At 46.6% G+C, this 288,358-nt stretch overlaps 2 protein-coding genes and 1 long non-coding RNA gene across 5 annotated transcripts; 1 reads left to right on the top strand and 2 right to left on the bottom strand.

The window, feature by feature from the left end:
• Positions 56,095 to 59,777, bottom strand: LOC110257006. 2 transcript variants are annotated; one of them, XR_002339132.1, is made up of 3 exons: positions 59,571 to 59,777; positions 58,834 to 59,071; positions 56,095 to 56,146 (listed from the first exon to the last, which is right to left on the bottom strand). It is a non-coding gene; the product is annotated as an uncharacterized LOC110257006 (long non-coding RNA). The 2 variants fall into 2 exon arrangements; XR_002339134.1 differs by having other exon boundaries at positions 59,638 to 59,777.
• On the top strand, positions 133,118 to 257,563 carry ITGA11 (integrin subunit alpha 11). Of its 2 annotated transcripts, none has more exons than XM_021100519.1 (30): positions 133,118 to 133,525; positions 164,846 to 164,957; positions 192,974 to 193,074; positions 197,567 to 197,658; positions 200,736 to 200,850; positions 203,767 to 203,894; positions 205,004 to 205,152; positions 210,180 to 210,324; positions 210,726 to 210,891; positions 212,176 to 212,246; positions 222,017 to 222,161; positions 225,479 to 225,627; positions 229,232 to 229,372; positions 229,661 to 229,864; positions 230,937 to 231,067; positions 233,676 to 233,842; positions 235,095 to 235,237; positions 236,849 to 236,959; positions 240,545 to 240,630; positions 241,419 to 241,626; positions 242,189 to 242,287; positions 244,406 to 244,482; positions 246,485 to 246,574; positions 247,356 to 247,446; positions 248,721 to 248,834; positions 249,043 to 249,129; positions 251,258 to 251,368; positions 251,465 to 251,560; positions 255,347 to 255,460; positions 256,665 to 257,563. In XM_021100519.1, the coding sequence occupies exons 1-30, from the start codon at positions 133,192 to 133,194 to the stop codon at positions 256,806 to 256,808; spliced, it is 3,921 nt and encodes a 1,306-aa protein (XP_020956178.1). In that variant the 5' UTR covers positions 133,118 to 133,191; the 3' UTR covers positions 256,809 to 257,563. The 2 variants fall into 2 exon arrangements, with proteins under 2 accessions (XP_020956178.1, XP_020956181.1); XM_021100522.1 differs by having other exon boundaries at positions 256,204 to 257,563.
• On the bottom strand, positions 266,078 to 282,616 carry FEM1B (fem-1 homolog B). The gene is made up of 2 exons (XM_003121751.4): positions 280,678 to 282,616; positions 266,078 to 272,284 (listed from the first exon to the last, which is right to left on the bottom strand). Exons 1-2 carry the CDS (start codon positions 280,923 to 280,925, stop codon positions 270,649 to 270,651), a joined length of 1,884 nt encoding a protein of 627 aa, XP_003121799.1. The 5' UTR covers positions 280,926 to 282,616; the 3' UTR covers positions 266,078 to 270,648.

Genomic DNA, 288,358 nt, shown 5'->3' with positions numbered 1-288,358 from the left:
GCATTGTGGAACATCTTGCCTACTTCCTCGGCTCTCCATCTTGTCCCTTCAGCTCTTCTTGTGGATGCTGGCCTCAGTACCATCGGCTTTGCCCTCTTCTCCTCCTTCCTTGGTGGGCACCCTAGCTTACATTGGCCTTCCTCTCTGCTACCAGGACTGCTGTGACTGCCTCCCCACAGGTGCCTTTTGTCCACCCGCCTCTGCAGCCAGGGTGACCTTCCTGGAGCTCAAGTCAGACCTCATTCCTTTCCAGCCTAAAGCCCACTGCGGCACTTTGCCCACAGGCCCTGTGCAGTGGGTCCTGCCTCCCTCACTCCCCACCCTTGCCTAGTTGTCACTGAGCACTTGAGGGCTGCAGAAGCCCCATGTCCCTCACCTGTTTCTTCCACAGTCATTGAGTTCCTTGCACCTGATGGCCCATTTCAGAGCCTGGCTCACACCCGGCTCCCCTCGGCTCCCTGAGCCTATGTACTGATCTTTATCCCAAGTGGCAGATGCGACCATTTCTTATTGCTGCTGTAACAAGTTACCACAAACATGGTGGCTTAACAACAGCACAAGTTTTTTCTCAGACAGCTCCAGAGACAAGAAGTCCAAAGTCACCCTTCCTGGGCTAAGGTCAAGGCCTCTGCAGGGCTGATTCCGTCTGGGGGCTCATATGCATCCCACTTATTCAGGCCACCATTCAGTACAGGAGGTTCAATCCAGGCTCTCAGGAAGGGAGACAGGTCTTTATCTCCCTAAGCTTAACTGACCTTTATCGAGGCATTCCAGGTATATTGTTTTCCACATCAAACAAGTCTCCAATTCCCAGAGGACACTGACGGAGGAGTTCGCAAACTTGACTCGACTCTGACATGATCTACCTGGAGGTGTTATTAGATCCCAGAGGTGAAGGGCTCAGTCTCGAGACTGCCTCCCACCCCCTTCAATCACACGTCCCAGGTTGTCACCTGTGCTTCTGACCAACTGGCTATAGATCAGAGACTCCCACCACCCCTCCTCAGGTTTGATCAATTTGCTAGAACAGCTCACAGAACTCAGAAACATTTACTTATGTTTACCAGTTTATTATAAAAGGATGTCATTTAGGAACAGCCAGATGGAAGAGATGCACAGGGCAAGGTATGTGGGAAGGGCCCCGAGCTCCCATGTCCTTGGAGCTCAGCTCTCTCCAGTTTCCATATGTTCACCAACCCGGAAGCCCACCCCCTCTGGTTGTTCAAGAGTTTTTATAGAGCTTAATTTGGAGCCCTTCTCCCCCTTCCCAGACGTCAGTGTGTGGGCTTTGTGGCCCTTCGAGATGGGAAGGCCAAACCCCCAAATATTTAGACTTGTGTCCAAAAAGGACTAACCAGTGGGCTGTGCTGGGGGCAGGAGGAGCCAGTGCTTCATTTGAGAAAGGGGAACATGTCTCTGAGAGATGGCCCATCCAACTGTTCTTTGGAGCCTCGGGAAACCCTGCACCCTGTCCCCGGGGAGCTCTGTTCTTCCCCTGGTGGCCTCCGTTCTCGTCACCCCGTCCTTCTTCCTGCCCTACTATTAGTCGGCATTGTGGGAAGATGGGGGAACAAGCGCATCTCCCTGCCTCTGGTCTTTTCTCCTTTCTTGATCCCCTGAACCTCCTCCCATCCCCTGGGCTGAGCTGCAGGGGGACAGGGATAGGTGGGCTGCTCTTGTTTCTAAACCCAGCTCCCTCTGCACCAATCTTGTACCCTTTCTGGTCTAAGATTCCTACCGCTTCTCCCCTCCAGCTCTCAGGCCCCTGGGAAGGAGGGGCCAGATGGTGGCCTGTGGCCTCAAGACTAACCCCCTGCACCTAGATCCCTGGCCCTCCTCCCAGGATCTGCCCCAAGTAATCAAGAGAGCATCAGAGAGGGGAGGGCCCATTCCCCTTTTCCCATCTTCTCACAGCTGGGGAAACCATCAGGAATGTGACTAAACCAAGTGTGAGCAAGGTCATTCTCTTGTGACAGTGTCCTATCATACAGATTTCATCAAGATGGAAAACAAAAATCTCCTACCCCCCAGGACCAAGTCATCTGGGTCCCTCTCCCAACATGCGCATGGAGACAGCCACACCCAGATGCAGGATGGCAACCCAGGGCAAGAGGTGAGTGAGTTCTAGCACCACCCGTGGGCCGATCCTGCCTCCCTCCCAGGTGCCCAGCCCTGTGGGTGAGTGAGCACTGGTTTGAAAGTTAGGCTGTGAGTTCTGTCAAAAAATGGTTTGGATCACCTTGAATAGGGATCGCCTTCTCTCAGTCCTTCTGTTGGCTCATTTGCAAAAAAGAGGTGCCTGGACCTGAACTTTCTCAAGCTCTAGGGGGAGGGGAGAGGCAGAGACAGGGAACAGCAGCCTTTTGGAGAACACACCTGGTGGGGGACAAGATGGGAGCCCAGGCTCCATCAGTCCTGACTCCCAGCCATGTGGGCGGGAGGTGTAGGTACTCTGGGTGGGTCTGCACTCAGCCAGCATGGAGGTCATGCTGCTGCGGTTAATCTCTGGTCTGTTTGACCACTACCTGCATTCTTTTGGCTTCTCAGTGAGTCCTCCAACAAGCTGGGCACAAGAGTCTATTTCAGGGGTTGCTGAGAGCCTGCAAAGCCCTCTCACACCCTCTGACCCTCCCAGTATCCTGGGGAGGAAGCAGAGCTGGTTGGAGGACCCTGTTCCGCAGGGCTCAGGAATGGGAGCATCAGAATTGGCTGGGGTGGGGGGCGAGGTGGGGTGGGGGGCGAGGTAGGGTGGGAGCCAGGCCCTGGAGGGGGTCCTGGAGAAGCAGAAGGGAAGCAACAGCACAGCAAGGCTGGGACTAGTGGAGGCCCGGCTGGAAAGAGCTGGAAGACACCCAAACAGGAAATAACACCAAAGCTTTGGCTCCTCAAAGCCCATCTCGGGAGTGAGCAGGGAGCAGAGAGACCCCTGCTGGGGAGGCCCGAGGTCTGGGCCCACTCTCCCAGTCCACCTCTAATTAGCCATGTGACCTTGGACAAGGCAGCATCTGGGAATACTCAGGTGGGAAGGGACTGTTGAGAGAATCTAGCCCATTGGGTCTCACTCCTGGGTGCACACTGAAACCATGAAGGGGTTTTAAAATGCAGATGCCAGGGCCCCACCCCCAGAAGGTCTGGTTTAATTTGCTTGGGGAGGTGGGGCAAGGCCTCAGCATCTGTATTTTTAAAAAGCTTCCCAGGTGGCTTTTCTGTGCACCCGGACTGGGAAGCAGTATGTCCTTCAAACTACAGCTTTCAGTGTTGACACCCTGGGGGTCACATCACATGCTTCAGAGTCAAAAGGCCTGGGTTCAAATCCTGGCTCTGGCTGTGGAGAGTGGCCTTTTCTGACCTTGTCCTCAAACACTGGAGCCCCTTCCTGGCTGTTAGGACTTCAAGCAACTTACCTGTGAGCTTACTTGGCCTCTCTGAGTCTCAGTTCCCTCATCCACAAAGCGAGGGCAACAGCTTTTCCACTTGATATCTGGCAGGCAGAGTTCCCTTCATGGCTCAGTGGTTAATGAACCTAACACCCATGAGGATGCGGGTTCAATCCCTGGCCTTGCTCAGTGGGTTAAGGATCCAGAGTTTCCGTGAGCTGTGGTGTAGGTCACAGACACAGCTTGGATTCCGTGTTGCTGTGGCTGTGGTGTAGGCCGGCAGCTGTAGCTCCCATTCAACCCCTAGCCTGGGAGCCTCCACAGGCCGCAGACGCAGCCCTAAAAAGCAAAAAAAAAAAAAAAAAAAAAATTGGCAGGCAAGGAGGATGAGTCAACTTACTCCCTTGGGGCACTGGTGGCTGTGTTGGAGCCTGGAGGACTCAGATGACTGACCTGCCTGGGAGCCACCTTCTCCTGGAATCTCTCTGCCATTCACTGGCTCACTCTAGCAAGTGGGGAGGAGAGGACTAGACCCTTACCTTTTCAAGGAAAGCCCTGAGCTTAAGATAGAGACCAGCTCCTGATTTCCAAATAGACTTTTTGGTTTATTAAACTTTTTCCTTTCTGTTAAAGTCACATTAGTATATTGCCAGAAAATGTGGAAAATTTAGAAAATTATAGAGAACCGAAAAAGAAAAAAAAAAGAAAAGAAAAGAAAGAAAAAATAACAAAACCATAAAATCCAAAGTACCAAATTTATGGCCAGTCAAGTTTTTGCTCTGGCATATTGCTTTTAGATTTCTTTCTTTGCAATTTTCTTGGCAGAGTTGAGTTTATATCATTAAGACAATTTTGCATGATATTAAGTATTTTATGAGTATTTTCTCACTTCATTAAATTTTTTGACAAACATCTTTTTTTTTTTTTGAAGGCCTCATAATAGTCCTTCCTCTGAGGGGCCATAGAGTCATAATCATTGCCCAGTTGTTGAACAGTTTCCATTTTCCCATTATAAGCACCGTCATGAGGTATATTTGTGCACGTAAATCTTTCCTTTCGCATCTGCACCTGTTTCCTCAGGACACACTCCTAGAAGAGAAATTGCTGGGTGAACAAGAATGAGCATTTTTAAGCCATGGACTCTCAAACTGCTCTGCAGGCACATTTATCAATTCACTGAATAGGAGGGTGCTTTGCAGCTTAGTAGTTGCTGCTTAGATTTCTCATGAAGGTGAGCATCTTCCTCCATCTGCATCCTGTCATTTGCTAATGGAGCCTTCTTAGCCCCTAACCCAAGGCCAGGGTCATCCAAGATATAAAGGGGATACTTTGGCCCCCAGTTCTCTCCAGCTGTTGAGTGGGAGTCAACAGTTCTACGGCCCCCCTTCCCCCGGGGCCAGGCCTAACTGTGTGTGCTTTAATTGGGAGTTTGGAATAAGAGGCCCAAAGGGCAGGGTCATTTCTCCAGGGACCTGGACAAATCCCACAGGCTGAGCAATGGCAGTCACAGGGTCTTAGAACTGGAAGCTCCTCCTGCTGGGTCTGTGCAGAGGAAGGGGCCATGGAGGAGGGCCGATCTGTTTCATGCTGGTACCCACAGGGTCTTGGGGTCGAGCTCCCTGGTGTCCAGGTGAGCATCTCCTGAGTGTTTTGCCTGGGGATTACCGCTCAGGATTACCCAACCCCGTACTGAGTCCTGAGGCATGAACCCTGGACGGTCCTTTCAGAAGGTGCCTCTGAGCGAAGTCCCCCTGACCTCCTCCAGCCTCTCACCCCAGCTCCCCAGATGTGACCAAGGGCACCGCCCACTGCAAAGCCAAAATCCCTGTGTTATTTGCCTCATCTCCCTCCTGCTCCCTGGGTCCCACTAGTACCAGAGGCTGGCCCATCCTCCTGCTGAGCTTCTTGCAACCTTCACTGCCTCTCCAGCCTGTCACAGTCATGCTCACCTTCCTACTGGTCTCCCCACATCCTTCTTGTCCTCTGCAATCCTTTCTCCTTTAGGAAGTTAGGAGGATTCCAGGATGATCTAGCCATCCCCAGCCTATAACCCTCAATGGCTCCCCATTGCCCTTAGGAAACATCCAAGTGTCTTTCCATGGCTTGTAAGGTCCTCTGTGCTCTGCTCCTGCCCTGGTCTCTCTCCTCATCTCTGACAGCCACTCCCCTGCCCCCCAATCCTCATCACACCATGTATAGGGCACAAAAGCATCAGGAGCTTTTTTACTTTTTGGTCTTTGCCCAAGCTGATTCCTCTGCCCCTTTGCTAGACGTACTCCTACTAACTTGTCAAAGCTCTGCTCGGCACCACCGCCTCCAAGATGCTTTCACTCTCCTATTAGTTTCGTGTGGCTGCTGTAACATATTATCACAAATGTGGTGTTTTTAAAATGATGCAAATTTACTCTTACGGTTCTGGAGACCAGAGATCCAAAATGAGTTTGACAGGGCCAAATCAAGGTGTTGGCAGGTCTGTGCTCCTCTTGGAAGGTTCAAGGGAGAATCTGATCTTGGCCTTTTTCAGCCTCTCCGGCCGCCTGCATCCCTTGCTTCATCGTCCGTTCCTCACGTCAGTCCAACCTTGTTTCCATCATTTGTCTCCTCTCGCTCTGACCCTCCTGCCTCCTGCTTCTAAGGACCCTTGTGAATACACTGGTCCCACTCAGATAATCCAGGATAATCTTCCTGTCTCAAGATCCTTAACTTAATGACATCTGTAAAGAGTCTTTTGCAACATAAGGTAAGGTTCCGGGCATTAGACCTCTTTGGAGGGAGTCACCATTCAGCCTATCACACCCCCTGTCTCCCCAGGTCCTGGATGACATGCATGTCTTTCTCACAGCTCCCTGAGACCTCCTCCTTACTGGAGCACAACTACCTCTATGTAATGCTCCGTCTAGTTGTCTAACTCCCCTGCTAGGCTGAGCTGCAGTGACTGGGCTGTCCTATGTGCCCCCATGTTCCAGGGCCTGGCACCATGCCTGGCATGTAAGAAGTGCTCACAGAATGTTTGTCAAGTGAGCGAATGGCTATCTCTCTGCTTCCCCAGTCACCCAACGGCTGGCTGCAGGAAGCCCAGCTTGTGTGCAAGCCTCCCTCATCCCTGCTCTCTGCCCCTCAAAGGCAGGGACCTCAGCCAGCCACCAGGTTGGGAGAACTGCTTAAGCAGACACCTAGAGGTAAGATCAAGAATATTGTGGGAATTCCCTGGTGGTCTAATGGTTAGGATTTGACACTTTCACCGCTGAGATCTGGGTTCAGTCCCTGATCTGGGAACTGAAATCCCACCTTAAGCCGCTACACATGAACAAACGAATGAATGAATAAAAGATGTTGTAATCAGAGACGTTGTAACTTGAGACTGACAAGTTGGGGAGGCTGAAGCCTGAGATTCTTCCATGAGGAATGGAGAAGGTTGGAAATGAGACCAAGAAGGGTCCTAACGATGTTTGGGGGTCTCAAGTGAGAGCAGGAGTCAGTCTGCCATGGAGAGGAGGTGATTCCAGCCAGCTGGTGCTAAAAAGACTAGAGACTCATGAGCACACACTCTGCACACAGCCTCCCTCTGATGGGGCTGTCACCGAGGCAACAGAAGAAGCTGGTTGCCTAGCAACAAGGCCCTGCCTTCCCCATCCCTCCTGTGACCATTTCTGCCCCCTTGGGAGCTTGGAGCCCTTTCTAGATTGCTCCAGTGTCTGGGTCCAAATACCAAGGGTAGCAGATGAAAGGGGCTATTTTTATGGTGCTTGTGGTCAGGGTCATGGATTCAGCATCAAAAGAGAGTAGGGCCAAGGTGGCCCAGATGAGGAGAGTAGAACGAGGGGGTGTTTCAGCCTTGGTCTTTCCTGGATGTTTTTCCTTTTCCATTTTACTAAAGTGAAGCAGGAAGATCACCAGCCTGGGAGTCATGAAACCTGGACTAGATTTGCCTCTTGCTTGCTGAATATTTCAAGAAAAGGACTTCTCCTCCCTGGTTCTCAGTTTCTACATCTGTGACAGGCAGGTTTGGGCAAGCTGATCACCAAGGCCCCTTCTGGGCCTGATATTCTGTGATTCCAAAACCTCAGGGGCAGAGATATGCCAGACTCCAGACCCCAGGTCTCCAGCATCTCTGCCTCCCCTCCTCCCCAGCTCACAACCTCTGGTCTCCATCTATGGGGAGAGGGGGAAGGAGGGCCATTTGGCTCTGAGCATCGCATGCATGAAGGGCCCCAAATCCAGACTTCGGATGTCATTCCAAGAAGGTTAGAGTCACTGTCAGGTTTCATAAGTGAAAGCATGCATCTGTAATCATAAGCATTTAAAGTAAGCTGCAGTCTTTGTAACTCTAGTTGCCATTTTTCAAAAACACCTTGGTCTAAAAAAATGAAAACAGCCCAGGTGCTTCCGCATGCAAAGACCTTGGCCTTCCAGTTCCAGGGGGCTAGCTGCTCAGTGTCCCTCCCAGCAGATCTGGAGGTCTGGGCTGTCTGGAGATGATGTGGGACCTTCAGAGGGAGTGAGGTGACTGGTCAAGGGCCAGGGCTGTGGGGGGCAATAGGAGAGATAAGTGTTGAGGAGAAATAGAGGCTGAGAAGGCAAAGGTGGGTGGGGCGGTGAAGGGCTGCCCAGGCACCCTCCACTCCCTCTATTCCCAGAGCTGGGAGCTGCTTTATGCACAGCCCATGTGGGGATCTGGGGCCTAAGGATCTTCAAGATATGAGCCACCCCTAGTGCCAGGCTGCATTTTGAGCCGTAGTGAGGATCCCTGGGGTCATTCACTGGGTCTCCCAATCCCCAGAACCCTGAGAGGGAAGACCAGGGTGGACTAGGCAGGGGGTTGGGCACTCACACAGAAAGAAGCCTCTAGAGCATCCTGGTTACACCCTCTGAGCTGCCTCTTTGGGGCCATGCCTTAGCTTCTCCCAGCTGCATCCCCTCCACCCACCTCAGCAGACAATGCTTGGGAAAAGCTGAGTGGGGAACTCCATTCAGGATCATCCAAGGGGTGTGCACTCTGGGCCCCCTTCCCCTGGAGAGTCAGGGACACTTCTCCACCCAGCCACACACCCAGCACAGCTGTGGGAATCCGATGGTCCCACCTCTTGGAGCAGGCGTGGCCCACCAAACAGACCACACCTGCAGTGGAAAGAGTGGGAGGGAGACGGGAGGTATAAGGAGAGGAAAGTATCTCCTTCCAGGATGCACATGACCGGGGTTCAAACCCTGGCTCTGTCATGACTGCAGGAAAGCAGCATGCGCTCTTTAGTCTCAGGGTACCCTTCCGGAAAATGAGGGAACTGGTATCTCCAGAACCCTTTCCATCTCAAATGTCCCCCCGCTCCAGAGGGCCCTGGCCTGTGTGCTGGAGAAAACCTTCCGTTGGAGGGCCTGGGTGATTTGTTCTGAGACAGCACCACCTGCTGGCCATTCTGAGAATGATGTCCATCCTTTCTCAGGTGACTCTAGACTCCCAGAACTCAGTGTTTGTCAAAACGTACCCACTGAATCTTACTTTGCACCTGAAGCATTTCATTAAAAGTTTATAGCAAATTGTGCTAGATAGGTTCTATCATGTTCCATTTTTAGAGACTATGAAGCTGAACTTTAGAAAGGTTAAATAACTTGTCTAAGATGGTCTGACATGAGGCTGAAATTCAGGGCTGCCATTCTGACTCCACAGTCCCTCGCATCACTAAGTAGCCTCCTTGACAGATAGTTTCAGAGAAGTCCTGAGACCCAGGCTGAGTGATGCGCCAAAGCCACACGGCATGTCAATGATAAAGTTGGGCGAAAACCTAAATCAACTAGAAGGGAGCATTAAGCCAAAAGGGCTCCTCTCAAACTTGCTTCTGGGGCTTGTCTGAGCAACACTGCATTTTCAGGTGGCGAAACAGAAGTAGCTTCACCTCTGCCTCAGGCAAGGAGGCTTCTCCACAGAGAACTCCCAGCTTCAGGTACACCTGGGGCCTAGAATATCTCCTCTCCACCTCTTGGCCAAATCTATCTTCTCCCAGGGCTGGAAAACCTACCAAGTATAGTTTGCATCCTCCAGGAAGCGGGAAGCAAGGACCTTAGCAGGACTGCGAGAAGCTAAGTGACTTGCCCATGGTCACCAGCAGTTTCGAGGAGGGGCTGAGGCTACAGTGGAGCCACCCACTTACCACCCACTTGGCCTTTCCCATTCTGTCCCCCTGGCCATGGAAGCCTAGAGCTGGTTCTGCCAGAGGCTAGAGTGGAAGCAAGGGGGTTGGAGCTGGAAGTCTTTGCTCAAGAGAGCAGGAGGTTCTGGTGCTACAAGAGCAGATACATTAAACAACCCACCAGGAAAAAGACAAAAACCAAGATGGAAGGTCCAGCTCTGAAATGCCAGGAGGGAAGATGGCCTAATGAAAAATTGCTAAACCAAACTCTCAGAGAGCTGCACACTCCACAGCAAGATGCCCTCAGTGGTGTGATCACTGGTCCACCTCAAGGGACCCTGTACCCAGACACACACGCACACACACACACCAGAAGGAAGTAATATACAAACAGTGACAGTGTTATTTTTGGACAGTAGGACTGTAAGTGATTTTTCTTCTCCCTAATTATATGTATTTTCTAATTTTTCTGCAAATAATCCATATTGCTCTTGCAAGTAGGAAAAAAATATTTGCAAAAATGGAAGAAAGAAGGAGGGTATCTATGATTTGGGGAAGAGGAGGAAAAAATTCCTTAAATTTCAAAAAGCATAAACCAATAAAAAAAAAGAGTAGTACATTAGACTAAAGATATTTGTCATTCATATAACAGACGCAGGATTAGGACATGATGTAGGAAGAACCCCTATCAATCATTAAGAAAAAGATAAATAATTCAAGACAAAAATGGGCTAGGAAATGTGAAAAGGTGATTTGGAAAAGAGGATACGCAAGTCATCGAGAACCACATGAAAGGGTGTTCATCCTCAGGAGCTGAACCATTGCTCACCCATCATATTAGCAAAAATGGCAGAGTCTGAAAAGGACTCACTATTGGTAAAGACATGGAGACATGGATACTCTCACATGCTGCTAGGAGCAGTGTTAAGTTAGGCCACTTTGGAGAGCAATTTGGCAATAAGTGGTAAATCTGAGAATGCCCGAGCAGCTTCATTGGACACGTATCCCTAAAAAAATAGTCCATGCATGCACAAGGAAGTGCACACCCAGTGGTGGTGCTGGAGCTGATTTGGACCCGCTCACAAGATGGACTAGGCCCACTGCCCCCGACTCTGCATCCTGTGACACCATGTCGGTAGCTTGAAATCAGTCACGGGGATATTATTTACACCACAGAAATTAGCAAACACTACAAACCAGGGCTCTTTTTTTCAGAGAGCTGATGGTTAAACATTTGCAGCTTTAATTTTACTAGAAAGACAACAAATCCATTAATAGAAGAGATGAATAAAATGGGTTACACTTACCCGATAAAATAGTGTACAGACATTAAAAGAAAAGAATTAGATTTATGTACTAACAAGGACTGATCTAAAAATCATGCTGTGAGAGTAAAAAAAACAAGGGATTGAATGAAATGTTTAGTAGAATGCTTATTAAACATTAAAACAATTGTATTAGATTAAAACAATAATTAATACAATTTGTGGAACATATGTCTGTGTCTTAAATTGACTGGAAGGATAAACACCAAATGCATTGTGGCAGCTGCCTCTGGGGAGAGGAAGGTGAGAGGAAGGAAACAGAGGACTTCATATGTATTTTATTTCTTTTTTCCTTTTTCTTTTTAGGGCTGCACCTGCGGCATATGGAAGTTCCCAGGCCAGGGGTTGAATCGGAGCCCCCGTGGCTGCCAGCCTACACCACAGCCACAGCAACGCCAGAACCGCCAGATCCGAGCCGCATCTGCAACCTACACGACAGCTCACGGCAACACCAGATCCTCAACCCACTGAGCGAGGCCAGAGATTGAACCCGCATCGTCATGGATACTAGTCGGATCCTTAACCCACTGAGCCATGATGGGAACTCCTGTGTTTGTTTCTTTTGTTTACTAAGATAATTCTGACTGTCGTGGTAGAAGGCGAGGTTGCACATTTTTATGGTGGTCTCTGGGCTTTCAATATTTTTAAAATAAAGGAAGCAGTGCTATGAACTTTCTTGCTCTATTTATCATTAGAGGGGCTATAAATATGGATGGAGTTGACCTACATGAATTCACCTTATGAGGAAGCATAATTCCAGGAGTATTTGGGTTTTCCTAACTGATTTGTCTTATCTTGCAGACACCAAGGAATCTGTAACTAATCAGGTTGCCCTCTTTGCACTGGCCGCCAGCAAGCTCAGCAGCAGATATTTGGCCTATCTCTAGCAATGATACTGGATCTCTCAGTTTGCATTTACCTCATTCCTTATTTAATTAATTTATTTATTTACTTATTGTCTTTTTAGGGCCATACCATGGCATATGGAGGTGCCCAGGATAGGGGTTGAATCAGAGCTGTAGCTCCCAGCTTCAACCACAGCAACGCTGGTTCTGAGCCGTGTCTGCGACTTACACCACAGCTCATGGCAATGCCGGATCCTTAACCCACTGAGCGAATCCAGGGATCAAACCTGCGTCCTCATGGATGCTAGTCGGGTTAGCTAACCACTGAACCATGATGGGAATTCCTCATTCCTTATTTCATCTTCTCTTTCTTACCATCACTTCCCTTTTGCTGTGATTTCTCTTATTTTTCAAATCTATAAGATATATAAGGTGTAATCCAACAACTGAGAGAGAGAAACTATCCTGAGTACTTGCCTAAAAGATTAGCTAGCATTTGTAGCTTTTTTTTTGTCCTGGCCTAAAGGACTGGGGGATGGAGTGGAGAGAGGGCAACCGGTTGCTAGGGTCAAGGCCAAACTCAGTGGAGAAAAAGGTTGGCATAAGACCAGAGAGGGGAGGAACAAGGCAGGATCAAGAGCATAGCAAGGCAATGTTCATTCATTTATTAATTCATTCATTCACTCATTCTTTTCTTCATTCATTAAGTAACTATTGAGCAACAAGCACTGGGTCAGAGGCAGACAGGCTGTGGGAGAAGAAAAAAATACACTGTGCTGGGCAGTGAAGACAGACTGGGGGGAATCTGCTACCAGTGGTGCATCTAGACACCCCAGCAACACATCCAAAACCCAACACAGTGGCAGAGGATCACAGCAGGAGGCAGCTGACCATTCCCACTTTGACAGGACTCCCTGCAAGTTCCTGGACACCTTGGAAGTCCTTGGGGCAGCTAAGCCAGGATTTAATGTATGGAAACTTATTCTAAACACACACACACACACACACACACACACACAACATACATAAACTGCAATTAGATTGCAGAATCTTATACTGAGTGTTGAGACGTCTAGGAGCAAGTGTCTACAGATGGGTTTCTTCACTGGCAGGATGAATGCTACAATTCTGGGTCTGGTCAACCTCCAAGCAGGAAATGTAGAGGGGGAGGACTGGAATATAGTGCACAATTGACAAGCGAGGGGTTCTATATTCAGAAAAGGGCCTCAAGCCCAGGGGGGTGGCCAGCACAATTCATGCTGGAACTTTGCCCTGGAAAATGAGTGACCCGAGTTGGCAAGAGAGGGAGAGCAGAGTGGAGAGAGGTCTGGGCGTTTAGGAGACCCTGTGCTGAGGAAATGAGACCTTTCTGGAGGAAACGCCAAGAACCTGGGTGGCCACAGGCCTGACAGGCTTTCTGGGCCCTGGCACAGCTGTCATCAGTTTTACAAGAAGCACCTTGGGGCTGGGGGTTGGGGGTGAGTGGGCCTGACCCCAGGTGGTAACCTCAGCCCTTGTCACCCCCCTGGGGTGCCCAGAGCCTCCCAGACAGACCTCAATTACCCTGGCTTTACCCTACTGAATGAGACGGGATTTCTCCCTCCTGAGACAGGACTGAAGCAAGGAGAAACCTCTCTGGATCCTTTAGGTGACTCCCTGGCTGCTGCCTTGTCCCCTCTCCCAGGATTACTGCCCCTCCCACCCCGTTCCAGGCAGAGCTCCAAGGGGAGAAGGGGAGTCTGCTTGGGGAGCCCTGAGCCTCAGCTTCAGGGAGCTTCTGGGCTGGTAGCAAGGCCGGGGGAAACCCCATTCTTTCTCTCAGGAACTTTAAAACGTGGGGTGCCACCACACCCACATGGGTGATGCAATTCAAGTCATGATTCAAGTCACAGGATCGAATTTACTACCTCATGTACGCCAAGGACTGGGGGTGGGGGGTACAGTAAAGAGGCCACAGACTTTCAGGTCATATAAACCCAAGACCTAACATATTCAGAGCAAATGCTTTATGTATCAATATAATAACAAGGCAGAAATAAAAGACTAACCCCCAGTTTGAAAAGTTAGGAGAAAATCCATGAAGGTTTGGAGGCAAGGTCTCTATTCAATTGTACCTTCCCAGAGTTCCCATTGTGGCTCACCAGTAATGAACCCACAACTAGGATCCATGAGGACACGGGTTCAATCCCTGGCCCCACTCAATGGGTTAAGGATCCAGCATTACCGTGAGCTGTGGTCTAAATTGCAGACATGGCTCGGATCCCGTGTTGCTGTGGCTGTGGCGCAGGCTGGCAGCTGTGGCTCCAATTTGACCCCTAGCCTGGAAACTTCTATATGCTGCAGGTATGACCCTAAGAAGACCAAAAAAAAAAAAAAAAAATTGTACCCTCCCCACTGATTGAATACTCCACATATGCAGGGCATTGTAACATCATAACATTATCCTTCAATCCTCAGAGTCCCATGAGGGAGCAACGATTATTTCCACCATTTCATAGATGCAGAAAATGAGACACGGAAAGGTTACTACTAGTGGATGATCTGACTCCATACTCAACTCCCTGTGCCAGCACCAGCGGGAGCACAGAGATGCTACCATCCCGTCGCCTTCCTCCAAAAGCCTAGAGTTGAGCTGGGGTGTGGTGCCCTTCCCAAGCCTCTTTGGGATCCCCACTCAGGGGCTGTCGCCCAGGCAGAGGGTCACCCCTTGTTCTCTGCTCCCACAGCAGGGCCTGGAGTGAGTCCTAGGCTTCCCTGTGTCCCCAGCAACTAGCTTGGAGCCCAGCAAAAGTGAGGGGCTCAGCACACCGGTGCTGGGTGGGTGGATCAACTCATAAAACAAATGATGACTAGTGCCACAGGTCACTGATCCCACACACGTACACACCCTACTGTCACATGTTGTCCCACAACTGCTCCTCCTGATAACCCTCTGAGGGAGGTACCATCATTATCATTTGTTTTTACCGATGGGTGAACTGAGCCACACAGAAATACAGACAATGACTAAGGAACAGGAGAGCCAGGGCATGGATTCCGAGGCCTGCCTGGTGCCAGCTCCTTGGTTCTCAACCACCACCTTACACAGTTAGCTGTGTACAGCGGGGGCGTAAGAGCCTGGGGTGGGCTGGTGTGGTCACCAGGGTAGGGGCTGAGATGCCCCTTAGACAATCAGAGGAAGAGCTGGGGGCCCCAGGGGGATACTCCAGGAGGAAAGCTTGCCATGTGTCCAGCAGACTGTTCTGAGTCGAGGGCCAGGGAGAGGCGAGGGGGATCTGGAGTTGCAGGGGGGCTTCATCCCCTCACCTGGACAGCTGCTGAAGGCTGCTAGGCAGGGGGCCGCAAAGGACAAGCTGGGAAGACAGGGTTGGGAATCATAAGCAGTGGTGACGAGGGGTGTGGGGGAGGGACTAGGGCAGGAGGACAGATGGGAGATTTCTAGAATTGCCTTGAGGGGAGGAAAGGAAGCCCTGAGCTGAGAGTCAGGCACAGGGGCTGGAAAAGAGGCATAAATTCAAGAGTGATTGCAAGGGGAGGCTCCTGGGAAGCAAACAGGAGGGTCTCTATGGGAACCATCTGACTCTGCTCCTGGGAAATCAGCCTTGCTGGCCTTTGAGTTGCATTTTTAGTCATTCTATAAGTCCCTGGGGTGACAGTCAAGGGAGGGGAGAGGGTAGAAAAGTGGGGGTAGGGAGCCACCAGCCCCCCACGTGCTTTTAGTGTCTGTGTCTCTGCAATGTCAGGAATGGGCTCAGACACCAAGATAAACAACTCGTTGACCCAGCCTGGCCTGAGAATGATGCTGATAGTGACTGTGAATCAGCCCTGGGCTGGGGTCCAGGACACAGAGAGATTTCCCAGATGGGAGGGGGGGAGCAAGCCAGCCACTCTTCTGGAAATTATACACATTGCCCCCTTTTAGAGAAGAGAAAGCTGAGGCCTAAAGAGGGGACAGAACTTGTTCAAGGTCACGTGGCAACAGCAGAGCCAGTGCTGGAAAATGCCTCCATCAGAACTAAGACCAAGGTCACTGTAACTGTGGGCATTGCTGGTTCACGATGTCTCCCCTTGCTGGAAGCCTCCCTAAGTTATCTCCAGCTGGCCAGCCTGATGCTTTCCAGATTGGCACTGCCCTGGTAGTTAAGAGTGTCCTTTGGTCTTCAGTAAACTCTGACAACCTAGCAGAAAACTGGAACAAGGCATTTCTTAAATATTCCTGGTAGTGGAGTATCACTCAACAAATCACATATCGATATTGACTGCTGATTAACAAAGAGGGAGTGACACGATATGTGAGTGGGCATTGGGGTTGGTGGAAAACATTCCCATTTCCCTCCTTCTTGGCACATGGTAGGACTGAACATCTCTGCTCTCTTTGGGAATTAAATGAAACCATATGACTTGCCCTAACTTATAAAATGTGAGCAGAAGTGATATATGACCCTCTTGGGAGGCTTTAAAAACCAGTGCACAATTTTTTGCCACATCCTCTTCCTGCTCAGCAACTGTGGAAGCAGGTGTTGAGATGGAGGCTCAGGTGGCCTGGTTGCTGGGTGACTACCATAAGCGATGTCCCCTTCCCTCTGGTCCACACTGGACATGAAATGTGAGCCAGAAATAAAGTCTTGTTCATCTGGGAGTTGTTAACACAGCTTAGCTATACTGTTCTGACTGACAGAGTTCTGAATTTGGAAATGGGGTGCTCTTGAAACAAAAAATGAAAGACATGACAGGCAGTGAGGAAACTGGTATTGCAGGCTAGAAGGATGGTGAGCCACACAGTGGAGAAGCATTAGGTACAACAATGCCTGTGGTTACTTGGAACGTGATCTAGGGGAAGAAGTTGGAGGCCAGAAGGTGTGTGCGATTTGCTTAGTGTTGGCTGCATTTGGCCAAGCACTACAAAAAAGTCATTAGCTCAGAAATGAAGCGGTTAAGGATGGGTCAGCCTAATACTGGGTGCATATGGTTGAATGGAATCTAGAATGTTTGGGGTCCTCCTCTGCCAGCCAAGAAGAAGTAAAGGACTGAATTTACTGGCCTACCTCAAACAAATAAAAAATATGCAACAATAGTTTTCAAGACACTGGACCTCTGGCAACAAAGGACAGTGGTCCCAAAACACAGCCAATATATGAGATGAGCCCCATGGCTGCCCATCATTCCTGGACACAGTGCAGGGAGAAAGGACGTTGGCAGATCCCGGCAGACTCCCTGAGTTGAGGAGACAGAACTGAATCTAGGGTGCCCAAGGCAGCTCTGTACAGGGCACAATCATGGAGAAGAGAGAGCCACACAGAGAAAGAACTCCAGAGATCCACAGAGGGTCTCCCTCAAGTCCTCAGCAGAGTATGGGGAAGAGCACAGCCTCTGAGGAAGCACAGGAGCCAGAGGAAGAACCCCCTGGAAGGATTAGAGGCAGCAGTGGCAGAAGAGTGCCTGTTCTCCAGCCAGACTGAGCAGCTATGCTCATATATCACAGGGCCTTGGGCAAAGTACTCAGAAGGGTCTTGCCTCAGTAGTGGGGACACTTAGCTCTAAAGGATGTCATTCTGATGAAACTAAATCTCCATGGGAACATGATTATGGTATTGACACAATGATATAGAGTCCTCTGGGTTCAGCAAATTATTTTATTTTTATTTATTTATTTTTTGTCTTTTGTCTTTTTAGGGCTACATCCATGGCACATAGAAGTTCCCGGGCTAGGGGTCGAATCCGAGCTACAGCTGCTGGCCTACACCACAGCCACAGCAATGCAAGATCTGAGCTACGTCTGCAACATACACCACAGCTCATGGCAACGCTGGATCCTTAACCCACCGAGCGAGGCCAGGCATCGACCCTCATGCATTCTAGCCAGTTTGTTAACCACAGAGCCATGACAGGAACTCCCGGGTTCAGCATATTATTATCTTGTGCTGTATGATGAGCCACCAGGCCCTCACTTTTTACTCTATCCAAATTACCCTCAAACCTTTGTTCATATAGTGTATTTGACATCACTTGCTATGAACTCATCATCTATATGCTATACCTCCCTCTGTTCTAGTTTTACAAGCCCTTAAAAATAAAATGGTACTACTTGGTGCCAACAGGACTCTTAATTCAAATGAAAATTAGGACCCTGAAATTACATGATGAGACATTATTTATAAAATGTTTAAATAGATCCCTGACTTTCAAAGTGTAGGCCGCAGAACCTAAAGGTTCCTGAGATCTTTCAGAGGCTCTAAAGAGTCAAAACTTTTCTTTTCTTAATGGCCGCACCCACGGCATATGGATGTTCCTGGGCCAGGGACTGAATCCAAGCCAGAGCTGTAAACTACACAGCAGCTGCAGCTATGCTGGATTCTATAACTCATTGTGCTGGGCCAGGGATCAAACCTGTGCCTCCACAGCAACTTGAGCCAATGCAGTTGAATTCTTAGCCCACTGTGCCACGGTGGGAACTCCAAAACTATTTTCGTAACAATACTTAGAGATGTTATTTTCTCTTTTCACGCTGTTGAAATTTATACCGATGATGCAAAAGCAAAGGTGGGTAAAACTGCTGGTGCCTTCGTGTGAATTGGGGTAGTGGCTCAGACTGTACAGTAGATACTGATTGATTTACGCCTTTGATGAATCAGTAAAAGTTATTCATTTTTCAAATACTGAATCTTGAGTACATAACTTTTTCATATTCTGATTCTGTGTGACAAAATGGGAAAGCTACAGAAAGCAGCTCTGCTGTATACAAAAGCATGAGGGTTGTCTAGAGGACAAGGACTTGTGTGACTAGTTGCGTTCTGAGTTAAAACTAGGTGTTTTTTTCATAGAATACCATTTTTACTTGAAAGACAAAGTATAGCTATTCAGATTTGGGTATCTGGCAGACACAATCTTGAAAATGAATGAAGTAAACCTAGCACTTCAAGAAAAATAACTGACGATAATTGTTGCCAATTATAAAAGTCATGCTTTCAAGTGCAACTTAGAATTTTGGAAAACTTGGATTTGCCACTGGGAGGTTGACAGCTTCCCAATATATCGTGACTGGCACTGATATTAAGGAATGTTATTTTTTAATATTGTATAATGCAATGTATCAACGTTTGGAAGACCTACATAACTCAGTGAACTAATGTTTTCCAAATGATCAGTGTATGGTGTTTCAACATCATTCATAAGCAAAAAGTCCATTTAAAGTCCAAGGCTGATAAGTGGATTTTAATGCAATGGTTTGGAAAGTTCACTGATACGGTTTCAGGGTCCTCATTGCAGCTAACCTTCAAGAAGTTACCACTTGTTGATCTTTGGTGCACTGTCAAAGAATATTTACAATCATCTTTAAAAACTATTAAAATACTCCTCCCCTTTCAACTACATATCTGTGTAAGGCAAGATTTTCTTTAAAAAAAAAAAACAGTTTTATTAAAAAATCATCGACATAAAAATTACATTATTTAAAGTGTACAACTTGATAGTTTGATATACCTAAATATTGCAAAGAGATCAACACTAATTAACATATCTATCACCTCACATGGTTACCATTGTGTGTGTGTATGTGTGTATGTGCAGGTGTGGTGAGAAGCAGATTTTCTTCATGTACTTCAACCAAAACAACATATTACATAGATTGACTGCAGAAGTGGATAGAAGAAACCAGCTGTCTTCTATCATATCAAACATCAGACATTTCCAAAACTATAAAAGAATGCCACTTGCCACTAATTTTATTTATCTTGGAAAATACAGTTATTTCATAAAAATGAAATATGTTCATATATAATAAGTTTACTGTTGTTATTTTAAAGCAAATAAATAAATAAATATTATAAAAATTTCTGGGGTTTTTTTAGTATGGTAATCATGGATATACACAGCCTGTATGTGCCAGTTATCAATTTATTGACTCCCAGTTCTAAATTCATCCTTCACAGCTAGCTCAGCAAAAATGGAGCTGGGCCCTTTAATTTTTTCTTTGCCAGCTGGCACAATGTTAAGCTTTGTCAGTAAAGGGTGCTAACACTGCTAGAGGAAGAGGTTTTCCTTTCTGGTTGCAATATGGTTTCTTGGTAGGCTCCTGAAGCTTGGGCTTTGGCAGTGCCCAGCGCTGTTACTGTGACTTGGTCACTGAACTGTTTCCTACATTGTAGAAGCCTATGGATGTTAAACAGCATAATACAATTCAAACATAATGCAACTGTTTCAATTTAGGCACAAAAACTGAAACATAAAAGTGTGATTACCATTCTGTGAAGGAGATCAGATCAATTATTGAAGAAGAAAAATAAAATTATCTATTTATCTGAGTACTTGAAGGTGACATAAGTGTGTGAGACCTTGCTACCTAGGTATACTTTATTGTTCCCCTTAAATGATACCCCTTCTATGAATAAGATCCGATCCTCCCCCACATCAGATATCTGATACTCAATATATACTTATTAAATTGAAGTTACTGAACCACAACCATGTGCTCTATAGCAGAAGTTGGCAAGCTTTTTTCTGTTCGGGGGCCAGAGAGTAAGTATTTCAGGCCTTGCAAGCTGCGTATGTTCTCTATAACATCTACTCAAGTGTGCTGTTGTAGTATAAAACCAGCCATATGTAAATATGTAAACATAGTTGTGTCCCAATAAACTGCTATTTAGAAAAACAAACAGTGGGCCAGTTTGTCCTGAGGGCTCCAGTTTGCTTACCTCTGCTCTAAGGCATAGCAGCCAGTCTGCCCATGCTGTTGCCTATTACTGTCTCTGGAGACTAATGGCTTGTCTTCTTCCACCTTCCAAATCTTACACAAGTGCCCCTCATAGGCAAATGCTAATCCAGAACCACACTGAAGGGAGTTCTGGGAAATGTAGTTCTCAGCTTCTCCTCTTCAAGAGCAGTGATGCTTAGCTGGCAACAGATAGTCCAGTACAACAAGATATCTGAATCACAGAAGATTTATACACCATGACACCAGAATGACAGAAACCAAGTCTTCAGAGTCATCTAATATTCTTTGGATTAAAACAATAGATTCAGCTTGCTTAAATGAGGCAGTTGAATTCTCTTTCTTATCATGTAGGGTTGGTTTAGGACCTCCCAGTGTCAGGAGCCCAGGCTCCTCCCATTTCAATGTTCCATTATTCACAGCTTCCCTGCAAAAGTCAGTTTATGGCTCAAGGTGGCTGTTGAGTAAGCCAGGGGAAGGAGGATGGGTGGACAAGGGGCATAGAGATCCTCTACATAAGGACATTTCCTAGAACATGAGCGTACCACTTCTCTTTACATGTCATTGGCCACAGCTTAGTCACAAGGACAAACCTAGATGCAAGAGAGTATGAAAATTTTGTTTTTATTTCAGGTAGCCATGTGCCCAGCTAAAAGTCAGGGGGTCTATAACCAAAGAAGAAAAGAAGAACAGAAATTAAAGGACGACCAGTAATCTTTGATGTATATAGTTTTTCACAGTCACTTTACAAAGACTAAGTTTCTGAAACCACCTGTGTTGCTACATGGCAGTTACATACTCACATTGCATCCTTACTGGCCAGAGTTCTGAAACGCTGTGCTGTTATAGGCCAGGTTTCTGAATCATCTAAGGTTCTCATTGGCCAAGCTTCTAGAATTAGACAAGATCTCTTCAGACAAAATTACAGATTGATATAAAATTCTCACAAGCCAAGATTCAGAATCACAAAGTCCAATAAACCAACCTTCCCAAATTACATGAAGTTCTTCTGATCAAGCTTCTGAAATTGTACGAGACTCCTACAAGCTTTCAGACACATGCAAGATTCCTATAGGCAAAGATACATGGAGATCAAGATTCTAGAATTGTCATAAGTTTATAATGGACTAGCCTTCCAGAATCAGGTATTATTCTTATAAGCAAATCTCTGAAATAACACAATGTTAACAGTAATATTCTGATATCTAGGATCCCGGAATCAAGCATACTTCTTTCATGCCAAGTTTTCAGAATCATGTAATGTTTTAATAAATCAAGTTTCCAGAACCATGTAAGTTTATTACAGGTCAAGTCTCCAGAAGCACATAAAGTTATGAAATGGCATAACACTATTATTAGCCAAAATTGCAAATCATATAACATTGTCATGGACAGCCTATACAGTTCTCACAGAGAGTGGTTTCAGAATCATGCTATGTTCTTAAATGACCTGAATTCTGGAATCCCACATAATTGTTGCAGATGATATTCTAGCCTCTGGTTCCTAAATTTTCCACTGAGCCACCAAATGAAGTTGATCGTCTGCTCCCAAGTTAGGATTCACAAAATATTACCCCTTCCAATGCTGATGGCATGCACTCCTCCTCTCTCTAGGTACCTCCGATTGTGACATAACAGATTCTAGACGTGTTTATATATTTGTGAGAGGCAGGAGGACCAGAGTGGTGGTATCATTAGTATATTGGGGGTTAATAATAATGAAAAGTAGAACAACATTTCATGACTGCCTACTACGTGCATATGTACTTCATCTCATTTAATTATCCTAGCAACCCTGTGATTGAATTATCTTTATAATTATATCATTAATAATTATCATCAATATCCTCACTTTATAGGTCATCAAACGTGGTATCAGGAAGTTAGGCAACCTAAGATCATACAACTATGAAGTAGTAGCTTCTAAATTATAAGCTTGGTTGTTAGCTCCAGGACTATAAGGAGATGCTTCAAGCTTTGGGGGGCAAAGTGTAGGAAAAGAATGACCCACCCTTGAGATTAAAATACTATATTTCATTAGGTAAATGATAAAAAGAAGCCATCTACTGGAAATGTTCCTTCTTGGGAGTGAATAGAAAGAGAGGAGTCAAGGAGACTTGGGGAGGTAATAGTCTAAATAAAGTGACTGGATGAAGCCTTGGGTGTATTCCCATGTAACTAAGAACCATGGGACTCATTGTTCTGGCACATGTTGAAAGAGCAGATACACTAGCAAAGGGGCTATAACCATAACCATCAGTATATTTTCAAAGTTTAATTTAGTGGTCTTTAATCAGCAGTGGCTAGGGAAAAGGGGATGCCTAGATTGGTTGGCATGAGTATTCTGATCCATTTCGCAGATACATTTCTAGGGTGGGAGTGAGTATACCATTCAGTCATTTGTTGAGTTTCTATCATGCTCCTGGAGATAAAATACTATAAAAACATATACGGGGGAGTTCCCGTCGTGGCGCAGTGGTTAAGGAATCCGACTAGGAACCATGAGGTTGCGGGTTCGGTCCCTGCCCTTGTTCAGTGGGTTAAGGATCCGGCATTGCTGTGAGCTGTGGTGTAGGTTGCAGACATGGCTCGGATCCTGCGTTGCTGTGGCTCTGGCGTAGGCTGGTGGCTACAGCTCTGATTCGACCCCTAGCCTGGGAACCTCCATATGCCGTGGCAGCAGCCCAAGAAATAGTAAAAAAGACAAAACAAAACAAAAAAACGTATACGGTAAAATATTTGCCCTTAAGAAGTCCCACTTGGGGAGTTCCCATGGTGGCTCAGTGGTTAAGAACATGACATAGAGTCCGTGAGGATTGGGTTTGATCCCTGGCCTTGCTTACTGGGTTAAGGATCTGGTGTTGCTGTGGCTGTGGCGTAGGCCTGCAGCTGAAGGTCCAATTTGACCTTCAGCCTAGGAACTTCCATATGCTGCAAGTGCTGCCGTATTAAAAAAAAAAAAAAAAAAAAAAAAAAAAAAAAAAAAAAAAAAGTTCCACTTGAACAGGAGGAACAGGTTAACCAAGATCAAACCTAAGTGCAGTTGTTGTGAGTGGCTCACATGCATGTGTGTGGGTAGGGGAGGTGGGGGGGGTGGGGAGTGTGCGTGCATATAGGTGTGTGTGGGCTTGCATGCACATGCATACATGCAGAGAGGCAACTGCAGAAGACTTCATGGAGATGGAGATGGTGGTCTGGCTCTATAAAAACAAGAAGGAAGATGTCTATTGGAGGTAGAACTGACAGAGGTAGTGGGAGGCCTTGCCAGCCAGAGCACCCACCAGACATACAGGTTCCTCAGGGAAAAGGGCATATATGTATATGAAAAACCACAAAAAACTGTGCCTGCCTTGGAAAAAAAGATCCTGCTGGGAAGCATAGGGAGCAGAGAGATTAGGGCCAAACTGAGGCTTGTTTGGATCTGTTGATGGCTATATAAAGCTCCTGAACATGAGGCTCTAAGGCAGGGGTCTGTGCCCAAGTATGGGTGGGGTGTAGTAGGAAAAGACATATATTGTAAGCTGTAGAATAATTAGTAAAGAATAAAACATATATATATGTAATTAGTCAATACATACATATCTGAAATTAAAACAAAACTTGATTAATCCAAAGGAAGGCAGAGAAAGAAAAAAAAAGGAGCAAAGAGACAAGGGGACAAATAGGAGACAAGTAACAAGATTAATACCAAAAGTTATATTAAACGTTTCCCAGACTTCAGACAATATTACAAAGCTACAATAATTTAGACAGCATGCTCCTGGTACAAAAACAGAGATATGGACCAATGGAACAGAATAGAGAGCCCAGAAATAAACCCAGACACCTACAGTCAATTAATCTTCGACAAAGGAGGCAAGACTATAAAATGGGAAAAATACAGTCTCCTCAGTAAGCGGTGCTGGGAAAATTGGACAGCTGCATGTAAATCAATGAAACTAGAACACACTCTTACACCATACACAAAAATAAACCAAAAATGGCTCAAAGATTTACACATGAGACAAGACACCATAAAACTCCTAGAAGAGAACATAAGTAAAACATTCTCTGACATTAACCATACAAATGTTTTCTTAGGTCAACAGAAATAAGACAATGGAAATAAAAACAAAAATAAACCAATAGTATCTAATCAAACTTATAAGCTTTTGCAAGCAAAGGAAATCATAAAAGAAACCTGAAAAGACAACCTACAGAGTGGGAGAAAATAGTTGCAAGCAATGCAACCAAGAAGGGCTTAATCTACAAAATATACAAACAACTCAAAAGAAAAAAACCCCAAACAACCCAATCGAAAAATGGGCAGAGGACCTAAATAAATATTTCTCTATTTAGGTCTAAAGAAGACACACAGATGGCCAACAGGCACATGAAAAAAAAAAAGCTCAACATCACTAATTATTACAGAAGTGCAAATCAAAACTACAATGAGGTACCACTTCATGCCAGTCAGAATGGCCATCATTAATAAGTCTACAAACAACAAATGTTGGAGAGGGTATGGAGAAAAGGGAAGCCTCCTACACTATTGGTGGGAATGTAAATTGGTATAACCACTATGGAAAACAGTATGAAGGTTCCTCAGAAAACTAAACATAGAACTGCCATATGATCCAGCAATCCCACTTATGGGCATATATCCGGACAAAACTTTCATTCGAAATGATGTGTTCACCTCTATGTTCATTGCAGCACTATTCACAGTAGCCAAGACATGGAAACAACTGAAATATCCATCCACAGATGAATGAATTAAGAAGATGTGGTACATACACAAAATGGAATACTATTCAGTCATAAAAAAGACCAAAATAATGCCATTTTCAGCAACATGGATGGAACTGGATGGAGATTCTCATACTAAGTGAAGTTAAGTCAGAAAGAGAAAGACAAATACCATACGATCACAAACACGTGGAATCTAAAATATGGCACAGATGAACCTATCTACAGAACAGAAACAGACTCATAGACAGGGAGAACAGACCTGTAGCTGTCAAGGGAGAGGGGAAGGAAGTGGGATGGACTGGGAGTTTGGGGTTAGTAGATACAAACTATTACATTCAAATGGATAAGCAATGAGGTCCTGCTGTATAGCACAGGGAACTATATCCAATAACTTGTGATAGAACATGATAGAAGATAATATAAGAAAAAGAATATATATGTATGTATGACTGGGTTGCTTTGCTGTACAGGAGAAATTGACAGAACATTGTAGATCAACTATACTTTAATAAAACCATTCTAAAAATTATATTAAATGTAAATGATCTAAATATTCCAACTTAAAAATCACTGTCAGAATAAAAAGGCAGAACCAGCTATATAGTGTCTACAAAAAACCCACTTTAAATATAAAGGTTCAGGGAGTTCCCGTTGTGGCACAGTGGTTAACAAGTCCGACTAGGAACCATGAGGTTGTGGGTTCGGTCCCTGACCTTGCTCAGAGGGTTAAGGATCCGGCGTTGCCGTGAGCTGTGGTATAGATGGAGATGCGGCTCAGATCCCAAGATGCTGTGGCTGTGGTGTAGGCCGGCAGCTACAGCTCCGATTCGACCCCTAGCCTGAGAACCTCCATAGCCATAGGAGCAGCCTTAGAAGAGGCAAAAAGACCAAAAAAATAAAAATACACAAATAAATAAATAAATAAATATAAAGGTTCAGATTGTTTACAAGTAAAAGGATGAAATCAAATATACCATGAAAGCAATAAGCATAATAAAACTTGTGTGACTCTATTAGTATTGGAAAAAATAGTATTTAGAAAAAAGAATATTACAAGAGATAAAAAATATGAATATGTAATTTTAATAAAATATAGTTCATCAACAAAATCCTAAATATGTATACTTCTACTTACACAGTTCTAAAATGTGTGTGGCAAAACTAGAATTGCAAAGATAAACAGACAGATCCACACTTATTGTTGGGGAATTCAATACTTTTCTCTCAAAAGAGCAAGCAGTCAGAAAATCAGTGAGGAAAGAAGAGACTTGAGGAGCGTTTCTAGCCAATTTGACCTAGTTGACATTTATTGAACATCTATTTGACAGCAGAATGCACATTTTTTTCAAGTGCACACAGAATATATATCAAGATAGACCATTTTCAGTATCATAAAAAGGTCTTAATGTATTTTGAAGTATTGAAAACAAAGTATGCCTTCTAACCAAAACAGAATTAAATAGAATTAAAGCACCAATCAATAATATAATGTATCTCAGAGTTCCTATTGTGGCTCAGTGGTAACAAACCTGACCAGTAACCATGAAGATGTGGGTTTGTTCCCTGGCCTCATTCAGTGGGTTAAGGATCTGGTATTGCTGTGAGTTATGATGTAGGTCAAAGGTGCAGCTTGGATCTGGCATTGCTGTGGCTGTGGCATAGGCCGGTGGCTACAGGTCCAATTCAGCCCTTAGCCTGGGAACTTCCATACACCACATGTGCAGCCCTAAAAAGCAAAAAATAAAAAAAAATTTTTTTGAATTAAAAAAATAAAGGTATTTAAAATCTCAAATATATGGGGTTTGAAATAACTCGATTTAGGGAGTAAATCACAAACGGTATTTCAAAAAATATTTCAACTAAGTGAAAACAAAAACTCAACATAAAATTTCTGAGACAGTGCTTAATGAAAAATTCTAGCTTTAAAAAATTAAAAAAAATTTTTTTTGTCTTTTCAGGGCTACACCCACAGCATATGCAAGTTCCCAGGCTAGGGGTCAAACTGGAGCTGTAGCTGCCGGCCTACACCACAGCCATAGCAACATGGGATCCAACCTGCATCTGCGACCTACATCACAGCTCATGCCAACGCTGGATCCTTAACCCACTGAGGAACGCCAGGGATCGAACCTGTGTCCTCATGGATACTAGTCAGGTTACCACTGACCCACAACGGAAACTCCTAAAAATTTTTTTTATTATAGTTGATATACAATGTTCTATCAATTTCTCCTGTACAGCAAAGTGACTCAGTCATACATATATATACATTTTTTCCTCAAACTATCGTCTATCAACTACAGCAGATTCGACCCAGAGTCTGGGAAACTCCATGTGCCTCAGGTGCAGACCTAAAAAGACCAAAAAAAAAAAAAAAAAAAGAAAGAAAGAGAACGAATAACTATAGACTCTAGAGACAATAACAGCATATTAAGTGAAGGTAATGGAAAACCTCATGCCAATAAAATCAGCTTGGATGAAACGGCCAACAACAAACCAGTATCACTCATAAACGTATACTCAAAAATCCTTTCAAAACGTAGGCAAATAGGGGGTTCCCATCGTGGCTCAGTGGTAACAAACCGATTAGTACCCCACGAGGATGCAGGTTCCACCCCTGGCCTCACTCAGTGGGTTGAGGATCTGGCGTTACTGTGAGCTATGGTGTATGAGTCACAGATGCAGCTCAGATCCTGTTGCTCTAGCTGTGGTGTAGGCCAGCAGCTACAGTTCTGATTCGACCCCTAGCCTGGGAACTTCCATATGCCCCAGTATGGCCCAGGAAATACAGTAATAATAGTAATAATAATAATAATAAATAGAACTAGTGATATTTTCAGGGATAATACATCATGCAAAAGTAAAGCTTATCCCAGGAATACAAAGTTGCTTTAATATTCAAAGACACAGCTTACAGAAGAAAAAGAAAACAAATAGCCCTACATGTGTGATGAATATGTTTCTTGAACTTTGTGAATAACACCCCATCCTTAGCACTGTTTTTGTTACCTACTGCAGCCTGCTCTGACTTGTCAACATGACTTGCGCATGTGAAAGAACATGGAGAAATGAAATGCTTTGGCTACCCACTCCTAAACTTATTAATATCTATGGAGCAAAAAGCAGGGAATAAAGTTATGTTTACCAAGATATTACATATGGAAGCATATGGAAAAATACTGCATCTTCTGACCAGTCACCATAAGGACCTACACAGAGAGGCAGAGAATAAAACCTCAGTCTACCACACCATCGTCAAGCCACTTCCCACTGACTGAGCAGCCTGTGTGCTGGGTTCCCTGTGTCTCTCCAGAAAACACTGGAATGCCAGATCAGAGGACACCTGATAGTGACGGAGGCAGAGAGAAAAACTAATTTAGGGATTCAGGTTTTCTTCCCCAGTATCATCTTCTAAGTTTGCTTCAGTCACTTAACTTTTAAAAGAAGTAATTGTTTGAATATTTAAGTCATTTGTGCAGTTTCTTAGTTTGGCTTCTGGATATAGTTTTTACTAAAATTTGAGTAGTAAAATTGATATTGAAACTGAAATATCACAACACACAGTTCATCAAAGAAACTGAAGTAATAATTTAAAAGCTTATTCCGAAAACAAAACACTCCAGATCCAGATGGCTTCACCAGTGAATTCTAATAAACGTTTAAGAAAGAGATCATAGCAAATCTAAACAAACTCTTTCATATAAAAGGAGAGAACTCTTCATGTTCTAACTCTTATGAGACTATCACATACACTAAAAATCACAAAGACATCACAAAAAAAGAAGAAAACTACAAACCAGTATTACTCATCAACATATACTCAAAAATCCTTTCAAAATACAGGCAAATAGAATTAGTGATATCATAGGGGATAATACACCATGTAAAGGTAAAGCTTATCCCAGGAATGCAAAAAATTAATATTCAAAAATTAATCAATGAAATTCAGTTTTAATAGAATGAAGGTTGAAAATCATATAACCATATAACTGTTTTTTTTTTTTTTTTTTTTTTTTTTTCTTTTCAGGGCCCCATTCGCGGCATATGGAAGTCCCCAGGCTAGGGGTCAAATCGGAGCTACAGCTGCCAGCCTACAGCAGAGCAACGCAGGATCCTTTAACCTAGTGAGCGAGGTCGAGGATCGAACCCGCATCCTCATGGATCCTAGTCAGGTTCGTTAACTGCTGAGCCACAAAGGGAACGCCCCATATAACCTTCTTAATAAATGAAGATAAAGTATCTGACAAGACCTCACAAATGGCAAAAATTCTCAGCAAACTAGAAATACAAAGAAACTTCCTTGACCTGATAAAGAGAACCAGTTAATGATGGAAGACTACACTTTCCTTCTCAGATGAGAAACAAGATGAATGAATGTCTGTTTCAATCATTTGGACTCAGCATTCTCCTGGAGATCCAACTCAGTGCAAAAAGGCAAGAAAAAGAAACAAAGGGCATCTGAACTGGAAAGGAAGAAGCAAAACTGTCTTCATTCACAGATGACGTGATTCTGTGCACAGAAAATCTTAAGGAATCTTTTCTTTTAAAAAAAAAAACTACGAAAATTACTAAATGACTTTAGCAAGATGACAAAGCCATATGCAAATCAAATCAACTGCTTTTCTTACTAGCAACAACTAGGAATCAAAAAAAAAAAATTTTTTTTTTTCTGCTTTTTAGGGTATATGGAATTTCCCAGGCTAGGGTTCTAGTCAGAGGTACAGCTGCTAGCCTATACCACAGCCACAGCAACAGGGGATTCAACCTGCATCTATGACCTACACCACAGCTCATGGCAACACACAATCCTCAACCCGCTGAGTGAGGCCAGGGATCAAACCTGCATCCTTGTGGATACTAGTCAGATTCTTTTCTTCTGTGTCATACTGGGAACTCCCAGGAATCAAAATTTAACAAAACACCATTTACAATATAGTATCAAATAATGCTTTTGGGGTTTAAGTATTATTACTTTAATAATACTTAAGGATACATTTAGGAAATATTTAGGGATAAATTTGACAAATTATATGTAAGAATGACCTGTCCTTTAAAACTTACAAAACATTGCTGAGAGAAATTTAAGGCCAAAATAAATGGAGAACTGTATCACAGTCATGGATTAGAATATTAAGGTGTTAATATACCCTACATTGACCAACAGATTTAAGGCAATCTCAAAGAAATTCCAGAATGCCTTTTTTTGAGATTGACAAGCTTACTGTAAATTTTATATGGAAATGCAAAAGGCTTAGGATGGCTGAAACAATTTTGGAAAAACAAAGTTGGAAGACCCATATTACCTGATTTTAATACTTACTATAAAGCTACAGTGATTGAGAGAATGTGGTAATAACATCAAAGCAGTCATACATAGATCAATGGAGCAGAATAATGGTTCAAAAATAACTCAGACAGTCAATTGTTTTTGACATATTTCAAAAAAGGGAAAGGATGACAATCTTTCAAAACATGGTGCTGGAATATCTAGATGTCCACGTAAGAAGAAAATCCCTCAATCCCTACTGAACATTATGCATAAACATTAACTCAAAATAAGTAAAATACCTAATGGTAAAAGATAAAACTATAAAACCTACAGAAAACACATGGGAGAAAAATCATTGTGACTTTGGAGTAGGCAAGGATTTCTCAGTTAGGAAAGAAAAGGAAAAACCACAAAAGGAAAAACAGATAACTTGGTCTCTGTACTAGTCTTCTAGGGCTATTATAATAGAATACCACATGCTGGGTGGCTGAAACCTCAGAAATGGTGTCCTCAGAGTTCTGGGGACTAGGAGTCCACGATTGAGGTACCAGCAGGCTGGTTTCTAGTGAGGCCTCTTCTTGGCTTGCACATGGCTGCCTTTTCACTGTGTCCTCACACGGCCTTCCCTCTATACCCGGGCATCCCTGGTATTTCTTCCTCTTCCTATAAGGACACTGATTCTACTGGATTAGGGCCCCATCCTTATTACTTAATTCAGCCTTAATTACCACCTTAAAGATCCTATCTCCAAATACAACCACTTGGGGCTTAGAGCTTCAACATATGAATTTTAGGGGGAATGCAATTCAGTTCATAACAATCTTTATAAAAATTTAAAACTTCTGCTCTTTGAAAAACATCTTTAATAAATGAAAAGACAGAACATTTTCTCCCACAGGCTGGGAGAAAATATTCACTTTATATATATCTGACAAAGGATTTATACCTTGAATATATGAAGAATTCTTAGAACTCAACCATAACAGAAAACCCAACTAAAAATATTCAGTAGGTCAGAAAAGACACTGCCTGAAAGATGTATGAATGGCCAATAAGCACATGAAAAGAGGCATAACATCATTAGTCATGAGGAAAATGAAAATGAAAATCACAATGAGATCTAACTATGACCCAGTAGTGGTTAATATTAAAAAACTGATAATTGGAATTGGAAGCATGTGGAACATTGTTGGTAATAGCATAAAATGGAATAATCCTTTAGAAAAATTTGGCAGTTTTATAAAGTTTTTATAAAGTTAAGCAGACATTTATCATATGACCCAGAAATTCTACTTCTAGGCATTTACCCAGGAGATATAAAAACATATGTCCATGAAAGATGCATACGTAAACATTTATTAGCAGCTTAATAAAAGCCAAAACCTAAAAATAACCAGTGTCCATGAACGAATGAGTAGATAAACTGTGGTACACAAATATAATAGAATATTACTCAGCAATAAAAGGGGAATGGCTATTGATACGGGCAATCATATGGATGAATCTCAAAATAATTATGCTGTGTGAAAGAGGCCATGTACAGGAGTTCCCCGTTTTGACTCAGTGGTAGGAGAACCCAACTAGTATCCATGAGGATGCAGGTTCAATCCCTGGCCCTGCTCAGTGGGTTAAGGATCTGGAGTTACCATGAGCTGAGGTGTAGGTTGCAGATGCGGCCTGGATCTGGCATTGCTGTGGCTGTGGTGTAGGCTGGCAGCTGCAGCTCCAATTCGATCCCTAGCCTGGGAACTTCCATATGCTATGGGTGCGGCCCTTAAAAGACCAAAAAAAAAAAAAAAAAGAAAAAAAGAAGAAGAAAGAAAGAAAAAGAAAAAGATGCCAAGTACAAATAAAAACATACTTAAGATTCCATTCATTTGAAACTAGAAATCCTAGAAACAACAAATCTATGCTAGAGTGATTAAAAGCTGACTAGTGGTTGCCTGGGGCTGGCTGTCACTCTGACTGGGACAGGGCACAAACACACTTCAGAAAATGTTCTTTGTCTTGATTTTGATGTTGTTGACATGATGTAAACATTTGTTGAAACTCTTTGTACTGTACACTTTAAATGGGTTCATTTTACTATTTACATACTCATACACACATGTATATATATTTAAATATATATATACATGTATATATAAATAATACCTCAATTATGTTGATTAAAACAATTTTTTAAATCCGTCAAGTCTGACTCTCTACCCAGCAGCCCAATATAACCAATGTTGACAATTTCCACCTTCACGGATTGCAGTTTCTATGCTGGGGACAGATGTGAATTAGGCTAAATTTGAGACAGGAGTTTGAAGATTTTCATTCAGTGAACAAATAACAGAAATTACAATTCTGTTTTTTAGCAAATGAAAAATATTTTCCCCAAACTCTGTCAAATGTTGAGCTATTCTCAGCTTGGTAACTCACAAGCCTTGTTGAATCCTCCCATGACCTAGAATCAGGGGATGCTAACCTTTTCCAAATTGCTACAAGCTCACCCGTAATCTACTTCAAAACATCTGCAGTCCTTCCTGACTTTTCAGCTATGTGTCACAGACCTCTCTTCCTTTTTTTTCAACTGCTGCAGAACTGACTTTGAAAATAAAGGTTGTATTTTCCTTATCCCTCAAATTTTGAATGACTTAGTCCTGAAGTGGCTTCAGTTTACATGCCTGTCATTTCAGACCGTAATCATCCCCATTATGTGTTAAATGATGTCAGTTAGCTTTATTTTGGGGTTTAAGTTTTTTTTGTTTTTTTTTTTTTTTCTTTGCTGGGTTTGCTGCCTGTCTGAGAGGGGCAGATTTGTCTGATTTAGTTACACCCAGATGTGCCTAAATAAAGGACAGAGGCAAACAAATACTGAGTAAGACTTTCAGTGAATTTATGTTGTATTTCTCATAAATTCCTGTGGGTTTCTTTTGGCACCAAAATTTAATTTATTATTCTCTGTTCTTTTTAAAATACAGTCTGATGCAATAGTTAAGGGGAGTGTTAGGCTGGGAGCCTCCACCTCTGATCAGCTGCTGCAACACAACATAAAACAATTCAGGAAGCATTCCCAGAGCATCTGTTGTGCACTCAGACCTCTGGTGAGCCCGACAGAATATTGAGGTGAAGGTTCTGGCTTCAGGGAGCCTACACCAAAAAAGAAGCACAAATGGCTGCTAGACTTCGAGCTAGGAAAACTAAATTTTAGTTAAGATTTCTCTACTTAATTAGCAGCATTTATTCAAGAATTCATTTAACTTCTTTGTTAAATGAATTTTAATGAGCTTCAGCATCATAATTTTCAAAATAGGACAAAATTTTTTCTTTTTTCTTTTTTCTTTTTTTTTCAAAATTATTTCTATTTAAAGGATTGGGGTAAGGTTCAAAGGACATAATGCTTAGGGTGTCAGGTTATAAAATAAAATGCAATGAAATCATAAAGTTCTTTTATCAGAATGTGATTGGGAAGATAAACCTAAAACGACTCAGCAAAAAGCGTATGAAAGCAGTTATGATTTATCTGTTTACATCCTCATAGAACAGCAAAGATGGATTATGGAAAACCACAATTTCAATTAACTTGAAGATTATTAAAACAAGATTTTAAAAGATGAAAAGGTAGTGATTAGCTTTGGGCTATGATGGAATAGGTTGTATTAGATTGCAGTTTTCCTTGACACCACCTGAAAAAGCTGGATAAACATTAAAAAAAAATATCTCTTTGAAGAGCTGTAGGACTCCCAAGACAGCCACTATTCAAGGGCCCAAGATTGTGGAGAGGAGGAAAAAAAGCCCTTTGAAAGATAGAAACATTTGGTCATCACTTTTTCCCCTTGGGACATTTGGTGTAGGGTGAGAAGCTGAGGGGCCTGGCAGAGAGGCCAGCAGAGTTTAGGCCATCTCTGGGCGTCCAAGACAGCCAGGACTCAAGGAGTCAAAATTCAAGATACAACAGGGACACAGAGAAGGGAGCCTGGCAATTGGCATTTTTCGCCTCAAGATATTTGCCATTTCTTAGCTATGTAGCATAAGAAGCTAAGAAGCCAAGGAAAAGGTGGCTGTAAAAGTTCCATGGACCCTAGGAGACAAAAATCTGAATTTAGGAGCCAACAAGAATGAAGGACCCAAGAATTATCCTAGGTTCCTAATTGGGACCCCTGGAGGGCTACTGTGTGAAAGATTAACCAGAGGAAGACCAACTCTTACAAAGACTGAAATCAGGCCTTAAGCTATTCAGCACTTGGTTGAACTGAGGTGGACCCATAGCTGCTACTCTAGCTGCCTGCCAGAAGATAGGGTGGATCCTCAATAGAAGAAGATGACATTATCCAAAGTTTCCACAAATGTTCATATACGCTCATCAGGATCCTATCAGAAATATGAGGTGCACCAAGTCACAGAGCCAAGAGAAGATACAGACAAGAAAAGCAGACAGGAAAAACAAAACCACAGAGCCTAAATATTATGATTGTCAGACACTAACTTTCAAGTAACTCTGATGAATGTTTATAAAAAGAATTAACAAGACAGAGAATTTTACTTGAGAACTATAATCTATATAAAAAGACCAAATTCTAAAACTGAAAAATAATGTAATTCATGACATTAAGAATAATTCAACATATGACTCAATAGCAGATTGAAACAGCTGAAAAGGATTAGTTAAGGTATACATAAGTCATTAGAACTATCCAGTCTGAAGTCCAAAACAAGCAAGCAAAAAAGAAGAAGAGAGAAATAGTGGTATTCAAAGATACAATGACCAATAAATTCTCAACAATAACATGATAATAAGCTAAATATTCAAGAAGTGCTCAAAATCCAAGTGGGATAAATACAAAGAAAATTACACCTAGGAACATCAAAATGAATCTCTAAACACCAAAGAGGAGTTCCCACTGTGGCTCAGCAGGTTGAGAACCCAACATAGTGTCCATGAGGATGTGGGTTTGATCCCTGGCCTCACTCAGTGAGTCAGGGATCTGGTATTGCCACAAGCTGCAGTATAGGTCACAGATGTAGCTCGGATCTGGTGTTGCTGTGGCTGTGTTGTAGGCCGGCAGCTACAGCTCTGAATTGACCCCTAGCTCAGAAACTTCCATATGCCACAGGTGTGGCTATAAGAAGAAAGTGAATAAATAAATAAACATCAAAGAGAAAGGGAATATTCTTAAAAGTTCTTAGTATAAAAAGATGTATACCTATGAGTTCCCTCATGGCTCAGTGGGTTACAGATCCAGTGTTGTCACTGCCATGGCTCTGGTTACAGCTGTGGCATAAGTTTGATCCCTTGCCCAGGAACTACTGCATGCCACAGGTGAGGCACCCCTCCCCCCAAAAAAAGATGTATACCTTCAAAGTCAGAATAATAAGATGAAAGACAGAAAAAATATGCAATGATTTCTTTGAATTGGTAAAATAATACTAATACTAGTACTACTACTACTAACAGCCTAGAATTCTTTTTTTTTCAATGGCTGCACCTGCAGCATATGCAAGTTCCCAGGCTAGGGGTCAAATTGGAGCTGTAGCTTCCAGCCTATGCCATAGCCACAGAAACGCAGGATCTAAGCCACATCTGCAACCTATTCCATAGCTCATGGCAACACCAGATCCTTAAGCCACTAAGTGAGGCCAGGGATCAAACCCTCATCCCGATGGATACTAGCTGGATTCGTTACCACTGAGCCATAATGGGAACTCCTACAGCCTAGAATTCTAAACCCAGTGAAAAAATTTTTACAGAGATTTGAGATTTATTCCCACATTTCCTTGCTTGGCTATTTGGTGAATAAAATTTTCTCTACTGCAAACCCCTGTGTCTTACTGTTTGGCTTGCTGCAGTCAGGAGAACAAACCAGGTGGCAAATTTTATGTATATTTTGCCACAATAAAAAAAATTGGGGAGAGTGGCTAGGATGGCAAAGTAGAAGGACCCAAAGCTCATCACCTCTCACATGCTCACCAAAATCACAACAATCTATGGAACAACTATCATTGAGAAAATCTGAAACCTCTCATAAAAGATCTTCTTCAACTAAGGACATAAAGAATGAACCACAAGATAGGTAGGAGGGGCAGGCTTGCAATATAATCAGATCCCATACCCCCCAGGTGAGAGACCTGCAAACTAGAAAATAATTATATTCTCTGGAACAGAGTTTCCCCCACAGGAGTGAGAGTTCTGAGCCCCACATCAGGCAACCCAGCCCAGGGATCTGGCACTGGGAAGAAGAGCCCCACAGAACACTTAGCTTTGAAACCTAGTTGGACTTGGTTGTAGGAGCTCCACAGAATTAGGGGAAATAGAGACTTCATTTTTTAAGGGTGCACACAAAATCTCACATGCACTAGGACCAAATGCAAAAGTAGTAATTTCACAGGAGCCTGGGCTAGACCTACCTGTTCATCTAGGAGGGTCTCCTGGGGATGTAGGGGTGGCTGTGGCCCATTCTAGGGACATAGACACTGGTGGCGAGCATACTGGGGAGTACCCATCTGCATGAACTTTCCTGGATGCTGACATCTTGATTAGGTCATTAGTACCAAGACATGACTCCACTCCAACGGCGTTTAGGATCAGTGCTGGAATGCATGAGGCCAAACAACTAACTGGGTGGGGACACATTGCCACCTATTAGCAGACATGCTGTCTAAAGATTTCCTGAGCCCACAGCTGCCTTTAGACACCCCCCTCAACGTGGCCCTGCCCAAAAGAGGGCCAAGATCCAGCTTCACCCATCAGTGAACAGGCACTGGCTCTCCCACCAGGAAGCCTGGACAAGCCTCACCTACTAGGGGGTAGACACCAGAAGCAAGAAAACTACAGTAATAAGCAAGAAAACTACAGTCCCGAAGCCTATAGAATAAATCCACAAACACAGGCCAGACACTACTTGGAGACCAGCTGGTCCCTGGCCTTTGGGTGACAAGAGGAGAATGCATTTCTGGGACACACAAGATGTTTCCTACAGAGGGCCACTTCTCCAAGATCAAGAAACATAACTAACCTACCACAAACATAAAAATACAAACAGGAATTTAGATACAAGCAGATGGAATAAGATAAAATCCCATAAGTGATACAGAGATAGGCAATCTACCAAAGAAAAAGTTAAGAATAATGATCATAAAGATAATCAAAGAACTTGGGAGGAGAATGAATGCACGGAGTGAGAGATTAGAAACTTGTAACAAAGAATTAGAAAATATAAAGAACGACGAAACAGATTTGAAGACTACAATAACTGAAATGACAAGTACACCAGAAGGAATCAATAGTACACTAATTCAGAAGAACAGATCCAGTGAGTTGGAAGACAGAGTAGTGGAAATCAATGTTGCCAAACAGAAAAAAGAAAAAAGAATGAGAATAAATGAGGACAGTTTAAGAGACCTCTGGGACAACATCAAATGTCCTAATATTCACATTATAGGGGTCCCAGAAGGAGAAGAGAGAGAGAAAGGGTCTGAGAAAATATTTGAAGAGAAAATAGATGAAAATTTCCCTAATATGTGAAAAGAAACAGTTATCAAACTCCAGGAAGCACAGAGTCCCATTTAAGATTAACACAAAGAGAAATACACAAAAGCATATTGTAACCAAAATGACAAAAATTAAAGATACAGAGAATGTTAAAAAGCCACAAGGGAAAGCGACAAATGACGTACAAAGGAACTCCTATAAAGCTATCAGCTGACTTTCAGCATAAACTCTGGAGGACAGAAGGGAGTGGCAAGATATACTTTAAGTAAGAAAAGAGAAAAACCTAAAACCAAGAATACCCTACTCAGCAAAGCTTCATTCAGATTCAACAGAGAAATCAAAAGCTTTACAGACAAGCAAAAGATAAAAGAATTCACACCACTAAAACAGCTTTACAACAAATGCTAAAGGAATTGGTCTAGGCAGAAAAGAAAGGAAAACACCTGGAAACAAGAATGTTATAAAATAGATGGAGTTCCTTGGTGGCTCAACACTTTAAGGATCCAGAATTGTCACTGCTGTGGTTACTGATGTGGTGCAGATTCGATCCCTGGCCTGGGAACTTCCACATAACACTAGGGTGACAAAAAAAAATAGAAAGAAAGAAAGAAAGAAAGAAAGAAAGAAAGAAAGAAAGAAAGAAAGAAAGAAAGAAAGAAAGAAAGAAAGGAAGAAAGAAAGGAAGAAAGAAAGAAAAAGAAAATTATAAAATAGAAAGGCTTACTGGTAAGATAAATATACAATAAAGGTAGGAAATCATTCATGCAAAAAGCTAGTAGGGAGCTTAAAAGACAAAAAGTAGTAAAAGCATCTGTAACTGCAATAAGCAGCTAAGAGATATATGAAACAATTAAATGCAAAATATTATATAAAAATAGTAATTGTGAGGAGAGTACAAATGCTGGGTATCTAAAATGCATTTGAAATTAAGAGATCAGAAACTTAAAGCAAACATAGACTGCTATTAAAAAAAAACTTAATGGTAACCACAAAACAAAAATCTACAATAGACCTACACATAAAAAAGAAAAAGAATCCAAACATAACACTAAAGATAGTCATAAATCACAAGAGAACAAAAGAAGAAACAGGGAGAAAAGAGCTATAAAAACAAATCCAAAACAATGTTTAAAGGGGCAATAGGAACATATATATTGATAATTCCCTTAAATGTAGACAGAGTAAGTGCTCCAGTGAAAAGACAGACTGGCTGAATGGATTAAAAACAAAAAAGACCCCTATATATGCTGCCTACGAGAGACTCACTTCAGATCTAGAAACACATACAGACTGAAAGTGAAGTGATGGAAAAGGTATTCCATGCAAATGGAAATCAAAAGAAAGCCAGAGCAGCAATACTTATATTAGACAAGAAAGACTTTAAAATAAAGACAATCAGAAGAGACAAAGAAGAACACTACATAATGATCACAGGATCAATCCATGAAGAAGATATAAGAACTGCAAATTACATGGCACTCAACATAGAAACACCTCAATATATGTGGCAAATATTAACAGACATAAAAGGAGAAACTGATAATAGTGGTGGACTTTTAACACCCCACTTATATCAATGGACAGATCATCCAGACAGAAAATCATAAGGAAACATAGGCCTTAAACGACATGTTAGATAAGATGGACTTAACTGATACTTATAGAGCATTCCACCTGAAAGCAGCAGAATACATATCCTTTTCAAGTGCACATGGAACATTCTCTAGGTTAGATCACCAGCTGAGCCACAAGTTCGGCCTCAGCAAATTTAAGAAAACTGAAATCACATCAAGAATATTTTCCAGAGTGCTATTGTGGCTCAGCGGGTTAAGAACCTGACATAGGGTCCGTGAGGATATGACTTCAACCCCTGGCCTCACTCAGTGGGTTAAGGATCTGGTGTTACCATGAGCTGCAGTGTAGGTCATAGACACGGCTTGGATCTGGCATTGCTGTGGCTGTGGTGTAGGCTGGTATTTGCAGCCTGATTTGACCCCTAGCCTGGGAACTTTCATATGCTGCAGGTGGGGCCTTAAAGACAAAAACAAACAAACAAAAAAAGGAACAAATAGAAAACATGAACAAAATATGAACAGACCAATTACCAGTACTAAAATTGAATCAGTAATTTAAAACCTCCCAGTACACAAAAGTCCAGGATCAAAAGGCTTTATAGGTAAATTCTACCAAACATTGCAGAGGAAGGAACATTTCTGAATTCATTCTATGAGGCCACCATTACCCTGCAACAAAACCATACGAACATACCACAAAAAAAGAAAATTACAGGCCAATATCACTGATGAATGCAGCTGCAAAAGTCCTCAACAAAATCCTAGCAAACCAATGCAACAAAATATTAAAAAGATCATAGAGTATGATCAAGTGGGATTTATTCCAGGAATGCAAGGATCTTTCAATATCAAGTGGGATTTATTTCTGGGATGCAAATCAATCAATGTGATACACCACATTAACAAACTGAAGAATAAAAACCATATGATCATCTCAACAGATGCAGAACAAATTTTGATAAAATTAGATATCCATTTATGAAAAAAAACCTCTTCGGAAAAATGGGCATAGAGGGAACCTACCTCAACATAATAAGGGTCACATACGATAAAACCACAGTGAACATCACAGTCACTGAGGAAAAGCTGAAAGCATTTCTAGTTAGATCAGGAACAAGACAAGGATGTCCACTCTCACCAGTTTTATTCAACATAGTTTTGGAAGGCCTAGCTATGGCAATCAGAGAAGAAAAATAAATAAAAGGAAATTAAAAAAAAAAAAGTAGGAGTTCCCATCATGGCTCAGCAGTAACAAACCTGACTAGTATCCATGAGGACGTGGGTTGGATCCCTGGCTTTGCTAAGTGGTTTAAGGATCCAACGTTGGCATAAGCTGTGGTATAAGTTGCAGACACAGCTTGGATCTTGCGTTGCTGTGGCTGTAGGGCAGGCCAGAAGCTACAGCTCCCACTCACCCGTAGCCTGGGAACTTCCATATGCTGCAAGTGCAGCCTGAAAAAGACAAAAAGAAAAGAAGAAGTAAAACTGTCACTGTTTGCAGATGACATGATGCAATACATAAAAAATCCTAAAGAGGCTACCAGAAAATGATTAAAGCTCATCAATGAATTCAGCAGAGTTGCCATATATATAATTTATATACAGAAATCTGCTGCATTTTTATATACTAGCAACAAAATATCAGAAAGAGCAATTAAGGAAACAATCTTAATACTGCTAATTATTAGAGAAATGCAAATCAAAACTACAAGGTATTACCTCACACCAGTCAGAATGGCCATTATTAAAAAATCTATAAATAATAAATCCTAGAGAGGGTATGGAGAAAAAAGAACCCTCCAACACCCTTGGTAGGAATGTAAATTGGTGCAGCCTCTATTGAGAACAGTATGGAAGTTCATTTAAAAACTAAAAACAGAGTTACCATATTATTCTGCAATTCCAGTTCTGGGCACAGAAAGTTCTAATTCAAAAAGATACGTATACCTCTATATTCATAGTAGCACTATTTACAATAGCCAAGACATGAAAACAATCTAAATGTCCATCAACAAATAAATGGATAAAGATGTGGTATATATACACGATGGAATATTACTCAGCCATAAAAAAGAATGAAATAATATCATTTGCAGCAACATGGATGGACCAAGAGATTATCACATTAAGTGAAGTAAGCCAAAGACAAATATCATGATATCAGTTATATGTGGAACCCCCCAAAAATTATATAAATGAACTTATTTACAAAACAGAAATAGACCCACAGACAGAGAAAACAAAAGAAAATGTATGGTAACCAGAGGAGACAGTGGAAGGGGGTATAAATTAGAAGTTCGGGATTAGTGTATATCCAAAATTATATATAAAATAAACAACAAGGATCTATGCGCAGCACAAGGAACGATATTCAATATCTTGTAATAACTTAAGGAAAAATAATCTGAAAAATTATATATACATACACACATACACACACATAACTGAGTATACCATGCAAACAGTAGCCAAAAGAAGAGATTAAGACAAAAAACATTTCTAGAGTTAGAGAGATATTTTATAATAATTAAAGTGTCAATCCATCATGATGACACAACTGCCCTAAATTCTTATGAACCTATGACATAGCTTCAAAATATATAAAGTAGAAATTAACAGAACTCACAGGAAACGTGGATAAAATCACAATTACAAGGAGGAATTCTAATATATCTCTTGGTAACTGACGAAATAAGTAACAACAACATAATCTATAAGGATATAGATCTGAGTGATGCTATTGACAAAATTCACCCAGTTGGCACACACAGAACCTGTACCTAATATCAACAGAAAACACATTCATTTCAAGTACACATGAAACACTTATCAATATTGACCACAAGCTAGACTATAAAGCAAATTTCAGGTGGCAGAAATGATTTAAAGTATATTGGGGGGGCACAACCACTGTGTGCAGAAGTTCTGAGGCCAGGGATAGAACCTGTGCTGCAGTTACAACCTGCACCACAACGCTGTGGTGGCAATGCTGGACCCTTAACGTGCTATGCCATACAGAGACTTCCTAAAGTATATTCTTTGACTATAGTGGATTAAATCTAAAAATCAAATTAAAAAAAGATAATGTATCAAGTTCCCATGTGGCACAGTGGCTTAAGGATCTGGGGTTGCTGCAGCTGTGGCTCAGGTTGTGACTGCAGTGTGGGTTTGATTCCTGGCCCAGGAACTTCCAGATGCCATGGGTGTGGCTTCCACTCAGTCATAAAAAGGAATGAAATAATAGCATTTGCAGCAACATGGATGGACCTAGAAATTACCATGCTAAGTGAAGTTAGTCAGACAGGGAGACACAAACATCATATGCTATAACTTATATGTGGAATCTAAAAAAAGGATACAATGAACTTCTTTATAGGACAGATACTGACTCACAGACTTTGAAAAACTTTTGGTTTCCAAAGGAGACTGGTTGCAGGGGAGCAATGGGCTGGAGGTTTGGGATGGAAATGCTGTAAAATTGGGTTGTAATGATCGTTGTATAACTAAAAATATAATAAAATCCAGGAGTTCCCATTGTGGCACAGTGGAAACAAATCCAACTAGTATCCATGAGGATGTGGGTTGGATCCTTGGCTTTGATCAGTGGGTCAGAGATCTGGCATTGCCGTGAGCTGTGATGTAGGTCACAGACTTGGTTGGATCTGCATTACTGTGGCTGTGGTGTAGGCTGGCAGCTGTTGTTCTGATTGACCCCTAGCCTGAGGACTTCCATATGCCATGGGTGTGGTCCTAAAAAGCAAAACAAAGCAAAACAAAACAATTCATTGAGTTTAAAAAAAAATCCCCAAAACAAAACAAAAAGATAACTAAAAAATTCACAGGTGTTTGAAAATTAATCATTATGCTTCATATAATACATGGATCAAAAAATCATGATAGAAATTAGAAAGTAGATTGAACTGAATGATATTATAAATACGGTAATGTAAGTTGGTACAAACATCATGGAGAACATTATGGGGGTTCCTTTAAAAACTAAAAATAGAACTACCATATGACCCAGAAATCCCACTCCTGGGCATCGATCCAGAGAAAACTATAATTTGAAAAGATACATGTACTCCAATGTTCACTGCAGCATTATTTGCAATAACCAAGACATGGAAGTATCCTAAATGTCCATTGACAGAAGAATGGATAAAGAAAACGTTGCACACACATATAATAGAATATTACTCAGCCACAAAAAAGAATGATATAATGCCATGTGCAGAAACATAAACGGATTTAGAGATTATTATACTAAGTAAAATAAGTCAGACAGAAAAAGACAAATATCACATGATATCACCTATTTGTGGAAACTTAAAAAAATAATACAAATGAACTTATTTACAAAACAGAAACAGACTCACAGACTTTGAAAACAAATCAATGGCTACCAAATGGGAAAGGTAAAGGGGAGGAATAAATCAGTAGTTTGGGATTAATAGCAAAATACTATTATATATAAAATAGATAATAATCAACAAGGTCCTACTGTATAGTACAAGGAACTCTACTCAATATTCTGTATTAACCTATATGGGAAAAGAATCTGAAAAAGAATGGATATATGTATACATATAGTTAAATCACTTTGCTGTACACATGAAACGAAACTCAATATTGCAAGTCAAACATACTGCAATGTAAAATAAAAATTAAATTAAAAATACACATGAAACCATTAAAAGAAACTTATGAAGCTAAAGCAGTACTTAAAAGAAAATTTATAACCTTAAATTTATAATATATCTTAGAAAAGAAAAGCTGAAAATCATTTATGTAAGCATCCATTTAAAGAAATTAGAAAATGAATAACAAATTATAGCCAAAGAAAATAGTAGAAGGAAATAATAGATGTAAGAGGAGATTTTTTTTTTTTTTTTCTTTTTCAACCTCACCAAAGGTATATGGAAGTTCCTGGGCCAGAGATGGAATCCAAGCCACAACTGTGACCTATGCCACAGCTGTGGCAACTCCAGATCTTTAAGCCACTGCTCTGGGCTGGGGATCGAATCCATGCTACCACAGAGACAACACTGGATCTTTAACCTACTGCACTACAGCAGGAATTCCATAGAGGAAGGTTTCTTTTTTTCTTTTTTCTTTGTGTGTGTGTGTGTGTGTGTGTGTGTGTGTGTTTTGTTTTGTTTTGTTTTGTTTTTTTGGGCTGTGCCTGCAGCATGTGGAAGTTCCTGAGCCAGGGATCAAACCTGCATCACAGCAGTGACAACACCAGATCCTTAACACACTGTGCCATAGAGGAATTCCCAAAACCAGATATTAATGAAATAGAATATAAACGCTAAAAGAAAATCAACAGTATAAGTTGATTGTTGGAAAGACTAATGCAATTGATAAATCTCTAGAAAGACTAAACAAGGAACAAAGAGAGAGGGCACACATAACCAATACCAGTAATGAAAAGACAAATATTCATAAGGAATTTATACAGGTCACACTGCAGAGTGGTTAAGACTACAGTCTCTGAAGCCAGATTACCTGGGTCTTTGGGGTTTAATGGAATTAATGTTATTCACAATAGCCAAGATATGGAAACAACCTAAGTATCCATCAAATGGATGAATGAATAAAGATGAAGTACATATATATACACACAACAAAATATTATTCAGCCATGAAAAAGAACATCTTGCTGTTTGTAACCACAGGGATGGACTTGAAGGCATGATGCTAAGTGAAACAAACGAAACAGAGAATGATATACACTGTATGACATCATTTACATGTGGACTCTGAAAAAGCCAAACTCATAGAAACAAACTTAGAATGGTGGTTTCTCGGTGAGGGTGGGGGAAAGAGGAGATAGTAGCCAAATGTACCAATATCCAGTTATAAGATGAGATGAGTTCTGGGGATCTAATGTACAGCATGGTGACTATAGTTAACAATAGTGTGTTGTATATTTTGTGTGTACTGTATGCTTGAAAGTTGCTAAAAGAGTTCTCTCTACAAAAAAGAAATGGTAATTATGTGGTGTGATGCAGGTGTGAGCTAAGCTATGTTGTTATTTTGCAATATATTAATGTAACAAATCAAGAAGTTGCACACTTTAAACTTATATAATGTTACAGGTCATATGTAGCTCAATAAAGCTAGAAAATAAAACAGAATTAGCAATGTGGAATTAACCCATCTGACAGTTTCGGAGAATTCATGGCCACTGTCTTTTCAAATACAGCTTTTGCCCTATTTCTTCACTTTTCTCCTTCTGGGACTCCAACTACACACGGTTATGGAGATGTGCTTCTGTGCATTTGCACACTTTCTAAAGTCAGACCTCCTGGGCCCTTGTCTGTCCAGGCCACATTCTCTGCAGGCTACTGGGATTGGGTTCTCCCAAGGCACCCTCTGCAGGATACTTCTGTCCCCACATGAGGTGGGGGTGGGGACAGGCACAGCAAAAGCGGTCCTGCAAGAGCAGTCCTGTGCTCATGCATGATCAACAGTCTGGTCGATTGGAGGCTCCCAAAATGTGTCTCCCTGGGGTCCTGTGTGCTCTCTTTGCCTCCGCCCCTATACATGCAGGCTGGGACTGGAGCTGGACAGTGGGGGCATGCTGAAATCAGTGACGAGAGAACAGAGACCCCGCCCAGGCTCCCACTAGACTGGAGGTCATTCCAGGTTGCTGAATGAGGGACCTAGTACATCTGGCTTGCTCTGTTGTCTATACAGGCCCCTTGACCTCTCAGTGTTTACAGCTACAAAGAGAAGAACTCTTTCCTTCAGCCAGCATACCCCCACCCGCCTGCCCTGCTCCATCAGGAAGAAGCAGGAAAGGTCATCACAGTTACCAGGGACCCCCTGGGAAGCCCTAGGGTGGAGACCAGCCTGAAGTGTGTTTCTCCAGCTGCAGCTGAAGCATATCCGCAGATGGTCCCAATTCTAGCAGCAAGACTGCAGTGCTGCTGATTGAACCAGCAAAAGAGCACTGGATGCTGCTTCCTGGGAGCAAGGGGAGGAGAGGCCAAAGGCAGGAGGGGAGAAGAGACAAGAGAGGAGGGAGAAGAGGAAAAAAAAAAAAAAAAAAAACAGGAAATGAAGAGGAGCAGTAAAGAGGGAGGGAGGGGCTGGGAATGGGTAATATCGAGGGAAGGGTGTGAGGCCAGGGGAGGAGAAAAGCAGCCCAGGGGAAACAGAGGGGGGCAGAAAGGAGTGTGTCCCTAGGTCACTGCCATCCATACCTTTCACTTGCTGGTTAAGAGGCCCTGTGTTTTGCAGGGATGGCGCCTGAAATCCTAAAGCATGGAGTGCTAATGGTCGGATTTCAGGCACAAGGCTTTCAGGCACCGGAGTCAGCCCTTGATCCCGGAGGCTCCTAACCTCGCTTCCTAGGTTTTTTCATCCCGGGAAACTGCAGCCTAATGCTGGCAACCGAGAGCTGGAAATGGGAGAATCTTTTCTTCTGTTTTCAAAAAGCATCTGCTCTTTCAAAACAATTTTCAGGGAGAAACATGAAAACCAAAATCACTCCCAAAGAATAAAACTGCCTCCCTCTAAGCCCGTGTTGTAGATCTCAGGAGCTTCTCTGTCTTCCTGTGATTGTTGCTCAGACTCCCCATGGCCTTGGGAGGACACAGGCAGCACGAGGACTACGATTTCAAAGCTGGGAGTGCTAATAAATCACTGTCCAACATGTATGGTTTGGCTGCGTGGCCCTTCTGGGAATGGGGATTCAGGGCAGAGGAATCTGCCTTAATGGTTTTTCCAAAGGCCCAGTCCTGTGCTTTCATGATTCTGGCTTTTGGAGGCCCCCTTTACCTCTGCCCAGTCCTCAGCCAGGACCATCTCCTCCTTGGGCCCTGAGACACTGAACCCGAAGGCGGCTCGTGGCCTGAGAGGCTGGCTCTCAGCTGTCTGAGAGATGGATGGAGAAGGAGGTCCATCCTCTGAGGGAGGAGGAGCAGCGCTACCAGCTGCAAAACAACATGCGAGCCAGGCCACCGCTGGCAGGGGAGGGTGCTTTCCAAGCGGAAAGCGGTGAGAAACATGTTGGAATCCGCCTCCAGAGTCATGGAATTTTCTTTTTTTAATGTCCTTTTCAAACACATACTTTGAAAAACTATTTAAAGGCGGGGGAGATTAATTAGGGCCCTTTGTGCTGGATCCCCTACCCCACTGCTCCTCTAGCAAGAGAAGTAAAAATAGAACCTGTGAGGGGTTGAAAATGCACGGCAAACAAAGATCATATTTAAGAGCCCAACGAGGCATGACTGTCTAAATAGGAAGAAAGGAGCTAATTATTTCCATCGTGGCAGAGGGAAATGGTGGCAGTCTTCTCGGGGTCGTTGGAAACTGGAAAAACCCCAGAAGGCTGGAGGAGAGGCCTTGCCAAGGGACAGACCCTGCTTGTGCCCCTCATATAATCACCACTTTTGTCCCAACTCTGTTACTGAGGAGTGCGGCAACTGCGAAGAAGAGGAGAAAAGCAAAGAGTTTGCAGAGTATTAAAAGTCTCTTCCACTTATGGAACAATTTGACCTTTTAAATATATTCTTTCACTCATTTGATCCTCCACTGCCCCCCTAAAAGGAGACCTGGTGGGAGTTTTCATCTTCTCCAAAGGAGAACGCTAGGGGAATCCAAAGTGATGCAGAGGTGTTCTTGCAGGCCACGTAGGGTGGGGAGTCGGATGTCTGACCCTCAGGTTGGCCAAGTTTCAATGCAGCATGGGCCTAAGGAGTGCAGGCTTGGAGCCAGGGCGGTAGGGGAGTGAAGCGGGGTGCGGCCACTCACTGGCAAGTTGCTCCCACACTCAGAACCTCAGCTTCCTCTTCTCTCCTGGGAACATTCTCTCCTGGGGGTATTCAGCCTTTTAAAGGCTGTCATGAGGATGAAAGGAAATGAGACGTCTAAAAATTTCTGCACTGTGCCTGGCGAATAGCAAGCACTGGGTCAAATGTTGCTATCAGCTTTGTCATCAAGTCAGGATGCTGGAGAATGGGACGAAGATGGATGATGGTGAAGAAGGAAGAGGGGAGGCAGCCTTCAGAAACACTCCTTCCACACTGAGGCACACGTCCTAACACGGCAGTCAAAGGTCTTCGAGTCATGAGACCTGGGGTAAATTACCTCATCTTCAAATCTCAGTCTTAGCACCTGTAAAACAGGCATAACAGCACTGTCCATGGCTGAGACAATGCTGGAGGCTCACCCTACCACGTCCTCTTCCTGGGCTCACAGCAGAACTACATTTCCCAGCTCCCTTCTGATAGATTGAGAGGCTAGAACTGAGTTCTTCCCAATGGAATGTAGGTGCAAGTGACCCAGGCTAGTCCAGCCCTAAGCCTTAAAAACATTCATGTGTTCCTGCAGCCCTATTTTTCTCCCTAGGAGGAGACAGAGATGGTATAGCTCCAGGAGGAAGGAGCCATGACACAGAACAAAGCCACCCCAGCCCGCACTGGTTTCTGCTTGTGAGGGAGAAGAAAGCTTTTGCAGTGAAGAGTCACTGAGATTAGGGGATTATTTGTGTCCTAGCCCAGCTCAGGTCCTCCTGGTTAACACACCTCCCAGGGTAGGGGGCATGAATATCAAATGGAATTGTGTGGGGCAGGGCTCTGTCCGATATGGATAGCTGCTCTGCCAGTTTCAGGACAGAGGGCTTGGGCACAGATTCAGTACTGGAAACCCCTGGGCCCCACAGACATTTCTCCAGGGATCTTCAGGCTTAAATACTACTAAGAAAGCCGCTATTTAGTGAGCATGCACTACGTGCCAGAGGCTGGGTTAGGCACTTCCTCCACCCAGGATGCACCCTAGAGGGTCTGCAGAGCACAGTAGTTACATGAGTGAGGACGCAGGGGCCCTTTGGCCAGAGTGTGACCCCAGATATACTGTGTGACTTTGGACAGTTTATTTGATCTTTTTGTGCCTCAGCATCTGTTTCTGCATGATGTTATGAGGGTTTGAATGAGTTATTCCCCATAAAGCACTTAGCACGTAATAAATACTCCAACAGTGTTGACTGTTCCAAGTGTTTCTTTTTTTTTTTTCTTTTTCTGTTTTGTTTTGGTTTTTGGTTTTTTTGGCCATGCCTGCAGCATGTGGAAGTTCCTGGGCCAGGAATCGAACCTGTACCACAGCAGTGACAACAATGGACTGGATCCTTAACCCACTGTGCGACTTCCTTTTACAGATGATGAGGCTCAGAGAGGTAACATGACTTGCCTGTAGACACATGTCTAGTAAGAGGTTGAACCTGGAACTGAAGATAGTGTGACTCCACAGCTGGTGCTCATCTTCCCACATGTGCAGGAGCAAAAGCTCTGTGCCCTGCCAGGAGACCCCAGGAGAATCACAGCTACCACCCCCATCATCATCACCACCACCAGGAGCCCCTAGTTTGTAACAGCACTGTGCAATTTGCACAGTGAGTTTTAACATTCTATCTCACTTGGTTCTCACAGAAATTCTGACTGCTATTGTACAAATAAGAAAACTACAGTTGGGAGAGAACAACGGTTTACCCAAGGTTACTCATCCTGCGGTGGGAGAGTAGGACTTGAACCCAGGACCTTTCCCGTCCAGAGCAGTGCCACTAGACAGCACACTAGGGCACCTTCAGGTTTGTGTTCAGCAGTCACATTTTCCTTCTTGGCCCCCTCTGCTTCACCTTGTTAGCCTCCAGTTCCTCTAGGGGCAAGTTCACTGGAGGCCCGGCCTGGGAGAACAGTGACATCTCTCAGCAGTGCCAACTGTCTATGTTGGGAGCAGAGTGACAGGCCACCTCCAGGGCTGAGTGGAGACCCCGTGTAGGGGGCAGGGCCAACCTGCCATGGCCCAGGTTGTTAAGGAGGATCTGGCTGGAGCACACGCTGTACAGATGCCCAGAGCAGACACTGTGTGGCCAAAGGGATCCAGACTGGGACTCTCTGCTCTGGAGTGTGAGCCAAAGCCAGCCTCACACTCCAGCCACACACTGACTCCTAACCCTAGCCAGGACTGACAACCCTGGCCACACACAGACTCTGAAACCAGGTGCAAATTGGCTCCAAATCTGGGTCACAGGCTGACCTTAAACCCAGCCATGGTGTCACCCCACCTAGAGACTGACTAGAGACTGCCTCTGGGCATGAATCATACTTTACCCCAGTCCTCAAGGGCCACCCCTAATTCCCATGAACTAATCACTCTCTGACTACAGACTGACCTCTGACCCCAACCCCTAACCCCAGGCCTGACCCTACAACAGCCTGATCTAGAACATGTGTCATTGGTCATGCAAGTGAGAGGGCAGGTGGATCTTCGCTGTATAACACTTAGACACCCCTCTAGGTTGGGGACTGGGGGACAGGGTTGCCTCCACAAACACATATGTAACCACTATTCTCTGAGGAAAAATCTTGACGTGAGCAAAACATGTGGTACAATGGTCTTAGCCACCTCCTTCAGGCCTGGGCAGCACTTGAGTCCATCCTAGTAGAAATCCTAACAAAAGAGAAACCTGCCTAACTCTTTTATGAGGCCACTGTAACCTTGCTTTCAAAATTTTATAAGGGAGTTCCCGTCATGGCGCAGTAGTTAACAAATCCGACTAGGAACCATGAGGTTGCGGGTATGATCCCTGCCCTTGCTCAGTGGGTTAACGATCTGGCGTTGCTGTGAGCTGTGGTGTAGGTCACAGATGCGGCTCGGATTCCGCGTTGCTGTGGCTCTGGTGTAGGCTGGCAGCTACAGCTCAGATTGGACCCCTAGCCTGGGAACCTCCATATGCTGTGGGAGCGGCCCAAGAAATGGCAAAATACAAAAAAAAAAAAAAAATTTTATAAGGACATTACAAGAAAGTTACAGACTATTTCACTCGTTGCCACAGTTGTACTTCTTCATAAAATCACATGCCTTAAGAGAGGCATAAAAATTATTTGATAAGGTCATATCTCTTTATGATAAAAAAAAAAATCTCAGACTGAAAATAGAGGGGAATTGTTTAATGTCACGAGACATGTTTCTACAATATTTTCTTAGCCTCTTTGCTGAAAACTCTATCTTGTCCTGCTTTACTTTACCCCATCTTCCTGCTTGAAAAACAGTCGCTGAATGACTTAAGCTTAAAAACAAAGACCTAAAGGCATAAGTTATTCATAGGGTCAGCTGAATGAGGACTTAATGTGTTGGTCTAGGCATGCCTGGACGTGTGCAGATTGGCACGCTGTTTGCACAGCATGATACATCCTCTCAAGAATAAAAGAGGAGCCCCATAGCCCCAAGGGGTTTATGAGTCTTCCTTAACTGGATATGCATTAACAAAGAAGAACCAAGGTGCAAACCTAGGCAGGCCAGGTTGCTGCAGATAGGCACGCCCTCTGCGGAAGCACAATGGTGATTTTCTAGATGCTATACATAGATAGCTGATGCCAAGCTTCCTCAAATGCTAATGACTGTTAAATGCCTAAAGGTCAGAGTAAAAGCTTAATCAGCAACTGGCTAAGTGACTTTTAAAATAACTTTAAAAAACCTATATCCTGCACCTACAACCCCCTTCTCACGTGACATAATCCTAAAAAACACAATAAAAGCAGTATGGTTTCTTAAGGTGGTGCTCTTCCCCGAGACCTTGAGTCCCCCGGTTCCCACCTTTACTTTAGATAAATGTCTCTGTGTCTTGTTTTATGTTAACTTTTTTCCTTAAGTTTCACAGCACCCATTCTTCAGCCCCATTCTGCTGAGCTGGTCTCGGCACTCTAAAAATGTTCTCTACTAAAATTCCACTGCAAATATACTTATCAATAAAATATTTTTAAAGTTTAGATCCATTCTCATCTTAAGGTATAAGATAGGAATGACTACTATTATTCAATAAAGCACTGGAGGGCCTGGTCAACCCAATAAAATAAGAAAAAGAAATGAGGATTGCAATACAACTACTGCGATGGAAGAGACGAAACTATCAGTGAGAGAAAATAGATTCTACAAATAAAAACTTACATTCAGCAGATAAACTAACAGAACTAAATAAGCAGTTCCTCAAGATGGCTGGATATAAGATCAGTCTACAAAATTCATTGCCATTCCTCTAAAACACCAACAAACAATTAGAAACTATCGTAGAAAAAAAAAAAACAAAAACCTTTTTTTTTTTCTTTTCTCTTTTTCTTTTTAAGGCCACACCTGCAGCATATGGAAATTCCCAGGATGGGTGCAACAACTGCAGGTCTATGCCACAGCCACTGCAACACCAGATCTAAGCCACTTCTGCAACCTATGCCCACTTGTGGCAACGCCAGATCCTTAAGACACTGAGCAAGGCCAGGGATGGAACCTGCATCCTTATAGACACTACGTCAGGTTCTTAACCTGCTGAGCCAGGGAACTAGAAGGAAAAAAAAAAAAAAAACTCTTCTATTCACAATAGCAACAAATTTACAAATCATGTGGGGATTAGACAAGAGAAAAATCAGCAAGATGTTTTTAAATCAAATTGTAAAACTTTTTAACAAAAGTAAACACCAGCTGGAATACAAAAAGTAAACTAAAACAACTTATAGAAAATATACTAGAAGAAAATTTTGTCTAGGGTTGAGGAATGACTTCTTATGAGGCCCCAAATGTAAAAGTCTTAAAAGGGAAAAGTGATTATTTGTCTTTATCAAAATTAAAAATTCTTGTTCAATAAAAAACACAATGTACAAAGTTAAACAAATGATAATCTGGGAAAAAATATTTTTAATAACTAAAATGGAGTGTGGCTATAAATGATAAATAAGGAACTTCTGCAAATCAGCAAGACACACAACCCAATGTCAGTCACTAAATTGGCAAAGGAGATAGAAGGAAATTTGCAGAAGGAAAAAGCCAAATGGCTAAGAAGTATATGAAGGGAAACAAAATTGTGGCCTTTAGAGAAATTGCAAATTCAGACAACTATGACATGCTCCCTGATTCCCATGATCCTGGTAAAAATTAGAAAGCTGGATAATATCAGACATTGTTGGAGAAGTGGGGGAGCAGGAGCCACTTAGGTGGAAGCATCTATTCTGAAGACTGACCTGGTCATACTTAGCAAATAAATTTTGTGCAGTATAAGCCCACCAGGGGTATACAATCCAGAGAAATTCTCCTCCAAGCCCTTGGAGAAGACATGGGAGGATGCTCACCCAAGAAATACTGGTGCCAGGAGAGCATCAGCAGAAAGTCTAGTGTTCTAAGTCAACTGCTGTCAGTGTGTACTGTGGAACCTGTGTCACAGGCAGGGCAACACACTGCATGTACACATAGCAATAAGGGTGGGTCTTTAAAAACCTAGTATTGACAGAAAAAAATGCAAGAAGTGTGGCAACTACAGCACAGTAATATTCATGCATATTAAAGTATATACACATAAAAAGCACAACATATTTTCCCCAGATATACACACATCTAAAGATGTGTCTTACATATGCTGGAGAGGGAGCCAATGAGAGGGAGGGAACTAGATTAGTTTGGGGGATGAAACCAAAAAGTAAACAAAACAAGACAGAGGTTGTATTAGCTTCCTATGGCCGGTAACACATTTCTACAAACCTAGTGGCTTATAACAACACAACTATAATATCTTACAGTGCTGGAGGTCTGAAGTCCCAAATGAGGTCTCACTAGGCTAAAGTCAAGGTGTCAGCAGGGCTGGTTCCTTCTGGAGGCTCCAGGCAGGAACCATGTGCTTTCCTTCTAGAGGGTGCCTACATTCCTTGGCTCACAGCCCCTTCCTCTATCTTTGAAGCCAGTAGCTTCTTTTCACTCTTTCTGCCTCCATCATCACCATTACTTTCTCTGACCCTGACCTTACTGCTTCCCTTTTTTGTGGACCCTTGTGATTACATGGAGTCCACCCAGATAATTCAGGAGAGTCTCTCCATCTCAAGATTCTTTTCTTTATCACACCTATAAAAATCTATTTTGCCATGTAAGATAATATACTCAAAGGTTCCTAGCATGCAGGCATCTTTGAGGGGCCATCATTGTGCCTACCACAGGGACTTTGCATGGATAGATGATGTTGGAATTCCATGAATCAGAAAGAATAATTTGCTCAACTCTCTATAATTCAGGTTTTATAGAAAAGTTTTCTGAAGAAGTTTGGTGAGCTGGGAAAGTATATGTCGTTAGCACTATGTCCCTCTTGGAAGGCTTGGGTTGGCTTCCCTGAGGATATGACATTTGTGCAGATCTTTGAAGAATGTGTAGACATTCAGTAGGGCCAAGAGGGAGAGGAAGGGGAAGGTCTGGGGGCTGTTGGCATTGAGCCTCTTTCAAGACCTCTGTGCTCCCGTGGCCCTGTGCTCTGTCCCACAACTGCTGGGCTGTGGTCCCTTACCTGAAGAGCTATCCCATGCACCTCTCCTGCCCACTTCTTTGGCAGGCTCCCTTCTCTGCAGGTTCTGGGCCAGCCCTACTTGCCTTCTCAGGGCTCTCTCCTTTGCCCCTCTGTCCTGTGTTCTCAACCTCTCCTCTATTCTGTTCAGGGTGCAAGATGTTCACATCACTCCCATTCCACCCCAAACAAGCAAACAAACCATCCTTGATCCCTCACTCTTCACCCCCCCCCGCCCCCCAGAATATCTCTCTTCTTTCTCCTCTAGCCCAGTTCCTCTAGGAAGAGTTATCTACCCACAGCACTTACCCCCTCATTTCCCACTATATCTGGCTTTTGTCCTCACCTCTCACAATGCAGCAGTTTTTCCCAAGACTACCGATGACTTCCTTGTCCATAAATTGGTGGCATATATTTCTTTCCTCATCTTTCTTGACTTTGAGACAGTATGCTACCGGCCATCTCCACTTGTCCAATGCTCTCTGTGTGGCTTCTGTGACACCTCTCCTGGGGTTTCCTTCCTCCCTCTAGCCACTGCTTCCCCATCTCTGTACATTTCTTTCCTCTAATCATTCCTTACAGTTTTATGCTACATAGGGTTCTGTCCAAGGTCATTCTGTCATTTTCCTCTATTCATATGCTCTGTGGGACCCATCTCTATGGCTCTATTACTCTTTATAGGAGAAAGATTTCCAAATCAGTATTTCTAGACAATCGCGGCCTCCAGAACTCCAGGCCATAACCACAGATGTTACAGCTATTCTCCAACATCTCATTTTGATGCCCCTCAGGAATCTCCAACTCACCATGTCCAAGAAAGCAGTCATCTTCAAACATCCCACTGCCATATCGTAAACCCTGGGTGTCCTTCCTACATTCTTGGCTTTCTCTCTTTCCCACATATTATCAGGCACTCAGTCGCCTCCATTCTTCCTAAATGTCTTGGGAATCACCTGCTCTTCTCCATCTTCCTTGCTGTTGCCACGGCCTGAGCTATCATCATCTCTTGACCAGACCATTGAAGTGGTCTCCCCACCAGTCTCCCTGCCTCCATGTGATAGCTACCACCTGTGAGCAGGTATTCTGTGCCAGGCCTTATGCTAGGTCTTACCCTTGCCCAATCCAGTCTCCACCTGCAGCCCAGGAACTTTAGAAAACACAATTCAGATCACATCACTCCTCCTTATTCTTAGGATGAACGCTGAATTCCTAGTGGGGTGCGATTCTGATTTTATGAGAAAGACAGATGATGACCAAATTGACAAGTAAGTCGACACAATAACTGTGGTTTGTGATACGTGTTATAAATAAGATCAACAGGGTGATAGAATGGAATAAGGAAGGGCCATTTACCTACTGTGGCTGTGGAAGGCCTTCCAAAGAGGTCACTTGCTCACTGAGACCTAAAAAGTAAGTAAAAGAAGCCATTTGGGAACAAGCAAAAAATTGAGCCAATTACAGAGAGAAACATAGAGGTAGAGAAAGGGAGAAGCAGACATGAGGAAGGTCATGAGTCCCTGATCAATGGAAACCATAGCCTAGGTTCAGAATTCCTAGTTCCAGGCTTCAGATGCCATGAGATCCAGCTTCTCTTTCTACACTGAGGTCCATGTGATGTCCTGTATCCTTAAATCACCTCCCTCATCACCAATTCTGCTTTTTAAGAACTCTGTTCCTACAAACAAAACAGCTCCAATTATAACACCCTTGTTCAGATCTCCGCTTAAATGTCACTTCCTCCAAGAAGCCTTCCCTGATGCATTACTTGTTTTGATGCCTATATTGTTTCCTATGGCTGCTGTAACAAAGTACTGCAAACAGGGTGGCTTTAAAAGACAGAAACTTATTCTCTCATAGCTCTGCAGGCTTAACTTCAAGATCAGCGTGCCAGTGGGGCCATGCTCTCTCTGCAGGCTCTAGAGGAGAATGTGTTCCATGTCTTTGTCTTAGCTTCTGATGTTGTTGTCAATTCTTGGTTTTTGGAAGCATCATTCCAACCTCTGTCTCCTCATCACATGGTCTTCTTCTTGAGTATCTCTGTATCTGTGTGTCTGTCTCTCTTTTTTTTTTTAAAGCCTGCACCCATGGCATATGGAAGTTCCTCGGCCAGGGATTGATGCTGAGCCACAGCTGCAACCTACACCACAGCTGAGCAACACCAGATCCTCTAATCCACTACACTGGGCTGGGAATGGAACCCTTGGCTCCACAGCAACCCAAGCCGCTGCAATAGAATTCTGTGCCACTGATCCACAGCAGGAGCTCTTCTTTTCTTTTTTTTCTTTTTAGGGTCACACCTGAGGCGTATGGAGTTTCCCAGGCTAGCAATCGAATTGAACTGTAGCTGCTGGCTTACACCACAGCCACAGCAATGCCAGATATGAGTTGCATCTGTGATCTACACCACAGCTCACATCAACACCGGATCCTTCACCCATTGAGCTAGGCCAGGCATCAAACCTGCATCCTCATGGATACAAGTCAGATTCATTTCCACTGAGCCATTATGGGAACTCCCAGGAGAGCTCCTCTTCTTAAAAGGACACCAGTAATAACAGATGAGGCCCCCTCTAATGACCTCATCTTTACTTGATTATATCTGCAAAGACCGTATTTCCAAATAAGGTTACATTCACAGGTACTGAGGGTTAGGACTTCAGCATATGTTTGGGGGTGGGGCACAATTCAACCCATAGCAGTGCCCCATCATGGGCTCGAGTAGCACAAGCAGAGCTTATTCACTGTATTTCAATTGCTAGTCCACCTCCCTACTCCCCTACCAGACTATAAGTGTCACAAGAGCAAGACCATAGCACATCACTTCACCCCCAGGGCATGGCACAGAGTGCACAAAATATTTTTTGAATAACTGCGTTCTGATATAATGAGTAAGTAGGTCCCTGTACCTGCTATACCTGCTCGCTCCCTCTTGCCTTAGTAGCCTGCCTGGATGTGATTGTATTAGCCAATTATTCCCATTTAGTACCATGGAGGAGTCTTAATTTGAAAGGAATGAATAGCAGTGGTCACAGAGTCATTCCTGTGACTTCACACCAGTTCTGCCCTGCAGCAATGCAGGAGTAGAAGATATGAAAGTGAGTGCTGCATGCTTAACACAAATCAGCCCACCTGCAAACTCACTTGGAGGCTGCAGCCAATACTGCAGGCCCAGTTCCAATTATCTCAGCTGCACAGGCTTAGCATTCAGAGGGGAGGGAAAATGTTGCACCCTCAGCACCTGGAAATCATCTCCTTATCTGAGCACTTTCTCTCCAGCATCTGAGGTGGGGTGGGTGGGAGGAGGAGAATGGGAGAAGTGGTAAAAAGTGAATTCCTTTGACATTGCTGACATTTAGAAGCCCTGAGTTGCCCTTGTTGCTGTCACTTGTGGGAGTTGAAAGGAGTGATCGGAACAAAGAAGTGGAACTGGCCCCACTTGAACTTGCTGCAAGGGTCTGCATTTCCAGGGCACTGACAGTGTCAATACAGTAACCCCAGATGGGAATTGATTATTCCTCTTGATCTAGAAGCATGCTTCTTTTGAATTACTTGTTCGGAGGTCCTAAGGGGGTGCCCTGAACTGAATTCTGTACAGAGGAAACAACCAGATTTTGGGGAACCTGGAATCAAAGCACAAACTCCTACTAAAAACTGTTCAGGCAGCATTGTCTGACCATTACAGTGTATAATCTCACAGACTCACTGACTTGGTAGTCTTATGAGGTGGGAGGGCAGGCACTGTACTCAGGGAGCACCAAGGGTGGAGGGCAGAAGGGGATGCTGACCAGGCCAGAACTCAGACCTGAGCCTGGAGCCCCCTGTTACTTTCTGGCAGGATGCCTGGTTTATAATAACTGGTTATAATAACTGGTCTGTCCCATCCAGTAAGACCCCAGGCCCTGGAGGTTTCTGGGAGGACAGAGAAGGCTTCATGGAGCCTGGCTTGGGGATTTTGGGACCTCAAAGTGATGGCTGTCGGGAGGCAGAGATCTGCTGTTCACAAGGGCTGGGAGACAGGCCTGCAAATATCATTACATTGAAGAGACACGTCTAGCCGTCCAGAACTTTCAAGTCGTTGATGAAAACCAACCTGTTAACGCTTCAGGAATTTGGGGGCTGGCTTGGATCAGCCCACTGTTCCTGCTTCCTTGGCAATGGAATTTGCAGCAGAACCGGGCCAGATGTGGGTCAGCTGAAGATGAACAGGAGCGGGGTGGTGAGGTGGGGGTTGGGGGGAGGTTCAAGGAATGCGAGGTTGATAGGGGTTGGGGCAGAACTGCTGAGTTCTGGACACGCTCCAGGGGCTCGGAGCTGACTTTAACATCCACCTGGGAAAGAGAAGTAAAAGCCCCGGCTGTTGATCCACAGAAACCTAAAACTTGGTGAGACCAAAAGAGGAGGAAAGACCCATGAAGGGAGTAAGGCATTGATTGGGCCTGTGAAGCAGCGAGGATGGCAGTTGGCTTCCGGGAAGCCCCCCAGGTTGTTTCGGGTTCTGCAAACCATGCCTCCCGCGCTGCCTCCCGCGCTGCCTCCCGCGCTGCCTCCCGCGCTGCCTCCCGCGCTGCCTCCCGCGCTGCCTCCCGCGCTGCCTCCCGCGCTGCCTCCCGCGCTGCCTCCCGCGCTGCCTCTGATAAAAACCCTCCCCTTCCTTCAAGGCAGTGCTCAAAAGCTTCGCCTCCGTGAGGAGACCTCTCTTTTCCTCAGACCCTCCCTCGAGCCACTTGGAGTGGGTCTCCATGTGAGCAAACAGCCACCAGCGTTGTCTGCAGCCTAGTGACCGCCAGCCCGGTCCCACCGAGGACCTCGTCTCAGGTACAAACTCACTTCTCAAATCTGCGCGTCGCGGAACACCCGCACCTTCCATAGGCTCAAAACAAAATCACACGTTTACCCTGTTCCTGCCCAAATGTTAGCCCAGTTTAAGGGGCTCTGTGATCCGATCGGGGTTTTTCGAAGTCTCTCCGGTGTCTGTCTAGGTAATTGAGGTCACTGTGCACAGCTCTAACTTCTCTTAAACTCTGAATTGCACTCCTCCCCCGCCCCCTTTTCTGACTCCAAAGCCCCCTGGCAGTGGGCAGGGCGGGGCTGTGGGGGCCTGCCTCCAAGATGGCGGAGAAGGGGAGTTTCTGCTGTGGCTCAGCGGATTAAGAACCTGATTAGTATCCATGAGGACACAGGGTTCGATCCCCGCCTTGCGTAGTGGGTTATGGATCCACCGTTGCTGGGAGCTGTGGTGTAGGTCGCAGACACGGCTTGGAGCCCACATTGCTGTGGCTGTGGTATACACCTGCAGCTGCAACCCTGATTCAACTCCTAGCCTGGGAATTTCCATATGCTGCAGGTGTGGCCCTAAAAAAGCAAAAAAAAAAAAAAAAAAAAAAAAAGAGATAGCAGAGTGTACCATCTCCTGCAGTTCACACTCTGTGTGGCCTCTTCTCACTTGGTACCAGGGTTGGTCTGTGTGAACAAAGTGAGGTGTGCAACGTACAAGATGTGGGTATAAAGACACTGCAGCTTCTGTTTGGGGGTGTCTCTCTGTCATTCACCCTTGGAGGAGCCAGCTGCTATGTCATGAGCAACTCTGCAGAACGGAGGCCTCCTGCCAACAGCAATGTGAGTGAGATAGGAATCTGATCCTTCAGCCCTGGACAAGCCCTCAGAGGTCTGCAGCCCTGGCTGATAGCTTGACTTCAACCTTATTCGAGGCCCTGGGCAGAGCCATGCAGCTAAGCTGCTCCCAGATTTCTGCCCCTCAGAAACTGTGTAAGACAATCAATGTTTATCATTTAAGCTGCTGAGCTTTAGGATAATTTGTTATGCAGCAATAGCTAGCTAATACCAGAGCTCTTGGGTAGGTGGGGGAGCTCACGCTCAGCCTCTACCAGCAGCCAGCCAAGGCAGCAGGGAGGGGAGATTACTCACAGGACTGGAGGCACAGCCAGGAGAAAAGAGCCACGGGTCTGGGCTTGTTTCTGTGTAATGGCAGCAGCTTCTGCAAAGGCAGGGGGTACTGGCTGAGTGGGTGGGGCATGTCCCTGACCAGAGCACAGCTTCACACGGCTTCTCTGTGGTCAAGAAACCATTGTTCCATGCTCAATAAACAGTGGCTGTTGCTCTGACTATGCCATGCTCTTGATTTGGACCCTACTGGGGATTTCTTTGGTAAGAAGGTGTCAAGTTTTTGCAAGGTCCGGAAGGTCCAGCTGTTTGGACCAAGCCTAGTGTGCATTGCTGGCATGGAATCCATTGCTGAGGGTGAGGCTGCCACAAGCTGAGCAGGGCAGGTGTGGATTGCACAGGGCATTGTAAGGCCAGCCAGGACAGTGAGTCAGTGGCCCGTCTTCCAAGCGAGACCAAGGGGTCAGCGAAGAAGGAAGTTGTGGGAGTTCCCATTGTGGTGCAGTGGTTAACGAATCCAACTAGGAACCATGAGGTTGCAGGTTCGATCCCTGGCCTTGCTCAGTGGGTTAAGGATCCAGCGTTGCCGTGAGCTGTGGTGTAGGTTGCAGATGTGGCTCGGATCCTTCGTTGCTGTGGCTGTGGTATAGGCCAGTGGATACAGCTCCAATTAGACCCCTAGCCTGGGAACCTCCATATGCCACGGGAGCAGCCCTAGAGAAGGCAAAAAGACAAAAAAAAAAAAAAAAAAAAAAAAAGAAGAAGTTGTGACCTGGCCAGTAGACACATCTGCATCCAGGCTTATTTGGGCCCTGAACACCCAGGGTAGCTAGTGCCAGTCCTCACCCAGTGGGGGTGAGGGTCCTAGAGGTCATGCTGTCTGGTCCAAAATGGCTCACATTGTGGGTAAAGAGGCTGAAAGGTTGTGCCTGAGCAGACATGGACTTATACATAGTATCTGGCCCCATGGACAGCTCTGTCATGGCAGGGCCACTTGTCAGCTTTCCTCCATGCCAGCCACAAGACATCCCTAACCATGGTTCCATGAAGCAATGAGCACTCTTTGAGCTGGTGGCAGAAACTCAGCTCAGTGTTGATAATAACCAATACCTAGTGCTTGCATTTGCTTTACGTATATTAACTCAGTGAATCCTCACAACAACCTTCGCAGATGAGGAATGTGAGGCAGACTCACCCAGGTCCTGCTGCTGGAAAGTGATAGAGCCAAGTTTGGCCTAGGCAGGCTGGATCCAAAGCTCATGTCCTTAACGCCAGGGAGCCTGACATCTCAGCCAGAAGAGATCTCTTTTAGGTGTGCGTGCATCCACAGGTTCAAATGAATTCACCAGTACTGTGCTCTCCTTGAGAGCTCTCTGCCGGCTCTTGGTGTTGATTTAGTCTCCATCTTCTCCATGTGGCCACTAGCAGCCCAAGACTTAATGCCACCCCCAGCTGTTTAAACAACAATCCCAATCATTAGTCTCAATGGGCTCCCTGGGGTCATAAGCTCACCTCTGAGCCACCCTTTGTGGCCCAGGGCATCTGATGCTCTAAAAGGCCAGGGTTAGGTCACAGGCCCAAACTGGGAGCCAGGCCTGGAGTCAGACCCCAGAATCCCATGGCCTAAGGGTGAGGAGAGGGGTCTTTTTTGCCCAGAAGAGAGGGGGACAGATGCTGCAAAGGCAAACACATCAAGTGTGCCTGAAACAACATTATTTTCTTCCAGTATTTTTAATGAGGGGAATATAACGACACCATTAAAGAATATTCTGGAAACACACACACACCTCTATGCCACACCAAAACCAACTCTTTTTACTCTTACTTATTACCTCCAGGCCTTGTCCCCACATGTATATCTTTTGAGGCACCTGTAGCCCACAGTGCAATTCTCCAATTTGCGGGAAAGACCTTGAGAGAAAATGGTTAGCCTGGGCGTGCTGTGGCTAATCCCTTTCGTACACGACATAAAGGAATCTTGTCCTTTGTGGGCCTCTGACCCCAAGCCTGTTGTTTCCAGGGTGTTTTCTGATGTTGGAATTTTGCCCTTGTGGCTCCATGAGATTGAGGGTGGCTTGTTTCTGGGGTGCAGGAACAGGTAAGCCTGGGAGCTGCCAGGTGGCAGCGTTGGCCCTGACCTCCTCCCATCTCATGCCACGTAGAGAGGCCTTGCCAGGGACCTGGGCAGGAGTGGCCTTTACACTTGGGCTCATCCCCAGAAGTCTTTCTCCAGGCACTTCCCTGGGACTGGCTCCCAGTGCCTGGGCCTGCAAGCTGATGGCCAGGATCATTCTGTGAGCCAAGTGGTCACAGCAGTAATAGTGCACAGGGCACTTTTTTGACCACATTCTTTCACCAAACCCTCATAACAGCACTGGGATAAGGGAACTGTTGTTACCCCTATTTCACATGTGAGGTTACATAAGTGACCTTGTTAAAATCACACAGCTGGGGAAGGTGGAGCCCTGATTCACACCCCACAGTCAGATGCCATGTTCACAACCACTTCAAGAGGGGAAGCAGGGGGTTAAAGGGCACACGTTCTGGACCCAGATTGTCTAGAGTTAAATTCAGGCTTTGCCACTTACTCTCTGTATGGCTTTGAGCAGTGACTCAGTGTCTCTGTGCCTTAGCTTCCTTACCTGTAAAATGGGGGACTTTTAATACCTACTTCATAAGGTTGTTATGAAGGTAAATGCATTAATGCCCATAAAATACTTTGACTTTGGCCTGACACACTGTAAGTGCTCAGTAAATGCTAACTGTTAGTATCATACTGATAAAAAATCTTGAAAGGGAGAGAGTCTCCACCAAGGGGGCTAAGGACCAGGTCACATGGGACGTGGTGCTTGGCACTGGGCAGAAATGCGGGAAGGTGGGATAGACCCAAAGATACATGGATGGAATAACAGATGTGAACTCTGAAGTACAGCAGACTGTGATTCATTCTCACATGCCTTTCAAAGACAGAGGAGACATTGTTTAATTCTAGGTGGAAACCTGGAAACTTTAGGAAGAGGCAGTTTTTGACTTGGACCTCGATAGAAGCCCAGGACCATGAGGATAGACCAGGCGGAGACATTTAAAATAAAGGCGAGGAGAGCGTGGAGTCCTGGCCTGTGAGTAGAGGGTCAGTTCTGAAGGAAAAGGAGGGAAAGAGGAGGAGAGGGAGGGGTAGAAGTGGAGGAGGAACCTGGAGTGCTCAGCAGGGTCCCCAGGGAACTTGGAAGTGTTTGCTTGGAGAGGTGGTCTGCCTGGTAGCAGAACAGCGGTGTTTATGATAAAGCTCTGCAGCCTGGGTCACACTCCCTGACACCTCGTCTCTGTGTTCAGGGCCCATGAGGGGTCACAGCCCCATCTAGGGCCACCTGGGTGGGCCGTGCTGCTTGGCACAGGATCACTGGCATCCCCCGCCCACACAGACCCCAGGAGGGAAAGCAATCACTCTGCTCAGACTTGATACCTCTCCCAGGCCCCTTCCCTGAACAAAGCCAGCCTTTATAGCTCGGGGACTGTAGGGTAGGGTTACTCGGGGTTGTTTATGACTTGGGATAGAGGATTTTCCTGGAGAGCAGAAGCCCCTTTCTGTCCCGTTTGAAAGCCATTTGGGCTTTTGGAAAAGGGTGGGGCCCTGAAAAATGTAGTGAAGATCAGAAACTGGAAAGAATTCTGATGAAGTCATTTCTCCTTCCAGAGTGCTGCTTAGGCCCTGATGGGACTCTGAGGTCTCAGAAATTTGGAAAGCCCACAGAAAATGGTAGTTTCGGATATGAATGGCTGTCTTCCAGGAAAGGGGAGACCTGTGGTACCCCAGTATCAGGCCAGCCCGCTGGAAGCAGAGAGAAGACCCCAGATCCTTGCCCATGTGTGCTGGGGCCCATCCCTCTCCTGTCTCCTCTCCAGATGCTCCAGCTGTGGAAGGCGATGGGGCCAATGGACTAGCGGGCTCCCCTTGAGTTGACTCCCTGCCCTCTTCTGAAACCCCTGTAGGCCGTTAAACTAGGAGACAGGGAAGAGTTTCAGGCTGCTGCCATCCTGTTTACTAAGAACCATGGCCATCCCTTTGACTCTGAGGTCCAGACTTAAGGTCTTAGCTCATCTCATATCCCATGGGCTGCCCAAGGATCCCAGGCCATGTAGAGAGTGCCTCTGGCACCCCTGTCTGTACTAGGGCATGCCCCAAGCTGTGTGACTGAGGGGCTCCAGGAAACCTCTTTCCTTTCCCAAATTGTTCCTTCAGACCCTTCAACATCACACATTTCCATGGTTAGATTCATCACTTGGGGTTCAGGGACCTTCTTCAGAAGGCTCTGCTTCCAAGTAGGCATCACATGCCAGGAAGTGGAGGCATGAATTAGGGGCGGGGACTGAGGCAAAGGAGACACGACCTGGAAGGATTTGCCAAACTCGGGAAAGAGAAGGAATTTGGAGAAACTTTTTGACCAAAATTTAAAATCTGTCAGGATGACAAGTAGAGAAGAGAGGAGTGGAAGTAAAAAGGGAGCAAGGAGAATCGAGGAAGAAATTGAAAGAAAAGGCAGAACAAGGAGACTGGGTGAGAAAGGAGAGAGAGGGGAGAGGGAGAGGAGGGGAAGAGGGGAGAATGGAGGGGGCGTGGGGAGAAGGCAGACAGAGCTCATGGAGGGCAGGCCTTCAGGGCCTGGCCTGCTCTCCATCCCAGGTGTTGTGGTTGGGGGCAGCCAGTGCCTCTCAGTGGGGGCTGCTCTTCCCAAGCTTGGGGCTGGGGACTTTTTATCTCCTCCTTTACCCACCAGTATAGGAATCTTCCACCTCCCAAAGCCTTTCTTTCCATTTTGGGGGAAAGAAAATATAAATATTCCCAGGAAAGTACAGCTCATTAATTGTGGGCAAGTTGGTTACCTATCCAGTGGATTGACAGGCATGTATACACACACCAGCATGCATACACACATAGCCCTCTGGACTTGCCAAGACCAAAATGGAAGGCATGCTACTCCATGTTTCACAGCACAGATCCAGAGTACTTCCGTCATTGTGGAGAGTTCTACTGGACAGCACCGCTCTAGGTTCTTGCCAGAGCCCTGACTATGGTTAGGTGTTCACCTTCCCCTGTATTCTGGAAGACAACACAGAGGTCCAGGCCCAGCCAGGGTGGGTGTTCATTAGTCTTGGTAATTCCCTGCCCAGTGATGGACTTAGAATAGGCCTGCGGTGCAGCCCTGGCCAATGAGACATAGGGGAATTCTGCTGGAGGAGACGGGGTAGCTTCTGGAAAGACTTCCTCATTAGTAAGCAGAGGTACCAACAGGAGATGCCCCCTTCTTCCCTGAGCTCCATCCTGTTTGTGTGCATCCCCTGGAGCTGCCACATCCTCTCTCACTGGTGGTAACATTGAGTCCTGAATTCACCAGTCCTGGGGTCACTGGACTGCTGGTTCTGTGATGTCATATATTTTCCTCACTTCCTCACGTTTTAGTTGTGGACTATTACTTGCAGCCAAAACCATCCTAAAACACAAAAGCCTTTTTGTTTTTCAAGTTGTTGTTTTTTTCTTTCTTAGGACCTCACCCACGGTATATGGAGGTTCCCAGGCTAGGGGTTTAATCGGAACTACAGCTACCGGCATATACCACAGCCACAGCAACGCCAGATCCGAGTCGCCTCTGCAAACTACACCACAGCTCACATCAGCGCTGGATCCTTAACCCACTGAGTGAGGCCAGGGATCAAACCTGTGTCCTCATGGATGCTAGTCAGATTCGTTTCTGCTGAGCCACGAGGGAACTCCTGTTTTTTTATAATGAAAGAATTCAGTAGCTACTCTCTGAAAGCTGAGAGATGTGGACTGACCCAGCCACAAGATGGATATTTACATGGGGAGGCAAATATTGGACTTTTGGTGAGTGGAGGAACATCGAACTTGGGATAAGCAGTACTAAGATCTAGACCTGAACTAACTCACCATGTGACCTTGGACCAGTCAAATATATCTCTGAGTGTTAATAGTCCCATCTGCGAAATGGGGGAAGTGAAACACCTTTCATACAAAAAATGTGGGGATGCAGGCAGTTATGATTATTGCTGATATTAATGGTCCCTCTCCTTTGTACAGGGATAAATCCTTCTTCTTGTTTGATCTCTAAAACCCTATTGAAGTAGTAGTGACTGCCTTCATTTCAGAGAAGAAAATACCAAGACCCAGAGTATCTCAGGGCTTGCCCAAGGCCACAGCCAGCAAGTTATAGAGCTGGGATTTGTACCTAATATCAAATCCTGGGCTCTGTCTGCTCTCACCTGGGAGCAGCTGAATGGCATTTATTTACCCTTTCGAGTGAGTTAGCTTAAGACTGTCCAACTGGTGGTCAGAGTTGAAGCCTAGGCTCTGAGAAAGAGGCTAAGGTTGGGGATAGGGGACAGAAGCTTGAGAGGCCTGGAGACATGGCTCCATGTAAGGAGGGCAGGCAGGTGAGCTAGCCCAGGTACTGTGGCGGGTGAGAGTGTCCAGGCTAATGCATGGAGGCTGGGGGCTGGCACAATCTGTGGTGACTCATGTTAGGTGGAGTTATGACTGGGCCTGCAGGAGACCAAGCTTCAGTTCCCAACTCTGCTCTTTCTAGCTGTGTGATCCTGGGTGACTCCCTTAACCTCTCTGAGCCTCAACCCACTTGTAAAATGGAAGCAGTAATCCTTTCCCATTCACACTGATATTACATGCATCAACTGAAGTGCTTTATGAACTGCAAAGCATTGGAGAAATCAAAACGATGGCTGTAAGGGGGAAAAGAACATTGAGAAAGACCTGTATACAGTCTGTCCTCCATATCCCCATCAGCCAATGCCATGTTTTAAACAAGGGACTTGAGTACCTGCAGATTTTTGTGCCCATGTGGTCCTGGGACTAATCCTCCACAGATACTGAGGGATGACTCTATGTTGGCAGAGCACAAGACCCCTTGTATAGTGGGCGCTGCTGTGGGGTCACTGGGGACTAGTGCCAGCAGCCAGAGAAACAGCAGTTTGGCTGGAAAATATTGACAAAAAACCAGAGCACACTAAAGGGCAGCTTATTAAAAACCAACCTGGTGAGGCTGGGGCGGGGGCGGGGTGGGGGTGGGGGACGGGGGCGTTAATGAGGTGTGATCCCAAAAGTGTGAGACCTGAGTGGATTCTGCAAAGAGCCTGCTGGCTTTGATCCCCCTTCTCCTATAAAATGTTATTTCTGCCCTTGGCCCCTCAAATTCCTAGACGGACGAATCAGTCTGGGCTGCCAATGGAATTTGAAAAGAGTCAGTTTTCACAAAACCACATTTGGGAACAATGGTTAGCAGAAGTGTCTGGGTCTCAGAGGAAAAAACACAACATACCCTGATCCTGGCTTGCAGGCGTTCCCCAAACGTCCTTCCACCTAACGCCTTCCACCGTGTCCCCTCCTTACAGGACACACCATTTAATGAGGAGCTGTCACCTGTGCTCCTGAGCCATGAAAATAAAACAGGACCAGATGCAGCAGCTATCCTAGCAGACTCCTGACACCTTTCCCTGGGAAACCAATGGCCCCAGAGGGCTGAGAGCTGCTCTCCCCAGCCCCTCTCCACCACTGCCTCCTCAGGAGGAGCCTGCTATGGAGGAGTAATAGAAGTCAGCTGGTCTCTTACCTACCTGGAACATTGTTTAATTCCAACTGAAGCTATATATATCCTTAGTTTTAAAAAGTCAAATAGTACCATAAAATTTAGAGTGAAAACAGCAGTGTCCTGATTTTGAAAACAAGGCAACCATTTCTAGCACTTTTTGGAGGGTATGTACCTGCATATTTCTACATAATAGTCTTGTAATTCCAATTAATTTTTGTTTTGTTTTGTTTTGTCTTTTTAGGGCTGCACTCAGGGTATATGGAGGTTCCCAGGCTGGGGGTCTAATCGGAGCTGTAGCTGCTGGCCCACCCCAGAGCCACAGTGACACCAGATCCAAGCAGTGTCTGCGACCTACACCACAGCTCATGGCAACGCTAGATCCTTCACCCACTAAACAAGGCTAGGGATCTAACCTGCATCCTCATGGATACTAGTCAGATTCATTTCTGCTGAGCCACGATGGGAACTCCTTTATTTTTTTTTAATATTTTTTTATTTTTTCAATTCAGTTTTAGACATTAGCCATTAAGTGTCATGTGACAGCTTAGCTCTCTTACACTGTCTCAATCCCAACACACACACACACACACACACACACACACACACATACACACACATACTTCCCAAACTCCTATCCTTTCAATATAGTTGTATCACAGTTTTTACTTAATCTCCATTCAGTGTTGACATCATTATAAATGTGCAAATAATACACAGAGCGCACATAGTATATACTGTGTTTACATTTTTCTTTCTTTTGAACAGCTTTTGGGTTTTTTAGAAATCAATAATTGCTTTTCCTTTTTCAATTGTTTACTTTCCATGAATCTGCGGTTAATTCAGCCCCCAACTCTGGTCAGAACTATAAACATTTCTTCATTGCATTCAGTACACCCTATAAGCTTAGTTCTCCCTGGAGCCATCCCTGGTGGGGCCCCTGTCCTCCTGCTCCAATCCGGTTATAGCTGAGCCTGTGTGGATCTGCCATCTGAGCAATAACAAGAACAAGTAAGGTAAACAGGTTTGAGAACAACTCCCTGGGGAGTGCAGGCTGCATGGCGGGAGCAGAACATGACTGCCAAGCAGAGAGTAGCCCAAGCAGTGTGCTCCTCAGAAGTAGCAGGAGGGGGTGGCTGCAAGTGGGGAGCTTATAATTGAGTGTGTGTAAGTTAGGCTGTGGGGAACAGAGTAGCAAGCATTCTTTCTGACCATGAAAATCAAAGAAGGTTTCCCAGTGGAGGTGGCGTGTGAGCTGGGCCTTGGGCAATTAAGATTTCAGCATGCTGGGGAATGGGAAATGCCAAAATCTTTGGGGGCAGAGAAAAGAGTTTAAGGAAAGGAGAGCAGAGACCTGGAAATGAACTGCAAGAAGGGGTTGTGTGGCAGTTCCCACTGTGGCTCAGCAGAAATGAATCTGACTAGCATCCATGAGGATGCAGGTTCAATCCCTGGCCTCACTCAGTGGGTTAAGGATCTGGCATTGCTGTGGCTGTGGTGTAAGTCACAGACACAGCTCAGACGGACTTGGCATTGCTGTGGCTGTGGTGTAGGCCGGCAGCTGCAGCTCCAATTTGACCCCTAGCCCGGGAACTTCCATATGCCGCGAGTGTAGCCATAGAAAACAAAAAAGAAAAAGAAAAGAAAAGAAAAAGGGCTTGTGTGTTCCCAGAGCATAAAACGTGTGAAAGGATGTGCTGGGAATGAGGAGGGGTGGGAGATGGCCTGGATGCAGAGGATGAGACTAGTTGTGCACACACAGGTGCCAAGGAGAGTGTGCCAGTGGTAGTCACATGTGAGCTAATTTGTTCCATTCTACTGGCCTTGTAGCTCTGACAAGGAACATGCAGTTTATCCTTTGCCGAAATGGAGCCACTGCACATCGAGGTTTTAAATAAGAGAGTGTACCTCTGCGGTAGGACAGGACAAGTAAGCAGAGGCTGGAGGGGAGAATTCAGAGGCAGGAGAATGATCACAGCCAGGAGTTGGAGGAGAGATGTGTGCAAGAAATGCCATGTTATTTACCACTGTATCCTCAGAACTTAGATGAGTGCATGCAAACAGTGGATGTTGGTGAATATTTGATGAATGAATGTATGAATCTCCCCAGGCCCATTGTTCAGCCATTGCTCCAGGGAGTGGACCTCAGGTCCCTCCTACCCACAGACCCACCGACTTCCAGCCCCTTTATAGAGGGCTGGGTATCTCCACCATCTGTCACCCCCTTGCCTGCCCCACAGGGACTGCTTGTCTTCCTTTATGGCACCATCTCCACTGAAAGCTTAGACCTTCTCAGATGCTGAAAAGGAGATTGTTTCAAAGCCCCTCCTCTTGTCCCTGCAAACATCTCTGAAGAAGGAGAATCCCAAAGCCCAGCTTGGGTCTCAGAGTGAGAAAGAACTCCATGTGAAAGAAAGAAACCCAAGGAAATGGCATTCTCCACAGAGCAAAAGTAACCACAACGAGTATCTCTGTGCTTTGCCCTATGCCTGGCATGTGACGGCCCTCTGATGTTCTGAGGGCATCAGTGGTCACTACTAAGTGCTGCCTGGGGTCACCCAAGGGGCTGTCCTTGGGCGGGATGCTCTTGGGCCCTCCCTCCCCTCCCAGCCCATGGGCAGCAGGGAATGATGCTGGGTCAAGGTCGGTGCTCTCAGCCACATTGGCAAGGTCTCCATGCTCAGCATTCTGCATGCTCCAGCAGTCCTACCAGGCCCTGGGGAGACGGGCTGTGAGGTCACCTCTGGCAAAGCCATTCCCTTCCATGCCATTCCCTTCCACATCCTCTTTTTCTGGAGTCAAAGCAACCCATGATTTTACTCCAGGGAAAAGGAGTAAAAAGGAGCATTAAAAACAACCTGAAGGGCATGAGGAAAAGAGGTTTGCCTGAGTAACTGCTGGGGATGATGATGGAAACAGGGACATTATTGCTTTTAGAGACAGATTAAATCTCTGTTCTCTGCAGCTTCCTAGTTTTGTATGACCTTGGGTAGGTTACAAACTTTCTTGAGTCTCAATTACATCATCTGTACATTGAGAATCATAGTCCTTAACTCTTGGGTAGTTGTGAGGTTGAAAGTGGACAGTGCCAGTCCATCAACTGGTTTTTACCGGTCTGCAGCAAGATAAAAACAGCAATGGGGAGTTCCTGCTGTGGTGCAATGGGTTAAGAAGCTGACTGCAGAGGCACAGGTTCCATCCCCAGCCCAGTATAGTGGGTTAAAGGATCCAGCATTGATGCAGCTGCAGCTCGGACTCAATCCCTGGCCTAAGAACTTCCCTGTGCCATGGGTGCAGCCATAAAACACAAACAAACAAACAGCATTGGAGGGTAAGCATTCAGAAACATTTATAATACTTTGAAGTTGCCTGATATCCAAGCATGTGGTCAGTGGACTTGTCTTACTGAAGAGAATGTAGACCAAAATTGACTTTCATTGGAATGGAAATACATTTTTTTTTTTTCTGTCTCTTTGCCATTTCTTGGGCTGCTCCCGCGGCATATGGAGGTTCCCAGGCTAGGGGTCTAATAGGAGCTGTAGCCACCGGCCTACACCAGAGCCACAGCAATGCGGGATCCGAGCCGCGTCTGCAACCTACACCACAGCTCATGGCAACACCGGATCCTTAACCCACTGAGCAAGGGCAGGGATGGAACCCGCAACCTCATGGTTCCTAGTTGGATTCGTTAACCACTGCGCCACGACGGGAACTCCACATTTTAAAAATTAAAACCCAAATCCTGGTCCTCCACCATGGACAGTCAGGGAAGCACTGCAAGAATAGAGAAATGCTCCAGTGGCACTGGGCTGGTAATATACTGCCCCTGGCCCCAGGTGTCCAGGCTGGTCTATGGCAGCCTCGCCTTTCCTCTACTGAGGTATCCTCTGTGTCTGGCACTAGGCTCAGGACTGTATTGTCACCTTGACTTATGTCTCCATCTCAGCCCTCATATCCAACCAGTTGTCCAGTCCTGCTCACCTACTGCCTATGTGTCTCCTGTTTCTGTCTTCTTCCCTTTGACCCCTCTCCCCCTGGCAGAGCACATGTCTTCATCACCACAAGGATGCTATGGTCCTCCCCACTCAACTCCATCCTTCATGCTACCTGCAAAGGGAATTGGTTTTTTTGTTTTTTTTGTTTTTTTTTGGTTTTTGGTTTTTGGGGTTTTTTGTTTGTTTGTTTGTTTGGTTTTTTTTTTTTTTTTTTGTCTTTTATCTTTTTTAGCTTCACCTGCAACATATGGAGACTCCCGGGCTAGGAGTCTAATCGGAGCTGTAGCTGCCAGCCTACCCGACAGCCACAGCAATGCAGGATCCGAGCCGTGTCTGCAACCTACACCACAGCTCACGGCAACGCTGTATCCTTAACCCACTGAGTGAGGCCAGGGATCAAACCTGCAACCTCATGGATGCTAGTCAGATTCATTTTTGCTGTGCCACAATGGGAACTCCAAGTTTTTTATTTATTTAAATACATTTTTTAGATTTGAGAGTAGTTTTTGATTTATAGGAAGGTTGCAAAGGTGGTAGAAAGAGTTCCTATACTTTTCACCACCACACAGAGGCTGGCACATAAAGGCAAAGAAGAATTTAATTTTATTTAAAAGCTTCATCACCCTGCCAAGATTTTAGTATTTATAAAGAGAACCCCAACCCCAACCCCCACCCACATAGAAACAATGCTGAACTCAATGGAATAAATCACAAATGGGGGAATTTCAGGCACCAGCAGAAGAGGTATTTGGGAAAAGACTTTTCCTGGCTGTGCTTCTAGGACCGCACCCATCTAACTTTGAGTCCAGCTCCCCTGGCCTTCACCCACTCTACACCATGCTGCTGGATTTGATTCGCGTACTAACATTGTCTCTGGGGCAGAATCACCCAGCCAATCCAGAAGTCAGCTTTGGGGACTAACGTACAGGCCCCATTTGGGCAGTTACAGCAAGCAGGGTTTCCAACTACACAGCCTCGCTGCTGTCACATTAGTCATCAGAATTGGCAGTGAAGGGGCCCTTAGGTGATTTCTCAGTGGACAGAGGGGGAAACCGAGGCCCAGAGAGTGGAAGGGGCTTACCCACTGTCAGTCATCATTCTTTTGTTCACTTGTTAAATCACTCAGTAAACTTTTGGGGAACATCTACAGACCAGACCCCACGCTGTTGAAGAGAAATGATGAGTGTGATTCCACAGTTTAAAAAAAAAAGCAGCCCAGGCTCAGTGGTGTAGGGACATCCCCAGATTTCCTTCCAGGCAGCTGCACCACCCATGCTGGAGACAGAGTGACTGTGGAGGGCTCATGAGTAGCTCTGGCCAGTCTGTATGGAGACCGAATCCCCACGGGTGCCATTCCTTCCATTTATTAAAGCTTTGTCTCCACATGAGTTCCTGGTTCACTGCTTATTCTTTTGCTATTCTCTCCCCTCGACTCTGTCGACTTTATTCATCATTGGAACCCTGGCACCTAGAATAGTGCCCAGCAAAATGGGAGGGGCTTAATAAATTTTCAGTAAATGGAAATGCTACAGAAATGTGAAGGCACAATACAGATACCGGGACTAGCAGCATTGTGGTTAGGAGAGTTGCAAGTGGTAGGGTTCCGTCGCTGAAACTACTGGGATAGGCTTGAGTTCAAACCTCAGCCCAGTTTCTGGCTAGACAACTAGCTGGGTGGCTTAGAACAAGTCCCTTCCCCACTGTGAGCCTGTTTCCTCCTCTGCCTCATAAGATCCAGTAAGACTGTGCTTCATAAAACACCTGTTTTTTGTGTGTGCCTGCCATACAAAGGGCCCTCTAGTGAAACAATTGTTATGTTTGTCTTTTATTGATTACTTTGGTCCCGCAAAGATGGGCAGCTGAATATTAGGGAAGGAGAAAAGCAACAGGGCATAGACTCCAATGAGAGTCTGGGGATTTTTTGTTACTTCAGCATTACCTAGTATATCCTGACTAATACAAGGCCCCTTGGGAATCTGATGAAGGCTTGGACCACAAGAAAAACTGCATATTCATGCAAAATTTAGAATCTTTCAACTTCAATATCATAAGATTTTGTGTTCCTAGGAAAGCTGATGCCATACAACTTATTCCCCTAGCCTTGGAACCAGGGGCACCTAGACGTGAATGATGCTGGGTCAAGGGTCACGAAGGTTCAAGAGGTTTAGATACAACAGAAGGAGACTGACCCTGTCACCATGGAGCAAGGCTTGGGTTGTGTGAGTTAGGAGCTGGGAAGAGAGATTGAGTCCAAACTTGGTCTTTTTGGATGCTTTCTTGAGTCTGAGCTTGTTTTTTAGATGCTCTCATGAGCCTAAGCTTGTTTTTTGAATGCTTTCTGCTGCCAGCTACATTATAGCCCCTCCTAGTGTGATGACATGTTGCTATCAAAGGGCTACAGAAGAAGAGGTGCTTGTTGCTATTGTGAACAAACATTGCATAAACCATCAGCTCAGATATGTGTTCCAGAGCATGTGACCAATATCCTGGAAGGGGCTCAGGTTATGAGGTGGAGGGAGGGGCATTTTGAGGTCAGTGGAAACCTTACTTGAGGGGCATCTCCATAGGTGGGATCAGGGGAGAATCATTGCCAAGGCCACATGCCCAGGGATCAAGGGTCACAAGCACTGGATGGAGCTGAGAACAGGAGGGGCCTCACACCCCAAAGAGTCCACCTCTCAGCTTGAGTCACACTTGGAGCCTCTCCTGGGTCATATATTCCCCTGCAGCTGAAAGGCCAAGTCGCTCCAAGGCCAACTGGTGAGTTTAGACAACTGCCCAGGGTTGTCTCAAGGCTACTCAAGGGTGTGCACTTGGAAGTGGACAGTCAGGGGTGAAGGAAAGACCTCAGCCTTTTGGTTCAAACCCTGGCCTCTCTATCAGCCACCTGGGTGACCCAGGGCTAGGTCACCTCTCTCTGGGTACTTTGTTTTCTGGGCACTGATGGTGCTCTCCCAGCTTTGAAGGGCCTCGCACAGAGGATTCGCCAGCTCAGGGTCAGGGCTGGCTTCTCAGGCATTGGCAAGTGGAGCTTAACCACCTCCTCCTTTCAGATGTTCACAGCTCAGTTCTGGGGCAGGGGCCACAGGAAGCCTCCTTCCACTGGTCATTAGTCTTCAATGTCAAAAGAGAAGACCATTCACTGGCCATCACAACAGCAGCAAAAGACCTGAGGTTCCACCCTTAGAGCTTCACACCCTTGGATGAAGCAAAGTTTCTTATTAAAATGAAAATGCCCCCAGGAGCCAGCTGGCAGGGAATAGATTTAGATAAAAGGGAGGAAGGAAACTTGAGTACCTAGAGGATGGGAACAAATTTGTGTGGAAGCATGTTAATAATGTGGTAATAGCAAACACTTAGATATATCACGCATTAGGTGCCAAAGATTATTTTAAGCAGTAGATATAGATATGGATGTAGATTTACTTATTTAGCTGAGACAACAGCCCTATGGTATAGGTGTTATTATCATCACAACTTTATAAACGAGGGAACTGAGGCACAGAAAGGTCATGTGTGCTGGCCTGTGTCCCTCTAGATCCACCCTCACATTTCTCCTGGCTGCTCTGTGCGCTGAGGGGGCGGATCTACATTCAGCTTCAACTGGTCCCTTGTCCCCTCAGGAGGACAGGGAAGTCAGAGTATTTCTCCATTTCCTGCCCTACCAGGCATGGTTTCCTTGGCTTTCTCTTCTGTGCATAGTTCCCATTATCACACGCTCTCTCTCCCCTGGCCTGCCCATTCAGTCCCAGATGTGGAACAGCCCCCTCTGTAGGAGTTCCTGGGGTTGTCCCATCCTTTGTGGGTCCCCTTTCCCCTGTGCACACCTCTGTAAATAGCCCCCTTTGCAGACTCTGTGAGGGGCCATCTGTTTCCTCATCTAGTAAGAGGCAGAGCCAGGTTCAAACTCTGGCTGTCCAGCTGCAGGCTGCCAGGAGCCTGTCATTAATAAATGCTGGTGACCCATGGCCCTGCTGCACACCAGGGTCTGTCGAATGGAATTTCCCAGGCTTAGCTCTGAGGTTAGTGTCTCACCAGGTGCAATTTGCAGCCATAAGACTGACTGAGGGTCCAGAGCATTCTTGCTGCTCATCTTGTGCTCAGTCCTGACTGAGTGCTCTTTGAGTGAAATGACAGACACGATCTCCCTGCACTGCTTAAATTCTCTCCCACTGCCAGTCGTCCAAGCTTGCAAACTCTGTTCTTGGAAGTTATGAAGCCCGTGCTTTATAGAGAAAGGGAGTGTGCAGATGTAGCAAGTTGTGCAGGCCCAGATGCAAGGGAAAGTTATTCCTAAACTTTCCTTGACGTCACTGATAGATCAGTAATATAGAATTCCATCGGATCTGGTCCATTCCCCTCCATCTGGGTGCCCTTTCCTAAAACAGACTGAGCATCCATCTGATCCTCCAAGCTTGAAATCACCTCAAGAAGTCTCCCTTGTCTGCCCGGCCAAGCCCCTAGACAGCATTTTTCTCCCTCCTCAAACTCATAGGATGGATAGATTTTTTTTCCCCAAAGTTTGATGAAGTCTCGGAACAGGAGCCCCTGCCAGGGTTCAGCATTCTCTCTATAGTCTGCTGACAAAAGAATACACCCCTAAAACATAACTAAATGGTCTAAGCACCAGGGTCATGGCCATAAATACCTCTGCTGCTCCTCCTGCACCAAAGCACAGCAGACCATGCAAAAACCAGCCAGCAGGGCCTTGACGTCATTCAGCCCAGCTCCTTACTTTATGGAGGGAGAAACTGGGGTCAGGAGAGGGACGTGACCCAGTTCTCTGGCTTCTAGTGCCCTGGTCTTCCCCTGGCACCCAGCTGCCAGAGGGGGCATTGGCTCTAGGCAGGGAGGGTGATGGCTTCCACTGGAAAGAGCCAAACGTGCGGTTGGCGGGAGGGGCCAGAGCCCCAAGACCTCGCCACCACGACATTCCAAGGCTCCTCCAGCGGATGCTTTCTTTGGAGCCTAAAAGCTAGTAATTGGGAGAAGTTAGTGTGACTCATGTACCAAACACTGTTTTTGTTTTTCCTCACTCTTAAAAATCTCCACTGATGGCTATTTCTATGTCAGGGCCAGATTCGATTTCATCATCTTCTTTCTCCCTCCCTGGGCTTCTTTGTCCTGTTGCCATGGGAACACCAGGCCCCCCTCTCAGGCTGTCATGAAGGTGCCTGTGTGTTGGTCAGGGAGCTGATGGAGGGGCTCAAGGACCATGACAGCAGCTGCAGCCAGGGCAGGACTGAGCTTCCACACCCTAGCCCCACTCCGAGGCCAGCCCAGGACGCCCGCCTCCCCTGCCCTGTGCCGTTCCTGTCCTCAGCTGACCCCTCAGTCCCCCAACACTTGAGTCTTCCAGTTATCTCAGGCCCTGCCTTGGCATCCAGCCTCTAGAAATCTTCCTCCGCAGGCCCTGTCCTGTATGTCCCTGCACCCTCCCCCCCCACACACACACCGCCGCCTCTGGTCTTATCACCTGCGACCATCCTCCACAAGGCTACCAGGTTCATCTTTTCTGTTTGAATTTTTATTCAAAGTACTACATACACATTATTTTTTTTAATTGTTCTAAAAATCAATGAAAAACTGTGGTCCTCTGCCCCTACCCTAATTTCCTCTCCCTAGTGGCATCAGCTTTCAACTCTTTTAGCTCTTTCTTCTGGCTTTGCCTTTAGATTTTTAAAAAGAAATATGTATATATTTATACTGCTCTTTCCTGAATTGTTTGTTTTTAGCAAAACCTCCTGGCGTCCTGTCATCGGTAGGTTGGGATTTAACACATTTACCCATGACTTTCTCACTTCCTTTACTTCCATGTCTTCAAAAGCACAAATTCCAGTGGAAGCAGTGAGCAGTGTTCACATTGTTGGACTTTTGTAGACATTGTTCCCGACAGGTCAAGCAATGACTGTGTTTACTGCCTTTGGCATATCACTCTGTCTTCCTCTGGAGTTCATCCCTCAGACCTGGGTCACTGGGATTCTTGTCCTGGGCCCCATGCTGGCTCCCCTCTGAGTCTGTTTCTCTAGGAGGATTGAGGCATTCACAGGGCTGAGGGAGGTCCCTTCCTGGGACCCACGCTTCTTCTCTCTAGACCATGCTTTGGGTTCCTGGGACCCCAAATTTCCTGGTCAAATGGCCCCAAGCCATTTGGTTCTAGGAAATCTTCCCCAGAACCATCTCTCCCAAGAAGGGTTCACACTGGGGGGGGGGGGGGCGTGCACATCCCTTGCCCCTGGGGGTGGCCAAGCGTGGATGTTTTCTGGAGGGATGCGAAAGGAACTCCTGAAGGCTGGTGTGTCAGGCTGTGGGGACAGCCTCAGCCAGGGATCTGCCCTTGTCCTTGCCAGGGGCGGGATTAGACTTAGTAATGACTTTCTTCCTGTCCCTCCACCTGTGTCCATTTCCTTGGTTTTCTATATTCTCATTATTCCCCTCAGTGTTCCAAAAATATCTGTCAAATGTTCATCAGTAATTTTTCCAAATACTCCAGTTGCTCAAAGCACCTAATCCGTCTATTCTGTTATCCCCCTTCCTATGTGAAGAAGCTAAAGAAGAAACACTCAACGCCCACTGAGTGCAAGGCAGTGTAGGTGCTGGGGGACCATGCAGTGAGCAAGGCACAGTTCCTGTCCTCTGGGGTTTTCAATCTGGTGAGAAGGAACTGCCTTTGAGGCAGCTTTCTGAACTCTAAGTGGATCCAGGTACCCATGATGACTGGGGGTGGGGGGGACTCAGACACACAGAGAAAGCCAGGCAGATGGGACGCAGGGTGTGATGTTTCTGTCTTATGGATCCATAAACTTCTTAGTGTGAAATTCAAACAAATTGAATAGGAGAAATATATAACCAACAAGAGAAATAGAAGCAAGTTGTTCAAGGCACCCTGGGGGTGGTGGCTCAGAGCACAGTTTGAAAACCACTTGCCCAAGATATTATCCCAAAGGTGTTTATAGCCATGTTGCCTGTTTGCAACTATAAGTGCCAAATAGGGACATCACTTGCTGCTACTTGCTCCATAAATGAGTTGAAATTAAGCCAAAGTCTTCCTTTAGCCAGAGAGACAAGCTTCTTACCTCCCTCTTAATTCAAAGCAGAAAGTGGCTAACAGTCGATGTGAGGGGTGGCACCACGCTGGGGGGTGGTTGATTCAGGGAGGGTGGATCCTGTGCGCCTCGAATCCTGTCCTGGAGACAACCACAAACTCCAAAAAGCATCAGGCACCCCTGCGTGGCAGGCACCTATCTCTCCATCCATTCCTCCATTTGCTCACTCATCCCACACATGGGGAACCCCAGAGTGTGCAGGTTCTCTGTCAGGTGTTTGGAGTTGTGGTGGTGAACCTAACACCCATCTTGGGAGTCAGAAAGGGGTACAAGGCACATGCCACAGGAGAGGTGCTGGTCCAGTGTTACAGGTTCGCAAAGGTGTAGAAAAGGCTCCCTATAGGAGATGGCCCTGAAGCTAATCACTGAAGGCTGATGGACCTTGTGGGTCAGTAGGAGCCCACTTGAGGCCAAGGCTAGAGTTGGGAAGGCCTGAGGAGTAGTTCCTGTGGGCCAGACCATGGCAGGGTGGAAGTGGGTAGAGTTGTGGTGAAATACACACACATACACCCAAAGCTGCCCTGAACGCAGACCCATCTGAACAACACCAGCTCATCTGTATCACCAAGAAAGGACCCTTTTCCAGCATGTTCCAGGTGAACATTTTGTCCTGTCAACTCCAGCATGAGCTTCCCGAGGGATAGCGCTATCTCTTCTTTCGTGAGACAGGTAGCTATATGAAGCAGGTGTGCAATAAACGCTTACTTGCTTCAACTAATTCATTCGGTGGAAGCTTACTGAGTGCCTCTGGGCCCTGTTCCCAGTGCTACAATACAGATACAGAGATGGTGTCTTGCCCTCGCAGTGCTGACACTTGTGGGAAAAGCAGCAGACACAGGCTCCCGAATGGCTGACTAGAAAGTCCTTCCCCTACTTAGCCTGAAACTTGGGGACAAACAAACAAGGGCTGGACTTCGATCTCAGCTCCCTGCTTAGCTGTGAGACCTAGGGAAAGCTGTTCATCTCTCTGAGCTTGTATCGGAGTTTCTAAAAATGGCATGCATACCCCGAGGTGCCATTGTGGGGCTAAAATGACACCATCTGGAAAAGTGTCCCACGAAGTGCCTAGGCCTGGTAGTAGCTGTTTTGCAAGTAATAGTTCCTTCCCCTTCTCCACTTTGAGGTCTCAGTTTTCTCATCTTTACAATGGCCAGTTCAGGCCAGATGATCTGCTTGCAAAAGTCCTCACAGTTGTAACAGTTTTTAATTTTGAAAAATCCAAAAAGATAGGGGCAGGGGGGAGGGCTTGTGTATTATTCCTTGCAGTAAATCAGCCCCTGTATGAAGTCACCTCGCCTCCCTGGCATTCAAGCTTTCCCTTTATGTGCTGAGAATGTCGGGACCTGCCAATCCCCCCTAAGCCACACTGGCTGCTTCTCCACGTGTAATGGCTTTACCATCCGTGTGCAGCTTAACCATCCCCCTGCAATCCCACGGGGAGGAAAACAGCCCTTCTTATGCAACTCTGTCTGGAGAGACAGACAGCAAATGAGCACGGCTAAAAATACTTCATTTTCGTGTCTGTGGTGGGGGGGCAGAGAAGGAAGGGCTGTGGGAAGGTGGGTCACATTCCCAAATGCTCTGGATTTTTATCTGTGCTCTGCTGGGAATACAAGAAATAACAGGAGAGTGGCAGCTCTGGCCACATGGAATCCATCCCTTGGTGCTTTCCATCCAGGATTTTGATTCTTGCTCCTCCTTCCTAGATTATGCATCCAGCCTCCAGGTGCTCCCCCAGGCCTCAGTCGTGGACATCATCAGCACCCTGACCAGATCCTCAAAGCTCCCATCCTCCAGCTTCAGTGCTAAGGGCTAGTGCCCATGACCTTCAGCACATTGCTCTTGGACACTGGAACACAAGTGTCCAGAGACAGCTGGACATGGTAGGAACGGATCCATTTCTACCCACGCCATAGCCAATGACGGACTGGAGGGGGAGAACTGAGGTGTCATTCACACTTCAGAGCTCCCCTGGGATCAGGCTGAGTATGGAACTTCACCTGCAACTCCACCCTGCCTGGCTCCTTCCCCTGGCACATCCTGCTTCACCTCACCCCACCCCCCTCCCCCAGCCCGGCCCCTTACCAGTTTTCCAGGGGAGTTTACCTTTAAGCAAGCCATGCTCCTGACTCCCCTGCCTCTGAGTCTGCTTCTGAGACAACACCACTTGTGAGGCCTTCCTCTGGGAGCCCAGCCTGACTCCAGACCAGCTAGCTGCCTTTTCTGCACCTTCCTAATGAACCCTTCTCTGCTTGTCAGCAGCAAGCATTTAAGTGCTGTACCTTTCCACGTGCTCTGGTCCTTTTCTCTAGCCCCTAGTACAGCGATTCTCAGAGTGTGACACCAGGATGGCCTGGGTGTTTGTAAGCAGGAGAAGCATTTTGATCAGGCTGCCCTACTCCTCGCAATATTCTTATGCATGCTATGTTTTAAGAAGCTCTGCCTGGAGGATCCTTGGAGTTTCTTATCTCTGCTGCAAGCTCCTTGTAAGATAATAACTATGTTTCTTATATTTTGTTCAAAATGCGTTGACATGCATTAAGCCATTTGATCCTCCCCATCATACCTAATGTGCTTTAAAAAGAAGTGGTTGTTATCCTCATAAAAAAGCAAGATTCAAGAATATTAAATGGGAGGGTCAAAGAAGACTCAAATGTGGGATGAGTGGTCCAGATGACCTTTAAGGTCCCTCCAGCTATGACCTTGTCATCTATTCTGTTTTAAATTTGACTGTGACTCCACCCAAGTTAATCAACTAGTTAGGAGTAGAGGAAAGGAACAAAGATGTGTTTACATGATCTATTTAAGTATGACAATCCAATGAGATTGTTATTATTATTGTATCTATTTATATAATAGATAAAAATATATAAATAGATAATGAAGCAGGCTCAAAGTAGTTAAATGAAATAATAATCATGGCACTTTCTGAAGGGCCAGTGACAGAAATCTCAGTCAAATTAGCATAGAATATTGCAGTAGTGGCTTCAGGCCTGGCTGGATCTAGGAACTCTAACAATATCAAGTTACTGCTTCTTCCATGTGGCTGGGAAAGAAGATCCCAAGCAGTTCCCATGTCTTTCTCAGAGTCACAGCCCCAAAGAAAAACAGAGTACCCTTTCTGATAGCTCTTGGGGAAAAAGAAGAAGGCTTAAGGAAGACTCTCATTGGCCTTGCCTGATCATAGCCTGATACCGGAACAAATAATTTTGACTTGGTTGATGAGTCTTTGAATGCCAGACCTTGGCCCTGTGCCCATACCTGGCCAGGAAGGACAGGTTAGCCCTGTGTGGACCACAAGGAACAGAGGAGAGGATCAGGGCAGACCAGGGAACTGAGCCACAAATGACTTGCCAAAGGTTAAGGGCTTAGTAAATGGTAAAGTTGAGATTTGAACCTGGGTCTTTTGTCTTGCTATGGAGAGTTGGTTCCTTTATTCCACAGCCGTGATCCACAGCACCTCACCCGTACCAGAGGCACCACCAGGGTCAACATTATCAGCCCATGGCAGCTGTTAAGTTTTTAAATTTAACATAAAGTCCACTTTTAACTTTTCAAATTACTTTGACCAACACTCTCTTTCCTCATCCCCAGAAAACTGAGACATGTCAATGAATTGTAAATTTGCATGCAGTTGTGGGTAGCAATATAGAGAGATGCCACATGGCTTTCACCCAGTTTCCCCGATGGTAACATCTTGTGAAACTAAGTGCAGTATCAGCGTGAGAGGTTGACATTGATAGAGTGGGGAAGACACAGACCATTTCCAACCACGGGATCCCACATGATGCCCTTTTATAGCCTCATACACCTTTTTCCTGTCCCCATCTCTCCTTAACTCCTGGCAACCTCTGGAGAGCCACATGGTCTCTTATTTCTATGATTTAGTCATTTAAAGAACGTTGTATAAATGGAATCACATAGTGTGTATGTAACCTTTTAGGATTGGCTTTATTTAGCAGACCATAATTTTCTGGAGATTTGGCACAGTTGTTGCATGTATCTATGGCTTATCTTTTTTGATCGCTGAATAGCATTCTATGGTGTGGACATGCCACCAGTGTGTTTAACTGTTCACCTGTTGGAGGACATCTGAGTTGGTTCTAGTTTGGGCTTGTTATGAATAATACCATCCTTATTATTTTTGTAAAATGTTTTTATGTGGACATACATCTTCATTTCTTAGGAATAAGTGCCCAGGGGTGCAATTGCTGGGTCATATAGTAGTTACATGTTAGTTTTAAAAGAAACTACCAAACCAGAGTTCCTGTTGTAGTGCAACGGAAATGAATCTGACTAGTATCCATGAGGATGCGGGTTCAATCCCTGGCTTTGCTCAGTGGGTTAAGGATCTGTTGTTGCCTTGAACTATGGTATAGGTCATAGATGCCAGTTGCTGTGGCTGTGGTATTGACTAGCAGCAGTAGCGCCAATTCGACCCCTAGCCTTCAAACTTCCATATACTGAGGGTGTGGCCCTAAAAAGGCAAAAAAGAAAAAAAAAAAAAAAAAGAAACTGCCAAACCTTTTTTGAGAGTAGCTGTACCATTTTACATTCTCACCAGCAGTATGTGGGTGATCCAGTCTCTCCACACTGTCACTGGTTGTTATTTTTTTGCAACCATTCTGAGAGTAGTGCTGTCTCACCGTAGTTCTAATTTGCTTGCGTGACCTTAGTGGCTAATGATGATGAGCATCTGTTTGTGTGTGCATTTACCATCTGAACATCCTCCTTGGTGAAACGTCTATACTCATCTTTTGCCCTTTTCCTAACTGGATTATTTGGATTTTTTTGCTGTTGAGTTTTGAGAACACTTTAGCTATTCTAAATACTAATCTTTGTCAGTTACATGGTTCAAAAATATTTTTTCCTTGGTCTGTAGCTTGGTTTTCAGCCACGGAGTGAAACCAAATATTTTTTAGAGTAAAAGTTTTTAATTTTGATGCAGTCCAACTTATAATTTTTTTTCCTTTTATGGGTCATAATTTTGGTGTCAAGTCTAAGAACTCCTTCTTTGTCTAGCCATAGATCACAATGATTTTTCCCCTATGTTTTTTTCTAAAAGTTTTATAGTTTTGTGCTTTGTATTAAAGTCTGTAATTTATTTTGAATTAGTTTTTGTGCAAAGTGTGAGGTTCAGCTCAAGGTTCACTTTTCTGCCTATGGATGTTCAATTATCCCAGCACCACCTGTGGAAAAGGCTACCCTTTCTCCATCAAGCTGCCTTTGCAGCTTTGTCAAAAATCAGTTGGGTGTATTTGTGTGGATCTATTCTGAAGCTCTCTCTTCTGTCCTGTTGATGTGTATGTCTGTCCTGTCACAAGTATCACATAGTCGATGGCTGTAGCTATTCAGTAAGTCTCAAAATTGGGTAGACTGATTTCTCCCAATTCATTTTTCTTTCTCAAAATTATTTTAGCTATTCTAGTTCTTTTGTCTCTCTATATGAGTTTTAGAATAAGCTTGTCTATATCTATACAGTATCTGACTGGGGTTTTGATAGCAACTGAATTAAATCTATATACCAAGTTGTGGAGAATTTGCCATTTTTGCCATTTTGAGTCTTCAATCCATGAACACAAACAACACAATACCACTTTTATAAAGATTAAAAAAAAACAAACCCACACACTAAAACTGAACACACGTATTTGGTAAACACATTTTTAAAGTATAGGTAGGGATGATGAATACAAGATTCAGGACAGCAAGTTGTCTTAGCAGGGGGAGGCAGGAAGATGGGATGGGAGAAGTACATATGTATCCAGTGTTTTATCTCTTGGTATTGGATGGTGGGTTCAAAGGTGTTTGTTAAATACTTACGTTGAAAAAATTAGCAATGACTACTGCAATGATGAACATATATCATGAACCATACAGACATATCCATGTTGTACAGATCCTGAAGCTTATACAATTTGGGAGAGGAGAGACACTGAAGGAAAAAAATATACAAAATATATAATCAGGTATAAAAATATTGATTTAGAATTAGTAACTTTAAAAAATATGACAGGAGTTCCCACTGTAGCACAGTAAGTTAAGAATCTGACTGCAGAAATTCCTGTTGTGGTGCAACAGGTTAAGAACCCAATGTGGTCTCCATGAGGATGCAGGTTTAACACTTGGCCTTGCTCAGTGAGTTAAGGATCCAGTGTTGCTGCAAGCTGCAACAAAGTTTGCAGATGCAGTTCAGATCCAGTGTTACTGTGGCTGTGGCATAGGCCGGCAGTTGCAGCTCCAATTCGACCCCTAGTCTGGGAACTTCCATATGCTGCAAGAGCAGCCATGGTAGGAAGGAAGGAAGGAAGCAAGAAAGCAGAGGCTTGGGTTTGATCCCCAGTCTGGTGCAGTGGGTTGAAGGATCCAGCATTCTTGTAGCTGCAGCATAAGTCACAGCTGCCCCTCATATTCAATTCCTGGCCTGGGAACTCCCAGATGCTGCAAGTGTGGCCATCAATATATGTATGTATGTGTGTGTGTGTGTGTGTGTGTATTTATATTTATTTATATATATTTGACAAATAACACAAACATCACAGAATCCAACAGAATACCATAATATTTCAATTATTAATAATAATTAATAATCTAAAACGGCTCAATATTTCTGAAACTTTTTCCCCTATATTTTAACATTTTTTACTACACCTTCTATGATCGCCTCTTTATATATAGGATTTTACAAAATCCTTTTCTAAAGAGAGGAAATAAGTTTTCCCTCTGGCAGAGGTCATCAAAGTATGTTTTATGTGGTTGATAGTTTAGAACACTCGGCTTAATGACTTGTTACTGGTAATTTCGCACATAAGCCTTCCCCTGAAGTCTCCTGCTCAGCTGATGCTTTATGCCCAGAGGTCATTCCTTGGGCGCCTGGCCCAGCACAGCCCGATCATCACTGTCCCTCCTAGCGGCCAGAAAGGTACCCAAGGAGCAGGGTGACAGTAAAGCCTGGATCTTCAGAGTCTTCTCAGAAGTCTTTTCAGGGCCCCACATGCTCAATGATTTCCCCCAAAGTGGGTATTGGGGAGCCCTGTGTATGTGCAGTCATGCTGATACCACCAGGGAACAGGTAAATAGACATCCTGCATCCCCCGCAGAGAACACCCAGTCTTGGAAGGGACCAGGGAAGAGAGGGGCCCTGACGCCTTGAAGCCTTAGCTTCATTAGCTCCACTGCCCATCACTTCTGGGCTCCTCTGGTCACTAATAATCCTCCCAACTGAAACAGTGGTGGTTGCTGCACTTCTCCAGAGCTCCCTCTGGAATCTATAACTTGGTCACATAACCCAGGGTATAAGAGAGCAGCAAGACCAGCCTCTCACCCACATTTACTATCGGGCTGCATTTAGTCATTTACTCAACAAATATGTAACAGGCACCTGCTATGTGCCCTTCTCTGTGCTAGGCACTGGGTGATGACCTGCCTTACAGAGCTTCCTTACAGAGCTTCCTTACAGAGAAGGTGGCATCAGTTAAAGTCTGGGCACATCTCCCTCCCAGTTAAGTGTTCATGACCTTAGGCCTCCTCAGGCTCCTGCTCTTACTCGATCAAACCGTCATGAGTCCTTGCCAGGCACACTGGGCACTGCTTCATGTTTCTGTGTCCTCGGTGTCCAGCACACTTGGCCAGCACGCTGGAGTCGTCAGCGTTGAATGGAGCTGGGAGGCCAGAAAAGCCCAAAGAAGGGGGACCTGGAGGTCATGTTCTGAAGGAGGCGGGGGAAGGCAGCAGAGCTGGACTTTAGCACTGACCTTAGACACACACCCAGATGGGTGAGGCTTTGGCCTCTGAGGATCCACAGGCCACAACCAAAGTGGATCTCTCTCCACCTGGCTCCGTTCCCAGGACTTCGGGATCACAGTGGGGAAGCAGAGAGAACTTTCCTGAGGAGACAGGGTGGGTGAAGGAAGCAGCATTGTCTGGTCTTTGGGAGAAGACAGTGCTGGACTCAGGCTACTCCCCTCACCACTCGGCATTCCCGGGACCTCCCTGTGCTCTGTATACTAATCACCTTCTTCCTGGGTGGTGATGGGTGCCAGCCCAGCTGTGTTTCCCAGGAGGGTAGAGGAAAGGGTGTATATCCAGAAAGTCCACAGTGAGCCAGAATGGACTCCAAGCCCCCTGGTCCCCACCAAGCCTCTCTGCTCCCCAGGCCTGATCTTATACCAGAGCATAAGCTCCAGCAAGGCCGCAGCTGGTTCTTTTCCCACTGGGCATCTAGGACAGTGCTTGGAACATAACGGGGCAAGATAAATATTTATCGAAGGGTGAAAGGAAAGATTATACTGCAGCATATAATGAGCATAAAACTGTATTGTCAAAATGACACATCACTAGTCTAGTTTCTTTTGTTAAAATGACCTCCCAAGAGTTCCAGCTGTGACTCAGCGGTAGTGAACCTGACTGATATCCATGAGGAGGCAGGTTCAATCCCAGGCCTCACCCAGTGCGTTAAGCATCAGGTGCTGCCGTGAACTGTGGTGAAAGTCGCAGATGTGGCTTGGATCCAGCGTTGCTGTGGCTATGGTGTAGGCCGGCAGCTGTAAGCTCTAATTCGACCCCTACCCTGGGAACTGCCATGTGCCACAGGTGCAGCCCTAAAATAATAATAATAATAAGACAAAATAAAATAAAATAAAATAAACAAGCAAAAAAAAGACTTCCCAATTATAAAAAAATCTGACCTCAAAAATGTGTTTTCCACTCTTGAGGAGGACAAAGGCCAATTTTGTGCTGTTTGAACAGCTTCCTCCTTTGTTGCTGCTATTGTTACTAACGCACTAAAAAGTTTGATTGCAGGAGGAGAAGCAGAGCTGCCCTTAACATGGTCGTCTTGGATCTTCAGCTCAGATGTCACCAAGCTGCAAATACTCTTCCCTCCTTTAACCTCTGTGCCTCGGATGTCTCAGCTAACCCCACCAGCAGCTCTGTAGCCCTGACCTAATCCCTACTCCATACTTAACAGTCACAAAGGAGGGAGGGTGACTTCCCTGTCATGTGTTTAAAACACATGTTTCACTTGTGCCTCTGTGAGCCCCGGAGCCAGGCCCTCCACTCAGTCATGGCCCATTTGTCAGAAAAGGGATCAGTGCACCATGATCCAACCATGTTCAGTAGATCCAGAACCACAAAAAGATGAGCCACCCCTACAAATTATCTGCTTGGAGGCTTCCCAGCCCTGTCCAGGTTGCCTGGACCCCCACTGAAACCTCATCTTCCTGTACACCCAGATTTTATAGTTTATGTTCCTAAATATCAGGCCCATACCTCCTCACCCAGATATTCACTTCCTTGTCCATCTTACTGCACCATCCCAGCTCCAGCTGTTACCTGGCTGCCAGTCTGCTGCATAGGTCTTGGGCCCCTGTAGTGTGACATAGATCCAGACTTTGCATGGCACGGTCCTAATCACTTTAAGACGCCCCCACTTCTGCCATCCCTCCTCTACCCTTATAAATCTCCTTTATGACCTCCTCCTCGTCGCCTCTATCCATTAGGTCTCGACCCTTCATCCCATTACATCTCTCCCCGCAAAGGAGAGGTAACATCACTCGCTTGCTGCTGTTGTCTTCCTTCTTCTTTGTCCTTTGATCTTATTCCTTTTTCACTAGAAAGTAAGCTCTGTAAGGGCAGGATGTATGTTTTATTCACCAAGGTATCCCAGTGCCAGGCACAAGGTAGGCACTCAATAAATGTTAGTGAGCACAAAAAATGCATAGTGTGGTTGAGCAACTGTCCAGTAGGTTTGTTTCTTTGTGTGTGTGTGTGGGGTCTACTCAACATTTTATTTTATTTTTAAAAAATTTTGGGGAGTTGCTGTTGTGGCTCAGTGGTAACAAATCCAACTATTAACCACGAGGATGTGGGTTCAATCCCTCGCTTTGCTCAGTGGGTTAAGGATCCGACATTGCCGTGAGCTGTGGTGTAGGTTGCAGACACAGCTCAGATCTGATGTTTCTGTGACTGTGATGTTGCGTAAGCCGGTAGCTGCAGCTCCAGTTGGACCCCTAGTCTGGGAACCTCCATATGCCACAGGTGCAGCCCGAAGGAAGGAAGGAAGGAAGGAAGGAAGGAAGGAAGGAAGGAAGAAAGAAAGAAAGAAAGAAAGAAAGAAAGAAAGAAAGAAAGAAAGAAAGAAAGAAAGAAAAAAGAAAGGAGGGAGGAAGGAGAGGGGAGAAGAAAAGAAAAAGAAAGAAATAAATGTTTTATTAAGGTATAATTGATTTACAATGTTGTGCCAATTCTTGCTATACAGCAAAGTGACTCATTCTTTTTATTAAATATTATTTTCCATCAAGGTCTATCCAGGAGATTGGATATAGTTCCTTGTGTTATACAGTAGGACCTCATTGCTTATCCATTCTAAATGTAATAGTTTGCATCTACTAACCCCAAACTCCCAGTTCATCCCACTCTCTCCTCTCCCTTGGCAACCATAAGTCTGTTCTCTATGTGAGTCTATTTCTGCTCTGTGGATAGGTTCATTTGTGCCATACTTTAGATTCCACACATATGATATTAGATGGTATTTGTCCTTCTCTTTCTGACTTCACTTATTATGATAATCTCTAGTTGCATCCATGTTGCTGCAAATGGTGTTATTTCACTCTTTTTATGGCTGAGTAGTATTCCACTGTCTATATGTACCACATCTTCTTAATCCATTCATCTGTCAATGGACATTTAGGTTGTTTCCATATCTTGACTTTTGTGAATAGTGCTGCAGTGAACATAGGGGTGCATTATCTTTTCGAATTATATTTTTGTTCAGATATATGCCCAGGAGTGGGATTGCTGGATCATATGATAGTTCTATGTTTAGTCTTCTGAGGAATCTCCATACTGTTTTCCATAGTGGTTGTACCAATTTACATTCCCACCAACAGTGGAGGAGGGTTGCCTTTTCTCCATACCCTCTCCAGCATTTGTTATTTGTAGGCTTATTAATGATGGCCATTCTGACCAGTGTGAGGTGGTACCTCATTGTAGTTTTGATTTGCATTTCTCCAATAATTAGCAATGTTGAGCATCCCTGCATCTTTTCATGTACCTATGGCCAGTGGGTTTGGAACTAGCTCAATTCGTTAGCTTCTGGGCCATTTTTAGAAATCCTAGTAGCCCCAGGAAAGGAACATTCTATTACATGATAAACAGCCTCCTCTCATAAAAGAAAAAAAAAAAAAAAACCCCAAATACTTCCCTCCTCCCCACTACCAACCCCATCAAGAATTCCATCCTTTTTTAGACAAATCCGCTTGGGAAATAAGCACAATAGAATGTGCAAAAGGCCCCACTTTTACTAACTGCATTGCCGGTTGCCTTAGAACTGTGGTTTGCAGTTTTAACTGTGCATCATAAGTCCTGGGGAGTTTGTTTAAAACACTCTTCTTGGGCCCTATCCCCAGAGGTTTGGTTTTAGTAGGTCTGGGGTAGAGCCCAGAATCTGCATTTTTAATACTGTCTCTAGACAACTTGGAGGCAAGTGGCTCTCAATCTCATTTTGAGAGGCTGTATCTTAGAATTTCTTACTTAAATGAAAGTTCAGATATGACCTGATGCAAAGCAGGTTAAGGGAAGCCAGTTGATATCAATATGGCAGCATCAGATACTCTCTGAGCCACAACTGGACATATATGAAAGCTGAAAGAACAGACACACAGCCAAAGACAAATACAAAAGGGTGATGTGCACTTCTTGACAAGGCTGAAGGCCAGAGTAAACTAAGGGATGTTTCCTAAAGGAAATTGATGTGAGTATTTGATGAATTGTCCTGTGAAAGAGAGTATGACTTTCAGGGGAGCTGCTCCAGAGGTAGTAGTTACAGGAATAAAGACTTCATCTCAGCATAGGAAAAAATTGTATCACAGGCTGAGCCTGCAGTGGAATAGGTTCCATGATATGCTTAAACATTAGAGAAGTTTTTATTTACCACACTTTCCTCTTAGAGGAAGCACTCCTTAAGTATAGAGAAGAGGAGTAATGACTAGCATCTAGGCTTAAGAGTAGGATAAACCCAAGGGGAAACCCTCCATGACCAAATGTGATCACTGTTATTAAATCACTGTTGGGGACGGCAGGTCTGGAAAACTGAGCTTTTATTTTCCTTCATGTGAATGCAAGTTTGGGCTGGAGCTGAACTGCTGGGCAGAGTAGTGAAGAGCTGTGCAGCAAAAGGGTGGAATGTAGAATGGTGGGTGGAGGAGCACAGTAGAATGGTGGGTGGAGGAGCCTGCTGCAGGAGCCTTGAGGAGCACGGGCTTAATGAGAAGGGTGTCTGAGGGCTTTTATTGTTCTGAGGAGCACGGGCTTAATGAGAAGGGTATCTGAGGGCTTTTATTGTTCTAATGTGGAGTATAACATACAACCCTGCTTTCAGCCCTCCTCTTCAAAACCTTCACTGAGCTTCATGGCTTTCACTTATACTTTGGGCAGTGAATTTGTTTTTGAGGAATGTAATCAACTCTTGATTCCCGATGGAGACTGACCTAGGACAGAATCAAAGTTTGCTTACAGCAGAAGAGCCAAATATGAGTTTTAGAGATGCCGGTAGCTACAAATAATTAAGCTCCCCTATGTGCCTAGCATGTGTTAAGCGTGTCAACTGCAGTGTTATATTTAATTTTCACCATCATCCCATAAGGTAGAATCATTATCACTGTTTTTCAAGGAAGGAAACTGAGGCTCCAAAATGTTCAATGGCTTATTCAGTGATGGAACCCAGGACTCCAACCCAGACCTGTCTGCCCTCAAGGTCTGTATCTTAAACTACTACTTCCCTTTCACTGAAATGTTCAGACTGAGGCTGATGACCCTCTATCAGGTGTGTGGGCAGGACTTCTGGCCTCGACCACGTGATGGGGGTTTGGGCTGTGAGATTATGCCTACATATAACTATGCTGTATGTGAATACATACCCACCCACACTCTTTCTAAGGATGCACATATGTGTCTTTGCATGTTTACAAAGAGACTGAATCATCCGCAGCCCTTAGCTCTGCTGCGTCTTTTTCTCTGAGCATTTGCTCCCCCCACTCTACAAATATTGACTGGACACTTCTCCTGTGCCAAGCAGCGTCCTGGGCACTGAGACACAGGAGTTAGCAAAAGCAGATAATCTCCATGCTTTCATGGAGGAGACAGACATTAACCAAATAACCACAAAGACACAAATACAATGGTACCATGATTCTACTGTAAGGGGTAGATCCGTGGTGCTATGAGGGGTTCCCTGAAGAAGCTGAGCTTAAGGACCCATGGACTGAGGTCTGAGGATGTACAGGTGTTGTCAGGTAACAGAGAAGAGCACGATAGGTAAAAGGAACAGTATGTGCAAGGGTCTTGTAGTGAAAGGGAATGTGGCCTTGGGGAACTGAAGGCAAGCTGGTATGGCCTGAGCAGTAATGGAGGTGGAATGAGGCCTGGGAGAAGCTGGAGGGTAAGTGGGCAGCCTAGGTAGGGTCTTGGAGATGTGATAGTGACAGTTCCCTCAAAGCAGTAAGGAGCCATTGATGGGGTTTAAAGAAGAGGCACAGAGGAATATAGCACATTCACATTATGGAAGAAGTACTCTGGCTACCCCGTGGGAAAGAGACGGAGAAGAACTAGCAGGGATGTGATTAGCCCTGGTGGGAGGTGACAGCATGGTCCAGAGCCATCACCTTCAGAGGTGAAGGTGATATATGCCAAGATCTGTAAAGAATGAATGATAGGTAGGCCTTCACCAGCTTGAGTCTTCAGACCCTTCTGCAGGGCACTGGGGTCCAGGATGGGATGCTTAGCTTGCTGGCCCACCTGAGAACAAAATAGATGCCTAGAGGTACTGAGAAGTCCCTGCTTTGTCCTCCTAAGAACTTCCTCCTCTTTGGCTGAGATCAGGCATCTTGTTAAATGGTTGGGGAATAGGGGAGGGTGAAGAAGGGAGGCAAGTTCTCTAATTTCTGGGCCATTTCCCTTTTTTTTTTTTTTTTTTTTTTTTTTTTTGTGGGAAAATGCCCTACAGTTATCTGCACAGATTCTTAGATTGTCTGGCAGAAACCCCAGCTGGGGCCCTTTGGGGAGAAGAAATGCATGATTCAGCCAGCAAGATGGAGCCAGAAGGGTCTGCAAATGATGAAGGAGGCCGCAGGGGTGCCTGGGGTTGAGGGGCAAGGAGTGAGGGGCATGGATTCCTCCAGGCAAGAACTCCAGCAAGCAGGGCAGAGACAGTGAGGAGGCCAGAATGAAGCTGGCCACTGCCCCAGGCATGCCAAGCAGAAGACAGGCTCCTGTGCACCACTTCCTGGAGGCAAAGCTGCTCTGCCACGGAGCCAAAAAATAATAAGATAGGATGGATCAAGTGACTGAATCAGCAGTGGGGTTGCTCTTGGTCCAGGCCCAATCTGGAAATTACAGGCCTGGGTTGCAGCTTCCGGGACAGCTACTGGAACCAGGGGCTTACTGGTGATTGTGGTTGATGGCCACATGGCCCTGCTTCGCCTTCCTCGGCCATGGTCATCAATTGGAGGAGGGGCTCTCGTTCCCGGTCCAGGCAGGAGAGCTGCTCCTGTGAAGGCCCTGCCGGGATTGCCCCCGCAACATGTGTCAGAGAACACTGCATCCACAACCCACCACAACGGTTATCCTGGCCTCACTTGGGTTTACAAGACCAAGGTAGTGAATTCTAACTCTGCTTCACAGTGGTCGTGAAAATGCAGGTTTGTGGAGTGCCATCATGGTACACAGGAGACAGGAAGTGACTCTAATCCTAGCTCCACCATTGCTATGTGGCTTTGGAAAATTCACTTCCTCTTTCTGAGCCTCAATTTCCCAACCTGGAAACGGAGACAAGAACATCTGTTTTGGCTCACAAGATTGTTGTGATGGCCAAAGTTCAACACATGGAAGAAAAACAACATAAGAATGTAGGGACGGTGATGACATCCCAGCTGCCTTATACCTTAGGAGAAAAGGATCCTTCACCTTAACCCTGTTTTAGAGACAAAGAAAGCAGAGGCTCATTGAGGTTAAGTATCTGGGCTAAAGTGGATGGTGAGCAGCTGAGCCAGCATTCCAGCCACATCCACCGACCCCAAGACCACGGTTTTCTCCGTCCCCCACCCCCGCAGCTGCCTGTGGGTTAGTCTGGAGCCAATTTGCATTTAAAGAGGTTTTTTTAAAAAAATATTAGTCCTGAAATTCAGAACCAGAGACAACAGTTGCCTTGTTAATATTCAGACTTAAAAGTAAGCGAGAATGCTAGGGTCAGTTCATAGCAACCTCTCCATGAACTCCAACTAAATAAGATATCTGGAGGTCTGGTCCCCCCAGATGTTTGAAACAGGAGTGGCGTGGTTAGCTTGATTTTTTAAAAATGGAGATCACCAAATATCAGGAACTCTAGAGATCAGGTATTTCCCCAGCCTGCCTTACAGATAAGGAAACTGAGATCCTGAGAAGGGAGGGACCAGCACAGTATTGTCGCTCATCAAGTTAGAGGCAGAGCTGGGATGAGAACTTGAGTCTTCCTTCTTCTCCAATGATGATCTTTCCAAAATAGCAGCTGCCTCACAAATTCACCTCATGTGACTAGGAGATCTCAGGAAGTAAGTGGTGACACTTTCAAGGAGCCCTTCAGCAGGTCACAGGGGTCCCTGCCTCTGCTGAGGTGCTAAAGGCTCTGTAGATGGAGGTTCAAGGCCCACACTCACCCCCACCAGGTCCCACCAGCCATCCTCCCTCAACCCTCAAGAGTCACCAGCTTCATCTTTGTGCTCTGGCCTGTCCGCCAGCTGCCACCTCCACCCACTCCTCCCTATCCCCACCTCACTTTCCCCCTCTGATGCCATCCTTTCCATGTATCCAATTTTTACATGGATAAAAATGCATCCATGTACATCCCTTTTTTTAAGGGTGTCATTGTGCCTGCTTCATGAACCTTATCCCAGGCTCTCTAGTCTTCTCTCTTCTCTGAACCAGGATATTATTATTATTATTATTACTATTATTATAGTAATAATATAGTAACAATATTAATAATATTATTATTAGAGTAACATTTGTTGAAGTTTCATATGTACCAAGTGCTGTGTTAAGAGATCACCTCCTATAAAGCCTAGGTGCTCCCCCGTGGGTCCTGTTTTTAATCCCCATTTTGAATGAGAGGAAGCTCTGGGGATCTAGAGAGTATAAGTATCTTCCCCAGCGTCACATGGCTTGTCAGTGGCAGAGCTAGGACTCAAGTCCAGAGCTGGCTGTGTGAGCCAGGAGCCTTGCTCTAACCATCTGGCTATATGGCCTCTGGGGATGGGGCCTGCAGCTCCTTCAGTCTCTACTACCCATCCTGGCAGCTTCTTATACCCTACCCATTGGTGTCTGTTCTCTGGTCTGACCCTCTAGACTGTGACCTCTCAAGGGAACAGGCAAATACCTGCTCTTCTCAGTCTCCCTGGTTCCTGGAGAATTAGGCTGACTTGGCTCTCAAAAATGATCATTCTTACCTCTCCTTCCAGCGAAGGACTCTGTGCTTCGGAGAAACAGGCTGACTTAAGACAGCCCGGCTCCTCTGCTAGACAGTTTCCACTTTCTCAGAAGACCAGGATCTCTTTTTGGAGTAGCAGAGTAAGTGGGCTCCCCATTCAGTGCTATAAATCTCTCTGGTCGGCTGCATGTAGAATTCCCTCCTTTTCTCTCCTCCCTCCTTGACTCTCAGCAGCACCCTTCCACTTTCTGACTGTGACCTTCCAACAACCTCACCTGGCTATCTTCTCTGCAGATTGACAGCTCCTCACTGCCCCAAGGTCCCAGTCCCCGCATGGCCTGGCTGGTCTGGACAGTACCTGGAACAGGCTCATGCCTGCTACAGAGGAAGTGGCACCTCCAAGTTCCCTAAGCATTTCCCCAAATAGGATGTCATCAGTGTCTCACCCTCATGCTGCTCTGATGACCACCCAGGGCTGCTCAGTGAGTGCTAGCAATCTGGTCTCTGAGAACTTAGAACAGTAATAAAGTTCCCTTCAGAGATAGACTGGTCATATGTCAACAAAACTGAGAAGCATCCTGATGGGAAAGTCTAAAGAGAGAATGTGTAGGTCACATGGGGAGGGGGTGGCCAATCACAGAAGAGAGAGAAAGGTGATGTGCCCAGACCAGCAATGCCATGCGGGGACTGGGACCTTGGGGCAGTCAAGTTTTCATTCATGTAACCAATTCATTTCATTCAATCTCTAGTCATTCATTCAGTCATCAAGCACACCTGTGCCAGACATGCTTCTAGGGTTCACGATGGTTGGTGAGTGGAACAGATGTGTTTCTGTTGCATATATCACAATTTGTAACTTTATTTTTAGCAGTGTTGTTAGTTAGAAAATATGTCCTGCCTCTGTAGTTAGACTGTAAGCTATCTTCTGCTCAATGCTGTATCTCCAGTACCCATCATGGACCCTGGGTCAGAGTAGCACTTGATGAATATCTACTGTACTCAGTACAAGACAGGTCATCCCCATTGAGACGAGTGATACAGGAAATTGTATCAGTAGACCTTGAGGATTTCAGCCTCACTGGAATGCCATTCAGGTGTGAGAAGGATGGTCCCCCCCATCCTCACTGGGAGTGCATGGAGCTACTTCTTGTTGGACACAAGGACCCACATTTAGTCCCCCTTCAGGAAGAGAATGTGGGCACATTGAGGTGAGTACTGAATTCTACTTGGAAATTAACAATATGATTGGTGTGCTTTGTACATGAGAACCTCCCTTCACCCCCACCCTACGAGGTGGCATCTCTGGGTGGAGGATGGGGCTGACAGCTGCAAAGGTCTGATATGCCTGGCTGAGAGCCAGTGTCATGAGCGCCCCCTCGAGGCCTTCTTGGAGATGACCAGCCTGAGATCCCCAGAGACTAGTCAGCCTGGGAGCCCTCCTCTCTACTTGAGTGTCCATACCAAGGACAGCCACGTAACTACTCCCCTAGTTCTAGAGCACCATCACATGTAGGTTTAAGGACTGCCTTTACTCCTCTGTCACTTCTCCAGAGCTTGAGGCCATCTGGGTTAAGAGGACCCTCTAATCTAATGCCCTCACATTATTATTTTTTTTTGCTATTTCTTGGGCCGCTCCCGCGGCATATGGAGGTTCCCAGGCTAGGGGTCTAATCGGAGCTGTAGCTGCCAGCCTACTCCAGAGCCACAGCAACGCGGGATCCGAGCCGCGTCTGCAACCTACACCACAGCTCACGGCAACGCCGGATCGTTAACCCACTGAGCAAGGGCAGGGACCGAACCCACAACCTCATGGTTCCTAGTCGGATTCGTTAACCACTGCGCCACGACGGGAACTCCTATTTTTTTTATTGTAATGTATATCCCACATACAGAAGTCCACAAAAGATGTGTGTATGGTTCATAGAATCACAAAAAGGAACATCCTGTATATATCGTCCACATTAAGAAAGGAAATGTTACTGGAGTTCTCTGGTAGCTCAGTGGGCTAAGGATCCTGTGGTTGTCACTGCAGTGGTTCAGGTTCAGTTCCTGGTTGGGGAACTTTCTCATGCTGTGGACCACCAAAAGAAAGAGAGAGAGAAAGAGAAATGTTACAAATACATTAGAACTGCCCACTCCCATTCCATATAGTAGTAACCCCTTCTCACCCAATATACACTCTATGGGTAATCTGTCTTGATTTGGGTTTTTTTTTAAATACTTTAACTACCATGTATTTATTATTATTATTGAGATATAATTGTCCTTTTGGAGTTAAAAATTCAGTAGTTTTTAGTATATTTACATTGTTGTAAAACCATTATCTAATTGCAGAACATTTTTATTACCCCCACCTGTACGCATTAGCAGTTACTACCAATACCTCTTTCCCCATAATCCCTAGAACCATTATTCTACTTTCCATCTCTATAGATTTGCCTATTCTGGACGTTTTATATAAATGGATCATACATATGTAATTTTTGTGACTAGCTTCTTTCACTAAGCATTATGTGGTCAAGGCTCAGCCACGTTGTAACATGTTATCAGTTCTTCATTCCTTTTCATGGCCAATAACATTTTATTATGTAAATAAGCCATATTTTATCTGTCCATCAGGAGATGACAGATATCTGTGTTGTTCCACTCTATAGTTGTTAATAATGATACTGCTATGAATATTCATGTACAAGGTTTTAAAATTTATTTTTATTGAGATAACATTGGTTTATAACATTGTATAAGTTTCATGTGGTCAAAATCATATTTCCACTTCTGTATACACTACAGCATGATCATCACCAAAAATTTATTTATTTATTTATTTTATATTATTTTATTTTTTCCATTATAGTTGATTTACAGTGTTTTGTCAATTTCTACTGTACAGCAAAGTGACCCAGTCATATATATATATATATATATATATATATATATATATATACACATTCTTTTTCTCACATTATCCTCCATCATGTTCCATCACAAGTGACTAACTAGATATAGTTCCCTGTGCTATACAGCAGGATCTCATTGCTTATCCACCCAAAATGCAAGAGTTTGCATCTATTAACCCCAGATTCCCAACCCCTCCCCCTCCCTCCCCCTCTCCCCCCATCCCACCCCAGCCCCACTCCCCCTTGGCAACCACAAGTCTGTTTTCCAAGTCCGTGAGTTTCTTTTCTGTGGAAACGTTCATTTGCGCCATATACTAGATTCAGATATAAGTGATATCATCTGGTATTTGTCTTTCTCTTTCTGACTTACTTCACTTAGTATGAGTCTCTAGTTCCATCCATGTTGCCGCAAATGGCATTATTTCTGCTTTTTTATGGCTTAGTAATATTCCATTGTGTATATATACCACATCTTCTTAATCCATTCATCTATCGATGGACATTTAGGTTGTTTCCATGTCTTGGCTATTGTTAATAGTGCTGCAATGAACATACATGTGCATGTATCTTTTTCAAGGGAAGTTCTGCCTGGATACATGGGCAGTATGTATTTTTAAGAAATTAATTTCCAGGGGAGTTCCTGTCATGGCTCAGTGGTTAACGAATCCTACTAGGAACCATGAGGTTGCAGGTTCGATTCCTGGCCTTGCTCAGTGGGTTAAGGATCCGGCGTTGCCGTGAGCTGTGGTGTTGGTCACAGACGTGGCTTGGATCTGGCGTCGCTGTGGCTCTGGTGTAGGCTGGCAGCTACAGGTCCGATTCAACCCCTAGCCTGGGAACTTTCATATGCCACAGGAGTGGCCCTTGAAAAGGTAAAAAGACAAAAAAAAAAAAAAAAAAAAAAAAAGAATTAATTTCCACATGCAAAAGAGTGAAGTTGGTCTCCTACATCACACCATATGCAAAAATTAACTTAAAATGGATCAAAGACCAAAACGTAAGAGCTAAAACTATAAAACTCTCATAAGATGTGTATAGCTCTTCATAAACTTGGATTAAAAATGATTTCTTAGATATAACACCAGAGGTACAGACGACAAAAGAAAAAAATAGATAATCTGAATGCAATCAAAATTAAAACTTTCTGTTCTTCATAGGACACCATCAAAAGTGAATGTGGGAGAAAATTTTCGCAAACTTGTATCTAGAATATATAAATTATGTGTAATTGTTAAATATATAACAATTCAGTAACAAAAAACAACCTAATTTTAGCTAGGCAGAGGATATAAACCTGCTATTGATAGACATTTATGTTGTTTCCAGTTTAGGGCTATTACAAAGAGTTTTGTTATGAGCAATCTTTAAGGTATTCCCTGGTGCACAAATGCACAAGGGTCTTTACCTAAGAGTAGAATTGAATTACAGGATTAGTGCATATTCAGCTCTACTAGGTAATGCTAAATTATTTTTCAAATCATTTTATCAGTTTGTACTCCCTCCAGCTGTAGAAAAGAGTTCATGGCTCCATATCCTCACCAGTAGTCAGTATTGCCCCACTCTTACTTTTTGCCTATTTCATGAATATGTAATTGTATTTCATTTTAATTTGTATTTCCCTGATGACTAATGAGTTGAGCCTCTTTTCCTACACTTAGAAGCTATTTAGTTTTCTTTGTCCATGAAATAATTTTTTGTTTTCTGTTTATGCTTTTGTCATTTTTCAATTGTCATTTTCTTACTGATTCACATTTACATATTTGAGGTGCTATTCAATACTTTGTTAGTTTTATGTGCTGCAGTTATCTTCTCCCACTTTGAGGTTTGTCTTTTCTTTGTCTTTATGGTGTCTTTCAGTGAACAAAAATTCTTAATTTTAATGTAGTTAAATTTATCAATCTTTGTCTTTATGTTTTATACTTACTGTATCTTATTCAAGAAATCTTTCCCTGGAGTTCCCATTGTGGCTCAGTGGGTTAAGAACCTGACTAGTACCCGTGAGAATGTAGGTTCTATCCCTGCCCTCACTCAGTGGGTTAAGGATCTGGTGTTGCCATGAGCCGCAGCATAGGTCACAGATGCAGCTTGGACCTGGTGTTGCTGTGGCTGTGGCATAGGCCAGTAGCTGCAGCTCGTATTCAACCCCTAGCCTGGGAACTTCCATATACTGCAGGTATGGCCCTAAAAAAGAAAAAAAAATAAAGAAATCTTTCCCTACTTTGAGGTCATAAAGATATTCTCCTATATTATCTTCTAATTGTTTTTATAGTTTTTCTTTTTATATTTAAGTCTTTATTCCATCTGGAATTGATTTTTATATATTGTGTAAGGTAGGAAACTAATTTCATTTTTCCCATATGGATAACCAGTTGTCCTAGTCCTGCAGATCTGCTGTGTCTGGTCTGTTATAAATCAAGCTTGTACATATGTGACAGTTCATTTCTAAGCTCTCTATTCTGTTTCATTTCTATGCTAATGTCACACTGTCTTTATCATACTGTTATGATAAACTCTGAGTTAGTCACCCACTGAGGGGAGTTCTCATCACGGCTTAGCAGTCAACGAATCTGATCAGCATCTGTGAGAATGCAGGTTCAATCCCTGGCTTTGCTCAGTGGGTTAAGGATCTGACATTGCCATGAGCAGTGGTGTAGGTTGCAGGCACAGCTCGGATCCTGTGCCGCTGTGGTTGTGGTGTAGGCTGGCAGCTACAGCTCCAATTCAACCCCTAGGCTAGGACCTTCATATGCTGCCACAGTGCAGCCCTATAAAAAAAAAAAAATTAAAAAAAAAAATCTAACCCAGTCTGTGGGAGTTGTCACAGACTGAACATACCCATTTAATCAGCACCCAGATCAAGACATAAAATATTAATAACATCCTCAAAATTCCCCTGTGCCTCTTGCCAGTCACTACCCTCCAAGAATAAGTACAGACCCAACTCTTTCTAATCCATTTAAGTGCCAATCTATGTCACCTGTTTTTGAGCTTCATTTAAATGAAATCACATAGGATATACTCTTTGAGGTCTGGCTTCTTCACTCAGCATTATACTTGTGAAATGTATCCACATTGTTATGTGCAATTGTAGCTCACTCATTCTCATTGCAGCATTGTGTAAAAATACAATTCATTTATCCCTTTTCCTCTTCAGGAGCATCCAGTAGTTTCTAGTTTGGGGCTGTTGTGAGTGGTGTGGTTAAAAACATTCTAGTACATGTCTTTTGGAAATGTATTCTGGAGTGGAATTGCAAAATCATAAAGTACCCATATTTCAACTTTAGGAGTTTCTGCCTGACAATTTCCAGTGTTTGCACCAAACTGCATTCCCACCAGCAATGTAAGAGGGTTCTGGGTGGTCCCCACCTTTGCCACAACTTGATGTTTTGTCTTTTCTCACTTTAAAATTCTGGTAGGAGTGAAGTTGTAGCTCATTGTGTTTGAGATATAATTTACACACAATAAAGTTCACCTATTTCAAGCATACAAGTCAATGGTTTTTAGTCTGTTTTTAGAATTTTGCAACTATCACCATAATCTAATTTCAGAACCTTTTCATCGTCTTCCAAAGAAATTTTGTGCCCTTTTCCAATCACTATCTATACTCCCTCCACTTCCTGTCCCTCCCACCTCAGTCCTAGGCACTACTAATCTACTTTCCCCCCTATATATCTGCTTATTCTGGACATTCCATATAAGTGAAATCATAAAATATGTAGTCGATTATGGCTAGCTTCTTTCACTTAACATAATGTTTTCAGTGTTCATGCATGTTGAAGTATATGTCAGTTCTCTACTCCTTTTTGTTGTCAGATGGATATACTAAGTTTAATTTATCCATTCATCAGTAGATGAACATGTGGGGGGTTTCCCCCCACTTTTTGGCTATTATAAATGACACTGCTGTGAATATCCATGTACAAGTTTTGTGTGGGTTTATGTTTTAATTTCTCTTGGATAGATACCTAGGAGTAAAATTGCTGAATCATATGGTAATTCCGTGGGATACTGCCAAACTTTTTGCATGGTGGCTGTCCCATTTTCATTTTACAGTCCCATCAGTGGTGTTGGAGTGTCCCAATACTTTTTATTGTCTATTTTTATTATTTAATTTAAAAAATTTTTCTGGTGAGTGTGAAGTCGTATCTCATTGTGATTTCTATTTGCATTTCTCCAATAACTAATGATGCCGAACATCTTTTCCTGTGTTTATTGGCCATTGATATATCTTTGTAGGGTAAATGTCTGTTTAAATCTTTTGCTCATTTTTAATTGGGCTATTTGTCTTTATTTTTATTGATGAGTTGTGAATTTTTATATATTCTGAATACAAGTCCTTTATCAGATTGATGTTTTTCAGAAATTTTCTCCCCTTCTAAGAATTGCCTTTTACCTTCTTGATGGTGTCCTTTGAAACACAATGTTTTTAATCTTGGTAAAGCACAACTTAGTCTTTTCTTTTATTACATTTAAGAAATCAGTTTTTGACTCAAGGTCATGAGGATTTACACCCATATTTTCTTCTAAGAGCTTTATAGTTTTAACTTACACTTTGATCTGTGATCTCTTTTGAGTTCATTTTTGTGTATGTGTGAAGTAGGGATCGAAACTTATTGTGTTTTTTTGTTTTTTGTTTTTTTGTCTTTTTGCTATTTCTTGGGCTGCTCCCAAGGCATATGGAGATTCCCTGGCTAGGGGTCTAATCGGAGCTGTAGCCACCGGCCTACACCAGAGCTACAGCAAGGCGGGATCCGAGCCGCGTCTGCAACCTACATCACAGCTCACGGCAACGCCGGATCATTAAGCCACTGAGCAAGGGCAGGGACCGAACCCGCAACCTCATGGTTCCTAGTCGGATTCCTTAACCACTGCGCCACGACGGGAACTCCTTATTGTGTTTTTTAAAAAATGTTTATTACAGTATAGTTGATTTGCAATATTCCTTCAATTTCTGCTGTACAGCAGAGTGACCCAGCCACCCATACACACCCATTTTTTTTTTTTTTCATTTTTCCATCAGGTTCTTACCCAAGTGATTGGTTACAATTCCCTGTGCTGTACAGAAGGACCCCATCCCCCATCCGTTCTAAATGTTACAGTCTGCATCTACCAGCCCCAAACTTCCCATCAGTCCCTTTGTCTCCCCCTCCCCCCTGGCAAACACAAGTCTGCCCTCCATGTCCATGATCTGTTTTGTAGATAGATCACTTGTGCCATATTTTAGACTCCACATGTAAGTGATATCATATGGTATTTGTCTTTCTCTTTCTGACTTACTTCACTTAATATGAGAGTCTCTAGTTCCATCCATGTTGCTGCAGATGACATTATTTTGTCCTTTTTATGGCTGAATAGTATTCCATTGTATGTATGTACCACATCTTCTTAATCTATTCATCTGTCAATGGACATTTAGGTTGTTTCCATGTCTTGGCTATTCTGAATAGTGCTACAATGAACATAGGGGTGCATATATCTTTTTGAATGAAAGTTTTGTCCAGATATATGCCCAGGAGTAGGATTACTGGATCATATGGTAGCTCTATTTTTAGTTTTCTGAGGTATTTCCATACTGCTTTCCACAGTGGTTGTACCAATTTATATTCCCACCAACAGTGAAGGAGGGTTCCCGTTTTTCTACATCCTTTCCAATATTTGTTGTTTGTTGACTTGTTAATGATGGCCACTCTAACTGATGTGAGGTGGTACCTCACTGTAGTTTTGATTAGCATTTCTCTAATAATTAGTGATGTTTAGCATTTTTTCATGTGCCTGCTGGCCATCTGTCTGTCTTCTTTGGAGAAACGTCTATTTAGGTCTTCTGCCCATTTTTCAATTGGATTGTTTGTTTTTTTGTTGTTGAGTTCTGTGAGTTGTTTGTATATTTTGTAGATTAAACCTTTGTTTGTTGAATCATTCACAAGGAATTTCTCCCATTCCGTGGGTTGCCTTTTCATTTTTTTTTAATGGTTTCCTTTGCTGTGCATAAGATTTTAGTTACGTCCTATGGTTTTATTTTTGTCTTTATTGTCATAATTCTAGGAATTGGATCAAACAAAATGTTGCTGTGATTTATGTCAGAGCATTCTGCCTAATTTTTTCCTCTAGGAGTTTTATAGTATCTGGCCTTACATGTAAGTTTTTAATCCATTTCAAGGTTATTTTGTGTATGGTGTTAGAGAATGTCCTAATTTCATTCTTACATGAGGTTGTCCATTTTTCCCAACAACATCTCTTTCCTCCACTGTATGTTCTTGCCTCCTTTGTCGTAGATTAGTTGACCATAGATGCTTGGGTTCATTTCTAAACTTTTTTTTTTTTTTTTTTTTTTTTTAGGGCTGCACCCATGGTGTGAAGAGGTTCCCAGGCTAGGGGTCTAATTGGAGCTGTTGTTGCCGGACTAGCCATAGCAACGCTAGATCCGAGCTGTGTCTGTGACCTACACCACAGCTCATGGCAACGCTGGATTCTTAACCCACTGAGCGAGGCCAGAGATTGAACCTGCAACCTCATGGTTCCTAGTTGGATTTGTTTCTGCTGTGCCAAGATGGCAACTCCTAGACTTTCTATCCTGTTCCATTGATCTATATTTCTGTTTTTGTGCAAGGACCATACTGTTTTGATGATTGTAGCTTTGTAGTACAGCCTGAAGTCAGGGAGCCTGATTCCTTCAGTTCTATTTTTTCTTTTTAATATTGCTTTGGCTATTTGAGGTCTTTTGTGTTTTCATACAAATTTTAAAATATTTTGTTCTAGTTCTATAAAGAATGTCACTGTTAATTTGATAGGGATTGCATTGAATCTGTAGACTGCCTTAGGTAGTCTTGTCCTTTTGACTATATTGATTCTTCCATTCCAAGAACATGGTGTATCTTTCCATCTATTTGTGTAATCTTTAATTTCTTTCATTAGCATCTTATGATTTTCAGAATACAAGTCTTTTGTCTGTTTAGGTAGGTTTATTCCTGGGTATTTTATTCTTTTTGATGCAGTGGTAAATGGTATCATTTCCTTAATTTATCATTCTTATCCCTCATTGTTAATACATAGAAACGCTATTGATTTTTAATGTGTATTGATTTTGTATCAGCAATTTTTCCAAATTCATTGATGAGCTCTAACAGTTTTGTGGTAGTGACTTTAGGATTTTCTAGTTATATCATTGTGGTTTTAATTCACATTTCTTTGATGACTAATGAAGTTGAGCACCTTTTCCTATATTTGTGATGATGGATATTCTCTTTCCAAAGTGTTTGTTCATCAAGTATTTTGCCCATTTATTAATTGAGATATTTGTCTTTTTCTAAATGACTTATTGGAGTCATTTGTATATTCTGGGTATGAGTACTTTGTTGGATAACTCACTTTGTGGATTTCATTTTCACTCTCCTGATAGTGAATTTGGATAAACAGAAGTTCTAATGTAAACATGGTTTGATTTGTCATTTTTTCTTTTATAGTTAGTGCTATTCGTGTTATTTAAGAAACCATTGCCAAAGCTCCCCTTGTGACTCAGTGAGTTAACGACATGACATACTGTGCACAAGGATGTGGATTTGATCCCCTGGCCTCACTCAGTGGGTTAAGGATCCAGTGTTGTTGTAAGCTGTAGCATAGGTCACAGATGTGGCTTAGATCTGGTGTGCCAGATCTAGTGTGGCTCTGATTTGACCCCTGGCCTGAGAACTTCCATATGCCATGGGTGCAGCAGTAGAAAGGAAAAAAGAAATTAAAAGAAACCATTGCCTACTCCAACATCATGAAAATGTTCTCTAAGAGTTTCTTCTCTTCTTCACTTTTTTGCTTTTCACATTTAGAGCTATAGTCTCTTTGGATTTGATTTTTTGTATGTGAGCTGTGAACCAAATACAGTTTTTTACATAGGGATATCCAATCAACCTAAAACCATTTATTGAAAAAAAAAAGATCCACCCTTATACTAGATTATAGTGTTGGCTTTATCATAAATCAGATGACAGAGTATGTGTGGATCAGTTAAACAGACTCTCTAATTTGTCCCATTAATCTGCTTGTATGTCTAACACATGTTTTAACCACTACAGCTTTATGATAGGTCTTGTTATCTGGTATTGAAAGTCCTCCAGCTTAGTTTTTCTTAAATATTGTTTTAAAATTTTAGATTTTTTTGCATTTACATGTAAATTTTAGAATCAACTTGTCTGTGTTCACCAAATACACACATGTACACACATGTACACACAGATTTTGACTGGCATTATGATGAATTTATAGATTAATTTGGGGAAATTGACATTTTTACAACTAAATTTTTCAATCCATGAACATGGTGTATTCCTCCCTTTTTTTGGACTTCAGCATTTTCCTCAGTATTATTTTGTAGTTTTCTCCATAGAAACCTCACATATATTTTGTGAGATTTATTCCTAGGTACTTGATAGTATTATAAATTGATACTATTCTTGATACTATTATAAATTGTCTTTTAAAATTCCATTTCCAGAGTTCCTGTCTTGGCTTGGTAGTAATGAACCCAACTAGTATCCATAATGAGGACATGGGTTCAATCCCTGGCCTCACTCAGTGGGTTAAGGATCCAGCATTGCTATGAGCTGTGGTGTAGGTCACAGAAGCAGCTCAGATCCCCCATTGCTGTGGCTCTGGTGTAGGCTGGTGGCTACAGCTCTGATTGAATCCCTAGCCTGGAAACCTCCATAGGCTGTGAGTATGGCCCTAAAAGGACAAATAAAATAAAATAAAATTCCATTTCTTACTTGTTCCTTGTTAAATAAATTTTACTATTAACTTTGTATATAATGATATAGCTAAATTCACTTTTTTTCTTTTTATTGCCATGCAAATGGCATATGGAAGTTCCCAAGCTAGGGGTCCAATCAGAACTGCAGCTGCTGGCTTATGCCACAGCCACAGCAATGCAGGATCCAAGCCACATCTGCGAGCTTCATCACAGCTCATGGAAATACCAGATGCTTAACCCACTGAGCAAGGGCAGGGATTGAACCCGCATCCTCATGGATATTAGTTGGGTTTATCACCTGCTGAGCCACAACAGGAACTCTCTAAATTCACTTATTAATTGACTATAGATTATTTTTGGATTTTGGATTGTCTAGGTACACATTCATGTCATTTGTGAATAAATTTTATTTCTTTCTTTCCAGTCCTTATTTTCCTTCATTTTCTTGCCTCATTGCACTTGGTAGAACCTCCAATGTTCTACCAATGGAAGTTCTCTTCTACAATGTTGAAGAAATGTGATAGCAGGCACCCCAGTCTTGTTCTAAATCTCAGGCAGAAAGTTTTCAAAATGTTATATCGATGTTATAATATCAAAGATAACAGTTTATTAAATAGTTCTATATTAGAAATATTTAAACATAATGTTTGCTGGACGTTCTTTTGTATATACTCCTTTACAATTTAATAATGTTCCCTTCTGTTTATAGCTTGATATTTGATTTTTATCATAAATAGATATCAAATTTTATCAAATGCATTTTCTGAATCCATCACTGTAATCATATGATTTTTCTCCTCTTTTGTTAATACTGTAAATTATATCAACTGATTTTCTAACATTAACCCAAACTCTCATTCTTAGAATAAATCCCAAACATTATAATATGTTATCTTTTATTATCTATGCTGAAGATCCAGGGTCAGAGATCAAACCTGAGCCACAGAATTCTTTAACTCCAATTACCTCTTTCCAATTCATTTGCTATTATTGTTCAGTATTATATTTTTATCTTATTTCTTTTCCTACATAAATTAGTCCATATTGATATTTTATGTAATTATTTTCTATTTGCCTATATATTTACAAATATCTTTGCCCACCATACCTTCTTTGATCTTAAACCTTCCATCTAGAATTATTTTTTCCCACCTGAAGGTACATTATAATTTCCTTTAGTGAATATTTTTGATGATAAACTCAGTTCTTATTTATTAGGAAATGACTTATTTTATCTTAATTCTTAAAGGATGTTTTCACCAAGTATAGAATTCTGCATTGATAGTTGTTGCCTCTCAACCCATTTTTTTTTTTTTTCAGTTAAAACATCAGCTGCCAATCTGTCTTTTCTCTTTGGTTGCCTTTACAATATTTTATATGTGTCTAAGTATGGTGTGTGTGTGTGTGTTTATGTGTTTATTCTTTTGGAATTCATTAAGTTTCTGGATATAAAGAGTAGAAGCTTTCAACAATTTTGTAAGATTACTAGGATTTATCTCTTCAAACATTATTTCTTCCCTACTTTCTCTATTACCTCTTTCTGTAAATCAATTCAAAATACTAAAACTACTCACTCTGAGTGGGTGTGTCTTCATTATCATTTGTCTTGAGGTATTTTTTGATTTCCTCATTGACCCATTGGTTTTGTAGTAGCATATTGTTTCGTCTCCATGTAGTAGGTTTTTTTTTTTTTCATTTATTTTCCTGTGGTTGATTTCTGGTTTTAATGCCATTGTGGTCAGAGAAGATACCTGAAATAATTTCTATACTCTTAAATTTGTTGAGGTTAGCTTTGTGCCCCAATATGTGATCAATTCTTGAGAATGTTCCATGTGCACTTGAGAAGAATGTATATTCTGATTTTTTTGGATGTAATGTCCTGAAAATGTCGATGAAGTCTAACTTTTCTATTGTGTCCTCTAGGATTTCTGTTGCTTTATTGATTTTCTGTCTAGAGGATCTGTCCATTGATGTGAGTGGGGTGTTAAAGTCTCCTACTATGATTGTATTCCCATCAATTTCTCCTTTTATGTCTGTTAGCATTTGTTGTAGGTATCTGGGTGCTTCTATATTAGGGGCATATATATTGATGATTGTCATACCTCTTCTTGAATGGAACCTGAAACACACCACTCAAAATCTGTGGGATGCTGCAAAAGCAGTGCTCAAAGGAAATTCATAGCAGTGCAGGCCTTCCTCAAAAAAGAAGAACAAACAAAACCTAAAGTCAGCATAAGGAAGGAAATCATAAAGATCAAAGAGGAAATCAATAAAATAGAGATTCAAAAAATAGTAGAAAAAAGTCAATAAAACCAAGAGCTGGTTCTTTGAAAAGGTAAACAAAATTGACAAACCTCTGGCTAGACTCACCAAGAAGAGGAGAGAAAAAACCCAAATAAACAAAATAAGAAATGAAAAAGGAGAAGTCACAATGGATTCTACAGAAATACAAAAAACCATGAGAGAACACTATGAACAGTTGAATGCCAACAAATTTGACAACCTAGAAGAAATGGACAACTTTCTAGAGAATTACAGACTGCCAAAACTGAATCAAGAAGAAATAGACCAACTGAACAGACCAATCACTAGAAATGATATTGAATATGTCATAAATACACTCCCTATAAATAAAAGTCCAGGACCAGATGGCTTCACAGGCAAATTCTACCAAACATACAAAGAGGAACTGGTGCCCATCCTCCTTAAACTTTTTCAAAAGGTTGAAGAAGAAGGAACACTCCCAAAGACATTCTATGACTCCACCATCACCCTGATTCCAAAACCAGACAAAGATACCACCAAAAAAGAAAAACATAGGCCAGTATCTTTGATGAATATAGACGCAGAAGTTCTCAACAAAATTTTTGCCAAGTGAATCCAACAACGTATAAAAAAGATCATACACCACGACCAGGTGGGATTCATCCCAGGTTGACAAGGATGGTTCAACATGCTCAAATCAATCAGCATCATACACCACATTAACAAAAGTCAAAACCACATCAGCATCTCAATAGATGCAGAAAAAGCATTTGACAAAGTCCAACATCCATTCATGATAAAAACTGTTACCAAAGTGGGTATAGAGGGAACATACCTTAAAATAATAAAAGCCATTTATGACAAACCCACTGCAAATATAATACTCAATGGAGAAAAGCTGGAAACCTTCCCACTAAAATCTGGAACAAGACAAGAATGCCCATTCTCACCACTGTTATTCAACATAGTACTGGAAGTCCTAGCCATAGCAATCAGACAAACAAAAGATTTAAAAGGCATCCACATAGGAAGAGAAAAGGTAAAACTGTCACTGTATGCAGATGACATGATACTATACATAGAAAACCCTAAGGACTCAACTCAAAAACTACTTGAACTGATCAACAAGTTTTACAAAGTAGCAGGATATACGATTAACATTCAGAAATCAGTCACATTTCTATATACTAACAATGAAATATTAGAAAGGGAATACAAAAATGCAATACCTTTTAAAATTGGACCCCCAAAAAATCAAATACCTGGGAATACACCTGATGAAAGAGATAAAAGACTTATATGCCGAGAACTATAAAACTTTAATCAAAGAAATTAAAGATGTAAAGAAATGGAAAGATATTCCATGTTCATGGATTGGAAAAATTAATATTGTAAAAATGGCCATATTACCCAAAGCAATCTACAGATTCAGTGCAATGCCTATCAAATAACCCATGACATTTTTCACAGAACTAGAACAAACAATCCAAAAATTTATATGGAACTATAAAAGACCCAGAATTGCCAAAGCAATTCTGAGGAACAAAAACCAGGCAGGAGACATAACTCTCCCAGACTTCAGGCAATATTACAAAGCCAGAGTCATCAAGACATTGTGGTACTGGTACCAAAACAGACATAAGACCAATGGAACAGAATAGAGACCCAGTAGTAAACCCAGACACCTATGGTCAATTAATATTTGACAAAGGAGGCAAGAACATAAAATGGGCAAAAGACAGTTTTTTCAGCAAGTATTGCTGGGAAACCTGGACAGCTGCATGCAAATCAATGAAACTACAACACACTCACACCATGCATGAAAATAAACTCGAAATGGCTTAAAGACCTAAATGTAAGACAAGACACCATCAAACTCCTAGAAGAGAACATAGGCAAAACATTCTCTGACATCAACCTTACAAATATTTTCTCAGGTCAGTCTCCCAAGGCAACAGAAATAAAAGCAAAAATAAACCAATGGGACCTAATCAAACTGACAAGCTTTTGTAAAGCAAAGGAAATCAAAAAGAAAACAAAAAGACAACTTACAGAATGGGAGAAAATAGTTTCAAATGATGCAGCTGACAAGGGCTTAATCTCTAAAATATACAAACAACTTACATAACTCAACAGCAGAAAAGCCAACAACCCAATGGAAAAATGGGCAAAAGACCTGAATAGACATTTTTCCAAGGGAGATATACAGATTTCCAACAAGCACATGAAACTCAACATCCCTGATTTTTAGAGAAATGCAAATCAAAACTACCACCTCACACCAGTCAGAATGGCCATCATTAATAAATCTACAAATAACAAATGCTGGAGGGGGTGTGGAGAAAAGGGACCCCTCCTGCACTGTTGGTGGGAATGTAAGTTGGTACAACCACTATAGAGAACAGTATGGAGGTACCTTAGAAAACTATACATAGAACTACCATATGACCCAGCAATCCCACTCTTGGGCACATATCTGGACAAAACTTTGCTTAAAAAAGACATGCACCCACATATTCATTGCAGCTGTATTCACAATAGCCAAGATATGGAAACAACCTAAATGTCTATCAACAGATGATTGGATTAAGATGATGTGGTATATGTACACAATGAGATATTACTCAGCCGTAAAAAAGAAAAAATTATGCCACTTGCAGCAACATGGATGGAACTAGAGGCTCTCATACTGAGTGAAGTAAGTCAGAAAGAGAAAGACAAATACCAGATGATATCACATATATCTGGAATCTAATATACAGCACAAATGAACCTTTCCACAGAAAAGAAAATCATGGACTTGGAGAATACACTTGTGGTTGCCCAGGGGAAGGGGGAGGGAGTGGGATGGATTGGGAGCTTGGGGTTAATATTAACTTTGGAATGGATTAGCAATGAGATCCTGCCATGTAGCAGTGGGAACTATGTCTAGTCACTTATGATGGAGCATGATAATGTGAGAAAAAAAAATGTATACATGTATGTATAACTGGGTCACCATGCTGTACAGTAGGAAAAAAATGTATTGAGGAAATTTAAAACAAAAAACACAAACTACTCACTCTGTCTTCCATTTTTCTTAATACTTCCCACTCTTTCATATTGTCTAGCTCTTTGTGTTGCTAAACTACATTTGGCTATTCTTTGAAACTATTTTCCAATTTACAAATTCTCTTCAGTGTCTAATCAGCTCATTAACCAATTCACTTGGGTTTTTTATTTCTGTTGTAACATTTTTCAGTTTTCACCTTACTTGATTCTCTTTCAAACCTGCTTGTTTCTTGCTCAAATTTATAAGATTTTAGAGTTTCTTTAAATGTATTAACCCTAGTTTTTCTGTCTGCCAGTTTCAGAACATGAAGTCTTTATGGATCTGTCCCTGCTTTGTGTTTTTTCCTGCTGACTCTGGCTTTTAGTGCCTTATTTCCTTGTGTGTTTTGTTTTATTTTATCTTTACTGAATCAAAAGTTGCTCATTTTCCTTAGAAGGGAATTGCTCATTTTCCTTGGAAGTTTATTTGTGGGATTTCTTTGAAGACTATGTTTAAGTTTAGTTCCTCCAGAGAGTATTTATATTTGCTTCTTCCAGCGTAGGACTACTTAAAATTCAATTCTCCATTTGCGGTTTTTGAGCCACACTGATAATATGAATTTGGATGGCAAAGTCATATAAAAGCTATAGTTTGGAATTTTCTGAGTTTTTCCTTCTCTATCCATAATCAAGATTTTTAAAAGACTAGTTTGCATGCTCAACTCTCTTTGCAGAGTTCAGTTCTTATTTATTTACACTGAAGATAAAGCTTTTTAGGGACGTTGTACTTTTATGCAAAGAGATACCCTAGGCTTTCTGTTCTATTCCCTGCTTCTATAGAACCATGAAACAGAAGCTCAAGTTCCCCAAATTTTGACAGAAACTCATAACTCAGAAGAGAGCTTTGGCACCAGTTGACGTCCATGGATTTTTGTTTTCATCTCATTTGTGATTCCTTACTTTTATGCCAGCTCAGTGGTGCAATTAACTTTTTTTTCTTTTTTATACAACATGGTCCGCTATTTCACTTGGTAGAGTCATGCATGTCCTCCAATCTGCCATCAAGCAGGAAATGAAGTCTCCATCACTTCACAAAAGGGGACCCTAGGGACTAGGGGGAAGAAACCACCCACACAGGTGCTGGCACCACCACAGCAATTAAATGAGTCCACTGAGAACACTGCTCATAGAAGGATCCCCAGGACAAAGGCCTGACATGGCAAGTTGGTCACCTTGGCCAACGTGGACAGTGTGGCCAAGAAAAGGCTCTGATTTATGGTTGAGGAGGGTCCAGTGTCCCCAGAACCCTTCTACCCTTCCAAACCTGGTCTTCCCCTACCAGATTTATGTCCCACTGTGTATGCCATCACCTTCCACTTCTCAAGAGCTTAACTTGGGACACACCAGGAGGACAAGGCTGTTCTAATTGGAGGTGGAATCATGGGCTTCTTTCCAATTATGATCTGCTCCAGAAAAGGCACTTTGCTTCTTTTCATATCCACCAGTGCTTGCGGAGTTTCAGCTGGCCTTTCCTGGCTCCCAGCCTTCCACTTAGCAGCAGCCACCAAATGTCTAGCCTCTGGCCCTCTGGTGGCCAGCCTGATATTGGCCTGGGTGCCTGGGGAGGAGATATCAGTTGACGGGGTAAAGAGCCACCTCTGGCTCCTGACCACTTCACTGCACCTGCTTTCCAGTCTCTGCCCAAGGAAGAGTGCGTAGAACAAAGCTGAGCTGGGCACTCAGACCCTCATTGTCTTGAAAGTTCATAACTCATTTACTGAGTATTTACTTTATAGTAGGCCCTGTGCCACACTCTTAACATACAGTAATTCATCTAGTTCTCAAGCCAACCCTGAAGTTAAGAGAGGTTAACTCACTTACCCAAAATCTTCTATTAGTAAATAGTGCTGGGATTCAAACTGGATTCCTCTGATTCCAGAGACCAAGATCCTAACCTCCTCATAGTACTTTATAACCTGAAGTGATCATTTTGATGATCTAATACAATATTCTCCTTTTGTAAGGAAGGAAACTGAGATGCAGAGAAGTAAAGCATTGGGCCCAAGATCACACAGCTTATCAATGATAGTATCAGGCTTGCGTGATTTACCCTTTCATGCCTCAGGAGCAACAGACAGGTGTGGAAACCCTCTCTATACCTTCCAAGGGTCTGGCTGTTGTGAACCGCATTGTTTAGTCTGGACAGTTTGAAATCTTTTTCAGTTACCTCCCTACTAGGCATCTGAGTGCTTTCATTGATGAAGAAGAACCTATTTTTCTTCCAGGGAGAAGAGAGGTCACAGGCTGGGGGAGAGTCTCACAGCACTGCCCCTATATAAACCCTAATGCCAGCCAGACTCCAGGCACACAGAAGCCAGAGAGCCCAGCACAGGTGCTCTCTTTCCTATCTCCTACACACCCAGGGGGAGGAGGAGGCAAATTCTCTGCCTCCTTCTATGGGTCCTCCTCCAACTTCCAAGCCAGCTGCCTGCCTGCTGCCTACCCACAAGGCTGTGGTCAGGCCAGCCTGGGAAATACCAGATGCTGCTGGATTTCCATCTTCCTGTCCAGGCTTGGAAGGCTCCCTCTCAGATCTTCAGGCAACAAGCAAATTTGGAGAAAGCTAAAAAATTAGCTCTCCTTTCTGAAATCCTGTGGAGCACCAAGCATGGAGTAAAAAACAGAGCTGAGCTGCCAGGCTATGGACAATCTGATTTAACGATGAGAGTCTCATTTGGGGAAAAGTCAAGCTGTCCAAATGAATGAAGCGTGCCAACCTCCAAAGACAGACAAAGGGGCAAGCAACAACTTTTCTCCTTTCTCCTCGGTTTTGTTGTTTGTATTGCTGTTGTTTCGCATTACTTTTCTTCTAGAAGCAGTATCTGGAAAAGCTAGTCCTTGCTCAGAGGAGTGTATACTATAGACAGAAAGGCATGTGTGCTATTTGTAGGGGTGGGGGAAGGCAAATAAGGGCCAGTTCAGGAAGCTGTGGTTCCATGGAGAAGGGAATCTCATGAGGCACAGTGTTTAAAAAACATATTCTCAGGTAGAACTGGAGGGACCCTGCCAGACCTCCCAGCCCAGTGCCCTTATTCTACAAGTAAAGAAACTGAGGCCAGCAAGGGGAGGGACCTGCCTGAGATCACATCACCAGCAAGTGGCCGTTACAGTGTAGGAGACAGAAAGAGTCTCTTCCCGCTCAGGGAAAGTCTTGGTTTATTCGCAGTCTGACAATTGTCAGCCAGGAACCTCAATGGGAAATTCATCTCCAGCATTAACATGGGGTTCATCAGCCCCAACTGTCGTGGGGCAGAGAACTGGAGATATTTCAGTGGGCTGTTTTGGGCATTATTCCCAGGGTCTTTGCTGCCCACACCCCACTTCTAGGGGTTCTCCCCTTGGTTTATCTTTGGCATTGACCTCTTGCTGTATAGCATCTATCCCATTGTATTGCACTGGGTCACGCCTGTCTCCTCCATCGGACCGTGAGTTTCTAAAAACCATCTTCACAGTGCTGGCACCATGCACCATGGTGACACTCAATAAATGTCTGTTGGATAAATGAATAAATAGTTGGATGAATGCGTGCGTGTTTAGGTAGATTCATGGATAAACAAACTAGCACCTTCTCGGTGAACAAAATCTCAGGTCAGGTTGTAGCAAGTTCACAGCATTTGGGAACAAAAGGCAGGTGTTTAAATCTGATCTCACTGCTTATGAGTCTTAGGACATTACCCAGGTCTCAGGCTCAGGTCACATGGCAATGGCGGCACTCACCATGTGCCAGTCCCTGTATTAAATGTTTAACCCACATTGCCTCATTCAAAACTCACGAATAACCAATAAATTAAGTGCTATTGTTCCTATTTTACTGAAGAAAAAGTAAAGGTGCAACAGGGTTAAGAAATAACGACATAAGCCCCGAAATTAAAGTTCAATATTATGTATTGCCTCAATGCCTGGTGAAATTAAGAAGGCCCTAAATGTCCAAACAGCAGGCTCCCCTCTTCACTCTGCTCTCTTGAATAAGGTTCTCTAACCAAACAACACTTATCAGAGGAGCAGTTCTGGCTGATCGCCAAATAGCAGTTTACAGTTCTCTGCCAGCCTGCAGAATTATTCACTCAAGCCAATCACATCCTCCTGCAGGAACCAAAAGAACTGCACCCTTTTGACACAACAAAGCCTGCCTCCCTCAGCCCCTCAGTTATTCACTCTATTCCTGAGTGAAACCCTTATGTGGCCTGGGGTGCTACGTGGCATCCTCCCAAGGCCGTGAGTAAAGATGACTAGTAAATGACTGTCACTCTTATCTGTCTCATGTTGGGTACTGTGCATGCAGCTGTCCTTATAACACTACAAAGGTAACCTCTCCATCACTGATGGGATGAAGAAGAGGTAATTAAAACAGAAACTTGCCCACAGCTAATGAGCCACAAAGCTGGGACTTGAACACTAGCATCTGATGCCAGGGCCTACAGCCTTCCCTTTGCTTTTGTGCCACAGTGGGCATTCAGTCATTACCATCCCACTAGTCTGTAAGCATCATAGGGTCAAGGGCAGTGTCTTGTTCAGAACCACACCCTTGGAGCCTAGCATAGTACTGGGAGTATTAAAGGACTCGACAAAGTTTTGTTAAGTGAGTAAGCAGATAAATGAACCTCCTTTTTTTTTTTTTTGGCTTTTGATATTAGGGCCACCCCTGCGGTATATGGAGGTTCCCAAGCTAGGGGTTGAATCAGAGCTACAACTGGCGGCCTATACCACAGCCACAGCAAGGCCAGATCTGAGCCACATCTGTGACCCATACCACAACTCACATCAACACCGGCACCTTAATCCACTGAGCAAGGCCAGGGATCGTACCTACAACCTCATGGTTCCTAGTTGGATTTGTTTCCATCATGCCACAACAGGAACTCCTCACCTCACATTTCTAAACTTCAATTTCTTCACCTGAAAAATCAGAATAATCATCTCCATTTACCTTGCTGGAGACAGTTTTCATCAAAGAGGGTAAAATCATTAATTTTGGAACCAAATGTCCTGGGCTTAAATCCAGGTTTCACCAACCTTATAACCTTAGACAACATCTTCAACTCTCTGTGTGACTCAGTCTGACCATTATAAAATGAGGATCATAAGAGGACCTACTTCATGGGGCTGTCATAAGGTCCAAGTGGATTCACAAGCATGAACACTAAATAATGTTAGCCATTACTATTGGTTTCTGGGGTAGCATGCACATATAAAAGACCAAGAGGTACTGTGGAATGGGTAGTTTGTCTTTGGTGACCTCCCCCATTTACTACTCCCTGTGGTGACACTGATGGCTGGCTGTTCAGCATCCATTCTGTTCCTTTTTTCTTCCTTCCTCACAGCACCTCAATTTTGTTGAGGAATTGACCTCTCCTGTGCATGAAACCAGGGAAGATGGCCTCATTCCCAGCCAGGGACAGCTTGTGACTATATAAGTTCATTGTGGTAATTTCATTCTGTTTGCCGGTGACTAGTTGAAGAGAGGGAATGTGACCCAGTTCTGCCCAATGAAAAATGAGGAGAAGTGCTCAGGGGCTTCCTGTTTTTCCTCTAGATGTTTCCATGGCTGGATGAGACAAATGGAACTTCAGCTGACGCCTTGACCAGCCTGAAGACAATGAGGGGAAAGGCAGGGGAGCAGCTGAGTCCTAATGACCTCTGTCTGATGTCCTCCACCTCTTGTCTTAGTATCTTGTGATGAATAATACATTCAGTCATTATTTAAGCCCATTTGGGTCTGGTTTTCTGGTGCTTGCAGACAAAGCATCACAATTGATGTAATTTTTCTTGTACTTGGCACCCTCCTGCTCTTCCTATTTCGATCAATTGTTCTCAATTTTCTTCTTAATCTCTTATCACTTTAGATTGCAGCTATTTTTCCATTTCTCTCTCTCTCCCCCCTCTCCCTTAAAGTTTGGGAGAGATGAGGCAGTGTCTACTCTACTTACTGTTCTATCTCCAAAGCCTAGGTCAGTGCCCAGGACAGAGCAAATACTCAATAGAAATTTGTTGAATAAATGAATGAACCAATCTTCTAGTGGTCAATTGTTATTAGATAAGACTGGATAAAATCACCATTCCAGAGGAACTTGCTTTTCAATAAGAAATTCTGGAGTTCCCGTCGTGGCTCAGTGGTTAATGAATCCAACTAGGAACCATGAGGTTGTGGGTTCGATCCCTGCCCTTGCTCAGTGGGTTAAGGATCTGGCGTTGCTGTAAGCTGTGGTGTGTAGGTTGCAGATGTGGCTCAGATCCCAAGTTGCTATGGCTGTGGTATAGGCCAATGGCTGCAGCTCCGATTAGACCCCTAGCCTAGGAACCTCCATATGCAGTGGGAGCGGCCCTAGAAAAGGCAAAAAGACAAATAAATAAATAAATAAAAATAAAAGAAATTCTAGGAAGTTCACCAGGAAATTCTTAAGTTTTATGAGATATTATTAAAGTTCATCTTGAGGAAATGACACTGTCATACTTTGGATTACACTCCCAATTTGGGCAGGTTGAGTAATGTAGACAGAATTTCTGTCTGAGAAGAATTTTAAAAACTGGACAAAATATTTTCTGAAATTAACATGAAAGTAAGGAAAAGCTATTAAAAGTAGTTTTTAAAAAATTTCTGGACTGAGGTGTGAAAAAGGAAAGAATACCAAAGAGGGGAGAATGGCATTTGGGCCATTTATTTGCAAACCTAGAAGATGCAGCTGAAAAATTAGAAAACATTTTTGACAATGTTTGTGTGTGGGTAAGGGAAAAAGTTGTAGTTCAAGGTCTGCAAAAATGGGGATCATGATAAACCTCTAACATTTTTAAACACTGAAGGGCTATCCTCTAAGAGTAACCGGGAAACTGTCAGTAAACCAGCCCTCACATAGACTGCAACCTAGCTCCTAGTCATCAGGGTACCCAAGAAAATTTCAATCCCATAACAATATTAACAGTATTAATAGGAGTTCTCTTGTAATTCAGTAGGTTCAGGATCCAGTGTTGTCACTGCAGTGGCTTGAGTCTCTGCTGTGGCATGGGTTCAATCCCTGACCTGGGAATTTCCATATGCTGTGGGTGTGGAAAAACAAAACAAAACAAAACCCTGTATTAACGGTGTGCATGTGATCTGAATGGCCTTAGGAGCCTAGCAGAAGCAAATAATCCTTTTTTTGGAAGATAAAATTTAAGTTTTCAATTCAATTTTTTAAATAATGATTTTTATTTTTTCCATCATAGCTGGTTTACAGTGTTCTGTCAATTTTCTACTGTACAGTAGGGTGACCCAGTTACACATACATGTATACATTCTTTTTTCGCACATTATCATATTCCAGCATAAGTGACTAGACAGCAGGATCTCATTGCTTATCCATTCAGTTTACAAGTGTAATGAGCCATTCACAAAGATAAACAGTCCCATGAGCAGACAAGACATCATATTTGGGGATCAGGAGAAACACTGCACATAGAAACAGACCATAATGACTGGCTGAACAAACTCAGACCTTAAAATAATGATGTTTCCAGTGTTCAAGTAGATAAAAGACAAGATTTAAAATTTTAGCAGAATAGACTTGTGGTTGTCAAGGATGGGGGAGGGGGAGGGAGTGGGGTGGTTGGGGAGCTTGGGGTTAATAGATACAACCTATTGCCTTTGGAATGGATTAGCAATGAGATCCTGCTGTGTAGCACTGGGAACTATGTCTAGTCACTTATGATGAAGCATGATAATGTGTGAAAATAGAATGTGTAACTGGGTCACTATGCTGTACAGCAGGAAAAAAATGTATTGAGGAAATAACTATTAAAAATAATAATAATAATAAAATAATAAAATAAAAGACCCAGAAGAAAAACAGAGAAACAAAACAAAACAAAATAAAATAAAATTTTAACAGAGAACTATTAAGAACCAAATAGAAATTCTCAAAATAAAAAAATTAACCAAAATAAGAACTTAAAGAATAGGTTTGAGTCAGCTAGGGAAAGGCAATAATTTGGAAGATAAAGCAGAGGAAAAAATCCAGAATGAACCATATGAAGAAAAAATAATCAAAAAATGCAAAGAGAGGATAAGATATGAAGAATACTGTCTTAGTCCATTCAGGTTGCTGCTGTAACAAAAATACCATAAACTGGGTAGCTTAAACAACAGACATTCATTTCTCATAGTTCTGGAAGCTGGGAAGTCTGAGAACAAGGCACAAGCACTTCCTGTTTCATAGATGATGCCTTCTTGCTGAGTCCTCATGTGGCAGAAGAGGCAAGAGAGCTTTCCAAGGTTTCTTTTACAAAGCCACTAATCCCATTCATGAGAGCTCCACCATCGACCCAATCACCTCCCAAGGGCCCCACCTCCTTACACCGTCACATCAGGGCTTGTATCTCAACATATGAATTTTGAGGAGACACAACATTCAGTCTATAAGAGATACATTGTTAAGTTTAATAAATGTTTATTGGAGTCCCAGTGGTAAAAGAGAGAGAAAATGGGATGGATACTTCCATCCCTTTGCACAGATGTGTGAAGAGGCAACAGCTTATGTTTCTCCACACTGATGAAAGGCTTAAATTCATAGGTAAAAGAAGCCAAATTAATCTCAGGAGGATAAATAAAAATAAATTTACATTATAGCAAAACTTCTTAAGCCAAAATGAATAAGAGAAATCTTAAAGGCAGCTATAGGAAAATTAGATATTTAAGCCTTCAGAGAAGCAATGATTAAACTGATGATTGGCTTCTTATCAGAAACAACATGACTCAGAAGACAATGGTATCATAATTTCAATGTGATGGGAAAAAAAAATAATGCCCAGAGAAAATGTCATTCAGAAATAAAAAAGAAATAATGTTTTCATACAAAATAATGTTATTTTCATACAAACAAGAACTGAGAGGATTTGACACCAGAAAATCCATTCCTAAAGGCAATACTAAATGGTATTCTTCTGGTAGAAGGAAAATTATCACATACAGAAAGACAAAGATGCAAAAAAAAAGCAAAAAAAATAGTAAATATACAGATAAATCTAAATACTGACTAAGAAAATACTAAAGTCCCCTGGTGTTTAAAATATAAAGGGAGGTGTTCTCGTTGTGGCTCAATGGAAACAAATCTGACTAGTATCCATGAGGATGCAGGTTTGATTCCTGGCTTCACTCAGTGGTTTAAGGATCCAGCATTGCCATGAGCTGTGGTGTAGGTCGCAGACATGGCTCAGATCTGATGTTGCTATGGCTGTGGCATAGGCCAGAGGCTACAGTTTCAACTCGACCTCTGGCCTGGGAACCTTCATATGCCATAGATGTGGTCCTAAAAAGACAATAAAATAAAATAAATGAGAATTAAAATAAAATCAACTGTATATAAATCAGGAGACTAGCAGTGCAAATGTTGTGAGGCCCTTGCATTGTCTGAGAGGGGATAAAAGCACTTAATATTAGACTTTCATAAATCTAAAAGATGCATGCTGGACTCTATAGGGAATCATTAATGGATAGCAAATGACTATTACTTTCCACCAAACAGAGGGAGAAATAGAATAATTACAAATAACCTATCAAAAAGAAAGCAAGAAAAAGAGGAAAAGAAGCACGAATCAACAGGACAAATAGAAAGAAAATACTAAGATAGTAGATTTAAACTCAGGTATAGTGACAATTAAATGTAAATGGATCAAGTGCTCCAATTAAAAAACAATTTAACAGGAGTTCCCACTGTGGCACAGTGGGTTAAGAATCCAACTGCAATGGTTTGGGTTACTGTGGAAGTGGGAGTTTGATCCCCAACCCGGTGCAGTGACTTAAAAGGATCTGGTGTGGGTTGCAGCTGTGGCTCGGATTCAATCCCTGGCCCACGGATTCAATACATATGCCAAGGGTGCAGCCATAAAATTAAAGACACCAAAAAAAAAAAAAAAAAAAAACTGTTTAACAAATTAAACCTAAAAATAATTAAATGCTAGTGACATGAGTAGGTCTAAAACACCAAGATACAGAAAAGTTGAAAGCAAAAGAACAGAAAATGATATTCCATGCAAACACTAACCAAAAGAAAGCCCTGTAACTATGTTAATATCAGACAAACTAGATATTAGGGCAAAAAGCACTCTTAATGATAAGGACACTTTATAACAACGAAAGGTTCAAGTCACTAAGAAGGTGTGACAATTCTAAATTTGTGTGCACCTGGTGATTCAAAATCTATAAAGCAAAATACAGGCTTGCCAGAAGGATACGTGATTCTACAATCTCTGTGGGAGATTATTTTTTGTTTCTATTTTTATAAAGGCAATTAGCACTTACTACATGCCAGGGACTTTTCTAAACACTTTATATGTGTTAACTCATTTAGTCCTCACAGTAGCTACATGAGGTGGTTGTTCTCAATAGGTGAGAATTCTGTAACACCAAGAGCTTAAGTAACTCAAGTAAAGTCACCAGATTACTAACTGTCAGGGCTGAGATTTGAAGCCAAACATTCCAGCTCTAGAGTCTTCCTGAATAGTGCGAGACATTAACACTGCTCTTTCAGTAACGAACAAAACACTCAGGCGAAACTCAACAAGAGTAGAAGATTTGAGTTTAGTCACATGACTCTCCTCAGCCCAGGTTTTATGGCACAATTAGGAAGCTGGTGCTATTTGGTAGGGGCTTGCTGGGATGTTGAAATGACATCATACATGTTCAGAAACTGGAGAATGCTGTCCCAATCTTAGTTCTATTGTTTGCCTCTTGGTCTTCTATGTTTATTTTTTACTTGTTGGTGATTTACTGGGTTTGTCACATCTTCATTTATTGTAATCTCCTCAGATCCCTATGATAAAAACCTAGAGTATACACAATTAATTGTTATTGTTGTATCACACGTCATACAGTTGGGTATAAAAATGTTTGAGTAAATAGAATATGAATTACACTTACCAAAGTGTCCATGCCGATGGTTCTTTGGTATTTTTTTGCAGCCCACACGTTTGTAGTTCAGGCTGTGGGATATCAGTTCAAGCTTGCTGAAGGATGGTATGAGCAGAGAGCTAGTGTGGGACCCCATGCAAGTTACTGACTGTTTTGGGGTTTCTGTATGCATGCTTGTCCAATAATCATGCCACTCTAAATTGCCCCACTGCCCTCACAGGGCATCAGGGAGGATTATAGGGGACATAATTGGGAAAGCTCTTTGAATTATATACAGAGCGAAACGAATGTCAGGCATTGTTAAGAATCTCAAATGGTGCAGATAGCTCAACTCATTTCATATGTTGTTAATAATAAAAGCTAACATTTATTGAGAGCTTGCCATGTGGTGGGCACTGAGCCAAACCCTTTACAGGCTGCATTTCATCTGCTCCTCACAGAAACCCAAGAAGCAGAGAGTGGTCCAGGGTGCTGCAGCCAGACTGCCTGAGGGCATCTCCAGGCTCCACCACTTATCTGTTGACTGTCCTTGAACAAGTTATGACCCCCTTTGTGCCTCAGTTTTCTCATCTGTAAAATGGGAATAATGAGAGCAACAATTTCATACAGTTTTTGTGATGATTCAGTGAGTTAATATACATCAAGTGTTTAGAATTGTGTCTGGCACTTGGTAAGTGGTCTATAGGAGCTGGGTTTTTTTTTTTTATCATTTTCATTCAATAGGTGGTGAAATGTAAGTTGCAAGTCACCCTTCTGATGAAGGGCCAGGAATTCTAACCCAGGTCTCTCTGAGCCCAAGGGCCATGTGTGTAACCACTACACTCCCTACCGCACAGCCCCATGAGAAACTGCAAGAAAAAAAAAAAAGAAAGAAAGAAAGAAAGAAACTGCAAGGACCACCAGTGATTTGCAGAGCCTGTTTTGAAATTCTGCAAACACCAAGGAAGCTGCTGTCTCCATTTCCCTTGCAATAATCCTCTGCTTAATTTTTTGGCATTCACCGAGGGGGAAGTTCTTAAGAGGCCCTAAGCCTAGCACTTGCACCCACATTTTTCTCACTAATACTCAGCAAAGACAAAAATGTTCACAGAAGTATTCATTACCCAAATATCAACTAAAACATCCACACCCACCATACCTATCTCCCCATCCCCAGCCACCACCACTTGGCCTCTGCCCCCAGCTGCAAATTGCTTGGGAAATGTTTATTTCTAGTACATGCCTGAGGATGAGCAGCAGCAGCTGGGGCAGTCTGGGGACAGCTTTCCCTGGCAAAGCAAATCAGTCTTCTTTGTAGAAATAAGGATAGACAGAGACTCCAGGCAAGCACCCACTGGTGGCTTCCCAAGCCTGGCAGGCATTTGATCACAGGGACAAGGCTGGCCCCTCAAGCCCATGGCAGAAGAGGAGGTAGCATCCTTTTAAAATTCTGGTCACTGGGTTGAGCGAGACTGGCTGGAAATAGAGATTAGATAGTGGGTTTTGTCAGTGGTCACATTGTCACAAATGTTTTTAATGGTTTGTCTTGGGCTGTGCTCCCCTATTTCTCCTCTTCACCTTCCAAAATCACTTATGCAACTTGTGGCATTCAGAAACCCCTGCGAGCTAAGGATGTCAGCGAGCAGAGGACTAGAACTGGCTCTCCACTAAATGTGGATAGGACGTGCTCATTTTTATCACCTTCTGAGCTGCCTTTCTGAGGGTCTGCTTTCTCCTCCTGATCCCTCCAGCAGCATAAAAGTTGGTGCTCCTCACCCACGTTCCCTACAAAATCATATTCCTTTCTCTTCCCTGTTAAAGTTGCTCCTCTGTTCAAGGACCTTAAGGAAGAAAATGTGGTAAGTTCATACTATATGTGAATGGCTGATATTAGCTAATAGGCTAATCTAGTTCCCAAGGAGAATTTTCTTTTTCCATAAGTATACCTGGAGCCAGAAACTCAAATGGCAGAATTTTAGGCATCCCCAGGTATTCCAGATGCTTGAACAGATGTGAGAAAGTCTGGAAGCAGTATAATTAGAGTGGTTTGGAGGCACTATCTGAATTCCTCTCATGTCCCCAGGTTCAAATCCTAGTGCTGCCACTTTCTAGCTGTGAAACTCGGAGCAAGTTACTTCACCTCTCTAAACCATCTGCTTTATGTTGGGTTCTGCTCTAAGTAGACCCTGATACAAGAATTTAAGTGAAAATACCCAGGAGATGGGGAGGGAGATGATCCCAAGAAGCACTGTCAGGGGAAGGGAAGGATGTCAGTGCTGCATGCGGAAGTGAGCAAGTTGCCATTGTGGGTCACAGGTTCAAGTCCACTGGGCTCCCTGGGAGGCTGTAGAGCATGCTTCAGAGTTGTCCCTAGGGAGGAATGTCTTAGTCCATTCAGGCTGCTGTAACAAAGACACCATGGACTGGGTGGCTTTTAAATAACAGGAACAAGATGTCAGCAATCCAGGGTCTGGTGATGACCTGCTTTCTGGTCTGTAGATAGTGACTTCTGGCTGTAACTTCACATGGTGCAAAAAGTAAGGGGGTTTTCTGGGACCACTTTCTTAAGAACACAAATCCCATTCATGAGGGCTCTGCCCTCATGACCTCATCACTTCCAAAAGGCTCCATCTCCTAATACTATCACCTTGGGGGTTAGGATTCAACATACCAATTGGGGGCAGGGGACACACAAATGTTAGTCCACAGCAAGAGGTGTGGGAGCTTGGGTCACTGGTTGAGGCCTGCTGCCACTAATTCTCCAGCACTCCCAGCCTGCTGCAAGAGCTCCAGGGACCAGAGGACCTTTGGGCTTGCAGGTAGAAGCATTCACAGGAATGGTGCATGCTAAGCAAATACATTAGAGTATTGACAATGACTGTGATACCAAAGAAGTGGTTTCTGTGGGCTAACTCGGGAGCAGATTTCCTCTCCCCAAATTCCCCAGAGGCAGCTGACTCTTGAAGGGATAGAAACCCAGAACTGGTGTTTCCTCTGTTCTTACACTTGGGCCACTTTCGACTGCTTTTGACTGCTTACCATTCCCCGGGCACAGCTTGAACTCCTGCTGTCTTGTTTGTTACCACTTCCTCTACTTAGAATGCCCTTCCCCACTTTCCTTCTGAAAAATTCCTACTTCCAAAGCCAGCTCGGATATTACCTCCTTCCCTGACCCTTCTCTGTGCTCCCCTGGCACTTGGTCATTCTTCTAACACTTATCACAGTGCCATCTACCTCCAGTACCGAACACCAATGAAACCAAGGGATTAGGAGTTCAGAACCTGGGATCAGACCACACCACATTCAGATCCTAGGTCTGCCCTGTACAAGTTCTGGAACTTCACCTCTTTGAGCCTTTAGGTCTTCCTGTGTAAAAGGCAGGTAATAATTATACCACTTCGCAGTATTGTCACGAGGGTTAAAGGAAATGGTAAGCATCCAGTGCAGTAAGTGGTCAATAAGTGGCCCCTGATTAGTAGTGTACACATTTGCCTCCTCTCCTGGATTAGGAGCTTCATAGAGAGGGAAGAACCACATCTGGTGTGTCACTCCATCCCTAGTGTGGTACTTCGTAAAACACTTCTTGAAGGGCTCAGCGTCTGATCCCTTGCCCCTTGTCCATGAGCTGTGGGAATCCCTTTCTCTGCTGTCTTAGCTTAGTGTCATGACTGCTTCCTGAGAGCCCCGTGTAAGCTCATCTTTACTCTTGTGCGCTCCATCCAGACCCCGAACTCTCAGGGCTTCTCCTTGGTATCTCAGCCCAGCCAGGGCCAGGATGAAAGTCCTGGACAACCACCTGGGCTGCACTGATGACTAAAGGGAATGATGGAGGAGTTACATTTGGCCATATCAAGTGCTCAGCTGAAGGCAGTTATTCTTCATGTGGTTGTCGCTGGGGATAGATGTTTCTGATGTGGCTTTTCCAGTCTGGTCCGATGTCAAGGGTTTAGCTCATCTACCTTCATCAGAAATGGCCTCTTAACCAGTGTATTGTCTGCTACCTCTAGACTGTTAAGGTGCTTTGTATTCTCTCATACTCTTTGACATATTTTTCATCAAAAGGATGTTTCCTTATCCATTCCGCTCTCTGTTTGTGCTGTGGCCATACTCCTTCTCTTTGATATCTTTACTGCAAATGCTGTACATACTTGTGGCTTGAGAAGTGGAGATCAGAAAATAACTTCCTGGATTTGGTATAGGTCAGATACAGGGCTTGGTCCTAGCAGAAATCCCAGTCACTGACTCTTGGCAGCGAGACTGAAGTTGGGGCTCAGGCGCAGCACTTGGTAGAAGGTGGCATCCACCCACCCCAATGTTTGGAATGGACATTCTACTTCAAGTGGAAAGTGCCTGAGGCAAACGTAAGCCACTGGTGTAAACACTTTTTTTTTTTTTTTTTTTTGGTCTTTTTGCCTTTTCTAGGGCTGCTTCCCGCAGCATATGGGAGGTTCCCAGGCTAGGGGTCTAATCCGAGCTGTAGCTGCCGGCCTATGCGAGAGCCACAGCAACGCGGGATCCGAGCAGCGTCTGCGACCTACACCACAGCTCACAGCAACGCCAGATCGTTAACCCACTGAGCAAGGGCAGGGATCGAACCCTCAATCTCATGGTTCCTAGTCAGATTCCTTAACCACTGTGCCACGACGGGAACTCCCTGGTGTAAACACATTTGTTCAAAGCTAATGTCCTTCAAATTGCTGGCAGAGATGAGACCTGGCGTGACAAACAGAAACCAAGGGAAGCCCTCTAAGCCCTACATATGTGACAAACACAATCCCCGTTCCATCATCCACACTACTGCTCCAGAACTTTGGCATGTGTCATTCAAACAACAGATAACTAAAGCAGTATTGTAGCTTTCTTTTCTACATCTTTTTGTTCTTTCTTTTTGGCTTTGGAATTTATTATATCGTTTTTTGGCAGAAGATGTGCCTTCCCAGCAACTGTAAGTTTACTTAAGTTAATCTTTAAAAAAAAAAAAAAAGAGTTTGCATTTCTGAAGTACAAAGTGACAGACAAGGCATAGGGAGGAGGCCAGATCCATGGAGGATGGGGGGTTGTGGGGGCAGAGAGGAGCTGGGGAGCCAGAGTGTGCCTCAAAGCAGACCCCCCAACCCCCACTGCCATGTTGACATGGAGAGTGGCTGTATGGGAAACACCTGAGATCAGAGAAGGTAGAGAGAAATACCCAGAGAATGGGAAAGAGAGATACCTGAGAGGGGAGGGGTGGAGAGGGAAGTGTTGGAGATAAAAATGGAAGAAAATGAGGCAGAAGGCCAAAACAGAGATGGGGGATAGGTCTGTCCAGTTGGCCAGGGATTGCCCTAGTTGGACTCTGAAAGTCTAGCGGCCCCAGGAACGTCTTGGTCCCAGGCAAACCAGGACAGCTGATCAACCTAGGTCACAGAGGTGAGAACATTCCCTCTGGGTAAAAAGACAGAGGTGCCCTCCAAAATGAAAGCAGATTGGGCTGCCCCAAGTACCTTCCTGGAAGAAGAATATGTGAGTCCTAACTGAACTAGGCTTCTGTTGTCAGTGCTCAGGGGTTGTGGGTTCCTTGGGAGGGGATGGCATCTTTCCCACCTTTCCTTCCTAGAGAAGCAAGGGACCTCCAGAAGAGGGTGCCTAGACTGAGAGCTTAAGAGTCAGAGGATCTGCCCACATGACTCTCTGGGCTAAATTTGCACACGCATTCCTGGCCTGAGATGGTTACCTCCCCCATCCAAATGTGATGCTCTGATGAGTTCAGAATATGCTGCCAGAACACCTGAATTCTAATCCCAGTTTTGCCATGTGGGTGTTGTGGGATCTTGGGTGACTCTCTTGCTGCTTTAAACTTAGATTTCTAAAGAGGAGTTAGTAACTGTGGATTTTGTCTGTCCAGTATACTTTGTCATCCCCCTTTTTCTGTTTGCTTTAGGGAACTTCTCTCCTATAATATGTAGTCTTGTTAGGGCCATCATTCATAATGCCCTTCTCTTCCCAATTCCTCAGGGTTGGGCGTGTGCCCCAGATGGGCCAATTATAGTACCATATTCTCCAGACAATGATTGGTTCAGGGGCAGGCGTGAACCAAAACTCTGAACTTTTCTGCTAGATCTAGCAAAGAAGACCATCTCTCTCCCTTTAGAATCTACAAAAGTTTAAGCTTGGGTTTCCTGGTTACATCGTTCTGGTAGTCAGAGAAATCCTGTCTGCTGCAGAATAGGAAAGCAGAGTGATGCAAAACTAAGAGAAGACAGAAAAAGACAAGAGTCTCCTTCAAGACTCTTGATCCAGCCATACCTGTGGCAGTCACCTTTCTATTTTCTATTTACATGAGCTAGTACATTCCCTTTTATGCTTCAGTAAATTTGTGTAGAGTTACTATTCCTTGCAACTGAAAGAATCCTCACTGACACAATTTCTTTATCTATAAAAATGAACATAATTCCTTGCAGGACCCTTGTGACCCTCTTTATTATTATTATTATTACTATTATTAAATGTGATCATAGATGTGAAGCAGATTTCAAAGTTAATAAAACACCATGTACAGCCCTGATACAATGCCAGTGAGAATGTAAAATAGTGTGGCCACTGTAAAATAGTTTGGCAGTGCCTCAGATGATTAGACGAAGAGTTACCTTATGACCCAGAAATTCTACTCCTTAGTATACCTTAAATGCTTAGGTATATACCCAAGAGAACTGAAAACATATGTTCACACAGAAACTTGCACAAAGATGTCCGTAACAGCATCATTCATAACAGCCAAAAAGTGGAACCAACCAAATATCCGCCATCTGATGAGTGGATAAACAAAATGTGCTATAGCCATATAATGGAATGTTTTTTGGCAATAAAAAAGAATGAAATACTGATATGCTACAATATGGATGAACCTTGGAAACACGCTAAGTGATAGAAGCTATACACAAAAATCTACATATTGTATATATGATTCCGTTTACATGAAGTGTCCAGAATAGACAACTCCAGACAGAAAACAAACTAGTACTTACCAGGGGCTTGGGTGAAGGAATGGGGAGAGACTACTAATGATTAGTTTGTTTTGAGGGTGACGAAATATTCTGAAATTAGTAGTAATAGTTGCCAACTTTGTGAGTATACTGAAAATTGCTGAATTGCATGGTGAATTTTATGGTGTGTGAATTACACCTCAGTAAAATAATTAAATAAATAAATATGCTATGTATGTATGTATGTGTGTATGATTGTTGTAATTATTATTCATCTCAAATCCCGGCTTCCATATAGCATGTTGTCCAATTCTGATCTCCAGATTGACTCTGGATCTTGTGTTTATCTCCCACACACTGCTGCTTTGTGTGATTTAAATAATGTTCAATAATCATTAAATAATAAATGGTTTAAATGAATGACTAAATAATAAATAATGATTGCATCAATAAATATGAGATTATGTCTCATCTCAGCTTCTCTTGTGTGACTTGCAGAGCACAGGGGCACAGTAGGCACTCAGGTACGTGTTGGAAGAATAAATGAGGGCACGCCTCTCCCCCTCCTCACCCCCCAGATCACACAAAGGCACATATCACATATTCACGAGGCTCATGCCCCGGATGAGGACAATGTGAGTTTAATGAATGGCTGAGTTGTTACCTTAAGACCAGCGGCAACACACCTACTTGCCAAAGGAGAGCACCTTTGGCAAGCAGCAGGCCGTTTCAGCAGGGGTCCTCAGCCCATCGGCACAGCAGAGTCCCTATGATACCCATCGGGACTTCCTGATCTCAAGGGAAAGTCTTCACAAGTGTGCCAGGCGACTCCCATGCACTTGCAATTTGAGAACACTGGGGAAAGCATGGATTTGTATAAGGCAGGGAAGTGGTTTGCAGCTCCTTGGAGAGCTGTTATCAGGATGCTCCAAATGCAAAGCATTGTGACTCAAACCCACTTAAATAAGAAAGAGGACTCTTGGTCGCCTAACTGGAAAGTCCTCATGGGAGTGGACTGAGGGGGTGGCTCAGTTCAGGGGTCCAGTAAAACCCTCCTGCACTTGGTTTTTCCATTCTGTCATCCAGCATCTGCCCCCATCCCAGGACCAGATCTCCCTTCCCTACCTCAATTCCTGTCAACTTCCAGACCTACATGATTCTTTGTCCCAGCCCGGGCTGCGAGGGTAGGAGAAAAGAGGAGAGTTAGTTAGCTAGTTAGGTAGTTCATTCTAGGGGCTCGTTTAGAAGGGCAAGAATGCTTATTTCCCAGAAAACCTTCTTCCTTTGTCATGTTGCCCTTTCTTCTTAAACTCTGGCCAGAGGATGGCAATACACTGATTCATTTCAGCCTAAACCACATGCCTGCCCCCCACCCCCGCCCCGACACACACACACTCACCAGAGATGGAATCATCTTCCTTCACAGACTGTGGCTGACTAGGAGAGGTGAAGATGCAGAATGAAAACCAAGGTAGAATGTTCTTGGGGAGGCAGGCACAATGCCCTGTGTGAACTTGGGCCTTCTCAAAACTCACCTTCTCCTCCAGGACCCAACCTGAATGTCACCTCCTCTGGGAAACCCATTCTTCCCAGACAGAAATCTCTGCCCCCACTGCACCCACACATCACTTGCCCTCTTCTATCCATCCATCCTCCCACTTAGGATGTTCCTGAGTTGCTGGGAGCTAAGTGCTAAGTTGTGAATCGAAGAGGGATTCTTAGCCCAATGGTGTTTTTAGTCTGGACAAGGAGAGAAAAGTTAATCAAATGATGACACTAATTAATAGCTAGTTTCTCTACTAAGTACATTGAAAAAATGAGGGAGGGGCAGTGGGAAGAGAGAGAAAATGAGCATGTGTCTGGGGACCTGACCTGGTCAGGATATGGTACAGGGGAGGGAGAGTTGAGAGAAGGTTTTCCTGAGAAAGAAAGGAAGATCGCACTTCTGGTCTAGTTTTCACCACACTGGCCATCCTACCCTCTGTCTCAGCTTTCTTTCTTGCTAGAAAGGCCAGCCTCCACACCCACGGGTTGTGGTCCAGGGCCTGATTTAAAGCTTGTGCAACAAATGTGCGTTGAATTTAATTGTCAGTGGTTTGGAGAGCTGGGAAGGAAGGTGGCTAGGTTCCAAAGAAGAGCTTCACTGTTATGGTAGCAAGTGGGTACAGGGTCCTCCTGAATGCTTTGGAATGCCTCAGGTGTGGGAGGTGCCGGGGGTGGGGGGGCCTCTGCATTTATCCCAGGATCAGGAGAAGCACTGTGGCCTTTCCACTCCAAGCCCCAGGGTGAGCAGGGGACAAGCTGGAGAGCAGGGGCTTGTCTCAGAATGGGCGTTGAAGGGACGTCTCCTGGCCAAGGGAGACTAGATTCATGGCCGGTGTCCTAGGTCACCGGAGGGACCCCTCTGAACTTTCTGAAGCTCCTTCCTCTGGGAAATAGGAATCTAAGCCACTTTTCCTGAACAGACTCTGAATCTGGGGGCGGTGGTGTGGAGGGAGATGGCTGCGTGCTGAGCGGATTCCCCGAGGCGGTTCTCTTGGGGTTTTCTCCTAAGGCAAAGGCGGGATGGGGGCAGGAGAGATCTGGAGAGGCGTTGAGGCCGAAGCCTGCCGCCTGCCCAGGTGGCAGAGGGGCCGAGACTGGATCGCAGCCAGAGCCCAGCGGTGTCCGGGCGCCCCTCCCCGCCGCTCGGGCCCTCCCACTTCCTCTGAAGGAGCCGCGGCTGTCAGGGAGCCGGGCGCCGAGCGCAGTGCAGGCTCCGGGCGCCGCGCAGAGGAGGCTGCCGCTCTGGCTCGCCGCCCCCCGCTGCCGCTCCGCAACCAGGTCCCCGCAGCCGCGCCGCGGGCCATGGACCTGCCCAGGGGCCTCCTGGTGGCCTGGGCCCTCAGCTTGTGGCCAGGTACGTGACCCCTCTGGACCCCCCTGGCCTCTGGGAGCCCCTCCCTGGCCCGCTGAGGCCTCAGATCCGGCTTCCAGGAATGGGACGCGATGCGCTCCCAGGGTCCGACCTCAGCGGCTCTTGGGGACGTGGGTCCCCGCAGGAACTGGCTGCAGTCTAGCGACTCCGCCAAGTTCCGCACAAGAGGGAGGCGCGTGGAGGCGGCCTGGAGCCGGGACTTTGGTGTGTTTGGGAAGAGTTGAAGAGGCTTGAGTTGAAAAGTGCCGGAGGTCGGGTGGCCCGAAGGCGCCTTGGGTACCTCCAAGGGCCCCGCCGGGCTTCCCAGGCAGCCCCGGAGGAGTGGGGGCGCTTGGGAGCACGGAAGCCGCGCGGCCGGCCGGGGCAAGGGAAGGGGACAGGGCACTCGGAGGGAGCATCCCTAAGTGTGGAGAGCCGGGAGCGGCGGCTCCGGGGGCGAGGGGGCGGGCGGTGGGGGTAGGCCGGGGGAGAGCCGAGAGCCGAAAGCCGCCTCTAGTCCCTCTGGCGGGGACAGGGCGAAGCCTCGTGGCGGTCGGAGCCCAGGCTGGGGCGAGCCGTGGCCGGACGGGCCCAAGGCAGCGGGGCGCAGCTCTACAGTCCAGGGCCCCTGGGAACGTTACCTGACACTCGAGGTAGGGACTGGCTATCGTCCCCAATCCGCGCTTGAATTGTGCGCTCATTCAATCGACTGGAGGACGCCGCCGTCGCCGAGAAGTGTGCTACCGCCTAATGCACTCCAGGTGTCGGGGTGCGCGGTGGGAAGCGAGAGGCCAGCCCAGTGCTCTCCGAATTGGGCCGTCGGGCCGGGGATTCCCCACACGCGGCAACCTGGTGTGACCCGCCACGCGGGGGCGGCGGATAGCGGCGCTGTTTTACTGATCTCCAAAGGGTGCAGGACCCTCTTCCGAGGCGCCGGGCGCTGCGGCGGGGACCGGAGCCTCAGGGACTAGCCGCCGGGCCTTTCCTCCCCTTCTGCGTGGGCTCTAGGTCCGGGCTGGGGCCAGTGGCAGGGGAAGAGGCGCCCTCAAGGGGCGCAGAAGGAGATCCCCCAGCCCAGCCCGTGCTCGCTCGTCCCAGTCTTGGGGTATCACAGGAAACAAGTGCACACACACACCCCCTCCCCGTCTGTGTAAAGCGGAGCTTCTGGGAGGGCCTGCAGTTGAAAAGGCCTTTGCTGGTGGGGTTCAGTTCAGATCCTAGAGTCACAGCTGAAAAACATTGATGCTTTAAATTGGGGAGAGAGGAGCGTTCGGGAAGGCAGGGGAAGAGCTGTGACCAGGCCAGCATATACCTAGAAACCAGCTTCTAGAGAAGGTAGTAAGGCCCACTCTAGGTCATTTAGGCAGGAGGGGACAACTCTAGGAACTGTCTTCAAATCACTAGGAGAGCCAGCCACAGGAAAAGGGGATGCAGTCCTGTGTGACTCCAGATACATTGCCCCACCAGAGCCTGAGTTGGAGTGGCTGCCTTAGAGGTTAGCCATAGCCTGACCTCAGGAAGCTAGGGGCAAAGGCATTGAAATCAGACCTGGCTTCCAGTTTTGGTTCTGTGGCCGTACCACCTTGGACAGGCTATGCAATCTCTCCAATAGGTTTCCTTCTCTGACTGGAGATAGATATTCTGAGACCATAAAGTTGTTGGCATAATTAAGTGAGGCTGGCCCTGTAAGAAAAGTTCTTAACACAGGATTTGGTGCACAGTAGGGCTGAATCAGTGTTGGATAATAATAATGATAAAGCAGGGGTGAAGGGGAATGGGGAGTGGATGAAGGAGAGGGACGGGATTTGTGACTCAGAGCTCCCTTCATATGGAGAAAACCACCCCTGTGTTATGTCTGGTCAGTTTGGGTTCTTGAAATATGGGATTCATTAAACATATCAATCAATGTTGGAACGACATCTGCTTGCAAGGAGCTGGGGGTAGGGCGCAAGTATGAATGCAGTCTGAGCTGTTGCTGAGAACAAGGGGAGACCAGGGAAAGCTAAATAGAAGCACTGGGGAGTACATGGCATAGAGACTTTAAGGGCTGCAGTTCAGTTCTGCTTGAGCAGACAAGGGAGGCTTCCTGGAGGAGGAGATATCATTTGAACTGGGCCTTGCAGGGGTGTATAGACTGTGGATAAAACTTAAAGTGGGACTGTTTGTACATGAGAGTGTTATTTGCTGGAACTAGTCAAAGAACAAAAAGGTGAATATTTTAAAACCACAAAGATCACTGGTCATTATGGACTCTGAAGATTAGAAGGGTCGCAGAAGTCACTGGGTCCATTCCTCTGCCTCCAGAGCAGGATTGACGTGATCTCTCCTCTATGCATCACATGGATTCAATGTGAGGATTACCAGGAAGCTCGCCTACTGGTGACAGCACAGTTTGGCTGGATAGAGGCCCTGTCACAGGCCAAGTTGTTGGTCAGTCCTCTTTGAGGCCTTTTATGAATTCAAAAACCTCAATTTTTCCAGAGCTTCTGCTGGAGGGTGATGAGGTGGGCAAAACTGTCAAGAAAGCCAGAAAAAAAAGAGAAGTAGACAAGTCCAAAGACTTTTGTAACTATCGTTTATAAAGAACAGATCCATTAATCAGAACTTTTCTAATATATCTGTCATAAGGATTGAAGAGATGGAGAGTCTTTAAAAACTCAGTCTTTACTGAGCACTTGTTACCTGACAGGTGACATAAAGACACACAGGAGATCGGCACAGCCTGGGGGTGAAGGCCCTAGGGTCTCACTGCCTGGGATGGCTCTGACCTCTGCTAATTGCACTTCTGTTCCCTTGGTGAATTACTCACCAGATCTGTGCCTCAGTTTTCTCACCTGCAAAGTGGGGGGTGATAGAACTTAAGGAGTTATTCAAAGATGTATAGTGTATATAAAGTGTTTAGATAGTTCCAGGCACATATTGAGCATTTAGGAGATTGTCTTTCTTCTCCATCATCATCAGGAGTATTGACCATTGAGTAAGGGATCTAAGGATGCAAAGATGTAACTTTCAAACTCAGATTCATAAGAGAAGGCTAGAGGAAGTGCTGGAGTATTGGCAGCTCAGAGGAGACATACATGCTAGGGCCCTAAATATACCTAGACTTTCCCAACCCCTCCCCCCAAAGGCCTGGTCCAAAGTCTTGAACAAAATGGGAACTCAGGGGTTTGGTTTTGTTTTTGCCGTTGAGACTATCTTGAAGTAGATATGATCCTGGCATGAGTGTTTTGTGGTGTTGGAGAGAAGAACTGTACCACTCAGGGTGGCTCTTGTGTGTCCTTGTGGGTGGAGGTGTTATTCAGGAGAACAGCCTTGTATGGAAAAGGTACAGTACTAGGCACCACAGGTGTGCAAAGAGTAAAAAGATCCAAGCCCCTCTCTCCAGCTTGAGAAGAGCAGGGAAGGAGGTAAATTTTGTCACTTTGCCTCCCCAATATCCACTCTGCTGGGAGCTCCTCGACCCAGCCTCTCAGCTACCAACAGCCAGGGAGCTTTGGGACCCTTCCACAGCAGGCCCTGGGGGCCCTAAAGAGATGGGAATGGAGTTCGACCCTCTTTCTCCTTATTCACCATCCCCCCATCTCTACCTGGCAGTGGACCCCCACCCCCAGAGATGGGATGTCTATCTCCTTGCCCTTCTCTTTGTCCACAGCCCACACACACACAGGGGTGTGGGCTCTGGAGGAGCTCAGACAGCACCTCACCTTTGTTTGGCCCTCTCTGAACCTCTTTCTCTCCCCTCCTGTGCTGGAAGCTTCCCCCAGCAGCAGGGGGCTTCCCTCCCATCCTCTCCACTCATTGCTTAGGACAAAACTACAGTCTAAGCTGACCTGACTTGGCTCTTGTTATATAGAAGGGAGTTTGGAGAATCCAAAAAGCCCTCTTTTCTCTCCTTAATGCCTAACTTTGGGGATTACTGTCTCACTACAGGCTTCAGGGTCTTCCTTACGTTGTTCTATTGCAATTGCAATGAGAAAGGCTCCATCATAATCCTCCCCCGACAGGGACAGCCTCTGGCTGACTTGGGGAGGGTCAGCTACAAAACAACCTTCAAATATGCACTAACACATTTCAAAAATAATATCTCTGCTCACCCTCATAGCTTAATGCCCCTCCCCCACCACCATCAAACCACGGACCACTACCAGGAATTCATGGCCATTTGAAACTCTTTTCCCCAAAACAATTATGAGCCTCAAAGTCATCCACATGCCGTCAGGGTGGAGTGCTTGCTTTAGGGAGCTGTGGTCCAGGCGGGGACTGCCTTCACCCCCAACGTGTAAGTCCTAATTGTACAAATTCTTAGTTGAAAGCCCAGATGTTGGTTACTGGCAAGGGGAGAAGGGGAGGAGACTGGAATTGGTCCTCTTGTAAACCAAAAACAAATAAGCTCCCCCCACATTCCAGAAGCGTTTTCATCTGTGCTTACGACCATCACAAGATGAATAAAATACCACCTGGAGGAAAAAGTCAATGCAGCTGAACATACCCCGCCCCAACCCCGGAGCCACCTCTGTCCCATACTTACTCTGTCACCTGCACTTTCACTGAGCAGAAGCAATGGTCAGCATGTGTGTGGCCTGGGGGCCCAAGTGCCTGGATTCAAATCTGTTCTACTTGGCGGACCCTGGATAAGCCCCTCTTGGCCTTATTTCCTCATCTGTAAAATAGGTAGAATAGCAACTTCACAGGCTGATGTGTGCTTTAGATGATCTATATACATGGTTCGTTCATGTCAAGTGCTTGAAACAGCATCTGGCACCCAGTAAGCCCTCAGCGAACAGTAGCATTTCTTTAATCACTCTTCCCACCATTCACTTGATTGATACCAGGCACTTTCTCACAGCTCAGTTAGGCCTTGCTGTGACTACAGGAAGTCACTACTGAAATCACCATGTTACTCGTGAGAGGTTAAATGGCTCAGCCAGGATCATGCTGATTGAGTAAGAGTTGGTGTTTGGTGTTTGCCCTTAATCCATGCAAATTGTCTCTTTAGAAGATGGGTCTTGGGGTTCCTGTTGTGGCTCAGCGGGTTAAGAACCCAACATGGTCCATGAGGATGTGCGTTTGATCCCTGGTCTCGCTCAGTGGGTTAAAGATCTGGCATTGCCATAAGCTGCAGCATAGGTCTCAAATGCAGCTCGGATCCGCCGTTGCTGTGGCAGTAGCATAGGCCAGCAGGTGCAGCTCGGATTCAACCCCTATCCAGGGAACTTCCATATGCTACAGGTGTGGCCAAAAAAGAAAATGGGTCTGGAGGGCACACAAAGAGGAATGAGGTGCCCTTGCTGGAAGATACTGTCTTCAGGGAAAATGAGACCTCTATGTAAATGGCCATCCTCACAGTGGCACTGATCCAGAGGAGGCATCTCCCTCCCTAATCACTTAGCTAGACAGTGATTTCTCCATCCTGATGCTGGCTTGGTGAGAAGTGGTCTTCACACAGTGCCTTGTAATATGAGAGCCTTTCTCCCTCATTTGCCTTCCCACTCAGGCCCAAGTGGGGCTCTCCCATCTGCCCCCAAGTGCCAATACTCTGAGCCACGCCAGCTGCCTCTCCAGCCCATTCTCAGGGTCCAGGTGGCCATTCGTCTCCTCCCTTCCCCATCTCAGTTCCCATCCCTCTAATCAAAACCTGCTCTGAGCTCCAGGCCTAATGAGTTAATTCAGTAAGGAAACAACACTAATAAGTGATGATAGCTTCATGTGTCCCACCCAAAGGGATTTGCATTTTAATGGAGTTGTGCCTTGGGCCAAAGGAACAAGGGACCAGTCTTGGAATTCCAGGTACCAGGACCTGAAATAGGTGAGACCAAAGAGCTGAGGTGAGAGACCTGCCTGGCCTAGTCCAACCCTCTAAGTCTACTACTCCATCACTGGTCAGATGCGTTCTACCTGGGCCCTTGTGCTTTGTGGGTGGCTTCATCCTGTAACATAGGAGAAGCCAGTCTGTGGCTTGGGTGATGCTGCTCTAAAGTGGGCAGAGGTTTTTCCACGTGGCATGTGGGGTGAGTTAGGCAAGTTGCTATAGCAATGTGCTCCAGGATTCCAAACAAGATGACACAGAGAAGGGGCTCCTGACTCCACAGCTGGGGCTGACAGCTTTCTTCCCCCAGCAGCATCACCCAGTTGGGCTAGGCTACTAGGAATCCTAACCCTGCAAATTTCCAAGTCCTATTTCCTTGCAAAATGGGCCTCAGGAAGGCCATGGAAAAATCATGAAATGAGCAAGTGGGTATAGTTCCCAACAGTCTGCAAAGAGCATTCCCATGTATTTGTTCTATCAGCTGGGACAAGCCAGATGAGGTCAGAGGCCCTGTGAAAGCTGGTATGTCTATTAATTAGAGAGGAAACTGATATTCTTCAAAGCTAAGTGATTTCCCTAAGATTTTAGAAGCTGAACTTATGATCAAAGTTGAGATTAGGAATCCAATTTGCCACACTATCAGAGGAACGAACTTAAGGAACAAGCAGGGCTTCAGCCAAAGGAATGAAGTTCTAATGGTCAATTTTCTATATCTGCGGCAGGCAGGTAGGATAAGATAATTGGAATCATTCTCTATAGACCTCTGGGGAATGTCTCCAGTCTCTACCATCCATCCTCTCTATCTCGCCCATCTCCTGACCCTCAGACTACTGCTTCCTCTTCCTACTGGGAAGAAGACCCACCAAGCAATACCCATCTCCTCTCCTTCTACTGGAACTGCTCTTTGCCTGGAGCTCATAGCCCCTCATATTCAGTGATTGTTGAAAATCATAAAGTCTCATAAATAGTGTATAGATAGAACTCTTCTCTGAGTTTATTCCTACCACTTACCACACTTGCCAGACCAACTACATAATCTGTGGGGCCCAGTGCAAAACGAAAATGCAGGGCCCCTTCTTTAAAAACGATTAAGAATTTCAGTATGGCTACCACAGAGCACTAAACCAAGCCAGGACCCTTCTGAGTATGGGCCCTGAGCAACTCCTCACAAAGTTCTCCCTGTAGGCTTATAATATGGCAAGGAAGGCACCAGGATCCCTCTTGACAGATGAAGAAACTGGGTGGCTTGTCCATTTGGCCAGTATGTACTCAGTACCTACTAAACCCTGGGCATCTCCAGGTTCTGGAAATTCCAAGTCAGATAAGTCTCAGCCTCTGCCACAGGGAACACAATGGGGGTGAGAAGGCACAGATCACACACAAGATGCAAGGCCCATGCAAAGTGCTGCTGTGCATAGGTGCAGGGGTCCCCATGGAGCCATTTTAAAGGCAGACAGCCAGGGCTGTGGGATGATTTTTAAGCTATGGAATTCTGGCTCCAGTTACTTCCTCAAGACTATTTTGAGAACCTTTTGGGGGAGTCTTCAAGCATTTGATGCTGGGCTCTGGAGTAGCTCCCTTGGTAAAAGCAAGAAGCCAAAACTTGAAATGCTGGCCTTTCCACAGTTCCAGGTATTCGTACTGCTGTGGTTCTCTTGGGCCAACCCTTCTAAATAAGGGGTCACTTCTTGGGGTTTTTTTTACCTGCCCACTTCAGCCTTTCCTTTTTTGCAGGTGATGGGCAAAGCCAGTGGTCCTCAGTTCTGGGTGAACAAGAGAACGACAGCGTAAAACAAAACCTGTGCCCAGGCCCCACCAGAACACACCATCACTCTCCATCGTGGAGCCCAGCCTTGTTATTTTTTTTAAAGCTCACAGTCATTCTAATGAGCAGCCAAGGCTGAAAAAACACTGGGATTACTAAACCCAATCCCCAGTCAAGCAAAAGAGAAAACACTGTTCAGAGAAGGGAAACGACTTTTGCCGAGTCACACAGCTGTCAGTGGTGAAGCCAAGATGTAACCTGTTCTCTTATCTTCTAGTTTTCCAGTCCACCTCCCCAGCCTGCAATTTCACGGGATTCATAGCCAGGCTAGGCTGGAGACACAGCCCAGAATCAGAGTTTGAGAGGCTGAGGCACAAGAGGAATTTGGTATGAGAGTTGGTAGTTAGACGGTTGTTCACTGGTGACCCTGTCTGTGTCCCCCACAGGGCCATGTGGCCCCAAGGGAGAGAACCAGGAAAGCCAAAGGGAGGCCATGGAAACACTGATTTGGCCGAGGATCCTGGTGAAAACTGCTCACAGACAGATGGACTGGCATGGTGGGAGGTGTCCAGCAAGGGCTAGACAGAGCCCATTGGGGTCATCTCAACCTTGTGATTCTGGGCACCACTGAAGCTGTTGTGAGTGTTTAGGTGAAGGAAGCACCTGACTCAGGAGGGGGACTGGCCAAGAGAAGCCCAGGGGGGTGGGGAAGGGACGCCCCATCAGGAAGAGAGGGGAGGCTTGCTTGGGGGCAGAGCTAGAAGCCCCTGGATGAGCCTGAGGCCCCAGCCCAAACTCAGGTGTCATCCTCCCTCCTCCTCCCATCCACCCAGACTTTTCCCAATAGCAGATGAATGAGACCCAAGCACAAACTGAGTGTATAGTCACCACCCCGCTTAAAACCCACAGTGGCTCCCTATTGCCATTAGGTTGAGTCTAGCCTCTTTAATAGAGCCAACCAGACCCTGAATCACTGGCCCTGACCTGCACTCAGGACTCCCCTCTAGCAGCACTACATGCATAGGCACCTCCACTAAATCGAGCCTCTTAGTTTTTCAGACACACCAGCTCTCTCTGTCCTTCACTCATACTGTTCCCCTAAATTCCATTCAACCTCCTCCTTCCTCCTGGCTTATTCTTCAGATCTTCCTCCCAAAGGCCTCACCTGACTCAGCCCTTGGATCAATCACTTGCGTGATCCAGAGATGCCTATACTTCCCACAGCGTTACACCTCGTATACCACACCATATTATAGTAGCCTGAACATCCCCCACTGGACTAGAGCAGGGGCCACATCTGTCAGTCCCAGTATCCCCAGCTCTCCCACAGTGCCAGCCCTAGTACTGCTCAAATAATATGTATTGAGAATAGATAAGCAATGGGATCCTGCTATATAGCACTGGGAACTCTGTCTGGTCACTTGTGATGGAGCATGATCATGTGAGAAAAAAGAATGTGTACATGTATGTGTGACTGGGTCACCTCGCTGTGCAGTAGAAAATGGACAGAACACTGTAAATCAGCCATAATGGAAAAAATAAAAATCACTATTAAAAAATAATAATATGTATTGAATGAATATAAGAACTGTCTATCCAAGGAAACCAAAAGATATTTAAGGGCAAGACAGATACCTGAAATTTCTTTGCACATGCATACAAGGATGTCCTAACACAGTGGCCTATATTAGGTGCTATGCTAGGTGCTCTAGGGAATAAAAGATAATAGATAAGTTGGTCCTTTAAGGGGTTTATGGTCTAAAAGGAGAGAGAACGTCTTTGGATAAATAACTGATACCAAGGAGGAAGTGCTAAAAGCTGTAAGAGAGGTCCAGATAAAAGACTCTGGGATTTGAGAAGTGGAAACGAGATTATTTGTAAATGCAAGAAGGGCAGGGAGTATTATCTGGCAAACAGCCTGATGTTTGGTCGGCAGGACACTGGAGTGTGTGCTTTGGGAAACTGCAAGAATGGGAAATGGGGAGTTCCCGTCGTGGCGCAGTGGTTAACGAATCCGACTAGGAACCATGAGGTTGAGGGTTCGGTCCCTGCCCTTGCTCAGTGGGTTAACGATCCGGCGTTGCCATGAGCTGTGGTGTAGGTTGCAGACGCGGCTCGGATCCCGTGTTGCTGTGGCTCTGGCGTAGGCCGGTGGCTACAGCTCCGATTCAACCCCTAGCCTGGGAACCTCCATATGCCGCGGGAGCGGCCCAAGAAATAGCAACAACAACAACAACAATAACAACAACAACAAAAAAGACAAAAAAGACAAAAAAAAAAAAAAAAAAGAATGGGAAATGGGTTGAGGCCAATGAGAGAGCACCGAATGCCATCCAAGGCATTTGGATGTAGCAGGTGGGAGCCACTGAAGGCTTTTGAGGGAGAGGAGAGGCATGTTCTGATCTCTGTTTTGAGAAGCTCCTTCTTGGGTCGGGGCAGGGAGAGGTGCTGTGAGGGGAAGTCGAATGTGATAGGGCAACAAGTAGGAGCAAGTGGGTGGCTAAGATGGTTACTGCAGCAACCCAGGCTGGAGGACGCCAGGGCCTGATGTAAAGCTGGTGAGCAGAGAGGGAAGAAGGAGCCGCTGGTGAGGGACAGAACGGAACATCCTTGGTCAACAGGGAAGGAAAAGGAGAGAAGTTTGGGGGTGGGGACTAAGGACGGGGAAGCTGAGTCGATCCTGACTTTGTGGAGCTCTTGGGCAGGTGGAAATATCAAATATCGGCTGCGAGCTTGGAAGCGAGTGTGTGATGGGAGCCTGTCACATATACGCACCTTAGTGGCAGGCGGGCCTGAGTGAGAGGGAGCACCCGTGGCATAGGGCCTCCCGCCCCTCCTCCCCCTTTCCAGGCCCAGAGGCAGTGATTCATGCCCCAAACTTAAAGAGAACCCAGATTCTGATTTTAAAAACCTTTCAGAGCAAAAGAAACCAACAAGAAGACCAGGCCAGACCACAAGCCAAACATCAGCTGTGGAATGTGCTTGCTGCTGACGGTGAGGCCAGCCAGGGGCAGAGAGGCTGGCAGGCTCTGCAAGAGGCCCCTCTGGTTGTCCAGAATGTGTCAGAGTGGTCACCAGGACGCTCCCTGCTCTTTCCTCTCTTTTCAGTGTGGACCTGCCTACGTTCAAGCCCCTCCCCCCACCCCCATCCCTCAAGTTTTACTGGTCCCACGTCCTTGCTGTGGAAGCTCTAGTCTGCCACCTGTCTTCCCACCTCTGCTCAGCCCAGAGAACTAGGACCCAGAGTCAGGCAGGGGTCTAGAGGCTGTCATGGGGTGGGGGTAGCCACCCAGAAAGGCTCCTGTGGCTTGTGCCAACAGCCACCCAATGGGTCTTCCTGCATCCTTGACCCCTCTCCCTTGAGTTATTGCACCCAGTTGCCAGAGGGATGCTGTGAGAATGTAGGTCAGGTTGAGTCCCAGCCTGTTCCCCAAACCCTCCAGGGCTCCCCTTCTTCTCTGGGTAAGAGGCCTGTGTGACATGGCTCCTCTGCCTTTCCGACCTCATCCTCTACTTCTCCCGCACTTGCTCCTTCTGCTCTGCCCACACAGATTCCAGAATGTTCTTTATTTCTTTCTTTATTTTTTTTTTGGCATTCCTTGGGCCGCTCCCGCGGCATATGGAGGTTCCCAGGCTAGGGGTCTAATTGGAGCTGTAGCCACCAGCCTACGCCAGAACCACAGCAACGCAGGATCCGAGCCGCGTCTGCAACCTACACCACAGCTCACAGCAACGCCAGATCATTAACCCACCGAGCAAGGGCAGGGACCGAACCCGCAACCTCCTGGTTCCTAGTCGGATTCATTAACCACTGCGCCACGACAGGAACTCCCAGAATGTTCTTTAAACATCCCCACCACCTTGAGATTAGCACCTGCTGTTCCTCCTGCCTGGGATACTCTTCACGGAAGAGCCTCTCTTGCTTCCTTCAGGTCTTCACTCCAACCCCCTCCCTCTATGTGTTCGCTTACATAAACCCCCTTCCATACTTTGGTCCTGCTGAGAGTTTTCTCACTATCCAGCATTATTACCAATTTTACTTATTCACCTGTTCATTGTCTCCTCCAATGGAATGTAATCATGGGAGCAAGGATTCTTTTATGATGTTTTACATGTGTATCCAAGGGTCCAGAGAGTCCAGAGCACTGCCAGGCTAGAGAAGGCATACTTAGTAATAAGTAGTTATGGAAGGAAAGAATTAATCAATGAACCCCCCCCCCAGCCTTCAATAGCCTGAAACCCCATTAATGAATCCTCTTTGAGATAAGTATCACCTTCTCCCCAGTCACCTTTCCTAAGATACCAGTCTCCTTCGCGTTCAGCCCTGACACTTTCGAGGCCATTTTTTATTAAAGGTTTTCTTTCCAGACAAGAGGTTGGTGGTGAGGCAGTTGCAGGTGGGCAGGGAAAGGGGGGCTGCTGAGGGGGGAGGAGAAGCTCTTAAAGGGAGAAGGGCCTTGAAAGGGGCGAATCGTGCGCAGTGGGCAGCCCAGGCCGGCCCAGCTGGCCCCATGCTGTTCAGTATTATTTACTGTGACTCAGAGAGGATGCAAGGAGACATGGGACAGGCCTTGTTTTTACACAATGTAAACCTAGGTATGCAACAGGACTTCCCAGGGAACACGGGGGCGGATCAGAAATTTAAAATGCCTCTTTTCCCACAGAAGGGCAGTGATTCAGACATCTCCCATGGACCGCAGAATGTGGCCATGTCCTCTGGTACCCCACAAGGAGCTGGGAGTGCCCAGAGAAGATGGCAGGGGCTAAACAGTAGACCCCAATAGTGGACCAGGTTCTGGTCAGATCCCTGGGATCTTCCAGACCAGAATCTGCCCTGGTGGCTGCAGAGATGATGTGACACCCATTGTGCAGGTGGGGAGACTGAGTCCGAGCCCAACGAGCTTCATACTGGGGCATGTTCCACAGACTTGGGGTTTAAATACTGGCCCTGGCACTCATTAAGTGTGTGCCCTTGGGCGGGTCACATCCCCTCTTTAGATCGTATAATGGAAATCATAATGGCTACCTTGTAGAATTAGTACGAACAATGAGGAATGATACGGATTACCAAAGTGTCTGGCAGGGAAGAGGTGCTCAGTAACTGTGTACTACTGACACACCGAAGATGTCCACGAATCAGGCTTTGTGCTAAGCTCAGATGTTCTTAATAATCCTGCGAGAGGAGTGCCCTTATCACCCCCATCTTAGAGATAGGAAACGGAGGCATGCCATTAAAATAACTCACCCAAGATCACCCAGGTCATAAAGTCACAGCCTGAGATTTGAACCCAGGGAGTCTGACTTCAGAAACTGCAGTTCCCAGAGGTCACGGGACTTGCCCTAGGTCTTGCAGCTGCCGAGAAATATGAGACCCAGGTTTGACATCTTGAAAGCCCACCTGCGTTTCTGCTCTCTCTTACTGCCCACGTGGCTCTGGCCATATCAGTGTTAACCCCTTGACTGCTTTCACTAATAATTTTCATTCAGTTGACTTTACATCAACTCAGTCTTTTCACTTACCCTCATTCTAAGCAATAATTGCCGTGAAGCCTAAAGTTTAATTTGCTTCTAATTTTTTAATATCCATTATGCATGAGTTGTCAAGTTTTCATGTTCACCCACTTCTCACCTAAACCCTTCTTCCCCATACGCCATGAGCGACACAAGGTCACCCTGCGCAGCCCACAGGAAGGATAGATGCCTCCTAGTCCCTACTCACCAGAACTGAAGTGTGACAGGGCTCAGGTTTGACTAGGCGATTTTTTTGATGACGTAGACCTAGACTCCATTTATCTGTGATGTGAGGTCTCAACTGCCCTGGCTCTGTCTCTGTGGAGATTTGGTCAAGGTCCCCTCTAGGGCTAGCGTCCCCTTGGCACACTCCAGGAAGAGCCCAGAGAAGCTGGCAGATGTGGCCATTGTCTCTCATGCTAAGCCCACTCCAGGGTAAGGCCCAGGAGGGCACTTTCCCGCCACCTGGAAGCATATCCCTTGCTATTTCTGCAGTGCTGTTTGGCTTGGCAGCAACCCACTAGACTGGTGCCCACTGCTGATGGAGTCGGGCCAGGGAAGAGGGGTCTGCCCAGGGTGCCCCACTCATGAGGGCAGAGGGAGATTTTATGTGGTACCAGAGGCCAAAAGCCCTAGATCAAAGCTTTGCTGAGCATGGGGTTAGTCTGGAGTTGGGGGGAGCAGGGAGAGGGATGTGATGGGAGTGAGGAACTGCTGGGGAGAGTGGTCCAAAAAAGTCCATTGTCTTCATGAAAGAAGAGGAGACCCCCACCCCCCATCTTCCTAGTAAATGTTCTTCCTGGTATGTTACAGTAGAGAAAAGCTTTCTGCTTTCTCTGGGCCCTGGCAGCTCCAAAGAGGCCCCCTCTTCCAAGAAGCCCTCCCAGACCACTGCCAAAGTGATCAAATTTCTGGGAGCTTCTCTGTCACTTCAGCTTCATTTCATCAGCTATCATCTTATCAGCTATAGCTGCCTGTCCCTTGAGCAGTGGGTGCTGTTGGCCTCCTTCCCTCTGACTCCCTCCTCCTCTGTGTTACATCACACCGTCCTGCCCTACCTCCAACTCTTAGGGTCTTGTCTGCCTCAGGTAGTTCACACCAGCCAGCACCCCTCCTCTTTAAACCCTGACTCTTGCTCAGTCTGCTCACACAGAGGAGTTCATGGCTAATAGAATATTAGACCTGCCCCGCCTCTTATAGATTTTATAGGAGAAGCTGTTTGAAACCAGTAATGACTTAGCCCAGATGGACCAATCTGGGCCAACACGGAATGTTGCAGAAGTGGAAACCAAAGCCTGGAACTGGATAATATCTCTCACTAACTGGACCTTCCAAGCCTGGGGTAGTGAAAAAGCCCTGAACTGTGGATGAGGACCTCCGGGTCAAGTTCAGGCTCCAAATCTAAACTTAAGTGAGCCGTGTGCCCTGTTAAGCCTTCTGTTCAATCACTTCTAAAATAAATGTTTGGCCTTCATGTTTCTAAAAGCTCTTCAGTGGCTGTGCTTTCATGCTTCTGTAAGCATTTCCAGAGCCAGAACCTTGACTCTGGTTATAAAGTCACATGTAACACATGAAAGAAGTTGAAAACAGGAATTCTATTTTAAAACAACTTCATCTAGAGCATGGGGGTACCCAGTGTATGGTTGGCCCTTCCTCAACTGCAGATTCATGAGGAGTCCTGGGATTCAGAGGCCTCGCAAGAGGCCTCAGCGTCAAGTGTCTACCTGGGAGGGAACTTGGAACCTGAGCAGCCCAGATAAATGGCTATCTTTGGCTTGCACCCCTCCAGTGACAGGGAGCTCACCACCTCACATGGCAGGTCTTTGTTTTCTAGCAAAGACAGATGGAGTAATAAGCCTGAAACTCTCCTGAGGACCCACAGGTGGGATTAGATATTTGGGATAGTTTTGAAAGCATGAGTAACTGACATATATCAGAAACCCAAGGGCTTCTGCATATCCCTTAGGAAACCAAACACTTTCACTCCCCAGCATCCTCCATCTTCACCAAGCCTAGCCAATAGCCTCCAGTTAGTTCTGGCGGATTTATGTTGAGCTCTATGCAGATGGAGAACTTTCCAAATGGCTGTGGTATATCCACTGTAGGGCGGGCCCTGCAGCCTTGGAAGGGACGGGCCCCCACAATTCCTTTTTTTAGTTTGCATTCAAAGACCGGGGCAGACAGGCCCAGCAGTTCTCTGGGTCCTCACTGCCCTACTTCCTCTCCTCCAAGGGAAAGCCTTGCCACAAATTGCATATCCTGAGCCTTGTCTTGCTCTTACTTTGCCCAAACACTCCCTGGGCTGGGGCTAAACCCGGATGCCCAGAACTCTTGATTCACACATTCATGACAGTCTTAGGACTTAGAAAACCAAAACCAAACTGTCTGAGCTCTTTGAGCTGGTTAGTATGTCAGGAAAAGGAGGGACTCACTCTACAATTCGGCTCCCCTTGAAATGGGCAGTGGCCAGAATCAGAGTGGGCAGGGCCGCCACGTACAGCTCGCCAGGCTGTGCCCTGCACCGCTCCACCCACTATGATGTAAACAGCACCCTCTGCAGTTGTGTAATGTAGTGCAGTGACCCGGGGAGTAGGGGGTAAAGAAATTGGTGACAGAGTATGCAAACGGGCTTCATTCAATCCAACACAGGGACTTAGAGATATAGTATCTAGCTGTCCAGTGGGACCAGCACAGTCCAGTGTGTGCTTTTTATAAAGAAACTGAGGGCCAGGAAGAGGAAGAAATTGGTCCAGAGTTGTCGAATACGTTTGAAACTGTGCTAGGATCAGAAGAACCAGGGCTTCTGAAGCCATATTCGGTGCTCTAAGTTCCCTCCCTCCCTGATGCTCCAAGTATCACATTTCTTTTACTCCTTGTTGGCAGGTTAGCGTGTAAGATTCTTGGAAGCCTGGATGTTTCTGTTCTCCCTTGGGTTGTTTGTTTTTGTTTTTGTTTTTTGGTCTCATACTGTCTTATATGTCAGTAGATGCATATTGAGCCCCTATTATGTGCTCTGTTCAAAATCCTGAGGATAAAGTGGGGAGAGAGACAGAAACAGTCCCTTCCAGTGGAGTGCTGGTAGTTTTAACAACCGATTCTGGCTCTTGGGCTTGGGTGGGGAAATTCCTCCTTTGTAGTGCTCGCCAATTGCCATGGTATAAATCCACCCACCATGGGCCACTTTAAGTGACCAGCGTGGCAGCACTGGGTGGGAAGATGGCACACAACTGTCTGTTACGAGCAGGGTCCAGCACACCACACGTCCCTTCCCTTGTGGAACTTAAACTCCAGGGGGAGTAGGAGCAAATAGCTCTCATGGCCCTCTGTAATTATCTTTAACTGTAAAAGAAATAAGGAAGATGCTTCCAGGGAGAATAACGTGTTGTTCTCCATAGCACGGTCAGGGACGTTTTCTCTGAGGTTTAGAAGGAGCCAGGTGAGCAAATATTTGGGGAATAGAGTTCCACACAAAACGAAAGAGCTTGATTTGAGGAGCAGAGAAGGCAGTGTGGACAGAAGTCATCAGTGATGAATTTCATGGCACAGGAGCAGACAGATTCTCCAGGGCCCAGTGAGCCCTGGGAAAGGGTCTGAAATCTACCCTGCATGCAATGGCAGCACCCTGGAGAGTTTTAAGCAGGAAAGTGCCATCATCGGATGGGCATTTTCAAAAGATCGCTCTGGCTGCTGTTGTTACCGAGCCCAAGCTCATACTGCTCACCGCAGAACAGGCCAGTAAATTGAGAGATGTGTTGTTGGAACAAGGAATAGTGACTTTATTCAGAAAGCCAGCGGACTAAGAAGATAATGGACTCATGTCTCAAAGAACCATCTTGCCTAAGTTGTTCAAGCTTCTTTTATACTAAAAGGGGAGAGAGTGAAGTCAAACATTTCCTGGTCAGACTCCTGAGGGGATGTGTTAATTTCTTCTTTCTTGCAGTCATTCGCAGGTGGACCTGGTGGGGTTTTTCGTGTGAGCTAAGCAAAGGTATTTTAGCTGAATGCCCATTACCTGGGAGGCCGGGTGGCCAGAGCTGGGCCATTATGTATAATTTAAGTTTATAGGCAACATCCCTTTAGTGATTAACTTGTAACAGAATACAAAGATTCTTTCCTATTCCACTGTGAAGCACATAGCTTGCAGCTGAGCAAAATTAGAATTGCGGGCCATTAGAAGCCTCTTACAAAAGTCCAGGCAGAAAAGGATGAGAGTGGCTTGGGCTGTGATATCAGAGGAAATAGACAGAGTGGGTGCACTTGAGAGGAATGGAAGGGGTAGAACCTACAAAATTTGCAGATGAGAAGTGAAGGAAAATCCTAAGGAAGGACCTCCAAGCTACTGACTTGAGCAATCGGTGGAAAAGCCGGTTTGGAATTGAAAACCTAGGGCACCTCTATGGTCATGTAAAATGAAAGATATATAAGATCTAGGTGAAAATGTTCTATAGGCAGCCAGATGTTGACCGTGGAACTCAGAAGGCAGGGCTGGCCTGGGCTGGGCTGGGGTGTGATCTGGGGTTCTCAGGAACCTGGGCCACTTGGAGGTGAGTGGAGGAAGGCAGGAGCCCAAGGCCTCCCAAGCTCAGCCAGATCCTAAAGTGGATATTTGGAGTCACATCTCTTGACTCTAGTTTTCTACACAGCTTGGTGTGTGGTGTATGTGTTTTAGTTAATCAAGACTTCATTGCACTTTAAATGAAATTACAACACAGAGATTCAAAATATCAACTGTTGTTGTGTTTTTCCAATCCTGCGTAGCAGCTCTTGTAAGCTTAAGGAAAGAATTCCATTTTGGTCAATGTTCCTACTTAGAGAAAAGGATAAGTGATATAAGGCAGAAACATACACTGGCTGTCATAAAACTCTGAGTCTTAATCCTGATGGAGGTGAGCCACGTGTTCTCCGAAGGCGTGGAATGGCTGTCCAAGGCTGGGAGCAAAAACAATGTTAATTACAGCAAATTTCGGCATGGTGTATCTGTTTCTAATTTTTAGGCCTGTTTTCCATGAGCTTGACATCTGCTTAACCAGCACATTGGCTAACCCTTGATTTCTTAAAAAAAAAAAAAAAAAAAAAAAAGAAAAGGGCAGACCTGCTCTCGCCAGCACTTGCTCTGTCTTTCCACCACCCGCCTCTGGATTCTACACATGATCTTAGCCAAAAGGCCGAGAAGCGATTCTGCCTCTCGGATTCCTACATGAGTGTCTCTATTTCAGCCCCCATCCACCTGCCCAGCAAGCGTTTGGTCTCCTCCACAAACCTCACCAATGTAGAAGGCTGCCCAGCACATGTCTGATTGTTCCTGATTTAGAGAACTCTTCCTCCTGTAGGGGTGCAAGTGTTTTGGTGAGTTGAAGGGATGTTGTGATAAGTTGCACCCTAGCAAGCATTTATTTATCTAGCACAAAATAGGACACTAAGGGAACAGAACTGGCTTTTGATGAGACGAGAACACTGAAGTAGAGAAGAGAGGTAGGCAGGCCAGGATAGAGGGGCCCAGGGGTTATCAGCACCCAGCGCATATCGGGAGGATACAGCAGTGCCTGGCTGAAGAGTGATGGGTGAATTGACAGAGGGCTGTGGGTCAAAGGAAGGCTGCCCTGTGTCCCTTCTGCTTACCTCCTTCTTAGATGACTACTGAGTTAATTTGGTAAGCGTATCCATGGTCATTCATTCACTTGTTCGTTCACGAGTTTGTTCTGTTCACTTTGTTGAGAGCCTGCTGTGTTCCAGACATTGTGCAGGGCACAGGGGTGAGGAGGGACGGAACCCCCTCGGCTCAGTTAGTTTTGCTTTGACACCAAAAGTAAGGTGAGCATAGGGTTACCAAAGCTTCAACCCAAGTGCAAGCTTTACAAAGAGGGCTACTGCTGGTTCAGGCAGAGAGGTGTACCACTGGGCATGAGTAGAGGGTCGTACCCAACCCTACCAAGGAGGGATCTGCCTGCTGGCCTTGATGAGGATGCTCAAAAGTGGAGGGTGTGTGGAGTTCCCATCATGGCTCAGTGGTTAACACATCCAACTAGGAACCATGAGGTTGTGTGTTCGATCCCTGACTTTGCTCAGTGGGTTAAGGATCCGGTGTTGCCGTGAGCTGTGGTATAGGTCGCAGACGTGGCCTGGATCCCACATTGCTGTGGCTCTGGTGTAGGCCAGTGGCTACAGCTCCAATTAGACCCCTAGCCTGGGAAGGGGAGATATGCCACTGATGCGGCCCAAGAAAAAGAAAAACAAACAAAAAAAAAAGTGGAGGGTGTGTAACCTGGGAAATAGGATGAGACCTTGCCAGCAGCACCTGGGCCCCAGGCAAGTCAGTCTCGGACCTTCAGTTCTCTCACCTGTGCAATGGGAGTAAAAATCCCTAATCATTTGCTTGAATTAAATGAAATACTTTTCTAAGACACCAGGCCCATCCTGGCACTTGTAGGTGCTCCGAGAATGGCAGCTGAATCCTGCTGGGAGATTGGGGAAGAAAGGGAACAGGAGTCCTTCCAGGGGACTTGGGAAGGCTGGATCCCCGCTCTAAATGTGCCCCACCAGCTAGAAGACCTGGGTCCTGGCAGGTAACCTTCCTGAGGCTCCGTTTCCCATTGGTGACAGGGCCCCAAGCCCACCCTTTGTGCCAGCTGACTTTATATTTGTCCAGTGCCTCCTGTTTGTAACTCTGGGCACCAAGGGGCTGTAGGTATAGTACATGGCACAGTTCTGTTCCCAGCTGGGGAGGGTTGGGTCAGGAGGCGGGACAGGTGGGTGAAGACTTTCTTCAGACTCAGCTCAAGGGGAACCTAGAATTCTCCAGAGACAGAGGGCCCCCCTACCCCGTCGTTGCACACACGAGGAAGCTTTCTGGTTCTGATGCATTCTTTTTCACACATTTAACATTCAGGGAACATCAAAGTACTTGTTGATCCTGGGCTCTTCCTCCTGGGAAGGTGGACATGTGGCCACAGCCACCCATGGCACCACCACTGGTGTGTTCCGAGCCGCTCCCTGCCAGGAGCAACAGTGGGTGTGGGCCAGGGATGTGCTGGCTCCCGGATGAGATCACTTTGCTGAGATTCCCTAGGAAACAAGTGCTGTGCTTATTCCGTGGGGAGGGACGACGCCTTTCCGCAGAAGCCTCGTGCCACTTCCCTCTCCGTCCAGGCAGGGGATAGAGCTGGTCCTTCGGACAGAAGGGATATTCTTCCCCTAAATCCTCCCCTCTCTGGACTCCAGTGCTGCCTGTCTCTACCCATCCCCACCTGTCTCTCTGGCTAATCCCTTGGTGTGCACATGCACATGCGTGTGCACATGCACGCGCCTGCACACACACACACACACACACACTCCCACACACACACTCCCAGTGAACTGTGTTCTGACCTGCACGAGGCCGGGGGAGCCAAGGATACGACACTCCATCCAGAGATAAGGTTCTCTCCTGCTTCTTTTTTTTTTTTTCTCCTACTTAACAGAGGGAAGGAAAAGGAAGGACGGTGGTTGGCTGGTGATATTTGTGCTTCTAGGAAGATGAAGCAGAATGGACTCCATGGTGTTGAGAAAAGGGCAGTATGATAATGACCAATTAGCAGAGAGATATGAAGCCACATCCAGAAGGCAGTCATTTTGTAAAGAAATAAGATGCTGATGAGTTGATTAGAGAAGGCGGGAAACGGGATTCTTTGGGGAAGTTTGCTCTAAAGCACCAGGGGGGTGGCAGAGCCTGGTGGTAAGAACTGGCTTGATGTCACCAGACCTGGCCCCCCTCCCTCATGGCCCTAGTTCTAGTAGCAGGGCACTTCCAGCTCAGGGCTGAGTGCTAGAGAGGAAGGAGGAAGTGGCCCCAGTCCCAGCAGCCAACCTGAGAGAGACCTGCAGGGGCAATAGCCATCTGCTCACCTCCTTGGGGTGCCCCAGTGCTCACCTTCCTACTCCTCCCTTTGGAAGGGAGATGGTTTTGGAAATGAATCCAGAGAGAAGGGTCACACAGACTCAGAATATCCTGACAGTAAAGGGTTTTAGGTCACATGGTCCAACTTCCTCAAGTTCTGTAGGGAGACTGAGGCCTGGGAAAGAGAAGTGTCGTGTTCAACGTTCAGCGTCAGTGGCAGAACCCAGGGGAGGACCCAGGTCTCCTGGTGCCCAGCATGGTTCTACTAATCACAGCAGCCCTAGCTCTCAGGAGACAGGCATTGCATTCCCATGTCCCCTTTTCTGAGTCCTAGAACCAGCTGTCCCAAAGTCAGGAGTCCATCCTCTGGCCTTTGACCTAGTCACTTCTTGCCACCTAAGGGATCATGGCTTCCACACCTAGAAGATCCCAGGGAGAGAGAAGCCTTGGCCACCCCAAGGCCACATAACCATAGATTCAAGGAGTCAGTTCACACCCTCTGATGTCCTTAATTTTTTAAATAGCAGGGGTCTGAAGGGAATGTGGTGCTCCTACCCACTTGCTGTAAATTTCCTCACTAACATTTGCAATAGTACAGTCCAGCTTCAGGGCAAGGCCAGGCTTTCTTGGAAAGGTGACCACATTGCCTGGACCCCCACCAAGGCCTCCGTCCCTCTGATATCTGGGTGTGCCCAGAAGCCACAGCCAGGGAAGCAGGGCCCTGGGGCCAGGACTCCATGATTCAGGCAGGGGGAGAGGCAGCTGGAGCCTGGATAATTCAAAGCAATAGACGATGATTTTCTTCATTCCTCCCCTTTGGCTTGGGAATGCAAAATATGATCATTCTTGCCTGGAGAGCTCCCTTCCTAAGTGTGTTTGGCTTCAGCCGACATTAAGATGAGCTTGCATTCCTCCACACTGCCTGGCCTCCAATTCTAAATTGTTTGCGGAGACTCAAGACAGATGCTCGCGTGCCGACAACTGGAAGCTGGCTGCGTGTTTGCTCAAGAGAATCTCTCCAACATGTGCCGGGGCTGGGCCTTAGGTAGCAGAGAGCTGAACCCTCCCACTTGACAGATGGGGTCTCTGAGGCCCAGAGCCAGGGAAGCAGGGCCCTGGGGCCAGGACTCCATGATTCAGGCAGGGAGAGAGGCAGCTGGAGCATAGTGACTCTCCATGGACACCCAGCCACGTTAGTGGTCCAACCTTCTCTTGGCTTCACTTTGGGCTCTAGTGATGTGCAAACATGTCTGTTGGCACCCCCACCATGGCTACAGACTCTGAAGACAAGTGTGACTTGGTGTCCCCACTACCCAGCATGGAACCTGGAGCATCATAGCCCCAAGTAGACAGACGTCTGTAGAATTGAAGGACTGCAGGAGAGGGAGTGGTGGTGAGCAAAGGTGGACACGAAGAAAAGCTGGTGGCCTTGGACAAATGCCACCCCTTTCCTAGCCTGAGTTCTGTCACGGATAATGGCTCTTAAACCCAATCAAGTGGTTCTCAAACTATGTTCCAGGACACCCTAGGGTTCTAAGGAAGGGTCTTAGAACAGTTACTGCAGGTGGGAGCTACTCCTAGTCCCCTAGCCCTAATCTAACCTCAGCTTTCTGTGTCTGCTTTCCACTGTATAAATTCTGGTCCCAAAAGGTGGGATTCACTGTAGAAAACAACAAGTTTTGAGAACTAGCTATTTATCTCTAAGATCCCTGCTTGCTCTTAAAAAAAAAAAAAAAAATCCTAATAAGTTACCCTTCCCTGATAATGTATTTCTTGCACACTAAAAAATTGTCTGGAGAGGGGAGGGCTTCATGTCCCCTGGTCATGGGGAGGAGAGAAAATGAGGTACAGGAGGGCCCTTTGAGCCCAGAATCAATGCTAGGGGTCTGTCTGTATGTCTGCTGTACCTTTGCTATTCTGTGTCCTAAGGAGGCAGAACAGCCCAGCTCCAAGTCTTTGTGTGTGGCTCAGGCAGGAGAGGTCATGACCTGCTTGCTAGGCCCCACTGCTCCCTGACTAGTGAGGTCCAGGCCTCCCTGAGAGCTCTTGAGAAGGGAATGATGGGATTACTACCCCAGAAACCACGAGTCCCCACTGTGTAATTGTTCCTCCTCCTCCTGACTGTCCATCACTTAAGAGCTAGACTGAGTCAGTTACCAGTTGCTGCAATAATGCTGTCTAACAAATAACTGCCCCCCCAAATCTGAGTGACACTCAATAATTATTTAGTTTTCTGGACATCAGCTGACCTCCGCTGTCCTAAACTGAGTGGCCTGCTGGCCTCACGGGCTTTGCGCATGCATCTGGAGGATGGCTGACCCCAACCGGGTATGGCTAGGGCAGCTCAGCTCTGGTCTCTCATCCTTTTCCTGGGATCAGTGGGCCAACCGAGCAAATACTTCTCACACTGATGGCCAAGGTGCAAGTGGGCAAATAGCAACAGATGAGGCATCCTAAGCCCTGAGATGAAAACTGACACACTACATTTCTGCCTCATATGGCCCAGCCAGGCACTGAGGGGGTGCTTCACAGTCTTTGTTTATTGTCGTCAGGCAGAGTTGAATCCTCTATGTTAGTTCAACACATTTTATTGAGCATTTCTGTGTCCCAACCCTGCTGCCGGAATGAAGAGATAAGTGAAACCCAGTCCTTGTCCTCACATCGCTAAGTGCTGGGATGGGGAGAAGATGTATGGAATTCATTCTGCTCAGTGTAGAGGTTTAACCCCGACCCTTAACAAGCATTCACTAGCGCCCTCCGCCAGTGGAGGAAGAGGCAGAAAGGAACTCACGATCCACTGTAATTCCCCTGTCGCCCCAGCAGCTCCTACAGGGGAAGGACTGTTCTCAAGGGCCGGGCCCAGATCCCCATCCTCCAGAGGGCTTCCTGTGGGGAGGGCATGGTTCCAAGGCCTCCTGTGAGGGCTGCAGACCCCAAGGGCATGATCCCTGGAGTCGGAGCTACCTCCTCTCCAATGGAGACCTTCTTCCCTCAACTGGCAGAAGCTTCTCTGATGAGGGGGCTGCGTTCTCCCTCACCCCGTTCCTTCTCTCGTATCTCACTAGTGCCTCTTACAGGAGACTTTCCAGCAATGCCACCAAACCTGGCATTACCTTCTTAGATGCCTGTCTTTGCAATAGTGGCCTCAGAGAGGAAGGGGAAGATGGCTAGGCCCGGCCGCAGAGGAAGAACCACCAAGCTTTCATTATTTGCCACAGAAGAAGGGGTAGCAATGCAGAGGGTGCAGAACAGTCAGGCATCTGCAGCTCCTTCTGTCTCAGGTTGGAATGTGTAGCTTTGTTTTCCATAGTAGAGGGAGGTCCACGTTACCATTTGGCTTGGGCCAGTGCCTGGGTCTTTTTTCCACACCCACCCCCCTCCATGATTTGCCTTTAGACCTGAAGATTCTTGGGGCTCAAATAGAACTGGGAAGAGGGAGATAACAGGAGAGAGTTTTGATAATGTTTCACTCTCCCTCGCCCCCATCTCAGCTCCCAGCATCCAAGGAAAACAAAAAGGGCTTGCTTACACAGGTGTGCCTGCAACCTGGAGCAGGGCCCAGGGAACAAACTGAGGCCCAGCAGGTGGAAGGCAGCTGAGAGGTGGTTCCCCTCAGGTTCCCCGGGGTCGCTTCCTGTTGCTGTCAAATCTGGTGCTTCTTCCAGATTTTCACGGCCCTCGAGACTCTGGCTGTGTCCTTCTGTCACACCTGGTGCCCTGCATTCCATCTGCTATGATCAGGGTTTCCCCTGTCGGTTCTCCAGCCAACAGTTTCTGGGTGTGTGGAACTCAGAATGGGTGAGTTTTTAAGAGGTGTATGGGAGGAGGACCAGCCTGGGTAAGACCACCACAGTGAGGAGCTCAAGCGACCAAAGGGGAGAGGAAGGGGCATGCAGCCTGGGGCAGGACGGATGAGGCCTGAGTGCATTCCTGCACTTCGTAGCTGCGTGACCTGGGCCAGTTACCTGCCTTCTCTGTACCTCAGTTCCCTCACCTGTAAAGTAAGAATCACAACTTCCTGTGGAGGCCACAGCGGGCACAGGCGAGGGCACTGATGGGCCAAGCCCTGGGGGAGCGAGCGACCAAGCCGAGCCTCCCGCAGCCACCAAGGGCCAGAAAACGACCTGATGGGTTTGGCCAAGGACTTCGCCGACCAGCCACTGCCTAAGAAGATGGCTCCTTTTAGCCAAGGACGCCGTGAGAGCTACGGACACTCACTCTTCAGCCTGCAAAAGCCCTGGTTTTGCAAGTGAATTTCATAACGAAATCTGGATAAAACGTCTCCAATCAAGTTGTTGCCAGCTATCAAGTGATAAAGGCTCCTGCTGAAAAAAAAAAACAAAAACAAAAATGAAAAAACAAAACTCTCTTTATGTAACCCTTTCTTCTTCTTTCTCTCCATACATTTTGTTAGTCGCTGCCTTTAGTCTTCTCAACCATTCTTCGTGGTTGATATTATTCTTCTTCTTCCCATTTTACAGATGAGTAAACTGAGGACAAGAAAGAAGTCGCTGGCCCAGGGTCACGCATTAGGGGATGAATGCTAGAGCCAGGCTTCTAACAAGCCCCTCCCCCACCCTGGACTCAAAGGCCTGCTTTCTCCATGCCTGTCCTCACCCTCAGGGAACCTGGCAGAAAGCGGGAGGAGCAGGGTGATTCCTGACACCTCGGCCCAGGCAGGTGTTCTCTTCTCCTTGGCTGTTTTCTTTTCCACCTTCACATTAGGAACTCCTGCTGACACCTATGGACCGCCTCACCAATCCTGCACATCACCTTGCAAGGCTGGATCATACCTCCAGACACTTCCTGACACTCAGACTCACAGCTGTCCTTCTCTCCCAACCCCGGCACTCTGGTGGCCACATTGCACTTTCTCTCTGCAAGGTTTCCACGGGCCCCTAAGCACTGTTGGAGGCCAGCCCCCAGCTCCGTGCTGGGTCCAGCAATGATTACACAGACCTCATCTTGCCCTTGTGGAGCTGCTGTCCTGGTAGGGAGATAAGACTATTCAAATGATCACACCTACTAGGTATAATTACTAACTGGGCTAAGAAAAGGAGGAGTTGGGGGTTCCCGTTGTGGTGCAGTGGAAATGAATCCGACTAGTATCCATGAGGATGCAGGTTCAATCCCTGGCCCTGTTCAGTGGGTCATGAATCTGGCATTGCCATGAGCTGTGGTGTAGGTCGCAAACATGTCTCGGATACTGAGTTGATCTTGCTGTGGTATAGGCCCACAGCTGTAGCGCCAATTCGACCCCTAGCCTGGGAACTTCCATATGCCGTGGGTGTGGCCCTAAAAAGAAAAAAGGAAAAAAAAAGAAAAGGAATAAGTCACAGGTCACCTGTTGGTGAGTACAAGGGGTGTTGAGATCATTAGGTAAGATCTGATGTAATCGGGTTTGGGGAAGCTTCCTTGGGGATGGGAGGAAGATAGATATGTGTGCTGAGATCTGAAGGTCATGAGAAGTTCATCAGAGAGGATCAGACAGAAGAAATAGCAGGTGCAAAGGCCCCAAAACAGAAGGAAGTAACGTCCATCTAAAGAGTGGAAAGGCAGGGGAGTTCCGACTATGGCTCAGCCGTAACAAATCAGATTAGTATCCATGACGATGGGGGTTCAATCCCTGGCCTCACTCAGTGGGTTAAGGATCTGGCGTTGCCATGAGCTGTGGTGTAGTTTGCCGATGCGGCTTGGATCTAGCATGGCTGTGGCTGTGGCATAGGCCGGTGGCTACAGTTCCAATTCAACCCCTAGCCTGGGAACTTCCACATGCCGCAGATGAAGCCCTAAAAAGCAAAAAAAAAAAAAAAAAAAAAAAAAAAGAGAGAGAGAGAGAGAATGGAAAGGCAGCCCTGGGGCCTGGACCTTTGGGAACCAGAAGAAAACTAGGTGAGACAGACTAGGGAGGCTCAGAGGGCCTTGGGGCCACATGGAGACTTTGAACTCTTCCCAAGATCCTTGAGAAGCTAGTGGCAGCAGTGGGGATGGGGCTGGGGGAGCGTGACATGGCCCAGCATGGATGCTCAGCTGAGCTTCCTTAAGCTCTAGTGAGCTCTCCCTGAGAAGCTAATGAGTGGGCGCTCCATACTGTGTGTCAGCCAGCCCGTGCCAGCATTTGGGACTGTGACTGCCCCACCTGGTGATAGGACAATGGCCCCCACCTGAGCCTGGAGTGGTGAGTTTGAGGTCTAGTGATGCTCAAACTCCATGCTGTGGTTTTGGTGCCTTCTTGGGACTGGCTGATGCTTGTTTAAAGACAGATAAGATTCTGAGAAAGGGAGCAGCCACTGATGTAACTTTGGCCACAGTCCCCAGGAAAGCAGCCCACGAACTTTGGGATTTTTCCCCCTCTGTCATCAGTATCAAGGGCAGAAAAATGGCAAGCTGCCCAACCAGGCTCCCAGTGTTTCTGCAGTTGGCCTATTGATTCCCATCAAAAACAACTTTGTTTTGTTTTGTTGGTATTTGGGGTTCATCAGTCTCTGAGAGAGTACATTCCCCAAGCATGAAAGCCACCTGCCATCAGGGGAGTGGGCCAGAGATCTTGTCAGGAGCCAAGGTCCAAGTATTGGACCTGACATCACTTTGAGGAAATCGGTTCTCTGGTTGGTTCAATTTGGTCAGAAGCAAATGCTGACTCTGGGAAGAAACCAGCACTTTGTAACTTAATGCGCCAGCCCAGAGAGCTTTTGTCCTCTTCCCTGTGGCCAGATTTCATCAGTCCCATCCCAGGGAGCTGAGGGAGACAGACTTAGTCCTAGACAAAGCCCCCCACCAGGGTGAGGGAAGAGGCCCAGGGCTGCCTGCCTCCTCTTCCATTTGCTGCTCTTAACCCAACCCCAAGACAGGGGAGATGAGACCTGCGGTAGGAGGGAAGACTCCCTTCTCCGAAAAGAATTTTCAGAGTTCCCATCGTGGCTCAGAAGAAATGAATCTGACTATCTTCCATGAGGACACAGGTTTGATCCCTGGGTTAAGGATCTGGCATTTCTGAGAGCTGTGGTGTAGGTTGCAGATGTGGCTCGAATCCTGCCTTGCTATGGCTATGGTGTAGACCGGCAGCTGTAACTGATTCAACCCCTAGCCTGGGAACCTCCATATGCTGCCAGTGTGGCCCTAAAAAGTAAAAAAAAAAAAAAAAGAAAAGAAAGAAAGAAGGAACAAAGAAAGAAAGAAAAAGAATTTTCCCTGCTCTCCCACAAGTGACACATCACCCCAGTACCCCAAACTATTTGATCATGGACTTGCTCTAACCTCACCCCAGCTGGTTTGGGGGCAAGTTACTTAACTTCCCAGAGGTATGATACTATCTATTTCACAAGGCTGGTGTGAGGTTTAACTAAGTAATATGAAATTACTGGTTAGATACCTAGAATAGTGTCCAGAACGTATCAGTGTTCAATAAATATTCTTTCTCCTGTTTCTCATTGAAGCGATCTTGATCTCTAACCAATCAATCAACCCATATCTGTTGACTACTGACTACAAGTTAGGTCTTTATTCAAGGCAGTAAGGATACAACAGCGAGGAGATAGCAGTGGCTCTTGGCACTTAGAGGACATAAGAATGTTATGGAATATCAGCTGTGTGACAATAAAGAGATAAACATGTAACATGTTAGTGATAAGTGCTATGAGGACAAATGAATAAGGGTGTCCTGGTGATGGACAATATGGCTTTGAAACAGAGATCCTAGTGGCTTAAGGGAGTGAGGCCTGTGGGTAACCCAGGGAGGAGCATTCCAGGCAGAGGGAACAACCAGGGCAAAGATGCTGAGCGTCTGACACGTACTAAGAACTGCAAGGGGGACAGTGTGGCTGGAGCAGATGGATGGAGGGGGATTACAGGAAATGAGGGGCAGAGGAAACTGGGTGGGATCCCTCAGGGCCTTGCAGGTAAGGAGTTTGGCTTTGACTGTTAGTGAGAGGGAATCTGATGCAGCCTGTGGAGCTGAGGAGTTGGAAAGATCCTGGCCATATTTTATACAAGAAACATAGATAGGGAAGGCTCCGAAGACACGATTTATGGCCTTGGCCTCACTGGCCCTCACCTCCCTGCCAGCCTGGGAGTGGCAGGTGGGTCCGGATTTCCCAACTGTCCAGCATGCCTTCTCCTTATTCATGGTCACCTTCCTCTGCTGGGCTCAGATACATGAAGGGAAGGACCAGGGACTGCCAGGGGACATCTCCAGGGGGTGCCAGAGAGCCAGATAAAGTGTCACCTCCCATGCCCGTGTGTGCATGTATGTGTATGTGTCCATGTGTGGGCATGTGCGGATGTGCATGTCCATTCCTGGGACAGAGTTGGAGAGTTCCTTGTCTGTAGCTCCACTTTTTCTTTGACTCCTCTCTGTGCACCTCCTAGCTCTGCAAAGGTGACACTGGTGTCTTGCTCTCCTCTGTGACATGCCCTTGTTGGCCAAGGACCTGTGCTGCTTCATCCCCCTGTGCTCACCTGACCAGGCCCCACTTCCCCAAAGCTGCCTGCTGCTAACCACGCTGACAAGTCCATTCATGGGCTGGGCTTTGTAAATAAGGCAATAATGGTTAACATACACTTCTTCCCCCACCCCCACATAGGGCCAAGATGCTAATTTCATGTGGCAAATTAGCAGTTATGAAGATAGATTTAGCAGCTCCATGGCCCCTTGCTGCCCCTGTCCTCTCCTGTATCCTCTACTGTTCATCAATCACACTAGTCTTGCCCCAAGCCTAGACTTGACCTCAGAATCTTTCTTAACTTGGTGCTTCGGGCATCGCTAATAATTAATTGATATGGATAAGTGAGATAGCACAGATCTGAATGATGTTGCCATGTTACGTCTGGGGACTCTAATTCTGTAACTCTAATGATGGAACTTTGGTCACTGTATCCATTTGCTGAGCTAATAAGGAAGGGTAGAAGAAACCACTTGATCCTGTATAATAGGCCTTATTCAAGTATGTACCCCAGGGCATCGCCCTTAAATGCTTAGATCCGGGGTGTGGGGGGGCAGTGCCTAGGGGAGGGACAGTGGGATGCTCAAGGGTACAGGCCTCAGATTCAGGGTCCCTGTCGGGCAGACTCTGGGACCTTGGGCAGCTCAGTTCACCTCTGTGATTCTCAGCTTTCCCACATCCCCGGGTTGTCGTGGAGATCCAATGATCACAGAAATGACTGTTCTGTAAAATTTATAGCATACCCTATACATGAAAGGGACAACTGTGATAGTCTGTCTTTTCTGTTCTGCTGGATTGGTTTTCAGTTATCTGAGAGTTTGGGCTCATGGTAGGATTCCACCCTTTAAATCCCATGGGTTCCAAGTTTGGCATTTAGTACTGACACTTAACGAGGCCAGATGTGCCCTGAAAATGCCTTGGGGATTAAGGAGTCACAGAGCTGGCTTCTGAGGTCCTGGCTCTGATGCTGCTGCTGACCCACCATGTACCCCTGGCTAAGCCTCTTAACCTCTCTCGTTCTGAACCCCTCCTCTGCCAAATGTGGATGGTGCTTGCCATTCTCCCAAGGTCCTGGGAGCATAAATGATGGCAAATGTGAGGAGACCCAGAAACCCAAGGTGTGAGTTGCTATTTCTTACGATTTGGCACAAGAATGCCAAAGGGGCAAAGCATTTGGCCCAACACCAAGGCCCTCCACCGGGTGGAGTCAGTTATTTGACATGTGACTTAACCAAACAGCAAAGACCTTAAGGCCATGGCGAAAGGGCTGCGAGGAGATTTTCTCTGTGCTTTGCCTCAGCCACCCCAACTGAGCAGTGGCCCCAGCTGAAACCAGGCAGAGCTTTGAGAGGGGTTTAGAAGGAGGGGTCAGCCAGCAGTGCTGGAGCCACTAGGACCCTGGGTTTGCAGGGGATGGACAGGAGAGGTGGGAAGTCAGCTCCTTGACTCTTTTGCAGGCAGAGGTGAGAGAAAGAAAGAAAGAGGGGGCAGGGGGAGAAAAGGAGGAGAGAGGAGGGAAAGAGGGGGAAAATCGAAAGAGGAAACCAGCAGAAGCTAGAAGCAGAGTTGGAGGAAGGAGGCATGGCGGAGGATGGGAACTGTCTCTTCCTCGTGAGACCAGGAAGTCTCTCGGGAATGGACTAGGGCTTCCCATTCAGACCTGCCTAGTCTCTCCCAAGAGCAGGTTTTATGCCTATGCATCCCCTATCAGACTGGCTCCCCCAGGGCAGGGGCTGGGCCTTTCCCAGCCGCCTATTGGCTCCCCAAACAGGGACTCTGACAGACAAGCTTGGGGGCTCCCCAAGGAGAGGGGAATATACTCCATGCAGAGCCAAGACCCTCCAACGTAGGTGACTTGCCGGGGGACCCATCATGTTCCCGGGGCTGGGACCTCCGCCTGCCTGACTCCTCTCTTCTCCCCACCCAGGATTCACAGACACCTTCAACATGGACACCAAGAAGCCCCGAGTCATCCCCGGGTCCAGGGCCGCCTTCTTTGGCTACACGGTGCAGCAGCATGACATCAGTGGCAAGAAGTGGTAAGCGAGGACTGCCCCCTGCCCAGCCCTGCACCTCCCTGCCCCAGCCCCTCCACCAGCTGCCTGCACTGGCCCTCACATGCAGACACCCCGCTTCCCAGAGCCTTGACTTCTTATCCTGGCCGGTGAGAGGTTGCATGGAATCTCCCCTTGATTACGAAAACAGGAGCATCCCATTTCACAGGCCTCGATCTTCTCATCCGAGACATGGGAGCAAACCCCCCCCCCTCTGGGTTAGGGGAACAACACAGAGCAGGTGCCGAGAACCAGTACTTACCCCTTTCCATCCCCTCTCGGGGCCTCGGGGTCTCATCAGTGGGGGCAGTGGCTCTGGTCCTGGCTGCTTGGAGAGCTGCTGAGGTGTGTCTCTGAGGGGGTGGATGTGAGTGTGCTCAGATCCAAAACATGGACAACAGTGGGGTGAAGGGAAGTGAGAGCAAGACTGAGTCAGGGGAGAGGGCCAGAAAGAGCCCAAGGACCCCTCTGGGGCTGGGGTAGTCAACAGGAGGGAAGGATCTGCCGCCGATTTTTTTAAACAATTTTGTTGGCTTATATTTTACTTATTACATAGCTTCTCATTTCCAGTGTACAAATCAGTGATTTTTTTAAAAGTAAAATTTACCATGTTGTGCAGCCATCACGACAAATCAGTTTTAGAACATTTTCTTCCTCCCGGCTAGCTTTCTCAGGCACATGTACTGTTAGTTATTAACACATTGCACTGTTCATAACTAATCTCTTCCTGCCGATTGGTTTTTGGCTGACAAAAGGCAAGGCCTTCCTTCCTTCCTGAGATGGAAAGGGCTGGGTCTTTACTGACCCCCTTAGAAGCCCTTGGCGCCTCATGGGACCACGCGAACACTGGCAGTAAGTGTCCTGCCTGCCCTCCTCCCAGTCTGGCCTCTGCTTAGCCTCCCAACCTCTTCTCCTTAGGCTTCCCCCACCTCCTTTCCTGCGCTCAAACCTCTACCAAATTACATTATTTCCATTTTTCCGGTTCTGCAGACCTTCTGTGCACACACGTTCCCTCCTCCCGTGATGTCCTTTCCCACCTTCCCCACTCACCCCAGCCCACCATTCAGATAATTCTCTCTTATATTTCCTTGTAAAGGAATGTCTTACTTATTGACTTTCTACTGAGGTGTAACTTAGAGATAATGAAGTGTACACATCTTAAGTGTCCAGCTCAGTGAACTTTTACATACATATATGTCCATGCGATCACCTCCCAGAACATGATATAGAGCATTTCTGGCCCCCCAGAAAGCTCCTTTGTGCCTCCCACCCAGTAAGTGCCCCTCCAGGTGACCACTCGTCTGACTTCTGTCACCATAGATTCATTTTGCCTGTTTTTGAACTTCGTATAGATAGTGTCACACAGTAAGTACTCATTTGTACCCAGCCTGTTTTACTAAACATTATGTCTTTGAGGGTTAACATATTGTTGAATGTTTCATACTCCGTGCTTCTTCACTGATGTATGGTATTCCACTGTAGCAGTGCATCACTATTTATTTACTCATTCTACTATTGATGGATTCTTTGGATTGTTTCGATTGGGAGCTATTTCAAATAGAGATCCTGTTAACATTCTTATATATTTGTAACCCAAGGAGGAGGATGTTTCCAAAAATGTTATAGAGGTCAACATTCTTATATATGTCTTCTAATTATACACACACACACACACACACACATATACATATATATATTGCTTTTTAGGGCTACACCCACAGCATTTGGAGGTTCCCAGGGTAGAAGTCTAATCAGAGCTACAGCTGCCGGCCTAGTCACAGCCACAGCAACTCCAGATCTGAGCTGCATCTGCGACCTACGCCACAGCTCCCGGCAATGCCAGCTCCTTAATCCACTGAGCGAGGCCAGGGACAAACCCACAACCTCATAGTTCCTAGTCGGATTCATTTCCTCTGTGCCACGATGGGAACCCCAGGGAAGGTATATGTTTAGCTTTTGTAGAACCTGCAAAGTATTTTTTCTAAGTGGTTTACCGATTTAAACTCTTCCTAGTAACATGAGTTCTAGATACTCCCATTCTCACTGTTATCAGTCTTATTAATTTTAGCCATTCTGGTGGTATGTAATGGTATCTCATTGTTTAATTTGCATTTCTTTAATGACTAATAATGTTGAACAAATTTTTGTGAATTTATTGGCATTTCAGTATCCTATTTTGTAAAGTGTCTGATTTTTCTCACTTTTAAAATTGTGTTGTGTGTCTTTTTCTTGTTGACTTAGAGAACTTTTTAAAAATATATTTTAGGAGTTCCCATCGTCGCTCAGTGGTTAACGAATCCGACTAAGAACCATGAGGTTGCGGGTTCAATCCCTGGCCTCGCTCAGTGGGTTAAAGATCCGGCATTGCCGTGAGCTGTGGTGTAGGTTGCAGACACGGCTCGGATCCCGCATTGCTGTGGCTCTGGCGTAGGCCAGTGGCTACAGCTCCAATTGGACCCCTAGCTTGGGAAACTCCATATGCCTCAGGAACGGCCCTAGAAATGGCAAAAAAGTAAAAAAATATATATATATTTTATATACAAATCCTTTGTCAGAGAAAAGCTTTGCAAAGAACTTTCCCCAGTCTATAGCTTGTCTTAATGGTATCTTTTTATGAACAGGAGTCCTTAGCTTTAATAAAGTCTAATTTATCAATCTTTTTATGCTTAGTGTTTCTTATATGTCCCATTTAAGAAACTTTTGCTTCTCCCAAGATCATGAAGAATATTCTTCTGTTTTCTTCCAGATATTTGGTATTTTTGCTTTCTCATTTGAGAGATTTATCTCAAAGTTAATTTTTGTATGAGATGCAAGGTCAAAGGTAGTTTTTTAAAAATGTGTATATCTAATTGATCTGGCATCATTTGTTAAAAGACTATGTCTCAGAGTTCACGTTGTGGCTCAGTGGGTTAAGAACCTAACTAGTATCCATGAGGATGTGGGTTTGATCCCTGGCTCAGGAGGTTAAAGGACTGGCATTGCCATGAGCTGTAGTATAGGTTGCAGATGTGGCTCAGATCTGGCTGTGGTGTGGGCCAGCAGTTGCAGCTCCAATTTGACTCCTAGCCTGGGAACCCCCATATACTGCAGGTGTGGCCCATAAAAGAAAAAAAAAAGAGTATATCTCCACTGAATTGTAGTATCATCTTTGTTGAAAGTCAGGTGACTTTATCTGTGTGGGTCTGTTTCTAGCCTCTATTCTGTTCCATAGATCAGAAAGATGTCTTGCTTACTGTAGCTTCAAGTGTGAGTTCTCCATATTTGCTCTTCTCTGACAAAATTGTTTTGGCTATTCTAGGTCCTTTGTATTTCTTTACGAATTTTAGAATAGACTTGTCAGTTCCCCCTAACCAAATCTGCTGAGATTTTGGTTGGGATTGCATTGAATTTATAGATCATTTGGGGAGATATGAAACAACACTGAGTCTTCCAGTCCATGAACATGTAAATACTTCATGTACTTAGTTATTTAAAAATTTTCTCTAAATAGTGCTTTGAAATTTTCATTGTAAAATTCATGCATATCTTTTCTCACATTAATTCCTATGTATTCAATATTTCATGCTAATTAAAATGGAATGTTCTTATTTCATTTTCCAATCTTTTGCTAGTATAGAAAATACAATTGACTTCTGTATGTTTACATTATATCCACAACAATAATAAATTCATTTATTATTTCTAATAGTTTTCTTGTAGATTCTTTTGAATTTTTTATGTGTACAAACAAATCATCTGAAATAATTGCAGTTTTATTTCTTCCTTCCAATCTTCATAGCTTTTATTTCTATTTCTTGCCTAATTGCAATAACCAGGACCTGAGTTTCCATTTGATTCTTTTTTTAATCGATTCTAATTCTATTAAAATAAATCTTTCTCCCATTTTTCAGTTTTTACTCTACTTTTTAAAAATACTAATCATAGTTATTTTGAAGTTCTGTTGGATAACTCTAATATCTGGATCATCTCTGGGTCTGCTTTTAGTGACTATTTTACTTTAAGGTTTTCAGTCACTTTTTCTTGATTCTTTGCCTGTTTTATATTTGTTTATTCTATGCTAAACATTGTGAATAATACACAGTACAATCTATAGATTGTGTTACCTTCCTTTAAATAATTCTACATTTTTGTTCTGATAGGCAGTTAAAATACTGGCAAAACCACCTAGATCTTACCACAGCTTGGCTTGAGCCATGGTTAGGGCAGTTATCATCTGTTTTTGCCTTTACTCCTAAGGTGTAATCTTTAGTCCTAGGGCATGGATTTTCTGGGGTCTCAGCTGAAAGCCCACAACATTTATTAAAAATTCTCTATTCTGGGAGTTCCCATCGTGGCACAGTGGTTAACGAATCTGACTAGGAACCATGAGGTTGTGGGTTCAATCCCTGGCCTTGCTAAGTGGGTTAAGGATCTGGCGTTGCTGTGAGCTGTGGTGTAGGTTGCAGATGCAGCTCAGATCCCACATTGCTGGGGCTCTGGTGTAGGCCGGTGGCTACAGCTCCAATCAGACCCCTATCCTGGGAACCTCCATATGCCGTGGGAGCAGCCTTAGAAAAGGCAAAGACAAAATAACTAACTAACTAACTAAATAACTAAATAAATAAATAAATAAATTCCCTAGTCTGACTGGCCATGAACCCCAACATCTTGCAAGGGAAGCCTCTAAAATCTGTCCCCACTGCTCTTCTCATAGATTGTCCAGAGTCTTACAATATGCATGCATAGCTTGGGGTCAGCCCTGAAGGAAAATGTTAGCAGTTTTGGGGGTTCTTTCTCTACGACTCTCTTTTTAATTCCTGTTCCCACCAAATCCTAGTCATTTTTTGCAACCCCAGCTCCAATCACTCTTTCCTCCACCCTGCAAAATTTCTGCTCTCTGTTTGGACTCAGTTTCCCTGCATTGCAGTAGGAAAGTGCCCTCATAGAGAAAGCTGGGTGAATGTGGGTTTAGTGCCTATGTTTCCCTTTTCTCATGTATTGAGCTCTCTAGTGCTGTCTAGTGCTTGAAAATAGTTGTTTAGTATATTTTATCTAGCATTCATAGTTGTTTATGGCTGGAATTGTAAGTCTTTTTTCATATCTTTTTTTTTTGGTCTTTTTGCCTTTTTCTAGGGCTGCACCTGTGGCATATGGAGGTTCCCAGGCTAGGGGTCTAATGGGAGCTGTAGCCACTGGCCTATGCCACAGCCACAGCAACACGGATCCTTAACACACTGAGCAAGGCCAGGGATCGAACTCACAACCTTGTGGTTTCTAGTCAGATTCGTTAACCACTGAGCCACGACGGGAACTCCTTTTTTCATATTCTTTAATCAACTTAAATATCACTTCCTCTGAGAAACCTTCTCTGACTATCCCTTCCCATCACTAGATTAGTTGTACCCATCAATTTCTGTATTTTCCTTTTCATAGTATTTATCAAAGATGGATAGTAATTGCCTGTTTCATTGTCTCTCTTCCTGAAATCAGAGGTATGCTCCCAGGCAATTAGTAGATGCTCAAAAAAACATACTTTGAAAGACTGAATTAATGGTTTGAGCGTCTCTAAACCAGCCCAAACATAAGATGCAAAACATTTATATTCTTTACAAGATATGAAAAGCTAAAGATGAAATGGAAATGACTTTTTCAAAACTGAATTTGTTTTGACCAATATTTGTTTATTAAGCTTCTGTTAATGAATTTTACTAGACTCCGAAAAATATTGGTATGAGTAAGGCATGGTTTCACTCTCAAATAATTCACAGGCCAGTTGAGGAGTCAACACTAATATCCTTGAAATAATTGAAAAAACAATGCAAGATGAAATACAACCTGGTGCTAATTATATTCATCTTTGTAAGATCACTTTCTCCATAAGGCTCTCTGGATCCTTCTCCTAGTCTAAATGGCCTTACCCTCCCCAAGCCCTCTCTCTGATGGCACATATCACTTCCTACCTTGCGTTGCAGTCACTTAGGCCCTTGGCTCCCCTCCCTATTGGACACTAGCCTTACCTCCCTCTGCCACCTGGAGCAGCCAGCTTGGTGTCTCCCTCACTGCAGAAACTCAGCCGGAGTTTGAAAGGAGAAATCTCTGTGGCTGGGGTCTCTGGCAGAACTTCATAGAAGAAGGACATTTGAATGGGGTTTTGATAAGCTTTGATGAGCAGAATGGTACAATAGAATTGACTCGTGGTCACTCTTGCTGATCTGAGTGCTGCACCGCAGCTGCTGGACCTGAGCATGTTTTCTCCCACAGCTGGGCTGAGAGAAAAAGAGAGGCCTTGGAGGCCCAGAGAGCTGCACCTCCTGCAGAGTAGACAGGAGCATATAGGACCTTTCAGGAATCCATGTCCCTATGTGGACCATGCTACATATCCTACTTGGTTGCTTCTCACCTCTAGTTTCTCCCTTAGCCCCCATTTCCTGTCCTGTAGGTAGCATTCCAAGAGTTTTATACAGATGTAGACTCTGTGGATAGTGATCATGGAAAAAGAGAGTCAAGGTCAGGGTCATGTGGGGGACACTGGCTGGCAGTCATGCACAGAAATGACACCAGTGGTACATGTTGATTGAAGTCCATGCCCAGAGGCCCCTCAAAGGAAGGACACGAGCAAGGGTTTGAAGTCCAAGATTGCCACCTGGAAGAAGACCTTGGGAGAAGTTCTCTCAGCCTCCCTACACCTCTATTTGCTCATGCACCAAATGGATATGAAATTATCTCAGGGTGGTAGGAAAGATCAAAGAGTACCAAAACCTTGAAAGTGTTCTGCCATCAGTAAAGCAGAAAATGGAGGATTGAGTTGCTTGCAGCCAGCAAGCAGCCAACCCTGAAATCAGGTCCCTAGTGACTTGATCAAGAGGCTCCCTCTGACCCAGCCTCTTCTATCCCCTGGGTTTGGACCCAGCTTCTAGCCCTTAAGTCTTGGTCTGGTGCAGGAGATGCATCTTGGTGTGCATCTCCTGGGCCTTCGGGGGCCAGGAGATCTGTGTTTTAAAGCACTCCCCAGGAGACTCTAGCAGGGAGACTGGGGCCTCCTAAGGTCCACAATCTCCACTGAGGGTAGGAAGATGCCACTGAGAAAGAACATCAGCCCCCGGCCCCTGCCCCCAAATCCAGGTCCCAACACTGCCGCAGAGAAGGACCCATCAGCTCTCTCCAACCACAGGCACCAATAAGTTCTGGCCCCATTTCAGGCCATGAGCCTCCTTGAATGTCAAGGGCACCAGATCCTGATGTAAGTGGTTGGAAGATGAGGGGACAGATCTAGTGGGCCTGCTGCTTTATTCTCTTGACCCTTCACCTCCTACCTACCGCATTTCCAACTCAGAACCCAAACTCGGCAAAACTGACTTACACCAGTACTGGAGACATCTTGAACAGTTTTCCACATGCCTTGGTTTTAGCAACAATAACAACACTCACAGACACACAAAAAGGAAAAGAGAAAACAAATTCCTCTTGGGCTGAGTATTCTCTGCCCCTGCTTTTTAAGCCCTTGTGTATTTTCAGAGAAATTTAATCCACATGACTCTAATGCATGTACATTGAAATCATTAAGTCAGTTGGTTTTTAAGACCATTTGATGTCCCAGAAACTCCGGTGTAGGGTTTGCAGAGGGCCTCTCTAAGCCTTTGGTCCTCTGGAGCAGGACGCCTCGTGGTGCTGAGAAAAAACAGAGCTGGGCCCCACAAATTTCCAATTTGTCACTGACACTTTCACCCCGAAGAGAGAAGGCTTAGCTGTCAGCAAAGCAGAGCAGTTCACCTCCTCCCCTCAGGGGGTTGGAAAGCAGGAGCCTGATAGTCCCAGTGGCTTCCTAAACAGGACCCCTTTGTAGGTCAGTGGGCTTTAAGAACAAGAAAGCATAGTGAATTCCCTGGGCTACAGGTTCAGGGACGTGAGCAGCTTGTAAGAGAAGTAGGCTTGTCCCATTTTACAGATGAGAGCTGTCCAGGCTCTCTTGGACAGAGTCCAAGTGACATAATCAGTAAGTGTCTGAGCTGTGTCTGGAACCCAGATCTCATTAGGCCCAAGGGGCCAAAGAGCAGAAGCAGCCCCAGCCCAGAGGCTGGCCAGGCACCTACAGTCTCTAGGGGTAGTGCCTCTCCCCACCAACCACACTGCTAGCCCCATGAGAGCCAAGGCTGTGATGTCCCAGGACCCGGCACAGCAGATTCACATAGAAATGCTGAGCCCAGCTGGGAAGAGATGGCATATGCTCCCAGACCCCCAATCCCAGATGATAAAAACCAAGAAAGGGCACACAGACAGGATGGCAGGAGTTCGTGCAAGGGATTGAATTTGTAATTCAGCAGAGAGGTTGTCGAGGAGGGGGCTTCCAGAGTTATACATGTAGAATAGACATGGATGAGAAGAGTATAACAGAGATGGAGAGAACTGCATGGGTAAGAGGACAGGGATAGAAGAGCAGAGGTCAAGTTTAAAGAAAGGACACTGTCACGTGTGGCTGGAGGAGAAGGTGTGGAAAGCAGTAGACCAGAAGCTGAGAGGGCAAGGAGAGTACCATAGAGGTTCTCTTTTTATTGTTTTAGGGCTGCACCTGCAGCATATGGAAGTTCCCAGACTAGGGTTTGAATGGGAGCTGTAGCTAACAGCCTATGTCACAGCCTCACCAACACAGGATCCAAGCCGTGTCTTCTACCTACACCACAGCTCATGGCAACGCTGATCCTTAACCCACTGAGTGAGGCCGGGGACCGAACCCACATCCTCATGGATACTAGTCAGATTCACAACCCGTTGAGCCACAAGGGGAACTCCACCATAGGTGTTCTTAAATACCAGAGTATGAGGATTATATCTGAGAGGCCATGGGGAGCCATTGGAGGTTTTAGAGCAGGAGAGTGGCTGTACCATGTGGAGGATGGAACTGAGGGAGTAGACCCTGGAGGTGAGGAGTGTGGTGGGAAAGCTATAGAAGTCTATGTGGGTGGAGAGCTTCAGGGGTGGGGCTTGGAAGAAGGGGCCTGCTCTATGAGTGTCAATAGTTCATTCATTCCTTCTTGAGAACCTGTGCTAGATCCTGGAAATTCAATGGTGAGCCAAACTGCAATGTCCTTGTCCTGATGGGATTCCTCTACTGGTGGGGCAAAATACATTTTTAGTTTGCAATAGAGAAGCATTGCAATAGAGAAGCATTTAGTTTGCAATAGAGAAGGATAAGGGGACTTAGGAGAAGTGGGTGGGGGTGAGGGCTGCTCTCTTACACAGGCTGTCGGGAAAGGCCTTGTGCTAAGGGTGACAGTAGTCAGTGACCCTTAAGGTAAGGGAGAATCTGAGACAACTGTGGTTATCTGAGAAAAGAGTATTCCAGGTGGAAGGAATCAGCAAGCGCAAAGGCCCTAGGGTGGGAAGATGCTTGGCATGTTGTGGAGTAGAGTGAGCAGGGCAAGAATGGAAGGGGACTAGGTCAGAGATGAACCAGGGTGAGGGATGACTGAGGACTTGTCTTGCTGACTGGAGAGATGGTATAAAAGCAGAAAAGCAAAATCCAGCAACAAGAGATAGACTTTGGGGAAACAGGTGAGCAAAGCTTTGGTCCCATTGGTTTGAAGTATCCTGGGGTCTTCTGAGTGCAGCTGGACAGCTGGCAGCAGGGGACAGGGACCTTCAGCTTGCGAGGGAGGTCAGGGCATAGACTCTCAGAGTCTGTCCCTGAGGACAGAGGATAAAGCAGGGGAGGGGTGCCTGCTCCCAGATGGGGAGGTGGGGTGTAACACTATGAGGGCTTATCTGTGCCTGCCTCTCTGAGAGGGACGTAGCCAGGGAGCTTGCAGCGCTGGGCAAACGCCTGCAGGACCAGAGCCCTTGAGATGTAACTAAAACTCGTGGGGAACACTCATGCGCACAGAATAGGTCTAGGGTTCTTACCAAGATTCACTGCAGTGAATGTGAAACATCTGCAGTTAGCACTCTGGACCTCTGGTTCTCAAGCCTCAGCAAGGATCACAGTCCACTGGGAGGCTTGTTAAATTGGAGTGTCAGGCTCCACCTCCAGAGTTCTGATTCCACAGATCTGGTGGGACCTGAGATTCTTCCACTCCCCTCTTGGCTCCTGCATCAGAGCCTCTGATGGAAATGGACAAGATAGGGGTTTAGCGGGTGGCCAAAGCCAAGAGTATCCTTGTACCCTGTCAGCCTGCTTCTGAAGCAGCCACCAGTGATATTAGCCTCATGAGCCTGACTACAACCTCGTAGGAAGGGGAAGAAGCCTATCCCAGGCTTCCTGGCACCTGCCCACCTGGCCTGAGGCACCACCCTCAGGACACTACCTAGTTGCTAGGGGGGGTCAAGGGCAGTGAGAGGGAGGGGCCTGGAAACCAAGAGAAAATGCAGAAGGGGCATCCAGGGGAGGGGAGACTGAGAAGGAAGCTAGATGTACTGGCTCTTGCAGAATGATACCAGAGCCTTGGTCTCCCCAGTTCTGGGGTGTCCTTTTTTATTTTTATTTAATCTTATTGGGATATAGTTGACTTACATTGTTGTATTAGTTTCAGGTGTACAGCAAAGTGAATCATTCATTCCTATAACTATATCCATTCTTTTTCCCATATAGGTTATTACGAACATTGAAAAGATTTTCCTGTGCTATACGGTTAGGTTCTCATTAATCAGCTATTTTATACAGTTGTGTGTATATGTTACTCCCCACCTCCCAATTCTTCCCTCCCCCCAGCGGGTGTTCTGATGGGAAACAGAGGCTTCTTTTGGGCAAAAGGCAGCATCTTAAACATAACTGTCATCACCCTTCACAATGGAAGGACAAACTTGGTGGCTTGGCTCATTCAAAGTCACCTAGACAGGAGTCTTGTATCTCTTTCAAGGATCCTTTTGGATTCTTTTGCAATAATCGAAATCAAAGTTTGGGTGGTGAGATGCTGAAGGGTCTGCATGAGGAGATGCCCTGTGGACAGCCCTTGAGGGGGTGGGGAGGGAGACAGGCTTGGAAGCAGACTCTCTTCCCAGGGCCAAGTGCAACCTCCCGCCAGCACCCCACACTAGCTCCACCCCCACCTCCTCCCAGAGGCCACACCGCATAGGATGGGCACCCTCAGCCCGCAAGGTGGACAGAGTTGGGCAAGGCACCTGCCAATACAGGTTCATACTCCATCCCTCCCAGGAGACCTCGCTGAAGACGTGGTGTCTTCACACACAGAGCGATCTCCTTAGCTTGAAAATAGGGTCACCATTGCTGGGGTCTTCAGCAGACCCTGATTTTCAGAGGCAGAGTGGACTTGGAAGGGACAAGGTGGCCAGGAGCAGGCCCAGGAGGTGCAGGTGGACGTGCAGTGAATATGGGGTCTCAGGACCGCCCCCATTGCTGAGAGGGGCCTTAGAAATTTTTTAGCCCCAATCCGTCATTTTACAAGAAAGGAAACTAAGGCCCAGAGCTGGAAAGAGACCAAGGACACCCTTGAAACTAAACTCTCCCACCTCCCAGTCCAGCATCACTTCTGATTCCTGTGGTATTTCTACTTGCTGTGTGGGTGAAAACTGCCAAACGGGTTAGTCCACCCACCATCCTGGGTCCCTTGTTTTAAGATCACTAGGTGGTATCTACTTAAACTAAATTCTAACTTGAGTAAGACATTAATTTTTCTACCATGCCTTTATGTGCTGCCTTCCCAGATAACAAGTTTACATTTTCACTAGGATCTTCCATGTTTAAAACCCACTGATGGTGGAATCTGGAGTTGGCTGGAAAGGAAATCCATGAAGAATAAATCCACAAAAAAACTGGCTGGCAAGTCTAGGTCTGGGGGCGATGCCCTTGGGCCCTGTCGTTCCCTCCTTTCCACAACCAAGATTTCCCAGCCTTTCCTCTGTGGCCGTTTTCCTCGGGGTTATCCAACACCACAGGATGGGCACAGATCTCTTGCCTTAGAGACAAATGAAGGCGCATTAGGGTCTAATCTAGGCTTTAAAACCACGCAAACCTGGGCTCAGCCACTTTCTGAGCCGTGGGAACTTGAGCACATCACATCCACTTACTGGACCACAGTTTCTTCATCTGTAAAGTGGGCATGATGGTGCAAACTCCTAAGAGTTCCTTGAGGAAGAAACAGGAGGGGGTGTGTGAGGTGCATACCATGGACAGATGATGGGAAAGTTAGTTCCCTTTTCTAGCCTCTTCCCCAGGAAAGAATATGGTATCTAGAAGAGGTTTCCAGGAAAAGGGTCCCAGGGACGTGGTTTTTTGGGGGGACAGAATGACAGATCTTATCGAAGTCATCCCTCCTTCTCAGTGACAGTGCCAGTTGTCAGGCCCAGGGCAGCCTCGGCCTTTGTTGCTGTGACAATCTCACAAAGGGACATCCTAAGCTCTTTTCCTGGCTTGGACCCTCAGAGCAGGCTCCCAACACCGCCATGCATAAGTGCCCTCTGCTATTTTCTCTTGGAACAAATAAAAATCCAGCACCATGACTCATGCTGGTTAACAAATCACTACAGAAGCAAAGCCCAGGATAGGATGAAACCACCCAACACACGAAGGAGAGAGAGAAAGAAAAAACTGTAGTCATGGGGAAATGTTGGCCCATGGCCCCAGGCCAAGCCACACAGCGTATGGACAAGAAGAGGGTGAGCCACAGAGGGCTGGAGGAGTGGAAATCCAGACAGCTATCCTCACAGGCAGGAGCTGGGGGCACCTTCAAACCCTCAAAAATACAAAGCAGCATTGAGAGCTGACAAGGAAAGCCTGTGGGCCCCAGAGCACAGCCACATTCTGGGGACAGCGCGAGCATTTAAGATGCAGCCTACAAATGCTTCCTCATCTCTAGGAGATTTTTTTCTCTCCTCTGTTAGCTCTCCCTCTCATGCTCTCTCCTTTAAAAAAAAAAAAAAAAAAAAAAAGGAGTTCCGATCATGGCTCAGTGGTTAACGAATCCGACTAGGAACTAGTCGGTTGCAGGTTTGACCCCTGGCCTTGCTCAGTGGGTTAAGGATCCAGCATTGCCAGTGAGCTGTGGTGTAGGTCGCAAGCACGGCTCGGATCCCTCGTGGCTGTGGCTGTGGCTGTGGTGTAGGCCGGCGGCTATAGCTCCAATTAGACCCCTAGCCTGGGAATTTCTATATGCCGTGGGAGCGGCCCTAGAAAAGGCAAAAAGACCAAAAAAAAAAAAAAAAAAAAAAAAAATCAGGAAAATCCTAAACTTGAAGCGTATGTCAGTGAGGGCCTAGCTAATCTCTGATACATTTACAATCTGCTCAACCGGAAACAGAGCCAAGGCCAGTCCTCAAGGCCATAGAACAACCATAATGCTGATCCCGGAGAGGCAGGGGGCCAACCTCTGTGTGCTTTGGGGGTAAGACACACAATCTCAGTAGTGGAAACATTGAAGGGAAAGTCTTCTGGTTTCTAACATCCAAGAAAGAAAATAAATCTCATTTGGGCATTTCAAGGAAACCAAAGGGATTTATTTGCCAGCTCAGTATCTTCTTTATCCGCCATCCATGGGCCCTTCGACCTCCCTTTTCTTTGATTCCAGCCTCCAGTGCTGTTTGTTCTGTGACTCCAGTGTCCTTCCTAAGTCCAACTCAGGGGAGAAAAGGGTAACTCCTCACATGAAGCAGAGAATAAACTAAAGCTGAAATTCACTCCATCTTGAGAATGGTCTTCTGTAATTTCACAGGTTTGAATTGCCATGACTGGTTTTCAGTGTTTAATGGCTCTTTGGTACTTTACTTGCAATCATCACAGCTGACACTAGGGGGAGCAAGGCTGCCCGCCACCAGCTCCTCTCTCCAGTCATCTAAGCTTCTCACCGATGTCACTAAGGACGCTTCCATTCTGTTAGGCTATAAAATATGAAAAAGCAAATTCCTTATTAAAAATCATAACATGGAATCATTTGAAAGTTATATACTATTAGAAAAACAGATAATGTGCTACACATACTTTCTCTCACTAATTTGGTGATTGATCACTAACCTGATCCTTGTTTTCTCCAGGCTTGGAGAGAATACATTCTTCTAACTTTCCCTGATTGTTTTGTGGAGAATCAAGGGCTCCTCAGGAATTCAAATTCTCCCAGGTGTTTTTTTCCCTTCTCTTTCATCAACTTCTCTTCCACACGGTGGCAACACTCAGACCCACGGCCAATAGCAAATGCTTCTTATTGATTTGAGACTGTCTGGACAACGTTTCTGTCATTTTCTGTGGCGTTCCTAAACCCTTCCCACTTTCTCTCTTGAATCATTTCTTCCTGGCTTAGCAGTGATGAGTCATCCTGAGCCCATAATGCAGAGAGATATGGAGAGAAAGTTGTAGAAAAAGCCAGTGAAGAGAAATGGAACATGAAGTGGGGGAAGGGAAAGAGGTTAGAAAAGATGGGGTGGAGAATAAAGAGCTAGGAGGGTAGGAGAGAAAGGGGGCCGTGAGCCCCCAAGGGTACCGCATGCCTTTTACTTGTCTTTGCATCTCTGGTGCTTGGCACAAGCCACAGGAGAAGGAGAGAATGGTTCTAGACGTCTGGGTGCTAATCTCAGGGCAGCCCAAAGCCAGACGTTCTTATTATAAAGGGTCTGGGGATGGTGGTCTCCAATGGGAGAGGCTGAGATTTCCTGTCTTTTTCTTTCCTCTGAAAACCTGGGAGGGGCCCAGCCGAAGCCATGCCGAGGGTAGGTGGGTGGTGTATGGTGGCTTGGCTCAACCTGGGGTGGCTTTCCCTGCAACAGTAGCTCTCCTCTGCACTGGCCCCTCTGCCTCTCCCAACCACTGAGCCAATGATTTTGTAACCCAAGGAGGAGGATGTTTCCAAAAATGTAATGACAGGCTTCACCCTCCAGCGCTTTAAGTGAGTCCACAGTCTTTGTTTCCTCACTGCTTCTCAAAATAAGAATAATGCCGTCAGAGTAGCCGTTACTCACGGCGGGAGGAGGGAAAGCAATCTGAGCTTTAACAGGACGGAAGAAAGTACTTCGAAGGATTCTGCAGAGTCAATGATTCCCTGAAGCAACACAGGGCTCCCTGATGGAACACAAAGCTGGTGTCTGTGTCCTCGGCTCCTCTACACCCCACCTACTCCCCAGGGATGGGGAGAGGACCAGGCAGGAGAGTGAGGCCAGGGAGCTGCCCCTTAGCCAGCTGTGTGACCTGGGTGAGAGGCTTAGCTTCTCTGGGCTGCAGTTTCCTCAGCTTCAAGGTGGGGCTGCTGTCTCCCTCACAAGGCTGTTGTGAGGGTTAATGAAGGTAATATTGGGGGAAGCACTTAGCACAATCCCTGAAGCACATTGCCCCCAAATATTCATTCTTGGATGTATTCATTTATTTACTTATTCGTATAAAATGCTTTGAACATAGATGAATGCAAAACCCAGTTTTGTCAGCTGTTTCTTAATTGGGCATCCTGCACCCGATTCCATTATTTCAAAGCCTGGTAATCACCTGATAATCTAGGGCTTCCCAACTGGCAGAACAGAATTGCCTATGAAAGTTAATAAAAGAATACAGATTCCTGGAGTTCCCATTGTGGCTCAGCAGTAACGAACCCAACTAATATCCATGTGGATGCCGGTTCAATCCCTGGCCTTGCTCATGGGGTTAAGGATCCGGTGTTGCCGGGAGCTTTGCTGTGAGCTGTGGTGTAGGTCACAGAGGTGGCTCAGATCCTGCACTGCTGTGGCTGTGGATGTGGCTGTGGCATAGGCCAGCAGCTGCAGCTCCAATTCGACCCCTAGCCTGGGAGCTACCATGTGTTGCAGATGCGGCCCTAAAAAGACAAAAAAAAGAAATGCAGATCCCTTAGCCCAATCCAAGACTTACAGAATCTGAATCTCTAGAGGTAGAAATTTACATTTTATTTATTTATTTATTTATTTTGCCTTTTTGCCTTTTCTTGAGCTGCTCCCGCAGCTCATGGAGGTTCCCAGGCTAGGGGTCGAATCAGAGCTGTAGCCGCCGGCCTACTCCAGAGCCACAGCAAGGCGGGATCCGAGCTGCGTCTGTGACCCACACCACAGCTCATGGCAACGCCGGATCCTCAACCCACTGAGCAAGGCCAGGGATTGAACCCACAACCTCATGTTTCCTAGTCAGATTCGCTGATCACTGCGCCATGATGGGAACTCCTAGAAATTTACGTTTTTAAATATTACGAGGCAAGTCTCATGCCCAACCAGGTTCTGGAACCACTAGATCCTTTTTTAAGAACCTGTCAGTTTTCATGGATTCAGAGGTTAGCTCCTTTCCAAGCTTACGCTGAGAGTGACCCTCAGTGCCTGAATCTAAAGGAGTGACCAACGGCAGGAGTATAGAGACCCAGAAAGCATAGGGTGACCAGAGGGGACTGTGCAATTCTTCTCAACCATGCAGGCATCTAACCACCTGGCTACACCTCAAGCCACTCCTGATAGAGTTCTCTGGGCAAGTGAGGAAAAGGGAGCAGGTTTGGAATGTCAGGGAGGTGAGGAGGACGAGGGATGAACGGTGGGGTGAGGACTGCTTTACCACAAGCTCTGTGAAGACAAGGACTGGTCTTGCCCCTCTGGGTCCAGCCTTCACTGTGGAGGCGCATTGGATAATAGACCTAAACGCTGGCCCCATCAGGCCTCAGCTGCCAGCCCTCCCCCTGGGCCCTACCCTTTCCTCACCCGGATGACCTCTATCCACCCTCAAGTTACCTGCTCCAGGAAGGCTTCCCAGAGAGCCCCTCCTCTGGGCCCCACCCACATGGGCCCCCCTCACAGGGCTGTCCTCCACACAGGTCATCGGGGGTGGGTCTCTCGGCCCCACCAGTCTAAGGGTGTGGACTCAGCTTCATTCACCTCCAGCCCACAGTGCCTGGCACACAACGAGTTCTCAGTAACTACTAATTTGAACTGAACTTGTCCAAGCCTCTGTAGATGAGGAAACTGAGGCCCGGAGACAGAGAGTGGATCACCCCAGGCCACTGAGACCCTCTGGGTGTAGATCAGAGCTCACCATAGACGGGTCAGCAGGCCCAAGACGGAAAAAGAGTATCTGTCCTTTCGCCTCCAGGCCATCTGCTTTTCTCTGACCTCCTCTGAGTCCACATGGCTGGTGGAAAGAGCAGTGGACACAATCAGCACACTGAGTGTCCCAGGCGTGCCTCAGCCTCTACCCAGAGAATCTGGACAATCTCTGGGCCTTGCTTTCTTCTCCAGTCACTTGGGACCACCTCTCCTTGTCTGTCTGCCCCCGCTGGCAGTGGGTGAGATGAAACGAGCTGTTCAGTGTGTACGCTGGTCACACATAAAGTATCACCATCCTAATTATGAGCCGAAGGAAACAGGCCCGCCCGGGATGGAAAACAGGCAATTCCAAGGCCCCTGTCCTTGCTACCAAGTACTCCCTGGGGCACCATCAGACTAGCACATACCAAGAAATTAAAACCGTGCATTCCACTGAGAGACATATTGCTGTGTTTAGGTTTCATTTTCAGAGGAAAGAGTTGTGATAAAACTGGAGGAGTTGAGGGTGTGGGAAAGACTCAGCCTGACTTGGGAAAATCAAGCAAGAGTTTATCAAACATTTTGAAAAGAGAAGGGGAGATTTTTACACTGTAGACCCAGCCTCTCTGGGGGAACACCAGACCATAGCCACCTTCCTGGGGTGAGCTGGGCCAAGGGCACCCCGAGGTTGGTGGGCCATCTGCACATGGCACCCAGAAGAGCTCAGGCCAGCTCTGCCTCCAGCTACATCTCAAGAAGCAGAGTGAGGAGTTCCCATCATGGTGCAGCGAAAATGAATCTGACTAGCATCCATGAGGACGCAGGTTCGATCCCTGGCCTCGCTCAGTGGGATAGGGATCCAGGGTTGCCATGAGCTGTGGTGTGGATCGCAGACGAGACTCGGATCCCACATTGCTGTGGCTGTGGTGTAGGCCAACGGCTACAGCTCCAATTCGACCCCTAGCTTGGGAACCTCCATATGCCATGGGTTTGGCCCTAAAAAGACAAAAAAAAAAAAAAAAAAAAAAGAAGAAGAAGAAAAAGACGCAGAGTGAATATTCAGCTTGTCTTTGCAAAATGAGCAGCTTCCTCCACCTGTTCATCTGTTTATTCACTCAACAACTACTGAACCTTGACTGTGTTCATGGTAATTTGATCAGTACTGAGGGGGAGATTTAAAGATGAATCAGGGTCTCTCTCTCTCTCTCTCTCTGCTTTCTAGAGGCAAAATATCTATAGGAGAGGAAAAATAGATAAGAGAGGTCCCTAGCTTCATGTGAATTGAAAGAAAGCCTTCAGCTGAGATTAAGGAGGACTTCCTGGAGAAAGAGGGACTGACGAGTGGATGGAATGGAGCCAGTTCAATGGTTTGTGATCAGGGGACTGCATGCACAAAGGCAGGAATGAGAATGCCAGGTGTGAAAACAGGTCAGTGGCCCTGTGAGACCTGGCATTGGGATGTGAGAAAGGGAGGGACATTGAACTAGACGGCACAAGCTGGCCACTCTCTTTTTCACAGTCAGTGGGTCAAGATCTCATTTTCCCTTCAAATGGGTTGAGAGTGTGTGTTGCGGTCACCTTCCCTCCCTCTTCTCTCTTCTGTTCTAAGAACTTCTGCACATTAGGAAAAAATGCTATTTGGATGTATGCTGAGGTAGACCCAGAAGTTTCCAGGAACAAAAGCAGAAAGCCAAGCTTGTGAAATCAACAGCTGTGATGATGCTTGTCAGCAGGCTCTGTGCCCAAGATGACAGGATGGCTCCAGGGCCAGCTTGCATAGGAACAGGCGGGTGCTTTGTACCCACTCTTCGCACTGCTATGCATCGCCGCTTGTGCACAGAGACTTCTCTGTTCACTAGGATTGATAAAAGCCTTGTGTGATGGAAAATTTTTTTCTTAATATTATTTTTTATAGAGAAAGCCCTATTTATTTATTCATTCATTCATTTACTTATTTATTTTGCTTTTTGGGGCCGCACCCTCAGCGTATGGAAATTCCCAGGGTACAAGTCGAATCAGAGCTGCAGCCACCAGCCTATGCCACAGCCACAGCAATGCAGCATCCGAGTCGCATCTGCAACCTACACCACAGCTCATGGCAATGCCACTCCTCAACCTGCTGAGCCGGACCAGGGATGGAACACGCATCCTCATGGATACTGGTTGGGTTCCTTATGCCAAGCCACAATGGGAACCCCTGGAAAAACTTTCTAAAAGCACCTAAACATTTATCAAGAGGAAAGGGATGAAACAATTGAAATATCCATCAATAGGAGAATGATTAAAAAGAAAAAAAAATCACTGTGCAACCAGTATAAAGGAAGGGGTGGAGCTGTACCATCCAGTTATGCCAGGTCCACCTCTAACATCCAAGGGGCCTGGCTCAAGAAAACAAATGGGGGTTCAGCCCATGGCCCACCATCTTTTCTTCCCACCTCCAGTTCCCTCTTAGTGATCAAGGGGCCTTGTCCATATGGACACCCACCCTATATCTGCAAGCTCTGTCCAGCCCTGGCCTATCAACCATTCCTTGGCTAACCAGTCAGTGGTGTGATTCACCACCAGCAAGACTGATCCAGAGAAGAGGCCTGTCCTGAGCTGCTGGACTAGGAGATTCTGGGTCCCAGCTACCCAGAGGGGTGGGATGTGGGCTCTAGGTACATGTTCCCTTGATCCCTAGGACTCCTCACCCCGTAGAAAGAGGCACAGCCAGGAAAAGGTCAGCTCAGGACCCAGGGCAGAGGTCGCTGTGACCAGGTCTCAGTGTGGCATTGATATATACTGACATGGAAAGTATAAGATAATAAGGTGGAAAACACACTGCAAAACCATGCATGTAGGGTGATTTCATTTTTCTAAAAAAATTCCCGTATGATTAGAAAACCTAGAAGGTTTTCTGCATCCCTGCTGCCAGTGGTGGTTGTCTGTAAACAGCTCCTTCTAGGTTAAGATGGGTAGTGAAGGGCCTTGCACATTATACTTTGTGTAGCTCTATGAACATTATACAAGCATGTGTTACTTTTATAATCTAAAAAATTTGTAAATAATACTTTTTAATGTTAATACTCTTTGGCACCAGTAAAGGTAGGTATTTCTAATGTGTTTTCTTGTGACCCAAAGAAACAAAACAAATTAAAAAAAGAAAAAATCCTGGATCATTCCTAGATAGTCATGGAGGTTGCTGTGGTCGTGGCCCCCAGATGCAGTAAAAATTTCCCAGACACATATGCTTCCTCGCATGTCCAGAGGGCCTCCTATCTGCCTCTTCAGCAAATCTTTTTATTTATGTATTTATTTATTTATTTATTTTTGGCTTTTTTACAGCTGCACCCGTGGCATATGGAGGTTCCCAGGCTACGGGTCGAATCAGAGTTATAGCCTCCAGCCTACACCACAGCCACAGCACAGATCCTTAACCCACTGAATGAGGCCAGGGATTGAACCCGCGTCCTCCTGGATACCAGTCAGATTCGTTAACTGCTGAGCCATGATGGAAACTCCCAGCAGATCTTTCATACAAGGGCTCCCAGTCCTGTCTATGTATCTTGGGCACTCTAAAAATAGATTCACAGGTCCCATCCCCTGACTGGCTGAATTAGAATCTTCTGGAGGTTATCCCCAGGAATTTGCATTTCTAACTCTCCAGGTGATTCTCATGACCAGCAGGGGCTGGTTCCCACCGCCCTCAAAACCCTGGTTATAAGTAGCCCAGGTATGTTCAGTCCCATTTGGTAGATGAGAATACTGAGGCCCAGTGCAGTTAGCAGCTTTGCCTCAGGCCAGAGTGTGAAGTCTGTTGATTCCTCTGCTAGAACTAGTTTTACTCGCCCAGCTGAGTTAACAGGTATTGGAAGACAGAAGATGACCTGTTTTCCGTGGTCCCAGTTTGCGGGCTCTCAGATTAGTGGTCCCACTAAACCAGGTGATAAGCTAATCTGTTCAATAAGTGTATTTGGAGGACCCACTCTGTGCCAGGCACTGTTCTGGGTGCTGGGTTATCTAGAGCTGCAAACCTGACTGACAAGTTCCTAGCTCTCTTGCAGCTCTAATTCTACTGAGAGATAAAGATGGTTAAAAGGCATATAGAGAGAGTTCCCTGGTGGCCTAGCAGGTTAAGGATCTGGCATTGTCATGGCTGTGGCTCAGGTCACTACTGTGGCATGGGTTCCATCCCTGACCTGGGAACTTCCATATGCCACAGGCATGGCAGAAAAATATATTTTTGAAGGTATATAGAGAAGACAGCATCCAAGAGTACAAAGTGCTATGAGGAAGATAAGGGAGGGTGGGGGGTGACAGGTGGTCAAGAACGGCCTCTTTGGGAAGGTGACGTTGGAGCTGAGCTCTAAACGATGACCCAGCTGGGCAGAACATCCATAGCAGCATTGGTAAAGGTGGGAACAGACAGGTGAGCTGCTGTGAGGTAATACAGAGCCTCAGAAGACATGATGGAGAGGCTGGATTTTAATGGAATGGGTTTGGGGCTTTGAGCCCAGCAAGGTTTGTGGTCACCATGCCTCTGCTTTCCCTATACGGTGCTTCTCAAACATGAGTGTGTGTCAGCATCCCCCAGAGACTTGTTAACACACACGGTGGGCCCCTGATCCCCCCAGGCCAGTGTCCAGTCTCTGATTCCCTTCTTTGATGGTCTCAGGTAGGGCCCAAGATGTTGCATTTCTAGGAAGCTTCCAAGGAAAGCTGATGCTGCTGGGCTGGAACCACTTTGAGGACTGTTGATGTGTTGTAATGGCCTGTTGACCTGCCTGTCCCCTTCACTAGGCTGGAGGCAGAGATCACATCATGTACATCATCATGCCCCCAGTGCTTGGTGCCTCTGTAGGAGCTCAGTAAATGCTCAAGATTCAGTGAATGAGTGAGGGTGTGTATTATATGAAGTAATAGCTGTAAAGACCTTAGAACATAGAGGTACCAGGTAAATGTATGAGTCAGGGTTCTTCTGAGAAATGGGATGGATAGGTAGGTAGGTAGGTAGATACATAGATATACAAAGGAAGAGAGGGGTTATAAGGAGTTGGCTCATATGATTATGGAGGTTGGCAAATCCTAAAATCTGCAGTATGAGTCAGCAAGTTGAAGACCCAGGAGAGCTGATGGTGTCATTCCAGTCTGAAGGCCAACAGGCTGGAGACCTAGAAAGAGCTGACATTTTGATTTGAGTCCAGCAGAGGAAAAAGCCAATGTCTCAGCATGGAGATAGTCAGTTAGGAAGGATTCGCTCTTATTTAGGGGAGGGTCAGCATTTTTGTTCTATTGGAGCCTTCAACTGATTGGACAAGACCCACCCTCATTGAGGAGGACAATCTGCTTTACTCAGTCTACAGATTTAAATGGTCATCTCATCTAAAGGCCCTCCCTCGCAGACACACCCACCCAGAATACTGTCTGACCAAATATCTGGGCACCCCTCAGCCCAGTCAAGTTGACACCCAAAATGAACCATCAGAGTATAATAGTTATTTAAAATTCAGCCAATGAATTCTCATCTCTGACAAGGGTTTTCTAGAGACAGGGAGAGTAAGGAATGTGCTGGCAAACAGAGGGCTTCTCATTTTCCTGGCTGCCAGAGTCCAGGCCTGCCAGGCATCTGAGCCACAGTGAACCACAAGGCCCTCCAACCAGCCCAGGGAGACCTGGAGGTGCCGACTCCCCTCTGCTGGTCCTTGGGGGTGGGGGTCTCTCCTTCCGCACCCGCCCCCCGCCCCGCCAGGACCAGGGTTTGCTGTGCTCAGCACTTCCCCAGCCCCATCTTGAACACATTAGCCGCTATCCTTGGCTGGCTGGAGGAGGTTACATTTTCCATGGAGAGAGAGAGGGAGAGACACAGCCTCGCTAGAGGAATAGTCTCTCTTTGTTCCCTTGAGCTCCCTGCTCCTCAAGTGGAAGCCCCTCCCTGATGCATCTCTCTGATTTCAGGACAGGAAATGAAGCCAGGAGAGAAACGGAATAAAGGGCTTGGAGTGGGTTGGAGTGGAGGAGGGGTGCTGGTAGAGAGGAACAGGTGAGGAAGGGAAGAGGCTCCTGGGGGGCAGGCCCAGCTGGCTTAGGAGAAGGCAGTGTTCTCCCCATGCTGGGTGCTGCCCAGCCCCCAGAGCTGGGCTTTCCGAACTTCCCAGTCCTTCCCAGTGGTGGAAAGGACACTGGACTTGGTGTCCTGCTCTGAAACTGAGTGTCTCCTCATAGGGCTTGTCACATCCACCTTCTGAGGCTCAGATAGAGTCTGCCCTTCCTGCTCCAAAGCTGTCCTGATGATCAAAATCAAACACAATTCAGTTTCATCAAAAGGGATTCATTAAAATGAAAAGAATAGGCAATGAGAACTGGATTTCCTGGGATATGAGGTCCAGGTCTTGCAAAGAGGGGCAAAGAGGCTGACCAAGGAGGAGATGAAACCCACATCTTGCCCTTCCTAGGCATTCTTGTAGGCCTCTGGGCTCAGGGTCTCCTCCAGGGGCAGGCCTATTGGTTGCAGGTGTCCTCTTTCCTTCCCAAACAGCTGATGGCCTTTTTTGTTCCCATGGCTTCTCTGGGGAGCTAGGCTGCTCACACCTGCCTACTTAGACACAGCCAGTAAAAGGTCAAGCTGAGCATAGAGCCTGAGCTCCTGCCTCCAGGCTTTCTACCTTGGTGGGCACTGCTCTTGAGTCAGGACATCCTGCACCAGCCCTGCTCTGCCACCATCTCCTCTGAGTCCTCAGACACAACACTTCCCTGCTCCAGGCCTCTGATGCCTCATTGGTATGTGACAAGCCTAGCCAAGGAAACTCCACATTTCCTCCCAGCTCTGATGGTCTGCAAGGCCAGTTACCAGGTAACCAGAAACATCTGGAGTGCAGGGCTTCCTGTCCAAGGGATGGTTGTAAGTGGGATGCACCCAGAACAAAAGGATTGCTGTTCCCACAAGGCTAGGCCAGGAGACAGTTTTATGCATTCAGTTAAACAACCAGAGAGGAATAATACACATCATGTTGGTAAGTCTGCCCACTTATACAGTGAGTATATGCCCCAGATGGAACATGAGCTGTGGGATGTGAATCTGCTCCTCTTTCATTGGTCCTGGATATTATCTTCCTCTTATAACATGGTAATATATGGAATTTCTAAGGGTAATTTTAACTACGTGTTTTTTGTTTGTTTGGTTTTTGGTTTTTGGTTTTTTTGCTTTACACACTCTAGGTAGGATGTCTTCAGCTATGAATACCTGAAAACTTAACTCAAAGAGACTTATACAGTAAAAAGTAGTTATTGCTTATATATCTGAAAAGTCCAGCAGCAGTCAAGCTTCAGGTATAGTTTGATCCAGAAGTTCACAGTATCATTGGGACTTAAGCTCTTTCTGTTGATGCTTCTCTCAGTTCTCCTTCTTTCAGTGCCTCAGCTCATACTCCTCATCATGACAAAGCAGCTGCCAGCAGTTCCAGGCCCTTCATCCGCACACTATGGGCAACCAGAGAAAAGGGACCACTTGGGTCCCTAAGTCCCAAGAGGAGGTCCTGAGGTTCACTCTGACTGGGGTGGCTTACATCATTGGCCTGCCCTGACTTAATCATTTCAGTCCAAGATTAACACTGGCCTGGCCTGCAATATATGCTCAGTCCCTACAACTGAGAAAGGAATCAGACTTCCTAGATCCCCAAACAGAAATGAGGACCTTTGGGAAAAGGGAAATGAGAAACCAGGGAAGTAAGCAACACTGACTTGAAATGGCAGCTGGGTCACTGCATTGAACCTCTGTGCACAGAACATATTTTATCCAGACACTGACTCTGGAAGCTCCTCTTAGGCTGGAGGCAAAGCCAAAGCTCTTGACGCTGCTGCTGCTATAGACTGGCAGACAGAAGGTCAGATCGGGCTCTGGGGACATTTTAACCTGGGCTTCAAGACCACCCACACAAGTGCAGTAGGGCAGACGGGGGTATCTTGGTCCTCAAGGAATTATGAAACTAAAGTGCTGGCCACAGCAGACATCAGGGATTACATGGTGGTCTATACAGGAAAGCCTGGGCTAATTGGTGAGGGAGTCCTAGAGGAGGTGGGACTTTGTGCTGAACCCTAAAGAGATGGTCTGCAAGGTGGGATATGCACACCACAGGGGAAGGAAGCCCAGGACAGTGTTCTGGAATACAGAAATAAAAGGGCTCAAGCTCTGTTTAAGTTTAACTTGTATTTTAAAAAAACAAACACAGGATTACCGATGTTTAATTTAATACGGAGACTGACAGCTGTACACTGGTATCATTCACATATAAATTTACACATATTAGGGCTGCATGTTACCTTTTTTCCTAATAAGAGTGTGCAATCTAAAAGGTTCGGAGATTAAATTGCCTTGAAGGATGGAACCAGGGCTAACGTCCCTGGAAAGCCTCGTTGGAGAGGGTGTGAGGTAGGGATTCAAGGACCCCTTCTCTTGAACTACATCCTGCTGGGATTGCAGGAGCCCAGCACCCAGCAATGCCATGTCCAACCTTCCTCAGGTGGCCATCTCCACGATGAGTCTCCTCCCTTGGCAAGGCCTTGCTGAGAAAGCAACAACCAGGGAGGGGTCCTTCAAGGCTGTGGCTGAAGCCTGCCACTAATTCTTCCATCCGCAGCAGCCCTGGTACCCGCCTCCATGGAGGAAGGCCAAGAGCCCACAGCCAGTGAGTCACAGCATACAGCCCATGGAAAGGGCCCGACACTCGCCACGACCTTTGGGGTTTACCATCTGGTGCCCACGCCATAGGGTATAGGGTATCCAGCCCCCAAGAAGCAAATGGGCCCCAAGGTTGCAGTTGGCTATATAAGGCTGAGGCCGTGGGAGGTGGCAGGGGTGCCAGACCCCAGGAGCAATTTGGCTGCTCTCAAGGGTGACGCAAATATTTTCCCTGCACTTCGGCACTTATCCCCTCACAGCGAGACTGAATCATATCCTCAAAACCTCAAGCCCGACAGGCACACGTAATGCCGAAAATCAAGAGTGGCAAAGAGGGCTGACCTAGGCCCTCCCTTCATGGCAAAGAGATATTTGGGGCAACTCAGAGAAAGCTGCGCCAGGAGAGCTGGTCCCCAGCTCTGCCACAAACTAACTGTGGGGGCTGGGTCAACTCATCTCTCCCAGCCTCAGCTTCTGCATCTGTCCTGTGAGAACACTAAACCCTGCACTGCTACCTCATGAAGTGCTAAGAACCCCAGAGGAAATCAGGTTTGGGAAAATGGGGATGGGACGTAGGGGGCAGTCCTTGTTCTTTGAAAAGGACATCGCTTGGTCTTGGGGCAAATGTGGGGTCAGGACAACTTGATGTATGTACTGTCAGATTGTGGCATGTTGGCTGTTGCCAGCACAGATGATGCCTAGGAAGCCTCCAGTCTTTGTGTGGTGCTTACCTAGGTATGCCCACTTCTGTTTCTCCGGTGCCCTGTGGCATCTGTGACTCCCCACGGTGACCCCAAGAGGTGGGAAGTCCTGAAACTGTTAACCCCGTGTCACAGCCAAGAAAACCAAGGTCACCAAGTGTCTCCAGGACACACAGCAAGCTGGTGACAGAATCAGGATGAAGAAAGACCCAGCCCAAAGATCTCGCCCTGTGATCGGGGGTCCCACCATGGGGGCTCAGAGTTCCACTCTATAAAATGGGGAGAGTTGTAAGGATCCTGCCTTGTCAGGCTGCAGGGGTGTTTTCTCGAAGACACACGGGGATAGCTTTTCTAGAAGACGGCAAGGTTTTGTCTTTTCTAGTCCAAAGCCTGCTGTGCCTGGTTGTCTCAGAGGCGCCCTGCAAGGTGTTCCTCAAAGTCACTCTTTCCAGAAAACACTCACCGTCAGACAGTGGAGTCCTAGAGGGAACATTCCTCTAAGGACACTTGGTCACATACCAGGTTGACCCTGAAAATAGGAACAGCCAGAAAAGCAACCTTGGAGCCCAAATTTGCTTACTGACACCTCCCTGAATCACTCTCTGTCTCTCTCTGTCTCCCTGCCTGTCTGTCTTTCTGTCTGTCTGTCTCTCTCTCTCTCTTTCTCTCTCGCTCGCTCTCCTGGAAAGAAGGAGCAGCCTTGACCACACAGTCACTCGCAGAATTAAGTAGCCAAAAATCACATCTGTCTAGACAAATAGACTTTATGGGTCCAATTAACTCCTGCCAGTCAAAAATAGGCATGCTTAATAAGCAGATATATTTAGAATCTGTCATTATCTGGTTCCCAAGGGAGAAACCTTAGCTCTTATTTCATAGACTCTAATTTCAAACAGAGCTGTAACTCCCATTTTGGATCTTAGTTCTTTCCTGATGGCACAGAGAGGTGCGTGGGAGCAGGGCAGGGGGATAGTTGACCTCAAGAGGCCATTTAAGTCCTGTGTAGCCTGAACCTCCAGGTTTGTCCCTCTTAACCATCTTTTTTTTTTTTTTTTTTTTTTTTTAATCTTTTGTCTTTTGAGGGCTGCACCCGAGGCATATGGAGATTCCCAGGCTAGGGGTCGAGTCGGAGCTGTAGCCACCGGCGTACACCACAGCCACAGCAACACTGAATCCAAGCTGCAACCTACACCCACAGCTCACAGCAACACCAGATTCTTAACCCACTGAGTGAGGCCGGGACCGAACCCACAACCTCATGATTCCTAGTTGGATTCGTTTCCCGGGCACTATGATGGGAACTCCATTAACCATCTTAAAACAGAAAACAGTTGCTTCTTCTTTGGGAAGCTGCTGGGAGAGCAGGGCTCCAGAAAGGTCTTGTTGTGCCCATCCTATATTCATCTGTTAAGACCCAGTTCAAGCACCCTCTTCCACGACATCTGCCCTGCCCTCCTCTCGCAGGGACAGCCTCCATCCCATTTGCTGCTGGGCCCATGTGGCCTTCATCTCTGTGTTTCCAGATCCTGGACAAGGGCCTAGATAGACCACAATGTCCCTTCCCCAGGGACACAAAGGTCTGAGTCTGAGGATCTGCACCGGCTCCCCTTTCTGGATTCCCTCCCACCCTCCCTACCCCATCCAGCCCTCAACATTGCCCTCCAGCTTCCTTCTTTGCCGGGAAGGACAACCTCCCCCAGCATCTTCACTCGCCTTCTTTTCCTTCCTAGGTTGGTTGTCGGCGCTCCACTGGAAACCAATGGCCACCAGAAGACGGGAGACGTGTACAAATGTCCGGTGACCCAAGGGAACTGCACCAAGCTCAACCTGGGTAACTAGGGCTGCTGGCCTCTCCACAAGCCGTTGTTGGGGGTGGGGAGGGCTCTAAAGCATGTCCACGCCCACGGTCACACTGGCTCCCCCGGGCTACCCTAGAAGGTGACCCCGCTGCTCTTGCCCTGCCCGTTTTACAGATGAGGAAACTGAGACCAGAGAGAGGAAGCAACTTTCCCACAGTCACACAGCTTGTCAGGCTGGCCAGGAGTCACACCCAGGTTTCCAGTGTCCCAGGCCATTGCTCTCTCTGACTTATCCACCAATCCTCAACACAGTGGAGCAGAAACATTTCCTATCTTTTCTGATTTTGAAATACTGGCAACAATAGCTGACATTTGTGTGTCTTACATACTGTCTACAACGTGCCAGGCACTGCTTTCAGCACTTTTAGGTATTTTGACTCATTTAATCCCGACAACCCCATGAGGGTGCCTGCCTGGGGCCACCCAGCTCCCCTGGGACTCCAACCCAGGACTCCAACCCAGACAGTCTGCAGCCACCCTTCAACCACTACATGTGCTGCCTTTCTGAAATGACAGCCTCATTCCTCACTGAAGAGCTTGGGGCACCCGGAGAGGTTGGGAGGAGCCTCAAGGCCTTCCAAGCCCTTGTTAATCTCTGTGTGCGCCTGTGTGCACAGCGTGTGTCCGCGAAGACACACACACCCCTCCTCTAAAGCTCTCTGCTTTGTGCTAAAGGGCAGACAGTGGCCAGGCCATTGCTTTGTTTTCAGAGGGGAGCCAAAGTCCTATTTGGACTGAGAAGTCTCAATTTCAGGACTGGCCTCCTCCAAGGCAGGACCCTGGGTCTCCCTCTCTTCAGGGAGGGAAGCCTCCATCCCAGACCTGGGGGGTGGGGCTCCTTGGGGAGGCCATGGAGGGTGGGGAAGAGCAGGGCCTGGTAGGGGGAGATGGCAGAGCTTCAAGAGATAAGCAGATGGATGAAAAGGCCACATCAAAGAGAAAGCCTGAGAACCCAGATCCCCAGGGCAGCCAGCTGGCCCAGCACGTGATGCTGGACACTCCCGCTGGCTACATCTGTGTCAGCACCGCGGGTGGGAGGTTCAAACCCCAGCACAGTCAGAGCCCAGACTTCAATGACGAAATGGTCTAGGGCGGGTGGGATGATGGATCCCAGTCATCACTTTCCTGAGAGCTCAGGCTCCTGAACAGGCTGAGCTGGATTCTCCTTCCAGCTGCACAGTTTCCTCACTGTGTCCAGGGGGAGCACATGTCCTCTCTCAGAGCTTCTGTTCACTCGGGTGTGACCCTAGGATGCATTCCAGATCTAATATGTCCCCCAACCTTTCACGAGCACCTCGTATGTGCCAAGCACAATGCTCATTACTGGAGATGCAGCAGAGAATGAGGATCCCAGGACTCTGTTGGAAAGGCACTCTAGTGAGTCGGCAAATTCGAAGCAGGTTCATCTCAAGTAGGGATGGATGCTGTGTAATAAACCAGGTGTTGTGATAAGAGAGGCTGGGTGGGGAGGAGGCAGGGAGCAGGTGCTACCTTAGCAAGGTGGTCGGGAAGGCTTCCCTGAGCAGGTAACTTTTGAACAAAGATCTGTCTGATGGTGAGATGGAGTCAGGTGGGACCAGTGCATTCTAGACAGAGGAGAAGCAAGTGCAAAGGTCCTGTGGTAGGAATGAACTTGTTTTGTTGAAGAACAGAAAGAAGGGCTGTGTGGCTGGGGCAGAGGGAACTAGGGGGGAGGTGTGCACATGAACCTTGGGGCCTGGGTCCCCGAGAAGAGCTCCTGGTTCAGGTAAGGACCCAGACACAGGAGGTCATCATTTAGTTTTCTCTGATTTCCAATGTGGATTTGATTTCCCTACAAAGGAAGCGGAGTCTCTGCTAGCAGTTGGAGACATGAAGCCATCAGACCCTGGAGAACATTCCTGAAATGGAGCTGATGCTGGGAGGCAGTGGGCAGCACGGTGGGTGGGGCCAAGGCAAAGTACCAGTCAGAAAGCACCTCCTTTGAGGGGAGTTTCTTTCCCTCCCCATGAGGAAGCAGTTTATCCCCATGGTGGAAAATGCAAGGCAGGGCACCTGAGTCCTGGGTTTTCCTAAGGTCTTTCCAGGCTCTGAGCTCCTCTGAGCTGGGAATATTCTTTCCTCTCTCCAAGGAAGTGGGTGTCAATCATTCACACCTCAGTGTTGAAAAGTCTACCTACCACTGGCATTGGTGCTTCCTTCCCAACACCTGGATGAAGTCAGGGTTTTAATGAGGGGCAGGGGCTCGGGAGAGGCTGTGTGACGTTGGAAGACAGGTCCTGTGTGAGGAGAGGCTTGTGCCCCAGACCCTCACACAGACCCACCGAGAAAGGTGCTAGTGTCTCCTGGTCACAGAGGGGAGGTTAGCGATTGCTCCAAATTCGCAAGCAGCAGAAGCTACCCTGGAACCTGAGTCTTCCTTACTCCGATGCCAGGGTCTTCCCTGCCATACTGTCTGCTTCCTGGCCCACAGTTTCACTGAAGCCCTCAGTCACTGAGACAAGGAGGGAAGAGAGGGGACAGGGTGAGGTGAAGGACCCATCCCTTAAAAAAATGGAGGGCAGAATTCACCAAGCCGTCGAGGGGAAGAAGTTGCCCAGTGGGAGCTTCCTCTCCAGACTTCTCACTGCATCCCTCTGCCACCCCAGCCCTACCGTCAGACGGGGAAACTCAGGGTGTAACACTGAACATCCCAGGTTCAAGTCCCCATGCTATCGTTTACCAGCAATTGACTTTATAGAAGCCACTAACCCCCTGTGCACCCTAACTTTCTCCTCTGTAAAATGGAAATGGCGACCCCCAGGCCTCCCAGGACCAAGGTCTGATGAGCAAAGGTCTGATGGTGAGATGGAGTCAGGTGGGACCAGAGCATTCCAGGCAGAGGAGAAGCCAGTGCCCCTAGAGGAGGTCCTGGGACAGCAGGCGTGGGCGGCACTTTGCAAAGGATAAGGCACCGTAAAAACACTGGGGTTCTTACTATTATTTTCCCTCTGGCTTGTTTGGACAGACAAAACAGAAAACAATCCAGGCACTCGTGGCACAGCCAAGAGGGGCTGGATTTCAAAAGGAGCCTTACTACAAACTGAAGGAAACCAAGGGGAAAAAACAACAAACACAGCTGCCCCCACCCCCAGCCCACAATACAGTCAAGCTTCTGAAGTTCAGACCTCTGCCATATGGGCCCCAGATCCTGGGCCCCCGAGGGCAGGCCAACTCTTGACACTGCCAGTCGCCAGCAAAGCTGAATGCTCCTTAGAGGTCACCCCCATCACTTCCCTCCGCCCAAGCAGAGCAGACATCTAGATCCTGCTCACAGTGGATGAGGGCTGCTTGCGCTGGGCTTAACGAAATGGCCAACTCACTTCCCCCTAAATACTTACCCCAAGTGCACGCATGCGTGCACATACATGCACGCACACGCATACACCAGCACACGTCTGGGGAATTCACTCCCTTCCCTTGGGTGCCTGACAGAATGAGCTAATGAAACCTTCCCCAATGTAATTTGCTTAGTAATTCAAACTGCCACGACCCTCTCCCTCCACCGCATTGGCTGATAATCCTGCCCCTGAATCTCTCTCTGGGGACGAGCCACAGAATGACGTTTTTGGGCAAGACCTTGTGCCTATAGCAGGCTCTCATGAAGCTGGCTCTTTGCTCCCTGTGAGAAAGCATCTGCTCTCACGTGTCACTTTTTCAGCTGAACAGAGTATCTGACCCTGAGAGAGCTAGGCCAGGGACTGGTAAGTTTTTTTCTTTCTTTCTTTTTTTTTTTTTTTTTTGTCTTTTTGCTATTTCTTTGGGCCGCTCCCGCGGCATATGGAGGTTCCCAGGGTAGGGGTCGAATCGGAGCTGCAGCCCCCAGCCTACGCCAGAGCCACAGCAACGCGGGATCCGAGCCGCGTCTGCAACCTACACCACAGCTCAAGGCAACGCCGGATCGTTAACCCACTGAGCAAGGGCAGGGACCGAACCCTCAACCTCATGGTTCCTAGTCGGGTTTGTTAACCACTGCGCCACAACAGGAACTCCGGGACTGGTAAGTTTTGATAGCAGGTCAGCTTGAAGAAAAATGTGGAGGAGACCCCACATAGATGCGCCGACCTCAGCAGGTGCCCTGGTATGTGTGGGGTGGGACACAGCGGGATGGCTGGAGGAGGAAAAGCTCTAGACTAGGAGGTGGAAGGCTCTGCCATGTGCTTCCTGTGTGACTTTGGGCAGCTTGCTTGGCCTCTCTGAAACTCATAGTTCTCATCTCCCAGAGTTGAGAGGAAGGGATTAGGTGGAATCTGGGCAAGGTCTTGGTAAACCGTGAAGGGCTGGCCCACAGGTGAGTGGGGCGTCCAGAGAGGCAGGGGAATCAGGGAGGACCCTGCCTGGTACTTACTGCCTCGGGCCCCTCTGGCGGCCAGCAGCAGCAGCAGACCCTGGGCAGAGGGTGAGCATGAGGGGGGCTGCAGGCTGAGCTTCTCCTTCCCATTCCAGGAAGGGTCACCCTATCCAACGTGTCTGAGAGAAAGGACAACATGCGTCTTGGCCTGAGCCTGGCCACCAACCCCAAGGACAACAGCTTCCTGGTAAGTGCCCCCTGCCCACCCCCTCTCCAAGCCCCAGCCCTTCCTGCCCCCTGAGCCCTCTCACGGACCATGAGGGGCTTGGGGTGGCTGAGCATGTCCACCCACCAGGCTGCCTGTTCCTATGCCTGGGGAGTAGCCCTCCCCTGGCTTCTTGCCTGTGCCATTCAACCTGTTGTGCCCTAAACTTTTGGGGGGCAGTTCAGGCAGGAAAAAGGATTGAGCCCTTTTGTGCACAGTCCCTCTGGGGGGGGCAGGGGAGTGTGAGGCAGACAGCCTGAAAGGGAACAAGAATACATAAAGATATTCAACAGTCCGATCGGGGGGGCCTATCTCTTCCTTTGGGGAACCAGATTTCTAAGGCACAGGTCAAATCTCTGCTCCAGATTTTTTTTTTTCCTCTTTAGAGGCACACCCACAGCATATGGAGGTTCCCAGGCGAGGGGCTGAATCGGAGCTTCAGATGCCGCCTTACACCACAGCCGCAGCAGTGCTGTGGGATCTGAGCCACATCTGTGACTACACCATAGCTCACGGCAATGCCAGATCTTTAACCCACTGAGCAAGGCCAGGAATCGAACCCACATCCTCATGGATACTAGTCAGGTTCATTACTGCTGAGTCACGATGGGAACTCTGCTGCTCCAGATTTGACCTTAGAGACAGGACGCATCACACACCTTGAGAAGACTTTGAGGGGAAGCCATAAATGAGCAAACGCAGATTTACTACCTCTGAGGGGATGATACAGAGTGACGGGCCACCCGGACTGCACAGGCTCAGATGGGAAGGCTTCCCGGAGGAGATTTCTGTTTTGTTTTGAAAGAGGAGACTAGTCTTAGCAAGGAAGAAAGAGAAGGGGGTACTTGCACTGAGGTGGTAGAGACAATCATTCATTTAAACTCTTGCTGGGTCACTTGCAACATGTGAGCCCCATACCAGGCACTGGGGATTCAGCTGTCAGCAGAGCGCCTGCCTTCCTGGAGCTCGCATTCTGGTTGAGGGAGAGACAGTAAGCAAATGAGCAATGCGAACATGATGTTGGGTCAGAAAGGCAGCAGCAGCCAGCCCGGCTGGAAGGCCTCTGCACCCCACCCAGGTGAGCATATACAAGCTTTGCACACAGTGGGCAAATGTGGGGGGCATGATGGATTGGTGCTGCCTGACCCTTGCTACCATGTTCAAGTGACCACAAGTGTGGGTGGTGCTGGGACTGATAGTTCCTAGAAACAGCTGCAAGAGAAGATTTCAAAGGAAAAATTATCCCAGAAAGCCCAATGACATGCACCACTCATTTTAAGATGGGAGAGCTTATATCACTCTCTGTTCTTGTCATCAGTTCATTTCTGTTGACAGATGAGACATCTTGGGTATGGAGCAGCAACCACCAGTGCAGTGAGATGACTGGGAGGCTCAGAAACTTGAGGAGGGCATAGTGGCTCTGCCAGGGAATGTCCCAAGGTGCCTCAGTGTGTGGTCGTCCCACAGCCCTCATCATCCCCAACCAAGGGCAACAGGACCCCTGGCCCTGTCCACACATACTTGACAGGAACTTCGGTCTGAATCCCTCTCCCCCCTGAGGCTTCTCGTCATATTCTTACTAACTTGATTTCACCTACTTCACAGGATGGAATGAAGGTCCAAGAGGGATGGTATGATACAGCCCCTGGGCCTTTGTGTGTAGGTTAAGACCCTAGTTTATAAGTAGCAACTTTTTTAACTCATTCACTCATCCATTCATCCATTCACTCATCAGCCCATCCCCCAACCAAATGACCATTCCTCTAGTCATCTATCCATTCATCCATTCATTCACCTACCCATCTGTCTGCATATTAATCCACTCCCTTATCCTCCTATCTAATCATCCATCTTTCCATCCCTCCCTACAGCCATCCAACCCTGCACCTACCCATCCATCCATCATCCATTCATGCATATACCATCCATCCATCCATCCATCAATCCATCATCCATCACCCATCCATCATCCATCCATCCATCCATCAATCCATCATCTATCTATCACCCATCCATCATTCCATCATCCATCAATCATCCATCCATCCATCATCCATCCATCAATCCATCATCCATTTATCACCCATCCATTCATCTATCCACCCATCTACCCATTCATCTAATCCAGCCATCATCCATCAATCCATCATCCATCTGTCACTCATCCATTCATCCAACTATCCATCCACTAATTCATCTATAACCCATCCATCCATCATTCTTCTATCATGCAGCCATTGTCCATCATTACTCTCCCATTATTCATTCTTCCCTACTTCCAAAAATAATTTACAGACGCTTCAACAAAGGACACAGATAAAACAAAAACTTTTAAATCTGAGTACAAAAAAAAAAGCTAATTAAAGAAAGGGATTGTAAATGAAATAGTTACTCTTCCAAACTAAAGGAAATTACAGCACAAAATTTAGTCCTGGGCATCTCAGGAACAGAACAATAATAGAGACATAAAGCTGGGCCTTCACTTTTTTCTTAATGACACTAACTCTGAGAGGGACTCATCAATCAGTCTTTAAATGAGGGACTGACCTCAATGTTTTGGTAGCAAATTTCAGAGGAAGAGCAGAGATACTCTTTTTCCTTTCCCTAGTAAGAGCCATGGGCATGTTATAGGGACCCTATCCTGGAAGTTTGCCCAGTAATAACCATCAGGTTACCTCTTCAGAAAGACCCTTGAAGGGTCGGTCCACTCCCACAGATGATAGGGCTTTCCCGGATCTCACGTGGTAGGTGGGGTGGACATGCAAGGTGAAGCAGAGTCACAACTCAGATGATGGGGTGAAGAATGGGACCCTTGAAAATACAGCAGAGGACTCTAAGGTTAGTTTTCCTCCATGGCACCTGAAACCAAGGGAACTGTACGTGTTACAGCCAGAGAGAATTCAGTTAGACTCAAAGAAGACCCTCTAAATGCTAGGACTACCAGCACTCAGAGGATGTCTGTCTTGGGTGGTACAGTTGGGGCTGGGCCAAAGGCTATTGGGGCTGGACTCTCCCTGAGCCCCCTCCCCACTGACTGGGGGGCCATGCTTGCTTCACAGGCCTGCAGCCCCCTCTGGTCTCATGAGTGTGGGAGTTCCTACTACACCACAGGAATGTGTTCCCGAGTCAACTCCAACTTCAGGTTCTCCAAGACCGTGGCCCCAGCTCTTCAAAGTAAGTGGCTTCAAATCTGCAGACTTGGGCTGAGTGACCAACAGTCCATGGGAGGCTCTGAGCTCTGATCACCACTTTCCCGTGGCTACAAAGCAGAACTTGGACTCTAGCCCCGCCCTGCTCCAGCTCTCTGGGTAACCTGTGGGTAATCCTGGTCGACCCTCTGCCACAGAGTGATGGCGGGGGCAGCTGTGCTAAGATAATGAAGGCCATCCTGGCAGCCAGAGGGGCTCACCGCCAACCCACCCTGAGTGAGGATGAGGTTGCTGGGCTACCATCTCAGCAGGCAACCTGTGCACTGCACAGTTCTGGGGACATAGTTCACTTAGACTCCTGTGTGAATGGTGCAGGGTTACGTAGTGCAGTTGCCTTGTGGGTGGAGAGCCAAGGAGAAAGGAACATCTAATTGGTGTTCCTGGACATGAGAAAGCTCGGCCAGCTTTCCCAGAGCCTCATGGAATATAAAGACTCCCACTCACCCCCCACCTGCCAGGAAAATCTAGGGAAATAACGCTCAGACCTTGCCTCCCGCAAGCCCAGACTGCTTGGCTCCGAGCCTCACTATTTCCTGTGGGCTAAATACCATCGCCTGAGCAGCTGCTGCCCATTTTATTGAGGGTGAGGGGATTAGCACCTCTGGCTAGAGGCAGCTTCCCTCCAAACAACGGAGCCCAGACAGAGATGGGAAGGTGGGACCTGGGGGAGGGAGGAGGAGGTGCCAGTCCAGCAGGGGCTAGAAGGTGGTCCTCTTAGGGACAGGGAGGAGGTGCTGGTTCTATTCTCACAAAAATGACAGAAGGAAAGGCAGAGGCAGTGCCAGAGATGGGGAGGAGGCCTGCAAGCAGTCATGTAAAGTATGCCAAGGGATGGTCACCCCCTAGGGTGGCTCTTTCCTCTGGACCAACGTGTGACCATCTCGGCCTCCAGAACCTCCTGTGGTGGAGGCCTCCTCGCCCTGCTGACCAGTAGCAGTGCCCAAGGAGCTCAGCAGATCCAGATCCTAGGGCATCCTCCCCCACACCAACATCATGGAGGCTCTAGTTCAGCAGGTCTGAGATAAGCCCCAAGGTGTGTGTACCTGTGCGCATATGCATGCTACTACATGTGTGTTTCAGAGGCCTGGTCAGCCATGTTTAGGAGCCACAGAGATAAAGCAAGGTTCTTCCTAAAAGGTCTTAAAAAGAAAAAATTGAAATCATAAGAAAGAAATCAGTGCTAATAAATGCATTCTTTTTTTTTTTCCTTTGTCTTTTTAGGGCTGCACCAGTGGCATATGGAGGTTCCCAGGCTAGGGGTCAAAACAAAGCTGTAGCTGCCAGACTACACCACTACTCACAGCAACGCCAGATCCTTAACCCACGGAGCAAGGCCAGGGATTGAACCTGTGTCCTCATGGATGCTAGTCAAATTTGTTTCTGCTGAGCCACGACGGGAACTCCCTTTTTTCTTTCTTTTTCTTTTTCTTTTTTCTTTTTTCTTTTTTCTTTTTTTTTGTCTTTAATACATGCATTCTACTAATAAAACTGGCTTTAAAAATAAAAGAAACCTGGTCCTTACCACTACATTGGAAACCCCTCCTAATCAAGGAGTTTCCATCTGTCTTCTTGAAGATGCCCACACCACGTGCTGCTGCTCCATCAAGTGGCAGGTGCTCTGTCCACAGGTGACAGCCTCAGCCACACTGCAGAGGACAAAGCTATCAGGCGCCATCAGCCTGGAGGTTTAGGGCCATCACATGCTACAGGGGGCATGCAGATGGGACCCGAGTGTCCACACAGCGTCTCCTAAAGCACAGATGACTGTGAGCATCTGAGTCACCCAAACGCGTCTAAAGTGCTCTCCCAAACACAAAGCCTGTGTGGGGTACCTGAGCTCAAAGCCACTACCTTCCTCTCCTGGTGAGCACTGACATCAACATACTATCGCAGTAGTTACTGGAATGGTTAATTCACAAAGGCCACTGCTGTACTGGCAAAAAGTAGACTTGAAAGCAGTGGTGAAAATTCTCCGGTAAAAATATGCAGATGCCCAATATTTCAATGTGATATAGCATATATATATCATATTGTAGCATAAACTATTTCAAAGTAACCCTAACTGAAACAGAAAGAAATTATTTAGATGCTAAAATAAGTTTTTTACTTTTGTTATAATACCAATATTACATTAGTTTTTTGGTTGGTTACTATTATTCATGTTCATTTGGTATTAATATTACAAATGTATAGAGAAACCTTTAGGCTCAGAGCAGAGATAAAGGCACAAGAGCATGACCTATTGATGTCATTGCCATGGTAACAAAGTGGTTTGGTTAAAAAAAAAAACTAAAAGGAGGATCAGCTAAGATTCTTGAGCACTTACTTGTGCTCAGCCCTAGAAGCATCATCTCGTTAATTGCTCATGGCAATCCCCTGCTATATTATGACTCTTTTACAGAAGAGAAAACTGATGCCAAAATTTAAGTGACTTGCCCAGGGTCAAAGCCAGGAGTCAAACAGTCTGATGCCAGATTGTACATTCTTAGCCATTTACACTGCGGCTCTCTCCTAAGCAGTGAAACCCATTCAGTTGGGCTGAAAGTGGTAAATACCAGCCTGCGCATTACAGTAAAATAAACAATAACGAGGTACTGATATGGGCAGTGCTGGCTGCCTCCCAAACATTGAGCAGTTGATGGTGGTCAGTCCCTCATGAGGAGCAGAAACAGTCGGGCTTAATTTATGTTTTGTTTAGACAGCCAGTACAGAGCAGCGGAGCAAAGCCAGGAATTTCTGGGCTCCTCGTTCATGTTGCCCAAGTAAATGTTGAGCGTGAGGATGGCTCCCAGTCCAGGGTTCCTTGGACGGTCATCCAGAGAATCAGAGATTTGCAGATGCTGGCTCCCTAGGTAGCTGTGACTGTGTCCCTGTTTCCCAGGGTGCCAGACTTACATGGACATCGTCATTGTCCTGGATGGCTCCAATAGCATCTACCCCTGGGTGGAGGTTCAGCACTTCCTCATCAACATCCTGAAGAAGTTCTACATTGGCCCTGGGCAGATCCAGGTGAGCACGACTGGCACTCTTTCCTCCTCCAAATAGGGCCCCCAACAGCCCTTGGCAAAAATGCTGCTTTGGGGTGTAGGGGAACATCTTTGCATGTGCTGGGAAGGTGTAGGTGAAAGGGCCAGCATGGAGGCGCTGCAACCCAAGAGACCCACTGGGCACTCAAAGGCATGTGGGAGAGGCATGGGTCAAACACTGTCTTGTAGGATAGACAGCATCTACTAAGAAAAACTGGATCAGCCAGGACACTCGGGAGAAGGAAGGCAGGGAAGGTTGAAGAGGCGCTAGAATGCTGCTGGGTGAGGCACAGGGGAGAATTAGACATCTTGACCTTGGAGAAGAGCCTGGGGAGGAAGTCATAGCTGCCAGTAGGTATCTGAAATGCTGCCTTATTAGTGAGGGGGTTAGATTTATTCTGTATTTTTTTGGAAGGCCAAAATAAGACCAGTAAGTGAAGGGACATGGTGGTGGATTTCAAGTCAATCTAAGAGATTATTTTGTAACAATTAGAGCTGTTCAAAAGGGAGTGGGTTTTCTCATAAAGTAATACATGATCTCACCACTGGGAGATCTTCCTTGAGGGTATGGTGGGTGAAAGTCCAGCATTGGAAATGCACTTGTATGGAATAAAGTCTGCGGGCCCATCCAATAGAAACAGTTTATCACTCTAGTCCATACCACAGGTCTTTAAGGTTTTGGCTTATTTTGAACCAAACCGAATATTTCAAACTTCTTTTCCAAATTTGAAAGAATCTAAGTTCCAGACTTTGGTGAACGATGCCCTCTACCTATGCTGTTCTTAAGATTTTAGGCTTCAATTCTATGCACAATTTTTGTCTTTTTAAATAAGAAACTTAATCTGCTGGGCCTTTCTTTCCATCATCGTCTTCTCTCTGGATATGCCCCTCCCACTTGTTTCACCAGGCCGTCCGTCCATTCATTCCCAGAACTTTGCAGAACCTGCTTCCCTTCCTACTAGTTCCTCTCCCTTGGGAAGGTCCTCAGCCTCCTCACTCCTGAACAGTCCCAGAGAGATGACTTCAGGGAGCCTCACCACCAGAGGGCCAGCCCTCAGGGGTCAAGATGTTGCCCTCTCCTCTGATTCACAGGTTGGAGTTGTTCAGTACGGAGAAGATGTGGTCCATGAATTTCACCTCAATGACTACCGGTCTGTAAAAGATGTGGTGGAAGCTGCCAGCCACATCGAGCAGAGAGGAGGAACAGAGACCCGGACGGCATTTGGCATTGAATTTGCTCGGTAAAAAAGAAAAATTAATATTTCTAAATCTCAAATACCATTCTAGTTTTCTGTTGCTATGTAGCAACCCCCCACAAAGTTGAGTGTCTTAAGAGGCTGTCATTAATTAATCCCTCAAAGTCCTGGGCATTGGGCTGGGCTCAGCTGATCAGTTCTGTCTTATGTTCTCTCATGTGGTTGAAGTCCAGTGTCAACTGGAGCCGTTGTCATCTGAAGGTTCGACTGGACTGGACATCCAGATTGTCACACTCACATGGCCGGCAGTGGATGCGGGCTGTTAGCTGGGAGCTCAGCTGATGCTGGCAATCTGAGCACGCACACATGGCCGTGTGGCTTGGCTTGCTAACTGTATGGCAGGTGGACTTTGAGAGGAAGAATCCTAAGAGCAAGTTTTCTAAGAGACCCACGCAGGAACTCTGAGACTGCTTGTGACCTAGCTGCAGAGGCCCCAGAATATAAATTCTGCCACTGACTCTTGATTGAACAGGTCACTGAAGCCACCCCAGGCTCAAGGGGAAGAGAATTTAACTTTCCTCCGTTGGTGGAGGAATGTCAAAGTCGCATTACAGAAGAGCATTTGGGGGTTGGAGAATATTTCTGCAGCCAACTTTGGGACATACATTCTACTACAGAGACGCAGTAAAAAGTATGTGAGTTGGGAGTTCCCGCTGTGGCATAGTGGGTTAAGAATCTGACTGCAGCAGCTCGGGTTGCTGGCAGAGGCTAGAGTTTGACCTCTGGCCCCACTCAGTGGTTTAAAGGATCTGGCATTGCTGTACCTGTGACTTGGATTCAATCCCTGGCCCAGGAACATCCATATGCCGGGGGTGCAGCCATTTAAAAAAAAAAAAAAAAGTGTGTGTGTTGTATGAGACAAGAATCTTCTTGAGGGGTGTTTGTCCTCAGTGGAATGTGAAGAACATAGTTAAACATGCTGAGATTATAGACTAATGAGGCTGGTTCCCTCAACATCCCACCAAAACTTAGTTAACAATAATGAACACTATCTCTAGGCTTCCAGACAGTGAGTTACGCGCTTATTCCTATGCCTCTGCCATCACTCAGAACACTGTGCTCATCCCCACTGAAATCAGAGAATGATTTTCAAGGCAGTTTCCCAAGATCTTTCCAGCTGTGGCTTACACTCCTAAGATGACCATGTCCAAGGCATTTAGATGTTAAATGTATATATTTTACACCTACAGATGTGAGCTCTGCTGTGTTCACTGAGACCACAGTCCCATAACGTTATAATCCCACCTCACATGGGGCTAGTCAATGTGTTTAACAGAATTAAATGTGTGAGAGGTATTTAGTAGTAACATGACTTCATCTAGTCAAAAGATTTTTTTCCAACTTCACAACTATTTATGATTAAGTTACTGCTCCACCAGCGTATTTCTGTTCGCTGATAAGACTGGCTCAAGCTTTTTTCCTAAAAGAGCATCTTTCTGTGTAAAGACAGCTCTTACTCACCCTCACGAGAAATGGGTCCTTTTGCAGTTTCATCGCCATGATGGTGAGCCCCTGAGACCCCCCAAGCAGACCCCTGAGTAACAGCTGGGGAACAGAGGAAGCCCACGCCCACTGAGCTATCAGTGTGAAGCCAACTGACTCCACAGGCACAGAGCCACAGTTTCTGTCTCATTTCACAGCCCATCTCCCCCAGGCCAAGTATAAGTGTGTGACTTACCTTGTAGTTTGAACCGCTGTGACTCATGAGCACTGCTGAGGTATGCAATCTGCATGTTAAGTGAACTGTGAAACTGAACTTCCCGGCCTGCCAAATCTGGGCCCCAAATTACAATTTTTTTTTTTTTTTTTTGGCTTTTTAGAGCTGTACCCGCAGCACATGGAAGTTCCCAGGCTAGGGGTTGAATCGGAGCTACAGCTGCCAGCCTATGCCACAGCCACAGCAACTCGGGATCCAAGCAGAGTCTGCAACATACACCCCAGCTCACGGCAATGCTGGATCCCTGACCCACTGAGCAAAGCCAGGGATCGAACTCGCATCTTCAGGGATACTAGTTGGATTCGTTTCCTCTGCTCTTCAAGGGGAACTCCCAGCCAGTGCCTTTTAAGGTAAAAGGTTTTCCCTCCTTACTCGGCTATTCATAAGGCATGTTTTTCTGTACACCTACTAAAATGCAAAGATCCAGGCCATGGATTGAGGGGTTGTAAGGATGGTAACCCATGCCCACTGGCTTATAGAGGAGCTCTGGTAAACATCAGCCCAACTCACTGAGGATGAGAGAGGGAGGGGCCAGGGAGGACTGCCAAGATGGGGGGTATTTGGCCTGTCCTGGGAAGATCCCAGGATTCTAGTAGGGAGAGGTGGAGAGAAGACATACCACCAAAGACATTCTGCCCTGATAACGGTGGAGGAGAGGGAAATGGAGGAATGTTTATGTTCAAAGCCATGCTGTAACCATGGTGCACACTGGGGGGTAGTGAGCCCTGCAGCCACAAAGATTGTGAGAGTGATAACATTGTGCCTAAGACGGGTATGAGTGGCCCCTGAAAGCTCTTGAGGGCAAGAATGTTATGAGATGCTCAGTGTGGGTGAATCTGGCAGCCAAGTGTGGCTCTGGGGGGAGGGGTCAGGACAGTGATTCCACCTTCGTTCATGTGACACTTCTTATTGAGCACCTGCTATGTGCTTCACATTGTTTTAGGCACTAGGGATAGAGATCAGATAAATGCCCTGCCCCTGTGAAGCTGACATTCTAGAGGGTGAGGCAGACAATTTAAAAAAAACCAAAAACTGGAGTTCCCATCATGGCGCAGCGGAAACGAGTCTGACTAGTAACCGTGAGGTTTCGGGTTCGATCCCTGGCCTTGCTCAATGGGTTGAGGATCCCGGTGTTGCCGTGAATTGTGGTGTAGGTGGCAGACATGGCTTGGATCCTGCATTGCTGTGGCTGTGGTGTAGGCTGGCAGCTGTAGCTCCGATTCAACCCCTAGCCTGGGAACCTCCATATGCCGCGGGTGCAGCCCTAAAAGGACAAAAGACAAAAACAAAACAAAACAACACCAACCCACACAAATAGTATAACATGCTAGAGGGCGATACAAGCTACAGGGGTGGGAGTGGGGGGTAGAACCCGGGAAAATGAGTCAGGCAGGTTTGAGAGGGCAGGTATTTAATCAGCATTTGCAGTGTAGTCAGGGAAGGCTTCCGTTTGTTTGAGTGGAGACTCGAAGGAGGTGAGGAAGCTGGTCATGTATGTGCCTGGCGGGAGAGGTTCCTGGAAAGGGGGCAGCTCGGACAAAGGCCTTAAGATAGGAGCATGCCTGGTGGTCCCAGGATCAGCAGGAGGAGGGCGCAGAGGGATCACCAAGGGTCTGCGGGCATTATCAGGACCTGGGATAAATGGGAGCCAGGGCAGCTTTTGAGCAGAAAGGAGATGCAATATGACCTGCTTTTTCCACCAGGTCACAGGCTGGCTTCCAGGTACATGGGACCTGTCCTGAGTATAAAGCTCTTGCTGCCCTCTAGGAATTCATAGTGTGATTTACAAAGCAACAAATCCAAGTCTTTTACATAATACAAATTCACTGTTTTAAATCTGATGATTCATGCCAATATTTACACTCTTACAAATTCTTACAGATATTCGCACCAGTCTACTCTATGGAAATATGATCCTGAAATTTTCTTTGGCTCCATATGTAATAAAGCCTGTTTTCCGCTTGCCATACTTTTTTTTTCTCATGGAGTTTTACTCCTGGACCTGGTCCTCCAGTGAGGTTGTGGAAGCACCTAGACTCTCCTTTGAGGGACTAGCAGCATTCTTCCTCCACTGGATTAGGCTTAAGTCCAAAATATTCTCTATTAGGTTGAGTGTGCCTCTGCCCCCCTTCAGTCCACACCTCATACTAAAATTAGAGGCGTTTCTTAAGCCAGCATATCCAGAATATCATAGAATAGCTAAGAGAATGGCAGATGGTCTGTTTCTCTTAACTGGTGGTTTAAAGATGCTCTGACCTAAATTATTCCAAGGTTTGTGAATTCTTCAACTTTTAAATCATGCTCATCATCTTGCCGTGTAAAAGATACCTCTGGTAACCAAAGCCTTGGGGCTCCGAGATGGGATTTAACCTGACATTGTGATGCTTAAATTTGTGGGTCAGACCCATGAGGATTCGCTGTAGGGTCTAAGGGTAGCATTCACTTTCAGGTCCTTATTGGAAAATTCAGAACCTTACAGTCTGAAGGAGAGTTGGCCACACAGGCATCAAGAGCCAGCGGTGGCTCAGAAGCCAGTTTTTCCCACTTCATAGGTTGCCAGCTGCAGGAGTCTCTCCACAGCATGCAAGCCCTCTGGCCCCTGGCTAGAGTGCCCAGCAGGCAGGCCAAGCACCTGCTCCAGCCACCGAAAACAAAATAAAAAGCGAGAAGAGGCACGTTTGTCATCGAATTTGATATTTAATAGTCCCCCAAATAAAATCAAAGTAGTTCTTCTGGGAAAAATCTGAACTTTGTCAGGCTTCATCACACACGTTTTGTGGCTTGGTGTTTTTTAAGTGTTGGTTTGCTCTGGCACATCAGCTTTTCAGAACCTAGGGAAGTGGTTCTCAACTCTGAGGTCCATTGGAACTTGTGGAAAGTACCAGGGCCCAGGCCACGCTCCAGAGATTCTGATTTCATGAGTCCAGGAGAAGCCTGGGTATTTTTTTTTTTTTAACTCTCCAGGTGATTCTAATATGTGGCTGGGTTTTCGAACCATGAAATTAGAGCCTCTAAAGGTCTCCACCTGACCCTGAACTCCCCTCCCAGACACACCCCTTCCCCTCTGCTTGCCCAAAACAGCTTAGTCAGGACTCTAGAGGGGCTTTTTAAAGACAAGCAGGCTTAAGACCCATTTGAGCAGCTGGCGAAAGAGTAGTCTGGGCTTCTCCATTCAGCTTCTTCTGAGATTCAAGGTCCCAACACCTGCTGGGTTGCCTGGAGGCTTGGCCCTGGCTTCGGAGACTGCCCGGTTCCCGCCTCCCTCTGTGACCCTCCCCCTGTGCTCTGGTTCCAGCTCAGAGGCTTTCCAGAAGGGCGGAAGGAAAGGGGCCAAGAAGGTGATGATTGTCATTACGGATGGGGAGTCCCACGACAGCCCGGACCTGGAGAAAGTGATCCAGCAAAGTGAGAAGGACAACGTGACCAGATATGCTGTGGCCGTGAGTCCCATCCCACCCCTCTTGCCCCTACCCATCTTCTAGAGGCTTTGCCATCAACCCCCTGGGGACTCAGGGGGAGGGGCGTTTTCTGGGCAGTGAACTAGCTATCCAGGCCCTCAAATGGGGCTCTCCTTGCTACACTGTCTCCTAAAAAGCAGTTGAGAATCTTCTTTCTATATTGCCCAGGTTTATCCACAACAGTTGTGGGTATTTTTTTTTTCCCTCTGTTGCCAGGGAGGTTCTGAACCCTCAGAAAACTAGGGAAAAACCCCAAGCCTCCCAACACTGAGAACCCCAACTTAGGATGTGGGCTCCAGCCCACCCAGGGTCCAGGGTCATGGGTGTGTGCGGAGGTCTGTGCTATGTCCTGCTTTGTTGCCCCTGCCCCTGTTTTCTGGCAGGTCCTGGGCTACTACAACCGCAGGGGAATCAACCCAGAAGCTTTTCTAAATGAAATCAAGTACATCGCCAGTGACCCGGATGACAAGCACTTTTTCAATGTCACAGACGAGGCAGCCCTGAAGGACATTGTCGATGCCCTGGGGGACAGGATCTTCAGCTTGGAAGGTGAGCGATGCTTCACCGAGAGGGGTCCAAACTCCAGGGCTCAACGCGGCAAGTGAAGCCCCCAGAGCGAAATGCAGCCCCATGGGATGGGATGGTTTTCCCAGTAGTCCTCCCTCAGTGATAAACGCCAACACCTGAGTGGTCCTGTGCTGGCCCTGAGGCTATGCACTTTCCAAACAGCCTTTTACCCTGCAGGAAACTGCAGCTCAGAGGGACTAAAGGACTTGCCAGAGCTCCCACAGCTTGGGAAGGAATTGGGGTTTGAAGGAGGGTTACCAGATTTAGTAACTATAAAATACCCTTTTCGTGGCAAACATACTAAAAATCCATTTGTTGTTTATCTGAAATTTGAATTTAACTGAGTGTCTGTATTTTATCTGGCAACCCTAGTTGAGCCCGGGGGAGCCCCTCTCCACAACTGAAATGCTCACTCTGTGTCCCACTGCCTCCCCCACCATGGAGAGAGCTTTTTGCAGGGTTCCCGCAAACGGCTTCTCTCCTTATGCTTCAGACTCCAGAGGTGATTTGCACAGACCTCATTTGCACCTTATATTGCCATAGAGGGGCCCTTGCCATGTATGGGACGATTGCCAAAAGAGATAGAGGCCAGCATCCCATCCCAGAGCCCGAGCAGTCAGCTCTGCATTGGAAATGACGAGCTGCAGACACAGGAAAAGAAAAAAAAAACCTTCATAAATGATGATAAAGGAATACAAAGTGTGAACCTGAGTTTGACACTCACCCTGGAATTAAATAAATCAGCGCATTTATTCTTGAAACAGTGGCCTTGCGTGACGAGAACATTGGCTCCTCTGACATGCTGCAGGGAGGGGCTTTCAGCACACATGGGATTCCTTGCACAAATCTGTGGTGGTGACAGGTCTCCCTCCAAAGGGTCGATCGATATTTGGGGACCATCCAGAGGCATCTGGAACCAAATCTGGTGACTAGTAGGAATGCACAAAGTGGGAAATTCCATTTCTTGCCAAAAATGTAGACTGTTTCTTTCCATGCACTTTTCTGGATCTTTCCCCCATTTTGACAGTCTTACAGTCAGCGTGCCCTGTGTCCTAAGCCTTTTTCAGAAGGGAAAAGGGCTACTAATAATAAACCTACATGGCCACCAGGAAGGTGCCTGCTGCTGGGGCAGATGAGCTCAGACTCCCCGGGGCCCCTCTCACCTGCTAAGGGTGCTTCATGCCACAGGCACTGGGGATTGAGCTGCAGGTCTGTCTGGGCTAAGAAATCAGGTGCAGCGCTGACAACTTTCTATCCCTGCTTCAGGCACGAATAAGAACGAAACCTCCTTCGGGCTGGAGATGTCTCAAACGGGCTTTTCCTCTCACGTGGTGGAGGTAAGGACGGGTCTAGAGCTGCCCTCCCACCCACACACCCTTCCCAGCTCTCCAGGTTGTTAGCCCGCTGTTCCTGGGTTGTCTTTCTTGGGGTCTCTCTGCCTCGCATGTTCTTTAGCTGGAAGAGGGAAATCAAGGTCATCAAACTTATGATAAGCTGTCTCAAGCCCTCCCTCCACCTAGGACCAAGGGTCCCTTTCAGTCCACAGAGCCTTGTGCAAAAACTAGGCCAAACCACTTGCCTGGGCTCTACTAGTGCCCTGCATGCCTGAGGTAGCCTGTGTGTATAGGCACGGCCCTGCATCAGTGTTGGCAGGGTCTCCAGATGGACCAGATGTGCTCCGGCAGGCGGCCCACATGCGGATTTGGTGTCACATTGCAGAGGTCCCAGGCGGTCATGAGCTGTCACACACATCATGTTGTGTCTGGGGCACATGCTTTCCCTGGTTCTGGTTCTCAAGATGAGGCTGCACCCTCAAGGGACTGCCAGCGGGCCAGAGGCGTCCATACCTGTGAGCTCACTTAGTAAGCAGCTGGGGAGTATAGCCCTGCCTGAAGCACCACACAGGCATCGCCTGTGTGGTCGATAGCAGTACGTGCCCCTATGGGCATGCTTTGGACAGACAGGTGTCCTCTAAGTTGGCATCCATGGCTCCATGGGATTAGACTTATGCCCACCAATTTGCCAGAAAGGCCGGACAGTCCATCCCATGTATGTATCACTTTCATTAACCCACTGAATTCTCCCAACTTCTTTGTGAGGTGGACGGGGCAGGATTCCTTGTTCCCAGTTTCCAGGTAAAGAAGCCGCGTCCCAGGAAGGTTGAGTGACCTTCTAAAGTGACATAAGTGAGAGAAATATTATTCTTACACTCTCCACCCCCAACACAGGCAGCTGGCTCCATGAGAGCGGACGAATCTAAGGGGTTCTGAGTCAGATCCCATATCGGAGGGGCGGGGGACAGATGCATAGCACACAGCAGGCAGATGGACAGAAACTCCACTCACGCTCAGCGTTTCCTGAGCTACATCTGGACTCTCTCATGCCCGCTTGAATATGGCAAGATATAAATATAACTGCCCTATATTGATTGCAGTCATGTAATATGTACAGAGCATTCTAAATTTTTCCAGGAAATTCCTAAATTCCTCTTTCATGCTCAGAAACAGTCCTGCAAAGTCAGCAGGTGCTAACAGTTGTCCCATTTTAAGTGGTCACATCTTTTCAGTGGCTTTTCTGTGCTGATCCCTGTGCTGGACCCCCAGAGGTGCAGAGGTGAGAGCTCGGCCCTCAAGGAGTTCTCAGTTTGACAGTAAGGGACCGGGTACCAGGAGGGCTGAGAGCATCCATTTGCACAAGTCAGATGGCAGGTCCTATGCTCTGGCTGGACTAGCCCTAGTCTTCTGACTCTGGGGTCAGGGCTGATTAGAAAATGCAACAAGGAAATTTGATTTCATTAAATCCAATAGGCATTTGTCAAATGCAACTAAGGTAACAAAGGGAAGTGGAAATTATTCTTGCCAAACAGGAGTCAGCTTGCAAACAAGGCACAACAGCAGTCCTGAGCTTGGAGAGTAGGATGACAGAAACTGTAGACTTCTCCTGGACACAGTGTACAACTTCAGGAGGCCCCCCAGTCCCAATCCATGGAGCCCCTGTGGAGAGCCCCTACTCAATAGAACCACTATGAAATGCTTCCCATCTAATGCTAATCAAGGCAGCATGTCATTGGGGGCTTACAGAAGGAAAAGCCCAGGCTAGGGGAGGTGGGTGTCAGGGAAGGACCTGGGGAGGCTGGCACTTGGGCAGGTCTTGGAGGACAAGGACTTCAGCAGCTATGGGTTGCATCAAGCAGAAGAGAGGAAGCATAAGACTGGGGGAAGTCTGAGCACAGATGAGGCACCAGTCCTGATGTCAGGGACCATGAGAGAGGGTAGATATCCCTTGGCTCCATCTTCAATCCCGTGGTCATTTTTTGAGCATCTCCCTGAGTGCCAGGCCCTGTGTGAGGCACTAGGCATAAATAAGTAGGTAGAGGTGAAGGTGACATTTCGGCTGACAGTAGCTCAAGATCCTAGTTAGGGAGAAAGACTCTTAAATGGTAAGTTCAGTCTCCTGCTTCTGTTACTGTGATCTGTGGGTGCCCAGGAATCGGGGAACCTAAAGAGAAGGGAGATTAAGACAAGCTTCGGTGATTTGGGGACATTTAGCTGAACTCTGACGAAGGCCCAAGCAGCTGAGTGTGTCAAGCAACATGAATCCTTGCGGGATCAATGGGTCAACCAGTACCCTTAGCTTGTTGTTGAGGTCAAGGTCACATGCCGCCCAGTGCAGCTTCTTCCACATGCTCAACTCTCTTTTCCCCTAATCAGAGAGACCCAGGATTAGGTGGTGCCTCTCCCCACCCTGTAGCTACAGTCCCCAGTTCTTCTCTCACCCCATGTCTTGTTTTCAGGTGACAGGCATCTGAAAGTTTTTATCTGATAGGACTTTGAGGGCGATAATGATTACATTTGACTCTGAGACTCTTTAATAAAACTTAAAAAAAAAATTTTTTTAATAAATAAAATCCTTCCAAATCCAGAAGAATGGTGCAATGATGGTGGGCCATCTGGCTCTAGGACTGGCCATTGGGTTGCTATTTTAGAGCACAGAAGTCTTTCAGTGCCAGGCCACTGATGCTATCATAACTGGCCACAGCCGTCCTGTCCCTGGGTCACTCAGACCTCTCTGGGGATAGGGGGCCGGAGAGCCCAGACTTTCAACTTTACTCAGAACAGATCCTGAGCCCAAGTGAGTCCATCTCCTGGGGGAGCCCCAGGATCTGTATCCTCTGGCAATGCTCCACAGACAGCCTCAGACAGCTATTTCCTGCCAGTGTACTGAAAGAGTCTTCAGCTGCCCTGGGCCTGCTGAGCTATGTCAGAGGAAAGATCCTTAGTCCCCTGGGGAAGGACCCAGTAGAATGGTCACAGATGGCAGAGGAAAGGCCCAGGGTCTGATCGCCTGGTCTGCTGCCATCCTCCCTAACAAGGAAACCAGCCTTCAAGTTAGGAAGGGTAACAGCCATAAGAGGAAGGAAGGACCAGAGCCCAAGACATTGCCCAGCCCCCAAAAGAGCCAAAGCCCCAGGCCCCAGGCTTTACATCCCAGGCTGATGGCCAAAGGTCAGAGGAGCCCCAGGAAACTCTAGTCCTGATTTGCAAAAAAAGAGAAAGGGGATATTCTGGACACTACTATCAGGAAGACCAGCTATGGATCCCTGACCAAATTTTAAAATGAATCTGTAAGCCAATGGTTCCATTAGCATTCGGAAATGAAGGCAAAGGCCTCTAAGAGCTGGAGTGGCTTCTATTAGTGCTGGCTACCTGCTGAGGTGATGAACTCCCTGTCAAGCTGGGTAACCAAGAAAAAGCTGCATGAATCTGCCAGAAAGCTTGCAGAAGGGATCTATACCTCTTACGGGTCTATAACCCCCATGGGCCACAAGGGGAAGGTGTGGAGGGAGGAAGAAGACCATTAATAATTGATGCCCTGGTGATGGATGGAGCTGCAGGAGTGCCCCCCTCCATGATGGACTCTTCTACACAGCACTCCATAAATCTCCCTAACACCAAATATTTACAGAAGGAAGCAGTTTTACTAGGGTTGATCTCATCTACGCGAGCGGCTTGGCCACTCACCCAAGATGGGAACAGATCGTTTTTCCTTTAAATGACACAGGAGGAGTTCTGATTGTGGTGCAGCGGAAATGAATCCAACTAGGAACCATGAAGTTGCGGGTTTGATCCCTGGCCTCTCTCAGTGGGTTAAGGATCTGGTGTTGTCATGAGCTGTGGTGTATGTTGCAGACGCAGCTCGGATCCAGTGTTGCTGTGGCTCTGGCATAGGCCAGTGGCTACGGCTCCAATTAGACCCCTAGCCTGGGAACCTCCATATGCTACAGGTGTGGCACTCAAAAGACAAAAGACAAAAAAATAAATAAACGACACATGATGGTCCAGCAGGAACTGCCCTCAGTTAGATTTGAAACAGGCCATGGGAGCAAGGACCATTACACCTCCCAGGCAACAGCCCCAGCCTGTACACTTTACACCAGCCCTCATGGGTTTGCAGATGGGATCGCTAAGGTGACTGGCTATTGTGCAAGGTTCTTAGCCGTTGAAGCCTTAAAGTTGTCATCTTTCCTAAGAGTTTTGTACTTGAACTAGTTTTGCATATCTGATTCAGTCAAAAATAAAAGAAACTCATCCATAATGGTGAAATGAGGGGGTGATGCCTGAAGGCTGTAAACCCCTTCTGGGCCCCCTTAGCCCTAAGCGTGGACTCTTGCCCCACCAGCTCTCAGGCAGCCAGTCGGGGCTCTAAGGTCCCCACCCCATGAGGCCAAAACATGGTAGTTGCCATGCTGTTCTGGACTGTTTGTCAGTTGATTCCTGGTGGCAAGAATCACTTCTGGGGCGTTACCTGGTGGTGTAATGGTCAGGACTCAGTGCTTTCACACCTTGCCTGGGGATTCAGTCCCTGGTCTGGAAACTGAGATCCCACATCAAGCTGCTGCATGGCCTGGCCAAAAAAAAGAATCACTTCTGGTTCATCGAGGTCTTCTTAAGCCCAGTCCCATGTCCTCAGGCTGTGCCCTGGTGCCCAGCAGCCCACTCCTGGGCCTTGTTCCAGAACCTGTGAACAGAAATAACCAACCCTCAGGTCTGGAAAGAGCTGTCGAGTGCAGTGTACCCCTTGTCCCCACGCCCCCTCCTCAACAGCCCAGCCACCGGCTTCCAGCACCAGGAGCATTCAGGGGCCTCTTTCCTGTTTCTGGGTCTTTCCTGCCCAACCCCATCTAAACCTCCAGGCACTCATCCCTGCCTGAGGCTCCACTTCGGCTTGTTGAGAACATGACTTCTACTGAGAGAATCTGAGCAACTAGTTAAAGCATAATCCACCCTCTTAATGATGCGTTTGCCTTAAAAGGGGCTCTTGGAAAGAGTCCTGCCCTCTCTAAGGTCACTCTGGTGATGGACAGACAGGTGAGGGAGCCATGGGGGATGCTGGGGGAGGAGGCCAAGGCTCAGTGCCCTCTAGGCGGTCTCCGTGTGCACAGGACCACCAGGGGCCATCTCCACAGCCCTGTGCACAGCCCTCCAGGGCCAAGAACTACTAACATCTGCTGTTCTCATTCCACTATTGCCAGGCAAGAGGGAAGCACCACATGGCTGTGTGGCCTCAGGCAAATCATTTAACCTCTCTGGACCTCAATCTTTGAGCAGATGTCTGAAAACTGTGTGTGGGAATTAAATCTTGAGGCTTGGAACTGGAAGTGTGCATTTTGAGACTTCCTAATAAGTACAGTTTTCTTAAAATCTTTTCCTAATTCCACTATGCACCCACCCCCTCAGCTGGTCCCCACTTCTTGTGAGATCTGATTCTTTGACTCCTTCCTCTCCGGAAGTGCTTTATGGGTGAATGAATGAATGAGAAGAGCTACTGTGTACCCAGTCCTTACTGGCTGCCAAGGATTCAAACTGCTGGTTCTCACAACAAAACTATTTACAGCTGAGGACCCTTAGGCTGGGAGAGGACCAGAGGAGTAGGGAGCTACTTTTCTAAGTTCACACAGCTGGAAGCTTTGGCACTAGAAGTAGATCTCAGGAATGTCTGACACCAGAGGTCAGACTCTAACCCCCAGGCCAAGGATTCTCCACCTGTTGACACCTGGGCTGGGCGGCTTCTTTGCTGCGGGACTGTCCTGTGCAACGTGATGGGTATTCAGCAGCATCCCTGGCCTCCACCCACCAAAAGCCATAGCAACCCCAGCACCACCCCCACCTGTGATGACCAAAACTCTGTCCAAGCATTATTATGCCAAATATTGCCTGCGGAGCTAAACCACTCACAGCTGGGAACCACTGTTGTAGACTATGTCACTTCCTGTGCTGGGGATGTGGCCCGACCCTGGCCAGAACACACACAGGGGAGCACTCAGCTCAGCAGGGCAGGGCAGATGGTAGCTGAGAGCTGAGAAGGCAGGATCTGATGGTGGGCTGAGATCTAGCAAGTACAGATACAGGTCATCCTAGAGGGCATGGACTTGGCCTTAGACCTTCTGAGGGCCACCAAGCCTGCATCTTCATTTCTGCACAGAGCACCAAGACAGTCAGCTAGTGCTAAGGGTCCATCTGTGCAAGGCCACCCAGGCACAATCTGATCATATCTGGTGGGAGCCCCAGTGGCTTCTTAGGAAAGGAAGCCATAAGTCAGGAGTCCGTGCCAGGCCTGGAGCATGGGTCATTGCTCTTCCCCAGAATGCCCTGCCCTTTGTTTTCCAGCTGGGTTTGCATGTCTGGCTTCTTCTCTCAAAGCTTTGGCTCTATTTTGGCCCCACATCCAGATTTTTTCCAAATTCTTAAACATCTGGCCTCCCCCAGCTGGGAGAAGATTGTGACAACCTAAGACCTGCCTTAGTGGCCTTGGCTTGCCCTCTCAGCCAACCCAATCCTCACAGTGCACCCCATCCCCAGCAGAGGTCTCCCCAGCCCCTAGCAGACCCCATTCAGGAAAGGGCCTTGCCACTTGGAGCACAAGCCTACAGCCACTGCCAGATAGAATGGCACAAGGTGAGAGCCCAGAAGCCCCCACCCCGCCCGGTGCTGCCAAATGCAGAAATCCCTATGGAATCCCCAAGCCCCACATGTGGTGAGTTGGCATCAGATCTCCCCCAGCTGAATCTCAGGTCCCACCAGTTGAACCAGCCCTTCTCAATACATGGCAGAGGCTTCTGGTCATCTGCAAAGCCAGCCAGTCATCTTCAAAGGCCTCCCAGTGAAACAGAGAAGCCTGGTCTGCTATTGCTTTGGAAGCAGAATCCAGGGACTTTGGGGGAAGCAGATAGGTATTTTCTCCTCTGTCCAACCCCCTTCCTGGTTGAAGTCCCAGCCGAGACTCTTGACTTGCTGTGTGACCTTGGGCAACCCCCTTTCCCTCTCTGAACCCCGGGTGCTCATTAGTTTAGGGCAGATAATGAATATCTGTCCTGCTGGTCTCCCACAAACGGGTGACTGGATGAGAAAGGATTCCGGAAAGAATGGAGCACACCCCAAGTGCGAGGAGTGTTGGCAGCGAGTCTCTGAAGCCCTGGCTGGGATCCAGGCCCCAGCCGATTGTCTGACTCTCACAGGCTGAGGCACACAGAGTAGGAGGGAGAAAGCTAATGAAAAAGTGTGACTTTAAACACAACCAGGCACATCAGACTCACCCAAGAGCAGCTTATTTATAGTTGTAAAAACATTCAGTCTGAACAGTCAGTTCTACCTCTAGAATCTGAGGGCTTTTTAATCCTTATATAACGCCAATATTACTTCTGAAAATGACATCTCAGAGATGAGGAAAGGAAGCTTAGCTTATTAAGCCTCACAATCTTGCCCCCTCCACCACTGCCAATGAAATTAGTGCCTAGGTGCAGCCTGTGTGCTTATGGCTCTGGTTGTCCCAAGGCCAGAGTCACACTTTTCTATTGGCACCATTACTTTGGGGGGCAAGGAAAAATTGAGTGCCATGGGCCCCACGTGGTGGGGGAGACCTGAAATCCCACCCATCAGCTGGGCTTAAGGAGGGCTCAGTGGGAAAGGTGGACTTCACTGGCTTATGCCATTAGAGCCCGAAGCTGGGTGGCAGAGCTGGATGCCCTGGCCCATGATTACCAAGGTGACCCAGGAAGGTGGCTCCTTCCTGCTGTCACCCCCCTCTTGAGCCCTTCAGTGTCCCTAGTCACTTCTCTTCCTCTTCTGAGTGCTTGCCTTTTGTCTTCCTGTGCTTTCTTGATGTGCATGGTTTGGGCAGGGGCATAGGTGCAGGGGCAGCCCAGAGAGTGAACGGACCCAGTCCACTGGAAATGACCCTGGAGGCCTCCCCTCAAGGAGCCAGAGCTCCCCGTCTTCCTGCCTAGGCATCACAGCATCGGTTTACCCTGCAACTAAAGACAAACTCCTGCCTTTGGGGTGCTGGCTGTCATAAATGTGGCCCTGCCTTCTCTGTCCAGCCTCTTCGGGAGCCACTGCTCCTCTCACTCAGGGCTCCAGCGCCATCAGACAGCTTTCGGTTCCTTGAAGCCAAAGGCTCTGAACTTTCTCCAACCTCAGGGCCTTTGCATAGGTTGTCCTGTATCCCTCCAGGTGTCGGGGTTAGCATTGCTTGCTCAAAACGCTTTTCCTGACTCCCATCTCAATCTAAATTAAACCTCACCATGGCATTTATCACAGTTTGCAAGTATTATGTTTGTTTGTAAATTTATTTGGGATCTATGAGCTCAATGAGGGTAGAGACAATATCCCCAGTACCAAGCAAGTGTCTGGCACAAAATAGACACACAGTGAATTTTTACTGACAAAATGAAGAAGTAGGATTTACACACAGGGAAGCCAACTCAGTTACTACAAAGGAACATGGAAGGAGGAAAGGCATAGGGACACCGCTTGAAGGAGTGTCAGAAGGAAGGGATGGTGATGAGATTTCTTAGAGAAGTTGTGAAGCCCAAAATGGAATGGAACTTTGGTCCTGGATTTGGAGTTTGTTTCTAGAACATTCCTTCTTATTTTTATTTTATATTGGAATACAGTGGATTTGCAATGTTGTGTTAGTTTCAGGTATACAGCAAAGCGATTCAGTTATACATTTACATATATATTCTTTTTCAGATTCTTTTCCCATAGGTATTCCAGAATGTTGAGTAGAGTTCCCTGTGCTATGCAGTAGGTCCTTGTTGATTATTTTATATATAGTAGTATGTATATGTTAATACCAAATTCCTAATTTATCTCTCACACACACACAACCTTTCCCCTTTGTTAACTGTAGTTTTTTTCTAAGTCTGAGTCTGTCTCTGTTTTGTAAGTTCATTTGTATCATTTTTTTAACATTCTACATGTAAATGATATAATATACTATTTGTCTTTATTTGACTTACTTAGTATGATAATCTCTAGGTCCATCATGTTGCTGCAAATGGCATTGTTTCGGAGTTCCCTTGGTGGCGTAGTGGTTAACGAACATGACTAGGAACCATGAGGTTGCGGGTTCGATCCCTGGCCTTGCCCAGTGGGTTAAGGATCCCGTGTTGCCATGAGCTGTGGTGTAAGTTGCAGATGCGGCTCGGATCCTGCGTTGCTGTGGCTTTGGCATAGGCTGGTGGCTCCAATTCGACCCCTAGCCTGGGGACCTCCATATGCCGTGGGAGCGGTCATAGAAAAGGCAAAAAGAAAAAAAAATGGCATTGTTTCATTCTTTTTTATAGCTGAGTAATATTCCATCATATATATGTGTGTGTATATATATATGTATTTATATATATCACATCTTCTTTATCCATTCCTCTGTTGATGGACATTTAGGTTGCTTCCATGTCTTGACTATTGTAAATAGTGCTACAGTGAACATTGGGGTGCATAGATCTTTCAAATTATGGTTTTCTCTGGATATATGCCCAGGAATTGGATTGCCGGATGATATGGTAACTAGAACATTCCTTCTTTCCCAAGATCCCTTGCTTGGTATCAGCTTGACCCATTTTGTGCTAAGAATAGGATGGGGCAAGAAGCTCCATGGCTCCTTCAGAAGCTGAGAATCCTGGCTGAAAGTTGAGCTATTAAATAATGAACCCAGGAGAAGGTGGCCAAGGGGGCAGCGGTTGCTTCCTGGTTTCAGGACTTGGTGTGGCTTCCTGGCTGGGGCACCCAGGGACACAGGCTGATGTGTATCCCCTCCCCAACGTCAGGACGGGATTCTGCTGGGAGCCGTTGGCGCCTATGACTGGAACGGAGCTGTGCTGAAGGAGACCAGCAGCGGGAAGGTCATTCCTCTCCGCGAATCCTATTTGAAGGAGTTCCCAGAGGAGCTCAAGAACCATGGCGCGTACCTGGGTAAGAGCCGGAGCTGAGGGGTGGCTGATGGCTGGTGGGCATAGAGGGGACCTGGGGGATCCAGACCGGCCCACACCCAAAATGAGGGGCATGTCTGTGCATATTCTATGCTGATTCAAGCACAGTCAGGGGCCACTGCCTCTCCAGCTTGGCATCCACCACACCCAGCACCATGCCTGGCACTTCAGAGGCTCTTAATAAGTAGGTAGAAAAAATGACAAGCAGTGCACCCTGGCCTGAAATGTGTTTCAGTAGATGCTTCTAGACTGTAAGGCAGTTAGTCGTCTGTGTGTTTTCAGGTTTGAGCGCACTGAGCCTGCCTCCCCAAGGCAAAATGCAGGTCAAGAAGGAACCTACATATTTTCATGTGTTAAGGTTTACAGTCAAGGCAGAGGCTGGTTCCCATTAAGCCCCATAGGGTAATCATAAAAAGAAAAGTGTGAATCACTGCCCTGATGGTGCAGTCATTGCCTCCCAGCTGCAGTCCCTAACCCGCCAAATCCCAGTTACCTCTATTCCTGCAGGCGCAGACCTCTGGCCCCCCTTGCTGAGGCCCATCTGCCCCAGCCTTTCTGAAAGGCTAACCCAGGGCAAAGGAGCAGGGGGCGCATGCCCAGGGCTCCCATTGTCAGTGGGCCTTTCTGAGTTTCAGAACCAAGTCTACCAGCTGTGAAGTTGCTCATCACTGATGCTGCCTCAGACCCCACTTCCCTGTGAACCTTGGCCATCCAGACTCGGCAGGGGCTCTATCCACAGGTCCATCTTCTCCTAATGCTCCACCCTAGCCCCACCTTTGTCCCTCAGCTCTCCAGCCACACGCCCTGCCTGTGACACTGCGCACATTGTAATTACCTGATTTTCCATTCCCAGCCTTGGGGTTCTCAGCCAACAACAGGGCCGCCCTAGGGTGTGGGTTCCACTTAATCCAACAGCTGTGAAACCTGGACCGTGTAAGGAACACCTGGTCAATGCTGTCAGAATTCATGGTCTGCAGGACACAGCCCCTGCCCTTCCATTGTTGCCCAGCCAGTAGGAGTTGTGGAGAGACACGTACAGAGAAATTATAACACAGGTGAGGTAGGAGCTCAGATACAAACACAAATAAAGGAGGGAGAGATCGGCACACACTCACACACTAGGCAAGATGTCAGAAGGACGAAGGCCAGCACTCCTTTGAGTCCACCGCGTTGCATTATGCTCACAGTGGAGACACCAAGTAAGGGGCACAGGTGCAGTGCTAAATAATAGGGCAGATAATGTCAGCAATGGCCAGGGCCCCAGGGAGTGGGTGGTTGTGGCCCAGCGGGCTGGCACACTGTGGCTCCATGTGCCAGAGCTGGGGTCTGCACAGGTCTCCAAGGCAGGAAAAGATTTGAATATGCCAAGAAGGGCCAGACATAGGAAGGAGGTGTGGGAAGTGCCGGGTGCATTCAGGACACGGAAGCAGACCAGGGTGACCACAGAAGGGAGCAATGGAAATGGGAAAGGGAGGGAAGGGGAGGCCAGGCTGCAGCAGGAGGCCTGGAATGCCAGGTTAAGGGGTTGAGCTTTTGCATGTCAGCAGTAGGGAGATGGTGAAGGTATCTGTGAAGGGGCAGTAGGTGGAATATTCATTCTCCCCACCCTCGGCCCGGCAGGGCCATTCTCCTCCTCTCAGAAGACGCTGGTGGGGTAGAGCCAGGATGAAGGGCCTTCATGAGGCCCGACTGTCTTGCCTTAACCATGGTCATGGCCTTGGGTGGGAGTCCTGAGAGAGTGCCCTTCTCCTCCTCCCTTGTTCAGTGAGGGCAGTGTCTGGGATCTCTGGACGATTCCTCCCTCTGTGCCCCAAGGGAGAGGGGGAAGTTGGAGGAGACTCGGGGAGAGGCTCTCCGCCCCCACACTGGGGAGGCTTATAGACTTCTGGCCACGGGTCCTCCTATCAGGCCTTGGGGGAGGCTGTCCAGCTTTCAGGGTGGCCCTGCCGGTCCGAGAGCCGCATGGGAACTGAAACCACAGCCAGCAGACAGCTGGGAAGCCGGAAGCTCTTAGCACTGCTTGGAGCTTTGAGAGTCGGCCCACGCATCCCCCTAGAAGGTTCAGCCCCCAAGACCCTCCCCCCACCACTGTCCCTCATTCTGAGGAAGCCCACATATACCCAGGATCAATTGAGAATATTTTCAGTAGTGCCACTGAGGGCTCAGCTAGGAAGAAATCTTGGCTCCACGGGGCTAACCTAACCCCGCCCTCACATACAGCTGCGCTAAGTACATCCCCACGCGATGTACCTTTCAAGCCCCATTTCCCAGAATACACTTCCAAGAGTCAAAGATGGGGTGTCTGGAACCAGAGTACCCCACCTCCCAGCCATGGAATCGGCTTTTCTGTGAATCCCACAGCCACTCTAGAAGCAACCAGTAAGACCAGAGAGAGAATGTTAAACACACACACACACACACATACACACACATGGCAGAAGGAGACATCCACTTTCCAGAAACAGCTCAGAAACTGCCAACAAGGCCTGACGTCCATCTAAAAACTGGGATCCAGTATCCAGCTAAGCTGGCAGAACATGGGACTCCACTTTGCACACCTGCCAGGGCCCCACTTTCAGGAGCAGTACCTGAAGATGCTGCAGTCACTCCCCAGAGATGGATGGGTGGCTCGAAATTCACAGTGATTGGGCACAGATCCCGAAAACATGGGTTGGCAGCCTTTCCCCAAATAGCCCCTGGGTCTTCCATTTCCCTCTGTTTTGAGGGCGTACCTGTGGACTGAAAGAAGCCTAGGCTTCCTTTGAGTCTGCAAAGCTTTGGGGCTGCAGGAATCCCTGAGACCCCTCCTAAATGCCCCTAGCGGAGCAGTTCCTTGCCTCTGAACACCTGACCCTTCAGTTTTCAATGACCCCTTAGCAGGGGGTTCTGACAGTGAAGAGAACACTGGGTTGTCCCCAGAGAGACAGTCGGTGGGGATCCAAAACAACGCCTACCCAATATAAAAAGAAGCACGAATCCTCCTCCTCTCTCCTCCCTCTTCCCTCATGCTCACCTGTGAGACAGGAGAAGCAGGTGATGTGTCTGTTCCAGGTCAGCAGTGCATTTGAGTGGCCCCACCTGGTTCCTTGATGCCCACCAGTAGTGGGTGGGCACAGTGAGTTCTCCCCACCCCGTCCCCAAGCCCCGCCCATTCCAGGCCTCCCCAGCTGTGCCCTGTCTGCTCTGAATGCGCTCCCTTCAGCGGCCAGCCCTCCAGCACAGCTGTGAGCCACATGCCGAGTCCCAGCAGGGTCTGCGAGGACCCAGAGCCAGAGACCAGCCTGTCTCCTCCTGTGGCAGGGTACACAGTCACGTCGGTCGTGTCCTCTGGGCAGGGGCGGGTGTACGTGGCCGGAGCCCCCCGGTTCAACCACACAGGCAAAGCCATCCTGTTCACCATGCACAACAACCGGAGTCTCACCATCCACCAGGCCCTGCAGGGCGAGCAGGTAAAGCAGGGGAGGCTGGGGGCGGGGCAGAGGGAGGCAGAGCTGGAGGGAACGGTCGGGCTGGATGGGACTGCAGCTCAGCTCTCCCCTCTCAGGACTATCCCCAGACCCACAAACATCCTTCCTGGTTAGGAGGCTTATGTCTCCTTCAGACCCACCTTGGAGTTCATTCCTGCCCTGGAAAGCCAGGCCCTTGTCCCTGCTGCAGCAAGGAGAACCCCAGGAGAATTCACTTGCCCCCAACTTCATGGAGCATTGCCTGGCGCATTCACCCAAACTCTACCCTTGACCACTAGTCTCTCTTTGGTCATGTCCAGAGTTCTGGGCTAGAGGCAGCATCCAGGCTATGGCTTCCCAGCTTGGGCTGCCAGGGCCCCTAAGCATCCTGAAGGGGCCTTCCTACCTTGGTACTGCCAGGAGTGGGAGGAATCAGGCCTCTATCCACAGCAAGGCCCCCTAGGTTCATCAAGATGCCAACTTCAGAGTTCCCGTCATGGCTCAGTGGAAACAATTTGACCAGCATCCATGAGGGTGCAGCTTCAATCCCTGGCCTCACTCAGGGATTAAGGATTCAGCGTTGTGTAGGTCACAGATGCCACTCAGATCCCAAGTTGCTGTGACTGTGGTGTAGGCCGGCAGCTGTAGTTCCGATTCAACCCCTAGCCTGGGAACCTCCATATGCCTCAGGTGCACCCCCCCAAAAAAGGACAAAAAAGGAAAAAGATGCCAACTTCTTTCCTTCACTGGAATGGGCACAGTGCAGAACTGTACAGCTGTCAGTGTCACCACAGGATGTAGGGGGTAACTAGGCTGTGCTGTTAAGAGTCCCGTTAAGACGGTCAGGAATGCAAGTTGGAAAGAGTCATTGAGGGTGAAAAGATCAGGAAACAGGGTTCTGATTCAAGTCATTTCAGCAGCACAGGACTAGCATGGTCCTGAGAAGCAACATAGCTTTTCTAAGGTTATAGAGCAGATTCACGGCTGGGTCAAGTTCAGAATCCAGGACTCTTGTGGGGCTCTCTGCGTTATGCTACCTCCTGACTCCCGACAATCCCCAAACTAGGCCTTGACTCCTCCTGCCTGGCAGCATCCAGCATCCCTGGCACCTTGGGCCTGAGCTGAGCTTATCATTGTTCTGGCTCGCCCTTGGCTCTCCAGAGCCTGGGAACAGCCCTGTCTGCTGCGCTTTCTGCTGCCTTTGACCTGTCACTGTGAGGACAAACTCTTCACCAGGTCTAACCTAAATCCCTTTTGCTGCAGGGAGCCCTTCTCCCACCACTCCTCTCCCACCCCAAGGGCACAGGAGGACCTGGGCACTGCTCTGTCCCCAGCCTCCATCCTGCCCGCCCACAATCTGCCCAGGCCTGGCCCTTTAGGGAATTCAAAGCTAGTCCTTGAGAGCTGGAGGGAATTCACTGATGAATTTATGACATTTTTACTGCCCGGTTCCGCCTCCAACATCCGAACGAGAAACCGCAGTGCTGAAGAAAGCGAAGTTAAGTGGATTCCAAATCACCATGACCCACATAGCTGAGGCCACATATTTAGACGGTGTCTCTCTCCTCCTCCCTCTTTGCTCTGTCTGCCTCTTCATTACTTTATGTAGGCACATCGCTTTCCTCCCCCCACCCCATGTTTCTTCTTTAGTCTTCTGTATTTTTATTGCTCTCCTTAGTAAAAGCTTTTAATGCTTGAGGATAGATTTCCTCTGAAAACACACTAAGCTGGGGAGGGAGAATCTTGGGCTCGGGTGCAGATGGATTAGCATTCCAGCCCAATTTGGCTGTGACCATCCTTCTGACCTTGGGCAAGGGACTTGAGTCCTCTGAGCTTCATTTCCCTCCCTGTAAAAAGGACAGTGATCTCTCCTAAGACAGCATGAAGCTCCCACAACCCCAGGCTGTAAAGCATCTCTCACAGGGCCTGTCCTTGGAAAGGGCTCCTTTTCTTTCCTAAAGCAACCCCTTGCTCCTATAAACATTTAGTACCTCCTGCGTGCCAGGTGTGGCACCCAGGCCCAGAGGGGACATGGCAGGCACAGCACCCATGGTCAGCAGTGCCCTTGGAGGAGCAGGTGCTGGAGAGGGGGCTGGGGGTGTATGGAGGATGGAGGAGGGACCCCATTGCAGGGAGTAGAGTGGGGAAGGGCAAGGGTAGCTTCCAACAGCAAGTGACCTAAGACGACAGTCATCGCCTGGAAAGACCAGAGAGGAGAGGGGTACAGGCAAGAGGAATATATCTGAGGGGGAAGCCTGGAACCCAGCCAGGGCTTGGGGCTTCTGGAGATGAGAAATCATGTGGTATGTTAGGAGGGGCTGTGGGAACCAGAGGGTGGGGGACACAGGCTGGGGATGGAGGGAGGCCAGTTCAGGAGGGTCACACTGAATAGTTTGGGCATTTTCCTCCAAAGCAAGGGAGCAGCATGGTCAGCTGCTGGACACCACTCTAGCTCCCTGCAGAGGTGGGCTGGAGGGGCCAGCCTGGAGATTGGGGGGGGGGGTGCTAGAAGGTGCCTCACCTGGAGAAGCAGCATCAGAATCAGAGGAGCAGAGTAGATGGATTCAGGATGAGTTTGGCATCCACCAGGTGGACTTGTGGAGGAGACTGCAGGTGGGAGAGGTGGAGGGTGGAGCCAGGGAGGACCCCCAGGTTTCTGACTGAGTGGGTAGAGGGTGCCCTCACTGAAGTGGGGACACAGCACCCAAGGCTGGAGAGGAACTCAGTGAGTGCTCAAAGGCTGAAACGAAATCATAAGTCACCATCCAAGGTACTGATCCCAGAGTTATTTGGAACATTCAAAATTGAAAATGAGCTAAATGTCCAATAATGTGGAATATTATAGAATCACCAATGATAATGCAGTAGAAAAAAATGTGACATAAGAAAATCCTCATGATCCATTGTTGTTTTTTTTAAGTTAGTATGTAAACTATACATCCAGTATGGTCTCAGATTGTAAAAATAAAACCATGTACACATATGCAGCCCCCCTAGAGAAAACTGTCCAGAAGAAAATATACAAAAACATCCACGGTATAGTTAGATGTTTGGACTATGGATAACTTTTATTTTCTTCTTCATTTATTATTTTTCTTTTGCTCACTTTTTTGCTATTAAAATGTATCACTAGGAGTTCCCATCGTGGCTCAGTGATTAATGAATCTGACTAGGAACCATAAGGTTGCAGGTTCGATCCCTGGCCTTGCTCAGTGGGTTAAGGATCCCGTGTTGCCGTGAGCTGTGGTGTAAGTTGCAGGTGAAGCTCGGATCCCACGTTGCTGTGGCTCTGGCGTAGGCCAGCGGCTATGGCTCCGATTAGACCCCTAGCCTGGGAACTTCCATATGCTGCAGAAGCGGCCCGAGAATGGCAAAAAAAAAAAAAAAAAGTATCACTTGCAGACAAAATAAATGGCAATCAGTGAAATTAAATAACGGAAAGCTGAGTAGGGCGGGATGGATAGCAGAAGGAGAAAAGAAGGAGGGCCCTTCTCATTTGTTCCTCAGAAATCCTGAGTCAGAGGCTACCCTCAGTTTCCATCCGCCGGTGGGGCGAGGCCTCTCAGCAGCCCAGCCCCACGCCCCTGTCCCCATCCCTGTGCCGCAGATAGGCTCTTACTACGGGAGTGAGATCACCTCGGTGGACATTGACGGCGATGGCGTGACTGATGTCCTACTGGTGGGCGCGCCCATGTACTTCAGCGAGGGTGGAGAGCGGGGCAGAGTGTACATCTACAACCTGAGACAGGTACTGAGCCAGGGAGCCGGTCAGCTCTCCCGGGGCACTGGACCCCTGCCTTGATCAGGGAGAAACTTCCAGAGGGGAAACTGGGGCCAGCATCCACCTGGGGAGCCAGGCCAGGGAGGATAGGAAGCCCTTCTGTCTTTGGGCTTAAGCGGTGGGAGAGAAAGGGGAAACGCAGAGGGGCTGCTGGGGAAGAAGGGTGGAGTGGGGATGCTGCAGGCCAGAGGAGGCCACGACCCTGATGGCCCTTGTTGAGTCCCCCTGAGCTTTTTCCTGCCCCTGGTTTTGCAGAACCAGTTTGTTTATGATGGAACCCTGGAGGACTCGCACAATTACCAGAATGCCCGCTTCGGTTCCTCCATCGCCTCGGTCCGGGACCTCAATCAAGATTCCTACAACGACGTGGTGGTGGGAGCCCCTCTGGAGGACAACCACGGAGGAGCCATCTACATCTTCCACGGCTTCCAAGGCAGCCTCCTGAAGACACCAAAGCAGGTAACGCCCCCCCACCCCACCCCTGTGGATGGCGGAGCCAGGACTTGGAGTCCCGGTAGCTCACAGAGGAAAGGAGTCCCTTCTATCCTAGCTCTGCTGCCTCTCATCCAAGTTTTGCAATGAGTGCATTTGTCTTCAAGACTTTCTCATTATCCCTTTGGACACCCTCTCCCTGCTTAACTTTATCTCCCCATCAGCAACAACAACATCCCAAGGACCTGAACCTCACCCTCCATGTGCGTTCATTCATGCAGTTGCCTACACTTGGAAAATGATGCCTAGTTGGGCTTCTCTTCCCTGGAAATGCCTCAGGCTGGAAACAGTGCTGTCCCCCTGAGTGACCCATCTCAAGTCCCATGCCTTCAGGGTCATCACTTTTTTACCCAAGGTCACTACTTATTTTATCTATTTTATCAATAACATAGTCTAATATACCACAGTTAGAGATACTGATGGGTTACCTGCCAGCTAATGTGTATTTACACCCACCAGGGAATTTTTTTTTTTTTTTTTTTGGCCACTGAAGTATTCCAAAGTTCCCAGGCCAGGAATCGAATCCACACCACAGCAGGGACGACGCCAGACCCTTCATCACTAGGTCACCAGGGAACTCCAGCTTCTTTTTTTTAATTGAAATATAGTTAATGTACAATATTATATAAGTTACGGGTGTACAAAATAGTGATTCACCATTTTTAAAGACTTTACTGCCTTTATAATTATTATAAAGTATTGGCTATATTCCACGTGTTGTACAATATATCCTCGGAGGTTATTTTATACCTAATAATTTGTACCTTTTAATCCTCTACCCCTATCTTGCCCCCTCTTCCCTCTTCAGTGAGGAACTCTTTTATGACCACTATTTTAGTCCTGAAGAATGACTTCTTGATAGGAATTTCAGGTACCATGAAAGATCAGGAGAGGAGATAGCTTTCGGCTGGGGAAGTGTCCTGATGGTTTCAAACAGGCTTTCTCCAGGGCTCCCAATTGTATCCACCCGTTGGTATGGCCCTGCCCTGGGCTGTGCTAACAGTGCTCATGCCTAGCTCTTTCCTTCCACTCCCCACAGAGAATTGCCGCCACAGAGCTGGCGCCAGGCCTCCAGTATTTTGGCTGCAGCATCCATGGGCAATTGGACCTCAACGAAGACGGGCTCGTGGACCTGGCAGTGGGCGCCCTTGGCAACGCCGTGATTTTGTGGTTGGTTCCCCTGCTTTTCTTGACCCTTGGGCTCTCCTGAGGGTCCTGATGGATACAGGGTTTGAAAGACCTGCTTTGGGATGTTTGTTCCTTGTCTTTCATCACTGTCAGCCAAACTCACCCTGATCTTTTCCTGTCATGACTACAGATTTCCTCTTTATAGAACCACTGTTATTCTGAAGTCCAAATCCCTCTTCTAAATGCAAAAAAGCCCCTCTTGGCATTTTTCCTTAAAGTTCTGGCTACTTGGGCATTTCTTCCATTTAGCTTCTCAAGCTACTTAAAGGGAGGCTAAGGATATGCTTATCAGCTGAAAGGATCTCCTTCTCCCCTAGTGTGAAAGATTTCTTTCGTCCAAACCCCTGGTTTCCTTTCTCAGGGCCTCACTTCTGCACTACACCATCAGATATTTGTCATACATTTGTACTTGGCAATCTCTGTGTTGCAATGGTCTACTGCCTTTTTTTTAAAGGGGGTTTCTAAAAGTTCATCTATTTTACCATGTGATGTCAGCTACCTTTTGAGCCAAAAAATATTAATATGAGCTAATTCTATATGTTAATTTTTTGCTATAAATGCAATAACTTAAAGACACTTCATAAAATAAAGCACTCACCATTTCATCACCCTAACGTTCCCACTATTAACATTATGGCATATTTCCTACCAGTCTTTTTCTACCTGCATATAGTTTGATATCAACACAATCATGTTTCATACATCTTTAGGAAAGTACTTAACAGAGATAGCCTACAACTTCACGGAGAGAATCTTTAGCTTCTTGGTCCTCAAGAATATCACCATACAGGAGTTCCCCGTTGTGGCACAGGGAAACAAATGCAATTAGTATCCATGGGGATGTGGGTTCGATCCCTGGCCTTGCTTGGTGGGTTAAAGAGCCGGCTTTGCTATGAGCTGTGGTGAAGGTCACAGACATGACTTGGATCTCATGTCGCTGTGCCTGTGGCATAGGCTGGCAGCTACAGGTCTGATTTGACCCCTAGCCTGGGGACTTCCATTTGCCTCATATGCGGCCCTAGGAAAAAACAGAATATCACCATCTGGACAGGAAATGTCCTCCTAGGTTCCCTAGAAAACAGAGCCTGAGGCTAAAGCGCCTGCTCCTACACTATGGGAGGGGCTTCAATCCCAAAGGCAGAAGTGAAGGTCAAGGGAAACTGAAGCAGGAAAGGAGGAGAGAGACACGAAGCTGTTACTGAAGGAGCTGCATGTAGCCTCATGATCCTTGCTCCAGTATCTCTAGAAAGTTGGAATATAGCCTCTGCCTCCTGTAACAGCCCACTAGGGGAGTAATAGGCAGCAGTGTATCTTCGGGCTCCTAATGTCCCTCACGTGGATGGCCAAAGCATCAGCTGCCCCACACCTCCAGATGGGGTCCCTGGCCCTCTGGGCAACCCTGGGGAATCAGGGTCCAGCCCAGCAGTTGCACCAGTGCCACAGCCCACCTCTCTTTGAAGGTCTGCTGCACAAGTGGGAGCACTTAGGTAGTTGTAAGTGATAGCTAAGGAGAATTTCCAGGGGAGGGGCCCAGGCAGCTGTAATTTTTAAAGACTTCCCCAGGTGGTTGTTTCCAATGGGCAGTTAAATTTAAGAACCCCTGATGTAAGCTATTATGTTTACACAGCAATCTGCATCGTCAGAGGGTGTTCCCACTTACCTGCTTTGATGCTGGCAATCCCCCGTCAAAGTGGTGACCTTCCCCAGTGGAGCCAAGACTCAAACCCACCCTTTTGTCTCCAGATCACGGAGGAGGTACATCCCCCTTACATTTTAGAAGAGCAGGGGATTAGCACAGATACACACAGTAAAACTCTGAAGCATCTAAATCACACCACATTTATGTAATCATTTCTATAAATGCCTGGTTTGACTTGCACAATGGAGGAGTAAATTTGCATGTCCTCAGCTGCCTGGATGGGGCGGTGTCAGATGGGTGGGGAATCTCTAGAACAGTGAGCTGTTCTCTACTTTGGCAGCACATTGCCATCACCCAAGGTGCTTTAACACCCACGTTCTCCAAAGTGTGGTCCAGGGACCAACAGCACTAGCATCCCCTGAGAGCTTGCTAGAAATGCAGGATCTGCATTTTTAACAAGATCTGCAGAAAATGTGCAAACGTATTAAAAATCTGAGACGTGCTGATTTAAGACAAGTGGATGCCGATTCTGATTTGACCTGGAGAGCAAGTTGGGCATCTGGATTTTATATATATATAATATATATATATAATGGGGAGGGGGAGGGAGTGGGACGGATTGGGAACTTGGGGCATCAGGATTTTTTTAGAGCTCTCCAGATTACTCTGATGTACATGTAGGGCAGATGTGATGCAGAAGCAAAGGAGGTCCGTACGGTCTGCAGCAAGCACCATCCCCAGGAAAATGATGAAGGGCTGCCGCGATGGGCTGAGCCTGACTTTCATCCACCAATGCACTTTTTTTGCCCAATCCACTGACACCTAGCACCCCTACTCACCCTCCATTGGTGGATTTGCAGCTCCCAGTCCGTCTGACTCTCTGTACTTCCTGGGTCCCAGCAGAGCAGCCTCGTGCCCCACCCGCCTCAGCTTCTGTCCTTTCTTTCCCAGGTCCCGCCCTGTGGTTCAGATCAATGCCAGCCTCCACTTCGAGCCATCCAAGATCAACATCTTTCACAGGGATTGCAAACGCAGCGGCAGAGACGCCACCTGCCTGGCCGCCTTCCTCTGCTTCACACCCGTCTTCCTGGCACCCCATATCCAAACAGCAACTGTCGGTACATCAGGCCCCTCTGCCTTCTCCAGCTCCAGTCAGTTTTCAAACCCGGGCTCTTGCCAAAATGGGTTTTAAGTCCCAGGTCATACCTAGAGCCCCCTTTGAGGACTCCTAGATGCTCATCTGGTGCCCTAAGTCTGAGGGGCAGAAAGAGGATGTTGCACCAGAGCAAGGATGGGAGTGAGCCATGGTGACCAAGAGAGGGAGAGGCCGGGGAAGAAGGAAATAGTCAGAGGCAGAGTTTGGATCAGAACAGAGGACCAGAAGCAGTGGAACAATCTGGGATATGGAAGCTGTGGAGTCAGATGGAGAGAAAGAGAACCAGGATGGGGAGCTGGAAACCAGGGGCTCAGGTGGATGAAGAACCGAGTAGCAGTGGTCACTGCTCAGCGTGGGCATGGGTCCACAGCTGGGCAGTTTCCTTCTGAGAGTCCATCACTCCCAGCTCATGACAGCCCTGGGCCCAGGCAGCCCCAGCAAGTGGCAGCTGCAGGTTCCAGGACCAGGCTAGGCCTGTGCAGGAAATTGGTTCCTCCTCAGCCAAAGAGCAGGGCCAATCAGATGATTAAAATTCAGGTGTCCCAGAAGGAAAATGAGAACAAAGGCAGGTCTGGGCTGTTGTTTGCTTCTTGCAGCTTCTCTCTCTGAAAGGAGAACCGTGCAAGAACCTGGTGTGCCCAGAGTGCTGCTGGGGTACCGGAGAGGAGGCTGAGCCTTTCCTGCATTTAGCAAAAGATGGCCTAGTTGAAGGGGAGGAGGCTGCAGGCCTTAAACCCCAGAACAGCCTTAGGTTTGAGGAGCTGGTGTGATGGAAACTCACCTGCAGAGGCTCTGACCCAGACCTGGCAGGATCCCAGAGCCGAGGATGAGACCCAGAAGGTGACAGGAGAGGTGGAGAGGTGTGTTCCCTCCAGGAGGGCCTCACATGAGGACATCGCCCTGACCCCTCATCCTGCCTCCTCTCCATCTCTCCCACTTTCTTTATCCCTTCACTGTCAGCCCCAACTTTCTTGTTCCTTCTTTGACCTTCTTCTCTTTAGCTCCTTCCTTTACTCTTTCTCACTGAATCATTCACTCTCTGTGTGGAAATTTCCTGCCCTGTGAGGGGAGAGAAGTAGCTCTGGCCTGGCCAGGCTGGAGGGCTTCCTGGAGGAGGCTGACTTTCCAGAGGCTATTTTTAAAGAGAGGCAAAATGTCTTTGATTGGAGCGTGGCTGGCCCCACCTCCATAGTCGTGCCCTTTCCTTCCTCCAGGCATCAGGTATAACGCCACCATGGATGAGAGGCGGTACACACCCAGAGCCCACCTGGATGAGGGCGGGGACCGATACACCAACAGGGCCGCCCTGCTCTCCTCTGGCCAGGAGCATTGTGACCGGATCAACTTCCATGTGCTGGTGAGCCTGATGCCCGGCAGCCCCAGCAGCCCCACCAGCAGAGCTCAGGCTCCTCCAGGAAGGGAATGCAGAACTGGGGGAGGTGCTGCCATGGGAGAGGCAAGGCGCTCAGGAGACCTCAAGAGCCAGGCAGCGGCCAGTGTCCTGGACCTTGGCCACCCACACTCAAGCCCAGAAGAACAGCCACTGGGACACACTACTTACCGCCTCACTGTACCCTTCTCTGGCATCCCTTTTTTGTCAGCGCATGTTTCTTTCTTTCTTTTTCTAGGGCCACACTCGCAGCATATGGAGGTTCCCAGGCTAGTGGTCCAATCAGAGCTGTAGCTGCCGGCCACAGCCACAGCAATGCGGGATCCAAGCTGCGTCTGCGACCTACACCACAGCTCACAGCAACGCCGGATCCTTAACCCACTGAGTGAGGCCAGGGATTGAATCTGCGTCTTCATGGATACTAGCGGCTTCTGTATGGCTGGGCCACAAGACAGGAACTCTAGCCCACGTTTCTACATGAACCCTGAGGAGGGCGGTGGGCTTAGTGACATCTAGCAGAGAGGATGGGGTCAGCCAGTGGGGGCCATGGCTCTGAAGGAAAGGATAAGCAGGCATTGTCTAAAACTGAAAATGAGGTAAGACGGACTTGTGACACAGGCAGGCTGGGGAGGAACAGAGGCCAGACTGGCAGAGGGAAGAACCAGTAGGGTTCTGGTGCCTCCACATAGAAACTCCACACCCCCAGCCACACTTTAGCCTCAGAGATGAAGGCCAGGGGCACTCAGAGCCCGCCTGACCCCAGTATTCAATGGGCAGAGGTCAGAAAAGCAAGAAGTCCTGGTGTCTATGAATATGTTGCCCCTCAGAGGTATTTGTGGGCTGGTTCTCAAAGTGTGGTCCCCAGACTAGCAGCATCTTCATCACCTGAGAACTTAGAAATGCATGTGTGCAAGCTCCATCTCAGACCTACTAAAGCAGAACCTCTAGAGATGGGACTCAGTGTTTCAACAGACCCTCCTCGGAGTCAGGGTGCGATTCTGATGTAAGCTCCTGCCTTAACACAAGGAAGGCACTTGTGTCAAGCTTTGAGTTCCATGGCAGGGATTGGAGGATTTTTCAGGTAGCTCTGAGCAACCACCTGAATCACCCCTATTTTGTTCATGTTTGTTCATTCATTGATTTAGCACATTTATTAAGCCTTGTCATAGTGCTAGGACTGTGCTAAGAGTCTTCAGAGGGAGGAAGATTGATACACAATCAGATAGCTTGGAGGCTGTGTAAGAGTGTCAGTAACAGGTCTGAACAGAGTATGGGGATGGGGTGTTGGGGATACAAGTTCCCAGCCATGAAGGATGAGTAGGAGTTTGTGGAACATCCAGGCATCAGGGTTGGCATACGCTGAGTCAAGGGCCCTTTTCAGGAGGCACGATTTCCATCTAAGGACCCCTGGGGAACCTCCCTGTGCTCATAAGTACTAAAGCCCCACTGACTTATGCTCAGGGCTGATGGGGCCCCTGCCCTTCCAGGTTAGGGAGGTGGAAGTTCTCTCTGAGTGGTCCCGGTCCAGACACGGACATGTCCTCTGCCTTCAGCCTGTCCTCATCTCCTCCCACGCAGGACACGGCTGACTACGTGAAGCCAGTGACCTTCTCAGTCGAGTATTCCCTGGTGGACCCCGACTACGGCCCCATGCTGGACGACGGCTGGCCCACGACCCTCAGAGTCTCGGTACATCCTAACACCCTGGGGCGGCAACTCTGGCACCTACCCCACCCCCACCCCCACCCCCATCTCCTCCCAGAAGCCCAGGCCAGAGTGCCACGGGCACAAGGGAGTTTTTCCTCTGCCGCGCCTTCCCGCCTCTGGCCCCACAAACCCCCAACAGGCTCCTTCCCTCCTCCCTTGCGACCCACGCTGACCAACGAATGTCTTGCAGGTAAGGGCCTGGCCTTCTCTGCCTCTCCAAGGTACCCCACATCCCCAGCGAGGGTGAGCACGGAGTGGGTCCCGAGACCCACAGGCCCAGAGGGACCTTCGTTCTCAGTCACCCACCTCCCTCATTTACAGCCAAGGATACTAGAGGCCAGAGAGAGTGACTCAACCTCTAGAGCCTGGTCTGTGCTCATGGAATGATTGACTGATTAATAGACACTTCTCCAAGCCTGCTCCAGGTATCCCCAAACCAAGTGGTTCCAGCCTCATCTGCGCACACCCATGACCATATGTTCTAATCCCCAGCTCTGGGGGCATCGGAATTTTCTGGTATCTAATATTCAGATGCTCCCTGCATCTGCAGCTCCATATAAATCCCACACAAAGAAAACATCGAGCTGTCCTCAATTCTGTCTGAGCTGTGCTAGGAAAGCAGGCAAAAGAATCCCTGAGGATTTAGGAAGCAACTTTAAAATATACCACAGTGCTCTTAGGACCGTGACCTATGAGGTCTAGCCTCCGAGCCATGTCTTGGAATTATATAGAATCCAGCCGGCAAACGACAATTTCAGAATTACTCACATGCTTGCTCGTAAATTCTTCAACATAAAAGAACTGTATTGTCATCAGCAAGGCTTCTGAAAATCCCCCATCTGTTCTCATTCTCCCCTCTTAGCTCCCTCACCTCCTCCAGCATCCCTCGTCCCAGACCTCCTGCATCCCACCGCCCACCCCCCAATCTTCACACCTTCCCTCATCTCCTGATTCTGCATCACGAACACATAAGAGAGGCTATCTTAACATATAGTTCGGCCAGGGGTGGGGGCAAAGGGGGGTGGGGCTGGGGGGATACTGGCCTGGCAAAGCTGGAATCTTCATTAGTGAGCTCAGAGATGGGGAGAGCTGGATATACTGAGTCTTAATATTTTTTCCCATCACAGTAATTACAAAGCCACCACAGCAAATGAATGAGTACCTGTCACTCATTCTGTCGGCATGTCAAAGCCCATGATGCAGGTGAAGGTACAGAGTACTCTCTGCTCTGACCCTGATGATGTGGATACAAGGTGATGACAAGGGTCATAGGCCAAGTCAGAGACGGGAGTAAGCTCATAGTGTTACCAGGCAGTCAGATGATAGGGCAGGGGGACTTCCTGGAGGAGGTGGCTTTCCCCTGGACCTTTAGAAAAGGCGTGATTCAGATATGCAGAGATGGGGACGGTGGGCTTTTATTCTTGGAAAGCTGACAGTGTAGCCAAGGTGTGGACTTGGGCACAAGCAGGGTGAAGAGATGTGTAGAGAAAGGGTGAGAAATAGAGCTGAAAAAGTCAGTCTGGGCATATTACCAAGGCCTTTGGGTAGCAGCTAACTGTCTCAAAATCTTGCTAATACAGATTTCTGGCCCCCAGCAAATTAGAAACATTCTTCCATTCTTCCCATGTCTTTGCTACAAATTCTTCTTTAGCTTCTTTTTTTTTTTTTTTTTTTTTTTTTTAGGGCCGCACCCACAGCATATGAAGGTTCCCAGGCTAGGGATCTAATCGGAGCTACAGCTACCAGCCTACACCACAGCCACGGCAACGCCAGATCTGAGCCGCTTCTGTGACCTACACTACAGCTCACAGCAATGCCAGATCCTTAACCTGCTGGGCGAGGCCAGGGATCAAACCCACAACCTCATGGTTCCTAGTCAGATTCCGCTGCACCACAGCAGGAACTCCTTTAGCTTCTGTTCCATGCCCAGAATTGTTCTGATATCAGACATCTTGCCTCTTGAAGGAATGAGCATGCAGTTGAGTGTAGCAGTTTCTCATCATATTAAATTATCCCTTTTAATCAAGTGGATAGAATTTTTTCTGAAGGTTATTACATAATTTTCACATTTCTTAAACAGTATGCTGAGCGGGGGTGCTGGGTATTTCACTGGAGACTTGAAATCACTAAGATGAACACAGGCTCTGGAATATAGTGACTCCCCCAAGAATCCCCCAGAGAGTCTTGAGCCATGACCCATCCCTGAGTGCCTGGCTTTGCCCTCCTTTGTGTGGCTCTGCTGTCCTCCTTACTGGCTGCCTTTGCAGTGTGCCCACTTCAAGCTACAAATCCACCATGTGATGGGGGAGGCCAAGGGGCGGTCTTGATATAAATTTGTCTGAAATAAGAGTACGTGGATCTAATGAGGGCCAGGGAGCTCGCCTCTGAGATTTTAGGGAATGGAAGAGACCCCTGGCTGTGCTCTTGGAGACGCTTTTGCTCCTCAGGTCCAGACTTGGCCACCCACCACCTGCTGAGCACATCCCCTGAATGGGCCACAGGCACTGCAAACTCCATGTGCCCCACACAACTCCGTGTAACTGCACAATTTATAAGTGAATGGCGGGTCACCCTTCCAGATATTTTCCTTCCAGAAAAAGGAAACTCAACACCCAGACCCTTTTCTCCTTAGTCCTGACAAGCTCCAGGTCCTGCTGCTCTGAAATCCCTAACCTATTTTTCCCCCTCCACACCCACTACCACCCCAACACCGTTGTCGTCATCGTCGTCTCATCATCATCTCTTGCATGAACATTGCAGCAGCCTCCTCAGTGCTCTCTCTGCCTCTAGTCTTGAACCTTCCAGCAGCCAGAGGGAGCCTTCAACACGCAGGTCTGGGAAGACAGAGGACACTCCCAGCCAAAAGCAGTGACATGACTCGCCTATCCCTCCATCTCCTGCACCTCTTACTACACCGGCCCTGCAGAGCCATCATTCCCCAGACTGACCATGCTGTCTCATGCCTTATGACCTTTGCACAGGCTCGTCCTTCCTTCCAGACTTCCCTCTCCCCCTCCTCCATCCAGCCAACTCTGTCATCCTTCAGAACCTACTGTCACTTCCCTGAAGCCTTCCCAACCACCCATGGACCAAAATAATTGTTTCCTCTTTTCTTCCTCTTCTAGTCCTTATACAGATTTTTTTTTTTTTTTGCACATTTCGCACTAATTATTTGTTCATACACGAATCTTCCCCATGAGCTGAGAGCAGAGGCTGAATCTTCCTCATCCTCTGTCCCCAGTCCCGGAGAGCTTGCTCCCCACAGTAAATGATCAATCAGTGTGGCACTGGATGAATGGGTGTTTTGTGCTACCAGCTCAGCTAGGGACTGAAAGGAACCCTGGAGGAGCTGAGTTTTCAGCCAGGTTCTAAAGAAAGGAGTATCTATGCAAAAGCAGGAGAAAAAGCATCTATGAAAGCGACAGAAACAGTGAAGCCCATGTCTAGCACCTCAGAGAGAGGAGCTGGTGAGCTGTGGGGGTGAGGCATAGCCCACAGCAAAGACAGGGGCTGGATGCAGGGCGGGTCCCCTATCCAGCCACCCATGGCTATCTCTCCCTGGCCCAGGTGCCCTTCTGGAATGGCTGCAATGAGGATGAGCACTGTGTCCCTGACCTCCTGCTGGATGCCCGCAGTGACCTGCCCACAGCCATGTGAGTCATCTCCTCCCTGCCCCCACCCTGACACTTTTCCCTCCCCTCCTAGTGGATCTGGGCTCCCAGGGCCCTGGAGAACAATCCTGCACATGCTTTTCAATAGGCAGCATGGGCCAAACACTGAACTTGGAGCATGGGTGTAGCTCAGGCTCTGCCTCTAACTCCTGGGTGATCTCAGGCAAGACCCCTGGCCTCTCGGAGCTTCAGTTATCTCCTCTGTAAAATGAATGCTGTTAGTCTACTTCAGCCTCCTTAAACTTTGATTACAAACAGAATCCTTTCTCTGGAGCCCACATTACCAAACAGATAAAAGGTGGATACTGAGGATCTGGAGTTCTGAGTGCTCAGCCTCCCATCCCAGACTAGGTGACCCCTGAGGTCCACCGACTGGCCACCTGGGCTCAATGCTAAGGAGATTAGCAGAGGATGGAGCACAGTCTCCTGGAAGAAATCAACTAGAGACAAGGAAAAATAATGACCCTATTTTAAATTTATATATTTTCGCATGATTTATGTTCAACTTTTATCCACCTATGTGATGACTAGATCAAAGCTACATGTACAATAGATAGAAATAACACATCCAAACCTTGTAGAAAGATGAGGATGCAGATTCTGACCATCTAGGCTAATAAGCAGGATTGTCTCCAACTGAACTCTGAGCTTCCTGGTAGCCAGCGCCAAAAGGGAAACATGCTGATTGGAGAGGTGACACCTGTGTGGTGAGGACCCCCCCTGCATTCCCCATTCCCCGTGCCTGATCCCTGCCGGTCTCTGTCCCGCAGGGAGTACTGCCAGAGGGTGCTGCGGAAGCCCGCCCAGGACTGCTCTGCTTACACACTGTCCTTTGACACCACGGTTTTCATCATAGAGAGCACGAGGCGGCGCGTGGCCGTGGAGGCCCTGCTGGAGAACAAGGGCGAGAACGCCTACAGCACAGTCCTCAATATTTCACAGTCGGCAAACCTGCAGTTTGCTAGCTTGATCCAGAAGGTGAGACCTTGGCAGCCTGCCTGGCCTGCCTGAAGAGACACACAGAGCCGGGAAAGGAGGGGTCCAGGTAGGGGGGCCTGGCTGCCCATTAGAATCACCTGGGAGCTCAAAGATACCTGTGTGCAGCCTTCTCCCAGATGTTCTCATTGATCTGGAGGTCTGCACCCCCCCACTTCCTCTCCCCCACCCCTACCATCCAACAAGAGGATATCAAGTGGAGGAAGCCACTTTCTGGTGTTCTGAGCTAGTTACCTCCCATCTCTGGGGCTCAGTGTCTCCACCATAAGGCCAGATGAGAAGTCCTGCCTCGGGGGTTGATACAGAGAGAGTGACCAAGCATATATGTGGGCACCTGCTTGCTCTCCACAACCTGGCCCCACTGAGCCAGTCCCACACCCCTGCCCTGGGCCTCCACCATACTTAGTGAACTGGAACCACACTCGCAAGCCCCTAGGGGGGGCCAGCATCTGTGGCCCATGCTTCAGCTTCAGATGGGCAATTGGGGGGCAGAGGCAAGGGTGGCCCCCCTAACTGCTGCCCGTGATGCTCCCACCCACCCCAGGATGACTCGGACGGCAGCATCGAGTGTGTGAACGAGGAGAGGAGGCTCCACAGGAAAGTCTGCAACGTCAGCTACCCCTTCTTCCGGGCCAAGGCCAAGGTTGAAGCTGGGGCGGCATGGGGTGGGACCAGGGGTGGGGGCAGGAGGCACAGGCGAGAAAGAGAAATGGAGGTGAACAGAGGGGGGACTGGGAAGGATGGAGAGGCCTGAGAGTGGCTTTTAAGTAGGCTAGTTTTTTCTCCCATGAAATGACATTAAAATGACCTTCCAGTGAGCCGTTCCCCGGGGCTGGGCACCACCCCAGGAGAGCACCGGCCCTCCTTTCCCTTCAGGGGAATCCTACCATTCCCACCCACCACTCTCCCACCTCCTCCTGGACAGTCATCCCAGTGTCCTGTATCCTAACACATTTTTTGTGGGTTTTTTTTTTTTTTTTTTTTGTCTTTTTAGGGCCACACCCACAGCATTTGGAGGTTCCCAGGCTAGGGGTCTAATCAGAGCTGTAGCCACCGGCCTGCACCACAGCCATAGCAACACAGGATCTGAGCCATGTCTGCCACCTATACCACAGCTCACAGCAACGCCAGATCCTTAACCCACTGAGCAAGGCCAGGGATTGAACCTGCAACCTCATGGTTCCTAGTCAGATTCATTTCTGCTGTGCCATGATGAGAACTCCCTAACACATTTTTAAAATGTCTAGCGCCTGTCATTGTGCTGTACCTGGGGAGAGAAGGAGAGAAAGATTAACGTTTCTTGAACACCTACCATGTGCTTTAAAGTACAAGTGAAGAGTGTAGGGAAGGGAGAAGCAAATTACCAGGAAAGGAAGGTAGACTCCAGATTATAGGGGCATTTGCCCATCAGCCCAGGCAGTAGGCAGCCACTGAAGGTTCTGTTGCAAGAGGAGACCTACTAGTGGTTAGAACTCAGCACCTTTACCACTGTTCCTGGGTTCAATCTCTGGTCTGGAAACTGAGATCCTACATCAAGCCACTGCACACCAAGACCAAAAAATTAATAAAAATACTTTATAAAGGAGTTCCCTGGTGGCCTAGCAGTTAAGGACTTGGCATTGTCACTGCTGTGGCTCTGGTTACAGCTGTGGCCCAGGTTTGATCCCTGGCCCAGGAACTTCCACAAGCTGTGGGTGTGGCCAAAAAAAAAAAAGGAGACCTAACTGAGGCCAAGCTGCCTGTTAAGTGGGACTCAGACAGAAGAGCTTGAAGCAGGAGCCAGCTAGAGAGCAGGAGTGTGCTCCCAGGAGCAGGGTCTGCAAGGGGGGGTGGCGGTGAGGGGAACATGGGGGAGGGGATTAGGGCTCCTTAGAAGAACCTCCCCAGTGGGACACAGTGAGATTGTAGTTTTGAGGTGAGGCACTAGTGGAACCAGGAGCTCTTGGGTAAAGACCCAGGGGGAACAGCACACAATCCAAGGTTCTCCACCTGACCCTGCAGCCACCCAAGGAGGAGGGGGCACCCAAGAGGACTCCTTGGGAAACCCCGTGAGGGTCAGACCTGGGAAGAACGTAAGGGACCTGTGCAAAGTCCCAGTATTGCCATCAAGTGGGACAGAAGGCAGCATAGAGGGTCAGATGCCATAGGGCACAGTCAGGGGACCCAGGCCCTAATCCTGCGTGAAGGCCAAGGGAAGCACCAGAACCTGGGCCATCAGAGAGGCGGGAGGACCACCAGACCAGGAGATAGGTACGTTGCTAGCCTCTTGGGTAGCCCGGGACAGTCTTCACCCTTCTCCAGGCCTCACACCTGTTCACCCGCAAGAACAAGGTGCATGAGGCAGTCTTACCACTCACCTCTGGCCCCCACATGGAGGTGATGGCCACCTCCTCTTCCAACCATCAAGTCCCCCACCCAGAAATTCCTGCAGAAAGAGCCTGAAGTTGGATTTGTTGCCTTCTCTTTGCCTGTAGGTAAAAATAAAAAAGTAGGTGGCAGAGGGCTGGCCCCACAGCCAAGAAGCCCCATCAGGGGAGCTGTTGACCTTGGCTGCATTCTCCCCACAGTCCACAAGCTCAGCTCACATCACTCCAGCACCTGGTCCTCCCTCCCCCAGCCCATTCTGTGCCAGCAGGGTCCACCCAGAGGACACAGGGGCTGGGAAGCCTGGGCCGGGGCTGGGAAGCCTGGGCCAGGACTGGTCTGGACAATGTCCAGACAGTTCCTGGCCACCTCAGCTCCAGCAATTTCTTCCTTGCAGGTGGCTTTCCGCCTCGATTTTGAGTTCAGCAAATCCGTCTTCCTGCACCACCTGGAGATCCAGCTCACAGCCGGCAGGTCAGGGCCTTGCCCGCTCCCTCTCCCTCCCTGCTTGCTGCTCTTGGCCCTGCTCTGCTGTTGGGAACACCCCCCCCCCACCAAGTCCATCCCTTACTGCCTCAGCCTGGGAGGGCCCTGGGTCAGCACCCAGGTGCTGGTCAACCTGCTGCACTGCCACCAATCTTCATTCTTAGGCAGCTTGGCTATAAGCGATATTACCCTTACCTGTCTGTAGCTTTTTATATAGCAGTTATTTAAAAGCCCTCCTGTTATGAAGCACTGTGCATATAATATCTCAGTCAATTCTCACAACAGCCCCTTAAGATAGGTTATTCCCTACCCCACCTCCTGAGTCACTGGTAAGAAAAGGAAAGCTCAGAGAGGTTGAGTGAATTTCCCAACAACACACAGCATGTAAATAGTACAACTGGAAACTAAACACTAGTTTTCCTACCCCTTATCTAGTGCTCTTTCTGTCCTGGTCACTACTCTCCTGTAAGAAACTTCCAATTTTTTTTTTTTTTTTTTTTTTGTCTTTTTGCCTTTTCTAGGGCCGCTCCCACAGCATATGGAGATTCCCAGGCTAGGGGTCTAATCGGAGCTGTAGCCACCGGCCTACACCAGAGCCACAGCCACGAGGGATCTGAGCCACGTCTGCGACCTGCACCACAGCTCATGGGAACACCGGATCTTTAACCCACTGAGCAAGGCCAGGGATTGAACCCACAACCTCATGGTTCTTAGTCGGATTCGTTAACCACCGAGCCATGAAGGGAACTCCGAAATTTCCAATTTTAAAAGAACTTCCCTTACTCTGGGTGAGTCTGTCTCCGTGGTATCAACCTATAGCCTTCCTGAGGGAATCGGCTATAGGTTGATACCACGAATCATCTATGTCAGTAATAAACACACGGAGGCAAAGAGGGATTCTGGCTGCTCTGAGCCTTATAAACTCTCCAGAGAACTACACCTGAGACATAAATACTACAGGCACACAGAGCACCAGCATTTACACACACACACACGCACGAACAAGTCATCAGTCACAGGAGCACCAGGGATCAACAAACACACCAGCGTGTGCTTGTGTCTGGTAGTAGTTAGCCAAATTGTGCCCTTTGCTGGAATTCTCACTTGACACGAGGCAAAAGTTTGTAAGCTATCTTAAGGCCTCCCCCTTAGAAAACAGTTCCATTCTCACAGAGCAGTGAATGCCCTTGGCAGTACGGGTGTCAGCAGGTGTTTGTGAGTTGGGCATGTATAGGACATAGGATGGGGACATGGGGTGTCTGTGTGTGTCACGTATCCCTTTTCTCACTAAACCACCTGTCTGGTGTTTCTTCCAAAGGAAATGAAACGTAGTGTCTGTAACAGGCAGAAACTGTTATCTTTTTACATCTAAAATGATTTGCCCCGGTAGCTCATGGTGCTGGGAAAGGGAAGCTTATTTGACAAAACTCCTTCTAATGCCTCTCAATTTCCCTCCCGGGGCCTTTTTAAGGCCCTCAAGCCCTCGGCCACTGCCCTCTCCACCCCACCCGCCACCAGCTCAGAAGGGCTAGTTCAAGGGTAGATAATGCTCCGCCGTGACTTCCTGGTGCTCTTGCCTTCTTCCCTTGGGCAGCACCTTTCCCCAAAGGCGTCATCTCCCCTGGGGACCTCAGCATAGGATTGGCCATCGGACACAGGAGGAGGGCACACAGGCAGTTGTGACCAAGCTGACGGCTCTCTCAGCCTCTGGACCCCTCCTTCCCCTGCCCCGACCCAAGGCCAGATGTGCTGTGCCCAGAAAGAAGGCAGGAAAGGCTGGGCTCTCTAGTTCCCCTGCCTCCAGGCCCCTCTCCTCCTGGGAGACTCCCCAGATGCCCTGCCCGCCGGCTGCCCAGCACAGCAGCCCTCCGGCAGCTGGGATGCAGGACGCGCCTGACCTGGACCCCTTCTGCTGCCTGAGCCAGTCGCGTGAGCCGGGTGGAGGGAGGGCTGCCCCTTCCTGACCGCATGTTGCCGGCTCTCCTTGCAGTGACAGCGATGAGAAGGAGAGCACTAAGGAAGACAACACAGCCCTCCTGCACTTCCACCTCAAGTATGAGGCCGATGTCCTCTTTACCAGGTGGGCCGCAGCCCCAGGGCCCTGGTGCTAAGGGACTGTGGGATGGAGCCAAGTGTGTCCCCAAGAGTGCAGCCCCCTCGTCCATGGAGGGAGAGCAGGGTCAACATAGAGGAGGGAGGGAACACAGACCTGGCTCCCAAGGAGCTCCCCCACAGCAGGAAGCCGGAGCGGGCAGTGTCCACCCCAGGTGCGGGCTCAATGTGGGGGCAGGGTCTGCAGAGAATTTTAAAACAGTTCCAGAACCTGCTAAAAGTCCATCTGCTTTTCATTACCACCTTGCACCAGCAATTCTAAACAGCATCGGTGAGAAAGTGCCCCTCCCTGCAGGGCAGGCTGCTCCCATTGCCCACAAGCCTGGTTCTGCCACTGGCCCCAGGCTGCCCCCCTCCCAAGGGCTCCCAGGTGGGTGGAGAAGTCAGAAGGTAGCATCAGACAGACAGAAGGTTTAGGCCATCTCACAGCCACTGCTTGAGGCTAGAACGGTACATGTTCATGATCAGAAGACGCCATGCCCCTGGGCAGGAGGCAAGGACAGGGGTGGCAAATAACTGGCTCTTTTGGTTCACACCCACCCCACCCCCAGGCAGACATTGATAACTGCCCTTAGTGTTTGTTCCTACTGAGCCTCAGAATCCTTCCAACACGTACGCCCAGTAGACACAGAGGAAACCTAATTGTGATCTCGGGTTAGGTGGGCCCAGGCCCACACCCTCTTTCATCCCTTTATCCATCTAGCCAACACTGACTGAGCTCACGGTGGCCCTGTCCTCTGTCCCTGCAGGAGCAGCAGCCTGAGCCACTACGAGGTCAAGCCCAACAGCTCGCTGGAGAGATACCAGGGCATCGGGCCTCCCTTCAACTGCATTTTCAAGGTGAGGCTGGAGGGGAGCCAGGCAAACAGGGAAAGGTGGGAGCTGAGGATCCCCCATTTGGGGAGAGAAGAATCTTGAATCATGGCTAGTGCCTGGGGTTCGACCTCAACCCTTCCACCCACTCACTGTGTGAATTTAGGCAAGTCCCTTCCCCTCTCTGGGCCTCTCGGTTCTCATCTGCAAAATAACAGGGCTGGACTGGGAGGAAGTGTCAGTGAAGATGAGGTGTAACTGAATATAATATTTAAATATTTAAAAAAACAGTGGTCTAGATGCCCTGGGGTTTATTCTCTCCCATAAAAGAAGCCCAGAGTTGGCATCTTTACAAGACATCCAGGATTGGGTCTCCTTCTGTCTGTGCCTCCATCCTCAACATGTGATTATCAGCCTCTCAAGTTCACCTCATAGTCCAAGGTGGCTGCACCTCCAGCCATCATGTTCTCATTCCAGGCAGAAGGAAGGGAAAAAGAGCAGGCCAGATTCCTCCCTACTAAGGAAACATCATGGCAGTTCCTCGCACTTCCAGTTACCTCTCGTTGACCAGCACAGTGTGATTTGGCTGTAAGGGCAGTTAGGAAATGCGCCTTTTTGTCTTAGTTTCTGTCACTAAGGAAGGAGGGAGAAGGAGAATAAGGAGGCAGCTTAGAGTCTCTGCTGTGGTGGGTTCTGTGATCTCTCCAGTCCTGAACTACTGGGTGAGAGCTGGGGCAGGAAGACAGCTAGAAACACACAAGTGCCTTGATGGCTCGTCCAAGAGAGGTTTAGTAACTGCCCAAGGCCACACAGCTCATCCATGGCAGTAGCCTGGGGTCATGTGCTCAGGCTTCCGGACTCCAAAGCCCTGCTTGTAATCACTGCGGCTATAACACCAAATGTGTTGTGGCTAGAATGCAAACTCCCGATGTATATGCTTTAGCAATTAAGGATTATATCTCCTAAGAAATGAATTGCTGTCACCATCTCCACTCCGACCTCTGTCTAGGGCCAGCAGGGCCAAGAGAAGTTAAAAGGGGAAGTAACCCTTGCTCTCAGTAATGCGTGCTCTCAGTCTCACAGCCCCCAGTGGCCCCCTTAGCCTCCAGGGGCGCAGCCCTTTCAGCTTTCAGGCATGTTCATCCCTGCAGCCCCGGCCAAGGTCTGGAAGAGCTTTAGAGCTTCCACCATGAAAAGGCCTGGGGGTTTGGAGGGGCCAGTTTCCCAGGGCTGGCTGGGAGGATTGCCCTGCTGGACCTCATCCTCCACCCCTGACGGACTCCTCCCCGTCCCGGCCACAGATCCAGAACCTGGGCTTGTTCCCCATCCACGGAGTGATGATGAAGATCACCGTTCCCATCGCCACCAGGGGCGGCAACCGGCTGCTGCTGCTGAGAGACTTCTTCACTGACCAGGTACCCGGGCCAGGGGGTGCCGGCTTGTGGCGGGGGAGGGGGACAGACACAGCCCTAGGTGTGTCCCCAAGTCCCCAGACCTCAGCTCCTTCTCCCGGGCCCAGGGCCAGCTGGGCCTCCTCTGGAAAGAGGAGGAGAGAGGACCGTGTCTGGGACGCCGAGTCTACCAGTGCTGGTGGTGAGGCTGGGTGCGTGTGTCCTTGTGCAGGCCAACACGTCCTGTAACGTCTGGGGGAACAGCACTGAGTACCGGCGCACCCCGACAGAGGAAGACTTGAGTCGTGCCCCACAGCTGGTGAGTGTTGTCCTCCCCACCCGCCCCTGCCATCTGCCAAGAGCCCCGGGGGATGAGGAGAAGGGAGCTGCCTGCGCTCCGAGGCTGCTTCTCTCCTTGTGCAATAGCTTGTCAATAAGAGCTTGTTGAGCACCTCCATGTCAGCCTCAAACCAAGAGAGAAACAGAATAAGAAAAGGATACTTCTTGCGCTTACACGGGATCAAGTGCAAAGAAGCCAGGGAACAAGGCTGGGATACGCATCAGGGGAGAAGCGGTGGAGCATACCCCCTTGGGTAAAGGAGCGGGGATCGTGGACTTGCCTCTGCGTCTGAAAGGACCGGTGGGATACAAACAGGCAGAGGGAGGAGGAGCCACACCACACGGGGCTTGTATTGGAGACGCGGACCATGTCAGCCAGGGCCTCCCTACACCTGCCCGGGGACAGAAGGCAGTCCAGCTGCAACTCCTGAAGCCGGCCCCAAGACACCTGCTGGGGTCCAGGTTTCCATTCTCAAAGCTGCCTCTGTCTCCACATACCAGTTTCTGAGGTTGCCTTTGCTAGTCTTTACCCAAACAAAAATCTGAGCTGCTTTCATTTTATTTCCCTGAACAAGTTCTCACAGAAAGCATCTTTAGAGTGTTGTCACTTTACTGAAGACTTGAGCTTGGGTGAGGTGAGGTGGCTGCTCGAGAGCAACGCAAATAAGTTTAACCCCATGGATTCTAATTATTTGATGATTTGTGTGGGTTTTCTATTAGGGTGGTATTATCAGCAAGTAGTATTAGCTTTAGTTTTACCACTCAATCCTTTTAAATTGTTTTCCTCATCTTATTGCTCTGGCTGGGACCTCCAGGGCAAATGGTAAACAAAAATGATGACAGTCTTGTCTTGATCCTGATTTTAAAGGAATTATTTTTAATTTTTTGTTATGAAATGTGATACTTGCCATAGGTTTTTGCATCTTTTTTCTTCCTTTTTCTTTTTTTGCCTTGTTGTCTTTTAAGGCTGCTCCTGTGGCATATGTAGGTTCCCAGGCTAGGGGTCAAATGGGAGCTATAGCCGCCGGCCTACACCAGAGCCACAGCAACACGGGATCCGAGCCTCATCTGTGACCTACACCACAGCTCACAGCAACGCCAGATCCTTAACCCACTGAGTGAGGCCAGGGATCGAACCCACATCCTCATGGATGCTAGTCAGTTTCGTTAACCCCTGAGCCACAACAGGAACTCCACATTTCTTGTTTCTTTTTTGGCCGCCCCACGGCACATGGAGTTACCAGGCCAGGGATCAGACCTGAGCTGCAGTTGTGATCTATACTACAGCTGCTGCAATCCACTGCACCAGGCCAGGGATCAAACCTGCATCCCAGGGTTTCAGAGACACTGCTAGTCCTGTCAAGCCACAATGGGAACTCCGCCATAGATTTTTTTTTTTTTTCCATAAATGCTCTTATTCAGATTCAGGAAGCGCCCTGGGAGTTTTTATCATAAACAGAAGTTAGATTTCCTAAAATGTTTTTTCTGCATCTGTTGCAATAATCTTATCATTTGCCCTTTAATGTGTTTGTATGGTGATAATATTTATAGGCCTCCTAACAGTAAACCAAAGTTCTGTTCCTGGAATACAGCCAGTTCTGCACAACTTCAAATGGGGCATCAATATATACCATCTTTGGAGTTCCCGTCGTGGCTCAGTGGTTAACGAATCCAACTAGGAACCATGAGGTTGCGGGTTCGGTCCCTGCCCTTGCTCAGTGGGTTAATGATCCGGCGTTGCCGTGAGCTGTGGTGTAGGTTGCAGACGCGGCTCGGATCCCACGTTGCTGTGGCTCTGGCGTAGGCTTGTGGCTACAGCTCCGATTAGACCCCTAGCCTGGGAACCTCCATATGCCGTGGGAGCAGCCCAAAGAAATAGCAAAAAGACAAAAAAAAAAAAAAAAAAAAAAAAAAGATATATACCATCTTTACCTTGTCCTCCAGCCATCCGCTGGCAGCTCCAGCCCATGTGTCCCCCACCTCCTTCCTTGCCTCCCGTCCTCTGCCCCTCCTTCCCCAGGAGCAAAACCCCACTTGGTCAAGCTGGGCAGCTGAGCCATCTCTCTGGTGGCCAAGCCCCTGGTCACCCTAAGACTCACCTCTTTCAGAATCACAGCAACTCTGACGTCGTCTCCATCAACTGCAACGTGAGGCTGGCCCCCAACCAGGAAATCAGTTTCCATCTGCTGGGGAACCTGTGGTTGAGGTCCCTAAAAGCAGTAAGTAGAGCTTGGGCCCAGGCTGGAGGAGGCAGGTTCTGAGGAGTCTCCCCCGTGGGGAGGGGCCACCTCCTGATGAGGCCTCTGCTTACACAGCTCAAGTACAAGTTGATGAGAATCACGGTCCTCGCAGCCTTGCAGAGGCAGTTCCACAGCCCTTTCATCTTCCGAGAGGAGGATCCCAGCCGCCAGGTGAGCACCTGGGAACCCGGCAGACCTGGGCTCGGCCAGGCCAACTGGGGAGCGGGTGCCCCTTCCCCTTGAGTTTCCCTACACCCCCTGCGGGAGAGAGAGGGACAGGCTTGCCAGTGGCTGGTGCAGCATCAGAGGAGAGGGAAAATAGAGACCAACAGGCTGTTAGGGGCAAAAGTGGGGAGGAGGGGCCAGAAATAGGCACTCACCCTGTGCCTAGGGCCACCAGGCTCTTCATTGCAACAGCCCCATGGAGGCAGAGGAAGGAGGGACACCTGTGTGTTTTACACTAGAGGAAGTGGACATGTAGCCCAGGCCTGCCTGCCTGCCTCAGTGGCAAGGCTGGGTCTTAGCAGGCTGGCAGCCTAGCGTGGCCAGCCAACCCTTCCCTCCCCATCCATCCCCTCCTGAAATCTAATGAATAGAGTCTGGAGTGAATTGAATGTATGAAGACTAGGGTTGTGAGATGTCTCTGCACGGGGATGCTTTTTGAATTGGGTAAAACCAGACTGTCACAGATCAGACCAGCTTGAATCAGGGTCCAGGAAAGGTGTGAGGCTCCGTGCTGTGCTCTCTGGGAAGATGAGAAATAGGGTCTTGAAAAGCCCAGGCCTCTGGAAGGAGCCAGGCATCCTGGACATGGGATGCTGCTGCCCTCCACTGGCCACATCCCCAAAGTGCAGCTGGGGCTCCAGGTGAGCAGCCCACATCAGATACCCAGTTAACCCGCTGCCCCAGGAAATGCTGGAGAGCAGAATGGGCCAGCTCAAGAAGCCAGACATAAATAAAATACAAACACAGATTCCAAAGAGGAGGGGGTGTGCCAGGAAGAGGGGTAGCAGGTGCAAAAGCCCGGAAGCAGGAGTTCCTATTGTGGATTAGTAGGTTACTAACCCCTCTGTTACCCATGAGTATACAGGTTTGATCCCTGGCCTCGCTCAGTGGGTTGAGGATCTGGTGTTGCCATAAGCTGCAGTGTGGGTCTCAGATGCAGCTCTGATCTGGCATTGCTGTGACTGTGGCGTGGGCTGGCAGCTACAGCTCTAAAAAGCAAAACAAAGCAAAAAAGAAAACAACAAACAAAAAAAACCCAAAGAGGTCCAGAAGCAGCACTCAGGGGACCTACCCAAGAAGTGGTTTGTTCATTCTTCAGTGTTTGTTGGGGGTCCCCCTATGACTCAGGCCTCCCAAGGGATACAGGGATGAATTAGGCAGAAAAGGGGATGAGAACAACAAAGTGTGGGTGCAATCGGGGGGTGAGCCCAGGTCCTGAGGGTAAGGGGTGATCAGAGCAAGGACCATCTGGGGAAAGCTTTCTTGAGACAGTCCACTTGAATCTTGAGAGACACGTAAGAATCTTCCAGGCAGCCAGGTGACAAGAGTTGTGGTTCAGGCACTTCCCTACACACACAAACTACCCTTCTCTCCACACTCGTTCATCTGTCATTTACTAGCTTAAGTGATTTCTCCTTCTCCTTCCACTCCCACCCCCTGCCACCCAAAACCCCTTTTATACCCTCAGGATGCCTCTTTTCTTTTTTGGAAACCCAGCAACCCCAAATTTAAGCTCCTGTTGGCTTGGCTCTGTGCAAGGTACAGGTGTGGGAAGGCAGGGGCAGGTCCCAGCCTTCAGGGATGGAAAGAGAGCGTAGAAGGGACCTGCCATCTATTATGTGTCACAGCAGACACATCCCATGTTATCCTCAGCACTGTGAGATGTGTCCCCACATCCATTTTTCAGATGTGATACTGAGGCTGTGTGAGATGAGGCGCAGGGGAGGAGGCTTGCCTCGAGTTGAATAGAGTCAGTAGCAGGCAAGCTGTCTCGGGGTGTGTTCATTCAGGCTTTCAGCACCATGACTGAGCTCCTGCTCCGGCCCAGGCACTCTTCCAGGCACTGAGGATACAGTAGTGAGCAAAACAGATAAAGCCCCAGCTCTCCCTGGAGCTGACACTGCAGATGGGGAAGAAGAGGCCATGACAAATATATACAGTGATGGTGGTAATGAGTTCTGCTCAGAAAAACTCAGGCGCCTAAGGGTGAAGACGAGGGGGTGCTCGTTTATACAGAGAGATGGAGGAAAGCCTCTCCCATAAAGGGACAGCAGACAGAGACCAGGACGATTGCAGTGGTGCCACGTGATGGGGTTAGCACAGCCCTGCCAGCAGAAGGAACAGCAGTGCAAAGTTGCAACAGCAGGCGTGTGCTGGGCATGTTGGCAGCCAGGTGGCTGGAGGACTGGAGTAGAGCAAGGGGCAGAGCAGGAGCTGAGACTGGTGAGATAAGCAGGGCCGGAGGTACAGGACCTCCCAGGCTAGGACAAGGACTCTATTTTTCACTCTGAGATGGCAAAAGAGCAGAGAATAAATCCTTCCTCTGGCTGCTATGCCAAGAACAGACGGTAGGGGGCGAGGAAACACAAAGGGCCAGCTGGGCAGCTACGGGGGGTGGAGTGGGGTGGGGTGGTCTCTGGGTGGAAGACAAGAGTGCCAGTCCAAAGAGATAGCCTTGGAGGTGGGAGGAGGTGCCACATCCTGGGTGTTTCAAAGGTAGAGCGGATAGACTTTGCTGGAGTCCCTATGGGTGTGAAAGTAAGAGTCCGTGACCGATACAAGAAGCGAGAGCAAGGAAGGACAAGGCTGCCATTTGCTTTGATGGGAAAGATGTTGAAGGAACAGGTTGGAGGCTGAAGAATGTGATCAAGGGTTTGTTCTGGAGTTCTCGTCGTGGCTCTGTGGTTAACGAATCCGACTAGGAACCATGAGGTTGCAGGTTCAATCTCTGGCCTTGCTCAGTGGGTTAAGGATCTGGCGTTGCCGTGAGCTGTGGTGTAGGTTACAGAGGCATCTGGGATCCCACGTTGCTGTGGCTGTGGTGTAGGCAGGCAGCTGTAGCTCTGATTCAACCCCTAGCCTGGGAACTTCCACATGTCTTGGGAGTGGCCCTAGAAAGGGCAAAAAGACAAATAATAATAAAATTTTTTTTAAAAAAGAGTTTGTTCTGGGATGGTTGAAGATGCTAGGCAGCCTGAGCAGACAGTTGGATAGGAGTCTGGGATGGAGTGGAGAGACCCACTAGAAGGTAGAAGTGTGAGAGCATCCTCAGCATAAGATGGTCACAGCCCGAGGCCTGAGTGAGTTTGCCCAGGGCTGCCATCAGGCTTTCTCAGCCCCGGGCACTTTTGCTTGCAGAACCTTCCTCCATACTAGAAAAAAATTTTAATTATTATTTTATGATTCAGTCTGCATAAAGGCATGATCATATTCATTTTTTTATTCTAACTTTAAAAGAAATCAGAACATTTTTGTGGGCCCCTAAAAGCAGCATGGACCCTGGGCACCGTGACCCCTGTACCTACACTCTAAGTCAGCGCCAAGCTCACCAGGGAGTGACTATGGATAAAGAAGAGGTCCGAGGACAGAACCATGGGTCACACCAACAGTCAGAAGTTTAGGAGATGACAGGGAAGCAAAGACAACAAGAAAGAGGAGCCCATGTGATAGAAGGAGAATCCAGGGACAGTGGAGTGGCCTGAGGCTGAAGGCAGAAGGTGGTGTCTCAAAGAGGCCAGGGGATCACCTGGTCACTTAACACACGTGTCCACTGTGCAGGCCTCTCTGTTGACTGGGTGCCACCCACCCTCCAGCATCTCCCTGAGGAAGGGGATGCAGCTCTCCCACCAGGTGCCAGCTGCCTCCCTCCCGCCCTCCTTCCCTGCCCCATGCTGCCATCTGGGCCCCTCGACAGCAGTGCTGTTGACCTGGCCGCCACTGCTCCCCTTGCAGATCACGTTTGAGATCTCCAAGCAAGAAGACTCCCAGATCCCCATCTGGATCATCGTGGGCAGCACCCTGGGGGGCCTCCTGCTGCTGGCCCTGCTGGTCCTGGCGCTGTGGAAGGTGAGGGCCCCCTCGGGGTGGGGGTGGGGAGCAGCATCCTGGCTGTCCAGGCCTGGGGCTCCGGCCTCTGAGCTCTGTGGCCAGTCCCCTTATTCTCTTCCACACGGGACTGGTATCCATCCAGCCTCCTCCCCAGAGCTTGCCAGCCACGGAGGCAGATTGGCCAGGGCCACCAGGGGGCACTCAACCCATGGCAGGTCCCTCTGAGAACCTGATGAAGGCTAGGGTTCCTCTGATCAGAAGAAAAAGCAGATACACAGGAACCATGAGGTTGTGGGTTCCATCCCTGGCCTCGCTCAGTGGGTTAAGGATCCAGCGTTGCCATGAGCTGTAGTGCAGGTCACAGACGCGGCTCGGATCCAGCATTGCTGTGGCTGTGATATAGACCAGCAGCCGTGGCTCTGATTGGACCCCTAACCTGGGAACCTCCATATGCCGCAGGTGTGGCCCTAAAAAGCAAAACAAAAACAAAAGAACCCTGGCCTCCTCCTGTTACAGATGAGGGGAGGGAATCCCAGCGAGAGTGTTGACTGGGGCAGCGTCAGCACGACTGCTGGCTTCCTGACACGTGGTTCCCTGTTAGGGTTGAAGTGGCCCACTGTGCAGCGTCGTGGTTGGTGGGGGAGAGCTGGGCCTTCAGGGAGGAAAGAAGCCTGAGGAGGGTTGGCAGAGGGAGAGCAGGAAGGGGAGGCAGGCCTTGTCCACCCTGCCCACTCCTGAGATGTGCCCGTGCCTCCCCACAGCTCGGTTTCTTTAAAAGCGCCAAGCGCAGGAGGGAGCCCGGCCTGGATCCCACCCCCAAAGTGCTGGAGTGAGGCTCCGGAGGAGGCTGTGAGTTGACGGGGGCCAGCACGCGGGCCCAGGCGGGGTGCAGGCCCAGGCCCGTGGCCCACCGAGCTGGGGTGGAGAGGACGCCAGCTCACTTTGCACTTGACCTCATCTCTTGAGAGACCGAGTCTGCTCCTCCTGAAAGGAACTCAAGCCAGTTTGAAGAGGGACTGTCCTACTGGGAGGCCGAGGCACCTCCAACACAGATCCCTAGGGATTTAAAGGGACCTCTCCCGAGGTACACCACACAGCTGCCCCCAGGCTCTGTAGGGGCATTTGCTGCCCCCACCACTATGGTGCTAGGAATTCGCCACCACCCCATCCTCAGAAGAAACCCAGAGAGCAAGACTACAAAAGCCCACTCTGCGCTCCCCAGGCCCCTAGTTCCTGTAGGACCCCATGGGACAACAGATCTGCATTCTGCGCTGTCCTCCCTCCCTCAAGCTGCCTGCCCATGGCTCCAGAGACACCCCACCCCTTCCCCAGGCTGGAGGTAGGTCCCCGGAGGCCCCCTGAGTGAGAGACTTGGCGATGACGGCTGCTGGCCCCGGATGAAGACAGACTCTGGGATGCAGAGAATGTGACAGACGGGCCGCTGGGGCTTAGGAGACAGGGTGCCCACCGAGATGGGGAGGTGGGTGGGCCCGACCCCCGACCCCCACCCCCACCCCCACCACGCTTTCACACTGACCTCCACCCCCTCCCCCTCCCACAGTGCTCACGGCCACTGCCGGCCTGTGACTCCCACTCCTCCACTGCTTTTGTTCAGGGTGCCCTGCTGAAGCGTGCAGACGGCACAATCCCCAGGGCTTCATGCTTCCCTACGCAATGGCCCGGCCCAGAGGCAAGGGTAGGGGTGGGGAGCCTCCCCTCTCTGCTTCGCCTCCTCCCTCCATACACGCACCCTCCCTCCCATCCCCCCCTTCCGCCCACCATCACCCGTGCCCGAGAGAAGGGCTGGAAAGGCGCTGAGAGCTCCTCTCTGGAAAGCACAGATAAAGCTGGTGCAGGGACCTCTGGAGCCTGTGCAACCTCGGTGGCAAATGTCCGATCTGCCAGCCCATGGGACGAATGGTATCACCAATGATGGCACCCCGAGGACAAGAGGCACACCTGGTGCCCAGCCAAGTAATTTATGCCTTAACTTTGTTTTGAGGTAGCAATGAAAGGGGGATACATCAAAGGCATCTGTCCCCTGTCACACAGTACGACCTTTACTGTCGTAAATATTTTTAAGAAATTATATAAAAAAAAAAATACAGTGTTTAAAAACAACCAAGAGGCTGCCATCCCTTCTGTGGGCAGAGCATGTCCCAGTGAGCCACACTCTGAGGACAACAGGTGGATGAGGGGCTCCCTGCTTCCTCCCATTGTCTCGAAGTGTTGGGAAGGGACTTGTCCACCCTTTGCTTCCTACAACGTCTCCTCCCAGTGGCTGCCTGGTCTGGGATGGACATCTGCAGTGACAGAGCACTCACTCCCTCCCAAGCCCACCCATTCTACCTTTGGCCAGTTTGGATGGTTGAAACTTGCATGTCACAGTAGTTTCTACACCGTTGTTCCTGCTCTTTCCTTGCAGGCCTCCCAGACTGTGTAGGTTAGCGTTTCAGTGCTGACACTCATACCCTGACTTACAGGTTCACCTTTACCCACAAGCTACTCTTAAATTTAAGTTGTCTCCATTCTATTCTCATCGCGTTGGAATCCCAAGAAGCCCGTAGACCCTTAGAAATTATGAGGTTCTGTTCTCCCATAGATGGGGATGCTCAGAAGCAGAGAAGTTAAGACAAAGCCCCAAGTTCCACAGCAAATCCAGACTCCCCCAGGACTGCATGCTCTCAAGCCAAACAGCCTTTCTAGCCCCGCCTTAGAAGACCTAAGGGAAGGAATCTAAAGAGTTGATATGAAGTCCCCCTTTATGGGGATACTCTCTTTCTCAAACGGTGAAACCAAAATTCAAAGGAAACATTTTAAAATCATATTTCATTGAGTCATTGCCCTCAAGAATGGAGTCACCTGGCTACAGGAGATGTGACTCTGCACCCAGACATGCATTGTTTGGTTTTGCACCAAGTCTTCTATCAAACACCATCAACTTGGAGAACGTGTTCATGTGAAACCTGACTTTTAGAGATTGGCCATCCCATTTTTTTTTAATTGCCACGTGTAGCCACTCTGCAGGCCAAGCAAAATGTCAGATGCAGCCCAGAGTTCAACTGCCACCTGTGGGTCAGAGGCTCCCTTCATCCCCAGAAGGTCACAGTCCTTCCCTGCCCTTCCCCACCCTACACCAAGAAGAGCTAAATGGTCAAAAGGTGGGAAAAACTGGGAGGCTTATGTGTATTGTCAAACCTGCAGCCCTCACACTGTGTCGCTCTCTTTTTCTCCTCTCTCTCTTGTCAAGTCTCCTTTTCTGAAATTATTTGCTCTGGGGTATAAATGTCCAAGATTGGCCTTAAGTGCTGGTAGGGCAAGCAAAGAAGATGCATTTTACCGGGAGCCAAGCGCCTCATGCCAGAGCAGTGTCTCTCAGGCCTGGCTGCACATCGGAATCACCTGAGAGCTTTACAGGCTACCTATGCCAGAGCCCATCCCCGGGAGTCAGATTTAATTGGTTGGGAGAAGGGCCATCATTTTTGTTTCAAAGGCAACACTAGTGTGCTGAGAGATGAGGTCGACAGAGGTGAATGGACAGTCTAGAAAACATGCACAGGTACCCTTCTATGCTGAGGAATAGGAGCTGTGCTGTCATCGTACTGCTGTTCAGGTTTACTCTGCTCCAGCCCAGTTTGGAAGACTTTCTTGTTTAGCAAGTCTCCAGAGTGGAATTTGCTGTAGGAGATCACTCAGTTCTCCAGGGTCCTCAGAGCCCCTAGGGGGCTCCTTGAGGAGTTGGGGGCACATTTGCTAATGTCTGAGAAGGGGAGATGGACAGCAGTCTCTGAAGCATTTTTAGTATTTGGTGGCAAGTAGCCAAACGACAACCTCAAATCAACATAAAAATCATATTATGGTTCATAGAGGGACGTTATTAGCAATGCTCTGTCTGCTGGTTAAGAGTAATTATTTATGGGAGTTCCCGTCGTGGCTCAGCAGGAACAAATCTGACTAGCATCCATGATGATGCAGGTTCGATCCCTGGCCTCGCTCAATGGGTTAAGGATCTGGCTTTGCCATGAGCTGTGGTATAGGTTGCAGACTCGGCTCGGATCCCACATTGCTGTGGCTCTGGCTGGTGACTGTAGCTCTGATTAGACCCCTAGCCTGGGAACCTCCGTATGCTGTGGGTGTGACCCTAAAAAGACAAAGAAAAAAAAAGAAGTACTATTTATGATGGAGCTAAGGGCTGAGCTCCAGTGTTATCACGAAGCATAATCAACTTAAAAACGATTCAGTCTTTTTTTTTTTTTTTTTTTTTTTTTTTTTTGTCTTTTTGCTATTTCTTGGGCCGCTCCCGCGGCATATGGAGGTTCCCAGGCTAGGGGTCGAATCGGAGCTGTAGCCGCCAGCCTACGCCAGAGCCACAGCAACCGCGATCCAAGCCGCGTCTGCAACCTACACCACAGCTCACGGCAACGCCGGATCGTTAACCCACTGAGCAAGGGCAGGGACCGAACCCGCAACCTCATGGTTCCCAGTCGGATTCGTTATCCACTGCGCCACGACGGGAACTCCCGATTCAGTCTTTTAAAAGCATCATCAGCTGGTACTGGACACTACTCCGAACAGCTGCGCCGACTTCCAGGTGGGGCCGTGGTACTAAGGCAGTTCTGCAGCCAGTGCGCAGGAGGACGGCGGGCCTGGGCCGAGGTCTGACTGCAAACCAAGTTACCCACAGCAAGGTGCTTCTAGAGTTTGGTCAGGATTTCTTCAGTTCTAGGCTCTCTGTCTATAGAAGGGAAAGACCTCCAACAAGGAGCCGTGAACTGAGAGGTGCAGGAGGTTCTGGGGGGGTCTCTCTGTTGACTGAAATGGTGAGCCCTATGCCGGAGGGGCACCGGCCCTCAGAGAAGATACAGAAGCCGAAGGGCACACCTTGGGTAGATTCGAGAGAGGCTTCAGGCCCTTGTGCCATCGTCTGGTGTTCTGTGGGGAAGAGCATATCAATTACAGCATCCCTCAGTGCCAGTCGGCTGAGAGCTGAGAAGAAGGAATCCAGGTAAGAGCACTTCTTTCTGGCATCAGATGGTGTGGGCGCGAGAGCTTGGATGGCCAAGTGTGCCTCTTAAAGCCGAGGATCTCTCCAGGGCTGAGCTTCTCAAAGTGGGGTCCCAGGGCTACCTAAATCAGAAACACAGGCCACATTCTACCCCATCCGCAGGTCCAATCCTGTGAGATGATCTTAAGCACATTAAGCGTATAGAAGCAGCAAAATCTAGGGCCATTAGATTCTGTTATTCTCTAGACTTCCACATCAGTTTCTCACAGCTGGCCTTTCCCAGCTGCCTTTTCAGCCTATCTTGGTGGCAGCAGTAATCAGTCAAGACCCCCATGGGACATCCTTCCAGGGCCAACAGTAGAGCTTCTGGGTTTTCGTTAAGGAAGGTGGTATTTCTTAACAGGTGGGTATCAGGTGAAGGGGGCAAAGTGCTAACACAACCACAACAGAGGGAGAATAACTCTTCTCAGGGAAATGTGGACAAGCTCCCATGAGACGTGGAAGTCGCCTTTCCTAGGTCTTGAAAAAACAAGTTGCTCTCTCCATCCGTACTCAGGAGCTTTTAGCATCCATACACTCCCCAAATAAGACACTAGACTTTGGACTTTAAGCCTTAAGATGCCGGGCAGCCTGTAACAGAAGCACCTGGCTTCATTGTGCTATTTTTCCGGCATAGTGACTCACCGCAACCACACCTCTCCCCAAACAAGTGGCCAGGTTTCTCCACCACCAGATACGCCCTGAGTGACAGTACAGCCATTAGAAGTGAATGTCCTGTTTTCACCACACTGGCCTTTGTTTTTACCTTCAGCTAATGTCATGTTGCCCTTTATTCTCCACTACTTCTTACCCTTTAAAAAAAAAAAAAAAAGTCCCTCCAAATTATCCTTCTATTAGTATTAATGTCAACTAGATTCCTCTCAAAGGACAGTCAAGCTTAATCGACCCCATTAAATCTGCAGGGTGTTTTTTGTATCACTATCTATTCCACTAGCTTCGACATCACACTGAAGTAGGACAGCATGTTCCAAACGGAAACTGAAACCGGAACAGGAGCTTTGCTGCTCTAGTGTGAAGGGAGGGCTAGAAGCCTGGCACCTGGCCTCGGAAGCTTTTCAATAAGATACAGACTGAAATGTACCTAGCCAATTCAAGAGGCTCAAAGTAGGGTATAAGCAGAAAAAATATTTTTTTTAAATAACAGAGATAGGCACAGGACACCATGCCCTAAGGACTCATCCTTTCCAATCAGTCCTGCATGTTCTTTGTTCCTGGCTCCCTAGTACTACATAAAAAATGATAGTAGTTTTCTGAAACATTTTCAGGAGGTGGCCCAAGCCATAGTTCAAAGGTAACATCATAAACTTTTAAAATTAAAATCTCAGGAAAAATAGAAAATCAGATTTCAAATAAGGGCATCCACCTGGACAACAAGCTTATCGAGGGCAGAGAATCATTCTTTCGGCATGCACATCCCTGGTATAGTGTCTGATACACAGTAGGTGCTCAATAAGCACGAATTTCCAAGTTTGTTCCCACTAGATGAGGCAGAAGCAAACCATAGCCAGAACTGAGCACACATCAAATTTACAAACCACAGCCAAATTAGAATAACATAATTTTTTCTAAGCTGGCCAAAAAGTTAAGATTTTGTGAGCTACCTGAAATTTGCATTCATACTGAAAATTTCCAGATTAAGTATCTGATGAAATGTATTACTGCCAGCATTTTCTTTAGTCTGGGTGTTACTTTTTAAAAAAATTATTGTATAGTTGATTTACAGTGTTGTGCCAATTTCTGCTGTAGAGCAAAGTGACTTAGTCATATATACATTCTTCATTTTGTTATTTTTCATCATGGTCTATCCCAGAAGATTGGATATAGTTCCCTGCTCTGTACAGTAGGACCTTATTGTTTGTCCATTCTAAATGTAATAGTTTGTATCTAATAACTCCCAGTCCATCCCACTCCCTCCTCCATCCCCCTTGGCAACCACAAATTTGTTCTCCATGTCTGAGTCTGCTTCTATTTTGTAGATAGGTTCATTTGTGCCATAGTTTAGATTCCACATGTAAGCGATACCATATGGTATTTGTCTCTTTTCTTACTTCACCTGGTATGATAATCTCTAGTTGCTGAGAATGGCATTGTTTCATTGTTTTTATGGCTGAGTAGTATTCCATTACGTATATGTACATCTTCTTAATCATCCGTCTATGGACAGGTTGTTTCCATGTCTTGGCTCTTCTCAGTAGTGCTGGTATGAACATAGGTGTGCATTATCTTTTTGAATTGTAGTTTTGTCTGGATATATGCCCAGGAGTGGGAGTGCTGGTGGGTATCACTTTAATACAGCAGGCATTACTTGAAGCACACAAAAAAAGATTTGGAATTTCTCGGGTGATTTTTGCAGTCTAGTTGGATATTGCTGCCAAATACAGACCTGGCAGAAATCCTAAGATAAGCTCTGGTACTGGCATGAGAGTCTTACAATGAAAGAGCACTGTTCGGTGGGTCAAGAAACCCAAGGCCTAACCCCAGTTCTGACACTTGGTCCTTGTGTGACCTTAGATGTATGAGTCATTTCTTTGTGGGCCTGTATCCTCAACTATAAAGTGAGAAAGTTGCACTAAATGATTTTTTTCAGATCTCCATAAAGGGACTCCCTAAATCTAAATTTGAAAGCAAACATGCTCCAGTACCGCCATTTAATACTCTTCTTACTCTTCTGGTAACCTTAACTATTATAATTAGGTAAAAGAAAGAAATATGAGGCATGAATATTGCCTGTAAATCATAATTAGTATATCTGGGACATCCAAACGGAGCAACTGAAAAAATTATTTTTTTAAAAAAAGCGGGAGTTCCCGTTGTGGCGCAGTGGTTAACAAATCCGACTAGGAACCATGAGGTTGCGGGTTCGGTCCCTGCCCTTGCTCAGTGGGTTAACGATCCGGCGTTGCCATGAGCTGTGGTGTAGGTTGCAGACACGGCTCGGATCCCGCGTTGCTGTGGCTCTGGCGTAGGCCGGTGGCTACAGCTCCGATTCTACCCCTAGCCTGGGAACCTCCATATGCCGCCGAGCGGCCCAAAGAAATAGGAAAAAGACAAAAAAATAAAAAAATAAAATAAAAAATGAAAATCCATTAAAATGGTTGTATAAAAACATTAACATTTAGAAGTATACCTAATGGAAGAAAGGCTCCTATCCACAATATAAACAGAAAAACTAATGATAATAAAAGGAAGATAACTGTAAGGCCTTCACTAAAAATAAACTTTAAGGAGTTCCTGTCAGAGCTCAGCAGAAACAAATCTGACTAGTATCCATGAGGACGCAGGCAGGTTCGATCCCTGGTCTTGCTCAGTGGGTTAAAGATCTGGCGTTGCTGTGGCTCTGGTGTAGTCCAGCAGCTGTAGCTCCAATTCGACCCCTAGCCTTGGAACTTCCACATGCTGCGGGGTGAGGGCCTGAAAAGACAAAAGACAAAAAAAAAAAAAAAAAATTCTGGATAGAGACATTAAGACTTCACTAAATGGGCATATCTTTCTTTTGGATAAAAAGGCTCAGACTTAGAAATGGCAAGTCTCCCTAAATTAAACTCTTAATTGAAGTCTAAACAAAAATCTTTCCATGTGGTAAAATGACACCAAAGTTCATCTGGGAAAAAAACATACAAGAATGAAAAAATTATTCCCCCTCCTTAAAAAAGGACAAATGAAGAAACATTAGCCCCAACTAATCTTAATACTTAATATTTACCTGGCCCTTCACTATGTGTCAGCACAACATTAAGCATTTTAATTCTCCCATTTGCTCACCACAACTTAGGTAAGTATTATTGTCCCAATGCACAAAAACTGAGCCTTGGATGGAAAAGTTAACTTGCCCAAGGTCACAGAGTTAATAAGTGATGAAAAGAGCCCAGACAATATCCCCAGGGTTCCACCACACAGAACAGAACAGAAAACCAACAGAAAAGAATAGGCAAACAGAAGAGAAGAGAGAACCCAGAAATAGATCCATATCACTTAAAGGGATTTGGTTTGATTCAAATCAGTGGAAAATAATGGACAGAGTTCTTGGCTAGCTGGACTCCTAATCAAAATAAATTCCAGGTAGATAAAAGATTTAAAAAAAAGAAGGGAGAAAGAAAAAAAAAAAACAAAAAGGAAGGGGAAGGAAGAGAGAAGTGGGAGGGAAAAGCCATAAAAGCACTATAAGAAAACATGGGTAAAAATACGTATGAACTCGGAATAGAGGCAAGTTTACAAGCAAGATAAAAACTTAGTACCTATAAAAACTACTACATTTAAAGTCAAATAACAAACTGTGACATATGACAGAGAAAATTGCCTTAAACTTCCAAGGAATTCCTAACACCTAGCAAGAAAAAGACTACAACCCAAAAGCAAACAAAAGGAATACAAAATGTCAGTAAATATCTGTCAAGTCCATTCATAATTAAGGAACACATATCAAAACTATGAGATAATATTTTCCATTAATCATCTTGGCCAAAACTAAATGACTAGATAACATTGATGCCCACAGGAATGCAGGGAGGTGGAAGGGAACTGGATCACCTGTCAAGGTTCTTAATACTTGGTCACTAAACCAGACATTCCAGGGCTAGCAATGAATTTGTTCTTCTGAATACAATTTATAAGTGTGTTCACTGAAGCAGTATTTGGAATATCAATAAACTGAAATCTGAAAATCCCATAGTAAGCCTTGATTAAATAAATGTTAAATCCATCCTGGAGCTCCTGCTGTGGCACAACAGGATCCGAAGCCTCTTGGGAGTGCTGGGATGTGGGTTCAATCCCCAGCTTGTCACAGTGGGTTAAGCTGGCGTTACCACAGCTGCAACTTAGGTCTTGACTATAGCTCAGATCTGATCCCTGGCCCAGCAGCTCCATGTGTCCTGGAGCAGCCAAAAAAAAGTACTTCTGTAGAATTAAATGCTACAAAATCGTTTCTTTAAAAAATCTATACAGGTAGTTCCCGTCGTGGCTCCACAGTAAAGAACCCAACCAGTATCCATGAGGATGCGGGTTAGAGCCCTGGCCTTGCTCAGTGGGTTAAGGATCCGGCATTGCTGTGAGCTGGGGTGTAAGTCGCAGACACGGCTCGGATCTGGGGTTGCTGTGGCTCTGGCGTAAGTCGGCAGTTACAGCTCCAATTAAACCCCTAGCCTGGGAACCTCCAACATGCTGTGAGTGCGGCCCTAAAAAACAAAAAAAATCAATACATACCACAATGAAACAAAAAATCCAAGATACATTAAATGAAAAAGACAAGATGCAGAATTGTGTAGGAAAGGTAAAAGTCTATTTGCATTTTTTAAAAAACGAAAAGAAAAAAAGTACATATACACACACAAAAATCCTGGGAAGCTACTCAAAAAACTAGTGAGTGCCCTCTCAAGAGTCCAGGTGGGAGACAAGAAAAGGAAACTTTAAAAAAAAAACACACATATATATATATATTTGAAGTTTTCTTTACTGTCTGAATTTTTTCCCCAGGCACATGTATATATAACCTTGACAACTTTTTAAAAATGAATTCAACAGAAGATCATCTCAACTAAAGCACACTGAACAATAAAGACACACACTTCAAGGTAGTTTTTTTTTCCAAACATTTACTGAACACAAACACCAATTTTTCCTTTTACACAGCAATATTGTTAGTTTCAAATTAGCTGGGCTATTAGGACTGTCAGTTATCATGAAATTAAAAATAGTCAAACTCAAATAGAAAATGTCATGCAATATATAAATCACTAACAGACCTCTGGTTGCAGTCAGCAAGTTTACTATGTTTATTAAAGTCACATAAATGGTTTGACAAAAGTGCACAATAGAATGACATCACTGGTTTGTTATAAATCACAGTGAATTACTAGAATACAACAATGTATGTCCTCTATATGGAAGATTGCAGGATAGGGTGAATATTATAGAGGATCTTTCAACACGTTACGCCAGTCAGATTTTACTCCTCAGCCATGTATCTCTGAAAAGATTGGTTAGCAAAGCCGAGGGGTTTTTTTTTTTTTTGTCCCCCTCATTTTTTTCTCCCCTATCAATTACTAAGCAACAACAACAAAAAAGGCCATGCACAAATTTTACAACACCTGATTTTAAAAAGATACAAAACCTTGTTCACGTGATCACTTGGCAAAGCTTGCATCTTCATTCCTTCATTTTTCTGATTAGGCCACTCATCACATGACTCACCCCTAAATGAAAAGCTGTTAATAATTGAGCAATTCGCACCCCTGCACATAATCAAGATAACACTCCCCATAACCATCGAGTCAGTGTCCCTTCCCTACACGTTAACACAAATGAACACACCACAAACCTAGGACTAAAGACCACATTTACTTTATAGCTTTAAAAATTAATATATCTATCACCACTATCCATGTAGTATTTATTTCAGATCCCACATTTGGGGGAAAAGATACTGTACAACCCAGCCCATCTGAGGATTTGGGCAAGTCTGCCAGGAATGTATGAGAAAGCCCAGCAATGTGCCATACACATTAGGAGCCCTCTACTTTCCAAAAAGGTATCCAGAGCAGGGCTGTGCATTTTCAGAGTAGGAGTGAACACACAGCTTAAAATCTTATGGACTAATAACTTTTCATAGAGCAAAACGCAGAGTTTGGTTTTAACTCATTTTAATGTTATAGTATAGTCAGGAAAATGGAGTAGTCATCTGTACATTGATATATCTGGCTAGCCTGAAAAGGAACATTTAAGATTTTTACAGAAAAGTCTACCATAAAAACAGGTCCTTTAAACTTTTACCCATCCACTCTCTGTTCAATCACTGGCTGCTTCTAAAACCAGCAAACTGTAATCCAAAGTCCAACAACTCAATCCTTACCCCGCCCCACTCCCCAAATAAGAAATGCTTCTGCTTGAATAATCCAAAGTGGCCTTATCCCTAAAGTAGCTGCCTCAACTGAGGAGACCTATAACAGGATATTGTTCCCTTGGGATTTTGATTTTCAAAAACACTTGCCAAATACAGAGTTGATACTTATGGAGCTGCTGCCCACAAATTATATTTTACTTCAACCAGTGCTATCATACCTAAGTTTCTCATAATTACCAGTTATGAATCAACTATTCGTGTAATGAAATAAAACCCTTCCCAGAAGCAAGACCAAAGCTTGCCTTTTGGTTTGTTTGTCTGAAGGTCCCACAGCACAGAACCTGAAGGTACTTAGACCGTGGCCTACTAGAGCAATCCAAGGTAGACTGAAAACTAAAGTGTCCAAATTCTTAGGTCAAAAAACTTCCCCTTCTTTAGCAGTTGAAGGGATGGATTTGATGCCCATTCCTTACCTAAACTCAAGAGTTCAATTTTACCAACTCTGAAGTACAAAACCCACCCAGATTTCACATGGTTTGCCCAGGCATTCATCCACCCAGGCCTCTAGTTCAACCAAATTTATATGACAATTACTGAGCAAGACCAAGAAGTTTTGACTGAATCTGTAATGTTATCAAGGAAGACTTATCCAAAGCATAATTCTACTAATAATAAATATAAAAATGACAAAAGTGGCTAGAAAGTGGCAATAGCCTAGTGCTCTCAGAGATGAGATACACAACTATCACCTTGCTTACCTATTTTCCTTAAAAACAAAACAAAATAAGTTTGGAAGGGTTTGGCTAAACATATCTTAAAATAATTCTACCAAAAAACAAACAAACAAACAAACAAAAAAACAGGCATGTAGATCACTTGTTTCAAGAATGGTTTTATACAGGTGTTTCACAATACATATTTGGATTTATTTTACAAGACAAAATTAGATCCTTAGCAATATAGTGTACAATGTACTGCTATACTATAGTTTTTTTAAAAAAAATGTCAGTTACCATTCATTAGCAGAGTTCATAGTCTATTCCACTGTCTTCAAATTCTTTCTCCAACTCTGTCAGCATTTTAATCAGCAGTTTTAATCTCTCCAGCATTCAGTCTTCCTGTCTCAAAAACTGTGTCATTAAGTTTTGATGTCTGAATATGTACAGATAATCATTATCCTCATTTTATAAATATCTAAAATAGTTCTGGTCCTGGGTAGCCAAAGAGATGAAATGGTTTTTAAAACATGCAACATAATCTGATATTTTAAGTTTTGATATTATGTTTAAAAAGAATATACATTAAGAATGGAACCATGTAAATACCAAGTATCATAGCCATTCCTCAGACTGTCAAAAAAGCAGGCCTTGAAGTCTAAAAAATACAAGATCTGATCTGAGCTGTGAAAAAGGTGTGATTCACTCACCTGGAAAATGTGCATTTCCTCTTTCAGATCATGAGAGTTGCCAAGAATCAAGGCCAGTAATTTTCAACTTAGGTCTGACTCAAACCATCCAAAAAACCTTCCTTGTAAAAATCTCAGGTTAGAAACACAAATATATTACCATGACAGAACTCACCATCAAAACACTCCTAAGGCAAGAAGACACGCAGAGTATAACTACAACAGTAAAAGTATCTTGCATTCTTGGGGGGAGAAGTTTTTAAAGTCCCTCCATCCATTCCCTCCCACCCTTCAAAGTATTTCATTTCATGGGGTTTCTCTATTTTATTTAAGGCCCTAGGTGCTGATTTTGGCTTGGTCATTATGTTCTATACTGTCCAACTGCAAACTTTTTCTTACACTTCACAAAGCAATAGCCATACATAAAATGTTAACTGAAACTTTACAAGTTTTGTTTGTTTATATCTGATGTTGTTACATCTTTATAGTGCTTTTCATTAAAGAAAAAAAGCTGCAGGTGTTCACTTACAGTACCATGCACTATGAGTAGCTAAGGCATTCATTTGGCACTAGAGAGAAAAATACAGATATAGCTAATTTTATTTATCATTTTTAACATCAATAGAAATAGCTGTGTACCTTTACTTGAATTTCTGTGATGCTTAAAAGATAATCACGGAATATTCTTTTAGTCTGACAGTTAAAGTGTTGCCATTAAAAATAAACCAAAAAACATTAAGACCTCCATATAGCCTGTCAGAAAAAGTAACATTTTGTGGTTGCAAAATGTGCTGCCCTCAAACAGAAGTATCTTTCAAAATGTCATTGGGAATTATTTTCATCATCAAAAACATTGAACTTCCTATACCACACTAGTGGTTTTTCTACTTATTATCACAGACTGAAGTGAAAACATTAAAAATATCCAGTTCCTCTTCATCTGTCATAAACACCATCTTAGGGAGGCACAAATAATGCCCTCTGGAAAAGTAGTTTCCAATTTTAAAAGATACCACATAGGAGGAAAGGGCAAAGGGGACAAAAATAGAATGTATAACTACTTGTTTCATAAGAAAACAAAGCATTCATAATTTTTACATGTCTGTGAGCTGACTCAAATGCAGGCTGTTACAATTTAGATTAATTACATTAAAACTGAGATTTCCACAAATTTTAGAATCCAAGCCTAAAAGCAAATAGTCCATTAATAGTCTCTGAAAAGTTGCTTTAAGAATACTACTATTTTGTATGTATCACCCAGCATAATTCAACAATTTCAATGGATTTAACTTTATAAATTTGTAACTATTATTAAGTGAGCACATTTTTTCAGATTAATCTGCAGCTATACTTTTTAAAACCCTCCTGATGTTCTAATGTGTTGTTATCACTTCACATAAATAATGGAAGAGTGAAAACTACCTATAGCAGTTTGGCATGTGCAGAACATCTGGATAATCTATTACTTTTAGTTGCTTTTCTTCATGAAATCCTCAGAACTGCTGCAAAGGATAACATGCTGACACAGGCTTAACAGAAATACTTTTGTAGGCAGTTTTTAAAAAAAAAAAAAACAAAACATTATCAACTTCAAATCATAAATGTCCTTTGTTACATAAACAAAATATTTTATATCCATTCCTCAAAAAAAAAAGTTAAGTGACCAATATCCAAACACATTAAATTATAGTTACACCTAAACAATGTGGCTTTGTTTAAAGTATATTTGAAATCAATTACCATATGAGGCAAGAAGACCACATACAAAACTAAGGAAGGCTGGGTAGGGAGGAAGAGTAGTGGAAAGAAAAGTAGAATTTATGAACACATAATTCTATTGTCTGTGATTAAAGTCCTTTACTTTTTAGCACCACATTAAACGATTTTACATATCCAGTCACTTAATGAAATCCAACAAACTCTTCAAGAGTTCTGGGGATCTGGTCTTGGTAGTTAATGTCATTAGCCCGAACTGCCCGGGCAGCCAGGCACTTGAGACTCATCTTCATTTGAGTTTTAAGTAGTATTTCTGACACCCCAGTTGTACTTTTGTCTAGTGGAGTCTTATTCTGCTTATTTGTCATGTCGGTGTGAGCGCCAGCTTCAACTAGACTAATGATGATAGAGTGCAAGGTCAAAAAGTCACTGATGGGCCTGTTGTACTGAACGATAATGTGAAGGGCACTGTTCCCTTCATTGTCCACAGCATTCACCTCAGCACCACAGTCCAGCAGGAGCTTCGTGACAAGCGCGTTTGGAAAGCTGCAGACGTCATTGGTGTGGAAATCATCAACAGGGGTGTTTGAGTTAACAGCTAGATGCAGCAAGGTGAAACCTTCACGAGTTCTGGGATCGAGGTGAATCAGGTTGTAGATCTGCTTGTTAATTTTGCACTGATCTTCTTCACTGCACTGGGTTTTGGTGGAGATGCACACCAAATACAGAAAGGTATAGAGATTACATTCATAATTGTCCATCGCATTGTGGACATCAGCATCTGGAATATTTTTTACTCTGTTCATACTTTGCTCTATTTCCAAAACACTGCATCTCAAAACACATTCTATGTCTGGGGCCTTCACGGTTTCATTCAAATGTATCATCTGTGAAAACACTTGGGCAAATCGAAGAAGATCCTTATGGGTATTCCTGTTACCTTTCTGTCTGAGGTGCAGGGCATGAAGCCACAACTTGATGCACTGTTCGAATTCCATGTTATCTGCATAAACAGCTCCCCTGTAAATGATAGGATGGGAAACATCAATGTTGTCGGCACCTAAAATCCGTTCCCGAACTATGAGGCCTTCCATATGAAGAGCATCTCTGTCTTGCCGAATGGATTCCAGTTCCTGAGGATTTCTACATTCAGTTCTATTCCCATAAGCATGAATTGGTGGAAGAACCTCTTTCTCTAGAATGTTATCACCATCTTGAAACCTCTCCAGCATAGCTAAATATAAATAGTGGTATGTCTTCATGATGTCATAGTTCTCACGGTCATTTGCAAAGGAGGCACCCAAGAGCTCCAAAGCTTCAATCCGACTCCTCCGGTCACAGTCAGCATGAGAGAGCAACAGTTCGACGACATCAGCTTTACAGCTTTCAGCTGCTACTTTTAATGGCGTCATCCCATGGCCATTCACTACTATAGCAGCACGCCATTTTATCAGCTCTTTCACAATATCTATGTGCCCAGCTTCAGCTGCAAAGTGCAACGCTGTAGCTCCACAATGTGCTTTAGCATTCGGATCAGCACGTTGTTCTAAAAGGTATCTGACCACGTCAGTGTGTCCCTTATATGCTGCAATCATTAGGCAGGTGTTGTCATATTTGTTGGCAATGCTGATGTTGGCATTATTTTCAACCAAGTATTTCACAATGTCCAATCTACCATCAAAGCATGCTGCCCGCAGGGGGGTCGAGTTAGTTACTGTGGTATGGTTCACATTGGCTCCATGACTGACTAGAAGCTTAACAACTTCAAAATGTCCTGCTCCTGCTGCACACCAAAGAGCAGTGGCGCCGTCAATGACATACCTGTTCATGAAGAGAACACAGTTAGAAAATGGAGGTCACCTGCCCTAACACAAATTTAAAGGATGTATTCATTTATTTTCTGACCGAAACCTCAATCTACAGAAACACTAGTAAAACATTAGCTTGGGTGAAAATAAAATCAGGTAATTTAAGTAAAGCACTTTGCATAGTACTTGTACGAGCACAGTAAACGTTAGCTATTACTACTAAAGTATAAAAACCTAAAGAAAGGAAGAATAACTGACTTTCTACTAGCAAAAGCAAATAAATTTCAGAAAACAAAGAGGAGATGTATGCGGATTCGCTGGCTCCTAGGAGCACAGCATGTTCTTCCTTCCCAGCACCCTCTAGGTACCATAGTTTCTCTAATACATTAGCAAGAAAGCCACCCCAATCTCTGCAATAACACTGTGTTAGACACTGTTTTGGGAAGAAAAGCATTCAGGCAGATAACCCCGATTAACAGCACCATCTATCACTTCTGCTGAAAATAAAAGACCCACTTTATAAACATTCAAGCAATTACTTCTTCGGTTCCAAATAATGGTGAAAAATCTTATAGGTAACATTCACGGTAACAACTACCTATTGGGTTACCTATGGGGGAGAGTATAGGATTGACTCTGAAAAGGCTTAAAGCAACTAGAAATGTCCTATATTTTGATCTGTGTAGTGACTACATGGATGAATATTTAGGGAAAAAAACTTATCAAACCTCACACAAAAGATCTGTGCTTTTCACTGTAATGGAAGTCATGACTTAAAATAAATTTGGGTGTTCCCATAGTGGCTCAGTGGTAACAAACCTGACTAGTATCCATGACCACATGAGTTTGGTTTGATCCCCGGCCTCACTCACTGGGTATACTACTGGAATGGAATACTACTCAGCCATGAAAAATGCCACCTGCAACAACATGGATGGACCTAGAGAGTATTATACTAAGTTAAGGTAGTCAGAAAGAGAAAGACAAATATCATATGTTATTACTTATATGTGTAATCTATAATATGACACAAATGAACCTATCTACAAAAGAGAAACAGACTCATGGATAAGGAGAACAGACTTGTGGTTGCCAAGGGTGGGGAGGAATGGAGTGGAAGGTTGAGGTTAACAGATAGAAGCTATAATACATGGAGGGGATAAACAATAAGATCCTACTGTGCAGCACAGAGAACTGTATTTAATGTCTTATAATAAATCATAATGGAAGAGATACTTAAAAAGAATGCATATATATATATATGTGTGTGTGTGTGTGTGTGTGAATGAATTGCTTTGCTGTACAGCAGAAATTAATACAACACTGCAAATCAAATATACTTCAATAAAAACTTTTTAAAGTACAGGTAGAAAGTGCAGTCTTTTTAATAAATAGTGAGGAAGCAGCAACTAGATACCTGCTTGGAAAAAAATTAACCTTGACTCTATGCACAAATATTTGAGAAGTGGCATAAACCTATAATGTGGAAAGCAAAATAATAAAAACCTTCTTTAAAAAAGAAAATGGAGGAGTTGCCATCGTGGCTCAGCAGAAATGAATCCGACTGGGAACCATGAGGTTTCGGGTTCAATCCCTGGCCTCTCTCAGTGGGTTAAGGATCTGGCATTGACATGAGCTGTGGTGTAGGCTGCAGAGGTGGCTCAGATCTGTGGTTGCTGTGCCTGTGGTATAGGCCGGCAGCTGTAGTTCCGATTGGCCCCCTAGCCTGGGAACCTCCATATGCCACAGGTGTGGCCCTAAAAAGCAGGAAAAAAAAGAAAAGAAAACCTTCATGATCTTGTGGTTGATGATTTCTCAAACATAATGCAAAAAAAAAAAAAAAAAGCACTAGCCATAAAAGAAAAAACCTGATTAGACTTCATTAAAATTTAAAACTTCAGAGTTTCCATCATGGCTCAGCAGTAACAAATCCGACTAGTATCCATAAGATTCAATTCCTGATCTTGCCCAGTGGGTTAAGGATCCAGCACTGCCATGAGCTATGGTACAGGTTGCAGATGCAGCTGGGATCCTGAGTTGCTGTGACATAGGCGGGCTGCTACAGCTCTGATTCAACCCCTAGCCTGGGAACCTCCATATGCTGCAGGCGTGGCCCTAAGAAGACCAAAAAACAAAAAAACAAAAAAACCCTCTTTTCATCAATAGACAGTGTGAAGAAAGCAAACAGGCATTCCACTCACTGGGAGAAGACATTTGCAATAGATATATTTGACAAATGTCTAAAAAGGCAAACATCCCAATTAAAAAATGGGTGAAAAGACTGAACAAGTATACTTCAAAAGTAGATACTGAAATAACCAATAAACATATGAAAAGATGTTCAAGATAATTACCAGGGAAATACAAATTAAAACCAGGAGTTCCCAATATACATTCAGTAGAATAGCTGAAATAATAACACTGAGATGACAATATAAAGTATTGGCCAGGATGTAGAGCAACTCAAACTCTCATTGATAGAGTGGGAATGTAATTTGGTTCAACCACTTTGGAGGTTGACTGATAATAACTAAAGTTAAACGTACACTAACGTTATGACCCAGCAGTTCCGCCCCTTGATGTATATACCAAAGAGAAATAAATGCAAATGTCCGCCAGAAGACATATACAAAAATGTTCATTCATAGCAACTTAGTTCATTATAGTCTAACACTAGAAACGACCAACAGGATAAATAAACTGCCATATATTCATGTAATGGAATACTACAAAGCATAAAAATAATAAACCACTGATACATGTGATTCCATGGATGAAGCTCATAGATACTATGTTAAGCAAAAAGAAGTGAGACAGAAAAGAGTACCCTACATGACTCCATTGATAGAAAGTTCAAATACAAGCAAAACTAATCTATGGTGATAAAAGTCAAAATAATCATTACTTTTGGTGGCGGAGAACTGACTGAGAAAGGGCACAAGGGAAACTTTCACAGTGACATAAATATTCTGCATATTAATCTAGAAGGTGATTACATGGATGTAAACTATTAATATTTTTTAACACTGTACACTTAAGATTTATGCACTTTATTAGATGTGACCTTAACTAATTAAAAATACATATTTCTATATCCAATTTAATTAAAGTTAATTTACATAATTGAAAAACAAAAACAAAAGAGACACAAATCCATTTAAAGAAAAAGGTTAAGGAGTTCCCTGGTAGCCCAGTGGGTTAAGGATCCAGTGTTGTCACTGCTGTGGCTTGGGGCATGGCAAAAAAAAAAAAAAAAAAAAAAAAGTTTAGATAAATACAGATAGCTAATAAATACTTTCAATATGCTAAGCACTGTGTTACATGCTTAATATGCAGTATATCTCATTTAATTCTCATAATCTTCTCCCAATAATCCTAAAATAGATATTATGCCCATTTTACAGATATATAACTAAAAGGCTTACATGAGCCTATTCAAATACAAATACTTTTGTGTTCAAAAAATACAAAAGTACTTTGAAAACTACATAATGCATCATATGCAAAGAAACAGTATGTCATTGCTCAAACATGTTTCAATTTAAAAAGCTTTTTTTCAGGGAGTTCCCACTGCCACACAGTGGAAATGAATCCGATTAGTATCATGAGGATGCAGGTTCAATCCCTGGCCTCATTCAGTGGTTTAAGGATCCGCATTGCCGTGAGCTGTCATGTAGGTAGTGGACCAGCTTGGATCCCGAGTTACTGTGGCTGTGGTGTAGGTCCACAGGTGTAGCTCCAATTTGACCCCTAGCCTGGGAACTTCCATACACCACAGGTACAACCCTAAAGAGCAAACAAACAAAAAAAAAAAAGCTTTTTTTCAAACTGCTTATTAATATAATCTATTAAGAAATCATTATGGAATTAATATACAGTTACATTTACATAGTTACAATATTTCCTTATACTCTTTAAAAATATAAAATTGTTACATACCAGGTACATGAACCTAAACTAAATAAAGACTGAAGAAATGTTACATTAAAATAGACATTCACATACATTATCTTTAACTCTTGCAATAACTATACAAGATAAATAGGACCCCCATTTCAAGATGGGGGAGAAAAGAGCAAAAAATGATTAAAGTTTTTTCTGGCCTCATTTACCAGAATTAATGACATAAGAGTAAAAATTAAATTAGAAGTATATACTTCACTTGTTTTTTTAATAATCATTTCATACTTTTCCTGGTATAATCTAATAATGTCCATTTTCCCTACAGTAATGTGACAGGAGCCTAAAAAAGTTTCAATTATCTATTTTTATTGAGGCAATTAAATTTTCAACAGTTTATGATAAAAATATTCACTGTAAAATGTGTTATAAAATGACTCGTCCTTCATATACATTAGCCTTAGTGATTTTTAAATTTCTATATCCAAACAAAAACATTAAAAAGATTAAAGGAATTTATAATCCTAACATCTATGACATTTCCATCCATAAAATACAGCTAAAATAGCCAAATACTGTCGCAAAACAAAATATCAAACACATTTATAACAAAAAATGAAGATAAAATAAATAAAAATATAATTGAATTAATGCAATATTTACTTAATGCCTATGGGGGAAGCACTATAAAACAATGACCTTTCTAGACTCAGTTTAAAAATCACAATGCAAATTCTCTATTAGGTATTTCACCTTAAAAATCAAGAAACTTTAATCTGATATTCACCTTTCTAAACAAAATGTATGCATCAGATGATGGAAACGTCTCCCAATGAAAGATAACATTTCTGATCACAAAACTAAACTCATCTATTTCCTGGTTCAATCTGAAATAAAAATGTCTGGTTCAAGCATTTTAAATGGAAATAATTCATAAAATGTAAATGACCAGCCCTTTAATCAAAGTCTCTAAAGTCATTTATTAGATCATATGTACTTCCTTGAAATATATACTGGAAATAGCTTTTCAAATGATGCTGTGCCCCTATGCCTTTCCTCTACCTGGACATTTACTAAAAGTATTAGTACTAGAACTGACTTTGGGACCGCTCAAGAAAATCCTCAGAATTCCCAGAGGTCCTGCTCTCCTTTGCATCCATGTCAGCAAACCTCTTCTCACACAAGAGTGAAGAATTCCCAACAAACCCTGACACAGAGCAATCAGACCCTTAGAACTCTAGCCAGCACAACATTCCATGGTCACATGACACCTCCCCTTTGTTCTGTTCCATTTCTCTAACATTTTTAAAGCTTCCCATTCTCCATTTAAAGGTTCTGCTTTCATTCCCTTTTATGTGACTCTTCTTATCCATTCATCTATGTCAATTTTAGTCTTTACACAGTTAGCCATAAATAAAATAATCTCAAATATTATCCTAAAGATATGACAAGGACTCAAATATCAGCATGAGGCTTAATCTAGGTGGGTGGTCCCTTCCCCTTGAGGCTCTATTAGAAATCCACTTTAGTTTTCTAAGGTATTACAGAAGTTTTTAGGCAGAATATAGACTTTAAAAAATAAGTTATTGCTTTTAATGTCTCTGTGTGTCTCTCTCTCTTAAACACATATACACACACAGTGTGCCATATCAAACCCACAATTACACAGATACTGTAGCTTAGGATCAAGCTAACAAATGAGTCCTCTTTTTTTTAATATTAGGCAAAGAGCAAGATGGTACACAATTTGGCAAAAAAAGCGTGAAGATGGTACATAAATTACTGAAAATTAGAAAACACTAATGCACCTAGCACACAGAGAACCTTTTTATCCCTATCTGGCCATGGGTCTCAGGTACCAATGGAATCTAAAGAAAGGGGTTTGGCTAAGTACCTCTAAAATTCCAGTCCCCAAGGAGTGAGTGAGCTTCACATTATTAACACCTCACTCAGACTAACATTTTCACAGTGTCTAGAATGAATGTAAAGTGAAATCATGACATTTGCAAATAACACTCTCCACATCTATTTCTGAAATGCCTAAATAACTGGAACAAACTGCAAAATTACCTCACAGAGTGGTGTGAGTGGGAAGAAAGGTGGCCATAAATTTCAATTCTTCTTCTCTGTTAATTAATTTGTAAGCTCCTCGAAAGTAGAAACTTTACATTTTTTCTATATCTTTTTACTATATCCATAGTATTTGAGTGGCACAGGGCTAGGCCATCACAGGCATTTAATAAATTACAAAACAGAAACAAAAAACTAAACTCCTTTGACAAAGCGGCTAATAAATTCATAATTGCAAAAATCTATAAACAAAAGACTGAAGAAGGCTTAGACAAAATCTCAAATGATAAAAATGTTTGCAATTACAGTCTCATCAGTCTGACTTGATATTTTACACAAAGATCATCAAAATCTGGCCTCTAGCTCACTACAGTCTCTCGCAATCTCTTTCTTAATTCAAGGGCTTGAATCCCTCCCTGCAATTGCACTGAAACACTTGTCATTACAAATACACCCTACTGCTGCCCCTCTTCTCCACTTTCCACTATCCTTTTAAGACTGAGCTCACGCATCACCTCAGCTGTGAAGTCTTCCCTGATTCTCCCAGGTGAAGCTGAGCACCTCCTCTTCCTGTCCACTTCCGTTCGGAGTCCAAAAGATTTCTGTAATCCTGAATGACATGCCATCTGCAATTACTCATTTCATCCATTTCTCACCCCCCTCCCTCACCAGACTGTCTTCCTCCGCAGTAAGAACAGTGTGTTATTCATCTCTGCATACCTAATCCCTACCATGGAATGTGGCACATGGTAGGTGTTCAAAATACGTTTGCTTATTGAACCTCCCAATTTCACTGCCCAGTGCAGAATACTGGGCAAGGTAAACCAATATACCTGCTCAATGCTACATTTCTAGTCATTTCAGGTTCTCTTCAATTGCCACCACAAAATACCTTTCCCTTTGATGGTTAAGAAAGGAAAGCAAAGCCTTTCCAAATGTTTTAGGAAACTATTTTTTCTTGCCACTATTCTCCCCTCATCAGAACAGGACTCAGCAAGCTCCTTAGCAGTCGTGTTCCCAAGCAGCTCTTACTGCAGATTCATATTTCAATGGATGCTTGTGCCTATACAATGGGAATGGTGCTGGAAGTTCAGGGGTCATTCTGCTTCACTCCTCTGGGTATAGTAAAGGCTGTGGGAATGCAGGGAGTTACAGAAAGAACACAGAAGCAGTAAGGAAAAACAAACAAGAATCAGGTTGCCATCTCTGGTTAACATGAAAAAGACCATCTCCTTAATGTCTGGAAAGGTGGTACCAGAGATTAACCACCACCCAGGGGCTATCATTTCAGTAAAATGTAATACTCTGAACTATTTCCCTCTCATCTAAAACAGAAGAAAAACTCTTATTATTTTAACCTACAAAAAGGATCAATCACAATCCAACAATGCCGTAGTCATCTTCAAGAAGAATTATTTTTTTAATCAGGTTTTAACCAAACAGTTTTCAATCACCAAAATTAAAAATATATATTTTATGTTTGGACCACATCTACCTCAAAAGAAGAAAAATCCTAGAATAGCTTATATCCTGCCACAAGTCAACAAAAACAAATGCAATCAATGAAGCAAAATTTTCATGCAGTTGTAATCTGTAAAACAGGTTACAATCATCCAGCACAGAAAAGATAATGTCAAACCTGACAATTCTGTACTCAACATTATCATGCCCCAAAATATGTACAATTAAACCTAAAAGGCAAGTTTTAACTGTAACAATATGAATTTTTGAACCCCCCTCCCACCTGGAATAACAGTAAATTATCAAGCTTCCCCACAACATCACAAGATAACACCTATGAAACAACGGCATCATTCCTCCTACACCAGGTCCAGTGCCATTTTCAAAGCCAACATATCTACCCCCAGCAATGTGAGAATCAGAATCATGTCTTGGGATGTCTGGCTGCATGACAATCCCTCAAGAGCTGATGGTGATGCTAGTTCTAGAGGCGTATTTTGACATGAAGCTTCCGCAACCCGCTAAGGACTTTATCGGACACTCAAAGGAGTAAAAATTGGGTGACCAAATAATTCCACAGAGGTCTTCAATGTTAGCTGATGACCTCGTTAATTTCTGACCTCGGTTTCAACCCCGGTACTGATAATGGGAAAACCTGAAAGGGCAGCAACTTCCCCCATACTGCTTGTTCACAGACCATCTAGTAAGGAATACAGAATGCCTATTAGGTATCAAGACAGAGGGTGTGGCTAGTTACCTATGGAGGGAATAATGGGTAGGGGCCAATGAGGATGAGCAGCAAAACATGGGATGGAGTACTAGCCTTAGAAGACGAAGTGGGCATTAATGGGGCAGGTCAGGAGGTACAAAATGGGAGAAGTGCTACCTCCATGAAGAAAGAGAGAGGGAGCGGAGGACCCATGAGTCATGGGTCCGAGCGCGATAGAGACGAGGCTGGGACTAGAATATACCTACCCGTCGAAGCGGACGGTGCCAGTCTGCTGAGTCTGCACCCGGTAATGTTCTAACAGCAAGCGCACCACTTTTGCGTGTCCATTGCGAGCCGCGATGATGAGGGGCGTGGAGCGCTGCCCTCCCTGCTGGCTGACATAGCCAAGCAGATAGCGGATGTCGCTTTCAGACCGGTTGAGAAGCAAGGCGGCCAGAGTCAGCACCTTGCCCTCGCTGGCCGCCTTGTATACATAGCCAGCCAGGCCCTCCATGGCCGCCGCCAACTCCAATACCCGTTTGGTCGCCACCGCTGCTGCTGCCTTGCGCCCCCGGAGGCCGCGTTCGCCAGCGCTTCAAACCTGGGCCCTCACAGCCCATTCAACAGGGCGCCGCCGCCGCCGCCGCCGCCGCCGCCGCCGCCGCCGCCGCCGCCGCCGCCGCCGCCGCCGCCGCACCCAGGCAGCAGTGCGGCCGGTGGAGGGTGGAGACGCAGAGGTGGCCCAATGCCGCCAGGGGCACGTCCGCGATTCAGCCCGGGCACTGAGGAGGGCTGTCAGGGCCGCCCCCAAAGCCCTAGGCGCCGGCCCCGGGCCGAGGGGATCTCCATGGCGGCCGCCGCCCCGGGCCTCAGGCCGGACCCCTCCTTCCTGCGGGCTGCGACAGGCGCGTGCCCGAGCTACGGGTCGCCAGCGAGGTCCCAAGAGGCCCGCGCGTGCCCCAGATGGCGAATGATGGCAGCGTCTCACCCAACCCGGACCGCCGGGCCTAAGGCCTGAAACTGCTTCTGCCTCCGCTCTCCGTCCTCCCCAGCTGGAGGAATCCCGCAGGCCCTAGCCCACTGGAGCTCAGAAGCGCTAGACGCTGATGATGGCCTGGAAGTCCGCGCCTGGCGAGACCCCCGGAGCGAGGCTGAACGCTCGGGCGGCAGCAGCCCCTGGGCTCGGAACCGGGAGGAAGGCGGGCCTCCGCAGATAAGGACGGGAGGGGGAGGGTGCGAGCGGGGGACGATTAAGTGGGGTGTCTCTTACAAAGCCGACCGGCCGGCAAACCAGACCCGATGAAGAAAGGTTCTGCTGCGCGAAGGTGGCCCAAACCCATTTCGGCCCTGAATGTCCTCATTGCCCTTGACTCCTGGAGCTTCCAACTCACCCCCACTAGGCCCTGGAGGTACTTGGCCAGTGAGTGGGACAGAGGGCGCCGAACCGTTACTACCGGTGGGCTAGGGAGGCGCTCTCCGTTTTACCACAGACCTTGTGGGACCCCTCACAGCCCCTGATTGGGGGCCCAGGGAGGGGGATTCGCGCAGCCGGCAGGGTCCATTTTAGGAACAGGGTGGCGACTCTGAGCCCCCGAAATGTGGGAGGGCTTGGAGGACCGGCACCAAGCCCTGAAAAGAGACTAGAAGTCAGCATGTCTGCTCTGGAAAGGAGGATTGAGTGTGTGAGAAAGGTGGGGGGAGATAGGGAACTGTGGAAAGAGGCGAGATACCCTGGGAAGGAAGGCGAGGGCTGTGCTCAGACAGACAGGACTCCAATCCTGAGCCTGACAGAAACTCCGGGTTTCTCCCAGACCTCTCAAGATTCTTAGGATTTGAAAAGATCATTTATCCAACGAATATTAGAGATCTACTTTGTTCCAGGCGCGGCTTGGCACTAGGGGTTGGGTGATAGGCCACAGAGACACAGTGCCCCTTCAGGGACTGTTGTTGAAGGGAAAACCGACAATAAACAAGTAAATAATAGACAAGACTGGTTGAGTTCATATCATTAGCATTTGCTAGGAAGCAAAAGAAACAGAGTGGGGGGTGGGTGAAGGGCGGAGCTAATTTAGCTAGGGTGCTCAGAGACCTCCCACAGGTGAGGGGAGCTGGGGGTATTCTAGGCAGAAGGAATATCTGTTACAAATCTGAGGAGGAACAGTCTTGGTGGGTTCAGAAACGAGGGTCAGGGTGGCCACTGCAGAGTGAGCTATAGAAGTAATAGGAGATGAAATCTGCTGGGTGCAAGTCATGTTAGGGCCCAATAACCCATAAAAGTGTTTAAAATCTCCTCAAGTGTGGTGGGGACATTTGAGGAGGTTTTTTGTTTGTTTGTTTTTAATGGCGGCACCCGGGGGCATATGGAAGTTCCCAGGCCAGAGGTCAAATCAGAGCTGTAGCTGCTGGTCTACACCACAGCCACAGCAACTTGGGATCTGAGCCAGGTCTGTAACCTACACCACAGCTCAGAGCAGTGCGGATCCTTAACCCACTGAGCGAGGCCAGGGATCCATCCCACATCCTCGTGGATACTAGTCAGGTTCGCTACTGCTGAGCCATGACAGGATCTCCATTCGAAGAGTTTTAAACAGAATAGCGACAAGATAAAATTTTATGTTTTTTAAAAAGTCACTCTTGTCTGCTGTGTGAAGAATAAACTCTGGTAGGCAAGAGTCAAAGCAGGAAGGCCATTTAAGAGGTAAAGTTTTGGACTAGGATGGTAGGAGTGCAGGTAATGAAGCTGGTGGGACAGTCACAAAAAGTACAACTTATGGAGGTCATTTTGTCCTCATGCGCACAAAGGACAATATCTACACCTCCACCTCCAACACACACACACACAGGACAATATCTACCACAGAAAAAGAACAAATACATTTATTTGGTCCCAAGGGACCGGCTGGACTCAACAGGTTCACATAAAGTGTTTCATTTGAACCGCACGGTTCCAGTCCTAGTTGATGAAGGCCTCATCTCAGTTGCTGGGCTGTCTGGGGTTTGGGCCACTTCTCCATCTTCTCCATCTGCAGCACAACTTTACCTATTCTCAGATCTCTACACAAACTTTTTTTTTTCTCCCTTCCATATCAAACAAAACCAACACTGGAAATCAGAGCTGAAGATGAGATTCTACCTGTAGAGTCTCTGAAATAGCTGGTGGAAAAGAAGGCGAAACTAGTTGTTATCAATCTAGGGCTTCAGGGTTAGGGAAAAAATTCCAGTTCTTGACAGGCTGACCCAGGCTTTTTGGCCTCTGGGCACTTGGCAGTGACACGTTCAGATGTGTGACCTGGGTGCTGCCTTCCAACTGACTTTATTCCCAGGCTCTGCAGTGCAACCAGGCTCCTCACATTCTCTCCCTTTCTCTCCCTCCCCCTTCCTTCCTCCCTCTTCTTGCAGCCTTTTGCCCTGCATCATTCTTTTCACACCCGACTTTTTGAAGGTGATCCAGACACAGGCCCCTTCTTCCCTTTGGTTCCATTTTCTGAAGGAGACCTGATTCATCCAGCTATTCATTGCTGATTAAGAAACTTACTTCTTCCTCCTCTCACCCTTTCAAGCTGAACTAGGGTCCATCCTGGTGCTGACACACAATTTGGTGTAACTGGGTGAGCGCCAGGAGGGGTGGCTAAACCAAGAGTCATGACAGAGAGGAGCCCAGAACTTGCATTTTGTGGGAATACACTTCTCCTCCAACAGCCCAAGGTCAGGAGCCTTGGGCTGCTCTCTCCTTTATCACAGGTGATAGAGTTCTGGGCCCCCTTGGTTGTACAATAGCCGTTGACTGACTGGAGACTGTTTGGTTGCCTGTCTTACTTGGGCTTGGAGGATGACATGTCTGCAGTTAGGTTGGGCGAATCGGGGAGAGAGGATGTGTAAACAGGACAAGGTGGCTTTCCTAAAAAGCCAGAGCCCAGGAATAGTTCCTTCTGCTTCTGACCTATTCCCTTCCCTTTAATAGAAAGCCACTGACAAACGAACCATGCAAAACATAACTACGAATAGTTATATCATGATGGAGATTGATTTGCTGATGGCAACCTTCTACCTGGACCAAAGATAGCACCAGCCTCCAGCACTGTGCTTTCTGGAGATTGGAGGTGACCTTTGAGCAGACTTATCTGTACCTTCCATGGAGCATTGCTTTTGCCAAACCAAGTCAACCCAACCTACAGCTCTGAGTCAATGGAGTTTTTCTGATGTTGTGTAAAGTATGTTCGAAATGTCATTTTTGGGGCACTAGTAAAGATACTTGTTTCAGTCCTGCAACCTTCCCACGTACTCTAATGCAAGAAGATGACTTTTGTTGGATAGACTGAGGTTAGACCCCCTTCTCTATGGGCTAGCTATGACCTTGGGCAAATTTCTTCATCTATACAATGGAGATAATAAATACTTTCCTTGTAGGGCTGGTGTGATGGTGACATGCAAGCTCCTTCACCAGCCTTGTCCTTGAAGGAGTTCCTGTCAGCACATAATATTTCCCTTCACCCTAGCTCTGACCCCACACTCGTACTGCTATTGTGCCATTAACCTGCTCAGGAAAGGACTTCCCACCCCATCTACCTTTTTCCTGCAGGAATGTGTCCACCTCTGGACACATATGGAGAGTAAATCCATAGTATGCAAGTGGCTGGGGACAGTAATTGACAAGAGCTCAGAAATTGTAACAAAGCCATGGAAAGGAAGATGTCAGAAATCAGTGATGACCAAGAAATCACTGGTGACCAGTCTCTATTTGCCCAATTTCAGAAGACTAGCGACCCACTGGCCTTTGTCTCCTCTTCCTGTCTCCCCTTGCCTTCCCCTGAAAAGCAGATGTAATGATTTTCAAAGAAAAAACCTAAGGTGGAGGAGAGGGGGCAGCTGGTCTGTGTTGTTTCCCAAACCAGTTCACCCCTCCCACACTTGGGTTTACCAGGAAAGAAGACTGAAGCAGACATGTGTCTTCCTTCTAACCCCATTCCTCCCTGAATTGTGGATTAGTCGGGTACCCTGGGCTTATAATAACAGAAATAACAAGAGCAAGCTTGTATTGAGTGCTTACCCTGTGCTAGCTGTCACAGTAAACATTTTACACAGATTAGCATGTTAAATTTGCACAAGCCTTCAAGGGACATGCCGTTATTATCATTCTCATTCTTCAGATGAAGAAACAGAGATGTTGTGTAACTTGCCCATGGCCTCATAACTAGAGTGTGGTAGAATGTGAGGATTTGGGTGTCAGCTGTCAGCCCCCTACCCCTGACCCTGCTACCAGACTTCTGTTCCCTCTTTATCTCCCTCTAAGTGCTCTCTGCTGGGCTGGAGGTCCCAAGGCTTTCTATGGTCCTGATCACTTTGCCAGGTGCCAATCAGGTAATCCAATCATCCAAGCTGTGCTAATGGGGGAGACCTAAAGGAAACTTTCCCACCTGGCCACCCTCACACACCCTGGGCATTCCTGACTTTTTTTTTTTTTTTTTTTTTTTTTGTCTTTTCTAGGCCGCTCCTGCAGCATATGGAGGTTCCCAGGCTAGGGGTCTAATTGGAGCTGTAGCCACCAGCCACAGCCACAGCCACGAAGGATCCGAGCTGCATCTGCCACCTACACCACAGCTCATGGCAATGCTAGATCCCTGACCCACTGCCAGGGATCAAACCCACATCCTCATGGATACTAGTGGGTTTCACTTTCACTGAGCCACAGTGGGAACTCCCCTGGGCATTCCTTATTCCTACCGGGGAACACAGGTCCAAATCCGAAACAAATGCTCTCTCATCCTAGAGATCTTCCTTGACTTTGCACTGAGCTCCACTTTATTCCTCTCTTGGGACCTTGCCTCTTTCTAATAATAGCTCATGTCTGTGTGGCCCTTTATAGTCTATGACACTTTCTGATCCACCCAATCCAGCCCCTGCCTCCTAGGCTTCTTAACCACCTTCTGTGAATGGGGTGACAGAACATGAGGTTTAGCCTCCAGGTTCTGGAGCCTGCTCTACCAGCATCCCAGCTCCATGACTTGCTAACACCAGGCAAGTTGCTTATTTAACTTCTCCAACTCAGTTTTCTTATCTGTGAAATGGGATAATAATAGTGCTTTTTATCTGGTTGTTGTGAGGGTTGAATGAGATTGACAAACACACACACACACCAACACACACACATACACATACACAGCAAGCAATTTATTAAGTGTTGGCTCTTGTTATCATTATCTCATTAAGTCCCCAAAACCTGTGGGAAAAAACAAAGCAAGTCCGTTCTTGTCATCAGTAAAAATAAGTTAATCTCTAAGCTCTCTGCCAGCTCCATGAATCGTGGTTATTTATGGACACATCCAACTTCTGTGCTGTAGAAACCCCTGAAGGTCCAGCCCTTAATAGAAGGCCTTGTATACACTAGGCTGTCCTGACAGATTTGTGTTAGCAAATAACAATAGTCCCTCCTTCATCCAGGCCATGGGATGAACTAATAAGAAATTCCTGTATAGCCTTCAGCACAATGCCTGGCCCTAAGTAAGCGCCTAATAAATCATAGTTACCATTGTTGTTCCATCTTACAGTGAGACTCCCAAACATGGTCCTTAAAAACATGGACTCTGGAACCACACCACCTGGGTTCATCCTAGTGCTGATCCTGTGAGACTTCATAAGCTAATTAACCACCCTGAGCCTCAGTTTCCTCATCTGTAAAATGGGCATGATGATAACAGCATGTGCCTAAATAAGATTGTTGCATAGAGCAAATGAGTTAATATAAGAAAGACACGTAGTTTTGTACTTGGCATATCCCTGTTGTATGTAAGTGCTTTTTGTCTTTGTTTGTAGATGAAGAGACGCAAGCTCAGAAACACCAAGTGACATCCCCAAGTAGTAGTGGAGCTGGGATCCAAATCTGAGTCTGATTCCAGAGCCTCAGTCTTCATATTAGGATACGGTGCTACCCCAGATAATCCATGTACATTTTAACAGGAGCCTTTTCTCCTGTGGCAGAGATGTCAAGAGTGGGAGAAAATAAGCTGGCGCCAGAGAACTCGGGGTAAAGGAGGTTACAGGATGCCCTCAGATTGTACCATAGAAGTGGCTTTTTCCTCACCTGTGTCAAAATGACTTTGGGGAGTTCCCATCGTGGCTCAGTGGTTAGCGAATCCTACTAGGAACCATAAGGTTGAGGGTTCGATCCCTGGCCTCGCTCAGTGGGTTAAGGATCTGGCATTGCCGTGGGCTCTGGTGTAGGTTGCAGATGTGGCTCGGATCCCACGTTGCTGTGGCTCTGGCCTAGGCCAGTGGCTACAACTCCGATTAGACCCCTAGAAAAGACAAAAAAAAAAAAAAAAAAGAAAGTTAAAAAAAAAACAAAAACAGGAGTTCCCATCGTGGTGCAGTGGTTAACGAATCCGACTAGGAACCATGAGGTTGCGGGTTCGATCCCTGCCCTTGCTCAGCGGGTTAACGATCCGGCGTTGCCGTGAGCTGTGGTGTAGGTTGCAGACGCGGCTCGGATCCCGCGTTGCTGTGGCTCTGGCGTAGGCCGGTGGCTACAGCTCCGATTCGACCCCTAGCCGGGGAACCTCCATATGCCGCGGGAGCGGCCCAAGAAATAAGCAACAATAACAACAACAACAATAACAAAAAAAAGACAAAAGAAAAAAAAAAAAAAAAAAAGACAACTTTGGCATTCCATCAGGGCTCGGGCTCAGAAGCCCATAAACATGGCATTGCCCATGCAGCCCTCTAACCTGGAATCTGCAGCAAAACTCTCATTATGTACATTCATGTCACCCTCAAGCGGGGCCCCAACAGACACGCCCTGGCCTTGAGGCTTTTTCCACTTCTAAGACATGATTCAGCCCAGGAGACAAGACCAGACAGACTTGCACCAGAGAAAGGAGGGCTGGGTCGGTGGATGGAGATGAAGAAGAAAAGCAAACAGGTTAGAGCTGGGCAGATCTCACAGCTGCTGGG

The sequence above is a fragment of the Sus scrofa genome, chromosome 1 (assembly GCF_000003025.6).
Source record: "Sus scrofa isolate TJ Tabasco breed Duroc chromosome 1, Sscrofa11.1, whole genome shotgun sequence".
Taxonomy (NCBI): domain Eukaryota; kingdom Metazoa; phylum Chordata; class Mammalia; order Artiodactyla; family Suidae; genus Sus; species Sus scrofa.
The sequence above is the reverse complement of the archived record's forward strand: the minus strand, read 5'-3'. Positions and strand labels throughout refer to the sequence as shown.

Coding starts and splice junctions, on each gene's coding strand:
- ITGA11 (XM_021100519.1), top strand. CDS start 133,192: ATGGGGGCAGGAGAGATCTGGAGAGGCGTTGAGGCCGAAGCCTGCCGC. Junction 200,851..203,766: donor CGTGGCCCCAGCTCTTCAAA/GTAAGTGGCTTC, acceptor CCTGTTTCCCAG/GGTGCCAGACTTACATGGAC. Junction 255,461..256,664: donor TGGTCCTGGCGCTGTGGAAG/GTGAGGGCCCCC, acceptor TGCGCTCCCCAG/GCCCCTAGTTCCTGTAGGAC.
- FEM1B (XM_003121751.4), bottom strand. CDS start 280,925: ATGGAGGGCCTGGCTGGCTATGTATACAAGGCGGCCAGCGAGGGCAAG. Junction 272,285..280,677: donor GGCACCGTCCGCTTCGACGG/GTAGGTATATTC, acceptor CTTCATGAACAG/GTATGTCATTGACGGCGCCA.